This window comes from Vipera berus, assembly GCF_964194415.1.
Source record: "Vipera berus genome assembly, chromosome: 5".
Lineage (NCBI taxonomy): Eukaryota > Metazoa > Chordata > Lepidosauria > Squamata > Viperidae > Vipera > Vipera berus.
Genome location: NC_138207.1, coordinates 41385543 through 41673900, shown reverse-complemented (window position 1 = coordinate 41673900; position 288358 = coordinate 41385543). Strand labels below are relative to the sequence as shown.

The 288358-nt window shown below is 38.8% G+C and overlaps 10 protein-coding genes across 11 annotated transcripts in view; 6 read left to right on the top strand and 4 right to left on the bottom strand.

The window, feature by feature from the left end:
* UBE2G2 (ubiquitin conjugating enzyme E2 G2) overlaps positions 1–12846 on the top strand; it is a 12903-nt gene extending 57 nt beyond the window's left edge. The window contains exons 1-6 of the mRNA XM_081329094.1: positions 1–116; positions 2655–2690; positions 2767–2812; positions 9691–9809; positions 10898–11038; positions 11734–12846. The exon at positions 1–116 is cut by the window's left edge and continues 57 nt beyond it. Of these exons, the coding sequence (XP_081185220.1) occupies positions 74–116; positions 2655–2690; positions 2767–2812; positions 9691–9809; positions 10898–11038; positions 11734–11846 (498 nt within the window). The 5' untranslated portion in view covers positions 1–73 and the 3' untranslated portion in view covers positions 11847–12846. The remainder of the gene's footprint in view (positions 117–2654; positions 2691–2766; positions 2813–9690; positions 9810–10897; positions 11039–11733) is intronic.
* Positions 12847–42807: 29961 nt separating this feature from the next.
* Positions 42808–79169, top strand: TSPEAR (thrombospondin type laminin G domain and EAR repeats). Its single transcript, XM_081328754.1, has 12 exons — positions 42808–43007; positions 54233–54453; positions 57742–57980; positions 58924–59014; positions 63739–63895; positions 66826–66957; positions 68863–69095; positions 70914–71100; positions 72852–73081; positions 75360–75547; positions 75867–75968; positions 77776–79169. Exons 1-12 carry the CDS (start codon positions 42914–42916, stop codon positions 77927–77929), a joined length of 2028 nt encoding a protein of 675 aa, XP_081184880.1. The 5' UTR covers positions 42808–42913; the 3' UTR covers positions 77930–79169.
* A 5361-nt stretch (positions 79170–84530) lies between these two features.
* Positions 84531–85316, bottom strand: LRRC3 (leucine rich repeat containing 3; the record flags this gene model as incomplete). The annotated part of the gene is made up of 1 exon (XM_081330014.1): positions 84531–85316. The coding sequence occupies one exon, from the start codon at positions 85314–85316 to the stop codon at positions 84531–84533; it is 786 nt and encodes a 261-aa protein (XP_081186140.1).
* A 5971-nt stretch (positions 85317–91287) lies between these two features.
* Positions 91288–126073, bottom strand: TRPM2 (transient receptor potential cation channel subfamily M member 2). The gene is made up of 29 exons (XM_081329091.1): positions 126001–126073; positions 125415–125664; positions 124469–124649; positions 123251–123312; positions 120878–121078; positions 119983–120085; positions 116731–116852; positions 115614–115958; positions 114299–114436; positions 113798–113927; positions 111726–111871; positions 110100–110212; positions 108704–108917; positions 107273–107391; positions 106518–106650; positions 106210–106381; positions 105291–105474; positions 104129–104310; positions 102010–102142; positions 101582–101669; positions 101002–101089; positions 98562–98713; positions 96856–96932; positions 96556–96657; positions 95530–95616; positions 94795–94900; positions 93097–93198; positions 92093–92209; positions 91288–91583 (listed from the first exon to the last, which is right to left on the bottom strand). Exons 2-29 carry the CDS (start codon positions 125445–125447, stop codon positions 91458–91460), a joined length of 3756 nt encoding a protein of 1251 aa, XP_081185217.1. The 5' UTR covers positions 125448–125664; positions 126001–126073; the 3' UTR covers positions 91288–91457.
* Positions 126074–130637: 4564 nt separating this feature from the next.
* Positions 130638–212343, bottom strand: PFKL (phosphofructokinase, liver type). Of its 2 annotated transcripts, none has more exons than XM_081329093.1 (22): positions 212151–212343; positions 202969–203042; positions 201953–202030; positions 198093–198282; positions 196354–196519; positions 196085–196129; positions 195769–195877; positions 194379–194474; positions 193983–194075; positions 191265–191390; positions 189822–189886; positions 187436–187499; positions 185976–186122; positions 185290–185360; positions 184772–184859; positions 183736–183888; positions 181872–182036; positions 175563–175624; positions 174042–174153; positions 172229–172328; positions 171231–171336; positions 130638–130839 (listed from the first exon to the last, which is right to left on the bottom strand). In XM_081329093.1, exons 1-22 carry the CDS (start codon positions 212254–212256, stop codon positions 130806–130808), a joined length of 2250 nt encoding a protein of 749 aa, XP_081185219.1. In that variant the 5' UTR covers positions 212257–212343; the 3' UTR covers positions 130638–130805. The 2 variants fall into 2 exon arrangements, with proteins under 2 accessions (XP_081185219.1, XP_081185218.1); XM_081329092.1 differs by lacking the exon at positions 130638–130839 and adding an exon at positions 169811–170816.
* Positions 157199–165845, top strand: CFAP410 (cilia and flagella associated protein 410). Its single transcript, XM_081330013.1, has 7 exons — positions 157199–157328; positions 159044–159062; positions 159964–160010; positions 161285–161514; positions 162592–162760; positions 163035–163119; positions 164601–165845. The coding sequence occupies exons 1-7, from the start codon at positions 157252–157254 to the stop codon at positions 164727–164729; spliced, it is 756 nt and encodes a 251-aa protein (XP_081186139.1). The 5' UTR covers positions 157199–157251; the 3' UTR covers positions 164730–165845.
* A 10465-nt stretch (positions 212344–222808) lies between the features above and the next one.
* Positions 222809–228985, top strand: LOC308669215 (endothelial protein C receptor-like). The gene is made up of 4 exons (XM_081329808.1): positions 222809–223036; positions 224898–225149; positions 227286–227555; positions 228382–228985. The coding sequence occupies exons 1-4, from the start codon at positions 222976–222978 to the stop codon at positions 228492–228494; spliced, it is 696 nt and encodes a 231-aa protein (XP_081185934.1). The 5' UTR covers positions 222809–222975; the 3' UTR covers positions 228495–228985.
* A 1528-nt stretch (positions 228986–230513) lies between these two features.
* Positions 230514–249022, bottom strand: DNAJB11 (DnaJ heat shock protein family (Hsp40) member B11). The gene is made up of 10 exons (XM_081329807.1): positions 248851–249022; positions 246010–246166; positions 244525–244622; positions 239044–239176; positions 236970–237112; positions 234996–235078; positions 234142–234199; positions 233319–233430; positions 232989–233148; positions 230514–231434 (listed from the first exon to the last, which is right to left on the bottom strand). The coding sequence occupies exons 1-10, from the start codon at positions 248916–248918 to the stop codon at positions 231370–231372; spliced, it is 1077 nt and encodes a 358-aa protein (XP_081185933.1). The 5' UTR covers positions 248919–249022; the 3' UTR covers positions 230514–231369.
* A 1786-nt stretch (positions 249023–250808) lies between these two features.
* Positions 250809–268029, top strand: TBCCD1 (TBCC domain containing 1). The gene is made up of 9 exons (XM_081328739.1): positions 250809–250948; positions 254740–254904; positions 260316–260675; positions 260943–261092; positions 262465–262843; positions 263530–263716; positions 263828–264325; positions 266087–266245; positions 267616–268029. Exons 3-8 carry the CDS (start codon positions 260340–260342, stop codon positions 266214–266216), a joined length of 1680 nt encoding a protein of 559 aa, XP_081184865.1. The 5' UTR covers positions 250809–250948; positions 254740–254904; positions 260316–260339; the 3' UTR covers positions 266217–266245; positions 267616–268029.
* A 6156-nt stretch (positions 268030–274185) lies between these two features.
* CRYGS (crystallin gamma S) lies at positions 274186–277281 on the top strand. Its single transcript, XM_081328245.1, has 2 exons — positions 274186–274588; positions 276840–277281. The coding sequence occupies exons 1-2, from the start codon at positions 274337–274339 to the stop codon at positions 277110–277112; spliced, it is 525 nt and encodes a 174-aa protein (XP_081184371.1). The 5' UTR covers positions 274186–274336; the 3' UTR covers positions 277113–277281.
* The last annotated feature ends 11077 nt before the right edge of the window (positions 277282–288358 follow it).

Below are 288358 nucleotides of genomic sequence, written 5' to 3'. Positions count from 1 at the left end.
GACAAGCTACGGAGCAAACAACCAAAAGGCCAAGTTAAAAGGGCGACTGGGCTTTCTCGAGGCTACTTGAGCCATGGCGGGCACGGCGCTCAAGCGCTTAATGGCGGAGTACAAGCGTGAGTAATTAGGTTTTGTGTTGCCTGTGTGCGAAAACAGAGATCGGGATGGATCGACTGCCTCTCGGGTGGCGTCGGCTGTTTTTCTAGCCCGGTCATGCGTTGATTGCTTCTGGGCCTGTGATAATGTCCTTACGACAGTTTTGCCTGGCACGGCGGAGAAGGAGGTCGAGGGTTGCGTGTCTTACTATCGACAAGGAGGCTGCTGTGGGAGAGGAGAAGGCGGGCTTGACTGGCTTGGGCTATCGCTCCTCTTTCAGATATCCCACCCCCCGCCCCCTTGTTTTAAATTGCCAAGTCAAATTTTAAACTACAGCAGTGTTTTTCAAACTTTACAATTTTAAGATGTGTAGACTTCAGCTCTCACGATTCCCCAGCCCGCCTGTTGCCAAGTAGAAAAAATATTGAACTGGAAACAAAATAGAAGGCAGATGGAGAATTAAGCCGGAAAAAAGCCTGTGAGTCTGGTTCTCAGCCCAGAAATTCTGTTTCATGATCTCATTTCTGGGGCGATTTAACACCAAAGGACAATATCCTTCTACCTCTCGTCTGAATGATGGAATAAATGTCATTAGGTCAGAGTCACTTGATGCTTTTAGATATCAGGAATGCCTACATGAGGAAAAGTAGCATGACAGGAGTTCAGTATGTGTTACCTTCTTTAAAGGTAATTCTGCATACAAACTTACTTGAAAAGTAGACAACCTATGATTTATTAGATCATCTGGAAATTTCAGCTTCATGGCAGTAATGGATCTTAGATTTTTTAATGCATTCTTGGGTAAGTTAGTGGATTTGAGGTACCTTGATTAAAAAAATTATTATGACATAATGCACGGGAGCAGGAGCTACTTCCAACTACCTTTTAACATTCCCTGTGACTCTGCTTGTGGGAAGCTGGCAGGGAGTGTTGGAAATTGTAAGCATGTGAATGCAGATCATGCAGTGATGCAGCAGGGGCCAATACAAACTATCAGAAAATCTTTAAAATATCAGTTCCGTGGGAATCATAGGTCCCTGATTTTGGATGCATTCCATAAGTTTACCCATTTGAGGTACATTGAATCAAAAAATTTTGTCCTATGACATACTGTTTCATAGTATGTCATCTAGTCACGAACGTTACAAACAGAAGTACAAGAGAGTTTCAGCAGTATATAGATGGCTGTTTTCTTTTTCATAAGGAAACAAATATGGAATAGTCTGGATTAATACAGTTCTTGAACCACTTTGCAATGGTTTCTTATTGAGAGTGTAAACTGGTTATTAAACTGCCTCTGCGTAGGACAGCTTGAAATAGTAAACCAGAAAATGTAAAAGAGAAAGTAGTATTTCATATAACTCAACAGAGAGAGTATTCCCATATTAACTAATCCTCAGAGTTCAAGTATGGTGATTGAACCAGCAATGTTACCTGATTCTGGATTGAAGCACAGTGGTGAAGCTTTTGTTTTGATTACAGAACAGATTGGCCTAAAGTCAGTCATTTCTATGTTTTCACTAGTCTGACTCTGGAGAATTTGTGTCATTCACCATGTGTTCTAACTGCATGACATATACACAAACTCTGTACTAAAGCAATAACTAACAGGAAACATTGTTTTATTGTTTCAATCTCTTCTTAAATAAACTGGAGCTAGGTAAACAAACTAGAGATAACTTCCAGATGTTTAACTAACTTATGGCAGCATAAACACTTGTGAAGTATAATGGGAAGTTTAGTTCAAAAATAATATCTGGAGAACTCTATAGTAGCTATCTCTGAGGTAAATGGTAGAATGAAAATGATGAATACAATGAACTCTGTATATTGTAACCTAGTTCAATCTTGCCTTAAAATGTGATTAACTATATATATAAGGATTTCATGAATGACAGTCATGTATTCTATCAGTTAACTATTAGTCCATATATACAGAGGGCCATGATTACTCAGTATAAAAAAATCATATGGTCTTTTGATGTTGCATCTTTTCCACTAGAGAGAGCAGTAGCTCCTCTTTTCACTATGGTTGGTGTCTCTCATTCTCCTTTTCACCTACCTTTCTACTTTATTTTTTTTCCTAAAAATTATTGAGGATCTAAACTTTTGGATGAAGATGAAACATTTGCTGTTAAAGATTTCACAGGAAATAGCAAATCTAATAATTCTCAACAATATGTATGATAGAACAAAATTAATAGAAAGGTGCTGTATACTTTTAAAAAGTTGTTTTTTAACATAGATAATTTCAAAGAGAAGCAAGAAGCTTTTCCAGAATTTTCCAAACTACACTGCCACTGTAACTGCAATCACGTGCATAATGGAGGTAGATTTAGTTTGTGCTCCTTGCAGCCTCTCTTGCAAATGTATGTGGGAATATCCTCTTAAAATGTAGCCATTTTTATTGTTCATTTTATTGTAAACTGTATTGATTTTCCTTTGCTTATTTAACCATTATTACTAGACAAAAATTATCAAGGTAATGTACATACATCTCTTGTTCTGAAAAGTAAGAAGTATAAATAAATACTTAAAATGTTTATTCTTAATTATAGAGTTGACTTTGAATCCTCCTGAAGGCATTGTAGCAGGTATGACATTCTATTTAAAATATATCTGAATCTTGAAATTAGAAATCCTATATTAACATAATATTTTTTTAAATAGGGCCCATGAATGAAGAAAATTTCTTTGAGTGGGAAGCTTTGATAATGTAAGTTATTTGAATATTGTACATTTAAATTATGGATGGATTTCCACTGCTGAACATCTTAAATAAAAAAAGACTGTGAATGCTCTAATAATCAGAATGTCAAATTTTAGAATTTTTTTGAAACAGTTCAAACTTTGTTTATCTGTCCACATAAGTTACTATTATGCTTGCAAGTTTATAGAATTCTATAATGCACTATTTTTTTTTGTCTATAATTTGCTGATCAAGTAGGTTTCATTTTATTTGCTCATAAATGTTTGTATTGGTCTTTTCTGCAACGTCTGAAAGAACCTTCAATGTTTATAGTACTATCATAGTATTATAGTATTTTATAAGATGTATTGTAGATATGAAGATGCCAGTTTATCTTCCTGAACAAATTTATAATGTGGAACAAGAATTTTATTGAAGTCTTCTGTTTTACCTAATACAATCATTGCAAAATGCAATTTGAATACAAAAAGATAAATTTACTTACCAAATTTCTAATGCAGTGGTTTTTAGTTTCTTATATTTTGTATCCCACCAGTTAGTTTATTGTTAGTAAAATAATAATGCCATGAATGAGTTCTGGTGTTCCTTGCTGCAACTGCCATCAGGAATGAGCTGAGAGGCAGAGAGCACTCTTTGAATATGGATCTACTCTTTCAGGGACATGGTATAGTCCCATCCAAAACAGACTCTGCCCATTTTCCTTTTGATCAACAGTATTGATATTTTGTCTGGATTTAATTTAAGGTCTTTATTTTGTATCTATGCTATTATTGAACTTGGACAACTGCTGTCTTAGAACTGGTTGGTGGGGAGCAGCAAAGTGGGCATCATTAGCAAAGTGATGAAACAGTACTTCAAAGCTCCAGATAATCTTTTCCTGTTGATTAATTGTAGATGTTGATGAGCAGAACAGATAACATTGAATCTTTGACCACAGAGTAGGTCAGTGCTGTTTTACTGACTCAGACTTGCCAGATCCACTGCAAATAACGTAACTAAAACCTAACCCTGCTAAATTTCAGAAAAAATATAATAAATTATAGATTTCACCTAGGAGGAATAAGACATCTATATTTCACACACAGACCCTGTTTGACTTTTGACTAGGACATTTACCTAGTTGAAAACAGTTTCAGTGCCATGCCAACATCATCATGACTGGATGAGGAAGAGAGAATTCTATGCAGTAGGATGGTTCATTAGTATTCCTACCTTCTCTTGGCCATCCAAATGCATCCAAATAGACTGATGGATGGAGTACATGGTCAATAAGAATTGTTCATATGAAGTAAGGTTTTTGGAAGCATTTAGAAGATATTGCTATGGAGATTCTCAGTCATCCTGGTCTTTTTCAGAACTGAAGAATCTCCTTGGATGAGAAATAAAATGTCTTCAAGGAAAAATTTAAAAAGTCCAATTGCCTCTTGAAAAAGCACTTTTGGGATTTAGAAGAGATGTTTTGGAAAGAATGGGTGTGAATAAAATAGGTTTCTTTGAAGCACTAAAGCCATGTTTTTTTTGCAAGACACACATGGATGCTTCAGAAGATCATCCTGGCTTTCTCATCCTGGCTAGGAATACAGAGTTACAGGTTTATTTATTTATTTATTTATTTGTTTGTTTTTATAAACCGCCCTTCTCCCGAGGGACTCGGGGCGGTGTACAGAGTAAGGTAGGCAAACATAATGAAACAGTACTGAAAAACAATAAACAAAACAAACTGGGACCCCAATTAGAGCTATCAGGCCAGGCCGGACTGCTGGAATAGGTAAGTCTTCAAGTCGCGCCGGAAGGTGCGGAGGTCGGGGGCCATCCGGATTTCAGTTGGTAAGCAGTTCCAGAGGGCTGGCGCACCCACTGAGAATGCCCTCCCCCTGGGGGCCACCAGCCGACATTCCTTGAGCGGTGGCACCCTGAGGAGGCAGGGTGGGAGCGCACAGGGCGGTGGGGTGTTGACATTGGCAGAAGGTGTTCCCGTAGGTAGTCCGGACCCATGCCATGTAGGGCTTTGTATGTCATTGTTAGCACCTTGAACTTCTTGCATTCTGTGAAGAAGCAGTTCTGTCTGGGATACTGTCTTGAGAGGTTTGATCTGCAGGCAGGGAAACGTGATGGTGCAGTACACTGTTTTTCTCTCACAGTCTACCTGGGAAAAGTGAATATCTTACCATCTGCAACTTTCTGAAAGAGGTGGTAGAGAGGAAAGAGATCTCCTGGACATTTCCTCTTCAGTAATAACATTGTCAAACAAATTGTAAGCATCAGGAAGATTTGCAGTCACAGGTTTTCTCTTTGGAAATGTATTTTTCCCTTGGCATTTGACTGTTTTCTTGACCTTTTATGTTTGTGAGGCTTTAAAATTACACAAATGCAATATATTATAGAAATACTAAAATAAATTAAAGATCATCATTAAGTAACTGACCTGCACGTTCAAATCAAAGCAAATCTCTTAATATGATCAAAGGCCAACATAAAGAGAATGGGGTACAGTGAATTTAGGCAGTGTTTTTCAGCCTTGGCAACTTTAAGTTTGGTAGATTTCTATTGTCAGAATTCCCAAAATGACAGTTAGCAACCTTAGCAATTTTAAGATGGGCGGACTTCAACTGACAGAATTCTCTAGGCAGTATGGGGGTTAGCAACTACAGCAATTTTAAGATGGGTGGACTTCAATTCTGGCTGAAGAATTCTGGGAATTGAAGTCCACTCATCATAAAATTGCCAAGTTGAATAGTACTGGCATATACAATACATCAGACTCTGAAAATATTCATAATTATAAAGCTAATAATATACAACAGAAAATATAAATTAAAAGTTCTTCACACAGTTCATGTTTTATTATAATTTTATGTTTACAGCACTAAATAGAAATATAACTATATAACTGTTGCATAAAAACTGTAGTTTTAAAAAACCAAAACTATTGTACAAGTAGTCCTTGAATTATGACTACAACTGGGCCCAAAATTTCCATTGCTATACAAGGCAGTTGTTAAATGAGTTACACTCCATTTTATGACTTTTTTCGCCACAGTTGTTAAGTGAATCACTGCAGTTGTAAAGCAAATCATACGGTCATTAAGCAAATATGGCTTTCCCCTTTGAATTTGCTTGTTGGAAGCTGGCTAGGAAGATTACTAATAGTAATTGCATAACCCTGGACAGTGCAACTGTCATAAATAGATGTCAGTTGCCAAGTGCCTGATTTTTGATCTTGTGACCATGTGCCATTATAACTTCAAATGGTCACTAAACGAATATTTGCAAGTTGAAGACTATCTGTAATAACTTTCTTGAAATGATTTCCAAAATATGAGTGATTTTTTTCTTGCAGAGTTGCTGTTGATCATTTGCTTAATAGTTCTTCCATAGCTAATAAACTATGCTTGTTTAAAGCATTTAGAATCTTCCGCAAGTGTCTAAAGCATGCAAATATTCATCTTTCTTCCAACAAATGAATTAATTTGACTACTAAATTAGATTATGATTGTGAATACTGTTGTATGCAAATAAATGCACTGAATTATATGCAGGCTAATATGCTTCTATTTCTTATCAAAATATCTTAGATTTGGAATTGATAATTTGTAAAATGTTAGTGTTCATTATTATAATAATGTAGGCACTGGTCATTGTTGGAACTTGGTTTAGCCTACAGCTAATTTTTAAAATAATAAGTACAACTTTAATCCAATATCTCCAAAGGTTATCTAGATATGTAATTATATGTTTTAGTTTATATGATATGTGAGTTTGTTTCAACTTGGAATTCCCCTTTGTGCATTAGGAAGTGGAAGGGAGTGGGATAAAATGAAAACAGAAGAAACAAGCTTCCTATGAACATAAAACACTGATTATCTCATTAACTGACTTCATGTTTGCCTATTTAAGCATATCATTGCACGAACATTCTCCGCCTTTTTATTTTCTTTAGCAATATTTTAACTTTGTACAATGCAAGTTGTAGTTGAATGTTTTGTGTACATTACAGGATACAGGTATATCTGATGACTGTATAAAACTAATATTCTGAGGTCTTCCATTTTATCTCTTCTTATTTAAGATGAAATCATTGACTTATAGTGAAAATTCTTGCAATTCATTTTTTTACATTAAAAATAATTTCTTGTTAAACTACAGTTATTGACTTCCAGGATATGAGGAACACCCCTCCTAAAGATATGGAAACAAACTGCAGACAATTGGTCCAAAAACAACCTCAAAATTTAATAAGCATTTACAATATACATGTTAAATATAAAAATAACAAGATAATAGTTATTGAAATTATCAATAAAACTATTCAGTTTTAAGCAAGATCTTTTACTTGAATGAATGCTGTAATAAGATTGTATCAAATGGTAGTTTCATTTTCAAGTGATGAAATCTCAGTGTATGAAATAATTGCAAACTACAGCTTCAATTGAGGACAGGTTTTTTTTCCTTTCTACTTTGCTTTTGTGTGGTGGGCCAACTAGAATACAATAACACTGGAAAGTAGAAAATCACAAATTGCTTAGTGTGCAAAAGCCTGTATTCCACGCCTGGGTGCAATGTAATACCCTTTGTAAGTGAGTACACCCAAATGAGTATAGTGGGGCTTTGTTTTGAACAAATATATATTCTTTGATATCTTTGCAAGGCCTAGTACTTGATATAGCTGAGAAGATACAGTAGAAGCTGGAGTTCTTGTTGGACTGGGATACACTGGGAGAGAATTGAAATTAGAATTAGAAATTAGAAAATTAGAATTAGAGAATTGAAATTAGAATTAGAAATTAGAAAATTAGAATTAAGATTCAAAGTTGTTTATGTAAATAACATTCAAGTTGTATGCTGTACATTAATATACAGTATATTTGTACAATGTCTTAAGAAATATGTAGATGTATTAGTGGGAAATATGATTTAAACTGGCCTTTTTCCTGCTAATTTAAATAATATAAAGTATTGGGGCAGATTAATCATATCTGGATATGCTGTTGGAAACATACACAGGAAAAAATATGGTGAGAGTGAAAGATTTAGGGTAGGAAAATGGAATAGTATTGTACCACTAGGTTGTATCACTAGTTCTCAAAGAAAAATTTGAACTTGAGAATAGGCTTACTAATTATGTAGGATGAACATACTATATTGGACACAGGGTAGCAATGAATGTAAAGCCAAGTGAAATAAATGAAGCTTTGTTGAAATAAACCTTAAAAGAAGAACATGACAGATCTGTAAGTGAAATTAGAGAAATGCAAAAAGAACAGGAAAAAATGAAGTATAACATAAGAGCTATAGTGATATTTTTCACATAGTAATCTAGTTCTCTACAGATAAAATGGTTAAAGAAACCTGTGTGGATGCTGTACATGTTCAGAAGTTTTCCCATTAAGTTGCTACAATAAACTTATATGTTTCTAGTGTGTATAAATAACTGTAAACACAGTTATTTAAAAGCTAGGCATGCATTTTGGATGCATTCCTTAAGCCAGGACAGCCTGCATTTCCTAATTATGAATATTGAAGTTGCTTTTATTATTTGACTTGATGGGTTAAATTTTATTACATGCATCTTTTTATAAGGCCATTACTAAAGTTATCTTATAAGCCTTGGCTATTTAAATTTTTTTAAATTGCAGCTTTTGACACCTTTGTCCATGATGAATAAACAGTGTGTTCAAAGCAGCACTTTCAGTACTTGCTAGTAATATTTCTTGACGTGCAGGTACTAAAATCTGGAACATGCCTTAGAGATAGATTGAATATAATTAAACACACCCTAGCAATTATGTAGTGTTGTGACCTTCCTTATAACTTAAATGTACAAACTTTGATTTCTCAGCCCTTCAGCTTTTTTTGTTTTAGGGTAGGAGTAATGGATATGAGAAAGTTTAGCCTAAACTCCTTTAGGCTTCTTTCCTAAAATAAAATAGTCTGATGAAATTGGTATAGATTTACTATAGGGACTGTTCAGTGCAGAACTGTTGTGCTGTGACTATCAACTGATAATGAAATGCAGAATGATCAGTAGAGAGCAGAGACTTGCTATCATTTTTGATAATTTCTGTTATATGTATTGTATTTAAACGTGTGCTTCAGATTTGGCAAATGCTAAACCAAAAGAGACAGAATTCAGCAAAAGTTCAAATTTAAGACTTCCAAAGTTGTCTTAATGTTTCAGAATTTCATTAGAACATTATGAAATCTTTACTAAAATAATTAACAATATAGAGGTGGTTCCAGCTAAGAAACCTATGAAGTTTTATACCATTAGCCCTAGCCATATTTGAATAAGAGAAGTCTTATACGTTAGAGAAGCTGCCTTGATTTATTCTCTTTGGATAACTGACACTGTCACTAGTTAAGAAAAACACTTTTGTAATTATTAGATAGCCAGTTTTATTTTTTTAAGAAATAAAAGGAAAAAATTATGGTAGTTATACAACCATATGCAAGTTAGGGGACTTTTCTCATTTGCATCTAACTGTAACACAAATATGTGTTAAATATTTAGGATCTAATGTTCTTATCCCCAAGCACTGTTTCACAGTCAGAATGATTCCTTTCAAGGATAAAATACTGGTAAATTGGAAGAGCATTATACTTCTTCTAAAGTTTGAATGAGATCTTTTACAGCTAGAATATTTTGATATTGAAACAATTTGTATGCCTCTAGTACATATATTCTTTCTCATTTAGTGAAGCAGTACAGTAGGTATTCCTTAATGGTTTTCCTTATTTCAAGTTGGAAATGAATTTCTCTTATTACAGTTACATAAAAACAAATGTTAAATGTAATACATAATAAACAAAGCTTTGAAATGCTACAGATTGTACATAATTCGTTTATGTGTGGCTAATTTAATGTTGTTTTTTTGTGCTGCTAGGGGTCCAGAAGACACGTGCTTCGAATATGGAGTTTTTCCTGCTATTCTGAGTTTTCCTCTTGATTATCCTTTAAGTCCTCCAAAGATGAGATTCACATGTGAAATGTTTCATCCCAACAGTACGTTTTTGACACACACAAACACTGGAAAAATTCCCTTCTCACCACCTATAGGTGGTATGTGCCAGAGTCACTAGTACCGTAGTTGAACTTGACTGAAGCAGCTTTATTGTTAATATTCAAAATATAAATAAGAAAGATCTAATACTTTCAACTGGAGTTTCCATTGAGATTTAGTTTTACAATATGAACTCTTAATTCTTAAGTTTAGCTAACAATGTATTTCAAAATATATTTTGAATTAGGGGATACTATTTTGTGAATGTTACTAAAAACAAAGAAAATAAAGAATATGCACATTAGAAGAATATTAAATGTTAAGAATTGTTCTATCCCATTTATAAATTCCCAGATGTAATTTATTTTAACTAAAATCATTTGCAGAATGAACTCGGCTTCTAATGATTTTAGTCAGTTTTCTTGGGAGCAGTATAGAAGTATCATCACCTTCTTCCAGCATGTTTTTAACACTTCATTCTAGCCTGCAGCCATGATATTCCTTGGTATTTTCTGATTCAGATACCGTATGCACCAGGCCTGACCCTGTTTAATTTTCAAGCCCAGACTAGATCAGCAAATTGCTATTTACTGAAGCTAACTTATTTTAAATACAACCATAATTTTGCAAAGCCAATTCTACACTTATTAACTCATAAAGACAGAGCTTCCCTCTTTTTTGTTGATATCTTGCTATTTTATGATGAAACTGGTATTTGCCCCAGTACATATTCCCTGTCTTGCATTCTTCTTTACTTCTTTTATCTGTCAACTTTATTAATCCTATAAATAGCTGCTTAGCTATAAATTACTATAATGCCATTCTCTGACAAAAATGAAAATATATAGGAAAGCTATAGTGATGTTTAAGTTTCAGCATTAACTCCAGCCTATAGAAAACTAGATTAGAATTGAAAGAGTATATAATTGCTGTCAGACATCTCAACAAATGATGCGTTATGAGATAGTTTCCATCCTTTATACTAACTCTTTTTTTGTTAATATATTCTCAATTCTGTTAACAATTTTTCTTCAATCATTATTGCACTAATTTTAAAAATTCTTCCCATTTTATTGTCTGATCTTCTCAGTTTATCCAGATGGGAGAGTTTGCATTTCCATTCTTCATGCTCCTGGAGATGATCCAATGGGCTATGAGAGCAGTGCAGAACGATGGAGTCCTGTGCAAAGTGTGGAGAAGATCCTCTTGTCAGTGGTTAGCATGCTAGCAGGTATGAGAAAGGGTAGCATTCATAGAGACAACAGGGAAGATAATTTGAAAAACACAAGTCACTAGACTTTTCTAGAACATTTTATGTCCCAAGTTGTTTAATCTAGATTAATGGTTATACAGTTGGTCTCAGTAGTGACCCATGTAATGCTAGGAACTATGAAGAATTAATTTGAAGTCTTTTTGCTAAGCTGCTAGAAGGCCAAGTTTAAAGGGCCATTCTTGAAAGTTAAAGAAATAATTAAGACATTTTTTTTATTTTAGATTTTGGTTCTAGCTTATATTGCAAAGTGACACAAAATTAATAGAAACATTTTAGTTTATTATTTTTATAATGCTTTTCATTAAAAATATAAATATAGATTTAAATATTAAAAATACAATTAAGTAATTAAAATAAATAATGGAGACAGTTTCTAAAATCAAAGAAATATCTAGGTGAATAGGTATATGTTCAATTTTTTATGTAGTTATTAAGAAAGAAGATCCTGATAGCTTGTATTTGTTGTAAGTGATTGGAGTTATTGTACTCCATTCTTTTGGAACAATGCATGAAATGAAATAAAATTTTGGAATTCTGAACTTATATATGTTTTACTTATAGTGTGTGTGGTTCTTTTAATGAAAAACACTGTAAATAAGCTGATGTTATTACTGTTTTTTTCCCTATTGATCAGCCTTTTTTCCCCACTTTAGAACCAAATGATGAAAGTGGAGCCAATGTGGATGCTTCTAAAATGTGGCGAGAAGACAGAGAACAGTTCAACAAAATAGCCAAACAAATTGTCCAGAAATCACTTGGTCTTTAAAAAAAATACCAAACAAAACAAAACATCTGAAATTCTTGACAATCTTACTGTTGAACATTTTATGGAGAGAAGGTGATAGTAGAACTCTGAGCTGGTACCAAAAGACAAATCTTGCAAAACTGTCCATTAAATTTTGCTCCTCCCTGTATATAAGCATGCACCAACCTTTTTACACTTTGGAAGAAAAATCTTTCTCAATTTAAAACATACCAATAGATGGGATGCAAGTACTGTAGAGCTGTAATCAGTTTCTATTAGTAAAAACTTCTTAAAACTTAAAACTTCTCTGCAGTTATACCTATAATAATGATCATATTATCTTTCATTACAGTACCATTCACCTGTGTAAGTAGTAGGATTCAGATGATCTATGAATATCTTACTGCTTAGAAAAGTAGTGAAATATTGTTAGTGGAAATTATTTATTGCCAATGAGAATTATCCTTTTAAGGATTTTTATTTACATAACCTCATTTAATAAAAAAAGAATGTTGACCATCAAAATGTTATACAATAAAGTGAACTATCTTTGTCCTGGGGGGAAAGTGGTCAGTGTAATTTTACTTCCTGTTATAGCATTCTGTTTGCCTAATTTAATAACATTTTTTTGTGATTGGGCTTGAAGATATTCAAAAGGAATATATGACATAGTATTTGGGTCAATCACCAGGACCAGAGGTTTACTCTTTCGAACTTTTGGATTCATGCTCGACCTCATCTTTAGGGAATTTCTCTACTGGAATATATGCTTTGATCTGTTCTTGTGACTCATGTTTATATTGGCTGATCAGTGTGTTGATGGCTGGCAATTGGCTGTTTCCTTGGGCTCCCAAGCCCTCGGCTCCTAAGTATTTGATAGGCTGATGGTAATTCAGCATTCCTGTTAATTGACAAGGCTTCAATCATTTCTCTGGCTATCTTTGTACCTGCATGTCCAATGATCTTAGTTGCTACGAAATTAAATGTATGTCCTTGCTCACTGCAGTGAGGCTACCAATGAGTTCAGATCTCCTGGTCTGACCACTTGTTTGTTTTCTTGCAATCTGGGTGATTAGCTTCCTCCCTGTTTGCCCTACATAGTCACAGGGGCAATCTATTCAAGAGATCTGGTAGATTACATTGGAAGTATCTCCCCACCTCCAAGCAATCTTTACAGTGCATAATTTGTCCTTGTATGATAGCCTCTGGGCAGTGTGTGATGCAGATTTCGGCAGCTGCATTCTTACTGCTTCTGAAATATTTTTGATGTATGGCAGATTATGCCATATAGTTGGTCTTTTATCTTCTTTCTTTTCTCTGCTTTTTATGCAGGCATTTTGTAATAAATGCTTGTGCGTACATGTAGACATGAACAATTCAAGCATAATGGGTACCCACAAGCACTTATTGCAAGATGCCTGTGCAAAAAGCTGCAGTAGAACGCAGCTGCTGAGATCTGCAAGTGGGCATCGCACACGGCCCAGACGCTACCATACGAAGACAAATTAAGAACTGTAAAGATCACTTAACAACTGTGTTGAGAAAGGTTGTAAAATGGAGCAAAATTCAGTTCACAACTGTCTCACTTAGCAACAGAAGTTTTGAGTTCATTTGTCACAAGTTGATGACTACCTGTATTTATATACAAATATAAAGTGAAAATTTTTTTTTCTTAAAATACATTAATTATATTAATACTTTGGAAAATACTGTACTTCATCATGGAACAAATGTGGAAGAGGGTGTATTTTGCTGAAGTTAAACTCCATCTTGGTAAAATGCAGATCATTGCTGAGATCAAAAATATTTGAACCAATTTGGAATGGAATATTGTAGAGATAATGTCAGTAACACTTCTAATTCAATTGGCATTTGATGGGAGATTATTTAAATTTGAAGAGATTTTTACATTGCCTATTAGGACCGGAAAGCATTCAGAAGATGTGCTTTGCAAATTGTGTTAGCACAAATGAGTAATTTGAAGTATTAAAGCAGAGACATGATAACATTGTTCCAATATTTGAGGGGCTGCCACAGAGAAGAGGGGATCAACCTATTTTTCAAAGTACCCGAAGGCAAGACAAGAAGCAAGGACTGGAAACTAACCAAGGAGAGAAGCAACCTAGAATTAAGAAATTTCCTGACAGAACAATAAACCAGTGGAACGGCTTGCCTTCAGAAGTTGTTGGTTTTCCATCACTTTTAAGAAGAGATTGGACAGCCATTTGTCCAGAATGGGATAATGAGCAGGGGGTTAGACTGGAAGACCTCCAAGGTCCCTTCCAACTGTTGAGCCCCGCGGGCCCGACATTCAGCAGGGGGGTTGTGGCCGGCTGGAACGCCCCACCCACGGGTCCTCTCCGCCCACCCTGCGGCAGGGGGGTTGCAGCCAGCAAGCACGGACCTTACCGTTCCTGCCGTGGACACGCCGCCCGTCAAGCCCGGGCTGCCTGCACATTCCCGGCCGGCTGCGCCTACGTTGGACCACCCCGTGGATTCCTGGCTGGCTGAGAAGGGTGTGCCTGCGCAGAACTCTCGAGCAGGCCCTCGCCCGACGCTGGACTACCCCGTGGATTCCTGGCTGGCTGAGGAGGGCGCGCCTGCTCAGAACTCTCGAGCAGGCCCTCGCCTGACGCTGGAGGCCGCGCCAACACGACCGGCACTGGGTCCTGCACCGGCACGGGAGTGCCTTGCCGGCAGGAATGCCAAGGACTAGCTGCTGGCCCTGGTCCCCCATATTGCGTGGCTGGAGCCCGGACTCACAGAACGGGCCTGCTTGACCAGGGCTACGGCGGTGCCGGGGACCGTGGGGAGTGGTGAGGTGTCGGGCCCAGCGCCATGAAGGGAACGTCCTTGGGTGGGAGGTGGTTGCTGCGAGCGGTGATGGTGGGGTGCGGGGCTGCGGTGTTAGGGTTTGGTGGGCACATACCTGGCAGGAGGAGCACGCCGAGCTCCAGGGAAAGGCGGGAGCCAAAGGGAGCAGGTGGGGAGGGGTGGAGTGTAAATAGGGAGAGAGGCGGATGTTTGTTTGGGCGGGGTGTGGGTGTGTGCTCCAGGCGGCTATTTAGCAGCGTTGGATGCGGGTAGCAGCCAACGCTGACTTTGCTCTTTCTTTGTTTTGCCGTTTACTCGCAATAAACGCAATCCCTTGAGAATCGTCACCCGTTCTGGCTGTGCGTTTTTCCTGCTTTCGTGGACGGGGGTGACACCAACTCTGTTATTTGAAAGCTGTAACTTTCTTAGGTTTATCTAGCTGGTTCAAAAGCAGTATTTAATTGATTGTGCAGCTGCATGTACATACTCCACTTATGGGCCAGGCTATGATTACACATGCATTATGGGCCAGGCTATGATTACACATGCATGTAGAATTAGGGAAGAACATTGCAAAAAATGGAATTGCTTTAACACATAATAGGAAAAGATGAATAATGATACAAGTTTCCGGTGTATCTACTTCGGCTGTACTATGAAGCTGTGTCATCTTGAAATGAGGACACTTTAATAATTGCTTTCATAATGAAGGCAAACAAACTAATACATTCACTTTAAATTGTACTTTGTTAAATGTGTTTTTGATGATGCAATATGCCTACTATTGGAAATGCATGATCCAGTTGATTATTTGAAAGGAAGAAAACCCATTATCTGGCATAATTTCCCTGTACTAAATTTAGTAATTACCTAACCAATTTTGAAATAAATTTAGGAAATGACATCATGATGTATCTTGCTGTTCTTTTCTGCCAACTTAAGCCTTTGGTCAAGAATGTATGATGGTACCTTCTGCATTGCAAAAACAACAACAACAACAACCAACCCACTATGCTTTTTAAAGAGATCATTAAACTTGGTTCTAAGGTAAAGGTAAAGGTTCCCCCGCACATACGTGCTAGTCGTTTCCGACTCTAGGGGCCGGTGCTCATCTCCGTTTTGAAAGCCGAAGAGCCAGCCCTTGTCCGAGGACTTCTCTGTGGTCATGTGGCCAGCATGACTAGACGCCAAAGGCGCACGGAACGCTGTTACCTTCCCACTGTAGTGGTCCCTATTTTTCTACTTGCATTTTTACGTGCTTTTCAATTGCTAGGTTGGCAGAAGCTAGGACGAGTAACAGGCGCTCACTCTGTTACGCGGCACTCGGGATTCGACCTGCCAAACTGCCAACTTTCTGATCGACAAGCTCAGCGTCCTAACCCACTGAGCCCCATAAACTTGGTTCTAGAGAAAGAAAAATGTTAATGTAATGGACACATGAGTAATTCTTTAATCTATATTTTCCACCCCTCTGTTCAGAATATTTGCCTATGGTTTTATTGTTTTAATGGTTGAAAAGGATATAAAAAATTCTTCTGCCTGGCAATGAGACAGTGTTAGGACACAACAACAGGTAAAATACTTAGACCTAAGTTCCTCATATTGGTTTCCCCCCTCTTCCTCTTTGAAATGAATAACTGCTGTATTAAAGGTGTTGGAACTACATAAAACAGTTGAGCTTCAGGGCAGGGCTACTCCCTGGATTCAGGCTGCCTTGTTATATTTGGCCTGGCTCTCACCAAGTCACAATTATCAGCGTGATGAGAAATATGTGTGTTCTGCAATCCTCCTGGTATGTTAGCTTTGAAGTTCCTACATGCACTGGAATTGACACCTGTCTGTAAATATTTTATTTCTCCTTTTGTTTGCATATTTCGTCCACATATATAGGAGTAGGAAAATATAAACTCAAGAGTTATTGGTTTCATAGAAGTAATGGATTATGCTGTTAATACACTGAACTGAAAAAAGCTAGTGGTGGCTAATAGGTTTATCTACTGGCCTTAATTATAGTTTTTGTGGGTTTTTTTTACTGGATGAAAACATTCCAACTCATGCCAACGCCTGAAGAACGGCAACTACAAGTAAACTTCAATGACCTGGGGCAAATGTATTGCAGAGTATGGGTTATACGGAGGCTTGTTTATTAAATAAATAGCCTGGCAAAATGTCTCACAGAATTCCATACTGGTATCAGAAAAAAAATCTGCTTGTTTTAAATTGCAACATAAACTTGTTCTGTAATTTAATAAAAGGGTTTTCAAAAGAACAGGCTTTTTAAAATGATCCCTATCACAGAAGGACAAGCTTTACTGGTTAACAGAATTAAAAACCCACAGAATAATCAAAGCACATATAATGGACTCTTGCACAAATTCTCCTGAACAAAGAACATGTTTTAAAATGATTTTTCCCTAATTACTACTTAACATTCCTAGTTTAATGAGTGAGAGTGAATCTGACTTAAAGCTTCAAGGAAATCTCCTGCATCTTACCTTTTCCTGCTGTTGGATTCCAGGGCATTGTGCTAATGTAAGCTTTTCTCAATGTTTACTTGGTTAGCCCTGAAGAATAGTGCTAGGTATTAAAAACGATACTAAAAGAGATTTGTACAAGGAGATTCTGTAGATCTCATTTAAAATAGCCAGTCCTTGTACTAGCTGACTTTTCTTTTTCAGGTCTCTAAATCTATGTGTAGATATCTCAGAAACAGCCTCATAAGAAATATGGCAATTTTCTGGGTAGGAAAATTGTTTAGTTGTTCATAGAAGTATATAAACATTAAGGCAGAGGTCCCCAACCTATGGGCCATGGCCCACTACCGGGCCATGAGTGGCTGGCCAGTGCGCATGCGCATGTGTGTCTGCTCACCCCCACTTGTGGCGGCACTAGCCTTCCCGTAACCCTCGCACCCGTGCTGGCAGCCCCATTTGCAGAGTGTGCATGCTCACGGCCCCATTCACATGCACGCACGTACAGCCACATTTGCATGGGTGCACATGCGTGCATAATGGTGGCTGCCCCTCCCTTTCTCACCGGGCCACCAACCCAGAAAGGTTAGGGGCTCCCGCATTAAGGCATTATAGCAGGAAACCCAGCCTGGTATCATGCACATTCCCCAGTCATCCTGACTAGTAGAAGATGTCAGAAAAGAATGAGATTTACATTTTGGTAAGCCGTGATTTGTTTAACCATTAACCAATATATCAAAAATTTTCATATAGAATATATGAAAGCGCACTATTTAATAATACATCAATATCTTCTGCCTAGTGAGAAAAAAATAGCAATATCAAATAGCCTGCACATTTAGAGAGTGATGTTCGCTGATATCATATGCTGCATAAGGAAAGGAATGTGTGTACTTAGTCTCTAAGAGAAATTTCACAAACTGATGTTTTAGCTACTTCAGACACATGGTGGTGCTTACAGCTTGAATAAATGAAACATTGTTCCTTAAAGGGGGGGGGGGAAGAACCAGCTGCTATAAGAACTGAGCTAGGCCCAGTTCTTTTAGGATTTATTTATTTTTATTTATTTTTTGCTCCTGGCTGACCTTGATTCTTCATTACCCAAAACCATTTACCAAATGTGCAACTGCATGAAATGAAGTGACTAATGAATTGGAACTCTTCACAGGTAAATCAATTTGTCTGAAAAATCTATGGAGCTGCATTTCTACAATATCTTTGTAGCAGAGGCAGCACCGAAAAAGGGGTTAGAATGCTCATAACTGTCCCTACCACTCTGTTATGGACTCCAAATTAGATCTGAAACTTCTTCAAAGGTCTTGGAAATGATTTGTCTGGTCCTGTATATTTAAATTTGTTAATGGTAGCCAGGTGCTGCCTAATAATCTCTTTTCTTGTCTTGAATTGCCATTCTCTGTTTTTGTCAAATGATTTGGTTAAGTCTAACTGAATTCTTTTTTGGGGGGAATGCAAATCCTACCATCATCTTCTAATATTTCCCCACAGGTGCCGAGTTTGCTTTTTAAAACATAAACAGCATTTCACTGATTCAAATACAGCAACTACATCCAATTGGATGATCTTCATGTCTGTATCAATTGTGTCCTATTGCCTTTGCTTTAAGGGGTTGTGATGGGCCAGCTGTTAAAAACACTGAGCTTATCAGCTGGAAAGGTAACAGCCCATGTTCGAGACCCAAGCATCGCATGACGGGTGAGCTCCCATTACTTGCCCCAGCTCCTGCCCATCTAGCTGTTTGAAAGTGTGCAAATGCAAGTAAATAAATAGGTATCACTTTGCAAGTAAGCATTCCGTGTGCTTTGACATATAGTCAAGCTGGCCACATGACCACTGAAATGTCTTTGGACAACACTGGCTTCCTCAGCTAAGAAATGGAGATGAGCACCGCCCCCTAGAGTCAGATACAACTGGATAGGGGAAACCTTTACCTTAATCTTTACCTTTTCTTTGGTCTTCTGAACTTGCCATCAGTGTTAGGTAGCACAGGTGAGGGAGTAGGGTGCTCCTTGTAGAAATGGCCATACGGCCATTAATAAGTGGTATTTATTAAACTCATCTATAAGGTCACCCATTTCACACAAAGTGACTCTGTATGGCTTATTCGATTAACATTTCACAATATACCCACCAACCCTCCTCAACCCATCCCCATGGTGGCAGCAAGCACAATCACACCAGCCACTTGACTGGCTCCCATGTCAATCCTGGGTCTTCAAGATCTTCCATAAAAATATCAAGATGGGAGCCAATTGTATCTCTGGCGGTATTCCAGAGTAAGAGAGCTACCACAGAGAAGGCTCTTCTTCTGGGTCCCACTATATGTACTTCCCTGATAGATGGGACCTGTAACATACCTTGCATCCTGCATTTTGTCTGTTATTAATGCAACAGCCATCTACTACTCGACTATATCATTGCTGAGGTGGTTGATAAGGGAGATGCCTAGTTATCAACCGAGCATAGGCATCTCCACAGCATGCAAAGAGCATTCAGCACTTTTGATCATTAGCCATTTTCTTTCATTCACTCTTGACATAATCAAAAAAGTCCTTTTGCTGTTTTTGGTTTCCCTTGCAAACCTAATTTTCTTTTAAAGATGTATGATTATGTTCCAATTTCTCTTTCTGTAGTATCTTGAAGCCCAAAATAGCGTGCTTACTCAATTCCTTTAACCAGGTATTTCCTTTAACCTCAATTTACTCAATCTCTTTAACCAGCTCTTCACTATTAGTTCTATTATTTAGGAATTAGTTATGAAATTTAGAACACTTATTTATTCAACTTTTAGAGAAGTATATAGTTGTTACAGACATCCATTAAAAATGTAATAACATTGATACAGTGAATTAGTTTCTACAGCAAAGATAAGTAGTAGCAGAAACACCAAAGTTGGGTTTTGTTTACATATTCTTTATTCTTTTCTATACCTGGAAGTAGTTACTTGTCAGTGCTTGCTTCAAACTGATTATGTGTGCTGTGTAACATGTAAATGCTGATTAAATGGATAGGTTCTAAATAATAGTAAAGCTAATTCCATAAATCCAAGGGAGCTTTGGGATTGTGGTTGCCTCTACCACCACACATCATCAGCTCATTAAGTGAGCTAAACCATATATTTTACAAAAGTAATATAATGAGGCTCTTTCGGTTAGGCAAAACAGCTTTTTGAGCATGAAAAGGAGGACGGAAATTTGCAACAAAGAAATAAGGGAAAGGATTTTTTTTCACTTCCTCAAATAAAGATTTTGGAATAGTTGTAAGAAAAAAATTGTGACTTCTTGGTAAACAATTTTGCCAGGGTTTCTTCCTCTCTCAATATACCTTGCCCAAAAAAGGGTCCATGAGTGTTATTCCTGAAAGTTTTGGGATTTGTAGTGCCCTAATATTTGGGAGAGACCAGGTTGGGAAAAATTGCTATATGCTGAATTCACAGATTGCCCTGAGACCATTTTTAACCATGACTTGTAGAAGAGGCCCCGGTGATTAAATTGTGTGTTAAAAGCCATTAGGTTCAGACTTCTTGCTAAGCCAAACTCAAACAACTTCACTGTAGCTTTATTGTACTGTGAATCAGGCCCTAAAAATTATTGTGCCATAGAACAGGAGTCCCCAACCCCCAGGTCGTGACCACTACTGGGCCGTGGCCTATTTACAACTGGGCCATGTGAACAGTGGGACAGCATGCATGCACACACATAGCTGGACTCGTGCGAGTGATGGGCTGGCATGAATGCCTGCGCTCACAGCTCACACACTGCACCTTCCACAGCTGGGGGGGAGGGGAACCAGGCTGTGCAAGTGGTGGGCTGGTATGTGTGCAGCTCAACTAGTCGAGCTGTGTGTGCATGCATGTGGACACTGGCCTGCTGCTCTCATGAATTGTGCTGCTCGTGTGCAAGGGCCCACTGAGGCCTGGTTCCCCTTTCCCTGCCAGCTGGGCCGTCAAGCCTCAAAGGTTGGGGATCACTGCCATAGAAAATGAAATCTGTACCATTAGCCAAATTCAGTCTGTTGCAGTAAAAAAGTCAAATAATTTTACAGCCTTTTGTTGCAGACCAATATTTGTAAGAGGCCAATAAGTAAAATAGTTTTCATTACCAGAGCTGATTAGGGCTTGACATACTATTAGGAAGTTTGTCTCCATCATGATCTCTTCTAACCGGTTCCTTCAGGTTTTTTATACTACACTTATCATTGTTGTAACTGAGTACGTCCATCTTGCAGCTGATTGTCCTCATCCTCTTTTTCCTTCTTCCTTTCCCAGCCTTGTGGACTTCTCAAGGGATCTGCGTCTTCACATTAGGTATCCAAAAAAAGATATTTGAAATTTGGTTATTTGTACCTTGAGAGAAACTTCAGATTCAGTTGAACTATGATCCATTTGTTTATTTGGTAAGCAATCCATAATATACTTGAGAATCTACTTCCAAACCAATGTTCAAATGCATAAATACTAATCCGTCCTCCTTCTCCATAATCCAGCTTTTAATTCTGCATAGTGTCACAGATAAAATCATTGACTCTGTAGGTACAGATGCATCTGAATATATTTTCCAAGCCCTTCATTGCTACTCTACCAAGTGCTGGTCTGTGGAATATTTGACTACCGGTTCCTTTACTAGCATGATTTCTTCTGTTTCTTAGTGATTGGCAGTTGCTTTTTATGTTCATCCTTAACAACATTTTTAATTTTATTCCATAGTTCCTCTGGTATCCTATCAATAAAGGTACAAGATTTCAAAGCAATTTGTGATGTTCTTCTTGAAAATGGTGGATATCAAGACCATAATTAGGAAACTGGTTGGGGTTTTTTTTTCTTCCACTTTAGTTTGGCTAGGAATTTTCACATGACAAGTTTCTGATCTATTCCGGGGGCAGTCCCTAGCCACATCTTTGCTGTTCTAGCTGAGCTTTTCCACCTCTTTCTACCAATAATATAGTCAAATTGATTTCTGTTTGCTTCGTTTGGTGAAGTCTCTGTATATTAGTGTACCTTTGGTTGTTTGAAAAAAGTGAAGAAATAAGGTTTTCTATATTATTCTTATGCTCCATGTTCCCGCTGTAATATTTTTGCAGTTTTGGATTTTCCTTCAATATCAGCAACAAGACATTTGGAAAGCTTTAATGTAGCTGGATCATAAACATTAGTATATAAAAATATCTTCCTCAGTAGCATGTTGAATGCCATCTGGCTTGAGGTTCTTTCATATTATACTATTCATGTGGTTTTCTTGAGAAAATGCAATCATTCACCTGCTGCCTAACACAGTCCCTACTTGTTTAGTGGGACAACTGGGCTGTCTTGCACACTGGGGAAAATTCTTGAGTGTCAAACACTCCTGTGTTCTTTGGCTCATCACCTAGAACACTCTTTGTCCCCTGCCATGCTGAATCAGCATACCAGGCCTTGTGATGGATGTGGAGTTTTCAACCAATATATGTCATGGTTTGTAAGACGTATTGCTTGGCTTCATACAACCTACATAAACATAACCAAATAAACTGTGACTCATAGATTGTAAGAATCCAATCACTAAGTGTATAAGGAAGATTCCAAACCAAATGGGCAAGGCAAATTATCACATCATTAAATAAAGGGCACTAGCTTTTAGTAAATAAACTCCTCCCAAACAAGTCATATATGTTGATTAGGTCATGGAGGAAAGCTTTGGCATTAATATTTACAACAGAAGATACTTTTTGTTAAAAATATATGAGCCTTTCAACCCTGGGACAAATAGCCTACCCTGCACCTGTACTCTATGGCTAACTGATTTTAACTTTTTATATTAACCTGTTATTAGAATTGTTGGCTTTCCTGTGAGTGTGGTACCTCAAACACCACATCGTTAAATTGCAGGATTCTTTCTGAAAAGTTGCAGTGATAGCTGCCAATCTGGATAACTTGCAAAGACCAATGGACACATTACCTTTTCAAGATTACAAGTCATTGTAACTCATTTGTTCTGGAGAAGCAGTAAAATCAAGATCTTGCATTCATATTTTGCTTTCAGTTATGATAATGAAAAAGAATTAATTCCTCTAATAGCGAACTTCTGTGATTGAGTGCTGACTGATTGGGAGACAAGTTGGTCCCCTTAAGGAACAAGAAATTTTGGCATGCTTACAACAATTTTTTTCTAAGGCCCAATATAATATTCATGATATAGTTGTGGATTATCTACCGTCAAATCCAATAATAGGCTTCACATTCAGGAAGGTTCTCTCAGTCTTTGATTTGTTAAACAGTTTTAAAGAAATTTAATAAATGTGATGGTCATCATCATAATCTAGTCTGGGAGATGTAGCTTTTTAAAATTGTTTTTGAGAGCTATAAGGGATGTGGCTAGGACAGATATGTAATTGAAATGAGAAGAACTAAAATAAATTTTTGTTTCTTTTCACTCTAAAGGGTCATAAAGAATAAAATGGGTACTCACTTTTTCCTTTTGTCCTACATGTCAAAATCTACTACTGAAGTAGGCCATGGAAAAATACAAAGAATACATATGAACGTTGCATGTCATAACTGTGAGGTCGGACATAGAAGCGAGAATACCCGTGTATTAGGTAGAAGAACAACAAGGAAATGGAAAATGTCAAGCCACAAGGTAACCCGGGGTCACACTCAGTCAGGCAGCATAAACTTTTGTTAACCACATATGTTTCGCTTGTAGCTTACCACAAGCATAGCACAGGAAACATAGATGCTCGCAAGACACCTGCAGCCTTCCTGGAAACAAGGATGCACGATATTTTAGCTAAAAGGGCATAAAGCAAAGGGGGGCTTAAAGTTCATGTAACCAATCAGAGTTTATAAACGCATCTACGTGTTTGGCTGTTTGTGAAGACCATATATGTGTATGCTTTTCCTTGAAACAGGGTTCAGATTGTTCAGTACGAACTGGGTCTGAACCTGCACAATAAATCTTTTCTACTTGTCCTGGAATGCTGACTCAGTCTGCCTTATTTCCTACTACACTACAATTTGTAAAGATTTCTAAATATTTTGAAAATGTGTTTTAATGTGGCTTAAGGCATGTTACCTCTTAGAAGACACTCAAGACCCACCAAACTGAGGCCCAGCCACTCAGGATGTACTATGGGAGAAGCAAGATAGGTTTTGCAGCCCCTGGATTGCTGACTGTGTTTTAGGTTAATACATTTTCTGAGGTAATTTTGAGGTCTTAGTTGCTTATGTCAGGCCCAAAGTAACTTTCTTTCTATTTTGTGTGCCAGCCAACTCTGTGAAACTAAAAATGTTTTACTCACAAGGCAGGTTTTTATTTTCCTTGTAAAAATGATGTGCTTCCCTTTAGGCTTTGGGGGGGGGGGGTCTTCAGATAAATTCTCCTGCAAACCACTCTCAGGATTGCTTTCTTGTTAGCAACCATAAAAAAAATTAAAGCACATTCCCCTTTAGTCTATTGAAAGAAAATGATTTGGGAGGCCTAGTCAAATCTGCATATTACATAAAATTTGTGGGTCTAGCTCTTTCAAGAGCCATTAAGATTATGGGCTTGGTGATATGTAATTAGTGCTAATTATATGTTTTGCTATGTTATTATACTGTATATTCTTCCGTTGGCATCACATGTCTCAATTGCTTCTGAAGCCCTGTGAGTGACTGCCTTGGCAGACATCAAGGACTAAACACTCATTGGCAGCAGGGAACTGATTTCATATAAGCGTTATGAAATAGTAAGGTAGAAGTTTAACTTATGCATTTTGATTTTTCTGTTCTCAGGATATAAGAAAGTGAATTATGTGACTGCATTTGCTTTCTGGAACTGTCCATATTATCAGAAGTGTTAGAGTAATGTAATAAAGGATCAGAGAATGCAAAGTAGCTAATACACAAGTGCTTTAGAGCATCCAAAGACATGAGTAGCATCCCAAATCTCACATCTCACCAAAAAAAATGATCTTGTGAATTGAAGTCCAAGATTTAATGAACAAGTTATCCTTCCTCAACATATTTACTAATAACCTGTTTCAGGTTGCTACATCTTACAAGTTAGTCACTACTGCTAAATGAACTTATAGTATTGTCAGGCATTTCATGCCATAGAAATCTCTAGTAATAGTGTACTGTCAGCATTATAATTTGTGAATCTCATACTTAAGCGCAGAGCAAATTGCAGCCATCCATATGCTGAACTATAGCTTTTATAATCCCTATTAGGCAGGGCTAATGGGAATGCCCACCCATGGTTTAGCATAAGGTAAACAACCTCAAAGATGTCAGAACCATTCACTAATATCAGCTTGGTATCAAGAATAAACTTCTGTTTGTATTATTTCAATCCATACTAATCTTTGGTTCAACTTTTACAATATTTCACATTAATTTGTTCAAAAGCATACTGACTGCTCTCAGAAAACTGTATGGAATATATTTTTGTATAGTATAAAATACAAGCTTTAAACTTGCACCATCTCCTGGAACCAACTGTTCAGTTTAGGGTGGACTCATTGTAACATGCTTAAAAGCATTTTCTACGCCTGATTTGGAGCTGGGTTACCCAATGCAAAAAATGCATTCGAAGGTGACCATTTTTAAAACTTTTTCTTAGGGCCACTAAACCTCATAATAATTCCCATAATTGCATGTGTCCATTTTTGTCTAACCCAGGCAAGGGAATGTTTCCCAAAATGACAGATTACTGCAAATCAAAGGCAAGCTATGATGATCCAAATTAATCAAAGTTATGGCTACTACATGTCAATGCTGTGTTGGAAGAAAAGTCTTCATCATGGTTCCATCCAAGCTGGGAATAAATATGGCAGCTGCTTTGGGGAAAAGGTTACAGTTTATTGCAGAAGAAAGCCAGACAGAAAGATGGTTCCAGCAGAAAAGAAGGGCTGACCACATGTAGGGAATAGGTTTTTATACCCTCTGGATCCTTTTGTTTGGACTTGCTTCCTGTTCCTGTTTAAGGCTATTTCCTGTGTCATAAACTTTGGACCTGAGTCTGAGTGTGCTCTTCTGGCATTCTGATGGTGATGGGTTAATCCTATTGTGTCCAAAGGTCATGTCCTGCTTCCCTGGGGCTGGGGTATGTAGATTTTAGGTGTCTTTGTCTTCTTAATGTTCTAGCCCCAACCTTCCTGATGGCTTACATTTGCATGTCTATAGAACTGGTTTTCTGCTTGGGGGGAGGAAACCTGAGACTATTAAGAAAACTGGGCATGCTTTCCTGGTTCTTCAATATCTTTTTAGGAAATATATTTTTCTGCCCTTTTAATATTTCCTTCTCTGGGGAACTGACTTCCCACAGCTGCTAACATTGGATGTTCTTGCTTTGACAACAGATGAAAATGCAGCCATTTTCTCTATGCTTTTAGAATTAGTTGATGCTGGGAGGGGGGATAGGGATGAGCGTCCAGCTAGCCATAAAAATAATAACTCGACCATGGGAACCCAAGGACATTGGGCCCAGAGCTGACAGTGTTTTGGCAGGCTGGAGAGCTGGAGAGGAAGTCAGTGCTTCAAGCTAATTGGGGATTTATGACTGTTTATTGGAGGTGGAAATTGTACTTTGTTACATTATATCCAGGGGAGGGGAATTTAGTTTTGGGGTTCAACTATGTAGTGCCAATACTTTGTTTCCCAAATACAAGATTCTTTAAGGTAAACAATGCCTCAAAGTTCTTTTGAAGGGTTTCATCTGTCGGAACCATGACACCACAACTATTAGTAACCAGTATTAGTGGGTAGAATCCAAGAGCACTCAGAAGTTCAAACATCCATACATTTCATCATACAATCAAAAGGAGTGCCTGTATCTTTGAAAAAAAGTATTCATGTTTCCAATAAACAAAAATCAATAGGTTTAACTGAATGCCCAATTAGTGAAGAAAAGACACTATTCTTAATTTACTAAGATTCCTTAAATAGGAAATAAAATATTCTTTGTACATGCATAAAAAGGTAAAGGTAAAGGTTCCCCCGCACATGCGTGCTAGTCGTTTCCGACTCTAGGGGCCGGTGCTCATCTCCGTTTCAAAGCCGAAGAGCCAGCGCTTGTCCGAGGACGTCTTCGTGGTCATGTGGCCGGCATGACTAGACGCCAAAGATGCATGGAACGCTGTTACCTTCCCACCGTAGTGGTCCCTATTTTTCTACTTGCATTTTTACGTGCTCTCGAACTGCTAGGTTGGCAGAAGCTGGGACAAGTAACAGGCACTCAGTCTGTTACGTGGCACTCGGGATTCGACCCGCCAAACTGCCGACCATCTGGTTGACAAGCTCAGTGTCCTAACACACTGAGCCACTGCGTACATGCATACCTGACTTAATTTTTAAGTTCTCAAAATGCCAAAATTGTCATATGGCAATTCCCATATGACAAAATAAGAGAAATGTAAGAAGAGTCTGTTGAATAGTGACATTTTCTAGTCACCGAAAAGAAGTGAATGGAAAACAAATACACAAGCTTCATTTCAGAAGAGTTAGAGTTAAATGGGGTAGGGGAACTTTCATGAGAATATATTGGCAGTCCCCTTCCCCACCCTGGAGGCGTGTTAGTATGCAGAGGAAACAGACCAAACTAGAATCAGTATGGAGTGATGCCAAAAATGAATTTGCCCCTTAAACTGACTGCATGCTATTTCCCCTGCCTTTGTTAAGCTAGCAATTAATACTTGGGAACACCCTGTAAGAATCCTATATATGGAAGAAATATGGCAGTAATCTCTGTATTATTATTTTTTAAAAAACCCACAGTAGAACGCTAGAAGGTAAATGCTCTAATTGTTCTGCTGATGGATATGACATTGTAACAATCTGGAAGTGGAGAGGCCTGATGTTTAGACACGCATAATATAAAGTATCAACAAAGTTTTTACAGGCTATTTACCCGTCAAAGCAGAGTTTATTGCAAGTGACAGATGATTTTTCAAATTGCCTTATGGAAAGAGTGACAGAGCCCAGCTGGTATCTGTCTAGAAGGGGTTGAAGCCCAGCGCTCTACCCTGAGATGTGCATTATGGCTAAACAGCCGGATGAAAACCCTTTGACAGAGCCAGCTGGAGAAGGGAGAGAAAAAAAATCATGGATACGAGACACTGCCAGATCATTTTTCATTTTTGTTATATCTTATCCAACCTGCTAGTGTTGACTTGACAAAATGTCAGAGCTCCTTGTAATTTAGAAAAGCAACTGTTTCATTACTCAGATGAGTTTTCATTAGTCTGTTATGATACTCAGAAAACACTGAATGTGCCTGGGCAAATTCATGGTTACAGCCAGATGAACCAAACATCAAGAACGGACTCAATCAAATTAAAGAGACCATTAAAAAAAAACACAAAGGGAGAAAATTAGATTGTAAAAGGTGAGCATACATTATTCTTAGATTACAGGATTTTTTTTAAAAAAAATCACATGTAAAAATAAATCAGTAATTATTTCCATAATAATAGTTTTTGGTTCCTTTGAAAACATTTATTTATTTATTTATTTTTATTGAAAAGTTTTGCAATACATTTTAAGCATAAACTCCTTCCCTCCCCCTCCCCCCCAGCTTCCCCTCCCTCCCCCTCCCCCCCCCTGACTTCCCAGAGCTGAATACAGGGTATTGCCTCTAACAAGCTTGAGCTAAAATATGCTAACCATCTATAATTACACTTTAAATCCTATCATACTTTAACTCCACTTAAACATAACTAAATAATAATACATCTTATAATTCTAATACTCATTCATATGCTAAATGAAATTTTTAGTCCCATATTTATTCTGAATATAATCGATCCATCTCCTCCATTCCAAAATATCTCTCTGTTGCGATTGTTCTTTCAAATATGCTGAATTTTTTTGCCAATTCTGCCAAGTTTGAAACTTTTAAAGTCCACTCTTCTATAGTAGGCAGTTCCTCCTTCTTCCAGTATTGCGAAACCAAAAGTCTTGCTGCCGTTATTAAATTCAACATCAATTTAGTTTCTATAACGGTACAATCTGTAATAATACCCAACAAAAATAACTGTGGAGAAAACCTTATCTTTTTCTTAAATATCTTCTGCATATTCCACCAAATTTTAATCCAAAAAGCTTTTTTACAAGTCCACCATATATGGTAATACGTTGCATCCTCACAACCACACCTCCAACATTTAGGCTGATAATTTGGATACATACATGCTAATTTTTTAGGTTCTAAATGCCATCTATAAAACATTTTATAAAGATTCTCTCTTAAATTTTGTGCCTGAGTAAATTTTACATTCCTGACCCAATTCTTTTCCCAGGTATCCATCGTTATTGGCTCCTGAATATTCTGGGCCCATTTTATCATACAATCTTTAACAAGTTCCGTTTCTGAGTCTATTTCTATCAATGCATTATATATCCTTCTTATATGTGCTTGACCTTGATCTCTAATTTGTTTTACCAAATTTTCATCTGTTGTCGAAATACCAATTTTCTGATCTTCTTTCCATCTGGCTTGTATCTGGCCATACTGAAACCAAGTTTGTACTATTTTCCCTTCTTTTAAAATATTAAATGGCTTTAATTGCCATACATTCCTTTCCAATCTAAGAATATCTTTATATGTAGTCACATCATGTTTAAATCCCAAACTTATATTTTCTATCGCATGTTTAGGTATTGCCCAAAGTGGTATTTTATAATTTAACTTATATCGATATTTTTTCCAAACTCACAACAGGGAGTACCTTAATATATGTGTCTTAAAAACATTGTCCACCTTTTTATCATACAATAAATATGCATGCCAGCCATATAATAAGTCACATCCCTCAATATTCAATAATCTTCCTTCTGTTAAATTAAACCAATTGCTAATTGACGATAAAGCCGCAGCCTCATAATATAATTTAAAATTGGGCATTTTAAGACCACCTCTTTCACGTATATCTTGCATCATCTTAAGTTTTACTCTCGGTCTTTTCCCTGCCCAAATAAATTTATTGATACCTTTCTGCCATTCCTCCAAATTTGAATCTTTTTTAAGTATAGGTATCATTTGAAACAAAAATAAAAATTTTGGTAAAACATTCATTTTCACTGCTGCAATTCTTCCCAATAAAGACAATTGTAATTTTCTCCACTTTGAAAACATTTATAGGTTTGATGATATTGAGCAGGGCTGTAATGTGACTGGTGTATTTATTACGTAGGCTATCTATATTTCTATGATTCCACAATTTTCTACTCATTAACTCCTTTGATAATAAGGAAATGAAATGAAACAGGAAAAGCAATCAAGTGCCTAGAGAAGCCCCATTTCCCTGGGGTCCTCTAAGGCAGGGGTCCTCAACCTTGGCAACTTTAAGGCTTGTGGACTTCAACTCCCAGAATTCCTCAGCCAGCTTTGAACCCTGGCTCTAAGTCTAAGGTCTGTTCCAACCAGCAGATGGCAGGGTTAATCATCTGCCAATCTGCTCAGTGCTACACAGATGGCATGTGACTAAGGGTGATCCTGCGTATCTACACTATATCCTTAAGCTGCTTCTGTTCTGTGTTGATTTCTGGCTGGTTTAAAAAAATCTGTGCAGATGGGGCATTTTGCCAGCAACTTGCCAGGTATTCAGTCCAGACTGCCAACTCCTGAACCACCCATTGAACAACTCCACTCTTCCAGGAAAACTCTTTTCTTTCTTGCATCTCCATGTTTGGCTCTATATGAAATGCTGTGGTTCCTTCTATATCAACTGCTTAGTAATATAGTGGTTATAACACTTATCTGATATGCAGAAAGTCAAGGGTTCAAAACTCTGTTTTAATGACTATTTTTCCCCCCTAACATATCTACTTTATTTTTATGAGTTCATTAGAATCAGCTGGGAAAGCGGGGAAAGACACTTATTAAAATCTTCAAAAGCATTGATATCAGTGTTCAAGACAATCCATAGCCAGCTCAGAAGAAAGTGGTTTCCTTTGCCTTTTGATAACTTCTTCAAGCCTCAGCAACAAACACATGATGACTTAGTACTGAATCTAGAATAGGATCCTTATGTTCTCTTTCTTTTCAAACAGAAGACTGCAGGAAACAGACAAAGTAGCTTTCCTCTGAGGCATGGACTTTTAAAACTAAGATATAGAAACTCCAGAATGCCTAACCCTGGCTGAGCACAACTTGTTGATCCCAGACACTGATTCAGGAACGCAAAAATAAAACATCATAGCACTTTCCTACTTGTTCCAAATATTGCAACTTGGGAGCAGCTCTACTGCACAGGTGACCTGAAAGCCAATCTGCAGCTGGAAGAGTGAGATTCAGACTAGCATGAAATAAATCAACCTGATAGAAATATTCATTTGTTAGGATTGTTGCAATGGGAAATACTTTTCAATAGTCCCACATCACAAAGCGGTTATATGAACTGGTCTCATATAACATTTCTTCCTTAAGAAATGCCAAATGCAAACATATAAAAAGATAATTAAAACATAACCAATCTCAAAGCATGTGGCAAAAATTAATGCTAATTTATGGTTTTATTGGATTGAGCAATCCTAGCAGTATGTGCATAAGGCCTCCATTTCCCTCAAATCATGTATTTTTCAGGGTAAGTTATTCCATCTTTCCCCCCCATCCCTTTTTCATTAAATCGGAGTCCTGGTAAATGTCAAAGGCTCCTACACTGAGGGCTTTCATCAGAACAGCGACCAGAATGGCATTTTATGCTTGTTGCCAAGCTTCTACTCCTGTTTTCAATACATTTGCCATGACATCTTTTTAATTTCAGTTTTAAAAATGTATTAAACATATGAATATGTGTCATAAATTCTGGGCATATTTAAAGAAGGGAGAAAGAGGGAATGTGATCACCGCAAGATAAAATGTGTAGCTATCCTTGCAAAGGCTGCAGGAAAGCATAGCTTTGGATCCCACTTCTGGAAAAGTTTGAATAAGCATAAAAGTGGCTGGAGATTATGGCAATTCTTTTGCTGTGGCTGTTACTCTATTGCATTATTTGTATTTTTTATAAGCATAGATGCGATCATTTTAAGATAGCTTGCTCCCATCGGCTGTACTTTAGTAACATTCACAACATACACTTGCCTTATGACCCTTGTGCTGTAGTTATTTTTTCATAAGCATGCATCCATTTTATACCACAATTGTCTGGACATTTATTGGGAAGGAAGTTAACAATTATTTCAATTGTGCTTACTGCTGAGTAGAAACAATGGGATGGGACAGATATTTTTATATAATTCTCATAGCATTATTTTCATTTTGGCTGTATTAATAAATAAGTAGAATTCTAGTTTTGTTTGGAATCATACACTACTAAAAAAGATTAAGTCACTTAAATCTCTCTCTCTCTCTTTCTGTCTTAGACACACCTACCCAGAGAGTATCACTTTTCACCCAACTCAAAGCATTGATCTAATCAGGAAGTTTTGTCAAAACTCATCCTTAATTCCTTACTATACATTTGAATTGTTCTTACTTTCCTTGCAAATTTCACTGATTTGTTTTAAAATAGGATTGGGCAACTTTCCACTCTTTGATAACTACAAATAGCAACAACAACAATTTCTGCTTCTAGACACCCAGATGACCATAACTATATAACTATATTAGGATATATCCGCTTCTTTTGCTGAGATGAGCTCAATTCATACATTAAATTTATCAGATGTTTAATGTTGTGATTTAAACTTAATTGTTTTAAAACTAAAACAATGAAGCTGAAAAATGTTATTTTGATGCCATTTTTTGCTGATACTATCCACGGGAGTACAAATAGGGCTGGTTATATCCACTAAAACACTATCTCATATACAAACTATCTTCTTTGTATTGTTTTAATGTTCACACTTTGTTATTTTCTGTCTTTCTGAGTTTTTGACATGTAAATCCAAAGCATCTATCTTATTTATTCTTTCTAAGTCACTTTAATGATGCTCAGCTTAGAGAACTCTGTTTATAATTAATCTCTGGAAGTTGGTGGCTGTAGCTGGATATATGTTGCCAAAAAGGCATAGTTGTTTAGTGGTTTGATGGGATAAATCACAGTTTGGCTAACAAGCATTGTGGAAGAAGGCAATGACAAATTGCTTTTGAGTAGTTTCAGAAAAGCTGACAGACAAACATTCAGGTAGCTATCAGTATCAAGATGAATTCAAGAGAATGGTCACAGCAGTTGGCAATACCTAGCTTACCTTGACCAAACCCTAAGTTCAGTCTGAGTTCTAATCTTCTCCTTTATACAGAAGCCAGAACAGTGATTTTGGGGTCTCTCCCTCTCTCTCTCTCTGCCTCCCTCCCTCCCTCCCTCCCAGGGTTGTTTTTATGGGAAAACTAGGAGAAAGGAGTATTAGGTATGTTGCCTTGACATTAAAAAAAATAAAAGGTGGGATATTAATCTAATAAGTATGTAAAACTAGTACATCTGATTAGTACTTGGCTGGTGGATGATAAGAAATCACGTTACTTTGCTGGGGGGGGTTGGCATTCATATAATAATCAAGAAACTGACTTGAAACATTTACCTTTATAAAGCAATTTACTGATATTCTAATTCTTTTAAAATATATTTTGAAAAGGAGAGGTATTTCCTTGTATAGAAATTTATTCTCCATTTTGGGGTTTTTACAGTCACTTTGGTGAGATTAGTTGGCATACAGTAGTCTTTGACTTATGTTTCTAATGGAGCTTCCCCATTACTGTTATAAGTCATGATGGTCATACAGCAGGTCACCCATATGATTGATCCTACTTTACAACCAGTTTGAAGCAGTAATTAAACAAACATGATGTGATTAAGCAAATGCCATGGTCATTAAGCAAATCCATTGCCCAATATTGGGCATTTTTGTTGAATTTCTGGTTTTTGGCAAAAATGTTGTAAATCACAGTCACATGAACAGGGGTGTGTGTGTGTGTGTGTGGATCTCCAAATGGCTATAAATGCAGGTTGTTTGCCAAGTGCCCAAAATGCATTCATGTGACCATGGAGGGGTGTGACCATCAGAACTTTGGAACCAGCTTGTAAGTAACTTTTAGGGGGTCTGCTGTAAATTCAAATGTTCACTAAGCAATCAGGCATTAGTTAAGGAATACCTGTAGAAGTATTCCTTGACTTACAGCCATTTGTTTAGTGACTGTTTGAAGTTACAATGGCACTGAAAAAAGTGATTTATGACTGGTTTTCATGCTTATGATCATTGTAGCATCCCCACAATCACATGACCAAATCTGGGTGCTTGGCAACTGGCATATATTTTTGACAGTTGCACTGTCCTGGGCTCATGTTGTCACCATTTATAACCTTCCCAGCTGGCTTCTGACAAGCAAAACCAACAGGGGAAGCCAGATTCACTTAATAACTGCAATAATTCACTTAACAATCGCAGTGATTCACTTAATAACAATGGCAAAAAACGTAATAAAATGGAGCAAAAGTCATTTAACATCTGTTTTGCTTAGCAATGAAAATTTTGGGTTCAATTGTGGTCATAAATCTTGGACTACCTGTGTAAATTATCTAAATAAATAGATATTGTACATTTCCAACTAATTTGCAGCAGAAGTGCAATGACAAGAGTAATTACAGGGGTTGCCCATTTGCAAGCACTGCTAGTACTGAAATTACTACTAGTATGCATCTTAAAACAGTGCCCAGTAATTGTATCCAAACAGAACAACAAGTCCTAGCAATGAAGAGGTGATGGGGAAAGACTAATTGTAACTTGGGGCAGGAATCCTGGATGAAGTCCCTTTTTCCCTTTCTGCCAAGCACATTACAATTAAGAGGAAAGAAAAAAAGAGTCTGAGTATCCTCTGCATAATTGTTGAAAGAGCATACTTCAAAGGCTTAAAAAGTGGGGGGAAGCTGAGGTTGTATACTCACTGACAAAGGGATATAATTACAGTGAAAAAAGAAGGGGGGAAAAAGAAAGAAAAACCTGCCAGAGCTCAGAGCACGATCAAGGGCTTGCTCCTCTTCATCATCTCACACACAGCCTCCCCGGCCTATTTATCTTCTGCTTTTTTGTAAGCAGAGGCCTCTGTTTACTGACGCACAGCCCCATTAGGAACAAAGGTGCATTCTGTTTGATGTGAACCAAATGTAGTCTCTAAAAGAGAAGCCTGTGCCAGGTTCTTCTCTGATAACAATTCTGATTTCTTAACCCTTTGATACTTTGGCTGTGTTTAACTTTCTCCTTCCCCACCCCACTCCAAAATAACACTGGAGAATGGTTTTTCTAACTCTTCTGCCTCCTTCACATACAAAAAAACTCATCCTGGCACTCCCTGGATGAACAATTAAATATAGTTCTTCTGCGGTTTGTGCCATACATGACGAGGATTAACTTTAGGAGCGTGATCAAGAATAGAGTCAAACCAAAATATAAATTTAGGGAATGATTCTGCTCTTCATGGGTGGTGTAATCCCTGGTGAAGATATTCAACATAATGTAGGAACTATTCTTTTGTGAGTATTAGGAATAGCTAAGAATTTCAGTCCATCTGAATGTCTATCCTATGAATCACAAGCATATCTTCCAAATATACAGGAGAACCAGAGCAAATTTCTAGATTAAAATCCAATTTTCTGGAATTTTCGATTTAGTATACAACTAAAAAAGTGTATTTACTAGACAACAGTTTGGACAAATTTACAGATGTTTCAGGAAAACAGAAGATATGTTATATCCAGGAGAAAGGTTTGGAAAAATAATATTTTTAAAAAATATAAGGAAAGTGAATATATACAGGTTTTGGGCAGAAACTGAGAAACTAAATAAAACTATAGTTGCCAAATGTTCCTATCCATTGATTCTTAACCTTCTAGCCCAATAATCCTGACATATTCAGATACCTCTCCTCTCTTTCTGTATTCTCCCAAATCACTTGTGTTTGCATTATGAGGAAAATCAGAAAGAAGTGTGGATTCTCGTTTTAATATTATCTCTATTTTATACCAAGATTGTATTTATGCCAGAGGTGGGGAGAAAGGACAGTCAACAATGGAGCATTTTTCTACGATTGAAGAATTATATGTTTGCACTTTAGAGTTTTAAAATATTTTTCCCCATAATCCTTTGTCCATATGTCAAATAATTCATTTTCCATCATCTTCAAAAGAAAAGAAACATGCCTGTTTTAATCTTATCCATTTCTGATTAATATTGACATTTCCATCCATAAGACTAACCAGAACTTTCTTATGTTCATACAAAAATTACTCTTTAGTGTTATTTGTAGCACAGGTAGTCCTTGACTTACAATAATTAATTTAGTGACAGTTCAAAGTTACTTATGACCATTTTTCACACTTACGACTGTTGCAGCATCCCCATGGTCATGTGATAAAAATTCAGATGCTTGGCAGTGTCCAGCGTTATCTGATCACCTTTTGTAACCTTCTGTTTGGAACGTGGCTCAATATCCCAAAACAAACAAACTCACTTGGAATTCCAGTAACAAAGTTTTTATTTGAAAGAAGTGTTTGCAAAGGCTTGGTGAGCTGAAAGATAACACAGGAGTTCAGTCACACCTTAAACAACTGTTTGACACATTTTTATATCCTGCTCCTGACGCAGATTCCCCCCTCCTTTATCGCACTCAATACCCCTTCCCCAATCATCCAAAAACTACTCTGGACCACCTGAAACCACTGCCCCCTCCCCTCCCCATATTCCAAGAAGCCCAACTTATCTATCATCATCTAATTTTCTGTTAACAAAGCTTGACTCCTATAGTTATTTCTGTATTTCCTCTACTTGCGGTTTGGGTTAGCTAGCAACTACTTGTCAGAGTTTATGACTTTCAGGTGGCTTCTTCTATCGATATTTAGACTCATTAGAAATTTCTGAATAATAATCTATTCCTATCACTTCTGACAAGCAAAGTCAATGGGGAAGCCAGATTCACTTAACAATCATGTTACTAACTTAGCAACTGCATTGATTCACTTAACAATTTTAGCAAGAAAGGTCGTAAAATAGGGAAAAACTCACTTAACAAATGTCTCACTTAGCAACAAAAATTTTGGGTTCAGTTATGGTCATATATCGAGGACTACCTGTATTTTCCATTCTTTCAGCATAGATTACATTATATTTTAAAGAAACTGTCTCCTTGTCTTGCAATGGTATATTATCATGAAGTCATCTGTAGGGAAAGGGCTAAGAGACAAACTATGTAGTTGTAGTTCCTTTATGCAAACAACAGAAAGACAAGAACACAATCTCTTTTCCTGTATTTGGCCTCAGGAATTCTATATGTTTGTTCTGTAAAATAGATTCTAAGAAAGGTCAAAGGCAAATTGCTTTCAGGATTTGCCAAGATGATAGAAGAAGTTAAAATTTGACAGAAAAGAAGAGCAGGTACTATGCTGGGCAAATAATACTGAAATCTGACGAAGTAGAATAGCTTGGGAAAAGAACAATAGAACCAGTGTTACAGTCTATAGTTCCCCAATATTCATTTCACTTCAATGTGAATAGATATTAGTTATGGGCCTTCTGCCTTCTTTCCACTATATGTGAAAATTGCCTCCAAATGTTGATTTTTTCCCAGTGCCATTTGCATAGATACAAGCTTGTAGCTTGCATTCATCTTTGATTTCTCCTGTAGTTATTAATTGATAGGATGCAGACTTCTTTCTACTTCCCTGACCACAAATAGCAGATTGGACCCTTTCTACCCTAATTCTACACTAATGGTTTATGGAGAATTTGGAATAAAAAGAAGTTGCTAATATTTCAGCATCCCAACTGCATTTTAAGAGGGATATCTTTCAATGCAGGTTTTTTTCAAACTTGACCACTTTAATCTGTGTGGGCTTCAACTTTCAATATGTTATATACCGGTAAGTCTGTGGTGTTTTTTTATGTTTTTGTTCTGATTTGAAATGTGGTGTGGATTTTACATAATTCTGAGGCTGTGCTACAGAATATACAAACGTTTTCCATTATGATCTATTAATGAATCCTTTTGCCTCTTTTCACTGATTTATTTTAGAAGCATTAGGTGTCAAATTTCTTCTGATCCTCATTTTATATTACATCAGCATCATTTTTAAAAAGTTAAAGATCATAATATTTAAGTTAAAATTAAATAGCATACATATGTACAGCTTTAGGTATGCATAGACATATAAAAATGTGATTATTTTTGCCAATGGCACAAAATTAAAACATGCACATTAAAACGCATTACTATTCTTACTCTTTTATCCCTTTTTTGTTCTTTTTCCTTCCCTGTTTATATAATTCTCTAAAATGTCCAATAAAAATATATAAAAACCCACATTGCTAAAATCAGTAACAGTAAGGCAATTAAATATGTTGGTAACATCAATCAGAGCATCAGACAAAAGAAATTGCCACATTGCCCAGAGATGACAAAAGGTACAATGTGCTACAGACAGAAACATAGATTAAAGTTTCTTCAAGAAAAAAAACGGATCTCAAGATATAATGCTATCCAAAACAGGTTAAACATTACTCAACTTTACTAGTAAACCAGATCTATCTTTCCAGGTTGAGCTTTAATTTATTCATCCTCTTTCAATCCATTCCAAGCTCCAATATACCTACAATTTCAGGTACCTACAGCTTCAGTTATCTGGACTGATTAAAAAAAAAGACAGAGTTACTTGAAACAGAATACTTATGACATTATATTATGCATATAACTTTTACCAATAGTCTGATGTAGATGTTGAAACCTTGTGAAAAGCCATGTCATAACTGCCATTGTGCTGATCAGAGTTCCCAGTGTCATCTTCTGGAAGAAACATGCTTTCTAGGAGCATTAAAAGCAACTAAGAATACTAAGTATCCCCATCCTAGATCATAAAAAGACTGTGGCAGTTGATAAAAAAGGAAAAAATAGGAGATTTCTGAATGATCAGGCCTGTCAACCTGATCCAAAATTCCATGCTTTGAGAAAAAAAGACAAAACCTTGCCAAGAAACTGGAGGTCCTAGAGGCCCTTAATACTGACTGAAGCATTGAAACTTTGTTGAAAATGAAGCATTCAAGTGATGATCTATGGAGGCTGGGATAGAAATCAGCAAGCTAGGTAATGGTTAGAAGTGGCAGCTGAAACTACTGACTTCATGTTGAAAGAAATATTATTTTGAATTTATTTAGTTTAAACTTATACAGGTTATATGAATAAAAAAGAGCAGTTGTATGTGATGTGAAACCTCTTAAAGTGCTTGGTTCTCTATCTATCTTATATTTTTCATTATTCCTTTATGGATTTTGATGGTTGTCTGAAAAAAATTAGGGAAACTGGGAAATATATTATGTAATCTGCATGTCCAGAAATTCCTAGATAGTCTAGTTTTGTTTATATGTCCCAGAAACTGTTGTATATTTTATTTACTAAATGCAATGATGTCCTTCTACCCTCACATTTGTATTACTTACCAAGCTTAATGGGATCAGGTAGTATGATGTCATTAAACATAAAGGGTAAAAGCATCCATGATTTCTTGGACTCTCTCATGGTCTCAAGTAGTTGTCACAAGTAGAATGCGGTGCAGTAATTCAACTGAGATATGGCTAAGGTATGAGAGACTGTGAGCAAGGCCTGTGGCCCAGGAAAGAGCACAATTGGTACATAACACTCCCCTTACCTTGGCTGCCACCTACTCTTTGAGCAGGAGCCAAAACTCCAGGAGAACTCAAAATTGCACACAACTCTATCTGGGGGAATGTTACCTTATAAAGGGTTAAAGAGGACAACTTTGTGGGGAGCAAAAATCCAAAGCTACTCTGTTTCTTCAAGGTTGAGTCATCATAGCTAGTACTGCACCATCCAGACTCTCACAGCATCCAAGCACTAGGTAAACACTGGAATGACATCACTTGTCTGGGTTGGAGATGTGAATAGCTAATCTAGAACAAAAGTCTCTCTTTTGTACTGGGAAAATCAGAGAAGCATTGGCAGCCATAGCATATAGTACCTGAACCTGATTGGAATTTGCATTTCTGTTAATGTCCAGAAGATATATGTTGTTTAATCTGGAGAATCTGGCTTGATTCCAGATAATACTTTGGAGCTTTCATCCACCTCTCATGATTTTTTATTGCCACAATGAGATTTATATTACCAATATTACTCTGGGGACTATGGAATTACAGTACTACATCCTTGTTGCTCTTATAGGTTTATTCTGCTCTATTCAACAATGTATTCTTACATAAATTAAAGGAAAATCCTTGATCCTTGGAAACAAGCATGGGATAGCAATCAATGAAAGAAATGATTTAGTTTCTCATATTTCTGTTGCCTCAGATTTTCTTTCCAGTTGCAAGTTTCAAAGCACAGCGAAATTGTCCCTTGAACTGATTAATACATTGCCTTTCCCAAGGCGAATGATCATAATATCTCATATACTGTAAAATCCAAATCGTACTTGAACATTTTGCAGCCTATTGCAGGAATTACAACTAAAGAGAATTAGTTCTAGCTCACTTTGAATGTCCATAGAGTTAGTAATTTGCATTTTTGTTATTAACCTTTTGCTGATAGTTGTTTGCAGATTTCCCTGTGGCTCCTACTACATTTCATAGCAAGTTCAGAGGTGTATAAAGATGTTAATTTTGACATACTGTACATCTTGTTGATTTCACCAAATGGGAATAATAAGCGCAGAGAGAAAGTTTTATTTCACTTTTTTGGTCTCTAGCATGTTCTGATGAATGAAATATGACCAACCGTCCCTTCCCCACCACCTCATTCCTGGAATCCTGTTGCACAACATTTAGAGATTTAATAGTTACAATCTTTTCAGACTTGGACTTACAGTGCTGCATTGGAGGGATAAAGGCCAGATTCAAAAATATGCAGAACACTTGTTCAGTCCTTGAGTTATGGCCAAATACCAAATGATAGTCTCTATATTTTTTACATATAAATGTATGGTATATAGACAATCATACTTGTAGTTTTGCATCTATAGTTTGATTTCAAAGAAAGCCTCCAACACTCATATTGAAGTGTCTCTCCTTAAAACATTCTCAAGCTCATTTTGTGCTGGCCACAATAACTACTGTATACCACTGTATATGACAGTGTGTTAATGAGCTCATATTAGTTTCTCTAATTTTTTTAACTGCTCATTGAGGTAAGCTCAAGCCAGGAACTCCTTATTGAAGTTCCAACAGTTTTTAAAAAAACTGATTGGAAAAAAGAAAGAAACACCTTAACAACAATCCGGGAGCGAGGCTTAAATTCCAATACATAATATAAATAGATAAAAATTAACCTCATATACTTTCTTTACTATATAGAGGAATCAGATGATCTTTGGGCTATGCAGGAAATCTGAAAATGAGAGCAGACAACTGCTTTGTACAGCAGGATGCTCAATAGATTACAACCTCATGAATTTCCACCTAACTTTGCTAGAGATGACTTTGGAAGAAGATGTTGATCTTACAAGAATTTATCAGGGGCATAACCCAAAATCCATCTAGAGATAAACTAAATAATGCTCCATTAAAAAGAGTCCTCTCTTCCAAATAAGGTTTCCAGATAAACCTATCTACCTGAGTGTCCATTTTTCATTTTGGACTACATTCAGAGGCAATAGGTATCTGTTAACTCCACTGTCAAAAGAAATGTATTCATACATTTCTAGTGGCAGTAATCTGCACATTTCTGGGGCTGACTCCATATAATATAAGAATATTATTCATGTGATATATTACTATAGGACAATGTAGGAATATTATGACTATGTAATATTCATTTATTATATTATATGTTATTATAATTTGTAATATTATATGGTTCTGTTTTTCAAGCCTGATGTTTTCTAAAATGGCTGCTTTTCCATGAAGCTCTCATTGCTGGCAACCTAGTGGGACTTTCAGCACATGCAAGAACCTCCTTATTGAATGGATGTTCGCAGATTGACTGACCTCAGGTTAAATGACTCTTTTTCTGCTGAAACCTTTTCTCTTTGTTTTCTGGTCACAGATACCAGATTAAAATTTGTTAGGATTTAGAAAGGTATTACTAAATTCCTGTAATTGCAACAATATTGCTGCTATGAAGTCCAGTTGTTTCTATTTTTCCTATTTTTTTTATTTTGTAAAAGAAGACTGTGTTTTAGGGGAGAGATACTTATAAGCCATGGAAAACAAACCATGTGTGCACAAACCTTCGCCCCCTCCCCCCGAACTCACACACACTGTCTCAATCTGGGCTCACAGCATTACAGCAGATGATGAATTCAGGTGTACAGAGAGCTAAACACCTCTTTTATTTTGCCTGCCTTCCCTCAGCAGTGGCTCTCCTGGTGAGGGAAATTCCTCTGCTTCAGCATTAAAAGCCAGCCTTAAGAGGGCTGGGCAAAGATGAAAAGTTCCCCAAGGCAGTAAACTCCACCTCCTCCTCTTTTTCAGACTTGTTTTTTTTTTTACATTTAAATGTCTGCAACTGCAGCCTTCTGCTGTTGCCGACTTTGTGGTCGGTGGGAGGTCTCTGTTCTTTCAGGATGGGGCATTTCAGCAGTTAGACATCAGCCAGCTGAGGATCCCTCACATCTTAGGCTTTCTCCCTTTATCATGGAGGTCTTAATATCTTTAACCTAGTAGCAGAGACCAGCTTGGCCAAAATTTATTGGTCTGAGTTAGACTGGTGGGGGGAATATTTCAGGTGGGGTGGCAAAGAGAGTAACCCCTCCTGTGGAGTCTTAGCTCTCAGGCCATGTGGCATTCTCTAGTTGTGCTTGCAAAATTTCCAGACCAGAGAGAGGTTTAGGATGAGGAGGCTAAATGATGACCAGAAAGGTACCTCTGCATGGGCCTGCTGACAAAATTCCCTAATGTCTGCTTTGCTGCTAGTTTGGACTGTGCTGCTGCACCTCTGGATTGAGCCATCCCTAGCCAGAGGAGGAAAGTCATGGGAGCATTGCACAGGTAAGTGCTGGAACATCAACATTAACATTGTGCTCCTTTGCAAAACAAGTGGAAGGAATGGCCACAGTCCATTATTCTCTAAAAAAATAGTTGCTTTCTAAAGCTAAATACAAGGTCAGGCTGTAAAGCTCACTGCATACAAATGTAGCAATATGTCTAATCTATAAGCTTTGATCTCTTTATCTAGGAAAACAGGATGATATAGACACTATAGGTATGTCTCCTGGTTTGGTGACTGGTTGATTAAAGGGCAGATATAAGTGAGGAAATTTGCCTTGATGAGTTGAGTTTAGTTGGAACAGGAGTGAAATCACATGCACAATTCATGCATAATTCATAAATCATTGCAATACAGAAGTCTTCAAGGTCAGATTTTATTTGAGCTGAACAAGATAAAGAGATTCTTACTGAGTAGGGGGAAATGCTACTCCTGGATTGGCTGAGTCGGATGTTAGTTGATCTTTACATTTAGTGGTGTTATCTAACTATTGAGCATTCTTTTGATGAATTTTCTGAGATTTCATTGTCCCTACAGCTATTCATCTTAATGAGCAATTTCAGTTCAAGAAAAGTGTAGTGCAGTCCAATGCCCAGTGTTGAATATTGACTTAGAAATAAACCTTGCTGTATTCAGTAAGACTTTATCCTTGTATTGTGCTTAGGTCTAAATTAATAAACATACAGAAATGCCGTAGTATTTTCAAAGGAAAAAAAATTGCTCTCCTTTTCATTTTCTGCTCAAGCAGCTTTGCTTTCAAATTTACGTTACTGGAAGTAGAAAAGCTTTGAGTCTATTCATATATGTGGCTATTGAAGTTTATCCTGTTTTTACCCATATTCATAACAGTGATACTGAACTGGCTTTTACTTGAAAGCTTTCCTTTCCTTTCAGAATCTCATCCTGTAGAACCATGTATTATATCAATTAATATATGATTAATTACATATGCAAAGAAGACCCCCATAGTTTTCACCTCTAATGGAAATGTTTGTTAAAACATGTTAGGCAATTTTACTGCATTAATAATTAGCATTTGTTTGAGGTTCTCCTCCTGCTGGTGTTTTAATCTTTCCTCCTTCTCCTCCCTTTTAAATAATTTCTTCTGAGATTTTGCTTGCAAAATCTGTTAGTTCACATGTTACAAAATTCCTGCACAGAAGGTAATTCATATTAGGTTCTAATGCACAGCACATAACTACGTTACTATAAATAAGGAATATGAACATTTTACTTTCTGCATAGATGGGGAAGGACAGCTCTACAATTTTTAAGCACACAGCTAAAAACCTAAAGAGATTTTTAAAATATTATTACACATTAATATCTGCAGGAGAAACTTACATTAATTTCTAAAATATAAAACATCTGGAGAAAAGAATATTGCATAGAAAGTAATCTTAATTTAGAAGCTCAGGGTTTTTTTGTTTCTGCTGTTTTGGATTATTAATCCAAGTTAAAAACACCATTATAATTGTTTTTGCAGATGTGAACAACAATGTAGAGTTCATAGTCTAGGATTAGAATTCAGCCCTAATTACATAAATATGATACACTGAAAACTTTAATACTTACTCCTTTTCAGGCTTCTGGTGGCACTTTTTCCAACTGACAGATTTTATTAAAAGGCATAACCTTTGGTGAAGTATAGCTCAGAAATCTATGTCTTTTAATAAAAAAAATTGTTAGTTGGAAAAGGTGCTATAAGGCTCTTGATTTTTTTTTTTTGCTAACCGAAACCTCCACTACTCTCTTATGTAAATTCACTTCTAAAGCCCGTCCTGCATTTCTCTTGAATTTTACCCAAGTTCTCACACTGGTCTGTAAACAATTTTGAACAATTGCTTTTGATGTCTTCACAATAAAAATCGAACCTCCTCAGAATCAGTTTGGACAATCAGTAACAGTTATCTAAATTCATATCACAGAAATAAGTATAGATTCAGTTGCTCTTGAAAGTCAGTTGCAAAGCATTTTACTTCTCTTTGAAACTAAAAATAGGTTTTATGCAACAAAATTCCAGTGATGAATAACAACTGATTTATTTATTTTTTTGCTCTGCCTATGATTTTGGACAAATGTCATTCAGTCACCTTATAGCTGACCCAAGATAAAAGCAAAACAGTGTAAAAAGCCAAATTACATTATTCAGTAAACTTTACATTATTCCTATAATAAAGCCTTTAATAAGCAAGAATCCTCCATACCTGAAACTCTTACTCTAAGATATATAGACAAGTAGTGTATTGTATTTCATTGTTACAGCAAAACATGATTTGTACTTTATATTGTAATGTTGGAGCAATCTTTAGAGATACGCAGCCTCAACTTGATTTCACCCTTTTGCTAGATCTTCTCCTAAATGTTTCAAATAATTGTCTGCTTATCACTCCTGGATATTTATTTCTTGAAGTCATAGTCACTATTAACTATGTCATGATCACAGTTGAAATCTCTAGCTATTTAAAATGCATCCAGGGGAAAGGTGAGAGAAAGAATCTCCTTATCATAAAGATGATCTTTTAAGCCAGAAATCTTTTCTCTAATGCAAACATAAATATTAGAGTGCAACACTAATGTACAATAATACACCAGTATGCTAATTTCATATTTTACCCCTTCCTTTGAGTGGATTTTGTGTGGTGGTAATTTCAGACTTCTTTAGCGTTCTAATTTAGACTTGAACGTAACCTGAATGATCATCAGTATTTTCTCTCTTACCAATCAGTCTGATGCTATAATATAACTGGAAGCTTATGAAATAACCGTGAAACACTTTATCATTTGTGCTATCCCCATTTTTAAGATGGAGAATAAATTACCAGCTTTTTAAAGATCTGAATCCCTCTGTGTGAATGTATTAAATCAAAAGTGAATTATTAAACATGCAGGACGTGGCAAGTAAAAAAAACACCCATAAGTGTAATAGAAATACAGATGAGGGCTAAACTTTATTTATTTACTTTATATTTAGAGTATATCCACTTAATTCAATGTGATATCAATTTACCTTGACTAACTGATGAAGCTAAATCTGCCACCAGGCTTATTATAATAAACAATATTGAACTGATGTTGTCATCTCATATATAATTCTTATTAGAACTTCTCAGTTCCTTCTTTTACAGATCAATTAGCCACAATTTATGTCAGAAAAATGTCAGTTTAGTAGCTTTTAAAATTTATTCTTATTTCTGTTCTTGATTTTCTTGACTTTCTAAAGAAGAAGAAATTAATGCAGGACATAAATAGGCAAACATCAATGTGTTGTGTTTCTGGTCTGTTTTGATGTCATTAATACTTAGCGAGAACTTTTGACGTACAGCCAACTATAGTCTGCATAATATGGAGGAAATATATAAAAGATCTGTGGGCAAAAATCAATGCTTTTAATTATTCATAAAATAAATTCAATATTTTACAACAAAATAGTTCCTTTGAGAATATATAACTGAATCCCCTCCAGTACTGAAATTGTTGCAGTGAGTAACAATATTATCAATCATGGTTATATAGAAAGTCTGCATAGTCAAGTAATGCTTTGAATAACATTTTTGAAGTCATGGTCTGCTTAGTATTCCAAAGTTCTTCTCAACACAGCTTCCTCTGGTTTGTTAATATGTGCAGAAGCTTAATTTTAAAGAATTAAACATACTCAGCAGGAGAAATGAACCAGTTTGTCTACATCTGGGAGCAGCACTGAATCCTTATTAAAAGAATAATGTTTCTGCAGTATTGCCTCTGTCTTGTAAGACCGTATCAGTTACCCAGGGACTTAGTAGCTGGCATGTTGGTATATTGTGTTATTAACAATATGAAATGCTAATTCTCCCTAATATACTGCAGAATTCCTTTAGCACACCAACTGAGTGCCTCAATCACTATCTTTTTACAGATTCCTTTGCAATGATTAGTTGTGTATCAGCATACCAGTGAGATTAAAATGAAACAGCTTAGATTAGCACATCCTCTCTTTTGCTCATGTGCTTTTTGTAAACATTTTTATACACTTCATATGGGAACCCAGATATTTTAGAATCCCAGTTTGAGATTAATTTGGATGTTAATGAATTTGTGATTTGCTAAAAAGGTGGATTAGCATAATCTGAAATATGCTAATAGATAAGGGATTAGGTAAAAATATCTTAATATGAATAAAGAATCTTACAATAATGAATGGAACTATGTGCTACTTCACAACTTGTCCAGAAAAAATCAGCAACAGGTGACTGTTGAATCAAAACAAAGCAAATTAGGTGTTTGAACTGAAGTGGTTAATTCAAAAATGAAAAGTTGGAAAGTAAGTAGTATAAATTTGTTTTGCTTGCTCAAACACAGAGAAAGAACAAAGAACAGAAGTAAACAACAGTTATGAACAGAGTGACATAACAAGAGAGAGATAGCATGATTGGAATTTCCTATTTTAACCTTTCCCAAATAGGTGTCCTCCTGACATATATTTTGACTTCAGCAGTTCACAGGAATATCATGATATTGATTAGCAATCTGGTTATGAATGTGGTAGTAGATCCTTTTTGTTGTGGTGGTTAATTATCAGGCTACAAACTGGGACATTGTGAGTTCCAGGCAATCCTTAGGTACTATGTGACATACTGATTAGGTGAATTTAAAAATAGCTTGAAAATGGTACTCAAACGATATTCACTTGTACAATAGTTTCTCTTTAAATTAGGTATCAAATGAGGTTGTATGTGTTCTTGGCCTGACACCCTTCAACATTTTCATCAGTGACGTGGCTGGATGTAGCAGTAATGCTTGTAATAGTCACAGACTATTACAAAATTGTAAGAATTAGCTAAAACTAGAGAAGCGGATTGAAAGTTCTTAGGAAAAATAAATTAATTCATAAAGCTAAATGAGAGCTCTCAGGCTTGGTGAGAGTCCAGATGAAAAGGATTTTGGAAATGTAGTCGATCACTGACTGAATATGAATCAACTAAATGACAAATGAATTTTAAATTCATTGAGAGAAATATTGCTTGCAAATCAAGGAAATAATCATTCCACATTATTCTGCTCTAGTCAGACCACCTCAAATAATGGACCAGTTTTGGCACCACCATTTAAGAAAGATACTGAGAAACAGGAACAAATACAGAGAAGTACAACAATGAGATCAGATCTGGAAACTATGTGTTATGTAGAGAGACCAAGGGAACTGGACAGCCTTGGAAAAAATACATCTTAGAAGAGATATGACAGCTCTTTGCAAGCACTTAGAGGGCATTGCTAAGAAGAAAGTTAAGACCTACTTACTATTGTTCCAAAGTGCTATATATCCACCCACCAACTAACATTATTAAGGAAAACAGCTTTTGGGCAAACATCAGCAAGTGCTTTCTATGAGAAGAAGTATTTTGACAGTAGAACCAATTAGCAAAGGGAAATGCGGAGCATCTCTTTAGAAGATATTTTTATGTGTAGGCTCATAACAACCTGATGGGAATGGTTTAATCTGAGCAGAGGATTGGACTTGATGACCTTTCCAGTTTTGTGATTCTATGATTTTATATGCTGGGTTATGACTTCCTTCCCCAGTTATGATGGAACTGGCTGAGGGTAATGCAAATTGTGGTTTGACATATATCAAGGTATCCATTTTGGGGAAGGCTGCACTAGTTGGATACCATACCATATGATTTCTAATGATCCTCATTACTGTTCCCTTGCTTTAGCATAAGGTGTGGGTATGGGGTATGCCCCCAAACCTTCATGTCCAGCAGCGTTTCTCAACCTCAATAATTTAAAGATGTATAGTTTTTAATTTACAGAATTCCTCAGCCAGCCCTGCCTGGGGGATTCTGGGAATTAAAATCCATATAGTTGCTGGGGTTGAAAAACATTGATGTATAGCAATACAATGTTTTCGGAGTCCTGTTTAAACAGGAGTTGAGATAGATGAGGAAGATTATATAAGCTTTTACACATGAAACATGATATGTCCACTGGCTTTTAAAAGTAAGCTGGAAGGCAATTTTACCTCCTCACTTTATCATATTTAATATTCAGGAAAGCCATTTTTGGAGACACAATCTCATTTGCTTTGCAAAAAGATTTTTTGAATCTTCTGTAAGTTGAGAACTTTTGAAAAAGCTGCCCCAAGCATTCCCTTGATCTGTATGAAGTGAGCATCCTCTGTTAAAAGGGAAAGAGGGTCCTAGCCAGATTTTTCACAACATAAGTGCCAAACTTTCTCTCAGATATCTCAGCTGTTCTTCTGTAATTGTTCATGAAATTCTGCATAATCCTTGGTTGGCTTCAATTATTAAGGAAATCTCTGTAATGTGGGAGGTGCACTGAAAAAGATTGCTTTGCCTTTTATTTTACATTAGTATGACAAAGAGCTGCTCCTCCATTGCCGAGGAATCAGTCTTAAAGCCACAAACAACAGTGGTGGGCAAAGTCTTTGAGATAACCTACCACAGTCATTGTTTTTATGTTGAACTGAATGCTTTGGTTGGTTAGGAAGGAACTTAATGCCCAGGACCAAGAACAATGAAACCAATTTTCCAGCACAAAATGATTTTATTTAGCTAATTTAAATGTTTATGTTTTCCCCTTCAGAAATTTTTGGTTTAGACCATAATTCTCTCAATACACTCAACACAAATTACCTTGGTTTTCAAAGAACATGGCTAGGAAAGTCGTGAAATGGGGAGGGCACAGGTTCTTTCCCTTTTCTAGTGGAATGAACACTATAATCTTGAGGATATAGTTATTATATTTGTATTAAAACAGTGCTTCTTACATTGTGTTAGTGAGAAAAACACCACTCTGGATAAGTTAAAACTGCTGTGTTCCTTGGAATGTTTATATGATTGTTTCACAGGAAACTTCACATGTGTGTGTGCATGCACAGGTATTTTTTTTTATTTTAGGTAACACTTGTGTGGGAATTATGCATGCACCCAGACACATAGCTTACAGTTCCAAAGGACATGACTGCTTTAACACTTGAAATATTCTATTTTAATTGTTAAAGCAGTCATGTCCTTTGGAACTGTAGCCTATGTGACTGGGTGCATGCATAATTAATGCATAACTCTATTGAGTAATATATAATATTAATGCTAACATGCTTTTGAATGCTTTGCACAGACCTATTTTAAATGATTTATTTCAACCTTTTCCAATCTCTTGTCTTACATAGATTTGGGGTCAGAGTTCCCATAACTTTCTAGTTAGAGTGATTAAGAGAAATTACCATTCACAGAAATCAAAACTGTAAAGTATTTATAAAAACATGAAAAGTTCTTTTACATGTAGAAAGTGTCCTCCATTCATATAAGGCTGTTCTACATGATGTGCTTGAACAATCCATGAGATAAATGAAATCAAAATCAAAGACATTAATTTCCTTTACAAGAATGAGAACTGGTACTAAATCTGCACTATATGAAAATTTGTGTAAGAACCACAAGGAGGTTCTTGTTCTTGAGATACAGAACAAGTGTCCAAGTGAATCAGTTTGACTGCAAAACAAAATGGATAGTGGCACTTTTCAGGTCAGGCCTTCCAGATCATAAGAACCATGGTAATGTGAGGCTTAGTTGTTCACTTAGCATAACTGCATATAGCCTTTCATAGCTGTTCATAGCATAACACATAAAGAATTCAACTGAACCCCTCTCTGTACAACTGATTTCCTTCAAGCTGTTCTAGAAGGAATGGCAGGAAATGAATACATAACATATTTCAACATGGCCCTGACCTCTGCCCAACCTGTCCCAATCTATCCCATTTATTCTAACTATCAAATATGACATGCAATTTTCAAAATGTAAAAGAGCAAAGAGTAGTCCCAATTTGCTCCAGACAGGTCTTCTTTCCATTTGTTATAGAAAGCAAAACTGCAAATCTGAAAGTAATAAATAAATGTAGAAAATAGAAGGATAAATTTTTACCGTGGTATTGTGTATATATCACTGGTTTCCAACTTTTTCCTTCATTACCCCAAACTGCTGATGAGAAAGTCCTTATTTAAATGCCCCTGTTGTGGTTAGTTTGTGTGTGTCGTTACCCAAAGAAAAAAAATTACCCAATTTTTGGTTATCTACCCATGTTTGAAAAATTCTAGTGCTGTACATATGAACTTGTGGGATGAGATCACTTGCATCCAGCTTTGGTATTTCAATTAAAAGTTCTCATACTTTTATGGTTGCAGGCTTCTCTCTACGTAGTGGGAAGAAACAGTGATTGAGCACCTCTCCTCAAAATATTCAAAGCAGACTCAAAGCACTGAGGATCAAAAGCCACTTCAGAAGGGTGCCAAGTTAAGCAAGACTGCTCTAAAGAAGATAGTTGCCAAACAAGGATAACAAGGAGATGAGAAATTCACAATTTTGCTTCATCTCTTCCATACTTATATACAGTGCTTTTTCTGTAAAAAAAAAAAAAAAGGTGCCAGAACTCACAAACGTCATACAACCCGCCTTGCCTACCCTACAAGGTTCCATCCAAAAAAGGTGCCAGAACTCCATTCTGGGTGTTCTATGACAAAAAAAGCCCAGCTTATATACAACAAACCACTTTTATTCCATAATACATATTTTTGTTCAAAGCTTAGCATTTCCAGTTCTTACTGGGTTAATGCAAACTGACATTAATTTCATTATAAGGATTAAATAATTAAGCTTTATTGGGGATGTTGCTACTACAATGGTTTAGGATTATGCTTTCCTTTTTGGTTGTATAGGCAAAGCATAGTAATTAATTGAAACTGAGGCTTTAAAAGAAGTGATAATTATACAGCATGAAAGTCATACATAGTGTTATGGCCCAACAAGACTACACTTACATATCACACCAAATCCTGATATGATTTAAATTTCAATCAATTAGAATAGAGCTTGGTGGTCTTCTAGTTCAATCCCCTGTTCAAGCAGGAGACCCTATACCCTTTCAGATAGGTGGCTATCCAGTCTCTTCTTAAAAACTTCCTGTGATGAAGCACCTACAACTTCTGAAGGCAAGTTGTTCCACTGGTCAATTATCTCATGGTTAAGAAGTTTTTTGTTAATTTCAGATTGCTTCTCTCCTTCATTACTTTCCATCCATTGTTTCTTGTCTTACCTTATGGTGCATTGGAAAATACGTTGACTCCCTCTTCTTTGTGGCAGCCCCTCAAATACTGGAATACTGCTATCATGTCATCTCTAGTCCTTCTTTTCTCTAAATTGGACATGCCCAACTCTTGCAACCATTCTTCATATGTTTTTATCTCCAGGCCCTTAATCAGCTTAATTGCTCTTCTTTGCACTTTTTCCAAAGTCTCAACATCTTTTTTGTAATGTGGTGACCAAAACTGGATGCAGTATTCCAGGTGTAGTCAGTAACAAATAAGGGAAGAAATCTAAAGGTAGGTACTCTCCTGATTACTAAATAAGCCCAAATCTTATGATAAATCTTCCATATCTGTAGCCAATTTAAAATGTACCTGAAATTTATTTGAGCTGCATTGAGTATTTGCAAATCCATTCCAGATTCTAGGACATTGTGAATGTGCACATTTATATGATGGTGCGTATACCAAATTGCCAAAACCTATCCAGCAATCATTTGCCTTTTTAGACAACAGCTTCAAACCAAAAACTCTCAGCCAACTAGTGTTTGCTAGCCTATCAATATCTGAATGTTTTACAATATTCTGGCTTCTCTTCAGATCATATACAAATTTCAGCCTTACAACCACTGAGGCTGATGTCTAAACACTCACCACTTTCCTCTCTTCACGAAAATAATGGATAAATGTTAATGTTTCCCCATATTTTAGGATGAGCACTTCTGTTGGCTTCAGAACTCCTAATGCTAGTAATGTTGCCACTTCTCCATTTGTGGTCCTTTACCTAATTATGTCCACAGACTGCTCTGATGGACTCTCCAAAGACAAATCAAAAACCTCCTCTAGTGAGAGTACAGGCTGTTCCTTCAAATAATTTTTGAGGTGGCATTTGCTGCCTTGAACTAGCATTTTCCTGCCCCCCGGATACAACAATGCTGGCAAAAAAAGATACCAAAACATCAACACCATTCCCGGGTTGTGTAATCATGTGATCAACTTGTATGTGTACCAGGACTGTTCCTTTCTCTGAAAGACCTCCTAGTATGTTTTTGTGCAGGATTTGTTGGAAACACCGCAGATGAACTTCACATGTTGTCTTCACTCTGCAGATGTTTTTTGTCAATGTGACTTTAATGTAACTGTAAGCCTATTTAGCTTCCTCTCTCCTCCTCCCCATATGATTCTTCATGACATTCTATGCATAAAGTTTGGGAATTATTTAGTATAACATTTGGAAATATTTGCATGTATTGGCCAAAATCTATATAGCCATAGCAGAAACAGCTAGGCTGTTGGGGGAGTTAAAACCCATCTTTTAAAGAAAGCTCTGTAAAGGGATGCAATATAACCCCAGTGTGAGTTGTGTTTGAATGTTTTTATTTTCAGTGACCGTAGTTTCTTTCTTAGCAACATTTGTTGTTGTTATTTCTCACTCTAGTTAATTAATTTATTAGCCTTTTAGTTCTTTTACCGCAAGAAAGAATTATAAGAATCCTGCTAGACTGGAGTGGTACATAAGAGCTGAAAAACAAATAAATACACAAACAAATAATTCTATTATATAATAAGGAGAGAACCAGTGCTTTTATTTCAGAGCTTATTTTGGGCAATCTATTAAATTAATGTATTCAACAGGAAGTATTAAATTGTATGGATCTACTGAAATATAATAATAATGCTTTGGGATATTCAGAAATTAGAAAGTATTTTGATATATCACATCTCAGGTGTAATGTTTTGTTCCAGGATGAGGCTAAAGTTGCCAAATAAAAAAAATCTAAATTAAGGGATGCCTTAAAGTTGTGGTGTATGCTCAAATTAGAAAATATCCCTATTTGTTCAGTATAGCATGTCTGTACTCACATCAGTATCCCTCCCTTCCATCCATCAGATTGTCCGTCTGTCTGGCATAAGCAAGGGAAAAAAGTAAGATTTGTTGGTCCACTTACAGCCTTATACTACTTCTAATTATATTTCACTTATCTTTGCTAAGAAAACTCTGACATTTTTGTCTCCTCCTTGCTGATAGCTGATCAGTCCTTCTCACCATTTGGCTCATCTAGAAGATGTTTTGTTGCTTTTTTAAAATAACCTATTGTCTTCTCATAATTTCAATTATTTAACTTGGTGCTTTCTTTGGCATAGACTTGCATCCTTTGGATCTTCTCTCTGAAGTGGTTCCCCTGAATTGGGTGAAAAGTGGAATACGAATGATCCAAATCCAAGGAGCACGTGGCTTCCAGCTTTCTGCAACAAACCCTCGCTTCCTCAGTTTTCCAGCATCACAGATTTTCATTTACTGTGACTTATTCCCAGAGGAATTCTCCATTGTGTTTACTATAAAAACTTCCCATGTGCAATTCAAGGTAAGATTTTATCCAAGAGCACAATTTTTATTTATTTAAAGTTAAGATTGCTGTAGTATTGGTATATTTGATTTATAATTCTGGATGTTATAACCTTATTACTTTAGCAAGCTTCACAAAATATCTCAGGTAATTAAGTATGTCATAATAACAGTGACAAGAACACCTTTAAGCATGTTTGCTTGGATGAAAGTAGACTCAAATGCTTGATAGTACCTGTGTATTATTAACTCAAAATTATGCCGCAGCCTATAAAATTTAATTTTCAGGGCTTTAGGCAGAGATACTTATTAGTCATAGATGACAAGATATATGTGTTCATTGATTGAACTTAATTTTTAAAAATTGCATCCCTTTGAGAACACAGAACTTGGAAAAACATCCTGAGGTTTGAAAGTGACTTTTCTTTTATGGGCTGTGAAACTATAAGAAGCAAAATTAATTAAGGATTGATCCCAAATTAATTTTTATTTATACATGAACCCCAACTGAGTCAATGAGCCTTATTTCTAAGTAAATGCTCAGATTTATTTAGGAATATCAGGAGCCACAAAAGAAGGGAAAGTGGAATACAGTAGATTGTTATTCTAGTTCAGTGTTTCTCAACTGTAGCAATTTTAAGACCCATGGACTTGAACTCCCAGAATATCCCAGGTTGAAGTTGGTTCACACATCTTAAAGTTGCTAAGGTTAAGAATACTGTTTAGTATAATGTAGGTAAACTGAGAGACTTGGATCCACATCTGCTCTTGGTTTCGAGTTTGCAAAGTGATGTTGGATAGTGTTTTTCTTTTTCAGTCCAGCTTGGGATGAAAATGAAAATGTGAAGGGAGACCCATATGATCTATGTTGAGGGGGTTACAAAAGAGGAGAGATATAAATGTATTCATAAATTCCGTTTGGAATCTTATTGGCTTCCAAGTTGGCATACCAAAGTAGATTAAGTAAGCAATCATATTTTGTATTATTATTGCAAGACAATTACAAAAAAAGAGATAGGCTCACCACTGGCTGAATGACCTCATTCACCCAGTGCTCATTAAAGACTCCCCTTCACCTTGGGAGAAAGAATGGAGTGGAAGGCTACAGGGCTTTGTCCTGATCACTGTGATGTTCAACATTTTAACAATGACTTGGATTATTATCAAATGTGTGGATGGTACAAAGCTGGCAGAGTGGAGCTAATCCTTTGGAGGAGACAGAGAAGATTCAAAAAGCTCTACACCAGCAAAAGCAATGGATTGAAATAAATAGGATTATATTTAACAGGGAGAAATGTACTATTCTACATCTTAGTAGGAAAACTGAAAGACACAAATATTGCATGGAGGAGAATCTGGCTTTGCAGTAGGCACCCATGAAAAGTATCTGGGTGTCCTATTTGACTGCAAGTTAAGCATGAGTCAACAGTATTAAAAGGCTTTTTTTTCATCAAGTACATTAACAGGAGCATCAAATCTACCTCATGGAAAGTAATAATTCTATTCTGCTCTGTCCTTATCAGACCCACTTGAAATACTGTTAGTTCTGGCTATTACAGTTCAAAAGGAATAGTGACAAACTGGAGGCAGGTTAAAAGGGTCTGGAAGCCGAGCCCAATAAGAAATTATTAACAGATCTGAATATATTTAGCCTAGCAAAGAGACAAAAAAAATCTTCATATATCTTAGAGTTTGTTATTGTCCTGATCCTTCTTTCCTCTCTCTCTCTCTCTCTCTCTCTCTCTCTCTCTCTCTCTCTCTCTCTCTCTCTCTCTCTCTCTCTCTCTCTCTCTCTCTCTCTCTCTCTGTGTGTGTGTGTGTGTGTGTGTGTGTGTGTGTGAGAGAGAGAGAGAGAGAAAGAGAGAGAGAGAGAGAGAGAGAGAGATCACAGGTGGTTAAAGTTCTTATTTGAAGCTTACCAAGCCCCAAAAAATCTTCCCCAGAAATCCCCACCCCGACAGCCATGCAACCCCCAAGGAGTTCACAGTTCAGTCCAGGAACAAATTCAACATGAGTTCATAGGACAAGAGAAGTTCACAAGGCAGAGGAAAGGCTAAGGCAAGTCCACGAGGTAAAAACAAGTCTGTGAAGCAAAGGCAAAATCCATGAAACGAGTTTAGAGATCAAGGCACAAGCCATAGTCCAAGGTACACAGTCCAAATCAGTAAAGAAGCTTCAAGGAAGAGGCACAGAGGTTGATGAATGCAAGGCAAGGAAATGGGTGTATTGTTCCCAGCATTTTTTAACTCAATTCACTGAGCTAAATAGGTGCTTCCCAATGCAGCCCATCAAGAGGGGTGAGGCTGCTGCCTCACAAGTAGCCTGGCTTTCATTGTTCCTGCCTCCTCTCAGTCCTGTGAGCTCTTGGATTGGGATGAGGAGGCAGTTCTTCCTCCTCTCCACTGACCAGCTGCAGCTGCACCCTCTCCACCTGAAGCCTCTGGGCTTCCTAGCTGCAGCTCTGCCTCTCCTGTCCCTAGCTCAGCCAGCTACTTGTCCAGTCACTCTTACTGTGATTGCTCCACGTGCTCAGCCTCACTAATCCTGACTTGGAGTCTCTGGCAACTTCTGCACATTCCTCCATGTCCCCCTTCAATGTGCCTGGAACTGGCTCTTCCTCATCTGAACTGGCATCTGGGGAGGTGCCTGGGGAAGCATCCGGGGAAGCCATCACAGGCATGTAGAAGGAAGTGCAGATTTATTTCTCTGGCCCTTAATGGAGAAAACAGTTAGATTAAACAGTGAAAGAATCTTGTGAGTTTGTTTCTGGTGCTGATCAGATCCTCAGCCTTGATCCTACATGTTTCTTAATCATTAGGGTGTATACCCACATTACTGTTTTGTATTATGCCAGAAAGTCTGCAGGGAGAGGATATTAAGTGAGGCTTCATGATGAAATGTGTATAAATCTTTGATCATCATGGTTAGTAGTAGTAGTAGTAGTAGTAGTAGTAGTACATAGGGACACCTATGTAGAGAACTCCCCAATTCCCTTTAGGTCGACTCACTAGAAAAGTCAACTCAGGCCCCAATATTCTCCATCCAAATTATGATTTATTAGGAAGATTTATGTGAATAAAAAGGAGTAAAAATGGCTATGAGTGTATTGTGCATATGTACAACTGGAATTCCAGTAAATTACATCAGGGCCTTTCATATGTACACACAGTATTTAACAAATGTCACAATAATTGTTATTTTTTTAATCCTCTGAGTCCAGAGTCAATGCAGCTTTACCGTATTCTAACTATGCCAAAGCTATTATAATGCCTTTCAGGCTAACTGGTTTCATTAACTATTTTTTCAGAGAAATGAATACATCTTCGCAGTTTTGGATGAAAACAGTGACACACTGAAACTTGGACTCCGATATTCACAGAGTAAACTGCACTTTCTCTTCTGGAGCAGAGACCTTTTGAATGGTTGGCAGACACAAATTACTTTTCGGGATGTCTTTTTGGCGGACAACCAGTGGCATACGCTTGTATTGGCAGTTTCTCAAGGCTCCTTCTCTCTCACTGTGGACTGCAGCATCCCCATAGATGTGTACGTGAAGCACGTACAATTCAGGGGTAATTTAACCATAGCCACCACCCCTGAGTGAGGGCTGCAAGGGATTGGCACACCCCAGCTGGGTGTTCCAATTGGTTCATGTTGATTTCTCCAGGAGACCTATCTTTTCACCTAAGTAGCATAGGTTCTTCCCCACAGATCCCCATATATCCCAAAGAAGTGTCCCAATGCTTTATAATCTAGAAAATGCAGTTGCAAATACTGTATGGTAGGTAACCATAATGTGAGATATAGGTGTCATAATTCTGTTAGAGTAATCAAGGAGCACTGATAACACATATCAATTTCATTCATAGCACAGGAACATTTTTTAAGCAAGGCAAAATCCATATGAATATGTGAGTACTACCCAAATAATCTTAATCCTTAATACCCTGAATTACAAGCATCATGTTATGCAAAGTACATTGAGTATAATTGTTGTCTAGTCAGCTCAGGATTTTCAACGGATGCAAACAAAAAATGTAGGGACATTAAAAACATAATATGCCATTGAATAGACACGGACACTTTTGTAGAATAGTCCCACACAATTGGAAGCCCTCTAGAAAGAGAAAATTAGTTTGATTGGCAATTAAATGCAAATTGCCTGACAGTTCCCACGCATAAATATGAATTACTGTGCTAGCTATTATCACAGGTTTCTCAATTTTGTGAGTTCAGTGCATGCAACAATAACAATGATCACAAAATGCATTCTTGTATGAAATTATATATATTTGAACAAGCAAATATAAAAATGAATACATTATGAAATGCACATTTCATATGAGCTTTGAAACAATTGTAGAGAGAATCAGAAAAAGAGAAGACTAAATTTAATGCTACAAAACTGAGCCAAAAATGAGCTTTAAATCAGAATGCTCTCATCCTGTATTTGATTTCATAGTTAGCTTCTCTTTTTCACTTATTTTAGGATTGCAGATACTGCTTTTCCAACATTCTTGACTATGAGAGGAACTCGATTTTATATAGGAAACAGAAGGAGAAGAAAAGGTTTTTTTACTGTGAGTATAACTTCTAATGTTCATTATTCTGAATAGGCTATTCTAATTACTTAAGTTACCTCTGCTTATTATATTTGGGTTGCACTTCCCCCATTTATTTTAATTTCATATGATTTTCTGCCAAAGCTTCTCCACAGAGAATCTGGACAGTTGCTGTCCAATGAGAATCCATGGAATTGTTAGGTGTTCACATGCCTCTATTAAAATATAGTTCCCAGGATAAGTTTGGAAATAAAAATTAGAATGAAATACAGTGTACAAATCAGAGCAGTTCCCATTTAGTGTTCCAACTAGCTATAATTATCACATAAAGCTTTTTAAGTCTACCTCACTGCCCATTTTTGCCTGTTTTTTCTTTTCCAACTGTTATGTAAAATTCTTGAACTCACTTCAGCATGCTCACTTGTGTTTTTTTTGTGAGCTGTAGGTTAGAGAGGAGCTTCCTTCAAGGTTTCCAGTAGTTCCATTTTGTTTATAGCACCTATTACTGGAATTTGATTTTGAAAGGCCAGTGGGTGAAGCTGCTCCATGGTGTCTTCTCTTGGGATTTAATGAAGGTTGGCTATAATTCACAAAAGAGAGGATTCTACAGAATGAGAAATTACACTCATTCACACACATATAGACAATAATTTAGTAACTAAATCAGTGTGACATCATCACATTCTATCCATGGTAATCAACCCAAAATTATTTTCTTCATAGAAAAACAAGTTGTCTTTTATCTGTGTGAACACTGGTAAGAAAAAAAATGTTGGAGAATTTCCACTAGTTTTGTATGTAGCATATTAATTTATTTAAAACATTTGCATGGCCACCGTGGTAAAACAACTCTGGGAATGCATTGCTCCAAGGAATAAATGTTTTCTGACTTTGCTACAGGTTCAAATAAGCTGATCTCTTCTTCTTTCTCCTCCCACATTATATATAGGCATTTACATTTCTGCAATAGCCAACATAGTGTTCAGACACCATCAAACATTTTGTAGGCAAAATTCTGCACAAGATCAAATGAAAAGCTCTGTTCTTCCCAAAACCCAAACCATGATCCTATAGGAACACTATGACTTTCCTCTGTATTTCCAAATAAATTGCAGTTACTTCAGACAGAATGGCTTCTCTTCTATTATGGATTGGTGGTGATTTCTTTTTTGCCTTTTTTCAGATGAGTCAGCAACAAACATTTTGAACAGATGTTGCAACAAATAATATAGCATCTTCTCTGATTAGCAATGGGAGGCATGACTGAGTGAAAGATAAACTTATTTCTTCTTCTAAACTTATTTGGTCCAAGATAGGTTTACATTTAGGGAGGATGGTGTAAAAGTGGTCAAAGGGAATACAAGATGGGATTTGATGATAAGCATAAAAAAGCAATGGGGAGTCACCCAAATACTCAAACATCATTGCAAATATTGCCTAAAGACATCTCAAATTCAAAGCAATGCATCTGAGATTAGAGGGAAACACAGATATAAAACATGGTGATTTCAGTTCTCCTTAGATACTTCATTATTCCATTATTCCTTTAAAACCTAATAAAGCTTAATAAAATTCCCAGGGTGGCTCATAAAGTCATGAAATCCAGCTGGATGACCTTGGGCCAGTCACTCTCTCTCAGCCCAACTCGCCTCAGAGGATTGTTGTGGGGAAAATAGGAGGAGGAAAGCGTACTGGATGTGTTCACTGCCTTGAGTTATTTGAAAAAATAATAAAAGTGGATTTAAAATAAATAAATAAATATAAAAGTCATTGGTATAGTAGCAAATTTGAGCAGATTAAAAGATGTTTACCTGGTAATGGAAGGATAATAAGTACCATAAGAACTCTGAAGAGGGCCTATTCAAAGACGTGTGATGTAATGATAGTTACTTGCATTCCACTAAAGTAAGTGAGAGATTAATTGGGCCCTTTTTTATAAGAAAGATAGGACATACTGTAATGTGGGAGGACATGGAGGGAAGTGGAAGAGGAGAGGAAAAGAGACATCAGTATCTAGAAAAGAAAAGTTACAAATAAAGCTGTCAAGGCAAAATGGTAGCATTGTCCTTACAGATTACCTAAATTAACAGGGTTTAACAATAAATGTAACAAACTGGTGTATAATGTTCTAAACTGTACTCATATACAAAACAGCCTTGGGATTTGGGTTATGTAGTCTTAGCTTAAATTACTTTTTACTAAAACTCTGAGAAGAAAGCCAGCTTGGTATAGTGGTTTAAAGCCAGGGAGTTGTTAAGTTTTCCTCCTGCCTTAGAAACAAGCCTTGAGCCAGTCACCCTCTCTCAGTCCTAGGAAATAGGCAAGGGCTAGCCACTTCTGAAATGTTGCCAAGGAAATTGCAGGGACTGCTTCAGTTAGTTGCTAGAAGTCAACACTAATTCAAAGACATGCACACACATGGACACACACACACACACACACACACACAAACAAACCCCTTGAGACTAAATAGACTGAAACAAAAAATAAGTAGCTGGGTGGATGAAAAATAAGCATTAAGGAACACAGTGCCTCTAAGTATATTCACAGTTGGGGGAGGAGATACCCTTCTGTTTTCACTCCATTTTTTTTTATATTTCAGCAGTCAATTTATTTTTAAAGATGCAAATGACCCAGTAGTGTAGTTGAGTTCTCTTATTATGGGAGTCTAGGTTGGATACTGTAGTAGTTTCTACATTAAATTCTATAGCAGATAAAAACATCTTTGTAAGCAATCAAATTCTTGTGCATTTAGAAAAACATAATTTTTTAAAAATGATTCCTTGTAGGAAAATTCTCCTCCTAATAGTTTGCAGCATTCCTTTTTTAAACAATGTTAATCAAAATGTTGTCTATAGTTATCAGACAGAACTTCTTCTGTAAAAATGGGTAGAATAAACAGGAGGTGAAAAAATAAAGTGATTTATACTGATTTTATCTTGCCCTTTTAAGTGATAAGTTTAATTCAGGCTGTGATTTCAAAAAGCCAGAAACACATCTCAAGCTTGAATAGACTGAGAATGCAAATAGATTCACCATGTCTGCTGGGTTGTGCTCACTAGAAGTGATTGGAAGAAGAATATTACAGCAAGGCTAGAATTTGTTAGTCCATCAAAGAGGACTTAAGTCTAATTCCAAATTAGACATAAGAGACTGAAATTCTGAAATTTTGACAGAATTGCATTGAGAGAACAATATTAAAAAGGTTTGGGTTATGCATTAGTAAGTTATTTGATAATTTTCCAGATGAACAAAAATCTTAAAGCAATGACAACAGCACTTAGACTTACACACCACTTCACAATGCTTTACAGCCCTCTCTGAGCTGTTTACAGAGTCAGCCTATTGCCCCCAACAATCTGGGTCCTCCTTTTACCAACCTCGGAAGGAAGCTGAGTCAACCTTGAGCCCGTGAAAATCGAACTGCCGGCAATCAGTATAATTAGCCTGCAATATTGAATTCTAACCACTGTGCTACAATGGCTCTTAACTATCATTCCTGACTAGGGGTGTATAATTGGTGGGGGACAGCCAGGGTCATATTTAACCTGTTGTTAGGGTTTTCTGGATTATACTTGAAAAGGTAGGGACCCTGAAACTAAACCTTTTTGTTAATTTAATTTACACTAGATTATTTAATTGGAAGAGACCAAAACATCTGCCCTCAGCTGATGCAGGAAATCAATTAGCAGTTCAAGCAATTCTATATCATAATAAATGTGCAACCCTGAAGCTGCTCTCTTGCTAATACAATGTTAGTCCAGGATTTCAGTGATTTCTGAGTTAAGCCTCAAAGGATAATAATTGTCTCTCTTCTATTACATTGGTTTACCTATTACCCATAAATCAGAAAAGTCTGTAGCAGCTTTTGAGACTAACAAATGTAAAATATAAGCTTTTGTGAGCTTCAGCTCATTCATCAGATGCATGGATTGGCTTAATGATTGATATAAAATATATTGAGGCCAGTGAGGGAAATTAGAGGGAGAAAGGATGGTTATGCAGATGAGAGACAGATTACAATTGCCTTATCAATTAACTATGGTAATATGTTAAAGCCACTGTGTTTGTTCAGACATTGTTAGATAACCTAAAACCTATTTACATATTTAAACTTAGTTGTCACATGCTCAGTTATGCTGCAGTGGTTTATTTATATCCAGATGGCTATTCTGAGATCTGCAAAAGACTGTTTGGAGGTTATGGAAGTTACATCTTCCTTAATTTGTTTTGTTCTGTTATTTCTTTGTTCTTATTTTGAATGTTGAATGTTTTCTTTCCATTAATTCTTTTGTTCAAAGTCTGGTTTGTTTGTCCTATGTAGTATCCAGAGGAGCATTGCTGGTAGGTGACCCATTTACTCATAATGACAAGAAGCAAGTCCTTTGATCAAAGCCCAAACAAAGGCCAATGTAAACATAAGATGTGATTTTTATAAAAGGTTTAGCAATGCAGCTTGTTAACCCAGCCTTGAATTTTGTTTTGAGAGGCTGGTCTCTGTTTTTAAGCCTAGGAAGCAATAGAAAGATAGTGCCTCTTAATGCATCAAAAATATTTTTCTCTCATGGTCTCACACATGTGGAAACAGGGATTGGATTTTAAAGTCAGAGGTGTAGCTCCTAGGCCTAGGGCTAGGCTGACACAAACGCTATACTCCTCCTCCTCTGTGGAAAATCACCAACTATTGTCCCCAGAAGAGCTTTTGATATTTGATTCCCTAGTTTTTTTTCCTCTCTTTTCAGGGCTTGATAAGGCAGCTAGTCCTGTTGCCAGGATCTGATGCCACTTCAAGGATGTGCACTGGCATGAATTTTAATCTAGCAGTGCTGTCCATTCCCCAAATTCTGCAGGATCTGCCTGTGAAGCCTGTGGGCAATGAGCTGCTGAAATACCCTTACGGTTAGTAAAATAAAACATAGTTTTTCAGGTGGTTTGTTCACCAGCTTGTAATCAAAATTACAGACAAGAACAAAATAATTATACCAAGTTGTCTGGAAAGAGTAAAGGTCTTTGTTACTGATAGATGCTGGTTAATATCGAGAGTAAAGCCCCACTGAAATCACTGTTGCATTCTGGATCAGCTGACAAGCTGCATCAGCCTTAAATAAAATTCAGCACAGATATTAATAGCAGGTATTCAAGAGACTATACAACTCTGACCGATCTTTAAAAACTTAAAAAGAGTCAGACCATGCAGGCTAATACTTGCATGGGCCCCCACTAGGAAAATCCCCTGGTTGTAAGCAAGACTGAGGAGTGAAAAAAGGAAAAAGCAATGGTAAACTACTTTTGAAATTTTTTTTGCCAGGGAAACTACATGACATTAACAGTCAGGAGTTCAGTTTGGCTTGAGCGCAGCTTTACTTTTATCACAGTGCCTAAATCTCTTTTCCCCAGAACTGTGAGAAAAACTTTGGGTGGTAAAAAAAATACTTAATAGCTCATAGCTATTACAGGTGAAGGTGGGGGATCCAGAGTATTTCCAGGTGGAGGCTTAAGTTATTTACTGTGCTAAGACATGGATTGTTTAACCACAGTAAATCATAACTGACTGAGTTCAAATATCTTGTTAAGCCAAAGCCTATATGAAATGAAAACCAGCAAACCACAACAATGTTTGTTTTATGATTATAGCCTGTGTATTTCCTGCAATGTGGTATGACAGCCTAAAACAGAGGTCCTGGTCCTACTCAATATGGCTGATATAAATTCAGAAATATTCCCCATCCCTGATCTATCCGATGTCTTCCTTTCATTCCCCCCACATTCCCATCTGCAGTGCCATGCAGCCTGAACTGAGCTTCAGAAAATTGACTGCATTGCAGGATTTGAGGAAGGACCATTATTCACTTAAGACCAGAGTTCCTATCCTCAGATCACCTTCCCTTTCAATTTCATGTAGCAGATAAGTACTTTGAGAAGCAAAAAAGTACCTATGGGACTCCTTAGGATAATATCCAAGGTGTTGAACTGCACTCCCCAAACATAACTGTCCAGGAAGACTAGCTGCCATCGCTAATAAAACATTAACATTAAAGCACATCGGATAATGAGATTAGGATTCTCTCTGTGTGTGCATAAAGGTATATAGCTGCAAGGAAACGAGTACTTGTTGAAAGCCAGAAACAAGAAAGGAAACAAAAGAATTATACGCCTATCATAATTGCTAAGAACATCAGCTATTGTTTTTCTTGGCATCTCTTAGAACTTAAATCAATTTCTCTTAGTTTTATGTTCAGTCTTGCTTTCATGAGGACTGGCAAACACAACCAATGCTAGAAAACTGAAAACTAACATTCTATGCCTATTTTGCACATGTTATTTTTTCATCATGGAGATAATATCCATGTAAGGGAAGATCAATACATCATTATGTGTGAAATGGATGTATTTATTTTGCTTCAAAAACCTGGGTTTGGAAGCCAGTGCTGCTTCCCCAAAGTTGTAATTGCAGCAAAACAAACAGGTCAATTGCACATGATAGTGTGCAATTTTTTTTCTAGATGGAACTATTCCCACGTAGGAACTAGTTCACAAAATTTTTATCTATAGAGTCAGAATGAGTGGAGTTTTGTTAGAAGATAAGTGTTCTGATGCCTGTTGAATTATGGCTATGCAGAATGATTTTAATAACACTGGATAGAGGGAAGAAGAGGATCAGTGAACTAAAACCTAGATTCATATTGGTTGTATTCATATGATATAATTTACATGGTTTGCTGTAGTTTCTTTTCTGGCTTGTAGAATACAGTTTGAGTTTAAACAGAATTTTAGACTAGCTCATGCTTGATTTATTAGCAGTTCTATATGTCGAGGGAACGTGACTTTAAATACTATACTTAGTCCAACCTTTATTGAAGTCATTAGTTCAAAGGGAAATGCAGAATTATGAATGATAGGCCATCCAAATATTCTCAAAATCAGTTATTTTGACATGTATACATCAGAAAGAATTACACTAGTATTTGCTCAGGAGAATTTGAAACCTCCATCCTGTGGTGGGGAAATCTATTTGATGAGGGTGAAGGTTGGTTCTCCGAGCTTGAGGGTTGGTTTCCAAATGTTTTGTTACCAGGCTAGGTAATCTCTGAACCGCTGAAGATGTTACCTCGCCTGGTAACAAAACATTTAGAAACCAACCCTCAAGCTTGGAGAACCAACCTTCACCCTCATCCTACACCCGAGCTACAGATATTCGCCACTATTGCAAATCTATTTGAGCGCTCTTTCTCTCTCTCTCTCTCTCCCTCTCTCTCTCTCTCTTTTTTTAAAAAAAATATACAGTTGAATGTTAAACTAATTCTTGCTTACTAAAGTTTAGAAGACAAAAAGATATATGTTATTGAAGCAGTTATTACAGCAGCTATACTAGTTAAGGTAACTAGTTAAATCAGTTTATTACAATATTACAATTGCCAGCAGCAAACAAAGCAGCAGAAAAATAACATTATCTTAAATCTGTATAGATTCTTAATAATGCTTAGTAGAAAAACTTTTGTGTTACCTATACCAGTAAATATTCTAAAATCAATAGGTCTAAACTTTGCTAAGTCTAGCCCAATATGCAGATGATACATAAGAAGAGAATAAAACTAATTTTTATTTTTTAAAAAATATATCTCCAGAGCACTCAGTTATTTCATTTATTTGTAGACATACCACAAAAGTGTTCTCTGAAATATATATTTATTTTTAAATGTGAATAATATTGTAAAGAGATATATTCTGGTTTTGTGATATGCAATAGGTAGACCCACACCATGATAACATTTCTTACAAAGTCAGAGCAAATCTTGATCTGATCACATTTGATTTTTGTTGATGTTCAGAAGCAGACATGAAGCTGACTTTGGGTTCCCGCCCTCCTTGCACCAAGACTGAAAGTGGCCAATTCTGGTTAAACATCGTTCAGAAAGGACTACATATATGTACTGGGAATGAATGGATTTCCATGCTAGAAGGTGAATGCTTACTGGATATTGTTGATCTATGGATGCTTCAAACTTTTATTAATACCGGTTTATGGAATGTAAATATTTTCCTTGAAATCCCAAAACCTAATTCCCTTGTTTGTTATATTATATAAATTAACATTATCAATTCCAGCAAAAAGCAACATGGAGAAAATTCAAATGAAATTATCCTTCACCCTGAGTATAACAGAAAAATAGAAGGGTTTTTTTGCAGTGGAAATAAACTGCTTAGAAATTGCATTAATAAGACAATAAGAAACTCTGCTGAAATAGTTATAACCAGCAGCCAGCACAGGTTTGTTAAAAACAGATCATGCCAAACCAATCTTATTTCATTCTTTGATAAAGTGACCAAATTAGTAGACCAGCGAAACTCTGTGGACATAGTATGCTTAGATTTCAGTAAGGAATTTGATAAAGTAGACCACAACCTGCTGCTTAGTAAGCTAGAAAAAGGTGGGATAGACAACATCACCACCAGATAGATCTGTAGCTGACCGACAAACTGTATTCAGCGAGTAGTCCTCAATGGCACTACATCAACATGAAGAGAAGTAAGCAATGGGGTACCATAAGGCTCCGTCTTAGGCCCAGTACTCTTTAATATCTTCATAAATGACTTAGATGAGGGAATTGAAGGGGAACTCATCAAATTTGCAGATGACACTAAACTGGCAGGAATAGCCAACACCCCAGAAGACAAGCTCAGGATCTAAAAAGATCTTGACAAACTTGAACAATGGGCCCTATCCAACAAAATGAATTTTAATGTGAAGAAAAGCAAAGTTTTGCATTTAGGCAGGAAAAATCAAAGGTATAAGTACAGATTAGGTGAGACCTGGCACACAAACAGTAACTGTGAGAGCGACCTTGGAGTCCTAGTGGACGATCACTTGACTATGAGCCAGCAGTGTGTAGCAGCAGCCAAAAAAGCTAATACAATCCTGGGTTGTGTAAACAGAGGCATAGAATCAAGATCATATGAAGTATTAGTACCGCTTTATAAAACTATAGTAAGACCACACCTGGAATACTGCAATTTTGGCCACCATACTACAAAAAAAAATGTTGAGATTTTGGAAAAAGTTCAGAGAAGAGCAACTAAAATGCTCAAAGGCCTGGAGACTAAAACAGTCTAAAAAAGAAGAAATAGGGGTGACATGATAGCAGTATTCCAGTATTTGAGAGGCTGCCACAAAGAAGAGGGTGTCAAACTATTCTCCAAAGCACCAGAGGGCAGAATAAGAAACAACGGTTGGAAACTGATCAAAGAGAGAAGCAACCTGGAATTAAGGAGAAACTTCCTGACAGTGAGGATAATTAACCAGTGGAACAGCTTGCCTTCAGAAATTGTGGGCACTCCATCACTGGAGGTTTTTAAAAAGAGACTAGACAGTCACTTGTCTGAAATGGTATAGGTTCTCCTGCTTGAGCAGGGGGCTGGACTAGAAGACCTCCAATGTCACTTCCAGCTCCTATTCTATTCTATTCTATTCTATTCTATTCTATTCTATTCTATTCTATTCTATTCTATTCTATTCTATTCTATTCTATTCTATTCTATTCTATTCTATTCTATTCTATTCTATTCTATTCTATTCTATTCTATTCTATTCTATTCTATTCTTTTTGCCATAACTAGTTTCAACAAAGTTTATATGATGTGGTATGATCCTATGAGTAGAGTGGATAAATATTTATTTGTATTGATTAATTTTGAATAAGATCAGACAGGATGAGTGAACACGTTTGAAAGAGAATTTAAGGCCAAGATACATGCACAGTGAAAAAAGAATAGTAGATGACCAGGAATAATTATTCTGCTGGATCATCATGTCTGCAGCATTCCCTTGATAGTGACAATTGGTTTCCTTGTCTCTTGTCATTTTCTAGTTGAAGAAAGATTGGACTATTTGGAAGAATACCAGAGATTAGCTACAAATTCCGAAACTTTGGGCATTGAGATATTTGTCATCCCTAAGGTGGGTCTTTTTGTAGCTACTGCTAATCGCTTCACTCCTCCTGGATCAGCCATTTACAAATGGATTGATGAAAAATTTGTGCCTTACCAAAATCTCCCCACCTACCAAGCTCAGTCCTGGGAATTCTTCACTGTAGGAAAAAAGGTACAGTGTAAATTATGTATTCTTTTATTTTAAATTGAGTATTCTCTTATTTGAGTTAATCAAATCTGTTGTTAAATAATTTATCCAAAGCTAGACAGCATAGGACTTGCATTTTCTGTGATGGAAGACAATTGCAACAAGTTAAGAGTCGTAATTTTTATGACAAACTTATTGAAGATGTCCAGGATCATTATTCAAAAGGGTGTAGTATCAAACTGATGCCGTAGAACAGTTGAAGTCGAAGTTGAGTTGAAGTCCACGAGTCATAAAAGAGCCAAGGTTGCCTACCCCTGCCGTAGAAAGAACTAAAAAAATAAGCACTGCTAAAGATTGGTTAGTAGAAACAAATCTATGGCCTATTCAGAAAACTCCTATTTTTAAAAACAACCACCATGAGAATAAAATGAAGAGACTCTAAGCTCTTGGCTAGAAATGAACATTAAAATATAAAAAAATGCAGGTGATCCTCAACTTACTACCACAATTAAGACCAGGATTTCTGTTGCTAAGCAAGGTAGTTGTTAAATGAGTCTTGTCTGATTTTATGACCTTTTTGCCAGGGTTATTAAGTGAACCGCTGCAATCATTAAGTGAATCATGTGGTTATTAAGTGAATTCAGCTTACCTCATTGACTTTGCTTGTCGCTAAATGAATGGTTGGAAGTTGAGGACTGCCAATACGAATAAACAAGGTTTTTCTTCTAAAAAAATGTGTGTTTGAGCATCCACCTTCTCCAATGTTTGCCAGATGTGTTGGATACACACTCCATCGTTTCCGTCTTTTAGCCGCCCTGAGTCTTTGGAGAAGGGCGGGATATAAATGGAATTAAAATAAATAAATAAATAAACAAGGTGAACTGGTCTGCAGCCTCAGTTGGGTGGACAAGTTGTAAGATTATTCTAAAACTGTCTCTGCTTGATTACCTCATTACCTACGTACTTTGGTTTGCCTTACTGCCATCTGTGTTTCTTATTGCATTGTGAGAGAGTCTGAGAATATTACCTGAAGGGTAGCCTGCTACTATTAAAATAAGAAGTGAAGCAATAGATGCTGGAAAACCCTGTTCTGCTTAATTTTCAAACTATTATTTTGTTGAGTGTAGAGCTTTCATAAAAAGGAATCGGGGGGAAAAAATCAAATGTTGGTGCACCCATTCTGATTTCAGCCAATATCAAGAACAGGGAGGAACAATCTTTTGGTGGCCAGGAGTAAGACATGACATATGGGGAGGGGTGGGGCCTGGTCTAAATGGGTGGAGCTGGGCTATGCATATGGCTGAGCCATATTTCCTGGGTATTGGAAAAAAGCCTATTAGAGTTTTTTTCTGTTTTATTAAATTGTGTATCTTAGAGTGTATAAAATAGTTTATGTATTCACGTGTTCCTCCACTCAAAATATATTTGGTTCAGAAACTGTTTCATTTAAATTGTAACTATAAAGTTTACATGCTTATTTCATAACTGTGTAATTATGATGTAAGGGAAACTTAAGATGAAGTTTTTTGCAGATAGAGCTGGTCTGTCTCCCTGTTTTTCCAAATATTGTATCTATGATGCCAGCAAAGCATTGGAGAATTCATATTCAGATCTGGCCTACTTTGGAGAATCCTTGATTTGATGCAAATATCTAGTGAATCTTATAATGAAACAATGACTCAACCCAATTCAGATAAAAATGATATGTAGCCTTAAATGCATCTCTTGCTATGTTGTTGCAAGGCAAATTCATATTATGTTAAGAATTAAGTCTACAATTGTTGTGCTTGTGATTGTTCTGTGCAAAATGAATGCCTAAATTGTTGCTTCTTTGCTTTTCAGCTTTTCCTTGTAGTGGCTAATCTTGATCAGAATCCAAGGGGTCATGAGTTTTCTGTAATTTATAAATGGAACTATAGAAAAGAGAAATTTACTGTGTTCCAGAGGATTGTCACTCACAGTGCTAGGGATTGGGAGGCATTTGTCATTGATGGAGAGACCTTTCTTGCAGTGGCTAATCATAGAAAAGGTATCTGAATACTAATGTTTAATCTGCATATGCAATTTTTCTTTCCTTTTTCATTGACACCTCTTATGATTGGAATTTTGCCATTTTTATTGGCATAAGATTTGAGCCTTTAAAGTTTATAACTACTTGGGGAGGCAATGATAGGATACCAGACTGAATGGCTTGTAAAAAATAAAGCCATCTAATAATCTGTACTGGGATGGTGTGGTAAATTATAGTCTATACTCTTCAGTAAAAAAGGCCTACATCATGCAGTGGGTTGATTCATATTGATAATACTATTATCATTCAAATGATGAAAACGGATGCAAATAAGATAACCTTGATTTTTTTTAGCAAACATTGAGATTTAAATAAATAGATAAATAGTACATTGAGTTAGGATTTTACTATATTTATGTCTTTCTGTCTTAACTTGAGAGCTAGCTTAGCACAGTAGTTAAGATTCAGACTACAAACTGGAGACTGTGAGTTCTAGTTCTGCTTTGGTCATGAAGCCAGCTGGGTGATCTTGGGCCAGTCACTTTCTCTCAGCCTAGGAAGGAGGCAATGGCAAATCACTTCTGAAGAGCCTTGCCAAGAAAACCGTAGGGACTTGTCCTGGCAGTTTCTGATACAACTGAACAGAAGAAAAGAAAATCCTACTTTATAAGGCAGCATTCATAAACTTAGTATCTGATTCTGGAGGTAACATATAATAGTCATGATTTATAGTCACTGGCAGCTTGATTATCCATCAGTTTGTCTAATTTGTTTGGAATAAATTTGTTTGGAATACAAGTAGAATCAATTTGAAACTAAAGAAAGATTTTGTTTGTGGAACTATCTGATCTCTGAAATAAGAATGTACCGCCATCAAGTGGTCTGCTGAGATAATATTGTCATATAGAAGGAATTCTAAATAGATTTATGTGCTTATTATAGATATATAGATATATACGAAGTAAGCAAGGATGATGTGAAAATAAAATGTAAACATATCAGTCAGGTACTAACTGTTATCCCCATCATTTTTACAGAAATAAATAAATTAGGGGAAATGATTAATTTTTTTTGCTTTCCTGATTAAAAAGTTTTAACTCTAATCCTTGCATGCCAGTTTTTTCCCCTCTCCCCTGTCACTCATGTTCTTTTTTCCTTGCAAACCACTGTATGTTTGGGAGACCGAAATAACATCTCCACTTTCAAATTAGTACTTAGTTTACAAAGTTACTAGAACAGTTGTCCACAAAGAATGGTATTTCACTTGGAAACACATTGTTCTATATAGCCTGAATTAACATTATATTCCCATAACTCAGACTTGTCTGGTTCTTCTTTCCTTCTTCCTTCTTCTCTTTGGCCAATGGGTCTGGAGACAAGATCTAATTGTTCACTTACACATTTAAATTTATGGTTTGTTACTAAGTCACAACTTAGGTATCTTTGGCTAATTTAAACCTGTGAGCAAATGGAACAGAAGCTGAAACTATGGTTTTAAAAGTAATCAAGATTCATTCTGGCTTTTCATTTAAGAGTATGGCATTGTCTTTATTACATGTATCATTCTTCTTTTTTTTCTTTTTTTCATTTCCAAGTTCTGGCTTGGCTTTCCTCATCAAATTAATTTAAAAACTCAAATTAAATGAAGTTAGTAATAAACATCTCTAATATCAGTGTAGTTTTATGTTTGTGCATCTATCATCTCCTTCTGTCTTACCATGTTTCTACACCACATCCATTCACATTATCCTTTCCTTTATCTTCTCTAGGAGATAACCACAATATCAATAGTGTCATATATAGGTGGAACTCTAGAAAAGGGCTTTTTGAAGCCAATCAGACTATTCCTACCTCAGGAGCCTATGACTGGGAATTTTTCACTATTGGCCCTTATTCCTTCCTGGTAGTAGCCAATACATTCAATGGAACATCAACCAAGATCTACTCTAACATCTACATTTGGCTCAATGGAGGTTTCCAGCTTTTCCAGTCAATCTCGGTAAGATATAACAATGGGAAAACCAATTTCTTTAAATGCTTAGGCAAAGTCCTGATCAAACAATTAAATTTTTATCCATTGTACGTAAATATGCATACTGGGGAATGTGATTGTAGATTTAGAACAAGAGCTCTGTCAATGTCACCTCCATAAGAAAGTCAGATTTCCCCCCCACCACCACCAACACCTTTGTTTAGCTTTAGATAGGCAATTATTATTTTTTTTGTTTTTTAACTTTTTTATATTCCATTTTTAAAGATTGTTTGTTTACCTACCTATCTTAAAGTTAGGTAAATGTTCTGTTTTCAAATGATTTGTTTCATATGGCAATGTTTTTAAAAATACTGGCTATCAGGGGAGCCTTTTATTTATGAAACACAATTTGTAACTAATTTAATAAATTAAATGAATATATCTGTAAAAGATAAGTTGGAATTGAATACTGTTGCATACAGAAAACCATGCGATTATAGTTCTATGTACACATAGAATAAGCTACATTTATGTGGATGAAAAAGTAAGTTAAAGTAGCAAGCGTGGTTTAATTGCTTGAAAAATTACCCTACCGCTTTGTCCTCTTCCACTACACTGATCTTCTTAGGTTGATGGCTAGGCTGGTGTTTGTGTGGAAGTCTTTTCCTAGTGTCTGGAGGCTGTTGGATGAACAGAATATGCTGAAGATGAATCAAAACAAGATGGAGTTAGTGTTAGTCCACCGTGATTCTCAGTCAGCTCCAAAGGTGTTCCTAAGGGAGGCAGTGCTACTCTTGCGGTAATAGGTCTTCAACTTTGGTGTCCTCCTGAATTCACATTTACTTCTGGGTACCAGATGGAAACTTGAGGCCAGGATGGTCTTTTGTTTGCTGTGATTGGTGTGCTAGTTGTAGTTTGTTCTGGAGTGTGAGAAATTTGTCATTATAACTCGTGTATTTAGATTAATGTAATGCACTCTGTATGGGAGTGACTTTGAAAGCATTGTGAAACAGAATGGTATAAAATGCAATGATTAGCTTACTGGCAGGTCCTGGCCACTAGAAATATATAATATGTGGATACTGCACTTCTTATCAATACATTTCTAGTACAATTCAAAGTGCTGTTTTGGACCTATTTATATTTCATATTTGCAAGTGGTCTGTTCTGGCCTGCAATGATCCAACCTATCTCCTAGGAGAGGCTATTGGATGCTTACCATTTCCATGATGTGAGGAGGCCTTAGGCCACTGTTTCTAGTTATGGTCCCAATACCATGAAAAAGCTTCCACTCTTCTAGAGAATCTGTTGTGCTTAACACTTTTTGCCATCATTATTATTTGGGATGTGTGTATTGGCTTGGTTAATAAAGTTCTATCCAATTATTATAACTGCAGTTAGATTCAATTATTGTAACTACGTCTTGTGTTTTAACTGTATTTAATTATAAATTGTTGTAAATCTTTGATAGAATTAAATGGGAAATTTCAGCCCTAAACAAAATAAATTATCCAGATGTGATTTAGAAGTGAAGGAGAAATGCTGGCAAACCACATTTATAATGTATTTTAAGAAAAATATATTAATATGTTTTATCACATATGATGAATTCATCATGAATCAAGTTGAATTTAAGTGAATATTCTTAAAAAGTGACACCCCCACATCTGAAAAAAGTTAAATAGAATCAGCCCTGGTTGGATGTGAGGTTAGGAAATCACAATGCTCTGCACTAGACTGATAAATCTTTTAAAAATGTCAAAAGTAAACCAGTGGCAGATTATTGTTGAGAAAGCCACAGGCCAAGAAAGACATGTTTTATCCAGAAGCTGAGTTCAGGTAGAAAGATTTTTCAACTTTTTTACAAATAACATTTTCCTGTTGGTTACTCCTTATCATGAAATATAAGTTTGTGGGTCAGTTACAACAGATGTTCAATAATAGACAAACAGCCTGAAGGGAAAACATCTGTTCCCTTTAGAGTCAAATAATCTGGGGATTACCATTAAAAAATGTAACATTTGTACAAGCTGTTAATTGAAGCTTATAGTTAGTTAGCCTAGTATGCCAAATTGATTTTTGGAGAGAAAGGCAAATCCTCTAGACCAGGGGCAGGCAACCTTGGCTCTTTTATGACTCATGGACTTCAACTCCCAGAATTCCTGAGTCAGCATAGCTGACTCAAAGAGCTGAGGTTGCCTACCCCTGCTCTAGACATTTCCTCCTCACACTGGGTCAGATTATAAAATATATCCAGATATGACTCACTGAAAGTCTTCTCTTTTTTCCTCCTCCCTTTTTCTAGACTTTTGGTGCTGCTGACTGGGAGGTTTTTTACATCGGAAGCAGAGTCTTTCTTGCTGTGGCAAACAGCCATAGTTACGACAGTAGCACTGTACCACCGATCAACACATTTGCCATTAATTCTACCATCTATGAGCTTAACATCACAGCACAGCTGTTTGTCAAGTTTCAGGACATCCCTACATACAGGTGCTTTTTCTGAGTATTGCTCAAAACATCAGCACGGGGTTCTTCTAGTTAAAAAAAAATATTTTCAGGAATGTTTGAGTTTGTTTTCATATTCTAAAAATACATCTAGAATATTGTCTTAAATTGGTCTTGCCAATAGAAATAAATAATAGAAGCATTAACATTTTCATTTTCAGAAATTATACTGATCTCAGAAAATTATGGCGTATGCTGCCTTTCCCCCACACACCCCATACTAATATAAAAGGAAACAGGGTGTGTTCATCACTGGTTCTCTGACTTTTGCAATATTTTCCTATTTGGTTTGTTCGTGTCACAGTGCTTTAGACTGGGAATTCTTTTCAGTGGGAGAAGACAGCTTTCTGGTTGTTGCAAATTCCTATGACGGTGTGACCTTCTCTGTAAACAGTATCATTTACAGGTAAGTAATAAGAGAAAATGCCTCAGTTTTGTCATTTGCATATATTAGGACATATAAAAGGACGAAAATAAAATAAAAAAGATGGAATCCCTATTATTATGTTAATCTTTAGACGAAGAAGGGATATACTGAAGAGTACTGTTCTGTCACCCTCTATTCTTGAGGCTAAATAGCAAACATCCAGATTAAAACAACTAGGTCATTGGAACAGATCTGGTGTTTAGCTGTTCCTGAAATTTCCCTTATAAATTACTTCTTCTTGTTGTACCTACATGAAAAGCTTTTGAAAATTACTTTTGAAAACTCATTTTTTCAGAACAGAAACTAAACCCTGGCTCATGCACCCAAGCTCTTTATCTAGTAAGCAAAAGGTTAAGTTTTTCCTTTTTCACTTTTTTTAAATAAAAGTGTTACATTTGATGTTCTCCACTCTGTCTCTGTGTACACACACGCACATTATGTTGGCTTCTGCAAACAGATTTTAGGTGGGAAGATGGGTGCTGTAACTGATGGGTGTTGCACATGTAGTTCAGTGCAGGTCTGTCCTCCAGATTGTCAGTGTGCAGTAGACTCCATATCAGAAACACTTACATTGGTGAACTAACTATTCAAGGGAAGGAGAGAAGGGAAAAAAATCCCCACACATTGGGCTGACCCACACTTTCTACTTGTCCCTTCAAATCTTCTCCTGGGAATTGAACCCCATAGAATAACAGCTGGTTTGAACCTCACAGAATAACAGTTGGTTACCTAAATCTGATGAGAAAACTGTCTTGTAGTATCTGCCTTCCAGTGGTCAGTGAAACTGAAAATCCCATCCAGGATATACAGTACACTGGGTAAAAAATCCAAAAACCCACCTCTCCAAAAAGAGGGGTAGAAGTCACTCAATACATGCAAACATGACATAATGTGGCATTCATATTCCTTTGCTCTGAGAGATTTGAGGTAATGGGCTGTGTATGCATTTTGATAGATTACACCTGTTCTGTAGCTTTATTAGCATAAATCTCTTTCCCTATGTCCCTGTAGAGCAGACATGTCATACTCGCGATGTCACGTGACATCGTGCAATGTATCAGGACGGTTTTGCCATTGCTGGCAATGGGGTGGGTGCGGCTTCCGCATGATGCATCCGGCCTGTGTGCCAGCAGTTTGACACCCCTGCTGGAGAGATTGGAAAGTCCTGAACTAAAAAAAAAAAAGTTCAGTAGTTATTCAGTAAGAAATTGATACAGATGATAGGAGTTGCTGGAGGCTAGCGAACACCTGGGAGCCCAGCCTGAGGAAATTTGGTTTAAGTAATTCTATGTTTGAATTATCTGTATGATAATAAAACCTATCTCGAATGAATAATACACTGCTAGTAGATATGCTAAATACCTACTGTATATCAAGAATAGTCATTATGATGTCTTCTAGACATTTTGGACAGCTCCAGTCAGTACAGCCCAAACCCAAAGCATTGTAAATGTTGTAGTCATAATAATATGGAAAATGCCAAATTGCCTATTTGTGTTCTATTACATATTAGAAGTCAGACTTTTCCAATATATTGCTTGGACTCCTAAGTTCCCAGCCACCTGCCTATTGGGCCATTTTGTTTCAGAATTTGGGAACTGAGTATTTCTCAGTACATCTGGGGAATATCAGGTTGAGGAAACTCTCTTGTAGATTCTCTGAGTTTACATAAAAGGAATGTTTCTCCACTTCATTTCCACAGTAAGAAAACAACTGTAAGTACTGGAAGAATAGATTTTATGAACTGAAAATTACAAACTTAATAACTATTTTGTCTTCACTGCAGATGGCAAGGATATGAAGGTTTCGTAGCAGTTCACCATCTTCCAACATTTGGCTGTAGGGATTGGGAAGCTTTCAACACTACAGCTGGTTCTTACCTCATGTATTCAAGTGCGAAAGAACCACTCTCCAAGGTGCTGAAGCTGAAAGTTTTTTGACCTGAATGGAGATTCTTGAGTTTCCTGCCATAAGCAGAGAGCATGGACTTGGGAGGAATTGTTTTAGTTATTCAAAGCTATAATAAAATTTGTTATACTTTGATTAATACAGCCAATATAAGAAAGAGAGATTATTCTGGAGCTATTCAGCTAGTTGAGTAGGAGGCTGTTGGAAAATAGATTTTAACAGATCCTTTCTGCTATTAAGCTAAATTGCATGACTGTTCATTTGAGCTGGCCAAAGATATTTGTGAATTCAGAAACTTTGGTTCACTTATTCTACCCTGTCCCAAGTATATTTATGAACATCATCCCTATCCTAAAAAGCTGCCAATATAATTCATGCCATTAGGCATATCTCAGCATGCATTGCTTCTGAAATAGGACAGTAGAACAGAAAAGGCATCTATTTGTCATTTATCTCCTACTGAAAATGTTTGGGTATATGAATTTTTGCTGACCTCTTCCAAGTCTGAATATCAACTACTGTGACATTATGGGAAGAGCATAGGAATGGAATGTATTTATATATGTCAGTCTATTCCAGCAACACATTCATTGTCATGAGAAGAGTTCTGATGTAGATCCTAGGAAAAATTGCTAGAGGTTTCTTAAAATATGAAAATCTGTAGTATATCAGATTCATGGGATCACAAAGGCCCAATTGCTTTTTGGGGTTTTTTTGGAGCAATTTCCAGTTTTGAATCTCAGGGTTTCAAAGGAAAAATAATTCTGAGCCTTACTGAGAAAATTCAAAATTCAGTTACTCCTTTACTGTATTACTGGCTGTCCTAGATTGCATGACATATATTCCTTATTGTAGAAGGGCTGTGTCTTTACAAAAAGTCTTGGATTTATTATGAGTCTTCCAGGTTTGTATTCTCCAGTTTTGCAGCATAGTTTCAAGGAAATAAAAGCCAATATTGTTTAAAAGTTTCTATTTTAGGAAATAATGCTTCTGAAATTTTTCAGTTGGGGACATCAGGAAAGCCCAGTACTTTTATATGGATTGATGATATCACTGCAATAAACTCCATTCCTAGCTGATTTATGTTTTCTTAGTTTATTTTCCCATGTTAGTTTGTGAATAGTAAAGCTTCTGTTTGCTGCTAAAAATGTATTCATTCACAAAATATTATATGTAAATTGATGACAGTCACATTTGTTCTATGGAGGTGGAATTATTTATTACTGGGATAATATTTACAGTATTGAAAGCAGTTCCTAATAAAATAGAGTGATTTACACCATCTCAGAGGTGCTGTGTCCGTGCTTATTTGCATTCAAACTTCATCTCATATGAAATCTAACTACAGCTACAATGTCTGAGCTCCTATAATTTGAGAATTGAAGTTATCCAGCCTGGCTTCAACTAGACATTTATAAAAAGTAAAGCAAAGTGAGAAAAGAATTCATTGCAATACTTGTATTTACTTCAGAAAATAAATGGTGAAATTAAGGAATTTCATATATGTGGTGTGGGGTATGTATTAAACCAAAAACACCAGATAGAACAGGAAATAAATGCACTAAGAGAAGCTCTTTATTTGCCTTGGAGTTCGCTTTGCCTATGCATCCAGGTTAGACTGTCTGCCTTCATGTGCAATGAGGAATGCTGTTATATTTTGTTCTATTTCTGGAAAGAAGTATACTGAAATTAGAAAAGGAATACAGGAGCTTAGGTCCTCAATCCAGTATACAGTTTCGTAGGTTACTCTGGGCCAGTCACTCTCTGTCAGCCCAAACTACCAGATGAAGACATGGTGGCAGGGATTAAAATGCATGGAAACACTCCTCTCCCCCATTCCATTTGCCATTCAGTTTAACATGCCTTGGTATCAATAACCTTTTGAAGTGCTGGGCACCATTGCTTGATCTCACTGGCTCACCAAATATCATAAAGGTCTGGAATGTTTAGCTTTGAAAACTCATGAAGCTTAGACGTACATCCTGAGGGATCTGGTGCAGAATACCAACATCTCATGAGATTTGGTGATCTTACCAATGTGAAATCTTTTTTGTCCTTTTTGAAGAGATTACATAAATCATGTTTTTGACTCCTCAGATACCACCTAAGGCTATTGTGAATGCTCTGCCTTCTGCAGGTCCTGTGATGTCAACCTTTGTAGTAGACCAATACAATTCTTTAATCAGTAATGATTCCTTGCTTTAAAATAATTGATCATTCCTTGACAATATAAATGAACAGAATAGAATAAACGAATCTAGTACTTTCTGAATCTGTTAAAATGGAATACTCAGATAGTTTTTCAAGTCTATTGGCCATAGTGGGAATTCTGGGAATGCTGGTCACTGTCCATTTAGAAGGTACCAGGTTGAAAAAGGTTAGATTACTCACTCTGCCATCCTGCTTTGATCTGAAAGCTGACAAAACTACCTTAGTCTGTCATCTGCTTCTATACCTCTCCCATGTCCCTTTTGGCATTCCAGTTGGTATTGAACCAATGCAGGATAGGAGGCCATTGCACAGAAGCTCAGCTGCTCATTTAATCTCAGACCTGGGGAGTTCTTGGCATAATATAAGCAAGCCAAACAACAGTGAGAAGCCAAGAAGATATAAAAGGAGGGATGTAAAAGAAGGAATAAATGAAGGATTCTGAAATAATTGTGGGTATGATAGAGAGAACAAAACAACCCAATGAAAATGGGGAACCTTAATCGCTAAAGGTTTTTCCCATGCCAGCATAACATTTTCTGTCCCTATTGCCAATCCCATTCTATCTCTATAGTCTCTTTTCTGCTGGAGGTACTGTTGTAGCTGTGATTGTGCTGGTTATACTAGGCAAGGTAATGAGTTTTCTCCTCTATCACTGTCCCTTCATGTCACCAGACAAAGGGGAAAAATTCATTTATCAAAGCACTGCAAAGATAGCAGATGGTTCTGACATAAGGACTGTGCCTGAGCTGTTCTAAACTACTTTGCCTGCTTTTGCTCCTATAAAATATCACTTTGAGTGGGGATTTATTACTTTTAAAAAAACTGATACACTTAAGAATGACTTAAGTCTGTTTTACTCATGGGTTGTGGAAGAGAGGAGACCAATGTTGTGGAGCTAAGGGGGAAAAATGTTGTTAGAGCAGGTAATTCTCATGTTAAGACAGCAATTGGGACTGGAATTTCTGTCACTAAATGATGGTTGATGTCAGGTGACTGCATCACTTAGTGACCTCAATCTTGGGAATCCTAGTTGCCATTGTAACCCCAGGACCATGTGGTCATTAAGGAGGAAGAAGTAGGAGTCCCAGGCAAGCAGATGCTGTGGAGTACAGGCAGATGTGGGGGTGCCACAGGTGGCTAGAAGAGTGCGGTGAGCAAATGCTGCAAAGCCTGGGTGGGTGAAAAAATGGCAGGAAAGGGAGCAACTTGAGACCACCTAATGGCTTCCCCACTGAATTTGTGTACGGTAAGCTGGCGGAGAATGTGGGAAATCATGATCAAATAACTTTGGCTTACTTTGATATCATAATTACGAGCTGGGCACCAAGTGCCCAGATCTTGATCACATGAGTGCAAGGAGTCTGAAAAGGTCAGTACTCAGTCATAAATCCACCTAGTATTGTGCCATTATAAATTTGAACAGACACTGAATGAGTAGTTGTAACCCAAGAGATACTTGTAGGGACACAGTCCAAAGCAACTTTTCCTACTTATTCCAAATATTTTCAACAGCCAGGGCTTTTTTTCTCATTGAATGCTCAGAACAGAGTTCTGGCACCTTTTTTCGGATGGAACCTTGTAGGGTAGGCAAGGCGGGTTGTGGAACATGTGTGAGTTCCGGCACCTTTTTCTTTTACAAAAAAAGCACTGTCAACAGCCAATGTGACTAGAGACAATGAAGCTGCAATCCAGGTATAATCCTGGAAAATCTGCACTATGGAGCAGAAAAGGAAAAGGCAAGCAAAAGCAAGTGAAGGAAATGGGCACTTGCCCTTCTACACAAGGTCTCTCTTCATGGTATTATTTCCATATAAAGTCACGCAAATGTTGCAGTCTTTGATTTTGTTTCTGGCTACTTGATAATATATTAACTGATATGAATACAAGGCAAAAGAATGAGTTTTTTCTTTAAGAAAAACAGAGCAAATGATAGTTACAACTCCTCTGTCTCATAGACTGATATACCATTATATTCTTCCTTATTTTCCATTGCAAATGTTGAATTCTTCTCTCTCATCCAATCTCTTCATGTTATAGCACTAAACTTTAGTTTATGCCAAACAAGCAAAATATTGCTGATAATTAATCTAGGGCTATGTTATCTGGGCTTAAAAATCCAGAACATCACTAAATTGCAGCAAAGAGTATCTTTTTGCTATCATATAGTGGTTTTACAGATTTTTACGGGCCAGCTATAAAAGCCCCATTAAATAAAATTGGGTGTAGTATGTACTGCCATGTTTCTTAGTCCAAAGTAAAAAGATCTATTCCTTTTAAAGACCAGCTGGTGGCAAGGCAGGCAAATGTTATATTGGGGGGAAAATTGGCCTCCTGCAGTTAACAATTATAATTACAATAATTATTTTCAAACCCACAAGAAAATTCTTGGTAATAAGATCTACAGGTAGGAATTATGAGTCCTATGTGAAGAATTAGTATCCCCGCTCCTTCCATCTTTTTCCTTATGGGCTATATTTATTAAATTGTCAGTTTGACTGTCAGATATTGATTTTTAATGTTTGTATAGCACCTTTTTAATAAAGGAAGAGCAAGAGGATAACCTTTTGATTTTTAAAAACAGTTTAAAAGAAGAAAAGTGACAGTGAATGACTTCTTTAGGATTAAAGTATATAGTAGATGGATGCACAACCACCAGTATTTTTTAAGTTACAAAATGGTGCAGGAATTTGTGATGCTCATTATGAGAGATGTCATAACCACACTCTACACTGAGAATTAGGAAGAAGATAGAAGAGTTTCAACATCAGACTGAATTATATGCCCATAACTCAAATATTATCAGAAAACATTTGCATCCTGCACAAAAATGGCACATAAGCAGTAGTATAAATCTAGTAATAAAAAAGGCCCCAACTCTCCTGAAATATGTCAAAGTCTTGATTAACCAGCTATTGCATGATGGGCCTTCAGATATGATCACCACAAAGTGTTAAGAATGCACAGACCTACAAATGTGGTCCCTTTCAACATCTTACAGCAATTTCATATTTCCCAAGATCACACACTATCTAAGAAAAAGGTCTCGATGATGCCACATTTGTAGATTCTCTTCAGCATTGACCTTGCTTTACTGAAGTCTGCCAAATTCTGAATAGGTTGGATTCAACCTGTTTTTCAAACAAAATCTGCTAAATTTACAGGGAATCTCTTTTAATAGAGATTTTGAAACTTAAAATCATGTAAAAAAGCATTTCCAATTTAATATTTTATTGATGTATTATTTATATTTCATGTTTCTAGATCATTCATCTCTCTCAAGGAGGGGCTCTTTATAGCCTTCTTATTTACTTTTTCTATTAGCTTATTCAGGGCTTTTTTTCTCATAGAACGCTTAGAACGGAGTTCCGGCACCTTTTTTGAATGGAACCTTGTAGTGTAGGCAAGGCAAGGTATGACATGTGTGAGTTCCGGCACCTTTTTCTTTTACAAAAAAAGCACTGAGCTTATTCTTATATTATCTTTTCTTAGCCTGAAGATTTCGGTTCTCAGAATCTGTTATCAGATGCCAGGACTAGGTTTTTCTCAAGTTAAAATTATTATTCATTTTTTTCCTTTTCAAATTTATTAATCTCCAGACCAGCTGCGCTTTTGAACCACCATTTGCAATACAAAGTAAGCAAATGTAGAAATAGACAATTTCATCATTGTGTATCTGCCCCATCTTCCTAAAGGGAATCTATTCGGCATTATTTCTTTTATAACATATACTCTTTTTTTCTCCTTTACTTTACTTGCATTTTACTTGCACCATACGTGCAGTATAATGGTTCTGGGATTAAAAACACATTATTACTCTGTTGAAGAATGAAGAAGTATGGGTCCAGATGCAGTATAAAGTGTATCCTTTTTTAGATTTGCATCACACACACAAACATATATATTACATATTAAATTACATCAAACTGTATGGGTCCTTGTTTGCAAAATCTATGAATTTAGCAATAGAACTTTCTGTAAGCTTTGGAGAAAGTGTTTTGTCTTTTCATTCAGAGTATCAAGCAAAAGTCAACCATGTACACATTCTGTTGGCACCCATGAGCACATTTGTCAGGATCATATTGCTCCATTTGAGGGTTTCTAGATTTCTCTCTTGGAATAAGATCTTGATTGTGAATTTTAGGGAGCCAAAATAAAGCATGTGCCATTCAAATTCCTTGCCAACAAGACCTTATGTTTTCTCTGTTGGGCCCACTATCGGTAACAATAGCACAGAGCATAGGGAAACATGGTTTAGACATTTTTACTACATTTATAATGGCAACACATTTTTTTTACCTTTTATGAAACATTTTGTTCTTTTTAAAAAAATAGAAAAGTCCTGGCGGAACTAGCAGGAAATAAACTTTGTATATTTCATCCAACATTTTCTTCTTTAGAAAACAGGCTGTGTGGCACTCCAGGCTACAGGATTGTGCTGATAGTCTCTTTAGGAACTCTTGTGCTAGGTAGTGACTTCAAGTATTCCAGATGCTTCTTTGTATCCTCCTGATTATGCCGGACATAGTATACCACATAGCTAATGACCAAGGTAAACCAGCTGAACATGGTAACAAACATGGCAACATCAGTGGTTTTCTGGTGCATGTTGCAAAAGTTGATGCCTGAATCTAGGATGTGGAGCAGAGGTTTTCCAGCATATTCCTCTTGCACAGATGTTTGGCAGGTGATCTCATTGACTGAATCAGGGTCCAGTTTCACTTCCCACAAGACTTCCTGCAAAGTACATTCACAATGCCAAGGGTTGTTGGATAAGCGAATCATGGCATTCAAGTTGACCAGGGCTTCCTTTGGGATTCTCTGTATGTGATTGCCAGAGAGATCCAGCAATCTCAGGCCATCAGCAACACCCTTAAACGCTGCTGAATCAATCTTCTCAATGGCATTCTTGGAGAGATCTATTTCTTGTAAGTGGGCAAGGTGCCTGAAAGTGCTGTTGGGAACTGCAGTAATCTTATTTGCATCCAGTTTCAAAAACATGGTATCTTTGGGAATATCTGTTGGAATCTCCTCCAGGTTGCTAGCACTGCAGAGAACAGCAGTTGCTCCTGAATAATTGGTGCATTGACACTGTTCAGGGCAGGATGTACAACAACAGGAAGGGGTGCAAAAGAAGAGGCAGAAAAGGGCTTGGGAGCAAAGGAACAGCACAGGCCAAGATGTCTCCGTTGCCAGAAGCATTCTGGTCATCCAATCAGTAATAGGGAGTCCTGCATGGCTGCTAAAGCAAAGAAAAGTAGTCTTTTTTTTCCCTTCACACCCCTTTGAACTAAGAGGGCCCACAAGAGTTTCTTCAGACTCTCTGTGGGTTGATTTGCACTGAGGTCAGGTGGGTCACAGCCATCAATTCACTCTTCTTATTTTCCAGAGCACAGAAATATGGGGAAGTAATCTCTACAGGGGCAGAAATATGAATACATTTTTATCTAATTCCGAAACAAAAATTAAAAATACCATCTATGATCAAACAAATGTAGACCCAAATATCTGCGACTACAGATTTCAGTTACAAAACCCTGATAGGTAACAAATTGGCCTTTCCTTTCCTTTTCCTTTCTTTCTTTCTCTCTTTCTCTCTCTCTTTCTCTCGACTGAAGACAAAATCCTGGGGGACATTTCTCCCTCCCCTTTTCAATCATTTCCTTGTTGAAGGTGATGGACTATATTAGTGCTGATGTTATTGCATTTTGCTTTTATCACTGTGAAGTAGCCCAGTTTGCCCTATCCCCTTCTAAAAAATAAAATAAAAATCCAAGTGGAAATAGTTCTCTCTTGGGATTTAAAAGAAACACCGGAAACCAGGGAAATTGCAGATCAGTGGTAAAAATAAAGTGAAGCTAGGAGTGGCAGCTACTCACAACGAACTGCATGGCTATTCCCAATGGGTTCTCACCATTTGCTGCTGGCTGCTTTTTTAAAATCTCCTCATTCTCCTTTTCCTTTTTGCTTTAAAGGAATGAGAGAGACGGAATAAGCATAGAGCTCCTTATCTGGGCTGCTGCAATAACTATGGTACAAGTTACAAACAACTTCATTTGTCTGCCATCTGGTGGTCATCCAGAACTTTACAGCTTACGTATGGCATTGGAAATGAGAGGAGATTCACCCTAAGTCTAATGATTAAGGAGGGAGGGGAGGAGGAATACCTTGGATGACTAAGGAGGTGAGGAACCTTGCATACTTAAGAGAAGCAGCCACAGGGCCCTGTTCATTTCATCTACCCCCAGCTGCATCAGCCTAGGGTAGGGGTAGGCAACCTTGGCTCTTTTATGTCTCGTGGACTTCAACTCCCAGAATTCCTGAGCCACCTGGCTCAGGAATTCTGGGAGTTGAAGTCCACGAGTCATAAAAGAGCCAAGGTTGCCTACCCCTGACCTAGGGGGAAGCTTAGCTCCTCAAACCTTTCAGCAGTGAAGTGCCCATCTGAGGAGTTAGTTTGGGGTTCCATTATATTCTAAAGTTGCATGACTAACTTTTAACTAAATAACTGCAAGAGCATCATACTCCACCCATGAATTTGCACCAAAATCTCTTCTTTGCAAAAAAAAAATTCATCAAGAGAAGTTTTCTGTATAGTACAACATACTCCTTTTATTTAAACCATATTCTGCAATCTATGTCAGCTGAGCCAATAGTGCAATTGTCACAATTGCTGGGGAGAAAAAAAAAGCCTGTTCAGTTTGGATTCACTGTACTGGGAAAAAAGTTTGTAGTTGCAAAAAAAAAAAGCATTGAGTGGGGAGCTCTTAACATGATAAAGAAACAGGGAGTTGGGGAATCCCGTTTTCATTTGTTTCTCTGACACCTTAAGATGGAGACATTTTGGAAAGGAATTCTGCTTGTCTGTACCCTGTTTAATATTCTACCCCAGAAGTGAATCTGCTTGCTGAGGGTGGAGACATTCAGAGCATGGTAGAGTAGTTTTAGCAAGAAAAAGAGATGAGTAAAAGAAGGTAAGAATCTATTCTCTTTGTCACTTTTCTGCTATAAACAAACTCATCAGAAACCCTTATTTGCTTTCTTTCACTCTTAGTACTGGGATTGTTTTGCTGTTATGTTTTTTGAAGTTCTCAGATCCTAGGCGGGGAATCTATAATTTGAATCCTTTTCTGTTGATGGCATAATTTTTACAGTTGAGAATATTGGCAAAATAAATAGTGCACATGACTGAAAGTAATTATAAAAAAACTGACTGACATTATATGTCAAAGATGGCAAGAGTAATTAACCTCATCACCAAGCTGCCTAAAAAAAAAACATAAAAAGGACCACAGAATTTATGTGTTCCATGCAATTTTAACTGTAATGGCTTCTTCTGGAATAGATGCAGAGAATTTTGTAAAAGATCTTTAGTAAGATCTGCAATCCCCAGAGTTCCCTAAGGAATTTGCTGATTGAAAAATCATTTGAATTCTGTGATATAAATAGACCATTTTGGAGATCAGCTACAGCCACCAATTTGAGATGAGAAAATATGGATTTATGGTTACTGCCTATATGTAATCAGCTGTGGCTGATAGGATCCTGCTGGTGGTAGTGATAGAAGAAATTTCTCGGCTAGCAGGGAATCCTCTCTCTCTTTCTCTCTCTCTCTCTCTCAGAATGCTTCTTTCTCCTTTTCAACCTTGCCGTAACCTATTGCCTAAGATAAAGCTTTCAGCCCTCAGGCTAGCTAGGGAAGACAATGTAGGCAAGTAGATTTTCACACCCTTGAAGTACTGTGACATGACAAGCAGCACATCTGCTGTCTTTCCCCAAACTATTAAAGGTACATGAGTCATAATGTTAAACATTGGCAACCCCTGCTCTAAGCATAACAGGGAAAGCTGCTAATCCTAATATGCTTCAGGATGTAAATATGACACTAAATCTAGCTGCAGTCTCCACCTACATCTTCCTCCCAGAGTTTCAACCATGATGTCAAAAACAAGATCAGCACAGATGGTGGACACTTACCTAGTCACAGAGCAAAACTGCCCCCCCCCCAGTTTGGCTTCTTGGATTGAGCCTATTGAAAAGTATTCATATAGTCACCTTTAACCACTCCATCATGGAAATATACAATGGCTGATTTGCCCTATTATCACTGCCTTCTCTTCTCCCTTTTGGCCATGATACATGAACTGAGGTCAGCTGAGTCTCCTTTACCTGAGGATCCCAAGTTTCTTCCTCATCCAAAGCTCAGGAGCTCTTGCTCTGCCTTCTCTTGCCACACCCTTGCCTGGATGTGGGTGCAGTTCAGACTAGCAGCAGCAGCAGCAGAGACTTGCAGCCTGCACACAGCACTTGTTGCTGCCGTCCTCTTCCCATCAGTCGCACACAAAGCCATTCATAGCAAATGCTGGCTGTAATTGGATCACATCTGCTTGTCACTGCCACCCTAGCTGAGCATCCTAGAATTTTTAAAGGGGCCGTTCAGTAATAAAGGACCTATTAGAACACAGAGGAAGCAACATAGTGGTCTATTGCTTGCTTGGGAGTTACAGTTTACACAGTATTGTATATTTGGAACACAACAGCTGATATTCACCAGACCAGAAAATTGGCATTCAGTTTTGCTTTCCATTATAGCACAGATGCCAAAATGTATTTATTATTAGAGGTGCTCTGTGTTATGCCAGCCTGACATTTCTCCTGCATTAACTCCAGGTCATAATTTCTCCTTGTACTCTTTCTTTTTTATCTTAAAGAGCAAGACTTCAGTATGTTCTTAAACTATTATGAGCATCTTTAATGCTGAAAAGAACATTCATATTTGCACACTGAAATATGTATGTGTTAGTTATTTGCTGTAGTTCAGTATCAGGAGGTTCCTTATAAAATCATAGACTTAAAAGGGCCTGTTGAGTTCAGCCTGCTTGGTGCAGGAGTTCAAAGCCCTAGCAGCCAAACAACTATTTAGCCTCTGCTTAACACAGCTGTTCCCAGGTAACATATTCAGCTGTCAAATTGCTCTGTCTGCAAGAAAGTTTTTCCTTACATTCAGACAGATTGTACCTTCTTGTAACATAAATCCATTCTTCCAAGACTCACATTCTGAAATTTTATTTTTATTTTTTATTTTAATCCCATTTATATCCCACCCTTCTCCGAAGACTCAGGGTGGCTTACAATTTAAAGCACAAATCAATGTGCTTAGCAATAGACACATGTCTTGGCCATCTTATGTTTGATATCCTTTAATATATTTGAAGAGGGCTAGCCAATCCTCTTTAGTTATCTTTTCTCTTTTATCCCAGTTGCCCTTCTCTGCTGCTTCAATTTCTATGGATCTTTAGTGCAATGGGTAGAATTGAACTCAGTACTTGATACTGGGTATCCCAAAGTAAAATAAAGTGAACTGTTCAGTTCAGTTTTTAAAAACGTTTAAAAGAATTTCTGTTGATGCAATCTGAAATTTGCATTTGGCCTTTTTAATAATTACATAGAAAAATTGTTTCGTATTCAGTGTGTAGTCAACTTTATATGATTACTTTGTTGTTGGACTTCGATTATATTAACGGACCTCACAAACTCCCAGTCATCTATATTGTCAAATGGTTCTATAGTGAACTGGAGCATTGTCTCTGCCTAGGCCAGGGGTAGGCAACCTCGGCTCTTTTATGACTCATGGACTTCAACTCCCAGAATTCCTGAATTCTTTATTATTATTATCAAATCAGATATGCCCTCTCCTATACTTCTGTACCAATTTCCATTTCCTAGGTGAAGTTTAATTTAGTTATTGTAAACCTATCACCAATCAAGCATTGCTTTATGTCAGTGGGATAGAAATGTTTCAAATAAATAGAAAAAATATTTTAGCTTATTTCTCTAATACAGCAATATCATCTCTTTTTTGCCTTGTAGGGCATCAGTTATCCTACCCAATTCTGGATCATTTGCAAGCATCCTTTCCACCTTACACCCAAATCTAAAATATTAAAAAAGGAGGGGTCCAGGGGTGAATCTCAAATAATACCTCACTCTTGTTTGATGAGAAATTATTTATGGTACAATTTTCAACCCTATGTATCAATTTAGGTGTCACATCAGCCTTCCCAGACTCAACTATCTTTTTAATCACATAAGTTCTCAGTGGCTATTAACAAAAGCTCTTATATTTAGAAATTTTGGGATTTAGGTATGATAGTAACCGATAATATAGTATTTCATAACCACTCTCACTTCCTCTATTTCTCATTCAGTGTCATTTTTGGGACAGATACGGGAGATTCCTCATAGTTTCACTTGTTAACTAAATATCCAGAGAATCTGATTTAATTTTACCAGGCTAGACACAATGTAACACATGTGAAGTGTAGCTTATAATGCTATTTCAACCAACAGTAATTAAGGTTTAAATTAAGTGCTGAAGTGTGGTTAATCTAAAATTGAATCAAAAGCTTCCAACCTTCATAGGCCGTACTAGAGGGACACATAAGCCATACTGAAATTTATTCTTGTCATGTTGAAGGCATTCCAAAATGTGGTTATGGACAATTTGGGAAGGGAGTTTCAGGGGTGAAATAGATTCCCTACATATTTGCCAGTCTTAAGACATCTGTACTCCCATTAAATCTCTCTGCACGCTCATCCAAATGCCAAAAAAAAGTCAAAATTTTGATTTCTGGTTGCTGTAAAAGCAATAATGGTAGGTTGCATTGCTTTCTGCATTCCTGTCATAATGCTAAATTAGAGGTTAGTGTGATGTTTATCCACAGCCAGTAAATTTGGGTTAATGTCAAACTGGAAAAGGTTGCACTGGAAGAACTTCAGAAATTTGTCTTGCATGTCAGTAATGCCAGCTGATATTCTCCAGCTCAGCATGGCAATGACTATGATATGAAAAGCGATGGCTTTCTGACTGAATGAACCAGGAATCTTGGACCAGGAATCTTTGGGAACTGGATATGTACTGATTTTTCAAAGGCAGCACTAGTGATGTTGTGTGTAATTTGAACACAGAGATTGTTTATTCCCCTGCTATTAGTGTTAAATAGTACTCCAAGATGAATTACAATTCACTTTATTGTATACTTTACAAATGTATGAGGCCATCCAGAACCCTGATGTCCATTATCTCTACATGATCGACAGGAATATGTATGGCATTTCTGGAAAGGAACTCAGGGCTTCAGTATAATGAAAGTAAGCTCTGACCCTTCTTTTTTGCAGTTCAAATAAGCATACATTTTGGCCAAATCAGGAAGAATTTCATTTCTAAGTTCAGCTGGAATGGGAAAATGTCCTAAAGAGATCCACTGGAAAGCAGAATACAGTTTGATTTACTGTGGTTAAGAAGAGCTGAGGAAGAAATGTAAATGCAAAATTTAACATTGCTCTTGGCCATTAGAAATATGCTCCGAAAAGGACAGTTGCTTTCCTCAGAAGTTCTTTGTGATTGACATAAAGGGGGATCTTCTTGTCCAGCACCTGCCAGCGCACCATCACTTCAAAGTCACAACCCTGGAGAAACTGGAGAAAGAAATGCCAGACAGGAAAAGAAATTTGGTCATAATTAGTTTCCCTACAGTTTTATAAAAGCCAGAAGGAAACTGGAACATGTGATATGAGTAGATTACCTCAAAAACCTCAGTGAGTCTATTAATCAGAGATTGTTGATCATTTTAAAAAAAATCACTGTTATTCACTTTTTCTCTTTGCTTAATGCCATGTATATGACTATATCTGCAGTAGACCCGCTGAATGTTCCTCTTATTACATTGTCAGGAACTGTGACCCACTCTCTGTCTATTTCACATGCATGCACGTGTGTCCACACACACAAATACACAATCTCTCATCTCTGTGTCCATTTCTTTCTTTACTATGATTTTGTCTTTCACCTTTCAAAGTGCTTTCCTAAATTTCTCTGGACCCTTCATCTTCCTCCCTGGGCACCCACCCTGGGGTTTGTTCACAGAATCTTAGAATTTGCATCTTGAGGATAGCATTATGATAAGTAGTGACCTGGTGACACATACCGAATTCAGACGCTTCATTTCAACATCATTCTGATCTTCAAAATGTACACTGATGGCCACTGTCTCTATCCAAGCATTGTCTGTGTTCCTTGGCTCATCCACATACCCTTTGTATATCTGGAAGAAGATAGGATCCAAGGAGATATAGACACACACACACACACACACACACACACGTATCAACAGAAAGGCTAGTATCATTCAGAGGATTGGGCAGTTTCTTATTACTCTAAAGCAGACATGTCAAACACAAGGCCCGGGGGCCGGATCCGGCCCGTGAAGTGGTTTCATGTGGCCCGCGAAGCCACCCTGGAAACAGTGAGGGAATGGCCCCCACTGCCTTGGCCCTGGCCCAGAGACCCTCCTTCTGCCAGAGACCCTCAGGTCTGTCCCACTCCTGCCCAGGCCCCCATAGGCACCCTTGATGCCAATGATGTAGAGCTGGCCATGCCCACCCAGTAGGCCATACGCACTCTAGCCACGCCCACCCAGTAGGCCACGCCCACCCTGACCACACCCACCTGGCCCCCTGAGGGCAACCGCAATGCTGATGCGGCCCTCAATGAAATTGAGTTTGACACCCCTGCTCTAAAAAATAACTCATAAATTTGAGTTGTAGTAAATATTTTAAAAGTACTATTCCTTCTGGAAAAGTTGCTGGTGATATTATTATTTTACTATAGAAAATACCTTTAGCTCAGATGCCGAGAATACACGGTATTTTTCTGTTTCTGGTATGTGTTGTGAGATTGAGGAGTTTTTTATAGTGCCTTACCACACACGAACAGCCCAATTTTAACTGGGAAACTGTTAACATTTTATATAAAGCCAAATCCAAAAGTGCTTATATACCACTTAAGAGACAATCATGCACTATATAACCCCAGCACCACAAGTGCAATTCTCTACTACTGTGATGCCTTTATGAAAATAGTGGGCAAAGTGGTTAATGTTCACCAACAGTTCTATGTGATTTATCAAGCCCCAGTTGCATGGCCAAATACCTCTGTTCCTTGATTCAGCAATTTCTGAAATTGTGGCCAGAACTCTCGTCTCAGGATCTGTTTTATTTTTTGTGGCAATGCGTCCCCAGGCTCAAGAGATCCCTGGAAAGAATCAAAGCATTATTTGGTGTAAGAGGTAGCTATCACTTTACACATTCTACTAACTATAATGCTACAGAAAACAGAAACTTCTATTCAGTATGCAGCTGGCATTTAGGAATGGGTGCCCCTAATAAACTTAATAAAATGATAAATCTCTGAGGTGCAGGTAAGTAGGAGTTGGTGTCTTGGTTACCATCTTGGTGAACAATAAAATCCAGTATTGGAAACTCAGATAAGAATTCTGCAATCCTTAGCTGAGTTATTAAAATCAAGGATTTTGACAGGGCATATCAGGATACTATTGAGGTTCTAGTGCTGGAAGTGTGGAAGTCTGAGCAGGGAAGAACCAGCTTCAACTTGACCCAAGCAAACTGGACTGATTTTGGTTATAAAGGCTCCCTGGATGCAGAGATTTATCTGCCTCAGGCAGAACTGGTACACAATATGGGGATCTTCCAGGAAATGTGGCTGCTATTTGAGGAATGTGTAGCAGCCATGACTAGAAGGGCTTTGTGTATAAATTTGTCTTCTATACCAATTATGTCCTTCCTGGATTGAAAAACATTACTAAGGATCATTCATGCCCTGATTGCTTGCTGCATGAATTACTGCAGTGGAACTCTACATAGAAAATCAGCTGCAGCATGCAGCAGCATGGGCAGTTATGGGTGAACCTCTTTAGGCCCGTATTGCATTCTGTGAGCTGCATCTCAAGAGGTTGTTGCCTCCTATAAAGCTCTTTATACCTTTCTCCAGTTGTTTACACCCAAGCCACTCGTTCTGGCTGGGTAGACATGCTCTGAGTATGACTCCTTTGATATTTCATAATCTTTAAATATTAGGATGTTTCCTCAGGCATGGGACTTGTAGATTGGATGAACCTGTCATTGTGGTTTTCTTTGGCATGATTGCGGTTATTTGGTCAAATTGAAGGAGGTAAATAAGATTTTTAGACACATGCCACTTCATTGGAATAAGCTCAGTCTACAACACAGAACACTCCCTTATTCACTTAATGAAAAATACACCCAACTCATATGTTTTCATCATGGAAAACGTCAGAAGGCAATCATACTTTTATTTTTTCATACATGTGGTCCTTGACTTATGATTGGTCACTCAGCGACCATTCAGTTACAATAGATCTCTTTGGGGCTACTTATAACCTGGATTCAAAATTCTGATGGCCACCCCCCCCCTCCCCTCCATGGTCACATTTTGCATTTTGGGTGCCTAGCAACTGGTTCACACTTATGTACCATCATGTGGTCACATGACCATGTTTTTCAACATTTTTTTGCAGGAAAATACATTTACTTGTGCTTTCAGATAAAAATGCCCATTGCAGACAATGGATTTGCTTAATGCCCACAGTATTTGTTTTAGAACTACCGTGTTTGCTTAATGACCACTGCAGAGAAAGTAAAATTGGATGATCTGCTTAACTCCTGGCATGACATGACCATACTTTAGGGCCCAATTACAGCTTTAAGTCAAGGACTACCAGTAGACATAATCTATTGTTTTAACAGTATATATTATTAATTGGCATGATTTTATTAAATTACCAAGATAGACTTCCCCATATATGCTTACCCCAAGCAAAGCCCAATTATCCAAGAAAGGGAATTTGACTACTAGAACTTCCAGCATTTTCTTCAAGTTTTTTCTATAAATGGATCCATCAATATTCCTCCGCCAACTATAAAAAAAGAAATTATAGCTTGCTGTTGTATGTTCTAAAAGGAACATGAAGAAATCTACTGTATAATACTAAAACAGAATGAGCTCTGATTGTTATCTGGATGAGAAGTAGGATACAAATGTATTTACATAAATATATTACATATAAATGTATATGTAATCAAACTCTATTACACCAGTGTCAGATATTCATTATGCACCCCCCAAAAGAAGATAAAGGCCTCTGCATAGTAGTTAAAAATCAGTGTGATGAACTTTCCAAATATCTCTATCCTATTCAGCCTCAAATATTTATTCAATAAGTTATAAACTAGAAACTTAAGATGAATGAGATTCTCACTTTTGATAGTGAGAAAAATTCTTTTGAAACTACATGCAGCTTCTTATGACCTACATCAGATCATGAGCATCCAAGTTTTTTTTCTCTCCTGTTGCCATGGATACCACACTTAAGCTGCAAAGGTGCTGCTGTCAACACCTAAGGCTCAGAAGTGTGATAAAAAGAGGAATGTAGTTCACAATACTGGTCTACGAAAACAAGGTGTCTGCTTCTAATCTCTAGATGACTGTAAAACAGGAATTAAAATAAAAACAAATTACAGAGGAAGCAACATCAAATTTCCTCACCGTGTCACAACTGGATGCAGGGCATGATTGGGTCCAAAGAACCTAAGGATTCCTTTGCCCCTCAAGCCTGTCCTGCCCATGGGATTTCTGAAAGAGAAACAATAGTTCTGCCATGGGCTAGGGCCATTGGGATGCTGCCCTTCCCCTGGGAACTCCCATCTGGAAACAAACACTTGAGGAGAGATCAGAGAATGAGAAGCTAAGCAGTTGTTATCAGGGATTTAGTTTGAACCAAGGCTCATTTAGTACTTACACACTCAGTGGTGGGATTCAAATATGTGAACAACTGGTTCTCTGCCACTTCTGGAAGTCCATTCTGGGCCTGGCCAACAAAAAATTAGCTACCGGCTCTGCCAAACTGGTGCGAACTGGCTGAATCCCACCACTGCTTATGCTTTAAGAAAAACCAAATTACTAAAACCGTATTATTTGACTGGCTTTCCCTATGGAGTAATCCATCTCTAGATAATCTTCTGAAAAGGAAAGACTGCCTTCCAATGAACTATCACAGTAATTGATTATGTCTCTTAGGAACCCTTTAAGGAACCAGAGGTGTTTCACCATGCTATGATTTCAGCTCTTTGAACTTGGAAGGTGAAGTTCAGCAACTGGTTTGGTTTGAGACCATTGAATATTTTCACTAGCCTTATTGTTATGATCTCCTATCAAGCTGAAGGAAGAGAATGTCTGGGTGCAAGTAACCTGACTTTCTTTTAAATGCTGAACAAAATATATCACACCTATAATTTGACTCTGGTTTTGTTCTGGAATGTGCACTCCCAACATATCTTGATCTAACTACTGTGAAGCTGAAAAGTAGAGCAATTTCCTGAATAAGATACTTCCAAAGGGCTTATTCTGTTATCTGCTATAACAACTGCACTTGAAATGGGATATTTGAGTTCAAGCATAAACATTCAGCACATCCATGATGGGACTCTATTTGACTTCTAAATTATTATGTTAACTATTTTCAACACAAAGTGTACACAGTAACCAAGATTCCCTCTGTGTTATCAGACTTACAGTGGCAGGCCATCCTCAACAGTATAAGTGCCATGGAAACTCTGCCTGTTGATTTCTCCATCCAGGCTGTTGAAGTTTATTCTTGAAAGGTTCTCCAAATTGCTAGAAAACAAGAGAAAACTTTTATCTTTTAGCATCTTTGGCCAGTGAAAATGCAACTTTTAAACCAAAGGACCTCAGTGTAACAAAAAATAATCAGAATATTTGTGATAGAAGCAAACAGAAGAAGCAGCAGCTCCATAAGTGACCAGGTATAGTGAGAGGAAGCTAGTGGTAGGAAGTAACCATAACAGCACTTACTCTCTCAGGAACTTTGGTGTAATATCCTCTTGTGTTTCAGAACTATAGAAGGGCGGATTATAGATATCAAACTCTGTCTGTCAGAGGAAAAAGAAGCTATGTTAGATTTCACAGATTTGCATAGCAACAAATACTCTCATTTCAATTACAAGGTATTTTGGAGAATTCCAAAGTGAAAAATGAAATTCTTTCCGAATTTCCTTAGGCCTAGCGATCAGGACTCTTTTTTCAAAAATACGATACCATTTCCCCCCCCCCCTATTGTTATAGTGTTCTGCTTTGTTGTTCTTGTGTTCTTTTAAGATGAAAATATACATATCATACAATAAACAAACACGGTTGCCCATGCATGAGCAATAGTCACATGCATATGCATGAGGCAAGGAAACAAAAGAAAAGGAAGCAAAATCTACTTAAGGCAACACCATTTGCTATATATTTCACTATCTTTTTTCACCCTTGCTTCCACCATTTCCATACAGTATTGCTTTGTTCTTTAAGCTTCTCAGATCTTTCCCTTTTAAAGGATCTCATTAAACTCCTGCTGGACTTCCCATTTTTCACAATGCAGTCTGTTGCAATTCGGTCCTTATTCATTTTTTGCTATACAATCAAATCACCTCTACATACTTTTTTCCACTTGTCCTTCACTTTTTTTATTCAAGCAATATTCATGACCTATTAATTCTTGACCCAATCTCTTTTTTAACATATCCACTTCTAAAGCATTCCATTCCTACTGCATTCAATTAATTTTATATTTTTCCTAACATATTCAACTTTCACTTCCATATAACAAAGTGGGGAGAGGCACACTCTTTACACAGACATTTTTACTTCTTTCAGTAGGCATTCTTTCCTCGCTGTAAACAGATACCATCCATTATTATTTTTTAATCTGCATTTTCATTGCTTACAATTTCTCCATCTACAAACTGAGTTCAGGGCCAAAGCCTCTAAAATAGGGTGATCAGATCCAACCAAATATATTCATTTCATTGTATATGTATTTAGTTTACAGTTTTCCAGAATTCTCAGAATTGCAGACTGGTGAATTTATGTAGAATTCATGTTATAGGAGATCAGATTTTATCAGAATTCAGGTTTGTTTGGTAAGAGGATAATTTAAATAAACACTACTAATATGCTTGATTCATTTGGCATTAATCAGAATAACAGAACCAACTCTCTAGAGTCAAGGTGCTGGTGATGACCTATAAAGCCCTAAATGGCGAGGGTCCGGGATATCTGAGGGAACACCTGCTGCCAGCATCAAGCTCCCTTCGTCCAGTGCGCTCCCACAGGGAGGGTCTTCTCAGGGTGCCGCTGGTAAAAGATTGCCGGCGGATAACACCCAGGGGTAGGGCCTTCTCAGTGGGTGCGCCTGCCCTCAGGAACCAGCTGCCCATGGAGCTTAGGACTGCCCCCGACCTCCGTTCATTCCGCCGGGACCTGAAGACCTGGCTCTTCGAGCTCTCTGGCCCAGGCTGAGAATTTTAATTTTAACTGGGGTTTTTTATTTTTCTCTCAGGGACTGATTTAATCTTTTTTAATTGTTTTTAACTTTTGTATATTTTTCTTTTAAATACCCTGAAAGGGAAAGGGCAGTATATAAATCCAAATTAAATAAATAAATAAATAAATAAATAAATAAATAAATAAATAAATAAATAAATAAATAAATAAATAAATTCTAAGATTCCTACCTCCCATGGCACCTTCTCATCTGGCACAGGAAAACGAATGACAGGAGACTTGGGGTACAAGAGGTTCCTAGAACTCACATGGGACAGGGTGAATAAAGATTCTGAGACTTCCTCTGCTTGCTGCTCCTTTGTTTCAGCAGCCCTGCTAGGGACTAAACCCCCCCCCCACAGTACTCCATTATCATATGCATCATCAATCAATCCAACACTTTTCTGCAATCCAACATTTTCCATAATTTTGGGATAGATTCTATTTGCATTTGAGAAGCATTAATGATTTACACCAGGCACCAGCACCAACCCTCGTCTGTGCTCTGGTGCCGGGCCACAGCCCATTTGGAACCGGGCCACATACGTGGTGGGCAAGCAGGCACGTGTGCGGGCATGTGAAGCTGCCTTTGTGTAAGTGACCCGCAGGCATGAAACCATCCCCTCACCCCACCACCTTTGCCTCCACTAGTCCGCCGAGCCAGAAAGGCTGGGGAACACTGACTTACAGTATTCTAAGATAGAATAATATTTGTCATTGCACTAGTCTATTTAATCTTGGATAAGAAACACATATTATAAAGGCAAGCAAAGTACTTCAGTTTTCCCCATTTCCTCTAATAATATTAAATGTTTAACTCCCGTGATCCCCAATCAACATGGGTCCTCAAACAGATTATAGGATTATGTAATATACTGTTTATTTTATTCTCTCTAATTCTTGAAGGGGCAATGCTTCCCTTGAAACAACAGATCCATGACCAGAGAGTCCTCCTCAATTCATAGCTACCACTTGACAGGCAAGTAGAGACCATAGACAGAGGAGATATTTTTATTAATTTATACACAACACACACACACACACACTGTTTATAAGTAACTCAAGGTGGTGAACATACCTAATACTCTTTTCTCATCATATTATCTTCATAACAACAATACTGTGAGGTGGGTTGGGCTGACAAAAAATGATTGGCCCAAAATCACCCAGCCAGTTTTTCATGCCTAAAGCAGCACTAGAACTCACAGTCTCCTTGTTTCTAGTCTGATGCTTTAAAGGACTTGCCATAGTAATTCATATTATTATCACCACCAGTTTAGTTTACTGGAATGCTCTCCATTTGGGGCTGCCTCTGAAGATCACTCAGAAATGCAATTGGTGTGAAGCATAGAGGTGGCCCACCCAACTTATCCACTATGGATTTTCTGCTGATATATTTTAATGATTCCCATAAGTGGAAATGAAAGAGATGGGGTTATGAGCAATGTTATTCTTTTGCAGCTCCCATGTTGTGGAACACCTCCCTTTTGAGATTACATTGTTATTTTCACTGTTGGGCTCAGAAATAAAAATGTACCAGAAGACCTTTGAGGATTCATTTACTGTTTTTATTGTTGTATTTTTATTGATAATTATGTTTTTATTCTGTTTTTATATTTCTGTATTATAAACCACCAGGACACCCTTACGAATCTAGAGGTAAACCTAATAAGCAATTAAATATAATACAGTCAGAGACAAAACAGAAGAATTTTCAGTATGAAGAACCTTTTTGGCTAAAGAAATATAACACTATTTTTCCTTCTTCAGCATACTTGTCATACTATTGAAAATTATTTGGGATAAAAAGCAGTTTTCCCACGTTTCTACTCAATTCATTTTATATCAGGTTTTTAGACCCAGCAATAGTAAAAACATTTCTATGCAGGCAATTAATACAAATTCTAACATTCTCATGTTATGAATGTCTTCCCTTAAGCAGTCTTCCCTTCTGAAAAAAGCTCGTTGCGCAAGACAAATGTTGTTTTTCCTCTTTCAAATTTAAAGAACTTAATGTGGTGCATGTAGAGATCTCTTCTCATTTTTTCTAGAGTCAGAGGGAGAGCAAGTGACCTGAAGTCACCTAATGAGCTTCACAGTTGAGTGAAGTCTTGAACCTGAAATTTCCCTCATTGCAGTCCAGTACTTTAATTATATCAGACAGCTTCTCAGGCAAAGGTGACTCAGCAGTGCAGTAAAGATCAAGATGGCATAGTGAATATTTATTGCAGAAAGCAATAGAGCAAATTAGGGATCTGCAAAATTCTGCCCATGATGCCACTATAGCTGAGGTATATGGCCATTACTACATAATGTGAATCAGTGCTAAGAAAATCTACATTCATCTTCAAATGAGATGAATGAGCAGAACAAAATATAACTTGGAATAGTGAGAATTCTTTACTTCTTGTGATACATTTTATATTCAAGTTCTGGCAAATAAAGAAATTATACATCACAGTTTCACTATGTGTGTGCGTTATTGGTGTTTCCCCCCCAAAAAAAAATATAAAGTGGAAAAGAAACATTAAGGTCCCATTTATGAAATGAAAAATGATACATACCTGTATACCAAAATACAAATATAATGCAAAATGGTTCTCAGAAGTATGTGCTTGCAGTGAGACATACCTAAAACAGGAATATCTTCCTCTGTACCAAACCCACTGTTAGACAATGATTGAACAATCCATTTTAATGCCTTTGCAAAGTGGAATGCCTACAAAAGAAGCAATTCATTACACATGTTAATTACTACATTCATTAAAAAGTGACTTTCGAGAAAGAAGGTTAAAAAATATAGTTGTTTAGTGTATCTAGTCCTCAAGAAAGAACTCTAAAGTGTTTATAGTGTTGGTTCACGTGGTAATCTTTTTACAAGAGACCATTAAAAATTGGTTATCCCTTTGAGACATGTGCCTGCTTGTATAATGTAGCTTATTATATAGCTTAATCCACAATTTACCTTATTTTCTGACACTGGGAATTTAATGACTAAAAGAAGCTTCAGTGGAATATGGGTATCTGCAGAGATGCCTTTACTTCACACAGTTCTCTTTTAAATGCTATAGTATGACTGACATGATACATGATATGCTCTCCAGTTCTCTGAGAGAGCTGCCTGATATCCAGATGGGCCCATGCTTTGCATAAGTTTTCAATATTCTCCAGCTAGGATAAGCTGAGAGGAAGCTTTGGAAGTTAGTATTACCTGTTCTTCCAAGTGCAACAACCTTTGTTCCAATAGCCTCATCATTTTCCCCTGATCAGGGTCCAGCATTTCTGTTAGTTTATCCACTCTGTGGAAAAAAAAGATTAGAATTTCAAGCAAGATCAAAGGGAGAGCGATTACACCCTCTAAACATGATGTTTTGTGACATTATCAATTGCCTCAATTCAAACAATTAGGATGCTCTTCCACTAGTGAACACATGTAGATCTCTTCCTACCAATTTGTATTCTGAATCCTAATAGGAATACTAGGGACAAGTGCGGCTTGGAGTAGTCAGAAGGCCTTAAATGAGGTATGCATTAGCAGGGTTATTCAAACCTTTCACATTCTCGTGAATTATATTTCACAATCTTGATCGTGAACTGGCCTGCTATTGTTACTATATAAATTGAAAAGATAGTCTTCACCTATCTGTGATGTGCTGGATTTTCTGCTCAGGAATCATTTCTTGTTGACACTGTTGGAGTTGCAAATAATTTTCCTTTAAGTACATCTCCCAGGACAATAAAGCTGCCTCTTCGTTCTTCTCAAATTTCTTTTCTGCAGGCCAAATGAAATATAATACATAGAGCTCTCATCTCAGAATATTGACAGTTACAATAGAGATGGACAATCATGTCCATTTGTCACTCCAGCATATATGCCTTTTTATATTCTTCCCAATTAAGTATTTAAAAAAGGTAAAGGTTCCCCCGCACATGCGTGCTAGTCGTTTCCGACTCTAGGGGCCGGTGCTCATCTCCGTTTCAAAGCTGAAGAGCCAGCACTTGTCCGAGGACGTCTCCGTGGTCATGTGGCCGGCATGACTACACGCCAAAGGCGCACGGAACGCTGTTACCTTCCCACCGGAGTGGTCCCTATTTTTCTACTTGCATTTTTACGTGCTTTCGAACTGCTAGGTTGGCAGAAGCTGGGACGAGTAACAGGCGCTCACTCTGTTACGCGGCACTCGGGATTTGACCCGCCAAACTGCCGACCTTCTGATCGACAAGCTCAGCGTCCTAACCCACTGAGCCACCGCGTCCCTGTGGAATTAAGTATTTACTTGTAACTTAATATCTGATAGTTATTCATGAGCATATAACTTCAGACATCAGCCCAAAATCTTTCCCAAATTGAAGAATGTTCTTGAATCAAACATCTTAATGAATACATATTCTCCTAATATAGAACACAGTTAAAATAATACTTTGAATGTTGAATCTCCTTTTAGCAAAATTTCTGCCATTTTCAAAGAAGGAATGGATAATTCTAACATATTTCATGTTATGAGCATTCTGGGTTTCCTCTTCCATTGACATATTACAGGAAGCCAAAATCAGAGTTTAGGAAAAGAAATATAGGATGCTTTCTATAAATTAGCTATCAGCTTCTTCTGTTCATAATCCGTTTCATTTGATAGGTTTCTGGCCAAATGATTTCTCTTAGAAAGTTTCTATATTTGATACACTGATATTCTTACCCAAATTAGTCTGCTCCCTTTGTCACATAAAAAGACTAATTCCTTGTTCTGTCCATAGTATTATTTGTAAGTTTCACTAAAGATGTCATCCTTCCTTTCCTCCCTCCCTCCCTCCCTTTGAAGAGTACTGCTTTAATTATTTTTACCGTAACTGAAATGTCCTTATCCATCATGACACCTAAGTTTGTCATTGCCTTTCAAGAATTAGCTCCTCCTTAATTTTTACACATGCTGTTCCTTTATATCAATTTTTTGATCCTTGGAAAACAAAACTCTATACCTGCTTTGTTCACTGCTTTATAATCAACTGACAGTTCACTACATGTGCAAGTGGGCATTACCATTGTGTACTTTCTTAACATTTCACATTAATCCAAGGTTTTTGTTGTTCCTTATTTGTTTGTTTATTTAAGTCTTCATCTTTGCAATGAATAAGAAACTGTCATAAGAATTGAATTTGGAAAGAAGAGAACAGAACAAGATAGGGAGTAAGATGAAAGTTCATTTTGTCTCCATGTCTGCTTAACTTTTACCAAACAAATTTATAAGTGGCAGGATTTGGAGAAATGGCAGCTGAAACCAAAATCTAATGTCTTTAACTAAGCAATAACAAATTAAAATATAAAAAATTCCTTTTAACCAAAAGTTATTAAAAAAACCCTATCAGTTCTTTATGAAAATAAAAAGTGAACAATTGCTTGAATATTAAATATTAATGTTCATGTTCATGTTTAGTAAATCTGGAGAACTTTGATTCTGTTCTGATAACCTCCATTTGTGTGAAAACAACTACAACAACAAAGAAAAGTACAAGGACAAAAAAAGCCCATAAAATTTTATAAAGAGATACCAATTAGTTAAGTCATAGCGCTGGTGTGCTTTGAAACCTCTAATTGATCCAAAAGCTCTGATGGATTTTTTTTATGCTCCATATTCTAAATATCACCTCTTTCCATTCTCCTTTTTCCTTTGTTTCTACTGTTAATGAATTACAAGTTGTCATAAAGTGTTGACAGCCAGAGACTGAACAATGTTAAGCCTGGCTCAAAATATCAGGGCCTTACTGAGCTGCTTGTGCCGTGTGGTTGGTTTTTGAAGAAACACACATTTGACAAATATCTGCAAGTGGTTTAGGAGGATAAAAGGTGGTGGAGCTGGTGGCCTGCCATTATACTCTTCAATCAGGTCATGACGCTGAAATTTCCAGATCTGGTCAGTGTGCTCCTGCACTTGCTGGAATGTGTAACTGGGGAGAAGAAAAACACATCCATTACTGAATTTAATCTTCTAAATAACTCATGCAAACACAGAGCATAATGGGTACTCTCCATGTATCTCACTAACTAAGGGTCAATACAGTAACAACATATCTATTTATGGTCCTGGAAGAATGGATATTATAAAACTGTTTATTACTACCTATTAAAGCTGCCTCTCTTTACCAGTGTTGTGAGTCCTCGCCTGCCAGCAGATCCAGCAGCCAAGTGAGATGAATCAGATGAGGGGGAAGGGTTGCTTGGGGTCACATCAGAGTCTGTGGAAGGCTCTGAGGAGCATGAAGACTCAGAGCTAGATGTGCCACTGGGCCCATCTACTCACGCTCAGGCAGAGAGACAGCTGGGTTGGGAGCCTGATGCATGGATGTGCAGGGAGGAAAGGCATGCAGGATAGCGGAGGGCAGTGAGGCGACTCTCCAGGAAAAGTAAAAGACTCTAAGAAGCCACACCATGGCTGGACTATAAAGAGGAGAGGTGTGGGAGGGGCTGGTTGCCGAAGGCAAACGTTTATGCTATGGTTTTGTGCTTCTGTCGTTGGATATCTTGCCTCAGGATTCTTGGATGTTTATGCAGGTTTGTCAGATTTCTGTGTGTTTGAGTGATTTAAACCTTGAGCATTCTAGCTGAGAACTCAGAAACTGATCTTGTTCTTTTCAACAGCTAAAGGACTGGTTGGAGTTTTGTTCCATAAAAGCTGTGTCAAAATAAAAGGGGTTTATCTTATCAAGTCCTGCCTTGTTCCATGCAAAGGGGTTTTTCCTCGCAAGTAAGCGGTTGAACAGTATTCACAGAGGCTAGGACAGAACTACCTGCCTCTGAGCCAAGTATTTTTGGTTCACTTTCCGTTCTATGCTGTTATAACCAATGTGAGGGGCAGACATTTTCATTTTCATTTCTTGTGAGCCTCAGTGCTCTTTAGGCAATACAGAATCCAGAGTGTGAAACTTACTTGAACATAGCAATGAGGAGGTTGAGAAGGAGAATGTTGGTGAAGAGTAGGTAGAGGCAAAGCAAAATTACTGTCAGCCACTCTGGGAAAATGGGCTTCTTGTTGGCTTCACTGCTCTCAGGACATTTGGGCTTATATGGATCAGTCCCATTTGGGCTGCACTGATCAAAGTTGAAATTCACTCCTGTTAGAAAACACAGTAAACCCAACAAGTGCTGGGTGTTACAGCAATAAGAGGAAGGTCATCTAATTCCCTGATGCACGATAAGTAACATACTGCATTGCCATATAAACAACAGATATCTATCATTATAAAGGCTTTAAAAATCTTTTTTGGGAAAGGCCTGGGATGAATGACTCAACCCTCTACGATTTGATTTTTAAAAGGTAGTGCTAAATAGGACAGATGATTCAGATGTGCACACACTATGAACAGCTATTAAGATGTGCTGCCATTGAAATGCTGCCAGGGACAGGTCACAACTTCTCTGAGGACCTTGTGGTTATTTGGCTTCCTATTTATAGCCCGAGTCTAAAATATGACCCCAGGAACACAGCAATGTAATTGTTTTGGAATTAAGAATAGTATCATGAAGCACGTACTTCATATGTTATTTAAGCAGACCAGAAGTAGATTAAAAGAGAGGGTTTCATTTGGTTAAACTTCTCTCATATAAAGACAAGCTAAATGGCATTGTTGCTATTTATGATGTAGCTTTATCTGATATGGCATCATCTTTCACAATTATCTATCCTGTTAGCCATTTATTCATAGTTTTATTGATTTGTGTACACTATGAAATTTGTACAAACACTTCTCAGAGAAGGTTATAAGATGTTTAGTGATGAATGTCATTAACACAGTTGAACAAACTGACCCTTGCTAGTCCAGAGTATAAAATAATTCTGTACTACATACCATCAACATAGGAGGGGATCTGTCCAAATAATGTCAAGTACGAATGGTAAAAAACACCTCGGAAGATCCAGTCTACCCGTTTCTCGTTGTGGATTAGGATAGCTTGTTTGGCTACTCCAAAGGATACGATCCAAACAGCCAAGAGGAAGAGGAAAAAAAAGATATCCTTCATCTGTAAATCCACCAAACAAAGCAGAAAGAACAATCACTTAAAATTTCTTTGGTTCAGGCATCCTCATCATAAAAGTGAATTTTGAAAAATTACTATTAACATTCCATGGTGTTTATCGATAGAAACTACAACTTACCATTCTCTTCACTATAATAATCTTGGGACCAAGAGTTTTACTGATTGTGAATATATGCAATAGACGCAGGCAGAAAATAATGAAAGCTAAGGATAGTACAATTCTTCCAGGGTACAAAGTTGCTGGGAACCATCTTAGCACAAAGGATAGAAACAAAAATACATATTAATTGTATTACCAATATAACAATGGGCCACTATTCCCAAAGATTGCTGGCCTTAATTATAAGGAAGCATTTGTTGCCAAAAGATTGAGAAATCTGAACTAATATTTTCCTAAAGGCAAACAATCATTCACACAAGAGGATTATGCATACATTCCCTCCACAGCAATATTTCATGGCATGCTTAGCATATTAACCAAAATACAAAAAAGACTCAGAGAAATTGTGGATTAACAGGATAGTAATCTCTGTATAGGAAAAGACTAGCCAGAAAGGCTATATATTCAGGACAATTCTCTGTCCAACTGATCAAAGAGCTAACAAAGGGGAATTGCATATCAATGAAGCTTCCTCATATGTAGAGTTAAAAGGAAAGGATTTGAATTCTAAGGCATATGTTGAGAGAATGTGATATGAACCTAAGTCTGATCTTAGGGCATTTGGAAGCAAAAGCATCTGGCTGAAAATTATTTGCATTTTTATTACTTTTTCTTTTATACGTGATATCAAGTAGATTTTTTTGTGATTAGTGATTAGCATAACAAAACAATCCTCCCACCCTCCACCAGGATAACCATACACAGTGACTTACCTACAGACCAACCCAACTATAAAGATCAGAATGGCACAGGCATCCAGTTTATTCCAGAAATCACTGAAATATAAAGAAGCCATTTTGATCAAGCCAAACCCATCAGGATCACAAAAAAGCTGAAAAAGAAAGAAAGGAAAAAAGAAAGAGAAGGAAAGAAAGAAAGAAAGAAAGAAAGAAAGAAAGAAAGAAAGAAAGAAAGAAAGAAAGAAAGAAAGAAAGAAAGAAAGAAAGAAAGAAAGAAAGAGATTTACCATGGATTAGTCAGACATTGTGATCCTTCTAATAATCTATAGTATATTGAAAAGAAAATAAGCTGGAGCGCTCCCTCTTCTCCCATCTCATGCACTCTTCTAAAAAAGATTTCTGAAGTTGTTAAATCAGTTTATATTACACTGAAACTAGCCAAGGATTAATTTGATTTTGAATTAGGATATTGAATGCAATGTCCTTAAATTTTACCTAGATTTGTTCAATTTACTGAGAAAACTTTCCTACCATATAGAACAGACATGTCAAACACAAGGCCCGGGGGCTGGATCTGGCCTGCGAAGTGGTTTTATGCGGCCTGCGAAGCCATCCTGGAAACAGTGAGGGAACGGCCCCCACTGCCTTGGCCCTGGCCCAGTGACCCTCCTTCTGCCAGAGACCCTCAGATCTTTCCCACTCCTGCCCAGGCCCCCATAGGCACCCTTGAAGCCAACGATGTAGAGCTGGCCACGCCCACCCAGTAGGCCATATGCACTCTAGCCACGCCCATCCAGTAGGCCACGCCCACCCTGGCCATACCCACCTGGCCCCCTGAGGGCAACCGCAATGCTGTTGCAGCCCTCAATGAAATTGAGTTTGATACCCCTGATATAGAACAATCAATAACCTCTTAAAATGATATATACATGCTACCTTTCCTTAAGATCTCAGAGATGAGTGATACAAATCCTATATTATGTCATGTTCCCATGCATGGACATTTTACACGAGTTCTCTATTTTTACACGGTGCATGTCCTCTGATGTATTTTCAATTATATTGACCACCAAGAAGCATTACATTACTGGTTTCAACCTCACTGGGAATTGTCAGACATGGTTAGCCATATATTGTTCTATGGAGTTCATAGTCTCCACTGGGAACCCCAGTGGTGGGATTCAGCTGGTTTGCACCTCTTCAGCAGAACTGGTAGCTAATTTTTTGTTGCCCAGGCCTAGAATGGACTTCTGGAAGTGGCATCCACACAGAGAACTGGTTGTTCACATATTTGAATCCCACCACTTTGGAACCCCATTGTGTAACATCTGACTACCTACATCTGACAATTCCCAATAAGAATGAAAATGGTAATGCAATGTCTCCTAGTGGTCACTGACCCTGAACAATCAAGTAACAGTCTGAAGCTGAAGAGCAATGTTGCCTTGATTTGTTCAACAATACCTGTCGGGCCTCTTCACACACCAAGGAGAAAAGCCAGAAATAGATGACATATTCTGGCCAGGATGGAGTTGACTGGAAATCTGTCATCAACACAAAAGCAAATAGGCAGAGAAAACTGAAGTAGGAAAGGATGTTGAGGTGGAAGATGACCACAGGAGCAGTGAAGAAAGCTTGGAAGCGGTTCAAACCAGGAGTTGGCTGGTTCCTTTTTTTTCTGTGAAAGGAAAGAATAGTAGATTGGCCTGGATGTACTTATAACAAGAAGTCATACCTCTTCCACATATCACCATGTCTACTCTATGATTATGACTGAAATACCACATGGATAGTCTTACTCTTTGTCAATGATCTTATTTTTCTCTTCATCAAACAAAGCCCCTTCCTGCCAAGATTCACCTTGGATAATTGCTGAGAACGCTTATATCCAGCTTTAAAAATTGTGCCAAATTTATAATAGCAAAAATACCCCATATCCTATGCATATTTAAAAGGCATTTCTTAACATGGCTGCTACATTTCGACGTAGCAAAAATACATGCTTTTATTGGCTATTGAATTGAATTTGATTCTGTGTTTTATTGGTTTCAAGTTGGACATAAATCTGTATACTGCTCGATCATTTTACTAGAAAATAGGAAATACTAGTTTACATGTTCTACATATTATATAGATTTCAATAATTTAGAAAATGAAGAAGCTGACTCTCTTATGAAAGACATGCACTGTGGAAAAACATAACTGAAACTGATAATAATATGGCTAATCTAATAGTTAAGATGTGTTTTACTTGCATCTAGTACAGCTCTGGGCATTTTACAGCCCCCAGGCTACATCTGGCCCACTGGCTATCCCTGCCGGTGGAAATGTAAATGAGTGGGTGGGAGAAGAAGCCAAGTCAGGTCCAGCTCTGTGCAGTCACTATGTGGTCCTTCAATCAGCTGGTGGCAGTGGGAAGGCAAGGAGAGAAAGTGCTTTTCTGCATCCACGCAGTACTCACCTCTTGCCTGGAGCAGCCAGAGGAGGCAGTGGAGGTAGTCATTGCATGAGGGGACTTGGGCTCAGCCACCCACTGCTGCCTCAGACAAAGTTTGACATTACGGATGAGTGGGCAAAGCACAGCCAGAAGCTAGTGGTTAGCCCTCTACAACAAACCCAATTCCTTATTATGGCCCTTGAGAAAATTACCCATCAAGTATAAATGTGATAAATAAATAGTAGATAGCACATAAGTGAATCAGCTTTTTAGAGAAGAGTAGGGTAATTAGTGGATTGGTGACATCTGAAATTTGCCCTAGTGGCATTTTATCTTGCACAATAGGGAGGTGAGATGAAGTTACAAAGTCCTATAAATCTCCCTGTACCGCCATAAAACAGTACAGTCAAGTTCTGCAAGTACCTGAAAGTTACGATGCCTGTATAGAGAAGAGGGAAGAACAGCATGCACAGGATGACCTGACATATCCCATTATCGACACTCAGCTTTCCCCACCAAACTCTGGTTAGGAAGGCCTGAAAAGAGAAGTGACATTTTGAGAGTTAGATATCCTGGGTAAGGGAATCAGTTTGCAGAGAAGAATGAGATTGAACTCACCAAGGGTCTTAGGCCAAAAAAAATGAGAATAAGTAATGGATAAATAATTATGCAATACACTTGGCCATGTCCTGACCTAGTAGGACAGAAGAGGTCACCATATGTGTATCCCAGCAAGATACAAATTGCTGACCTGAGTAAGGGATCTCACCAAACTGCAACAGAACTAGGAAAATATAATCCAGGCATGATGGGTTACTATGTGACAGCTTGACTCCATGTTTCTGACTAGAAACATATGCTTCCAAAATAGCATTGTTCTCTCTTGTAACAGTTGCATTTCAGTTTTTTCTAAAATTTAAAAACAAATCAGATTTTTTTCCTGGATGTCTTTTTAAAGGGCTACTTCTTAGAAATGTGGTTGATTGGGTCAAAAATGTAATCTAGGTCTGTTTAGTGTGAAATTAGTCATGCTGTCATCTGCTTAGAAATTACTGCTTATGATACCGTGATGCCGTTATATAACATTCCCCTATCCCCACTTCAACTTCAATTGCCTGCTCAACAATTCTGTATCATTATTTGTTCTCAAATGCCATTTCACTGGAACAGAGTTTATGTACTGTAGTGCAAAGCACAGAACATTTGTGTCATGAAGCTACAGAAGCAAATATCATAAGCACTTACGTAGTTGTGGAAAGAAAGCATCTTTGGGTGAGAATTCTATTTAAGATACTCATTTTTCTGTATCCTTGGGGGTTTAGCCACAATATGTTGTGTGTGTGTGAGTGTGTCTGTATAGACACTGCTGTCTGGATAGGTGGTTCTTCCAGCACAGTGTTTCTCAACTTGGAAGATAGGTGGACTTCAGTTTCCAGAATTCCCCAGCCAGCTGTCTGTGAATTTTGGAAGTTAAAGTTCACTTCCACTGTCCAGGTTTAGAAACACTACAGTAGTCAATTGAAAAGGAAATAGTGGGTGATGTTTGTTCAGCAATGCAACCATTTCTTAGTAAAAGTTATACATGCAGAGGCTACATAGTGTGCAACTGGCAGTAAATGGCTGGCAAGGGTTATTTAGGTCTGCCTTTTAACAAATCTGACTTTTTATTCATTTTATCCTTTTATCTTTTTAAAATCCATTATTCTGCATTCTGGAGTAATAGAGAAAAAGTTTTGACCTTCTGGGTAACCTATTTTCAAAAGAGCACAATCATATCCTCCCACAGTCTTCTTAAGCATAAGTATTCCCACTTTTCCCATCTTTTTTCATATTATATAGCTTGTAGTCATCTGATTATCCTTTTTTTTAAAAAAGCTACTTCTGTTCATCTGAATTCTTCTCAATGTGTGGTACCCAGTATTTAATACAACAGTTGAGGTAGGGCCTGATCCACATTATATATAATGGTTTGCTTCCCTTTCTATAGAATCAAGACAAGAGTATTGTATTCTTTGTTTCCTGAAGAGATCACAAGAAAGTAAGTCACACCTGAACACCCCCATGAGAAACAAACTTCATATTTTTGCCTTCCAGAGCTAACTGAAGGCATGTGGTTTTTCCCCAGGCATCAGAGACCCGGATCAGGAGATTCTGGGCTCTTTCTTCATCCTTCCGATAACATTCTGTGAAGACACCTAAGAAAACAAGCAAGATGAGAAAGAGTTACAACTCCTATCATATTCCTGCCTCATTTTTTTCTTTGGAATCCAGAGGCATTTTAGCTTCAAAAGCTTGTGAGGTAGCTTATATTGAAAGATATCAAACTTCCCTGGGCCCACATAACTGATTTTTATTGATAAGGCTTAGAGAAGTAGAAAGGTATCAGTTATACTCTGATGGCAATCTCATCATGAAAGATAACTTCATGATCTTTGTTCTATTAATTAAAGAACAACTGTAATTCATATGTCAGTAACATTAATTTTCCTTCAGCAGAAGCATCATTATTAAAACAAATGCTATATTTAAAAAGAATAACTTCAAGACAGGCCTTATTAGCCTGTCTGATAACCCAAACAATATTACTGTAGTCCTTGATGCTCTCTGAGCTTGGCTGCTTTTTTGCAGACCTTTCGTTGCCCAACTAGGTAACATCATCAGTAAGAAGTAAGGAGTTTGCTCTCAGTTTATATTCTGGATGCTTGCCCTGTCAGTGTTGGGACTGGTCTTGGTGGCTTCATCCTTAATTAGCTGTTATTTACTGTTTGATTGTTTGTCTTAATTGATAGTTCCCTGATTGGGTTTCAGCAAACAAAATAGGGAAATGCTATGATGTTAGTTCAGTACTGAAATACTCTTGGGCAGGGGTCAGCAACCTGAAACAGTGAAAGAGCCACTCGGAACTGGTTCCCTCACAAAAGGAAAAACTGGGAGCTGCAAAAAATGTGCGCGCATGCGCGTACATGCCTGCATGTGCAGAACAGGGTTTGACTGAAGAGTGGAGCCAAGGCAAGATATCTACCCTGCCCGCTCCGCTCTCATTCACTCACCTTTTGTTTGGAAAAGCTTCTCTCTCGCTCTCATTCACTCGAAAGGCCAGCCGCGGCCCCTCCATTGACTTCTATGGGGATGCTTGGCAATGAGGGGTTGATTGAAACCGCTCCTGGTAGTGCTGCTACTGCTAAATTTTCCACTTGCTGCTTGGTTCTGATGAAACCGGAAAACCTCCGGATGCCACTGTTGGGGGTGGAGGAGGCTGCCTGGGTTCAGCCGTAGCGGAAGCTGACAGTAGCGGTGGAGGTGGCGGCAAGAGAGACGCTGGAGGTCTGCTGCATCTCCGTCAGCCTCCGCCTCCCCCACAGAAACAATTTCCTGGGCCAGCCCCCATGGGAGCAGTGGGCCCCAAGGGCTAAGCAATCATTCCGGCGATGGCTGCTGCTGTTGGGGCGGCCTAGTGCACTCGCTGAGAGATGCTGGAGGTGCGCCAGGCCGGCGTGGTAGCCGCTGTGCTCTCCGTCTTTGGCCCAAAGGAAGAGGACACACACAAACACACACACACACACACACACACACACAGAACTCCCTCTCCCTGGCACGCCCCATCTGACCGACCCACTCACCTTTCCAGCAGTCCTCCTGTCTCTTCCTCTGCTGCCACCATGTGCAGTCCGAGGAAGAAAAGAGGTTTGTGGGCAGTCCCACAAACAGCTTGTGGGACGTCCCACAAACCAAAGAACTTCAACCAATCAATTCAAGCTTCGCAAGGTGTTTTTTTTTCCATGAGAAGTTTGAATTGATTGGTTGAACTTTTTTAGTCCCACTTTTTTTGGGGGGATTGCACATGGCAGAGGACTGGGAGCCGCAGGAGATGGCTGAAAGAGCCTCATGAGGCTCCAGAGCCGCGGGTTGCAGACCTGTGCTCTAGGGCAATGGTTCTATCTGGGACCAAAGCAGCTGCTGTTCACATGAATGGAGCTAAAGTAGCACTTATTACAGTTTTTTTGCTTGAGGCTGAAAGAGTTGTGTACAAATAGCTGCCCCAAGTAAAACTGTAAGGAATTGAATAAAGCATGGTTGAATGTTGTAATAACAATACCTCTACAAAACCAACCTAGACTCACCTATAGCTCGGTGCTCATAGTTCTCTGCCAGGGTTAGCATTTCCTCACTACTGTCAGTGTCGTTTTCCTCCTTAGATAATTCCTTCAGCATATTGCTGCAGGCCAACGCTGCTGCAATGCAATCTCGATTCTGAAGCAATAGGACAAGTCAGCAGGAAAACAATATTTCTGGCTCCAAGTAGACTGTGTTAATTTTGAGAGTCTGTTTGGGAAGGGAGAATGCACATTCCCAGATTGCAGGGATGCTTGCTATTCTCCTTGTCAACTGTTGGCTATGGCCCATTCCCCCTAAAATGGTAAATCCATGTCTAAACTGTATCTCTTCTAATTGCAAGTTACATTATGTAACAGATATATCACAGATGTTGAAAAAGAACTTTCAATGGAAACATTTAAAAAGCTACATTTACCAGACCTAATCTGCATTTTCAATATTATTACAAAAACAAATGAGTTGGATTCGGCCCTGTGTTGAGATGGTTTGAAAGTAGAAAAATTTACCTGAGCCCAAATTATATCAGCCAACTCCTTGCGATTTTGAACAATTGCCCATATAAGTAAATCCCTCACAGGATCCATGCTGAATGGTGCCTGGGCAGCAGAACGCTTATAGAATGCTTGAAGATGTACTCCTTGCACCTATGGGAAATGAAATACCATCTTTAAGGAAATAACATCTCCTTGCACCTCCAGGAAAAAAATAGCCCCATCAGAAAGACAATCAATGTCAGGCAACAGAGCAAAAGACTTACATAAAAATAAGCACCCGTAATAATAAAAGGGCAGGACTGAGGCAGCAGTTTGGGATTATTTTGGGAAAAAAAGAAATGAGTGCCAAAACAGCATGACTGAGTTAGCACAATAGGAATGTCCTCATCTCAAAAGCTTTTTGCTCTGCCCCCTCTTGAAAAAAAAAGTTAACTACACTCTAATATTCTCTAATCACACTATTTAAAGACATTATTTCCTATGAAATTCCGCCGCCCTTTCTGTTATCTTCAAAATGTGTTGGATTTCAATTTCCGTAGCTCCCAAACAGAATAACCATGATATCTCAAACACCCTATTGGGGAAAGGTTAGTATTCATAATTGTATCCATCAGATATTCATCATATTCATCAGATATTTTATCCATCAGATATTCATCAGCAGATAGAGAAATAAATGTTTTGTTTCCAAGAATAGACTTCAAGCTGATCTCTCATTTTTTAAAAAATCATTATTTGCCTTGTGCTACAAAACACGGGGAAAAATGTGAATCTATCCCTCACCATACCTAAGTCTTCCAAAGATATTTCACAATGATCAGAAAGTTGTAATAAAGGGTTTTTAGCATAATACCTTTTATGCTTTCAGTCTTGGAATAAATCAGGGGGTAGATGGGGTACAGGGAATGGAAATAAATATAGCAAATGAAACCTGAATATGCCAAGTGAGTATAGCAAGTGCTGCAGAATGCTCCAGCAGTTAGACTACTCAATTCCATTCCCCTCTCCTTCACTTTTTCATCCTGTGGTAATTTAATAGAAATACAGACACTCCTCGCTTTTGGTTAAGGATTTCCATTATTTTACAACTTTTTTTCTACTTCTTTTCGCTCCCTATTTCTTCACTTTTTAAAATCCTGTCTTTCTTTTCTTTGCTTCTTTCACTCTTTATTGGTTTGTGTTAGTTTTTATGTTCTTTATAAAACTTCTAATAAAAATATTAAGAAAATGGAAGCAGAGTGATAGAAGAATGAACTCTACAGTTCTACATTGAAACGTAAGAGTCATGGAAGGCTTAAGGGGTTGTTAGCGTAAAAATGCACGATACCTTGTTCTGGGGCAATACAATAGGGAGATGGTGTTTCTCACTGTTCTTCAGCTTTGGGTACAACTGTTGTGTGAAATCTCCCAGCAGTTCCCTTAGCACCTGGGATACATGATGCAGCTGGATCCTTGGCATTTTGGAGATGGCGGCATGTTCCTTCTCTTCTAGCAGCACCTTCTGCAGCTTCAAGTGGAAGACACTGGAGGTTGCCATGTTTTCATAGAGGTAGATTAAAGTATCCCAAGTAACAAATTCCTTCAACTGTACACCTTGCTCCAAAAACAGCTTCACAAACTCTGGCTTGTTTGCTATGAGGGCAGCTGCCATCATTGGATGTAGATCAAAAGGCTGTTAAGCCAGGAGAACAACCAGAATGAGACAGTATCGACACAAATGAAATTGTCCTCCCCATGATAGGGAGCATCTTTGATGTACAAACATAAAGGACAAGACAACAATTAAGGACAATGTCTACTCTATAGCATCGGCAACTATGTCCTAATCCAAGAAATAACTAATTATAGACAATTACACAGTGTATATTACATAAGTACTGAGTGTGCCTTACATTAGTACTAAAATTGGAAAATAAATGTTCAGTAAATAAAGGAATTGTATTTCTATATGACGCTAAACTAGGAGTGATTCCTGTGGCTTGTTTAAAAAAATTATAATCAGTTTTGCCAAAGAGCAAAACTGATTCTAAGTTGCTGCATCAATTTCTGGTTTGTTTCCACCTGAAAGTATCTAGAAGAGATGGGGAAAACAAGATTAAACCAGAACTGTGGGTTCAGATAGAACAAACCATGATATTATAAATCAGAATTCATTGACCAGAAGCAAGCCAAAATTTGAAATTAGGGTTATTTCCTGTGATGGATTCTTCTATCCCCAACAAATTATATTATAGCTTACTATTATACCTTTGGCCATCAGGATGATATAACACAGATCATGTTCTGAGAGATAAAGATACATAGAGTGATTGCAGCACAAGCTCTTGTCTTCCCAAAAGACAAGCTTGCTGTCAAACCAAGCTTGGTACTCTAATCTCATCTTGTAATTACACAGGTAGCAGAGGACATGCTCACTGTTAGCATGTGACCTGAAGTCTACCTACCTTCCATTCATGATCTTCGGTGAAAATCTGACTCCTGGCAATATCCACTCTGTTCCATGCCACTGCAAGCTTCAGCTGGTAGTCCCAGTTTTCATGGCCAAAGTGATCATGGCACCGGGAAGCTACAGATGAAGATAACAAAAAGGTTTGAAACTGGGCTGTTACACAGTGTTGTTTACTGGATTATTGCCAGACTCCAAAAAACAAGGCATGTTTTCCTTCTTCCAAGGAGATTTCTTTATTGTTCCACTCCTACAGCCATATACTTGCTGAACTAAACTACCAACCATGTAACGCATATATTCTGAGAACTATTAAGGAGGACCTATCTTCACCTTGTTTGTCTTATACAAACTATCCAAACTGAATTGTCTCTTGCTCCTCTGGAATGCACTCCCTCTCTCCTGGGAATGCAGACCACATTCCATCACTTCTATTTATATAATTCCAGCAGCAAGAAACTTTAGGAAAATAGAAATATTTGTCTTGTGATGTAGATAATAATAATAATAATAATAATAATAATAATAATAATAATAATAATAATAATAATAATAATAATAATAATAATAATAATAATAATAATAAGTTGGAAGGGACCTTGGAGGTTATCTAGTCCAACCCCCTGCTAAGGCAGGAAACCCTATACCATTTCAGACAAATGGCTGTCCAGTCTCTTCTTAAAAACTTCGAGTGTTGGAGCATTCACCACTTCTGGAGGCAGGTTGTTCCACTGGTTAGTTGTTCTAACTGTCAGGAAGTTTCTCCTTAGTTCTAGGTAGCTTCTCTCCTTGACTAGTTTCCATCCATTGCTTCTTGTCCTGCTTTCAGGTGCTTTGGAGAATAGCTTGGCTCCCTCTTCTTTGTGGCAGCCCCTGAGATATTGGAACACTGCTATCATGTCACCCCTCACCCTTCTCTTCATTAACTACACATACCCAATTCCAGCAACCGTTCCCTATGTGTTTTAGCCTCCACTCCCCCAATCATCTTTGTTGCTCTTCTCTGTACTCTTTCTAGAGTCTCGACATCTTTTTTACATTGTGGTGACCAAAACTGGATGCAGTATTCCAGGTGTGGCCTTACCAAGGCATTGTAAAGTGGTATTAGTACTTCACGTGATCTTGATTCTATCCCTCTGTTAATGCAGCCTAGCACTGTGTTGGCTTTTTTGGCAGCTGCAGCACACTGCTGGCTCATATTTAAGTAATTGTCCACTAGGACTCCAAGATCTCTCTCACAGTTACTACTATCGAGCAAGGTACCACCTATACTATACCTGTGCATTTGATTTTTCCTGCCTAAATATAGAACCTTACTTTTTTCACAATTGAATTTCATTTTGTTAGATAGTGCCCAGTGTTCGAGTCTGTCCAGATCCTCCTGTATCTTAAGCCTATCTTCTGGAGTATTTGGCTATTCCTGCCAGCTTGGTGTCATCTGCAAATTTGATGAGTTCCCCATCTATCCCCTCATCCAAATCATTGATGGAGATGTTGAAGAGCACTGGGCCCAGAACAGAGCCCTGGGGCACCCCACTACACACTTCCTTCCATGTAGATGCAGTTCCATTGAGGACCACACGCTGAGTACGGCTACAAATCCATCTGGTGGTGATGCTATCTAACCCACATTTTTCTATCTTATCAAGTAGTAGGTTGTGATCTACTTTATCAAATGCCTTACTGAAGTCCAAGTAAATTATATCTACAGCATTCTTCTGGTCCACTAGTTTTGTCACTTGGTCAAAGAATGCAATAAGGTTTGTCTGGCATGATCTGTTTTTGACAAACCCATGTTGGCTTTTAGTGATAACTTTGTTCGCATCAAGGTGTTCGCTGATTTGTTGTTTGATTATCTTTTCCAGAATCTTCCCAGGTATTGAGGTCAGGCTGATAGGTCTGTAGTTTCCTGGATCTATTTTTTCCCTTTTTTGAATATGGGAATTACATCAGCTCTCTTCCAGTCCTCTGGTAGTTCCCCAGTGCTCCAGGATCTTTGAAAAATATAGTTCAGTGGTTCTGAGATCACGTCTGCCAGTTCCTTGAGAACCTTGGGGTGTAATCCATCTGGTCCTGGTGATTTGAACTCATCTAGGCTGGACAGGTGCTCACTTACCATTTTCTTGCCTATCTTAACTTGCGTTTCTATTCTGTTTTTTATGGCACTGGTTTTGGTAGGTTGGACTGTTTTTTCCCTTTGTGTAAAGACAGATGCAAAAAACGAGTTAAATAGTTCTGCTTTCTCCCTGTTGCTTGTCACCTTCTTGCCACTTTCCCCCACTAATGGACCAATCATTTCCTTAACTTTTTTCTTGTTTCTTATATGTTGAAAGAAGCTTTTTTTGTTATTTTTGACTTTGGTCGCAAGATATACTCCAGGATCAGGATTCTGCTCCCAGGCAATGGTTCTGCGAATTCATCCCATGTGTACAATATCCAATATTGCTATTCAGAGGTTTGTTGTAGAGTAAGACATTCTACCTTAAGTGTACATATAATGGCTGTGGTGATCTATACAATCAAATAAACGAGCATTTCATATTTTGTTCTGAAAAAATTGCTAATCAAATCTCTATCAGGAGCCCTGGTGGCATAGTGTTTAGTATTGCAGGCTCACTGCCCACTGCCAGGAGTTCGATCCTGACCAGCTCAAGGTTGACTCAGCCTTCCATCCTTCCGAGGTTGGTAAAATGAGGACCCAGATTGTTGGGGGCAATATGCTGACTCTGTAAACCACTTAGGACTGTAAAGCACTATGAAGTGGTATGTAAGTCTAAGTGCTATTGCTATTGTTATTGCTATTAGTCCTGAGAATAATGAGTAGGTTAGGCAACCTGGCATATTCTAGAAACTAAGTTCCCAGACAACTCAGTCAATAGTCAGAATTTATTACATTATCAAACATTGAATTTGGAGAACCCCAGACTGCCCATTACAGTTAATAATCTACCTAACAAATCAAATAAAGCATTTAGGCATTTCTGTTAAATCACCTTTTAATTTTCTAGGTTTTATTCAACCTCTGTTTGCAACATTGACACTTCAGGATGTGATATTGGGCAACAGTTTTACCACTGCTTATGGTAATGGGCAGAATTTTGGGCTACTCACACAAAAATAAATAAATAGCTATAAAGTTATGTTTTGTCATTCCATAGAATTGAAAAAGAGCATTTAAACTATTAAGTCCAACTCTCTGTTCAAGATGATCACAAGCTATGTATCTTAATTTAGTGGTTGATCTTCTCACCTTTGAGCATTGCTTGCAAAATGGCCACATCTATATCTTGCTGTCCATCCTTGCCTTCCCTGAAGACAGTCAGGAGCTGCTTGTTTCGCACAATATCCTGGATCTAAAAAGAAAAAAAACCATAATGTATAATTCTAATCAAGCGTTCTGTCACAATGTTATTGATGTAAGAATTAATTTTCAACTTTTTCAACTTTGCATCCTCAAGTCAGAATAATCACCACTTGTTTTTCTTTTTTTAAAAACTGAAGCTGATTCTATTTTGTCTAAGACATAATGAAAAATACAGCCCCTTCAGACTGAGGAAATATTTATTTTTCATACACTGTTATTTCAAGTATTTAAACACTTCACATACTTAAAAGGTGACCAAGGTCACAATTGCTCTTAATAGGAGGCCAGTGTATCCTGAGCGCACAAGGCTGGCAGAAGAGCAGTTACCTAAGGCTACCAATAAGTGTGTAGCTAAGGTAAGAGCCCCACAAAGGACTTCTAATTCAGTTTATGGTCGATATGCCACGCTGGTTACATTTATCTATTTGCTGCAACTCAAGACATTTGCTGCAAACTTGAGCTCTGCCAACTCAAGACATTTGAATCAGACCACAGACCTGGCTTCTGCCTCCATGAAGGGAAGCCCATATCCCTACAGGAGTAATCTCCTGGAGTCTGCTCTGCCAGGAAAGAATGAATGGGGTTGAAGAAAGGCAGAGCCTGACTCAGAAGGGGAAAAAGCTTTCCATTTTCTCTCTTTTTTCCGTGAAAGGGTCCATAAAAGGGGGTGTGAGATATGTATTCCCAATTTATATACTGTATATCATGCAAATATCAGTAAGCAGTTGATATGATACAATTTCAACAAAACTTGAATCATAATTGGGATGATAAAACCCACCTTTTTGGTCCATTCCACAATCTTGTTCTCTGTGAATAATTCATAGCTGTCCTTGAAAAATATACTCAGTTTTTTCTGAATTAGGCAAATGCTTATTTTGTGGCTGGGGAGATTAGACACCTGAGCAATGACATCAGCTACTCGACCAGAGCCCTCCACAATCACACATGGTGTGCCATTGTTGATTGCATTATAGATTGTCTAGAGAAAACAAATAGTTGGAATAGGTCAGCCTTTGAGGTCATATAATTTCATATTGCCAATAAATTAAGTGACAGTACGAATGTCAATATCCTTCTGGATGGCCTACAGTCTGCTTTTTTCATTATCTGCAGCACATTTGAACTGGTGGGGGGAAAAAAACTCTCCCAGACTGAATCCCGACCCATTTGGATTTCAGTGGCAATAGCTTTATAAAGCTGCAGCCACTAGCAAGCCTGTACACTATGGATTTATCAGGAATAAATTTTCAAGGTTAAATTTATTAAATGTTTTGTTTGAGTAACATTTTAACTGTGGTTAAGCATCAATAGTGGAATGCTTCATAATATTTATTAACTTTAGCAACATATTGGTTATTATTAATAGCCAAGTAACTAGAAGGCATTACAGTTAATCCTTGACTTATGACCACAATTGAGCCCAAAATTTATGTTGCTAAGTGAGAAATTTGTTAAGTAAATTTTGCCCCATTTTATGACTTTTCTTGCCACAGTTGTTAACTGAATCACTGTAGTTGTTAAATTAATAACACAATTATGAAGTGAATCTAGTTTCCTCATTGACTTTGCTTGTCAGATCACAAAAGGAGAACACATGACCCCACGACAATGCAACTGTCATAAATGTGAATCAGTTGTCAAGCATCCAAATATAAATCATGTGACCATGGGGATGGTCAATGGTCATAAGTGTGAAAAATGGTCATGTCCCTTTTTCAGTGCCATTGTAACTTTGAATGGTCACTAAATGAACTGTTGTAAGTCGAGGCCTACCTATATAATTATGCAGATACATAACTGGATCAAGAAACTTATTCCAAGAGTTATAATTAATTAGTTAATGGTTTCTCATCTAACTGGAAGGTGATGAGTGCAGGGTTATAATCTATTTTTGAACATTTTTAAATTACTTGGATAAAGATCTGCAGATGAGTTCAAATGGATAGAGTAGCTAGAAAACTAGTAATGTTCAAAATGATTGTGTTGACTGTGATTCAGAAATGGGCTGAAAATAGTAGGATGAAATTTGACAAATATATACAATATATATATATATATATATATATATATATATATATATATATATATATATATATATAATATATGGATCTTTGGTTATTCGGGTTTTTCCCCGCGTAGAACTAAAGGTGTAGGAGCAACGTTTCGACGGAATCCCATCCGTCATCATCAGGCTTGTGGCTTCAGCTTCCTTCTTCTGGGAGAAGCATGTGGTAGTGGCTGTTTGTTCCTCTTTTTTAAACTGCCAGAGGGGGTGTGTTCTGTGGGTGGAGGTGTGCTCTGATTGGGTGGGGGATTAAGTGTGTTCTGATTGGGTGGGAGTGTGTCGTTTTATATATATATATATATATATATATATATATATATATATAGATAGATAGATAGATAGATAGATAGATAGATAGATAGATAGATAGATAGAGAGAGAGAGAGAGAGAGAGAGAGAGAGAGAGAGAGAGAGAGAGAGAGAATAATACTTGTGAAAGAGATCTGGCAATAGCAGTGTGGCTGAAAAAAGGGTAAATTCAAGTTTAAATTACTTCAGCCCACATACAGTTTTCAAATTACAGGAAATAATAGTTCTACTTTATTCCTTAGTTGGTCAGATCCCATCTCTAGTTCTGTATCCACCTAGGCACCAACTGTAAGGCACAGCCTAGGAAATGGAATAAGGAAGGGCAATACTTTTTTCTCTAACAAAGCCGTTTGATAGCGGAAGTAATATTAAAAAGAGAAGGTGGGCACCCTTTATTGGATATGTTCATATGGAGGCAAGGCAAAGACAACTGCCTGGAATATTTTAATTTGGATTTATATTCAGTTCAGAGTCATGGAATTGAGTGTCTAAATGCCCCTTGCCCGCTCCTGTTCTATGATTCTGTAATCACCAATATTAGCATGACTGGCTTGTTATTGTCCCTTGTCTACAATGATTCCTCTTGTCCTTTTAGCTCACTGAGAACTCAACAGAATCTTAACTTGCTTTCATTTCTCTTGAGCAACTACCACCATCCAAACCCTTGTACTACAACAAATTCCTAACTCTCCTTCTTTTAGAATCTTCTTGGGAATTAACAAGAACTCTATTGCCTTCATAATCACCCAGTTACCCTGACAGCTGCAGAGTACTTACATCAAGAGTCCCAGGGCCACCCTCCAGAACTACACAAACAATAGGTATTTTAATGGCAACTCCTGTGGAAAAAGAAAATAAAAGGCTCAGTCAATTGTCCATGTATTTAGGTGTCCTTCTTTCTTGGCATTTTTTTCAATTGGGTATTGTGATGCACACAGATACTGATCCAGACTGGCAGTTATGAAACTAATTAATGTCAAGAGTCTAAAAAAATTGATTAAAAACCAATACCATACTAACATAAAAATAAACCCAGTCTCAGATTACTGAGAGTTGTAGGTTTTTAGTCTGTTTCTAGTAGTCAGTCCCTTTATTTTTTAGGAAAAAAATAGCATAACTATTAAGTTGATGAACAATAAAAACAGAAACACAACTTATTTTATAAAATTGACAAATTATCTATTATTGATCCTTATCAGCATTTGTTTTAATAACTACAACCTTCCCAATAATTTGGAATCAGAATTAGTGAGTCTTCTCCAGATTGTGGAACTGAATGGAAGAAATCACATTGTACAAGAGACATAGTATGAAGATACCATAATCTACATCTCCAATAGCAGTACAGGAAGTTCTTGACTTACATTCATTCAATTAATGACCAAGCAAAGTTACAACAGAATTGAAAAATGTGACTTACAACCAGTCTTTGCACTTACAATTGTCACAGCATCCTCACACTCACATAATCAAAAATTTGGGTGCTTGGCAACCAGCATGTATTTACAATGGTTTCAGCATCCTGGGGTCATGTGATAGCCATCTACAACCATCCGAACTAGATTTCAACAAGCAAAGTCAATGGGGGAAACCAGATTTACTTAATGACCATGTTAATCACTTATCATGATTCTCTTAACAACCATGTCAAAAGAAGTTCTAACAACCACCTTGCTTAGCAATAGAAATTCTGGTCTCAATTTTGGTCGTAAGTCAAGGACTGTCTGTACTGTCCTAGTTCTACTCTCTTACTACATTTCCAACTTGATATCCTCCAGATGTGTTAAATTTTATTTGATAAAGTAATTGCTTATTAATCCTAGGATTCCAGATTATTTTGGTACGTAATTTCCTCATTTGAAATCAGCAAGATTTAAGTGAAGAATTCGTGAAGATGAGTTGATCCAGATGCCATAATCAGCATTGCAGTCTATGCAAACAATATTTTAGTGTTCTTGGTATATGACGTTTTTACCAGCAATAGGCTGTCATTACCTTCTTTCACCTTGGTTTGCTCTGAAATGTATTTCTCAAGTTTGGTCCTCAAAGGGATCTCCACCCCATATTTCCCATGTGTTCCATCATCCACCAGAATGAAGTGTGAATGGTTGCTATCCAGGCAAGAAAGGCTTCCTTGAGCTTCCTCATCCAAAATGTATTCTGCAGGGAAGCTGCCCTAAAAATAACCAGGTTGGGGGGGAAAACCACACAAATTTATGTATTATCAAATTTATGTCCCATCTTTCAGCAGTAAAAAGTGATGTATATACCATTCCCACCTCCTACTTTCCCCCACAACTGCTGTTCTTCTTTACTGAGAATGAGTGATGAAATGACAATGAAACAATGGATGGAAACTAATCAAGGAGAGAAGCAACCTGGAATTAAGGAGACACTTCCTAACAGTGAGAACAATTAACCAGTGGAACAGGTTGCCTTCAGAAATTGTGGGTGCTTCATCACTTGAGGTTTTTAAGAAAAGAATGGATGGCACTTATCTGAAATGGTATATGGTCTCCTGCTTGAGCAGGAGGCTAGACTAGAAGATCTCCAAGGTCCCTTCCAGCTTCTATTCTATTCTATTCTATTCTATTCTATTCTATTCTATTCTATTCTATTCTATTCTATTCTATTCTATTCTATTCTATTCTATTCTATTACAGTTTACGTTTTGAAATGGGATGCATTTTTCATCCAACTCTATTATGGTTTTGTTCCTATATGTGATAGGACAGTGAGTAGACTATTACTGTGATAACTGAGCTACATCCAAATAGATAATTTTATTCATAGGTACAAGAGATTAGAAACCCAAAATCTAGCAATGTTTACATCCCACAATTGTCCTTCTTCACATCCTTAATATATAAAGAAGTACAAAATTGTACAAGACATGCTGATTTTTGCTATATTGTATTTATTCTCTCTCATCTCAATCTACCTGCAAACCTCCTTTTCTCCAAGACAAATCCATATGGAGTTGTACTATGAGTCATTTCTTCTAATAGCATGGTCCTTTTGGCTCACCGTCTGGCAGATGAGGCTATTACGGTTGTGTATTGTCCCCCAAGCTGCAATGCCAATAGCGACAATCTCGCCTTTATAGGTGCTGCTCAGAATAAAATTCTGTAGTGCTTCTCCTACTTGCTTCATCACACCAGTGTGAGAACCACCTGTGATAATCCAGGCACCTTTAGAACAAAGATCACAAGTGTATAAAATAGATAAGACATTTTATTTCTTTATTTTTTTCCTCTAGGAGATGAGGAAATATTTTATTTAGTTTTTAAGCAGAATATGTTTTAAGTTAGGTTGGCAATTTTTGACCCTCTGCTGTGTATTTTTTTAAAAAACAAATAATTCTAAACTTAGCTCCCCGTTTCCACTTTAATTAATGATTGTGTTTTGTGTGCTTTTAATTATGGTAGACTGTTTTGGGAGCCCATCTGGGCTGAAAGCTAAAATAGTTTAGATAAAGAAATAAAACCTCAACATACCCTGTTAGTTTTGGCCAGTCATTGCTTTACCTGTTGTTTGTACCACTTTGGCAAGCCCCTGATGAAACATATTCTTCAGTCTCATCTTCATGCTGAAATTTTTAGCTCCTCCTGTCACTGATATTAAGAGGTTGGGTATATCAAGCCCCCAGTACTGTGTAATCAACTGGTAAAGTGTTTTTGGAGAAGTGCTGGAAGAGACTCGCACATACTACAAAAAGAAAAGAAAACATAGCAGGAATATATGATCACTATGCAATCATGCCCAGAATCATCTAAGACTCAAGCTGAGCTATGTGGGATTTCTTATTCAAAATTACTTGAGTCTTATGAATCAATGAAATATTGCAAATATATACTGTATAAGGAATATTGATGCAATAGGAGGGGAATCTTCTAAAAAAGTCTTAGAGAAAACCATTTTATGTTTGCCTGGTCTCCTCATCAGAGGCAACTCTTTACTTTCCACTTTCCCATTTCTGTGAACAAGTCTAAAGGAGGATAAGATATTTCATTCTAATGGGGTTACAAGGAGTTTATAGAACATGCTATTTAAAGATACAGTCAAGGAGATTCTAGTTGGGATATGCAGTGCTTTACCACAGATTTAAAAGAAAAGAGTGAATTGGAACAAGCACTGCTGTGGACATAATAGCTTTTAGTAACTCTTTAAAACAGGGTGTCCAGCCTTGGCAACTATTTATGACCTGTGGACTACAGCTTCCAGAATTCCCTAGCCATCATAAAAATGGCTGGCTAGGGAATTCTGGGAGTTGATGTCTATTGCTCTTAAAGTTATCAAGGTTGGACACCCTTGCTTTAAAACAAGTGTTCTTTCGTAGGATTGCACAGCAACTGCATGAGTCTGGAACACAATGTATATGCTTTAAGGCATTGCCAATAGGTGCTATGTGAGTGCTGTGAATCTGAAGCACTACATAGGTAAAGGTAAAGGTTCCCCCGCACATGCGTGCTAGTCATTTCTGACTCTAGGGGCCGGTGCTCATCTCCGTTTCAAAGCCGAAGAGCCAGCGCTTGTCCGAGGACGTCTCCGTGGTCATGTGGCCGGCATGACTAGACGCTAAAGGCGCACGGAACGCTGTTACCTTCCCACCGGAGTGCTCCCTATTTTTCTACTTGCATTTTTACGTGCTTTCGAACTGCTAGGTTGGCAGAAGCTGGGACGAGTAACAGGCGCTCACTCTGTTACGCGGCACTCGGGATTCGACCCGCCAAACTGCCGACCTTCCGATCGACAAGCTCAGCATCCTAACCCACTGAGCCACCGCGTCCCTCAGGAAGCACTACATACCATAGACCTAAATTCTAGGTGATAAATCCAGAAATGGTACAATATATCTGTTGTTGGGTCTTATAACTTCAGAAAAGTTCAGAAGTACATAAAGTATCTTCCAGCACTTCTCCAAAAACACTTTATCAGTAGTACATAAAATTTCAGAAAACCAACTACAGGTTGGTTACAACAGCTCAATTACAACAGCTCAATTACAACAGCTCAATTAGTGACCATTCAAAGTTACAACAGCACTGAAAAAAGTGACATGACCATTTCTTTACACTTACAACCATTTGCAGCATCCCCATGGTCACGTGATCAAAATTCAGACGCTTGGCAACTGAGTCACATTTATGACGGTTGCAGTGTCCCAGGTCATGTGATCACCGTTTGCAACCTTTTGACAAGCAAAGTCAATGGGGAAGCCAGAGTCACTTAAAAACCCTGTTATTAATTTAATAATTGCAGTGAGTCACTTAGCAACTGTGGCAACAAAGGTCATAAAACGGGGCAAAACTCACTTAACAAATGTCTCACTTAGCAACAGAAATGTTGGCCTCAATTGTGATCATAGGCCTAGGACTACCTGCACATCTTCCTCAAGGGTACACTTTCAATCACATGTTAACTCACCTTCCCAACCTTTTGTCCCAATCCTGTAAAAATAATGTCCCCAAAAGCATCTGTTGGCATTTCCTGGACATGTCTTCTGGGGTCCCATTCCTTCCCTTGGAACATGACAGGTTTTATGGCTTCCTCTAAGTGTTCATCCCTGAGATAGCCACATTCACATGCCACTTTCCTGTAGAAAAGCATAAGTAACAAAAAATACATATTGAAATTGCTATAATGACATAAATCATATAAAAGAGACATGGAGGTTAGAATAAAGGAGACTCCAAACACTAAAATAAACATAAGCTGAATTCATTGCTGTATATAATACTGCGCTTATGTTGAATACAGTTATACAAGTACTCCATGCCTACATGACAAATATAGAGGTTGAGAAATACAAGGACATATTTTCACATGTGCGAATAGTTGACATATCCAATGTACTTATAACAATTTTAATTAGAAAGCAAGAATAAAGATAGCAAGTGGCAAGCTGGCTGAGAATTCTGCAAGAGGGAATTCAGAACATCTAGAGGAATCAGATTATGCAAGATTAACTATTAGAGATCTCTAAATTCCCAATCATTACAAAAATAAACATCAACACTACTCAATATGCCTATACTTGGTTTATTTACTTGCATTTCAAATGTTATTTGAGTATTTTATGCATATCAATTTTAATTATTTATACATGTTAGAGCCTCTTTTCTCTTTTAAAAATAATACCAGATGATTTTTCTAAAACATTCCTTAGCTTTTTAATCATTTCCATTTGACTGAAAATAGTTCAGCATAATCCTTCATCATGTTTTCTCTGAAATTAAATTCATTATCATTCCTTTGTAAAAAGAAGCAATAAGCGTTGCTGTCAACACCAAAAATATCAAAAGCTGCCTCCAATTACATGTTTTGTGGTAATTTTCCACTTGCTGAAATATTGTTGGGATTATGTACAGTATCACAGCATTCAAAATCTTCTCAGTAATGAATCATATCTTTGTCCCAAAATGGCAGTGCTTAACCATCTACATCAGGGGCGTCAAACTCACAACGTCCCATGACGTATTGCGACGTATCATGACTTTTTCTCCATTGGTGGCAATGGGGTGGGCGCGGTTTCAGCATGATGCATCCGGCCCAAGGGCCGGCAGTTTAACACCCCTGATCTACATAATACTTTGCTTCTGTCAATGCAGCCTTTCCCACAAGCATAAGAATGGTTTTGATAACACTGCTTAGGAGAGATATGAGATGCTTTCAAATTCAACCCAACAGGTCAAATATAGCTTACTGTGTGTAAGCTATTGTTATGTTTGTGTAATTCCAAGTTGCACTTGTTTTTAACCACTGAGTCGTGTCTGACTCTCAGTGACTTTATAGGCAAGTGCTCTCCATGTTACCTTGTCAAGCACAGCTTCTTTCAATTGTTGTATGTTCAACTTGGCATCAGATTTGATGTTATCAATCCAGCATGTTCTTTGCTTGCCTCCTCTTCTTATTGCTTTCTCCAATGAATTCATATGCATAACATGGTCAAAGTAAATCAGATGTAGTCTTATGATTTTAGCTTCCAGTCTGGTTTAACTTAAACTATTATTATTTATTTAATAATTAATTCCACAGGTTAAATATACATGGAGCTTTTCAAATGTCCTCACAGTCAACACCATTGGATAGCCCTAATCCTTGTGTTATAAAACAGGATCCCTGCTCACTTTCTCTATCCAGGCGTGATTTTATATACAGTACAATACCTCAGCTATGTTTCCCCTTAGCCACCATTTTTCTAAGCTAAAAAGTCCCAATACTCCAGACTTCACTTAGTCTAAACCTCCCTGATAATTTTGGTTGTCCTCTTTTGATGATCTTTTAGGGATAAAGTTAATCAGAGTAGTTTTCTTACCCAGAATCTGACAACTGTGAACTTTCAATAAAATAAACACATTCTTTTTTCTGAATGTTTTCAGGGATCCATAAGCGGAGATTTTCCTGTAGAGTGAACAGGGAGCAAAAGATCAGTTCTTACTTAGAAAGCATAAAATCATCTACTTCCCAGAGCAAATTTATTTCTTTACATAAAACACCAGGTATTTTGTGCTGCTTTTTGAGGAAAAATAATTCTAATATTTCTTGCGGTCAATTATTCTTTAAAACAGAGGTCTTCAATCTTGGCCTTTTTATGACTTGTGGACTTCAACTCCCAGAATTCCTGAGCCAGTGTGCCTGGCTGAGGAATTCTGGGAGTTGAAGTCCACAAGTCATAAAAGGACCAGGTTTGAAGACCCCTGCTTTAAAAGATGAATGTTTATCACATCTAAGGAGAGCAAAAAGCATGCAAAGTATAAACTTTATATGGCTAACTACAATATCATTTTATACTCTAGTGCAGACATGTCAAACTCGTGATGTCACATGATGTCGTGCAACGTATCGGAGCTTTTTCACCATTGCCAGCAATGGGGTGGGCGTGGTTTCCCAATGATGTGTCCAGCCTGTGGGCCGGCAGTTTGACACCCCTGCTCTAGTGGCAACAATGTATTTGAATATCTTCCATATTCTCTTTCTCTCCCCCAGCCTTTTCTGGCCTAAGCTTGTAATTTCCATCCCGTAGTAGGTCAGTCCTCAAACAAACCACCATCTAGCTCTTACTTTTTTTTGAACTTGCCTTTTCATTTATGCTAGGAGAGTAGTGAGCCCTGCGCTTGCTCCTACTGGAAGGACTGTTGCTTCTTCTGAAGTTGGAAATCATGGTGATATCATAGTAGCTCTCAAGATCAAGAGGATAGCCTTCATCGTAGTGGATTTTATTCTGCTCCATTGGTATTCGCAGACCAGGCCCAGCCATGGCTACATTAGTTAGATCAATCACCAAAGATGTTCAAGTACATTTGGAAGACAAATTCTTGAAAGCACCATTTCAGACTTCATGGACTGCAAATGCTGTATTCTGCCTAGATGTCATAAAACACCAAAAAGACATGTGTTTCTTTTCTTTTTTTAAAAGTCCCCTGGTTGAAGCCTCTCACAAATACCTCATCTTTTAACTTGAGAATTTGGGATATATTTGCCATATTTTTGTGTGTTCAAAGACTTCTGGTTTGGCGTTGGACAAAACGGGTTTAAGAAGCCGGGGCTCTGGCTTCTTAGCCCAATTTCGTTCAGCCCGGTGACCCCAAGGGGTTGGAAAGTTGCCCTGGAGGGGCAACAAAGAAGGAGGGATGCTTCGGGAATCTGGACCAGATGGTGGTCTGTCCGGATAGACTGAAGAAACCCTCCAAAAGGACGGAAGCCCAGCCAGCCCAAATCATCACCAGCCGGAAGAAAAGCGAGCCGCAGTGCTCCACTAAACAGCTGATTGTCAACAGCGTGCTGAAACTGGCTGAGCCTGTTCTTTCACTCCTTTTCCTTTTAGACTTAGAAATGTTGATCCCCGATACAAGAAAATGAAAAATTAGAACAAGCAAATCAAAATCTAGAAGGAGTGGTGGCGATCTTAGAAATGGAGAAAGCAGAACACTATTTAAAATTTCAAAACATTCCTGAAGACAGAGAAGAAAATATAGCAGTTGTGATTATTGATCTCCTGGCAGAGGCTTTGAAAGCAGACCTAGCAGAGATGCAAATGGAGATAGATGAATTCAAGCTATGCAAGGAAATATAAACTACCCAGAGAAGTTCATGTAAGATTTATAAAGACAACAACAAAAGATGAAATACTGAGAAAAGTTAGAGATGAGCCATTACAATACAAGAATAAAGAAATTGTGGTGTTAAAGCAGATCCCCAAGAGAGTAAGAAATACCCAAAGACAATATCACTTCTTAACTACAAAGCTAATTGCAAAGGGCATAAATTTCAGATGGTTAATGCCAGAAGGGATCTTAATCAACTGGAATAATACAAAATACCGATTGGACTCAGTTTGGGAAGCAGAAGACTTTGATGAAAGAAATTAAGCATTCTTAGATGGAGGAGTACAGTAGCGACAAGAGGAGAGAAAAGATCAGAAGCAAACAGAAGAAGCAACTGAAGAAACAACTATACAAACAGTTAAACAGAAAGAGAAACTTGACCAAGAGAGTGAAGTAACTGCCAGAGAACAGAGGACCACGAGATCAGCAAGACCCAAATTTAAATAGTCGAAATAGAGAAAGAAAATGGGATTTTTTCAGTGAATATAAATGAACTAAACTCTCTATGAAAAAGAAACAATTTTTAGAAAGCTACAGAAATTAAATATAGATATAATTTGTTTGCAAGAGACACATATAAAAAGACAATATTATAAGCTGTTGGAATATCCAAAAATTGGGAAACTTTACCATGCATCAGCACAACAGAAAAAAGAGGTGTAGCTGTATATATTAAAGAGAAATAGACTCTAAAATGATTTATTCAGATGAAGAAGGAAGAATTGTGATGGTAGAAATGTATCTACATAAAAAATAAACATTGTTGATAGTTATCTACGCACCAAATAATAAACAGGAAGAATTTTATCAAAATCTCCATAGAAAAATAACAGAAATGGAGTATCAAAATGTTTGTTTAGTAGGAGACTTCAATGCAATAGTGGATGGGACACTAGACCAGGGGTCGGCAACCTCGGCTCTTTTATGACTCGTGGACTTCAACTCCCAGAATTCCTGAGCCAGCATAGCTGGCTCAGGAATTCTGGGAGTTGAAGTCCACGAGTCATAAAAGAGCCGAGGTTGCCGACCCCTGCACTAGATTATAAAAGTAGCAAAACAGCAAAAAGTGGAAGAAAAAGATCACAATACACATTTTATTCAAACAGTCATAAATCCTGGTCCAGAATTGACATGATTTGGCTGACATCTGAACTAAGGACAAGTATGCAGGAAATTGAGATTAAAACCAGGTACATGGGCGGATCACAACCCCTTAAAAGTGACCTGGAGAGGAATACTAAAAAAATCAAGATGGACTTTGAACCAATCTATATTAAAAGAAAGAATTTATAGAACTAGTAAAAAAGGAAATGGAGTTTTTCTTCAAAGACAAAAAAAAAAGAAGATGCAACATTACAAAACATATGGGATACAGCCAAAGCATACTTTAGAAGTATAGCTATAACATACATGGCAAAAAACAAACAAACAGAAAAGACAGCAATATATACTATTAAGAGAAAATTTTGAAAAATTAGAATCAGAACTGCAAGGAAATCCGCAAAAGAAGATTCTGAAAAGAGAAATAGAAACAATAAAACACAAATTAAATTTGTTGGATTCAGAAAAAATAGCACAGCAAATAAAAAGAACAAAACAAAACTTTTTTGAAAATGCAAACAAAGCAGGAAGATGGTTAGCTTATAAACTTAAAAAACAGGAGAAGAAACTGATAAATAATTTAGTAGATGAAAAAGGTTGCCTACAATTTAAAAAGGAAGAAATAAAAAAGATATTAAAGAATATTATAAGAAACTATAAATTCCAAGAGAGAGAATGATTCAATATCTGGAAGAAAATAATCTTCCAAAAATTTCAGAAACCTGTAAGACTATGTTAGAGGAAAAAATAACAATGATGGAAATAACAGAGGCCATAAGAAGACAAAAAAACGAGAAAACACCGGGGCCAGATGGACTACCAGCAGAATTATATAAAGCTTTACAAGATATATTAAGTGAACCATTGAAAGACATTTGCAATGAACTTTTGTTGGAGGCTAAATACATGGATAGAAGCAAATATTACCTTAATACCAAAAGAAGATCCAGATTCGACACAGATAAAAAATTATAGACCTATATCGTTACTAAATGTGGATTATAAAATTTTTACTTCAGTAATGGCAGAGAGACTGAAAAGATTCTTAACTGAATTTATACATTCAGACCAAGATGGGTTTTTTTTACCAAAAAGACAAATTAAAAATAATTTAAGAGTGATAATGGATATATTGGAGTATTATGAATTACATGCAGGGAAACAACTGGCACTAATATTTCTAGATGCCTAAAAGGCGTTTGATAATGTTTCCTGGCAATTTATGATTCAGCAATTAAAAATAATGGACTTTGGACAGAACTTTATAATTATGATTAAAACAATATACAATAAACAAACAGCGATTGTGAATGGAGATTATACTGAGAATTTTGAGATAAGAAAAGGTATAAGGCAAGGATGTCCATTACCTCCATTATTATTTATTTTGACCTTGGAAGTTCTAAATAGAAATATTAGACAAGATACAGAAATTAAAGGACTAGAAATAAAAGGTGAAACATATAAATTACAAGCATTTGCTGATGATTTGATATTTATTTTAGAAAAAACTTTGGAGATGATTCCTAAACTACTGGGAAAGAAAGAATAATATGGAAAAATGGCAGGACTGAAAATAAACAGAGAAAAAAACCAAAGTAATAGTTAAAAAATCTTACAGATAAACAGAATTCTATTTTTTAATGTTGCATCAGGTCAACCTTGACCCCTGGTGATTTTATGGATAAATCTCTGCTGTTTTCTTCGCAATATTTGCAGGAATAGTTTGCCAGCACCTTCTGGACACTGGACTGGTACTGGACACATGCATGGCTTCTTTGCCCAAGGGTGAACTAGAATTATAGTCTCCTGTTTTCTAATTCTTAACCATTAGACCAAACTGACTCTGCTATATAATGCTACAATAATTACTGACTTCAAAGTCAGAGTGTTCTAGCAATAGAACATTAATAGATCATTAATTTGTGGAAGAAGAAGGAAAAACAAGTTCAAACTGAAGCTATTTATTCATTAGCACATTAATGAACGACCCAACGGTGGTACTAAAGCAACCATTTGTGTATGACCTCATTCTAATCTACAGTATATTTTTAGCTAGCTGACCCATATCTGTGAATAAACTGCCAAATTACACCAAAAGGTTTGCCATAGGATATCAGGAAATGTATGAATGATTGTTATGTTTTGATTAGGAAAGCCTGTCAGTTTTGAAAAGTTACTTCAAATATTCAGGGTACATAAATACTGTATGTTTTGAAACCACTTTGAGCTACAGGAATAAACATCTTCTGCTTAAGCCAATAGGAGAAAAGTGTTTATCGAACACATTATGTTTCACAAGAACCTTTTAGACAGAGTGTATTTGGCACCCTCATTTATCAAAAAAGTAAAGATCAAATCAAATCTTTATTATACTCATAGTCTAGCATAAACTAAGCATAATTTTAGGGTTGACATCAAGTTTCATTAAACATGTTATATTTTTTGTTTCATTATGTTCCCCCACTACTGAAATTCATTCAATACAATCAGGAAATTTGACATTTGGATATTTAAATGATTGACATGTGCAATATGCCAACTGTGCCTAGCTTCTTTCTGAAAGCTTCTTTTTAAAGGCATATCTCCTTATATTATATAGGGCTGTCATTAGTTCCTTCATACGGAAAAAATCAGGTAGATATCCGAAGCTAGTTGCATAATGGCAATTGACTTAGAAAAGTAACTTATACACTGTGATCCATGAAGAAAATAGAAACACAAGTTTATTTCCAATGACATCTGCAGTCACAATGATTCCAAAATGATGCAGGTGCTTGTAACAGCACACACAGGTGATGTCGATATATAAAACTATTATATATTTCCACCCTAAAATCTTGTGGAAGTACTGATGTCATGGTATTTGTGTGATGGCATCATTCCTATTTGCAGATGTCCATGTTTGTTTCAAATAGTTCATACATAACTTCAGTAAAATACCTCTTTCTTCAGCATTTATCAACTAAACCCCTTTTAGTTAAGACTTCTTACAGCTTGGATTCAACAGACATGGATTTCACAGAAGACAAAAGCATTTTCAGTGCAATTTTCAAAAAACTTAACAGTTTTTAAGTAGTTACTAAACGTAATATTACACTTAAAAATATATCCCATTGAAAAATACATTCTCTCCTGCAGGGAATGATTATTAGGCGGGTGTCAAAGAAACAGCATTTAAGAGTAAGCATAGCAACATGTCAAACACCAATCAAAATAATATGCAACTTTGAAATATTACTCCAAAGTAACTAAGCCATTCAGTCCAATATTACTTGTTCTCAATGGCAGATATCTACAATAGCAGGGCAAAACCTTCTCAGACAAAACATCCTTGGTTTTTGAGTTGGTTAATATTCAGTAAATGGTACAAACATACCAAAAGCTAAATTTGATTAAATTAAATAAAATCTATGCTTGATTGCATAGTCAGCCATTGTTTAGACTGGATTTGGCATTTTTTTATCTACCTGTCCCAAAGATTTGGGAAAGCCAGAAATTGTTTGATGGTGTTAAAGGAATTGTCAGAGGATGTATGTTGTTTCAAGTAAATCAGCCATTTGCAATTAATTTGATGGTGATTTTGTCAATGCCATTGGTGTTCAAGTGGTGCTCTAGTTGTTATGGGATGTTAGCAAAAGGGTCTGTTTCTATTTATACCACTTTTGCTTTCTTTTGCCACAGCCATTCTGTCTGTTTGCAGGTCTTTGCATTTTCTGATTTTCTCCAGTTCTTTCTCTTCTATTCGGCTATCTCCAGACACTGCAACGCTCACTATCCAGACTTTTTTCGTTCAATTGTTAAGTCTGAGGTGTTATGTGGCAAGTTTTTGCCTGTCTGAATTCTAAAGTCCCAGAGCACTCTAACTTTATTTTCTATTATTTTGTCTATTTTGTGGTCCTAAAAATTCTTGCTTGTTGGGCAAATGGTATTTCTTATCATATTTCACCATTGTTGCTACATTATCATGCCACTGTTTACAGTCAACCTGTGTGGTCGTCTTGCAACAGCTAACTAGGTGGTCCACTATTTTTTCAGGTTCTTGGCAGAGCCAGCATTTGTGGTCTATTGGTGTCTTCTCAATTCTGGGTTTGTTTTCAAGGTCTTGTGAAGCCAGAATTAGCCCTCTGGTCTCTTTTTTCTGCTTATAGCCATTTCTGGGTCTTGTTAAGTACTTTGCTTGGTATTTTTTAATGTACTAGCCATGTATCTGTGTTTCCCCGAAAATAAGACCGGGTCTTATATTAATTTTTGCTCCAAAAGACGCATTAGGGCTTATTTTCGGGTTAGATCTTATTTTAGGGGAAATATGGTACTAAACGCCTCCATCTGGCTGATGATCTTAACTGGGGCTTATTTTGGGGGAAAGGCTTATATTACAAACATCCTGAAAAATCATGCTAGGGCTTATTTTCTGGTTAGCTCTTATTTTGGGGAAAACAGAGGTATCTCCTTAGTTCTTTGGCCCTGATAATCAGGTGTTGCCGCCTGCTCTTCAGCTAATGACAATTTTTTTAATGTATAATATTTTCAATATCCAGCAAAAGCCAACTACTTGCTATCCACTAGTTTATTTTCATTTGCATGGTTCTCAGTATTTATACTAATTTATAACCATACATTCCAAGTAGTCAAGAATTTTGTAAAGTATTTCTGCAGTCATGGCTGAGACACCGCAGTTTTCCCAGTACTATCTAGTTAAATTAATAGCTTAAAACAATTGTTATAACAATGTTAACAATAGTTATGAAAGTGGAATTGTTTATGTTGCATCTTTTAAGATGCCATAACATGGGACAATGTTATCAAGAGAAGCCAAATGGTAGAAGATAATATATTTAACTATTTGTGCATTGCTGTGGTTTGAACATGGATTATGTTGTACTGCAATACAGAAAAAGTTATGTGTGCCATTTTCAACTGAAAACAATGAAGCTAAAAGCAGACACTGTATGTCTGTCTATTCCATGTTTCACTAGCTTCAGAGAAATATTAGTATGCTTTGTTTTCTTTGAAAAATATTTCAATAATTAATTTAAGCATAACTGTTGTTATTCAGTTTGGTGATTCTTTTCTATATCTTTAAATCATTAGCTTCAACAAAACCTTCCCTCAAGCATTAAGTTTCATTCAGGCTATAATTTAAAATATTCAAATGATAACACAAAAAAGAAAATATAGCATTAAGTAATGACCAGGAACTAATCTGTACCCTTCAAATCAACAAAAATTTTGTATACTCAAGTAGTATACTATAAGTTAAAATGACATAAAATGAAGTTACCTAAACAGTTACCTGGATGCCTGAAATTTTTTTTTTTTTTTTTTCCTGCCCAAGATGGCGACGGCCGCAACTTAGGCTTCGGGCGCTCTTTGAGGGCTTCAAAGGATTTAGCTCGGGGAAGCCCACGGTATGTCGAGGCGATTCTGGGGGTGGGGGGTCTAAAAACAGCTGCTGGGCGCTGTTTTTCTGTGGCGCTGATCCCCCCCCCTTCGAGCTAGCGGCTTTTGATATCTGCCGCCTGTCAACCTGCCGGCCCATGATGGCGCCGAACGCTGCTACGCTGTGAAACCCGAGATGTCAGCCCTGCTTTTTCATCTGCTGCTGGCCGAGGCGACTTCGTGCTGCTGTTGGTTGTGGCTACTCCGGGACTCGGGGGTTTTTAAAACAGCTGCTAAGCGCTGCTCTCTGTGGCGCTGAGCCCCCCCCCTCCGAAACAGCGGCTTGTGGATTCTAGCGAGCGGTGCCGAGAACTGTCTGTCGACTTGCTGAGCCTCATCATGGCGCTGAGCGCTGCCACGTCGTGAAGCTCGGGACGTCTGCTTTGTTTCCATCTGCTCGCGGGCTGAGGCAGCTTTGGGGATTGGGGATTGTTGGAACAGCTGCTGGGCGCTGCTTTTCGTGACGCCGAGCCCCCCCCCAACCAGCGGCCTGCTGATTTGAACGAGCAGCGCTGAGAATTTCCTGCCGACCTGCTGAGCTCCGTTATGGCGCCGAGCACTATTACAGCGCCGGGAAGCCCGGGACGCCTTGCCTGTCTTCCTTCCTCTGCTTGCTCGCCGTGGATACCCTCTGTTGTTGGAGGGGCAGCGGCGATGATCCCACCGGACGGAGATTCTTCTACTACCATTGGCTGGCTGGCACCGTTTTCTGCGGTGCGGAGCCTCCTTCTCCTCCCGGATGGTGGTTGCAGACTGTGGGCCTGGTCATCGCCCTCGGTGGACATGCTAGCGAACTTTTTGATTCAATATAGCTGCTGGGACTACCTCTTTCCTCCGTTGGAGATGGTTTGGACTGGCGGACGGGCATTGACTGACGGCGCTGATTGGCGGTGTGAGGATCAACAGAGGCCTGGCCTCCCTGTCCTTTACTTTTTTGCTGCCAGGCAGGCGTTATGACTGGCTCCGTACCTGATGGGAATTAAGATCTCCCTATTGATAGTCCAATGTGGACGGGACCGAACCGTGGTGGGAGGACGGTTTTGGACTGGTCAGCGTCCACCTCACTGGTGTGAGAGACCAGTTGGGGTGGGCCTGGCTCAGGATCCCCTTTTTCTCTCTCTGCTCCAGTTAGATGCCTCAGCCGGAGTGAGAGGACGGCTGAGGTTGTCTTTTGGATTTCCATCTCAGGTGAGAGCTGAGATGGCTTTGCAGATTGAGAGATACGCCCACTGGACTTTTTCTTTCTCCATCTATGTACCATCAACGAGCGATCCTCTGGATATATTTGTAACATCGGCCCTGAGAGACTATTCGAGCGCAATATGATCTATTGTTATTCCGAAGCGGACTTGTATGCCCTTAGGGTGGTTCCTGCCTCATGGGCGCGACCTGTCGCCTGTTTCCATACTCCCCTTAATGACGGGTCCAAGCTTTGGGACTCCGAGAGGTGGTTGGGCTTGGACAGGGGCCTCGAGTTAAGACGCGCTAAGAGGCCCCTGATAAGATTCTTAGCCGGTTATTTTAAGAGGTTAGGGAGGGGGAGGAAGGGGAGGGTGGGGAAGGAATCTGTAACCGGCACTCAGTCTGGACCTGTTAGAGGTCCCGACGGGACGGGGTCGGGGGAGGTGGCTGCTGGCGCTGGGAATGTGGGGGTGGGGCATCGAATCCCCACGGCGATAGGGTATGGCAGCAGGTGTTTGCGCGGAGGGCCATATCAACATCTGGGATCGCGCCCCCGCTATCTCCGAGCGGTGGCGCGCTCTGACCCTCCGGTTAGCACCCTCCTACCCGGGGATGAGGGTGATCAGGCCCCTGAGCTCAGGTTGGTCTATTTTAACGCTAGATCCGTAGTTAACAAAGCTCCCCTCATCCGTGATCTGATCGAGGAGGAATGTGCGGATCTAGCGTGCATCACGGAAACTTGGTTGGGTTCGGAGGGAGGGGTGCCTCTCACCGAGTTATGCCCGCCAGGTTTCCGGGTGCTGCACCAGCCACGGGCTCAGGGCAGGGGTGGTGGGGTGGCAGTGGTTATTCGGGAGACTTTGTGTCCCCGGGAGGCCACCATTGTCCAGATGGCCGGGAGTGAATCCCTCCTCTTGAGATGTGGTCCTCGGGTTCAGTTGGGCTTGTTGCTCACATACCTGGCGCCCAGCTGTGTGGCAACAGCCCTGCCTGAGCTGCTCGACACCCTCTCAGGGTTGGCGGTGGAGTTCCCCAGGCTTATAGTCCTGGGTGACTTCAACCTGCCATCACTGGGAGGGTCGTCGGAGTTAGCTCGGGAGTTCATGGCTTCCATGACAGCCATGGGCCTGACCCAGGTTATTGAGGGCCCTACTCACGAGGGGGATCATACTCTCGACCTGGTGTTCCTGTCTGGACAGTGGTTGGATGATCTGGGAGGGGGTTCTCCATCCATCACCCCTCTGTCATGGTCAGATCATTACCTCCTGAGGCTGGTTTTCCGTCATGCCATCCCCCGCCGCTGGGTGGCGGAACCGACTAGGTGGTTCCGCCCCAGGCGCCTAATGGACCCGGATCGGTTCCAGAGGGCGCTTGGGCCGATACCTATCACCCTTACCCACAGCCCAGTCGATGCTCTGGTGGAGGCCTGGGAAACGGCTGCCACCAGGGCACTCGACTGTGTTGTACCCATGCGACCTCTGACTCGGCGCAGATCCCGTTGGGCTCCATGGTTCTCTGTGGAGCTCCGGGAGATGAAGCGTCGGAGACGAGGTCTAGAGAGCGGTTGGAGATCCAGCCGATCCGAATCCGACCGATTGCAGTTAAGAACCTTCATAAGGTCTTATCTTGCGGCGATAAGGACGGCGAAGTCTAACTACTTTGCCGCCCTTATCGCGTCCGCAGATAATCGCCCGGCCGCCCTGTTTAGGGTGACTCGCTCCCTCCTTAACCAGGAGGTGAGGGAGGATCCCTTGCAGGGACGAGCCGAGGAGTTTAGTCATCATCTGACGGACAAAATCGCTCGGATCCGGACCGGCTTGGACTCTGACTGGGCAGAGTCTGATGTGGAGGAATCAGGCGGTCTTGAGCACGTTATCTGGACTGAGTTCAACCCTGTTTCCCCTGATGATGTGGACAGGATCATGGGGAGACTGAGCTCCACCACCTGTTTGTTGGATCCGTGCCCCTCCTGGCTAGCTTATGCGGCTCGGGAGGGAACACGAGGCTGGTTCCATGCAGTAATAACTGCTTCTTTGAAGGAGGGTGTCTTCCCTGCCGCCTTGAAGGAGGCGGTGGTGAGACCCCTCCTCAAGAAGCCTGCTTTGGACCCGGCTGTTTTAAACAACTATCGTCCAGTCTCCAACCTTCGCTTCCTGGCGAAGGTTGTTGAGAGTGTGGTGGCGCATCAGCTCCCTCTGTTCCTGGAGGAAACTGATTATCTGGACCCGTACCAATCGGGCTTCAGGCCCGGACACAGCACGGAGACGGCATTGGTCGCGCTGGTGAATGATCTCTGGAGGGCTAGGGACAGGGGTTGCTCCTCTGTCCTGGTCCTATTAGATCTCTCAGCGGCTTTCGATACCATCGACCATGGTATCCTGCTGCGGCGTCTCAGGGGGTTGGGAGTGGGAGGCACCGTCCTACGGTGGTTCTCCTCCTACCTCCAGGGCCGCTCGCAGTCGGTGTTGACAGGAGGGCAGAGATCCGCCCCGAGGTCTCTCATTTGTGGAGTCCCTCAGGGGTCGGTTCTCTCGCCCCTCCTGTTCAACATCTACATGAAGCCGCTGGGCGAGATCATTCGTGGTTTTGGGGTGGGGTATCACCAGTACGCTGATGATACCCAACTTTTTCTTTCCACCCCGAACCAACCCAGTGATGCCCTCTCCGTGATGTCCCGGTGCCTGGAGGCGGTTCAGGTCTGGATGGGGAGAAACAGGCTTCGTCTCAATCCCGCCAAGACTGAGTGGCTGTGCATATCGGCGTCTCGGGTTAACCAAGTTATTCCACCTCTAATGATGGGGGGTGAGGTGTTACCCCCCGTTGATAGGGCTCGCAACTTGGGCGTCCTCCTGGATTCACGGCTCAATTTTGAAGATCACATAGGAGCCGTGACCAGGGGGGCTTTTGCACAGGTTCGCCTGGTGCGCCAGTTGCGTCCCTATCTGGACTGAGACGCCCTACGCACAGTCACTCATGCGCTTGTGACCTCCCGTTTGGACTACTGTAACGCTCTCTACATGGGGCTGCCCTTGAAGACCACTCGGAGGCTTCAACTGGTGCAGAATGCGGCCGCGCGAGTTGTAATGGGGGTTTCCCGATACTCCCATGTAACACCTCTACTCCGCGAGCTGCATTGGCTTCCGGTTGCCCTCCGGGTGAAATTCAAGGTGCTGGTTATCACCTATAAAGCCCTACATGGCCTGGGTCCGGGTTATTTGAGGGAACACCTGCTGCCGGCATCAAACGCCCTTCGCCCAGTGCGCTCTCACAGGGAGGGTCTGCTCAGGGTTCCGCCGGTGAGAGATTGCCGGCGGGTGACACCCAGGGATAGGGCCTTCTCAGTGGGAGCGCCTGCCCTCTGGAACCAGCTGCCGGTAGAGCTGAGGACTGCTCCCGACCTCCGATCATTCCGCCGGGGCCTGAAGACCTGGCTCTTTGAGCTCTCGGGCCCAGGCTGAGGAGAAAATTTTAACTGGGGTTTTAATATACAGGGTGAATTTAATGCTTTTTAAATTGGTTTTAACTTTTGTTTGTTTTGATTTTTAATTCCCTGTAAACCGCCCTGAGTCCTCAGGGAAAGGGCGGTATACAAATGCAAATATTAAATTAAATTAAATTAAATATAATGTTAATACAAAAAGGAAAGTACCCCAGACCAAGTAAGCTAACTGATCTATCAAGCCCATAAATACCAGTGGTTCCCCAGGGTTTCAGACAGAATTATTTCCTTAATTTATTTAGATGCTAGGAATAAGGCCTTCTGCACACACACACACACACACACACACACACACACACACACACACACATATTCTGGTACCAAGCTGCAGACCTATTATAAGATCCTGTAATTATTCCAGAGTGGCTTCTTAAAAAACTTAGTTCAACATCGCAGAAGCCAATCTGAATTTTCTTTGTCTTAGATATATCAGGAACAAGCTCCTTGTGATCATAATGCTAATTTTCTTTAAACACAAGCTGCAAAACCATGCACTTTATGAATGTTATATTAAACACATGCACAAATTTATGCACAACTTAACAGGAGAAAATAAAGAGCACTATTGATTCCACTCAAATTTATGGCCAATAACTCAATGCATGTGCATATAGGTCCACTTGCATATGCAACACACACAGCAAGCTTTGCTTAAAATGTGATAAGGATTTCTTTTGACCTTGCAATGCAGAATATCTCAGCACAGAAAGAACACTTACTAAGCAATTTTGCACTGTCAGATCAGCCTGGGTCTGACTTATACTAGAATGGCTGAAACCAGTGCTTTTTTTGTAAAAGAAAAAGGTGCCGGAACTCACACGTCATACATCCCGCCTTGCCTACCCTACAAGGTTCCATCCAAAAAAGGTGCCGGAACTCCGTTCTGAGTGTTCTATGAGAAAAAAAGCCCTGGCTGAAACATACATTCCCAGCTTTTGATGCTTCAGGCCACTATCTTAAAATATGCAACAGAAAACAACCCAGATGGCTGTATATATTTTTTCAACAGCATCCATCCAATCCCAATTTTACTCACATATTCCTTGCCAATTAGTTGTGAAGGACACACTTTTGCTTCATGCTGTAAACTCATCACCTTATTGCTGAATAATGCCAAGAGTCCACAGGAGCTTTTCTGAAGTAACTGCAGTTAAAAGGAGGAGGAGGAGGCAGCAATCCAGGGGGCTGCACTTTGCCAGCAAATCACACTGCAGAAGCTTTCCTAGTCATTCACAGAAGCCTGATGGACAGGTCAAGTGAATTGAGTTTCCCAGGCTGAATTGCAAATGACTCGTTTGCTTTGCTTTATAGAGAAAGCAAACTATCTTTGATTCTTTGATTGAACGTTACAAAAAGGTGGCTAAATTCAAATTGTTCTAAGTTGTTCAAATGTAGCTTCTCTCAGAATGATTATAATAAAATTAAATTATGTCCTAAATATGTAAGAAGATGCTCAGGAACAGATTAGCATATAATATGTTCTGGGATAACATTTTTATTCCTTCTTTAGGATGCATTCTCAAAGCTTTCTCCTTTTTCATCTAGTAAACTGATATTTAATAAATTGCATTCCTCCAAAAATACAATTATTTTTGGTATTTAGTAAATTAAAAGGTAAAGTAAAGGTTCCCCCACACATGCGTGCTAGTCGTTTCCAACTCTAGGGGCCGGTGCTCATCTCCATTTCAAAGCCGAAGAGCCAGGGCTTGTCCGAGGACGTCTCTGTGGTCATGTGGCCGGCATGACTAGACGCCAAAGGTGCACAGAGCACTGTTACCTTCCCACCGCAATAGTCCCTATTTTATTACTTGCATTTTTATGTGCTTTCGAACTGCTAGGTTGGCAGAATCTGGGACGAGTAACAGGCACTCACTCTGTTACGTGGCACTCGGGATTCGACCCGCCAAACTGCCGACCTTCTGATCGACAAGCTCAGCGTCCTAACCCACTGAGCCACCGCATCCCTTTTAGTAAATTTTAGTAAATTACTTTCCTCCAAAAATACAATAATAATCTCCACAGGATGAATAACTGTGTTTAGCTTCTTCTGTATAAAAAGAGCAAATCAGCTCGGAAAATAGGACGGGAATGATTCAGGATAGAAAGCAGAAAGACAGACTACTCCTTTAAGACTAACCTCTTAGCATTCTCACCAGAGATTATTACCCCCACTAGAGTTGACATAAATTGTAATATTTGTTAGGTTGTTTGATTTTGTGATCTTAATATTTGTTTGCTTCTTTATACATAACTCTGCCATAAAAATGTGTGTGTGTGTGTGTACACACACACACACACACACATATATATATACATATACGTATACATATACACATATATATATCTGCACGTTAGGCAGTTGTTTTAACCTCTAGGCCACAGGCTGATGGGGGCTGATACAGGCAAAAGAAGACAAAAGACCTATATTTGGGTCAACACAGGGTGTTCAAAAAAAACCAAACACTTAAGACATATCTCTTCCCCTAGTCTCGGCAGGCAAAGTGAGAAAGAGCCTGTGGCCTAGAAGTTAAAACAACTGCCTAACACGAAGACACCCAGGTTTGAATCTCAGAAGGGTGTGGCTGACTGATGAGAGCAAAAAAAGCTTGAAATAGCTTGAAATAGCTATATCAGTCTCCCTTTAATTTTTCGTAGGCAAAATCCAAATTTGGTACAAAAAGATTTGGCTCTAGTTTGGGGGCTGATACAGGAAAAAGAAAAAAGACCCATATTTGGCTCAACACAGGGTGTTCAAAAAAACCCTATATATCTGAGGTTTTCGCGGGTGCTTGTATGTAGATCTTTGGTCATTCGGGTTTTTCCCACGTAGAATTGGAGGTATCAGGGCAATGTTTCGACGAAATCTCATCCGTCATCCTCAGGCTGGTGGCTTCAGCTTCGTTCTTCTGGGAGAAGTGTGTGGTAGTGGCTGTTTTTTCTTCTTTTTTAAACTGCCAGAGGGGTGTGGTCTGTGGGTGGAGGTGTGCTCTGATTGGGTGGGGGGTTAGCTGTGTTCTGATTGGGTGGGAGTGTGTTTTGAATGGGGGCTGTGTTCTGATTGGGTGGGGATGTGTTTTGAGTGGATGGGCTGGTCTCAGCTGCCAGCCTTAGACAAAAGCAGCACAACTCACCAGTTCAGGTCTAAGGCTGGCAGCTGAGACCAGCCCATCCACTCAAAACAAATCCCCACCCAATCAGAACACAGCCCCCATTCAAAACACACTCCCACCCAATCAGAACACAGCTAACCCCCCACCCAATCAGAGCACACCTCCACCCACAGACCACACCCCTACACACACACACACACACATATATATGAGTGTATGTGTACACACACACACTACAGTATTTACAGAATTTAATTAAAATAATTACACATCACGTTTTCATTTTTTAAAATATCATTTATTATTTATTAATATTTTTAAAAGAGAGAGATAAGAGTAAGCAAGTTCTTTTAAAAGCCAGAAGCTAACATTACAACATTATGCCAAGAAACATCTATTTGAATAACTAGAATAGCATATACATTTTAATAATGTAATCTTTAAACAAATCAGTGATAAATCAGTGGCAAAATTAAATAAGAAATATTATTGCATTATTATCTTCTTTTCTTTCACGTTACAGTATTAATTTGCAATCTGCATCTTGGAAGATGTAATTTCATAAACATTCTTGTTTTGGTGAAAAAAAAGGAAATATAGAATATATCATGTGAATATATCTAAACATTCAGAGGAACCACAGCTGTGTATAGTAAAAGATGGTCAGTATTACCCATAAATGCTAAATATATTTAAGAGAGGCAAATATTCATCCATCATATACATACATACTATACGTACCACAGTTCTTACTTCTCCACTTAGTACAGTTTATAATTTCTCTGATAACTGAATGTTCTGAATTTCCAGACTTTCAGGAAATTTGCTGAAAACTTCCCTTTATGAGTTTGTTTTGCTATATTACATAGCATTAGTTCTAGATTCTGAGTATGGTTTGCTGATCAAAATATGGATTAATTCCTTCACCTCCTAACCTCACAGATACACAAGCATTTTGAATCTAGCACTCCCCTATATTTCCTATCCACGCTCTATCTGAGTTCTATAAAACCTTGCCACAAAGGTTAGCATATTAAGGACAGGAAGTAACTGGACATTCTACTTAATCAGCGGAAACTGTTTGGAAGACTTTAGGCTAAAAACTGCACACCTACGCTGAATATTATCCACCAGTAAAAACCAATCATTAATTTATTCTTAAGACTTAGAATGTGCACATAAGCCATAGAATGAAGTATGAACTAAACATTGCAAACAGGATTGAGTGCAACCTATCATGTTCCGTTATTCCCACCAGCACTTTTGGGCCAAAAAAGAATTTGGCATGTTGACTATCCTTTTAAAAAATAGAAAAAGAGCTTTTCATCCTCCGACATAGATTTCCTGTGTATGTGGCATTAATAAGTAGCAATAACAATTTGAACTTTTAATGCTGCAATTGGTTTAATGCCACAATTGTCTTATTTTTGTTTTATAAATTTAAAAAAATTGTGTAATTCTCCTTGAAGCTTAATTAGCATCGGTATAGTCATTTGCAAAGATAATGAATAAACCGTCTCAATCTCTGAATCTTTAGAGGTATATATGTTTTTACTTGTAGAGTCACACCAGTATCTCTGCTCATTCTACATTAAGGTTTCAATTATGCTGATAAAAAAGAGAAATCCCTATGTATGTTGCTTAGACTAGTGGAGAAAAAGTGGAATATATTGTACACTAGAGACATATTATTAGATGTTCCCCCTAGCCCCCACATCCTCATTGTGATGGGGAGGAGGTATCCCTGGGAGGGATGAGCAATGAGCATGGGAGTGTATGCCAACCATATATATTCCCAAGTGGGTTCCCCAAGGCATGAAGGTCATCCTAACTTTCCAGCTAAAACAAGAAAGCACCTACCATATTGGGTCATAGTGATATAGGAAGATGCTGGAGGCAGATGATTACTTTACAGTGGTAAAGGCATCCAATCATACTGTGTGGAGAAGGCAATGGTAAACTACTGTATTTTTACCAAGAAAATCACATAGATAGAAAATATAGAACAATTGACAATATTATGCTGGTTGATGGCCTCCTCAGTTTGGATGAAGAGCTGAGGATTTTTCAGAATATTAATGGTATTTATTATGGCTAGATTAAAGCTTTTGGAATGTCTAGTTACGGTATTGATGTTGCCATACAGAAAAAGAAAATCCAAAGTTGCAAAGATAGGGTTACATGGATTGTAGGTACATGGAACATAAGAAGCGTAAGAAAAGAACACAGTAAAAGATGAAATGAAATGACTACAAATTGTCATCTTAGGCATCAGCAAATTTAGATGGACTAGGATTGGACACTTTCAGTCAAATCAAATTTTAAGTACTTGCGACATGCAACAATGAATAAATGGTGTTGTATTTGTGGTTAGACACTGTACTGCAAGAACAGTACTTGGCTGCAATGCAATCAATTGATTAAACTTTGTGGACAACCTTTAATATGATGATGATTCAAGTTAATACTCCAACCACCAATGCAGAAGAAGAGAAGGATGATGACTTCTATAATCAAATTCAATTTAAAATTGACAGAACATACAAGCAAGATGAGCTTCTTGTGACTGGTGACTGGAATGTCAAAATTAGAAGAAAGAGGAAAGAGGTTGGATTGTATCCCTTAGGAAAGCAAAAGGGAGCAGGAGAGCAATTTATCAATTTCTGTCACTCCAATGATATTACTAGATGGAGCATATGTAAATCAAACTGACTACATTATTGATAAAAGGATGTGGAGCTCAATTATAGCATCAAAGACAAGGCCAGGTGCTGATTGTGGTACAGATCTGCTGATGTTCAAGCTCCAAGTTAAGCTAAAAAGAATGAGAAAGCCAGTAAGTTTTCACAATATGATTCTGAACACGCTCAAGGAGAATATCAAGACTCGCTCTGAAGTTCTGAACCTCATTGATAGAGAACCAAAGGAATAATGGAAAAAACTTAAAGAATGAGTTGAGGATGAACATAAAAAGACCACCTAAAATGAAAAAAGAGAAGAAAGCAAACTGGATGTCAGAACAAACCATGGCCAAAGCCAAGAAGGACAAAAATCTTAGAGAGGAACTTAACAAAGAGTTTCAGAGAACTATCAAGAGACAAGAACCAGTATTACAACATCTGTAAAGGCATTAAAAATAGAAGCAAGCGAACAAGTTAAGTCTTTTCAAAAGATCTTTGAACTCAGGAGATTGCAACCTCAAATTTGCTAAAAGACATCAGTTGACAAACAGTAACTGCTTTAACCCCTTCATGGATTACTGCCTTGTCGTGGCGAAGGGGCTTGTGTAATTCAATGAAGCTATGAGCTATGCCGTGCAGGGCCACCCAAGACGGACAGGTCATAGCAGAGAGTTCTGACAAAACGTGATCCACTGGAGAAGGAAATGGCAACCCACTCCAGTATCTTTGCCATGAAAACCCTATGGACAGTACCAAAAGGCAAAATGATATGACGCTGGAAGATGAGCCCCTCAGGTCGGAAGGCGTCCAATATGCTACTGGGGAAGAGCAGAGGGCTAGTACTAGTAGCGCCAGAAAAGAATGAAGCGACTGGGCCAAAGCCGAAAGGACGCTCAGCTGTGGATGTGTCTGGTGGTGAAAGGAAAGTCCCATGCTATAAAGATTTTTTCTCCATAGGAACCTGGAATGTAAGATCCATGAATCAAGGCACGCTGGACGTGGTCAAACAAGAGATGACAAGACTGAACATTGATATCTTAGGAATCAGCGAACTAAAATGGACAGGAATGGGTGAATTTAATTCAGATGACCATCAGGTATACTACTGCGGGCAAGAATCCCTCAGAAGAAATGGAGTAGCCTTCATAGTCAATAAAAGAGTAGGAAAAGCAATACTGGGATACAATCCTCAAAATGACAGAATGATCTCAGTTCGAATCCAAGGCAAACCATTCAATATCACAGTAGTCCAAGTCTATGCCCCAACCACCAGTGCTGAAGAGGATGAAATTGACCAGTTCTATGAAGCCCTACAGCACCTTATAGAACTAACACCAAAAAATGATGTCCTTATCATCATGGGGGACTGGAATGCTAAAGTAGGAAGCCAAAAGATGAGCGGAATAACAGGCAAGTTTGGCCTTGGAGTACAAAATGAAGCAGGGCACAGGCTGATAGAATTTTGTCAAGAGAATACGATGGTCATAGCAAACACTCTTTTCCAACAACCCAAGATACGGCTCTACACATGGACATCACCAGACGGTCAGCACAGAAATCAGATTGACTATGTGCTCTGCAGCCAAAGATGGAGAAGCTCTATACAGTCAGTAAAACAAGACCAGGAGCTGACTGTGGCCCAGACTAAGAGCTTCTCGTTGCAAAGTTTAGGCTTAAGCTGAAGAAAGTAGGAAAAAGCAATAGGCCACTCAGGTATGAATTAAATCATATCCCTGTTGAATATACAGTAGAGGTGACAATAGAACTATGGACAGAGGTTCGCAACATTGTACAAGAGGTAGCAAATAAAACCATCCCAAAGAAAAAGAAATGCAAGAAAGCAAAATGGCTGTCTGAGGAAGCTTTGCAAATAGCTGAGAAAAGGAGGGAAGCGAAAGGCAAGGGAGAAAAAGAAAGATACGCCCAATTGAATGCAGAATTCCAGAGAATAGCTAGAAGAGATAAGAATGCCTTCTTAAATGAACAGTGCAAAGAAATAGAAGAAAACAATAGAATAGGGAGGACCAGAGATCTCTTCAAGAACATTGGAGAGATGAAGGGAACTTTTCATGCAAAAATGGGCATGATAAAGGACCAAAATGGCAGGGACCTAACAGAGGCAGAAGAGATTAAGAAGAGGTGGCAAAATTACACAGAAGAACTATACAAGAACGAGCTTAACGTCCCAGATAACCACGATGAGGTGGTCACTGACCTTGAGCCAGACATCCTAGAATGTGAAGTGAAACGGGCCTTAGGAAAGCTGAGCAACAACAAAGCTAGTAGAGGTGACAGTATTCCAGCTGAGCTATTCAAAATCTTAAAAAGACGATGCAGTAAAAGTGATACACTCAATTTGCCAGCAAATTTGGAAAACTCAACAGTGGACACAGGATTGGAAAAGATCAGTTTACATTCCAATTCCAAAGAAAGGTAGTGCCAAAGAATGTTCAAACTACTGCACCATTGCACTCATTTCTCATGCTAGTAAAGTTATGCTTAAATCCTACAAGCTAGACTCCAGCAGTATGTGGATCGAGAACTACCAGAAGTACAGGGAGGATTTCAAAGAGGCAGAGGAACTAGAGATCAAATTGCCAACATACGCTGGATCATGGAGAAAGCTAGGGAGTTCCAGAAAAACATCTACTTCTGCTTCATTGACTATGCTAAAGCCTTTGATTGTGTGGATCACAACAAACTGTGGCAAGTTCTTAAAGAGATGGCATACCAGACCATCTTATTTGTCTCTTGAGAAACCTATATGTGGGCCAAGAAGCAACAGTGAGAACTGCAGACGGAACCACTGAATGGTTCAAAATTGGGAAAGGAGTCCGGCAAGGCTGTATACTGTCACCCTGCCAATTTAACTTATATGCAGAGCACATCATGAGAAAGGCAGGGCTAGATGAATCAAAAGTTGGAATTAAGATTGCCGGGAGAAATATCAACAACCTAAGATATGCAGATGATACCACTCTAATGGCAGAAAGTGAAGAAGAACTAAAGAGCCTCTTGTTGTTGAAACTTAACATTAAGAAAACCAAGATCATGGCATCCAGCCCTCTCAATTCCTGGCAAATAGATGGGGAAGAAATGGAGGTAGTGACAGATTTTATTTTCCTGGGCTCCAAGATCACTGCAGATGGGGACTGCAGCCAAGAAATTAAAAGACGCTTGCTCCTGGGGAGGAAAGCCATGGCAAATCTAGACAGCACACTAAAAAGCAGAGACATCACCCTGTCAACAAAAGTGTGTATAGTCAAGGCTATGGTCTTCCCAGTTGCAATGTATGGCTGTGAAAGTTGGACCATAAGAAAGGCTGAGCGCCAAAGAATTGAGGCCTTTGAACTATGGTGCTGGAGAAGACTCCTGCGAGTCCCTTGGACTGCAAGGCGATCAAACCGGTCAGTCCTAGAGGAGATCAACCCTGACTGCTCTTTAGAAGGCCAGATCCTGAAGTTGAAACTTAAATACTTTTGGCCACCTAATGAGAAGGAAGGACTCACTGGAGAAGAGCCTAATGCTGGGAAAGGTTGAGGGCAAGAGAAGAAGGGGATGACAGAGAATGAGGTGGCTGGATAGAGTCACTGAAGCAATAGGCGTGAGCTTAAATGGACTCCAGAAGATGGTAGACGACAGGAAGGCCTGGAGGAACGTTGTCCATGGGGTCGCGATGGGTTGGACACAACTTCGCAGCTAACAACAACAACTGCTTTAAAGAAGATCAAAGGAAGATTGAACTAGTATGTTGAAACACTATATAGTAAATATATCAACATCTAAGATACCTTACAAGATATTGTTTACTTACAAGAATCTAATACTAGAAGGTAACATTTGATCAGCACTCCAGTTATTACTAAGTCAGAAAGCAACAAGAATTGATGGAATATCCACTGAAATATTGCAAGTAACAGAAGAAAAATCAGCCATGGTTCTAACCAAGAAAATCTGGAGAATAATACAGCGGCCAATCAATTGGAAGAGTTCAATATATATTCCAATACAAAAAAGGAGTCTCAATAGAGTGTGCAAACTATCATGCAATATCCTTAATTTTACATGGAAGCAAAATAATGCTTAGGATCATCCAACTCAGATTAGATTCCTAAATGGAAAAAGAGATGATAGATGCTCAAGCTAGCTTTAAAAAAGCCTGAAGAATAATAGATGTTATTGCTGATGCACACTGGTTAATTGAAAAAGCCAAAGAATATCCAAAAAAGTCGGTATGTACTTCATGGATTATAGAAAAGCCTTTGGTTGTGGAATATGCTCAGAAAACTAGGTGTTCTGTTCCCCCCTCCCGGAGCACAGACAGACAAGCAGGCACGACTCGCAAGAGTTAATGCTACAGGCTTTAATTAATTGCCTACTGATAAGGTCTTAGCAGCAACATAAGTTCGTTACCTCAAACTGCAGCTGAAATGAGATAACGTCCAAGCAAAGAGTCCATTAGCAGATATACAGAAGCATTGCCAAGAATTCAGACCAAGGTTTCAAACAAGAACCAGAGTTCCAAAGATGTCACCCGAAGTTGTTTAAACTATTGTTCGTCACAAAGTTCTGAGCAGCCACACCCCCTTTATACCTTATGGGGTGTGGCTCAATGACTCAGCTACTCCCTGACCCTCCTACCCAACATACGTTGCTGCAGACGCTTGGCCCTGCGTCTTTCTCGAGGGTCTAGCCATGACTCATCTTCGCTAGACTGCTGCAGCTGTTCGAGCACCGGCTGCTCCTCTCGGCCTCCCGATGGAGACCGAGGCCTTGCCAGAGGAGGGCCCCAGAGAGGGAGACCTTGCCAGTTCCTCCCCATCATCCTCAAAGTCCTCGTCCTCGGTTAGGACAGGCGCGGGGGTCGGGGCCACAACACTAGGAATCCCAGAACACCTCATTATCCTCATGAAAAACTTATATACATGATAGGAAGCCACAATCCAGAACATGGTGAAACAGATTGGCTCCAGGTTGGCAAAGGAGTGTAAAAAGGCTACATTTTCTCCCTTATTTATTCACCCTATTTATGGAATATATAGTAAGGGAAGCTGGATTGAAAAGGTGAGGTGATTTTAAAATTAAAGGAAGAACTATCAATAATTTGACACTACCCTGGTAACTGAAAATGCAAAGGATCTGCAAGCCCTTGTACTAAAAGTCCAAGAACATGGTGGGGAAAAAATATATGGTACTTCTGTCTTTAACAATCATTAACAGCAATGGAACAAATAGTCAAGATACATGTTGCAGACTAGCATTCAGTAGACCAGCCATGAAGACTTTGGAAAAGATATTCAAATGCTGTGATGTGTCTAACATACAAAGATCAGAAATATGCACGCCATGGTATTCCCTGTAATACTCTGTAGAAATGAAAGTTGGAATTTAAAGGATAGAAAGAGAATTGATGCTTTTGAATCATAGTGTTGGAGTAAACTTTTAAGTATATCATGAACAGCCAAAAAAGCAAACTCACTGATCATTGAACAAATCAATCTAGAGTTCTCACTCAAGGCACAAATGACCAGACTCAAATTATCCTACTTTGGACTCAGCTCATTGGAAAAAAGCTCCAATGCTGGGAAAAGCAGAAGGAAAAGGAAGAAGAAAATAGCCAGCAACAAGGTGGATGGGCTGTTACACGCACTCAGTGCACTATTGGGAGACATGAAAGAACAGATTAAGCATTAAGGGGTACTATGAGGAGTCTTGAAGAAAATCTATGACAGACATATCAAACACAAGGCCCGGGGGCCGGATCCGGCCCATGAAGTGGTTTCATGTGGCCCACGAAGCCATCCTGGAAACAGTGAGGGAACGGCCCCCACTGCCTTGGCCCCAGCCGGTTGGGAGCCAATGTACAATTTCATGGTGGCCATCTATGCTGAAACGCATTCAGTCTTAGCTCCACAAGGGCATCTGGAAACAGCGAGTGACCAGCCCCTGCCGCATCGGCCCCACCCCCTGGGTGCGCGCTGGGGAAGTATCACCCTTTGTGAGGAATGAAGAGATGCACCATCGCCTGGAAGTGGCCAGCACATGGCCCTGCCTACTTCGGGAAGTCTAGGGGCTGGGCAGCGTTGCGCTTCTCTTCAGATTCATGCCACCTGGCTCAGCCTCTCGGCACTGTGAGGAGAGTGCCCCACTGCCTGCCAAAACTGGGCAGGCTGGGGGCTGGGCAGCACTGCGTAGGTAACATTTTTATTTATTTTTTTATTTTTTAATTAAATTTTTATACCGCCCTTCTCCCGAAGGACTCAGGGCGGTGAACAGGGCATATCTTAAAACTACAAAAGTACAAAAGTTAAAAAAGAATTAAATTATTGCCCACAATAAAAACAATAATATATATATATAAATATTAAAACCCTAAGTGATTCCCCATCAGGCCAGGCCAGCTTGTTCAAATAAATGGGTCTTTAACCCGCGCCGGAAGGAGCGGAGATCCGGTGCCATCCGGAGCTCAACCGGCAGCTGGTTCCACAAAGCCGGAGCGCCCACAGAGAAGGCCCTCCCCCTGGGGGCCACCAGCCGACATTCTCTGACTGGAGGCACCCTGAGGAGGCCCTCTCTGTGGGAACGCACGGGGCGGAGGGGAGTTGACGCCGGCAGCAGGTGGTCCCCGAGGTATTCCGGACCCATGCCATGTAAGGACTTAAACACCATCACTAAGACCTTGAACCTCACCCGGAAGACAACTGGTAACCAATGCAGCTCGCGGAGCAAAGGTGTAACATGGGAGTACCGGGAAACTCCCAAGACAACTCTCGCGGCCGCATTCTGTACCAGTTGGAGCCTCCGAGTGGTCTTCAAGGGAAGCCCCATGTAGAGAGCATTGCAATAGTCAAGACGAGAGGTCACGAGCGCATGAGTGACCGTACACAGGGCATCCCGGTCTAGGTAGGGCTGCAACTGCCGCACCAGGCGAACCTGTGCAAAAGCCCCCCTGGTCACGGCTACTACATGATCTTCTAAGGTAAGCCGTGCATCAACTCATGCTGCTCATGGCATCCCCTCCGCCAGAGCCCACCAAGCCGGATATGTGAAGTAGGCGAGGGCCATGTGCTGGCCATTTCCAGGTGATGGTGTATTTCTTCATTCCTCACAAAGGATGACACTTCCCCAGCTGCATTTCTTGCCTGTTTTTCTCCCTCCCTCATCTCAAATATTTTCCCACCACTCTCAAGGAAGAAAGGAAGGAGAGGGAAGGTCTGAAGGAAGTCCTGCCTTAGTCCTACCCTGTTGCCCTTTCATCATCCCCTTGCCCCCTCCTCCTGGCCTATCCTGGGGGGTTTCCCATGCTATTGCTAAGGAAGCTTTGGATACAAAGCCAGGTCTCCTAACATGGAGAGGGAGTGGGTCTTCCTCTTGACTTTGCCCTTGTACCCATCAAGAGCAACCTAGCTAAGGAGAGCAAGCACAGCAGCAGCAGCCTTGATGAGGAGGTAAGTACACTTCCCTTGGAGAAGTGGGGCTGGCTTGGTGCTGCAGGTGCTTGAGGGCTAGGCTGGGCATTTGACCTCCGCGCCACCATCCAACACCCCCCCCCTCCACATGGCCTGAGAGGAATAGTGAGGCTCCTCCAGCGGACCATACTTTGGCACTTTCCCCATCCCTTCTCCTTCTGCCAGAGACCCTCAGATCTGTCCCACTCCTGCCCAGGCCCCCATAGAACTGACCATGCCCACCCAGTAGGTCAAATACCTCCCCCCCCCCCCGGGGTAACCACAATGCTGATGCAGCCCACAGTGAAATTGAGTTTGACACCCCTGATCTACCAGGTCAAAAACAACTTGATTATGCATAATTAGATGTTGGGCAGTTCATCCGGTCATTCCTTAAGGAAAACTACTTAATCTTATTTACGCATGAGGCTTAACAATTTTTGCTAATTATGCTTCTACCAATCCATACCAACTGCTGCATGCAGTCTGCCTCTTATTTGTGACCCAGACTACGACGTAAGTGTTAAGAAAATGAAGCACAAATGGGTGAAACCAGATGTGCTAGTTTTTATTTTAGAGACAATAGGTTGAATAAAAGTAGGGGGGGGAAGCAAATATTCAAGTAATGAAAAATACGAGGTCCATCCCCGAACGTCGATCAGCCCCACTCCGAAGGACAGTAGACAAATGCGGGTGCAATTATTGTGAAGCTCAAGCAATCTAATGCAGCGTTTTCCAACCTTAGGAACTTGAAGATGCGTGGACTTCAACTCCCAGAATTCCCCAGCCAGCTATGCTGGCTGGGGAATTCTGGGAGTTGAAGTCCACGCATCTTCAAGTTCCTAAGGTTGGAAAACGCTGGTCTAATGCCCAAGTAAGGTGGGAAGCTATCACGGGCAACAGTTCGGTGGATAAGCCCGCCGTGAAGCGCCACGACTTCCCGCCTGCCCGGTTCAATTCCGAGGATCGCCGCAACCGACCTCGCCCCTGCGGTGGTTGCTCAGGCTTGTGCGCCGTCGTTAAAGGGCGTGGCGACGACGAGGGGGCGGGAATAGGTAGTTAAGTTCCGCCTCGGGTTGTCACTCTCCGCTGGGAGTGGGATGGAGATGATGGCGCCTGCGCCTGGAGTCGTCGTGGGAAACGCGTCGGAAATTTCCAAGCCAACCTTAGCTAAGAGGCGCGAGAAGTCCGATGGTTGTGCGGGGACCATGAAATTGACTCGTAAAACAGTTCTGTCTCGAGCGAAAGCTACGAGCCTTGCAGGGGTCCGCAAGCTGAATTGCTGGTGAGGAGGAGGGAGATGGTGGCCTTTCATATTAACTGCAGTTCCCGGCGTTCCTCGCCACTGGCCGTGGCGGCTGGGATGCTGGTCGCTGTAGTTCGGACAAGGATTGGAGAGCTTCTGCTCTTCGCTTTTAATTTGCTCCGTTGTCTTCTTCACGGGCACCAAGAGGTCTAGTGTCGAGAGGTCTAGTGGTGAGAACAGTGTGCCTTGCAGAATTATTATAAAGGCTTTGCCCAGCAAAAAGTGAATCCCTGAAATTCAATCGTCTCTGATTCCTAAATCCAGAGACGTTGAAAAGCGAAAGCATTCCATCCCAGTAACGATTAAAGCCACTATGTAAATACTGATTACTAGTAATTGAGATGGGTACTATTTGCCAGTTCGGAGTATTTTGTGTTTTGCACTATTAAAAATCACATTTCATTATCAGGTCATTTTTTATTCTCTTTTCTATCTTTCGGTTTTCCTTCACCACTTCTCTTTCCCTTGCATTCATAGATTAAGTGTGTGGCATAAAAAAAGGTAGTAAAACTTGACTTTGATCCATCCAGAGGGGAGCTATGGCCAAAAAAAATTACCTTGGGTTCACTTATCTCTTCAAAAGGGTAAAGTTACATTATTCTGATTTCATCTGGACCTGTCTAGCACTGTATATGGAGCGATTCTAAATCTATTCAGAATTTAGTCAAACACAGCCTGATTAATATAAACTATTGTGTACATAGACCATCACTCAGCTGTTCCTTTTTTTGAGTTCCATGGTTGCATTTTTGAGATGGAAACAAAATTTTTACTGTTGTGGAAAAGATTACTTGATGCCATACTTTCTTCCTAATTATCTTCCTGACAGCTGGAGACTGTTTATAAGAATTTTTTAGCTCGTTTTAAAAATATTTTTCCATACTTTTCTTTTTGGTATTAGATAGCATATATGCCATTACTATATCTATTTTCCTTTTTCTCAACAGTTGCGGTGCTTCCATTTCCTTCCAAAAATATTCTGAAGTTATCATCCAGAAATATCCTACACTTATCCCACCTGTCGTTTTCTCTGTCTGAAATGTCTTACTTTCGAAATTGTTACATAATATGTTGTAAAATCAGTCAGAATAGAGAATTTTGTTTTCATTCATTCCAAATTATAGGTTCCCTGGGGATAAGGACTAGAGTGGCTGCTCTACTGTGATTACAGCTCTGTTGTCTGTAGACCCTGTTTCTGTTTAACGTCTTTCCAGAAATGTGGGGTTCCCCTGGAAATATTGGGAAAATAGCTCTTCCCCCATTATCATGCACGCACTTGTTGGCCTAGCTAAATGGAATGGTATCTGTGCACATAGGAGCATAGGCAGAGAAGTCAAGAAAATTTATATAGCAGGTCATACGTAGACCATGCTGCCTTTTTACAGGCTCACTAAAAGGACAAAGGGCATTTTTGATATGATACCTGATAGCTCTAATTGGGGTCCCAGTTTGTTTTGTTTATTGTTTTTTCAGTACTGTTTCATTATGTTTGCCTACCTTACTCTGTACACCGCCCCGAGTCCCTCGGGAGAAGGGCGGTTTATAAAAACAAATAAATAAATAAATAAATAAAATAAAATAAATTTGTGGAGGGCTCCAATTATTCTGCCATATATGGCCTTCCTCAGTGTGAATATTGCTTTAGTTAATGTACTATTTTATATATGCCTTTTAAATGTGTTCTTCTTTTTTAGGGGAAGCCGTATCTCAGATGTAAGTACCATTTCTAAGTTTTTAATATGTAAGAAATGGAAATAATTGTTGGTGTATTGGTTCTCTCTCATAATCTGTTCCCAGTAGAGGATTGTGAATTTCTGACTTGAATAAAATCAAGATACTAAAGCCAGGGAAGAAGCAAAGACTCATCAGTGGGTACTTTGCTTCTTTCTCATTGGAAAAATATAGTTATTAGAGGGCTGAGGAGCTGGCAGTGGTGTAATTTTGAGCCACCTTTAGTTACAAGTACCTCATGCTGAAACGGCCAGGGAGAAGAGGTAGAGGATTGTTACATCATTTTGAAGTGTTATATCACTGTGATTTACCTTGCTTGATTGACAGAGAGTTTAAGTGGACTCTCAGTTGCACTGTATATCTGAACAGTCATTCAGGAACGCATATAATGTATATTTGTTTGGAAAAGGTTCAATCCCCCTCATATCAAGGTAAAAAAAAACCACCTGCTTTTATATTCCAGAGCAGTTTCTTAACCATAGCAGCTTTAAGATGCATAGACTTCCATTTCCAGAAGGTCTCAGCCTTCCCCAGCTGATTGGGAAATTCTAGGAGTCCACTCATCTTAAAGTTACCAACGTTGACAAACACTAAACAATACTGTTCTTGAAATTCTGAAAAATAGCACCCAGTAATAATGTAATTACTTTGAAATCGAAAAACTGTTAATTCAACTGATCTCTGTAGTTCAATCAATCCATCAAATATTTGGGTTCAGTGCATTTTGCCCTCAATTGACATAAGAATCTGTTGTACTATGGTGCTTCTGTTACAGATGCTTAAATACGATATTTCTAATCAATCAGTTAATTACATATATTTGTTCCTTCTCTTTGCAAGACTGGTTTTGCTAATATTTTTTTTTTCCTTTTTAATCATATAGATATCAATCTGCCATGAGCTTCCTAATGTTGAGGTGGTCACATTCAGGTGTGTATTAGAATGGTGGCTGCCTAAAGAAAAGCCAAGGGAAATCAGTGGTCCTTCTTTCAGCATGGAACCTGAAAGGAAATCCTTATTATCTCTTAAGCATTCAGGCATTGTACTTCTTCAATCATTGTGTCTTCATGTATCATTTTTAAGTTCTAATTTAGCTGTATCTATAGATAATTGTAATGGGACGTGGTGGCTCAGTGGGTTAGGACGCTAAGCTTGTCGATCAGAAGGTTGGCAGTTTGGCGGGTCGAATCCCGAGTGCCGCGTAGCAGTGAGCGCCTGTTACTCGTCCCAGCTTCTGCCAACCTAGCAGTTTGAAAGCACGTAAAAAATGCAAGTAGAAAAATAGGGACCACTACGGTGGGAAGGTAACAGCGTTCCATGCACCTTTGGCGTCTAGTCATGCCGGCCACATGATTACAGAGACGTCCTCGGACAAGCGCTGGCTCTTCGGCTTTGAAACGGAGATGAGCACCGGCCCCTAGAGTCGCAAACGACTAGCACGCATGTGCGGGGGAACCTTTACCTTTATAGATTATTGTTTCTTTAGCTGTATCTATAGATAATTGTTCAGTGGAAATTCGTATAGTGGTTTATTTCAATTTTGGATCATGCATGTGTAGTCTCATGTTTCTACATTATGTGCCTAACCTACCCCTCCAGCCATACTGTACCCTCTTTTCTATGCTTTAAATTATTTTTTTAATAACACCAGATCACAAGGAATTACAGATCTTCATTTTTCATTTCAACAACTGTACAAATTAGCAATCCATCATTCAAATCATTTTGAACACTCTCATTTATCTCTTTATATATTTGCTGTCTCTAGGTGTATGTACATATCATTTCAGGAATTTATTTTTGATCCCTGATCTCTCTCTACTTCATAGGTGCACATTATCATAGCTCTGTACTCTGGATCCCAGACTTACCGTCTTTTACTTTCTTTTTATTCAACGCATTTTTAGTTACTTACCCAATCTCTACTCCTAGGTTCAGTAATAATAGCAATCAAGACTTGTACTGTATTAGGAAATGAGTAATTTTGAATATCCGTGTGTGCAGTCCAATGCTATAGTTCTGGTTTCAAAATGTTGAAAATGCAATGGACAATATAAATGTAATGGTCTAGTTATTTTTATTTCTCCTCTTATTGTTCATGGTTTCAGGTGTTCTATAGAACCATAAGAAAGGGCATAAACATGTTTATTCAGCTGACCTAGAAGAATTGTAGTTGTTAATGCTGCCCTTGTTTTCTTCTCTAGTGCAAATAACATCTCCAGTCTGGAACCCTTTAACCATTGCGAGAAGCTAACTGAGCTTTACCTCAGGAAAAACTGTATTTCAAGCCTCCATGAACTGTTCCATTTGAAAAAACTGCCCCGCCTGAGAATCCTCTGGATGTCTGAGAATCCCTGCTGTGGCTCTGACCACCATCGCTACAGAATGACAGTTCTGCGTAATCTTCCCAATCTCCACAAGCTTGACAATAAAAGTGTGTATAGCAGCACATTTCTTGGCAGGGTGTGTGAGAAGCTTAAGAAGAATTGTGTAGCAAAATGAGATTTAACTTTGAATTAATATTTCTTTGAACTAATGATGGGAGGGTATTAATTGTTTCATTGAAAACAACTCGTCAGGAAAAAGTGCACAGAAGCTCAGCATTGTTGGATTTATATAGCTCTTTAGTATGTTGGTGGGCAACCTTTGAACCGTTTGCGGACCACCCCAGTATATCATCTCTAGTCCTCAGAGAAAATGAGGCTGATTTCCCCCCCCCCCCCAGTCTTTCTGGAGCTCAAAAGAGTAGCAATGTTCTGTCAGTTAGTTTACAATTAAGCCTATACTATTCTTGCCTTGTGTAAAGAATTATCTGCTGTTGAAATGCATATTTAAACTTCAGAAGATTAAAAAAAAAGTGGCAACAAATTTTGGCTCCTCATACTTTATTCCTTCTCTAATATTTTATAAAATTCAGTACCTGTTTATCAATGGAACAGTATTTTTTGATAAATACATTCTTTAATATATTCCTAGTTTCAAATGTGAAAGAAGAATTTTTTCTACACTTATCAATTCATAAAATTAACTATGTTGGAAGAGTGGTATATAGCCAAACGTTTTATAATCAAAGGAACCTTGTATGAATAAATACATCAAATATAATATATAGGACTATATCAAACATTCTATAGGCTTCAATTTAATATGAAGAGCCCTGATGATGCAGTGGTTAAAGTGCAGTAATGCAGTCTAACTCTGCCTACAGCCTGGAGTTCGAGCCTGACGGGGCTCAAGGTTCACTAAGCATTTCATCCTTCCGAGATCAATAAAAGGAGGATCCAGATTGTTGGGGGAAATATGCTTACGTTATAAACTGCCCAGAGTGCTGTAAAGCACTATGTGGTGCTTTATAAGTGCAAATGCTATAACGAATCTGCTTGAAATATTTTTTTAAAAAAATGTTATTGCTATAAATTGCTGAGAGTCCTCTGGGATAGGATGGATTATAAACAGTGTAAGAATAAATAAGTAATATTCCCCCCTGTTGGTTTTTGTTTGATTTCTGTAGTGGTGACAGAGGAAGAACTGTCACATGCATTAGTGGAAGGAGAAGAGATAACAACATCCCCAGTTAAAACAGATGGAGACAGCTGCTGCCAATACTCTAACACTGAGTCCAGCACGACAGAATGTACAACAGAAAATGAACTCATGAACTTCAGCCTTGAAGAGACAAAGTGAGCCGAGCTCTATTGTTTGTTAGCATTTATTTTCTGGACTTAATTTATGTAGAATGCTTTGTCCAACATATGGTTCAATCTGGAGAAAAAAAATATTTCTCTCGTGTAAACAACTCGTAATATGAGTAGTGATGCTATGATTTTTAAGTATGCAGAAATTTTTAATTTTGTGTGCAACTATGTGCCCCTCTTTAAATATAGTACCTTGCCGGTTACATGTTAATAGAACCTTGAATTAGGTCATTCTTTTACTTATGTTCCTCTTGTACAGTAAAATCCGTGAGCAGCTTGGTATGAAGCCTGTTGTTCCAAAAGATACATTTTTACCCAAAGAAGGTGGTAACCGGACGAAATGGGTGAGTATAAGAGTCTTCACCACCCCAAAAATCCATATTTTGGATCATATGATGTATTGTCTTGGACTAAACAATTGTATAAAACTCAGGTAATAATCAGTCTTGCTCAGCTGCATTGTTAGTGAAAGAATTGAGAAGACAGCAACAGAAACAAATGCTGTCTTTACAAAGAGGCTACTTACAGGTAATTCAAGCTAGTTAAAGAAAAGTGACCAACAACTCATTACAAACAATGGCATAACAAAGTAGCAACAATAGAGCATTGGAATATCTGCAGGAAATGCCACTTACCTACCAGCAAGAACTGGTGGGAACTTAAAGAAGTAATAGAAAATGAAGAAACTAAAGTGCTCTGGGATAGACAAGCACCTGCCACATAACACCCCAGACTTAAGTTGTCAATAGGAAAGACAAAAAAGTCTGGACAGTGGATGTGGCAGTACCTGGAGACAGCCAAATAGAAAAGAAAGAACTGGAGAAAATAACAACATGCAAGGACCTGCAAATACAGGTAGAATGATTGTGACAAAAGAAAGCAAAGATAGCACCTGTTGTAATAGAGCACCTTGGGTACAATCCCAAAACATCTAGAGCACATGAATATCATTGACACTGACAAAATCATCACCTTCATATACATCAAGTTGATTGCACAGTCACAGATGTTTAGACTGGTTTTGGCATTTTTATCTATCGTCCTTCCCAAAGACATGGGATAGGGATGATGTTGTTTGATGGTGGTAAAAGTTATCGCAGGATGTAAGCTGTTCCAAGTACATCTCCTGTTTGCAATTGACTGATGGTGATGATGTCAATAATGGCGTTCAAGTTGGTAGCCAAGATTTTTTGGGAATTGGTGCCCTATTACTCTCAATACCTTGTTTGCTTTCTTTTGCCATAGTTGTTCCAATTGTGTTGTGCCATTGATAAATATATCTTCTGTGAAATTCAGTTTATTCATAATTTGCTTAAATATGTGAGAACAGATTGGAGGAGAAGTGAGGTATAGGTAGTCCTCAACTTATGACCATTCATTTAGGGACCAATGTTACAACAGTACTGGAAAAAAAATGATTTATGAACCGTTTTTCACACAACTGTTCCAGCATCCCCCAGTCATGTCATCAACATTCAGATGTTTCTGGCTCTTATTTATATTTATGATGGTTGCAATGTCCCAGAGTCATGCAATCACCATTTGTGACTTTCTGGCAAGCAGTCTATTGGGAAGCCATGTTCATTTAGCAACCATGTTACTAATGTAAAAATTGAAGTGATTCACTTAACAACTATGGCAAGAAAAGTCATAAAATGGTGCAAAACTCACTTAACTGTCTCATTTAGAAACAAAAATTTTTTACTCAATTGTGGTCATAAGTTGAGGATTACCTATAGTAATAATAAGAGGACTAGACTGCTTCTGCACAGTAATTAATTATATGATCTGCTCTGATTTTGTTTTTTGTCTCCTTGATTAACAGAATAATATCCTCAGTGCCATCATGTTACTTCTAGAAGAGCTGGATTCAGAGGGTTTAGAAGTCGTCCATCAAACAATTGGAAACAAACTCCAAGCTTTGCAGAAAAAGGAACTCCATGAGGACCGATAGCACATCCAAGGAACTGTTTCCGGATCAGCAAAATTTATTTCACTAGTCCCACTACTTTGTGTGTTGTTGGACTTCCCGAGAATGGATGGTTTTGTACAGAAAAAAAAACAAGCACATCTTGTGTTTCATGTGCTTAGAACTATGTTCTATAATAATTTTTCATCAACAACGTACATGCCTGCATTTTACAACTCTTATTCCACCTTCCAAAATGGCTGGCAGCAGAGATAGCAAGTAAGCACATATAGATTATGTCTATTTGTAGACAAATACTTACCATTTGGAAGAGGATGTACTTCATCTCCTGCTAGTGCCTTCCTGGTGGAAGAATCATGCCTAGACTTGTTTACTCATACCTTTGTCAGACCAAATCTGTGATGCATCTGACTTGGTTAGCATCGTGGCCTTCCCTAATATTCCAATATTGGAGCAAGTCTAAGCTTCGTATCTTCATGTCTCTTCCTTTTCCTTCTCCATTAAATAGTGTTTGACAATCCTGGCCTCAAACCCAGAATTTCATAAAAAGTTAAAATTCATAAAAAGAAAATCATTGAATGTTTAAATTAAAAGCTTGAAGCCAAGTGTTTGCTGTCATCATTCTTCCTCTGCTAAATTACTTGAAATTAATGGGGGGGGGGGGAATTATCACTTGCAATACAGTTCCACTTACGTCTTACAAAACTTAAGATTTCCTTCAGTCTATGAATTCTTCCAAAGCCTTCTAAAAAATAAAAGCTTCATGGAAGGGAGGGTACAACATCAATGTAATTATATAAGGAAGCAGCAAAATCCAGTACAGTATTATTTGAGATAGTGGGTGCTCTAGCCTCTCTATCATGCTACATCTAGTGCAGGAGCACCACTATGCCATGAAATAGGTAAAATTTTCCTTCCATAATGTGAACATTGTTTGATTAATGACTGTGGTTAAAAATTATGTACTTTTTTGCTGATTATTTATAGAACTCTGATCCAGATCAGTGTTTATCTCAGGATGGATGGGAATATCTGGCCCTTACTAATTTGGTTTGCAGCAAGTTCCATTTGTAACTTGGGATTTCCTGCTTCTGTTAAAATTACCACACGCATGAAAATAAATTTTACTTTACAGTCTAAAAATATTTATTTCTATGATCTAGTTTGGTGGGAAAATGTGTTTTTGTCCAGCTTCACCTATTTGATTAAAAATGCTGACAAAATTATGTGTAAGCTAAGTGATTCAGTGATGTATAGGAAATACAATGTTGTAGAACACTTAAAAAGTTCAGTTTTTCCGATTCTGATGTTAAGTCCTTGATACTTAATTGGGCATCCAGTATTTTAAGTATGCAAAAAAATGGCTAAATCCTTTGGTTTTGCCATGACTCTAAATGTTGTGTGTCCTTTCTAGCAGATGCTTTAAAGCCAGTGCTTCTTTCCTGTGATCAGGACTTCAGGATAAACACTTGCACGATGTAAATGCTTATCTCTGACCATTACAGCTATGCATCACTTTGTTCTGGAAGCATTATCTTTATTCAAACTTACATAGGAATCAAGAGTTTTGCTCAAACTGTGGTAAATATGGCTTATCAAAATAATAATAGTAATTCAGAGGATGTGGAGAGGATAGCATTCGTAAAACTTTTAAATAAAAAGTCATCTGTTATATTTGAATATTCTTTTTCAGATAGCAAGGAATTTTTTAGTGGAAAGAAACTGGGCAGATACCAACCAACTACATGTTTTTCAGAAAAGTTGAATTGCTTTGAGAACTGGACTATAAGACAAATCCAGCATATAATCTTGTAAAAATTGATTACATTACATTATCTGCTATAGAATATGCTACTGTCAAGGAAGTGTGAACACCAAAGATGTCATCTGACTATATTTAGTGAAACGTCAATATATTCACAAAGGTATTATATTCCAGTGAAAAAAGCTTAATGAAGTCAAACACAAAAAGACTGAAAAAAGGAAAAAAAATGAAATATGCCATATATCAATAAAGAATATACTTTGTAATAATGCCGCTTGGGCCCCCCCGAAAGCCCTAATAAGCAGGCATATACCGTATATACTTGAGTATAAGCCGACTCGAGTATAAGCCGAGACCCCTAATTTTACCCCCAAAAACTGGGAAAAGTTCTTGACTCAAGTATAAGCCGAGGCTGGGATCCGCCGTTCTGCAAGCCTCCGCCGCCAGCGGAGGCTGGATCCGCGCTCTGCAAGCCTCTGCCGCCAGCAGAGGCTCGATCCGCCATTTTGCAAGCCTGAATACACAGGAATACCCTGTGTGGCCGCGGCTCTCGGGGAAGCCCTGGCTGTCCGCTTCCTCGCTCCACGCTGCTATTCGGGGCCCGCGCGTTCCCCGGGCAAATCGCGGCGCCCAGCAGGCGAGGAAACACGCCCGCTCCAGTCGCCCCCCCTTCCCTCAGGAGACGCGAAGCAAGTGACCGCCCGGAGCTTACCGAGGACTTGCGCGCGGCCGAGGCTTCGGTGCTTCCAGGATTGCGCGCACCTCTCCCAAGCCACCGCCGTCCGGAGACCTGCCGAAGTTTGGGGAGGTTTGGGGAGGTGCGCGCGCACCTCCCCAAACCTCCCCAAACGTCGGCAGGTCTCCGGACCTCCGTGCCCTGCCTGCCTGCTTCTTTCCGCTGCCTGGCTGCCCTACGATGTAACCCGCTTCATGATCGAGTGCGACGCCTGCAAGGACTGGTTTCACAGCAGGAAGGGGATCTCTGCCCTAGAGCGGGAGGGGGGAGGGAAAGGGGGGGGGAGGAAAGGCCCGATCGCTTTGTGTTACCTGCCGTGAAACCAGTCCTTGCAGGCGTCGCACTCGATCATGAAGCGGGTTACATCGTAGGGCAGCCAGGCAGCGGAAAGAAGCAGGCAGGCAGGGCGCGGAGGTCCGGAGACCTGCCGACGTTTGGGGAGGTTTGGGGAGGTGCGCGCGCGCCTCCCCAAACTTCGGCAGGTCTCCGGACGGCGGTGGCTTGGGAGAGGTGCGCGCGATCCCGGAAGCACCAAAGCCTCGGCCGCGCACAAGTCCTCGGTAAGTTTTTTTGTTCACTGGAGTATAAGCCGAAGTGGAATTTTTCAGCCCAAAAAGTGGGCTGAAAAATTCGGCTTATACTCAAGTATATACGGTACATAGAATGAAGGCTATTGCTAAGCACATTGATTTGTGCTTTAGATTGTAAACCGCCCTGAGTCTTTGGAGAACAGCGGGATATAAATGGGATTAATTTTTTTTTAAAAAAAACATTTTTTTAATCTTCACAAATATTTCTCAAATCACAAAATATATACTTTTCCCTTTTTTCAGTCTTTTGTGTTTAACTTCATTAGGTCAAAATTACCCTCAAGGCCTTAGTTTGTGCACCTGCAGCTTTTCTTTTAGAATAGCTGTTGGAACATGGAAACCAGCAATAAAAGCAGTTTTAAAGTACAGAATGATTCCTGTCTAAAAAGACATGTCATTTCAAAAAAGATATTGTCCTGTTACACAGACACTTAAGAGAATAACTACAGGCATCAGTGTGACATATTTAGATTGAAATACCCAATGGGGGAAAAGATTAGGCTCTATGGTAGTTAGTACTCAGTAGGTGGGTGATCATAGTCCAGTTACCACCTTTTACGCTAAACTGTAGCTTGACATACTTTATCGAAATGATGTGAAGATAACTATGATAAAAGGCAATATTGGGAAAATAGCATAATAAAATGTAATAGCAATAGGATGTATGACAGAAATAGGGTAGTTTTAGATAACTAGATAGATATATGACAGCAGGAACTTAGGTTGTTTCAGAACGTGAGAGGTTTGTATTCCAGACATTGTGTCCTAAAGCTGCTAAGGCCGTTTCTGCCAATGTGTTTAATCTAGTAAGAATTTTAGTAAATTTATGAGATGTTTTGCTGTTTATCACAGCATTCTTTCTCTGCCTTCATGTACTTACTTTCACACAAGCCCAGCAAAGAAATCTATCTGAAATCATCTGGCTAGTTGCCAAGCACAGAAGTCTGTTGAACTGGACAATGACTTTTTTTCTTATTGAAAAGAAATTATGGTATTCAAGTTACTAGACTATCTTCATGAACACAACCCTGAATGAACAATGATATTTTTTTTCCCAACGAAACGGCATTTGTGTAGACAAGCAATGAAAACCTTGAAAGCCACTGGGTTGAACTTTCCACTGATTGGAACTGCCTCAGTGCAAGGAAGGTCTCTTCCCTAACAGGAATGCTTTTCAGGATAACTTATTATCCTGAGAAATTGTGCAGTTTTATGACTTTTGACACGAACTCAGTTGTTTAGTGGAGTTTAATCTTCATTTGTTACAGCATGAGCAACTGAACCAGCTAGCACTTTTTTTTCCAACATGGTAAGAAAACTGCTTCAACACTAGCTTGACCAATAACATCGCTAAAATGTTCATAGAACTTTTCATTCTGCTCTATTCTGCATATCCAGGTCCTGAGAGGTGCACTATACTGTACTCTCAAATATATCCTCTCTCTTTTTCCCCCTCGCCCCCTTCCCCGGATCTATCCCTGTTTAACTCAAATTCTCATAATTTCTTAATTCTCCATGAAACAAATTTTTCCAATTAACAATTAGGTATATCATGAGAATTGGCACCTATCTTATTGGATTAAAGATGATTTGAGATGCAAGAGATTATGTGTTAGATGCCTTGCATGCCAGTGTCGTATTAACATAAGTCAGAGCATGTGCAGACCTTCCATTTTCAGCTTGAAGGATCAGATTGCAGTAATGAAAAACACCAATTTTTAAGATAGCAGAGAACTCCAATTTCCAATTACGAAATCAAATAATTGAATTTTTGAACAAATGCAGCATCTTAAATTCCAACGTCTCTTCTTAATATGAATATTTATATAGTTATAAACTAACTTCTTATAGTTATAAGTTACTCTGCCTTCTGTCTTTTATTCCACCCTACTTAGCAAGGATATTCACAGTGAAGAATCAGGTATCAATAAGTCTGGAATTTAAACACTCGTTAACTTATCTTGCAGATCTGAGGCCAATCTCTACCAAAAACACAATTTGACCATACACAGAATTGATTCAGTGCATGTTTTAATATCACTGCAGGACAGAAAGCAATGCCACGGACAAACAGGCAATATAGGGCACTGAATTCACAGAAATGCACCAGAAAGGTACAGACACAACAGTCAAGAGCTGTGCCATCATCACAGACCAGCCAGGGATAGTGAATTAAACACATGAGCCAGACAGAATGAAGAAGGGGATTCTAAGGAAAGTGATGGCATACCAGCAACTCCCGCTGAGTACTCAGAAATACTACCCTGGTCGGCATGAACTACCTCAAGTGAGGGAGGGATGGGAAGAAAGAAGAACTGTTTGTTATTATATTGCAAGCACATTCCTTCTGCCAAGAAGGATCTTTGCTGTGTGTCGATCATGAGGCAATAGGAATCCTTGGTTATTTTAGAACATTTTCCCAAGGAGACTTTTTGGGAAACTCTTTTCTCTAAATTACAGGAAATCACTTTCTGAAACGTGCATTCTTCATGGCACCAGGCCAATAAGAATCTAAAGTAGCATACTGTCCATTGGCAATCAGTACATAATTCTTCTAAGTAGTGTAAGAATATTTCAAAAAACCCTGTGAAATAGGAACAAATTCTGAACAGCATTATACACCCTCTACTTCGTGGGGCAACAAAGAGGCTTGAGGAAGGATAAGTGAACCCATCCATGCTCCTCAGTGGGCAAGAAAGAATGTAAGAATCTGTGTGGACATGGAGTAATTCTGCAACAAAAGCAGGCTGTCTTCTGGCCACACACTTGTAGGGTCACAGTGGCATCAGCTTTGCACTCGAAAGGCATGAGAAGGCCAGAAAGGGAGAGAACTACATAGAATTGATCAGATACATGGCTAAGGGAAGACTAGCTAGAATCCCTTCTCAATGCTGAGTGTACGCCGAGTGACATGCTCCATCTTTCCAGATACATATTCAGTTAGACTGATCTGGTAGTGGGCCAGCATCTTCAGCATAAGGCGCAAATTTAGCCACCACTGCTCGTTAGGAAGCCTGTGTCTGCAGAAAAACAAACAAACTTTGAATGAATACCAGTCTGGCATAGGTGATGCAACCACAAAGCAGCTCTGAATATATGCATACCATGTCTCTCTAACAAACAATCTCAGAATATCTAAGTCATGGGGCAGAGCTACCAGTTAGACCTCTACATTCCCTAAGGCTGAAGAGAAAAGTAGATATATAATATTCAAGAAGTACCACAGCTTAGATTAGATTAATATATGTAGCACGGTTGTGAGAAGATCTTCTCAGGATAATTATGTATCATATCTACATCAGCAGACAGAAAGGAAATTCAACTAATTGATCAATGCATGAACAAAGTATCTGACATCATTCTATATGTCACAATTTCCATCATATCAGCGTTTCTTCCTTAGAACTTTGGTGATACTCCACCAATACACTTACTCAAAATCGGTGACCTTTTTAAGCTCTGTCACAGGACTAAAGGACACAGTCTTCCTACGCAGGCCAATGACACAAGCAGATTCTGCAGAATTGGCAAATACTCGGCCTAGAGAAACAGAGAATCTTTACTTGTAATGCAAGAAAACCATCTCATCACATAAATGCCTTGATTTTACATCAGGTATCTGGATATGTAATTTTGAATATTGCAACAATTACCAAAGGACTGAAAGCTTTCTAAATTTCTATAAATAATTATATAATTTACCCACGGAAAACTAGCTTCATGATAAGTCATTCTGATAAGAATGATTAATCAATAGCTTTGTTAGAAAGCAAGTCTTTCCACAAAATAATTTTCATGTTTAGCATTATACAAAATAGAAGCGATGGGTAGAGACTGGCAGCATGGACAAAGCAAGGAACTGTAAATGCTGAAATACACCCAACCTATATGCCATAAATTTGGATGTATTTCAAGTCCACTTCATCAAAGAATATTGTAAATGATAGAGATCAAGATTTGATTAAGTTCCTCATTCCCTTAATTGGAAGAAAGTGGGCAGGCTGTTGCTGGAAATGTCTCTTAGCAAGTAAATGGCCAAGAATCAGAGCAACCACAGATAAGTTGCCTCATAATATAACAGCACACATCCCCTAGAGCAGGGGTAGGCAACCTCGGCTCTTTTATGACTCATGGACTTCAACTCCCAGAATTCCTGAGCCAGCCAAGCTGACTCAGGAATTCTGGGAGTTGAAGTCCATGGGTCATAAAAGAGCCGAGGTTGCCTACCCCTGCCCTAGAGTAACCATTTGATCATTCTCCTTCAGGGCCCTGCTTCTAATTAGAAACAAAAACTAAGAAGGCCATTGGGAGCATGCAATTTGTTGTGCATTGTTTCATCTCCCTTTTGCCAGTAGGCTCTGAGCATCTTCTCTTGTTACAGCATGCAGTGGCATCAACATCTTCTATCATTGAGATGATAATTATGACCTACCTTTGCGGTACACTTCTTTCAACTTTTCTGACATCCATAAAACAGCTTTCACACCCAGCTTGGTACCATAGTTACGGTCAAAGGGGGTTGGAGCACCTCCCTAGAGACAGGAAAGTAAAAGTAGAGCCAAAAGAACAGCCATGCCAATCCTGTTGTAGGAGATGCTGAGGTGCTGTATAGTTGGCTGGAACCATTTAACTCAAAAGCCATTTTGCAAATATGTTCTGCAAAAGTGGCAAATAGCTAAAAGCAACAAGGTCTAGGCAGATGCAAGATGGAAAATAACTATTAATTATATAGCCCTGAACTGAGAAAGCTCTTACTAAATATGTATTTTCCTGATGACACCAATTGTTGATAAATTGTGGTGGGCCTGGGATGAGGAGAGTATGGCTTTCCTGATCCTGCTTGATCTACAGCAGCCTTCAGTGCCATGAATCATGGTATCCTTCTGGATTGCCCATGAAAGCCTAGGATGGGGTTACTGTTTTTCTTCTTGAGTAGATTTGATAATGGCATATATATAATAAGAGATGTGTAATAATTATGGCTTATATTGAATTTTAAACTTCACCATATAAATAGCAATATAATCCTCTCAGATTCATTTTTTTACTAGAATGGCAAGTAAGCTTTAGTAAATAGATAAGAATTTTTTAAATTATTTATTTATTTATTTTTATTTTATTGGATTTATATACCGCCCTTTCCCGAAGGACTCAGGGCGGTTTACAGGGTATTTAAAACAACCAGTACAAAAGTTAAAAACAAATTTAAAAAGATTAAATTATCCCTAAAATTAAAAAAAACCCAGTTAAAAATTCTCAGCCTGGGCCGGAGAGCTCAAAGAGCCAGGTCTTCAGGTCCCGGCGAAATGTGCGAAGGTCGGGGGCAGTCCTGAGCTCCACGGGCAGCTGGTTCCAGAGGGCAGGCGCACCCACAGAGAAGGCCCTTCCCCTGGGTGTTATCCGCCGACAGTCTTTTATCAGCGGCACCCTGAGGAGACCCTCCCTGTGGGAGCGCACTGGACGAAGGGAGCTTGATGCTGGCAGCAGGTGTTCCCTCAGATATCCCGGACCCAAGCCATTCAGGGCTTTATAAGTCATCACCAGCACCTTGAATCTCACCCGGAGGGCAACCGGAAGCCAATGCAGCTCGCGGAGTAGAGGTGTTACATGGGAGTATCGGGAAACCCCCATCACAACTTGCGCGGCCGCATTCTGCACCAGCTGAAGCCTCCGAGTGGTCCTCAAGGGCAGCCCCATTTAGAGAACGTTGCAGTAGTCTACAGTAGACGGGAGGTCACGAGCGCATGAGTGACTGTGTGTAGGGCATCTCGGTCCAGATAGGGTCGCAACTGGCGCACCAGGCAAACCTGGGCAAAAGCCCCCCTGGTCACGGCTCCTATATGATCTTCAAAATTGAGCCGTGAATCCAGGAGGACGCCCAAGTTGCGAGCCCTATCAACAGGGGGTAACACCTCACCCCCCATCGTTAAAGGTGGAATAGTCTGGTTAACCCAAGATGCCGATATGCACAGCCACTCAGTCTTGGCAGGATTGAGACAAAGCCTGTTTCTCCCCATCCAGACCTGGACCGCCTCCAGGCAATGGGACATCACGGCGAGGGCATCGCTGGGTTGGTTCGGGGTTGAGAAAAACAGTTGGGTATCATCAGTGTACTGATGATACCCCACCCTGAAACCACTTATCATGTAATGTCTGCAGTGATTCCCTTCACTACAAATTTTAATCAGCTAGCTTATGCCTCCTTAAAATGCTAATGCAATCTCATGACCTTTAGCTCTACATACCTGTTGGAGATGGCCTAAAACATTAATTCTGCAATCAAATATTCCTTTCCCCTCTGAGGAGTATAGGTTGTACAGGAACTCAGTGGTGTAATATTCATGGCATTTCTCATTGCTGATAAAAGAAAGAATAAAATATTGTATAATGTAAGCAAGTACTATTACATCTTTTGTAGAAAAGGTGGTATAGAAAAATTTTTCCGGAAAACAATTAAAGATGTTAACTTCTGAATAATAAATCTGTCTGTAGTTTAGTCTATTTTGGCTCTTTCTTTTAGTTTATTCATGAATCTTTCTGCCCTTTTAATTCATAAGCTCTCTAGTGCAGGTTTCCCCCCTTCCCAAGCAACAAAATGCAAAATTCTTTTTTGAAACTAGTATTAAACACATGGAGCATCGACAGAATTATTAATTCCTAACTTTCTGAAGACAAGTAGGTTTTCATTTTATTGCTTGTTTTGTATTTTTTATTACCGGTAATTGCTTTATGCTGCACTTTTTCTTTTTCTTTTGGGACATATACATAATATATAATATGTTACAATGTTTTAAATGTTGACATCTGTGTGAATATGAAGGAAGGCAAAGGCTTTGGAAAGAACCATTTACAACCACAAAATTTTTACCCCATTAACAATATACAAGGAACTGAGGAGGAATTGGCCAATGGCATCCTCCAATTTGATGTTTTTTAGCTGTACTGACCCTTCAAACAGCATCATCTCTACCAGATATATGATGGGAATTTTAATCCAGCACATTTTCAGGATATCAGAAAGGGAGAGATAACATGGAGCCCTTATTTAACAAGCCCAATTTGGATTAGCAGCTCTATTATTAAGTGAAATGTTTGCTAGTGGAAAATCATCTGACTGCCACTGTGCTTATGATTTTACTTCAGTTTTCCTTTTTCTCCACACCTCCACCTTTTGGAATGCTCATGCCAGCACTGGGATAATTAGCAAGAAGAGAATGAGGAATGCACATCAAAAGGAATATGGTGGTGCGGAGCTGCAAGTACACAGGGCAAACAACTAGTTTACGCCCCATTGCGTGTAGGCATTAGTTGCAGTTATTTTTTTCAGCACCTGTTGTAATTTCAAACAGTTGCTGAATGAGGCAGTTGGTCCACTTGTAATGTATATTATTAATAAACCAAACCATTCAATATCAATAATGCAAACTATTTTAGTTTTTGCACTTGAAGAATTCTTTTTTCTTTGCAGCCCACTAGATACCCACAGATCAAAGCCAATTTCTCAGGTATGGAAATTATTAATTTCTCTACATTTCAGAGACTACAATGACTTCTGTTCTATTGAACCATTGCTCAGTTATAATGATTCAACAGAAAGGAAGTCATTCTACATAGCACTCACTTCCTTCAAAGAGCTCTTGACTTACAAAACATTAAAAAAGGTACAAAGTTCACACTCTTTCAGTGTCATGTTGCAATAGGAATGTGCATCTTCTTTGACAATTCAAAGGACAACATGTCCTTGTTAAAATATTTCTATGACTTACCGGAGTACCAGACCTCTCTGAATGTCTGTTTTCATTTTGTCAGTCAAATGTTCAACATTCGCCTGGCAAGATAAAAATTATAATAGTTTTTATTGGAACATTTTTTTGCTTATCAGAGTAAAAGAAGTTATTTAGACAAAAGGAGGAGGAAATGACATTTCTGAGCTACATAGAACAAGATTAGATAAAAAATAAATGCTTTGTTCATGTTGGACAGAATGACTAGTTATCAGTGCAACAACTATCTGACAAGTCCAGATCAGTCAAAAATGTTAAAGAGATAAATTTAAGAAACCCAGATCCTGTCGGTATCTTTGTTCTGAGAATCCAGGGCTTCACCTCTCATATATCATTAAGAACATAAGCTACAATGACAACTACGGAATTCTTAACTAAATAAATCTAGATCCGATGTTTTCAGGCTTACGTGGCTCTAGTTCAGAACAAATAATGAAATAATCAAAATGACAGAAGCACTGGCCACTGGATCATATGTTGTTTTTCTATCTATACAATTACTATCTCTAATCAAATATTTATCACAAAAACAATATGGTTTCACCCATATATAACTGTGATCTGGGATACAAAATGTCTCATAGGCATAAATAATATAAATTCCATTGTTTTTAATCACAGATTTTAATGGGAATGAATACAAGCTTTTTCATTTGCTATGGAACGTTGATGCTAGATTAATATGTTCATATATGTGTCAACTAGGGGTAGACACAACCATTTAGCAGTCAGTTTAGGTAGGAGTGTTGAAGAACCAGAGACGGAATTTAAGAAATTTGTTTCTTCTCATAGAATGCAATCAACACTGTATAGTTGGCAGCCATTTCATGATAAGGGCCTGGTGCTATGATCTGGAGTCACTATGTATATCTCAATCCATACAATTCATACAGTACAGTTGGTAATCTTTTTCAGTTGGGGCTGCATTGTGGAATTATTTTGTCCCCCAACTTTTCAATTTCGAAGATTCACAGAGATATTACCAGACTGGGGAGAGATTTTTTTAAAATCCCATTTTACCTTTTTTTACCTTTTCTTTTAAGCTGTGAGATTGGTTGAAATAAGTGTAAAACAAGAACATTAAGTTTTGTACAGGTTTAATCTGCCTGTATTCCCAGTTTTCTTTCATTGGGAAAATACACATTATACTGCCAAACATGCATAGCTGAACTTCAGGAACTGCATAGTGGGACTCACAAAAAGAGCATATATAGTTCGTAATCCCTTCATGGATTACTGCCTTGTCATGGCGAAGGAGCTTGCGTAATTCAATGAAGCTATGAGCTATGCCATGCAGGGCCACCCAAGACGGACAGGTCATAGCAGAGACTTCTGACAAAACGTGATCCACTGGAGAAGGAAATGGCAACCCACTCCAGTATCTTTGCCATGAAAACCCCATGGACAGTACCAAAAGGAAAAAAGATATGATGCTGGAAGATGAGCCCCTGAGGTCAGAAGGCGTCCAACATGCTACTGGGGAAGAGCAGAGGGCTAGTACTAGTAGCGCCAGAAAGAATGAAGCGACTGGGCCAAAGCCGAAAGGACGCTCAGCTGTGGATGTGTCTGGTGGTGAAAGGAAAGTCCAATGCTGTAAAGATTTTTTTCTCCATAGGAACCTAGAAGGTAAGATCCATGAATCAAGGCAAGCTGGATGTGGTCAAACAAGAGATGACAAGATTGAACATCGACATCTTAGGAATCAGCGAACTAAAATAGACAGGAATGGGTGAATTTAATTCAGATGACCATCAGGTATACTACTGCGGGCAAGAATCCCTCAGAAAAAATGGAGTAGCCTTCATAGTCAATAAAAGAGTAGGAAAAGCAATACTGGGATACAATCCTCAAAATGACAGAATGATCTCAGTTCGAATCCAAGGCAAACCATTCAATATCACAGTAGTCCAAGTCTATGCCCCAACCACCAGTGATGAAGAGGATGAAATTGACCGGTTCTGTGAAGCCCTACAGCACCTTATAGAACTAACACCAAAAAATGATGTCCTTATCATCATGGGGGATTGGAATGCTAAAGTAGGAAGCCAAAAGTTAACCGGAATAACAGGCAGGTTTGGCCTTGGAGTACAAAATGAAGCAGGGCACAGGCTGACAGAATTTTGTCAAGAGAATAGAATGGTCATAGCAAACACTCTTTTCCAACAACCCAAGAGACGGCTCTACACATGGACATTACCAGACGGTCAACACAGAAATCAGTTTGACTATGTGCTCTGCAGCCAAAGATGGAGAAGCTCTATACAGTCAGTAAAAACAAGACCAGGAGCTAACTGTGGCTCAGACCATGAGCTTCTCATTGCAAAATTTAGGCTTAAACTGAAGAAAGTAGGGAAAAACACTAGGCCACTCAGGTATGAACTAAATCAGGGGTCGGCAGCCCGAAAAAGGAAAAGAGCCACTGGGAACCGGTTCCATCACACATAAAAAAAGTGGGAGCCGCGTGCGTACGCGCGCGTTTGCCTTTTTTTAATGTGTGATGGAACCGGTTCCCGGTTGCGCGACAGCCCGTCTGCAAAGCTGCCGAAAGCGGCACCTTTGCAAACGGGCCGCGGCAGCTTTCGCAACAAGCGGGGCCGCTACCCATTCCGAGAGGTGCGCACACACCTCCCTAAACCTCGGCAGGTCTCCGTACCTCGTGAACGGGCAGCGGCCCCGCTTGTTGCGAAAGCTGCCGCGGCTCGTCTGCAAAGCTGCCGCCGTCCCGTCCGGAGACCTGCCGCGTTCACGGCAGCTGTGCAAACGGGATGGCGGCGGTTTGGAGAGTGCGCATGCACCTCTCCCAAGCCGCCGCCATCCGGAGACCTGCCAAAGTTTGGGGAGGTTTGGGGAGGTGCGCGCGCACCTCCCCAAACGTCGGCAGGTCTCCGTACCTCCACGCGAACGGGCAGCGGCCCCGCTTGTTGCGAAAGCTGCCGCGGCCCGTCTACAAAGCTGCCGAAAGGCCACGGCAGCTTTCGCAACAAGCGGGGCCGCTGCCCGTTCGCGCGGAGGTACGGAGACCTCCCCAAACATCGGCAGGTCTCCGGACGGGACAGCGGCAGCTTTTTTTAAAATTTTATTTTAAATGAGCAACGCGTCTGCCTTCCGCATGCAACACAACCCCGCCACCGCGAGGCACAAAGATCAGGTTGATATTCAGATGGTATCCAGAGAGTCCCTGCAAACAAGGCAGACGCGGGCAAGGTGAAGTGATAATTAAAGCGCCAAGAAAGCCTGACAAAGGCGGCGGGGTGGGGAGCCCTCCTGCACAAATCAAATACTAATCAAAAGCCAAGGAGACGAGCGGGTGGCCGAGGGAGTTTCCAGCCCCTGCGCCTACATTGTCTCAGATTCCACTGCTGATGGTGGTGGACAAGGCGAATTAAAAGCAGCCTGCCGCACAGGAGACGGCAGCCAAAGCTTTGACCGGGGAGCGTCGGGGAATTAACCTCCCCAGCTGTCTCCCGGACTGGGTCCAAGAAGCCACACCACCCCCCTTGTATCTCATTTGGTGAAAAGAAACAAACAAACAAAAAAGGGGGGTGGGGTACCATGAAAGTGTCAAGAGGCGGACGTGGCAACCGGGGGTGGGGTGGGGGGGCTGTCTTCCACAAGACAGCGCTACCTCAGGAAGACCAGAAAGGGGTCTCGCCTATTCTTCTGTGCTCTCCTCCGCCCACCTTTCGGGCTGAGTCTGGCGGCCGGGAACTCTGCTTCCCCTGTTTGGCAGAGCGGACTTGCTCGCTCGCTCTGAGGCAAAGTGGCGTCAGAGCCAGGCTTCAGCAGCCTGCGCGGCAAGGAATACCCTGTGTGGCCGCGGCTCTCGGGGAAGCCCTGGCTGTCCGCTTCCTCGCTCCACGCTGCCATTCGGGGCCCGCACGTTCCCCGGGCAAATCGCGGCGCCCAGCAGGCGAGGAAACACGCCCGCTCCAGTCACCCCCCCTTCCCTCAGGAGACGCGAAGCAAGTGACCGCCCGGAGCGTGGGCGAGTCAGTCAGCCAGTCCTCCCGCCGTCCCTCCCCGAGTGAAGGACAATAGCTCTCTCCTTCAACACCACTACCCGCAGCCCCTTGACACCAGAGCCCCGGGAAGGAGGGGGGGAGTCCATTGTGTATGCCTGGGCTCGACAATTTACGAAACAAAAACAAAACCACACACGCACACACACAAAAAAAATACAAGAGAGGGAAACGAGAGTGGCTCCTCCTCCTCCTCCTCTTCTCCAAAAAGGCCTGTTGGAAAACTGCACAGAGCAGAAGCGGCAGCCAGGAGCCCACCATCTCTCCTTTCCCGCTCGTTCTCGCCGCTCCAGCCCTGGCGAGCCAAAGAGACGAAAGGCCCCGAGCGATAGGAAGGGGATCTCTGCCCTAGAGCGGGGGAGGAGGGAAAGGGGGGGAGGAAAGGCCCAATCGCTTTGTGTTACCTGCCGTGAAACCAGTCCTTGCAGGCGTCACACTCGATCATGAAGTGGGTTACGTCGTAGGGCAGCCAGGCAGCGGAAAGAAGCAGGCAGGCAGGGCGCGGAGGTACGGAGACCTGCCGACGTTTGGGGAGGTGCGCGCGCACCTCCCCAAACTTCGGCAGGTCTCCGGACGGCGGCGGCTTGGGAGAGGTGCGCGCGCACCACTGCCCGTTCAAAGAGGTGCGCGCGCACCGGGCGGCTGGGAGCCGCAGGAGACGGCTCAAAGAGCCGCATGCGGCTCCGGAGCCGCGGGTTGCCGACCCGTGAACTAAATCATATCCCTGACGAATATACAATAGAGGTGACAAATAGATTTAAAGAATTAGATCTGATACACAGAGTGCCTGAAGAACTATGGGCGGAGGTTCGCAACATTGTACAAGAAGTAGCAACTAAAATCATCCCAAAGAAAAAGAAATGCAAGAAAGCAAAACGGCTGTCTGAGGAAGCTTTGCAAATAGCTGAGGACAGGAGGGAAGCGTAAGGCAATGGAGAAAAAGAAATGAAGGGATTTTATTATGCTTAAGGTTGATGCTAGTAATCATCTTTGTTTATGTGGAAGCAGTTTTGTAGGTGCTTTATATTGGGAAATTAGTTATTTAAAAGCAAATGTTTCATGCTTTAGGTAGAGGTGATTGCTTACATGAAAAGAGCATGGTAAGGGGAGGGGGAAAAGGAGCTGTGGTGGAGCCTGGGTTGTTGTGTATGAGTCATCATGTAGGAATTATTTTTCTGTACCTTTTGGTTCCTAGTACCAAGACCAGATCTCTTTGTTCTGAAGGGGTATAAAAGGTGGAAGACATCTTTCCTGGTTGTTGCCTTCATCTCTCTACCAGCCACGAAGAGAGATGTGGCCACCCAATTCTATTTTGATCAAAATAAAAGTTGTTTGTTTGCTGAAACCTCGGCTCAGGAGTTTCTTTTGGCTCTCTTAAATTCCTGAGTAATGCTGGGGCAATGGTGAGGCTAAGTGTAAAACCTTACGGAAAGATACACCCAATTGAATGCAGAATTCCAGAGAATAGCTAGAAGAGATAAAAATGCCTTCTTAAATGAACAGTGCAAAGAAATAGAAGAAAACAACAGAATAGGGAGGACCAGAGATCTTTTCAAGAAAATTGGAGAGATGAAGGGAACGTTTCATGCAAAAATGGGCATGATAAAGGACCAAAATGGCAGGGACCTAACAGAGGCAGAAGAGATTAGAAGAAGTGACAAAATTACACAGAAGAACTATATAAGAACGAGCTTAACGTTACCGGATAACCACGATGAGGTGGTCACTGATCTTGAGCCAGACATCCTAGAATGTGAAGTGAAACGGGCCTTAGGAAAGCTGAGCAACAACAAAGCTAGTGGAGGTGACAGTATTCCAGCTGAGCTATTCAAAATCTTAAAAGACCAGTCAGTCCTAGAGGAGATCAACCCTGACTGCTCTTTAGAAGGCCAGATCCTGAAGTTGAAACTCAAATACTATGGCCACCTAATGAGAAGGAAGGACTCACTGGAGAAGAGCCTAATGCTGGGAAAGGTTGAGGGCAAGAGAAGAATGGGATGACAGAGAATGAGGTGGCTGGATGGAGTCACTGAAGCAGTAGGCGTGAGCCTAAATGGACTCCAGAAGATGGTAGAGGACAGGAAGGCCTGGAGGAACGTTGTCCATGGGGTCGCGATGGGTCAGACACGACTTCGCAACTAACAACAACAGTTCATAAGCAACCCAATCTGACATACGATATTCTACATTTGCACATAATGTTATCTATAATAAACAGAAAAAAAACATTTTCATGCATTTTCATCACTTTTCATTTTCTTTACCAACACACCTTTAAGTCATGAATGGTGAAAGGGTCTTCATAGATGTAAGCAGCATCCGCTCCCACTGCAATTCCGGTCACTGTCGACAAGTAGCCACAATAACCCCCCATAGTCTCCACAATGAAGACACGCCTTTTGGTACCTGAAGCAGACTGTTTGATGCGGTCACAGCTCTAAATGGCAATAAATGAAGGGGCAAAAAATTACGTGTTCAGATATTGGAAGGCATTAAACAGTGACTGTGATTATAGGCTGCCAAGTCATGCAATTACACTGGTATGCAATTGCTTAGCAAGAACAAACCTGGCTTAGATCACAGCACAGCATTCCCAAACTCAACAGAAGAAACTGAGATAGATGATCTCAGTTATCATCACTACCTCCAGCAAATGTGCGGGACAAAAAACATTTTGACCTGACCAGTTATACTTCAGAATCTCAAGAATCATCACATCTAATGTAAAGACTTGTAAAATTGGGTCCAACTTGACTTTTGACTACAATAACTTATGGCAGAAATTCTGGTCCCAATTATGGCTGTAAGTCGAGTGCGACTTGTATGCAGAATTTTGAACAACAAAGCCTGCCAACTCAGTATCCTACAAAGAGTTTGAGAAGAGAAAAAGATACAGAGAATCACAGCAGATATAATATTATAAAAACTGAGTGAACATCGCCAAAGAATCCACTGTGTAAATAAAGAAATGTTTCTTGCCAGCTTATCTTACTAGTGTCAGTTCTCCCGTGCCTTTTGGATACGGAGTCTGAATTCTTTGGCCCAATGCCTGAAAACTGTTTTCTTAAGGTACCTGATTCTCTTACAGTTAACCAGCCAATACTAAGAACAAGGAAACAATTAACTTCCTTTCCTCTTTAACCCACTGCTTCTCCCCTTATTGGATATTGAAACAGTGTATAAAGACAGTGGCTGTGATTTGAGAATACTTAAAGGTCTCTCAGATGGCCATCAGACCACTTGTAGTTAAGAGTGTAATTAAAATTACAACAGCACTAAAAAAAAGTGACTTATGACCATTTTTCACAGCTGTAGTATCCCCATGGTCACATGATCAAAATTCAGATGCTCAGCAACTGACTCATATTTATGACAGTTGCAATGTCCCAGGATCACATGATCACCTTTTGTGACCTTCTGACAAGCAAAGTCAATGGGGAAGCCAGATTCACTAAACTGTGTTACTAACTTAACAACTTCAATGATTCGCTTAACAATTGTGGCAAAAAAGGCATAAAATGGGGCAAAACCCACTTAACAACCTTCTTGCTAAGCAATAGAAATTTTGGGCTCAATTGTGGTCATAAAGTGATGATTATCTGTAGATTAATCTTTTCCTTTTTTCATAATACAGAATTCATGATTGAAAGTAATTACATACAATATAAGTACTTTCTCACAAAAAATAATAAATATATCATAAAACAGGACAATAGTTCTTAACTTAGTTGGCTTTAAATAAGTATTATAGAAACATGCCATTCAAGCAATTTATAACATTTTTACTACTTAAACAATTAGTAAATAGTTGATTTACTGGAAATGAAACATCTGTGAGAGGGAATACTCCAAATAATTGTATCTTGAATTGTGCAGACAGGGAGAGAATTGGGCTTCCTGAGATTAGCTATAATTAGCTTATACATTTTTAGAAAAATACCTGAAAATATGCAGTATCTGTTGAAAGCTCATAATCAAATGAATGTCTACAAATCAGATTTATGAGTCTCAGTATTACTCCATGTTCCTCATTTTTTTGGCCATTTACAGAGAAGAAATGCATTGTTATAAGGATGTTTAAACAACTTATCTGCCCAAATTCCCTGGAATGTACAGTTGCAATAACCGCAGCTCACCTCCATGGCAGCATTGACAGCTGTATCAGATCCCAGGCTGAAATCAGTGCCAGGAACATTATTGCTGATGGTAGCTGGTATCACACACATGATGATACAAAGCTCATCATACTGCCCACGAGCCTCCACCAACTGTAACACTCCTTCATATGCCTGCAAAAGGGAGAACAAATGTAAGTCTAAGCCACAGCAGGGAGTCTAAGAACTGGAGGGCAAAATGTGTAGGAGAAAGACAACTCTTGACTTTGAAAGAACTTGTTTTGAATTCTGAGCTTTTATTAAGCAGAGGGTAAATTTGCGAGAATTACAATCATTGATAAAAATGTATGATTAAAAAAAAATGTAGACTAATATGAAGACTGTATAAAACTTACGAAGTTGCTTTATATCATCAAGACCAGAGAATTATTTATCTCAATGTACTTAGTGTACATTGTATTGTGTGCTCAGTGCCTAGTTTTCCACCCTCATCATCTACTTATCAGGAAATCAACTGCCTGTTTTTTGTTGCCATTAATCAACTGTTGATGGCTATCAGGGGGTAGCATCCCATTGCCATTCACCATCTGAAGCAGGTTATGGGAAAGGCCCTTTCCTTATCCTTTCTTCTAAGTAACCTTGCCCAGTATCTGCTTTAAGAAAAAGGGAGGAAACAGTATGACTGATATGTATGTGTACAAATGTGTATGAGAAATAGTGTGTGTGAATGGGTATACTGGCAGCTGATTCAGCAGTCTGTACTGACTGGCAGACTTCCAGCCTTACCTGAAAACTAATGAGTGTAGCTGGGGTGCTTTGCATGAAAAAGTACCAATTCCACCATAGAGCTATAGTCAGAGAGTGACTGTGTAGAATAATGATTTAATCAATGTTCATTTAATTCTAGGCTTACATTCTATCCACGTACAATACTAACACTACAAATATGTCTGTTTAGAAAAGCCTTTTATAAAAAGGGTTGTGGGGGGAGTGAGGTGAAGTAAGGTGAAAAGAGATAGTAATTAATATTGAAATGACACAACCAGTTTCTCAGTACCTCAAAACCTCCAATGACTAGCAGGGCCTGGATGTTCAATTTCCTAACATTTTCAGCAATCTTTTCCATACATGTCTTTGGAAGTGTTCTGGCAAAACAATAATAAAGCAAGTTTTAAATGAAGTTTTTTTCCAGTTAGAATATGCATATTGAAAAGCTATGTTCTGAGATTCTTCACAGTTATTAAACACAGATTTATGGAAGTAATTGATATATTGGCATTTTTCTCCACAAGAGAAAGTATGAAAAACAAAATACTGAAATAATTCAATTCCACATTAGAAAGGCAGATGCAAGATAAGATAAAGTTCTTAATTACAAGAACAGTTCAAAAATAAATAGTGATTATTCATGTCTTTCATGGAGGTAGGAAAAGGTTGTAGAATTTATTTGAGATCAAGGGCTATGTCATTCGCATATTTTCTAACTCTATGGAGAGTTTCAACTTGACCTCCTGTTCTTTTTTATGCTCAATGTATACTTTCTTGTAAGTTTTTATTGGCTTTGATAGCACTAACCGTTTGGTGCCCAACATGGATCCTCCACGGCCCAACCAGCCTGCAACATCATGCCAGCACAGCTCTCTGACCTGTAAGAGCAAATAATTAAGCCTGTTGTGATTTGCTCTATTAACCTCAAATTAACCAGCCAATGCCAGTTTTCTGCCTTACAAACCAGTGGCAGATTAATATTTTATTGCATGAGAATTATTAATAATAATTCTTTAATCTGAAATTTTAAAACTCTAAGTGATGCATTCAAAATTCATAAAGTTCCAAAGGAATAGGTAAAGGTAAAGGTTCCCCCGCACATGCGTGCTAGTCATTTCCGACTCTAGGGGCCGGTGCTCATCTCCGTTTCAAAGCCGAAGAGCCAGCGCTTGTCGCTTGTCCGAGGACGTCTCCGTGGTCATGTGGCCGGCATGACTAGACGCCAAAGGCGCACGGAACGCTGTTACCTTCCCACCATAGTGGTCCCTATTTTTCTACTTGCATTTTTACGTGCTTTCGAATTGCTAGGTTGGCAGAAGCTGGGACGAGTAACAGGCGCTCACTCTGTTACGCGGCACTCGGGATTCGACCCACCAAACTGCCGACCTTCTGATCGACAAGCTCAGCGTCCTAACCCACTGATGTTCTCATATCAGAGAAAGAAGACATCCAGGAGAAGGAGTAGTCTTTCATCTGATTGGAACAAGACTTACCTGCCCTTTGCTTAAGCCTTCAAAGCCATCATTCACCACATACATTGTGTGACCCTGGCAAATCCCAACACGAACAGCCGATCGGACTGCTGCATTCATGCCGGCTGCTGGCGCGCCTACATTCAGAATGGCAATGCTGAAATTGCTCTGGTGGAATGAAAGACAATTAGCAAGTTACGCAGAACTTGAAGACTCTAAAACTATGGATAAACAATAAAAGTGGGTGTGTTTTAAAATAAAAACTATTTTTCTCAACACTCCTCCAAGTGTTTTAAGGATTGAAGCAGGATTCAGAAGATGCAAGGCTGTCTCAGATATATCTTCTTCCCCCTTTCCCCACAAAGACCTTTTAAAAATGATAAAGGGGAGGCCATCATACATCATACAGGTCCTTGACTTACAATCACAGTTGGGACGGGAATTTCAGACATTGAATGGATTATTAAGCTAGAGGCCATGTGATTGCTTTGCTCAATGACCACAATCTGAGGACTCTTGGTTGCGGATATTAAACCATCTCTCAGGTCATTAAGCAGACAGATTGAAAGAGCTGCTTGCTGAAAGATTTTAGTTCCATGTAGAGATGAAATCCTCCTGGCAGGCAGCCCCTTTCGTTCTCAAATGTTCCTGCAGCCCACTGAAGGATTTCAGCTCCCCTCTGTGCATGAATGGAAACTCCTTCATGGGGCTGCAGGAATGAAGTTGAACTCTTAGGATTTCAGCATTGTTCTGCAACCCACTAAAAGGTTTTCTCCTCTCCCTCCTTCTCCTTCACTTGCAACCTTCCCTGCTAGTTTCCCAATTGACTTTCTGGGCAAGCAGGCAAGAAAGGTTGCAAATGGTAATCACATTATTGTGGATGCTTGGCAACTGGTTGTAAATGTGGACTGCTTGCCAAGCACCCAAAATGTGACCATGTGTACACAGGGTGAGCTGTACAACTTTACAATGGTGGAAGCTATAAAGCAGGGGTCCTCAACCTTGGCAACTTTAAGACTTGTGGACGTCAACTCCCAGAATTCCTCAGCCAGCAAAGATTGAAGTCCACAAGTCTTAAAGTTGCCAAGGTTGAGGACCCCTGCTATAAAGTACCTTTTCCGAGACCATCAAAACTTGGAAAAATTGTAAGCTGATGACTATCTATAGTAACAATTGTCAGTTCTCTGCCTGTATATTGAGCACTATCAGTGCCTTTAATTCAAAAAGCAATTATTTTAACCTTTCTTCCACATTTGAATTAAACATTTTCTGAAATAAACAAGAATAATGCAAGTCTTGAGTCACTGTCATTGGGGAGAGGGTAATTTAAATCTATACACAGAACATAAATATTGCATTTCTATTTACATTTAGGCATGGCTAAGTGCCAGTCACATATACATGACTGTGGAACATCCCCATCAGTCTTCCTATCTCCAAACACAAGCACTCAGACAACTCATGTTCTTTTCTTTTCTCACCTTTGTCTGAGCTGGCTTCTGGTGTGCAAGCAGCTTATACATGTTCCAATTGTTTTCAAAGCTTCTGTAAAATAATTTTACAATCATACTGGTTACCATTTGATTGTTGTATTTTCTTTTTAAATTAGCAATTTATTTGTTAAAACACTTAAGGAACAAACTAAATAGCTACATAAAAGAAGATAGTGGATCAAGAATAAAATATCGATGAATAAACGAACAGGGTTTATAATTATACAATTTAAAATTCATTATTTCATTCATGCATTAATTAATTTTATAGAATTGGTTCACTGTATCATCTTAAGAAATAGCCAGTGGTGGGATTCAAATATGTGAACAACCAGTTCTCTGTGTGGATGCCGCTTCTGGAAGTCCAGTCTGGGCCTGGGAAACAAAAAATTAGCTACTGGTTCTGCTGAAGTGGTGCAAACTGGTGAATCCCACCAAATAACTAAACATTTCTATAAGTGTCTAAACGTAATATTAATATTGATATCCCCACTATTTGTCAATGTGCCAAAAATAGTTGCACAATCATGTAAAGGAAAAAGGAAAAAATTAGAAAAAATAAAAATACATTTTAAAAAGAGAAAAATCAGTGAAAACATTAAGAAACTACATAATTCTACACTGCCTCCTAATGTACCAGATTATTGCATCAAAATATTTATAAATATGGAAATTGTTCTGATTCCTCTCTTTAAATCCATTCTTTTCCCCTTAAAACCTGAATTCAATAGTATCTGAGTTTGCTTTGTTATGTGATACATGATAAAAAGGAGACCATTCTTTAAATTTAATCAAAGGTCTGTTCTGATAGATACTGTTAACTTTGCTATTGTGGTATATTCTCCAAAGTTTGGTTTCCAGGCTGAAACTGTAAGCAAAATACCTCTTTTAGCTGCTATATTTCATAGGCTGCCCCTCCTCAACCCATAACTATTTGGTCATGTTATCGGGAATTCTGAAATATACGATTCCAAGACATCTAAAAGATAACAGGTTTCAGAAGACTAGCTAGCAACTGTCCAAATCCAAAGGGTGATAAAGTATTTCTTTTTATCTCCTAATAATATTCAAGCTCAGGAATTCTTTTAAACTGTGACAAGGGATAACATAACTGATGAACAGAAGCAGTATCTGTGTGAGGTGCAAAATCATAACATTTATCACGATATCATGATGCAACCTCTGTTCTGTCTAAACTGTGGCTAAACACTTGTTGACAAGAAGTAGAATTTGTGTTACAATGTTTGTTTCATTAACAACCCCCCTTGCTTCCCCACCAATATGTACATATTTGAGTCTGTAGATGTAATTTCTATGCATTACAGCTTTTCCTTGAAAATCACTTTCACATCTTTAGTGATCTCTCTACCACGTTGCTGAAATAAGTCTTTAGTCTTTTAAGACTATACTTACATAAGCAATACCCAAATACATTACTTATATTCTCAAAAAAGAGGCTCAAATTATTTCATCTCAGACTTCCTGGCCATCACAACCATTTTAAAAGTATGGAAACAATTACTACCTGATTTTACTCAGTTTGCAATGTGTCATTTCCTTAATAAACTATGTCACTTTGTTTAAATAGTCCGGCTGATAATCATCTCAATTTTCAGTCTGATTTAATGGCTTTAAAGATTTCTTAGTGGAAACAGGAAATAGCACCAGCTTGAAATTCTTTTCTTAGATGTCAAAGAGTGACAACAGTATAAGTCAAATCATTCAGTTTCTAATGTTTAGTCTCCAACTTGCCTTAAATAACTAAAATAATTCCAAACTCATACCAAGAAATATTGTCATTAAACTCTGGAAATGACCACTATTTTCAGAAACATACAAACTATTTAGGGAAAAATTACTAGAAATGAAAGGTTCAACCAAATAATCAGTTAGAACTGAGCATGTTGAAGGCTATGAAGCTGGCTATGCCTTTCCAGAAAGAGAAAGGTAAGAATGACCACAGCATGGTAAAACAGGATTTTATATTGCAAGTAACTTCTTTCCAAGTGGCATTCATGATGCCAACACAACACTTCTTAGCATCTTTGACTCTAGATGATTGCATGGACTTGTTTTCTTGTTAACAGTTATTTAGTTATTTGCTATTACACCTTCTTCCTGGTCTTGAGATAAAATTACTAGTCGGAAGCCACTTAGCTGGCTACTGTGCCTAACACAAAGTTTGGATTTCTCTACCCCTTGTTCAGCACTTAGCCATTAGGTTAGAGTGCTTTAATGAACAGAGAAGACCAGGTTATTTCTACAGCATTACAATCTGCAGTATACTGAAGTTGTTTTGCCTTGTCTTTTCTCACACTTCTACAAGCAGATAAAAGAAATGCATTCTCTTCTCAGATTGAGAGATAGCTCTCACCTGCCTCTAAGCTGAATAGCTTCATCAAACCTTTTCTCATCCATAGCTTTCTGGACATCTTTGGTCTGTAAGGACAAAGAATCACAAGGACGTTCTTGTGAGGAGTCACACAAAAAAATCAGGTAATACCATGTATGCAATGAGAATGATTATCTGTTTGTTCCAATTAAAGAACCAGCAAGTTAAGCCCTCTCAAGAATATATTATTATTTCAGAAAAACATGCAAGAAAGAAAAGAAAGAAAAGAACAAGAAAAATAATTTCTGCATTGGCAGGAATACAGGGCAAAATGATTTTCTTTTAAATGAGGAATGGGGAAACTTTAACACCAGTTTATCCTTGGCAATTTTAAGAACTGCGGACTTCAATTTCCAAAATTCCTCTCTGGGGAATTCTGGGAACTGAAGTCCACAAATCTTAAAGTTGCCAAGGTTGAAAAACACTGCTTTTAGGCCCTCCAGATTTTGCTGAATAACAACTCTCAAATTCTTCCCCAGTGGACATCTTGGGAGAAGCTGCTGGGAATTCAGGGTCACAAATTAATTACCCCTACTTTAAAGAAAGCCTGAACAAGGCCAAAAAGAGAAGTAGCCTCCTTCCTGGAACAAAATCAAGAATGACTCATAAGATATGAGTCTGTACTCAAGACTCTAAAACACTACACCCAAATACCACAGTTTAAATGACTGTGACAAGTTATGCAAATGATAGGCCTGCAAGATATTTTCACTCTTTAAGAAGCATTGTTTTCTCAATTCTTTAAACTAATTTGATTTTGCAGAAACAAAAAAAAATACTGGAGTTCACAAAAATGTTGTTTGTTCTTATAAAGAAATGAAGATAAGAAAAGAATCAGCAACCTTATCCTAGCCTTCACTGCTATTGTCCAATCATAGTTCAAGGCTTGTCTTTCCCTGTTCACCCCTGCCTTATGGATGCTGTATTACTGATTCACAGCCTAGGACTTGGGAGAAATAGTTTAGTTATTGATATCAATTCTTTATCTCCTAGTCCCTATTTGCTATGTTTCCTGTAAAAGCAATCACATTGTTTTCCATTTTTTTGGTAACTTTTCTCAAGTGAAAGAAAAACTGAGCTTTTAGGTATTGTATCTCAGATGCATATTCCAATTACATCAACAGAATTGCCACATATTATATCTATCCTGAGTAGCTAAGACGACCTTTGTCCAATCTGGAAACTTTTAAATATAGAGAAACCTGATTTCCCAGAATTCTAATCAGAGCTGCTAGGAACTTTTCGAGTTCTGAATATATTTGGGGAGCATCAGGATGTGAGCACCAGCAACATGAATTTTCAGCCTCCTTATCTCCTCCATTTATTTCTCTCCCCCCCTCCCTTCTCCCAGCTCCAGCTAAAAGCAAAGCCAACAGCATCCTATCCTGAACATATTTGGCTTCTGTGTTTCTGTGAAATACTCACCACTTGCACACATTCCATTAGAGGTAGGCGCACTGATTGGTTCCCGGACAGACTCACCACACAGGCTGGAGTATCTGGTGTTGCTTCCAGTAATGCCATCACTGCTTCCATGCCCATTTTGCTGCTCTAGGAGTACACAAGTACATTTGTTGTAAGCAGGTTGGCTCACTGTTGGTGTGGGATGTTAAACAGTGAACCAGAGTTTCTTAGTGCAGCAATGCTGTAGTGAACAATCAATAACTACTCAGCTTCAAGGCTGAGAAGTACAGAGGAAAAAGAACATATTAAAATAAGGGCATGAGGGCAGGAGAAATAAATGCTGCAATTAAATTACAATGGGCACTGCTATCTTGACAGAGAGCAATCAACTGTTTTATGACTGCTTCCTAATATGTAGTAAAGGTTCTTCTCTAACCATGCCATGCTATGTGTCTCTCTCCCAAAGCACCTTTGGGAGAGCTCAAGGCTAGATTCCTCCTCAGTGATCTGTGATGATTTCTAGCTTTTTAGGTAAAGAGCGTAACCACCAGAAAAATCAGCTTAGCACAGAAAATCTTCATTTCATGTGACGAAACATATGGAAAAGCAACAGAGGAAGCTTCAGAGACATAGCTGTCGCTCCCCGATACATCCAATCCAGAATAACATAAAGTGGGTAAGAGCCCCAAGATCAAGGGCAGCTGCTAGATTGTGGAATTGCAAAGCATGCAAGGACATAAACCCCATTTCTAATGTAGGAGAAGGTGGCAGTCTTTGAGTGGAAGGCCATGAAGAATTGGTGTTTGGGTATGAAAGCTGCAGAAGGGCATGCTGAGATTGTGATGGGGATGCAAGTGATACCTTAAGAACTTGTTTGCTACAGATTTGCTTAATTAAATAATCAAGGTACTTGGCCAAGAAGTAAATGAGCCTCAGGCATGGAACATATTGTTTTTGGCACTGCAATATTGGAGGCTGCTCTGGACAATAGGTGGGTAGTCAAGTGGGACTCCAGAAAGCTTGCGGACTTGCCGTGCCATGCCCAAGAGCAATAGCTAATGAATGGACCAAGAAGATGGGGAAACTGAGAGGAGAAAAATAGTCATATCAGACTGGAGAAGAGAGCTATAGATAACATATATAAATTTCTCCTTCTGAAATCAGTAAGATTCAAGGAAGACTAGAGAAACTGTTGAATCTAGCAATGGTGATGCTGCTAAAATGGAAAATGAAGGGAACTGGTGGAATTAAATACCCACAATATACAGAGGCTTGAGCGGGAGTGCAGGACAGTGTCCTGAGAGGCCCTTTATCTCTTTTTTTTCATGGTTTTTCCTAATGCCAGTGTTAAAATTACAAAGTCTAAAGGGTTCTCAGCAAGAAAAAATGATCTTAAATGCCTTCAAGACTAGGTGTGGTAGAGACCAGAAACTAGCGATATGGTACAAACTCTGCATTAAGACAGATTATGATAGCTTCAGAATGTGATGTCCTAACAATTTCCCCCCCAAAATGGCTTAGTGCCAAGAAGAGCAATTACACTTGAGTATTCTGAAAATACCCAGCTGCGCTTAGAAATGGGTGGGTCTACTGCATAGCATTAACCAAGTCCCAAAGGGCAAAGATTGTGTCCATCCAAGGGAGAAACTTTGCTATCACAATGCTGGCACTGGTAGAATGGAGACATCAACAGCCTTGTGTCCAAGGCCAGAAAGTATATGAATGGTGTTGATATATATCCTATATAGTCAAATGAACAAAAGGTAAATTAAAATTAAATTCAAGAGAAAAGGGTGACAAAGTAGTACAAATACTCGAAGTAACAAGAAGTCTAAGCATACACCTACTATTTCTGTGATGGTAGAAAGCAAGCTAGAATTTGAGCAGCAGCTGCATACAGCTGCTGCTATGCACAGGGTAGGATTCCTGCTAATAAATTTGGTTAATTGTAAAACATTATGAAGCATTCTGGGCAAGCATTTAGTTCATGAATCACCAAGGTCATCATTAAAAAAGGCTTATAATAGGGTTGATGGGAAAAAAATAACTTTCAAAGTTTCATCTTCAATCAAATACAATTTTTTCTTGAACATAACATATTATGAGGCAAGTAATGTCTATCGCACACAGTAGTTCTCTCCTGCTTGAGTTCTGCAGTAAGCCTGGCATCATGACAATTGTCCTCTAAACTATTTTCACCCTTATTGATCACAGCCATAGAACAACTCCTTTCCAGAGAGAAGAAAGATGAGATTGTTAGACAGCTATCCTACAATGTGACATCTAAGTGAAGAAGAGAAATTAGCTTTCCTTGAATATCTGACCTTGGTAGTGTCCGGATATAGCTGTCTTTACTTCAGGTTAATGCTTCTTCTTGGAATAAAATCAGTAGGCAAGGTTACCCGAGGGAACTGCCAAATTATGTCAGAAACTGGGTAAGTTCCTCCCATCCAGTAGCACCAAATAAACCCACAGGTTGAGAAATAAGATCTGGAAACATCAAACTATTTAACTGTTCTTTTTAAATATATTATTCCAAAAGGAGGAAACCATGGAGCAGAACACAAAAAGTTAACCTCAGAATTCAGACTTCCTGGTTTAAATGTTTTTAAGCTGTCATATGTGACTCCTTGGGAGGTTGTACATAGATATGAGGAAGATTTCCAATTTGGGGGAACTTAAATAAGCAACCCATTATGGGGTCATTATTTAGTCATTCTGTGAAAATATCACACTTACCAAGACACGATCAAATGCAGATGGGGTCCCACCACGCTGCACATGACCAAGCACAGTTACACGAGTGTCAAAGCCGAGGCGTTTGACAACCAGCTGATTAAAAAGAGGGGAGGAAAAGATGATGCATTTTACATTCTTGCATTCCCTACCAACACAATGCCCTCCCCCTAAACAAAATCAGAGACTGCTATAGATCAAAAGCCTCTACAAGAGAATCTATATTAAAGCTGCCCAAGTTGGGTTTCTCAACTTTGTATAGATTGAAGGGCTGAAAAAAAAATCAAAGAAACGTAATCTATGCAACTATTTCCAGAATTTAGAAGAACCTAAAACAATATTTTTCTCCCTAAGTTTTGTTTTCAATGTCTGGTTCTAACCTATTAATTTGTCTCTTACCTCCTTCACATAGTTAGAGGTGATAGGTTTCCCATTCCTGTCTATGGCACCTTCAGCAATTATGATTATATTTAGTCGGGATCCTCTGCTTCGGGCCTGTCCAGATAAAAATATAAGAAACCAAACAACTGATGGACTCCAGGACAAGAGACTTTCACAATCCTAATATTAGCACCCTGAGTTTTTAATCACATAGGAACATAGTCCCTACATGTAGAAAAAATGGAGACAAAGCTGACCACACTTAAGCGGTCCTGAATTTCCTACACCATAAACCTCAAATCTGGAAGATTTCATCTCTCATCCTTCTTTCAACAATTTTGTTCACGTTGAGCAACTTGTAGTAACTGTGCATAGTATTCAAAACCAAGCTAGTAAGCATGTCTCAGAATCTATTCAGGCAAATTATTTATCTGTCAGCTGTTTCTTTAAAAAGTTAGATTTTTCTAGGGTGCATTGTAAGCCATATTAGCTCAGGGAATACATATTTGAATTAAAATAGTATTAAAAATGCCTAACATTCTGGAGAAATCTGGAATTCTGGAGAACACTGGAAGGTTTCTCCTTGAGGTCATGCCATACCTTTTCTGGACCATGCCATTCCAGGGACAGGTTTGGCAATTTCCAGAAATACTCCTTCACATGTTCAAGGTGTTCTGGCTCCAAAACAGGCTTGTTACTTCTGGAAAATATTGGATCAGCCCTGGAATGGCAAGATATCAAAAAGGGAATAGTGTTCCAGAATACTTCAGAACATTATATTCTCAAATCTATGAGTTTTGCACAGCACTATAAATATCAAATGTTTTTTTAAGTAAACTCGGGCAGATCTTTCCTATTGTTTATCAGCATATTCTGTCTTTTTTTTTTTGAAAATATGCCCAAATCTTTACAATCATATCTTATTTTTATAGGAGTTGTAGTAGCGCAGTGGTTAGAATGCAATATTGTAGGCTAATTCTGCCCACAGCTAGGAGTTCAATCCTGACTGACACATGGTTTACTCAGCCTTCCATCCTTCTGAGGATGGTAAGGCTGAGGATGAGGATGAGATTGTTAGGGGCAATATACTAACACTTGTAAACTGTTCAGAGAATGCTGTAAGCACTATGGAAAGGTATATAAATCTAAGTCCTATTGCTATTATTTCTTAAAGAATCTCTCTAGGTCTCATGGGGAGGGGACTCCACAGGCACTTTTGGAAATAATGCTAGCCACTGATACTTTGCAATAAGACAGCAGCCAGTTTTTATATAAAAATAATCTTTTTTTAAGCCAGGTTGCACAATGATACTTATAAAGGTATTTGTAGGAAAAGTGAATTCCATAAGCACTGTCTAGCATGATCTAGGTTTATTTAGTTGAATTATCAGACGTTACTAATTCTTACCTCACCAAGCCGTTCACACATAAAATCCTCCCAGCCATCCTCAGGGGGTGATTCGGGAATGAAAAGCCAGTCAGCTCCAGAAGCCAGTGCTGAAACTAATGCTAGGTATCTAGAAAAGGAGAATAGTATCATCTTGTGAATGGCAACTTTGATGTTTATTAAAATGGAAGAAATGGTCCTGAAGACTGAATGGAGGGAGCTGGGGGGAGGGAGGATTTCATAATGCATAAAGGGGGGGGGGTGTTTTTTAGATTAGTCCTCCCCAACTAGGAAATTGTTAATTCTTTTCTCAGTTCAACAAGTAAACAACTCTTACCCACAGTGCCTGCCCATCACTTCCAGCACAAATGTTCTCTGGTGACTGTAAAACAAAATTAGAAAGTAAGAGCTTATCACTCAATACTATCTTAGGTGAAGATACAAGTGCCTTACAATAATAAGTTGCTTTTATAATATGGGGGGGGGAACAGAGGAAATTAAGCAAAATAAAGCGCTCAATTTACAGAGAATAAGGAAGCAGCTTCATTAAAACTAGCCACACCTTATGTGCTTGTGACAATGACAGTGAAAAAAAGATGTGTTCACCTCTGGGCTGTTGTAGTGATGGCATCAATCACCTCCATGATGCGGTGCAAAGCAGAGTCAGTACCAATGGTCATGTCAGTGCCACAAAAGTCATTGTCAATGGAGCCCACAAGGCCCACAATATTTAAGTGACGGTATGCCTGAGATATTTCCTCAGTGATTTCTCCTATATGGAAAGTGAACAAAGGATTGTGAGTCTTAAGAATATCTCAAATGAATTGTTTCCAAACACAATTAAACAAAAATTATCCTACATCAAAGTAAATGGAGGTTATTTCAATTAAAATCAGGTTTTTCTTTTATTCCATTTAAACAGTATTCTGATAAATTATGTTCTTTGTCCCGATTAACAGTTTGCCTGCAAAAACAGGACAGATATGGTATATCTATATAAAAGCACTGATTTCACTAAGTTTGTGTTTCATTGGAACTGAAGGCTGATTTTATTTCTTTTATTTTTATTTCCATTATATATTTTATGTTACAAAAATGCATAAAGAGGTGCAACTGACTATTTAAAAGATTCAGCGTAAGATTCAATGGTGTTAAAAGTGAGGATTTTTTTTAAAAACAATCATAAAATCATAGGGTCTGGAAGGGATTCTGGAATTCACTTGGCCCGTGGTTAAATCCAGAATTAAAGTATTCTAGACAGTTTGTAAATTTGGGAAAAGGTGAAAGAATTGCTCAGGAGGAAAGGGGGAACAAACCACTAGGGAAGGACTTGAAGAAGTTACTGCACTGTTTAGACACTGAAGCAAGCAATGGAAAGAAACTCAAAATAATCCTGTTTTGATGCTGTTTGGCATAAAAGGGTTTTCTAACCAGTTTTTGACAGTCTGTTATTTGACTCTACAACGGTAAATTCACAGAATGTTTTTTGATGATTCTAGCTGCTGAAACATCCCAGTGAAGAAGAATCTGCTACTTCCTGACACAATCTGTTCTATTGTTGAACAGCTACTATCTTAGAAATGTTTTCCATATGTCCAATTGAAATCTTACTTCTTATAATTCAAACCAGTGTGTTTTCCTGTTACAGAATTACTCTGAAAAATTTGGCCATTCTCCTTTATGATAGCCCTCCAGATAATACAATATCTCCTCACAAAATTTTTCCAGCTTAAACATAGTTAAAATGTCCCACCATTCATAATTTCTTTTTTCCTCTAGGCCCCTTGTCATCTTGGTTGTTCATTTCCGGGAGGCTCCAGTTGGTCATCATTTAAAATAATATGCCCAAAATTGGAAGTACCAAAGCAGAATAGAGAAGAACAATGATTCTTTTTGATCTTGACTCCAGAGATCTGTTGATATGGCTTAGGATTGCACATGTATCATTTCTGTATCACACAGTTGGCTCTCATTCAGCTTATGATCTAAGGCATCCAGATCTCTCTTTTTTGCATGTGCTGCAACCCAGTATGATCTTCCCCAACCCTGCAATTCTAAATTATCTCTCTAATTTTTCCTACTGAAATTGATAATTTTTCATTGTCCTGTTGAAAGTGAACTAAGTAACTAAGTACGGTCCATGGGGTCACAAAGAGTCGGACACAACTTAGTGACCGGACAACAAAATAAATACATGTGTTGATACTATCTTCCATCCTTAGAAGCATTGTTTGGTTACAGTCTTTTGGCTCTCAACATCAAAGTTGATTTTCAGAGTGAATAACATGAAATGCAGGCAGCAGCCTGGCACCAATAGTACGATGTTAGAGGAGGTTTATACCTACCTTTTTCAACCAATTCTTCCAAAAGACCACCCCACTCTGAGCGGAAGATATTTGCACCAGTCAGGCTGCCATCCCCTCCAATGACGCACAAATTAGTGATGCCATGCTGTACCAAGTTGTAGGCAGCCCGAAGGCGACCCTCCCGTGTGGTGAAAGCTTTGCAGCGGGCACTGCCAATGATAGTGCCTCCCTTTAAACAGAAAAGAAACCCTAATTATGAATTTAAAATTAGATGACTGAAGAAATTAATAGGAAAAAATGGTATTGAAAATGTATGAGTTCCAATGGTAGTGGCTCTAGATTTAAACAAGTTTAAGTTGGTATATGTTTTTGTTTTGAAAGCACCACCCCCTGAAGTTACAAAAAGAATACATACAATTTTTTTCATTTTTATATTTTCTAACATTGTGAAGCATCAATTGCCAGGATTGGTGACACTGAGCAATCACTCACAAGATACCATTTTTAACATACCAATACATTGCAGAACTGACTGGAAAATATGCTAAATTCTGGAGGAAATTATTTGTTTCTCTATTATATCCCAAGCAGATGGCTTTCAGAATGATAACAGGAAGTTACTACAATGATATGTGACACTGAGCAATACCAGCTCTGGACGTTTTGAATAACGAAACTAGAAATCAAGCATTAAATTAGCATTTGACCTTTTCTGTTTAGCCCATCACAGACACCTCTTAATTAACCCAATTTTCTGTCGCTATGCCTGAAGAACTTAGCGGATTCTGCTGCTGCTGCCTGGTATTAGGAACACAACTATAATTGAACAATCATCTTCTGAACATCTGCCCCCTCAGCTCAGGAAAAGGATAACTCCTTTGAAGGTTAACATAATAAATTTACATCCACTGATTTGAAGCTTTCGACTATTACTTGTAGCACAAATAAGGGCTAAACCCACAAAAAATATGGATTTAATTAGTTACAATGCTAATAAACTGAAGAGAAATATGGTGAGGTCAGGAGTGGAAGAGCATGTTGCTAGAAAGGTTATTTTTTTTAAATTGGACTGCTATCAAAACCAGTTAAAGCGTGCAAATCAAACTTGCTTAACTGCTAAATGTCTTCATTTGGAGAAGATTTGGGGATAATTTATATGGCACATGAAAGAAAACATGGCACAGACATGGCAGCCTTGCTCAAGCCTGTATTTATTAGTAGCAGAAGCTACATCAGCAGTAAAGGGAGACAAAGAGAGACCCATCCTATAGAAACATGCAACACCAGAATGTTACCTGACAGAAAGGAAACACACCAGTCAAACTGGGAAAGGTTCTAAGAAGAAGGAAAAATACAATACTTTTGTGAGGTGGATGGGTCTACTTCAAAGACATTCTGACAATCAGGTCCATCTAAGAAGCAATTCTAATACAATCTAATCCTTAACTCCTACAGATGTAGTTAATTTTTTTAAATAAAAAGTGTCATCTCACAATGTTAACCAAAAACAAACCTTTCCATTTTTCAGTGACAAACATAAATTTAGCTAATGTCACCAGGACAGCAATTTCTAAGTTGACCTTGTTTAGAAGTATTGAGGCTGCAATTCCAAGAATTCCCAATGATCCACAAGTCTCACTAGAAGCTGCTCTGGAAGGTGCTAGATGGTTACCAAGGTGAGAATGGGGACATGGGTTATTAACCTGCACTGTTTAAATACCTATGTTAAGTGTATGGCTGCAGGGGGCAGGGATCTAATTAAAAAAAACCTGTAAGACCTATTATATAACTTCCTTGGTTTAATCTGAAAAAAGTGAAAATGTAGCAGCAGTTCATAAAATTGAAGAACTGTATCATACAGCAATGTACAGTACACAAAAAATCATTTATCATTTAGGGTTGTTTGAAGGGATAGATCAAAAATAATATTATCCCTTTATCTTATTATCTCAAAATTGCTCTTGCTATGCAACAAGCTCAATCTTTCCCAAAAGTGGGACAAAGGGAAAATCATAATGAACAAAATAAACAAATAAACATGCAAGAGAATCAGAACAATCATATAGGTTGCTCTGAGAGTTGGATGAGGAGAAGCTATGTATCACATGTACTCAGGAGATCCAGATTGGTGGGATATATCAGACAGGAAAGACATGAAACAACCAAATAGAAAATTTATCTGACTGGATTCCTTCCTCATATCTCAGTGGAAGACTTCCCTAGATTTTCCTAGGAAAATATTCTTTCCTACTTAAATTGCAGTAAAGTTTACATGAATAATTTCAATGAGAGAGAAGCCCTGCAAGACTCAATTCATTACCAAGATCTTTCCATATAGCAAAATTGGACAAGCTTTCTACCTGGGTTTTTGAAGAGCTATTAGCTTGGGCCAACATTACTAGTCTAGAATGATTTTACAGCCATGGTCATGTATAGAAGTAAATTTAAGGTTCCTAATTTAATAAGGTATAATATCAGTGGTGGGATTCTGCTGGTTCGCACCACTTTGGCAGAACTGGTAGCTATTTTTTTGTTGCCCAGACCCAGAATGGACTTCAGGAAGCGGTATCCACACAGAGAACCGGTTGTTTACATATTTGAATCCCAACACTGTATAATGTGAACATATGGCATATCAGTGCCTGCAGTTCTTTTGCTCATCAGTTTTATAAATATGAAAAATGAGATAGTTTTCCATTAAATGTGAATCATGGGTCTTGGAGAGGGATGTTGTCTAACAAATCAGGATTGTAAACCAGCTTTAAGCTGCTTTTTGGCTTAGAATTTCTGTCTTTTGCTGTTAACTAATTCATTAACTCCCTATTTCAACATAAAGTTGAACTCTTTTTTGTTTCCCAGATGTAATTGTATGAATAAAAGGAATGTGAATACTAGTATCCTAGTCATGCCTTAATAATCAAGCCATGATTCCTGGTTCACAATTATGGGCATTGCTAGCTAATATAAGGTAAGTTGTTCATCTCTTGCCACCCAAAAGCAAAGAGTGACAATAGAGCAGGGAGGCAAGGAATGTTGCGGGTCCCGTCCCCTAAGGAGATACATCTGGTGGGATCCAGAAAAAGGGCCTTCTCCATGGTGGTTCCCCCTCTCTGGAACATTATCCCTCCAGAAATTAGACTGGCCCCCATTCTAACACTCTTTCCGAAAGTGCTGAAAATGTGGTTCTGCCAGCAGGCCTGGGAAACCCAGAGCGGGATGGAGTCCATTAAATGGCTAGTATGAATGTGTGTTGTCGCCGGTGTGTGTTATTTTATTATTTTTCTTATTATTATTTTTACTTCTTTCATGTGGTATTTTTATATCTGTGTAAGCTGCCCTGAATCGCCATATGCGAGTAGGCGACAATATAAATTTTCTAAATAAATAAAATATTCCAATGCTTAGCAGCATACAAGGTTTAGTACTCCACGATTTAATAGCCTGAGCCATAACTGTTTCTCCTGTACTGAATTCATATAAAGTATTATAGATTCTACCTTGAATAGGTTCCTATTTCTTCCTAATAGCAGGGACGCTTTGAAAATAAAACTGACTCATGTCTTATTCAGTAAAATTTGAAGAAGCACTGCTATTAAGGCAAAGGAAGGCATGGGAGAGTCGAGGCAGCTCATAGTCATCTGACTGATAAGCACTGAGTACTGGCACAACAGATAGGAAGATTGAGTCCACTGATTACGGTATGTTTTAGTACAGTTCTATTTTCAGTTCTTCCTGAAAATGGAAATCAATTATTATCTCAAACTCAGAAATTTACACTTAATTCAAATTACTCAGAGAGTTAAGACAAAGCTGTGTACCATGAAAGGCTTATGTAGCCAGAACAGATATGACTATAAGACCATCTAATACAGAGTAAGGTCAGGAAAGATTAGCCTTACCAACTGAATAATATTGGACACACTGAGCCAATCTGCTTGCTTAATATTGTCTCCTCCTTCCACTAATCCCTCGTAACCCTAAGAAGAAAAAAGAATGTTTTGTAAAATACCATAATTGTACTACTAAGAAAACTTTATTAAAGTTAATTTGCAACACAGGGAATTATCTACATATTCCAATATCCTTGGTCTTACTCTTGTTCAAATTTAGGTTGCTACAGGAAGCAAAATTTAAAGCAGGACATATCACCAATTTGCTCCACCATGAATTCCATTTAACTGTTTTTCATAAAATTGTAACCATGCAAAAGACTGACACATGGGGGAAAGATCTTGAACTAAAACATTATAAAAATATAATAAATACATATTATTAAGAAAATATCCAATACAATATAGCAAAGTTGGCCCAATGTAGTAATGTAGCATCTTCACTGCTGGAAGCTAATGTTTTTATAGTACCACAACAGAATTGGGAGGCTAGCTGAACTGTGAAAAAAATCATGGAAAAATTGTCTGGAAATAAAAGCAGCTAAGCAAACAGGTAGACTGTTATCATAAATAAGGAATGTGTGGCCTAGTTAATATGTTATTTGACCCTGACTTGGTCAGCATTTTTGAGGGCCATATGTTCTTTACCAGTTTACTGTAGTTATACAGTATTTAGTTTGAATCTTGCCTCTGCCAAAACTTCCTGAACAATTTACACTAAATACAGAATTTATTCTGCATTTGCATTTATCAGTTATCAAAAGGGTGAACGCATTTAACTTGTCAATGATGTTCCTCAACCATTTCTTAACTCTTAGATTTTCCTAAACTTCCTAAGATTATATTGATAGGTCTGTTAGAATTAATCAATTTCTGCACCGCTGTAAAAATATTTTTACCAGCACTTCCGTTTTAAAATCCTTTGATCCTTTCACTTTCCCAGAAGCAATTTAAGAAAACTATTTCTATAAACACATACACAACACAGGGGAAAAATATTTTGATAATAAATAAAAAATGTGAACCTCATATATCAGGAACACTTTAGCTCCAACATATATTCCCATGCGTGTTACAGCTCGAACAGCAGCATTCATACCTGGAAAAATGGAATACAAGTTAAATTATGACCCAGGTCTCAGACAAATTGATGCAGTATTCTGCACCATAGCTAGTTTGTAAAATACTACCATTCCCAAAACTAGCATTCTCCAAATGTTGCTGTTAGAATTCTCGGAAATAAGCTCAAGCCCCAGAAGACAAAAAGCATTATAAAAACATTCCTACTTTTTTTTTGGCTAGATGCTATACAGGGAATTTGCACTTCACTGAAACTGGACAGAGGCAGAGTACAAACTTCAACATACAAGGAATATATCTCACTGAATACCCTTGCCCTTCTGATTAAGCAGTGAAAGAATTGCCTTCTTGTGCATGTACAGGGTAGTAGCACTTGTATGGTCTTGTGTTAGTAATGGGTTAAAATTCTTTGGGAAGAAAACTTTATGCACAAAAAATAAAGTTTTAAAAGTAGCTGGTAAAGGAATAAAACAGTACACATGAAATCCCACAGAAATTGCACAGCATGTGTCCCCTATGAGTAAAATATTTATTTTTTGTTCATCAGTTTTATTTATGCTTAGCTGCTAAACAAAAATGCCAAAAATGCTTACTTCTTCCATTTGGGAGAATATGAAGGAAAACAGAAAAGAAACACAAGAAATAAAGTAAAGAGAAACAGATCCTACTTTTTTTAAAAAAACAACAAAAAACAAATCTGTCATTACTAACAGAGAACGTTTTTCCATCCATTCCATCTGCAGTTATTAACTAGAACAAAAGCAACAATATTTAGGGTAGATGGAAGAAATACAATGATGAAAAAGTTACAATTTGCAACTCAGATACCATTAATATTGGATCTAACCATTACTTAAGTGAAATTGAGATGCATAACATATCAAAGAACATCACATGCTATTTCTTAAATCATCAGCATAACAATGAAACTTGCTGTGCCCAAACTGAGCACCAGATTATTTTAATTTTATGGTAAGTTGTATTGATTTTTAAAAACTTCTCTAGTCTCTTGTTTATGAAGTTTCTGCTTGAGAGAACAAGCAAAATCCTATAGTCTAGGACTCTAGGTTAAAGCATAACATTTATTTTTACTGAGTTACAAGCTGTATCATTGTGCTCTGAATAGATCTGCTATTTAGCTCTTTACTACTGAATGTTTGCCTAAAAGATTTTAAAGAAAAAATATTTTATATTTTTCTTTTTCTTTAATAAAATTTAATTTTGTTTTTTAAAAAATGAAACATGCTGTCTTTTCATTAGGACTATCAGATTTGGGCTGTAAAAATCAGGACAACCATTAATGGCAGCAAAGCCTTCAAGTTTTTTTTTTATCGCTTGTTGCCATCTCAAGGTCATCTGGATATTTTTAATCCAGACCTGGCAGTCTTACTTTTATGAGAGCTCCAAATGCATCAAATGTATTACTAGAAAAAGTTTGGTTATTCAGGGAAGGTTCTTACTGCTTTTATGATGCAAATTAGAAATGTTGGGTAGGGTCAATGTATGATGAAATGGCTCAAAGTTATCTGATGAATAAATGACTGTTATTACAAAAATTTATTACGGTACATTATGCAATTATAAAAAAGTTTGATATTGTTTCAATTTCTGACACTGATATCACATAACTCAGTTGTGCTGATTATGTTTTACCTTGGGCAGAGAAATGAAACTCTTGCATTTCCCCCTCTGTACTGGGCTAAGGCACACACACACACACACACACACACACACACACACACGGGTTGTGCTGACTTGAACTCTTGCAGGTCCCCAGGAGGAGACTCCATCCCTATTCTCCTCCCTGGAATTCCTTCAGGGTGGAACTTTCCAAAATGGAATATCCTCATATTCACTACTCTAATTTATCTGAAAGGAAAGGCTTATGAAAGCAGGAAACTGAAACGGACAAGTCCTCTAAAAGGATTGTTTTCCTTAATAACTACTGCAGGATGTAGATTGTTCCTTTTATTTACATTTCAATACTGATCCTTACTTGACCTTGACTTAAAAATATTTTCCTTGTATACATATTTTGATACTGGTATGGTTTGTTTTTATTTATTTAAAAATTTATGTAGCCACTCAACTTGTAACAAACTCCAGTTGGCTCCCAATCAAAAATTAAAACATAAAATACTGTTATGACTAATAAAGGAGAATATTTATAGTTCAGGGTTGCAATGAGGGATCCTTGGTGCTCTCTAAGCTTGTTTTCTTGCAAATGTTTCATTACTCAAACTAGGTAACATCATCATTGCTAGGAAGAAAACAACCAAGCTCAGAGCGCGCCAAAGACCCCTCACTTTTGTTAATGACTTTCAAGCAAATGTTGGCTCCTGGCAATTACATAGCTAGGGCCACACAGGGGTTTGGGGGGCAATATTTTTGGAAATGGTTTGTCACTATCTTCTTCTAAGATAATTTTCAGTTTCTCAGTCTAGAATGAAGAAAGTATGACTGGCCCAAAGTCACCCTATAGGCCAGTGATGGCGAACTTTAGAGATCGAGTGCCCAAACTGCAACCCAAAACCCACTTATGTATTGTCGGGTGCCAGGTGGGTGTGGCCCATTGGGTGGGCATGGCTGTGGTGGTAAGGGCAGACTGGGTGGGACTAAAAAGTTCAATCAATCAATTCCAACTTTGCAAAATCTTTTTTTTCCCTGCGAGAAGTTGAAATTGATTGATTGAACCTTTTTTTTTTTGTGCATGGCAGCAGAGGCCTAAAGCTAAAAAGGTTTTATAAAACCCAGCTGAAGGCCTAGGAGTGGGGCAACGGCACATGTGCCCACAGAGAGGGCTCTGCGTGCCACCTGTGGCACGCGTGCCATAAGTTCGCCACCATGGCTATAGACTTTCATGTTGATGTGAGAACTACAATTCAGATCTCCTAATGGTAATCCAGCGCTGTTAACTACATAGGATTTTTATTACAAAGAATTTTTCTACATGCAAAAAAACAAAAAAATACACCCACCCATTTTATGTTTTCCATTAAAACAAACCCATCAGATTCTAACTGTTTGTGGAAAACCATCTAATTATTCTATATAGGTGGGTAATAAGTCCACTGCTTTATAATCCAACCAAATAGTAATTTTAGCAGAGATTCATCCAACAGCAATGATAGGAAACACCATTTGTAATGCAGGTACAAATTGGTTTGTCTTTGATCCCTGTGCCAGTGCCCTTAGGTTAACATTCTTATGTTCTCCATATATAGCATGTAATCAAGCATCCCTTGGCTGGTGAATTATGTTAATACTGAGGTTTATGAATGGATCAAATCCTAGATACCTAACCAACTTGTCACACTGGCTAGATCTTGTTACACTGTTATGATGTCAAAATAGTAAGCAAACATAAAGCAGGATTATTAAAAAGCATTCTACTTATGCAGTTGTCATAAGGACTGCCCTAGATCCTCTAAAGTATATTAAAATGTATAGATTACTGTATGCCACTGAATTTTTTTTCTAGTTTTTCTTCTACAGTGAGAATTTAACTACTTAGAAGATCTTACACAAAACTATAATCAATGGTTGAGTACCAGTATTATGTAGGCTAAGTTTTGCTTAACAGTGGTATGTGGAAAAACAACATTTTTGTTTCAATAGTTTTAATTACTACTGGAACTATTTTTTTAAAAAAATAGAGTAAGCCACTTTAAAATCTTTAATGAAATGCAGAAAGAAAGGAAAATACAGACATTTATTCACTGATATCTATAAACATTTGATTCATCACATCTAAGACCACAGGAGTAGGCTGCTCTAAAAGATTCACCAAAGTTTTGAATGTGAATCAACATATTTTTTGTTTCTTTTGGCCAAACCATATTTTCTTATCCTCTGCATGAAACTCAGAAGCCAACTGAATCCAAAAGAAAAAAAACGTATTGGCAAGTAGATCACATACTAGCCACTCTAATCAACTATAGTAGATTAGGCTTAATTTGCAGCATTATTCATAGAGCCAAAGTAACAATTAATGTAAAGCTAATTTATAGAATTCCCTAAACTCCAATTATAAAATAAATGAATCCAATGTAGCTTTAATTTTATATAGGAATTAGTTTAATAATTTACTTTATCTCATTCAACACTCTTTCAAAGAATCGTGTGATCAGACATTTAGAGGAGCTAAGACTGCCAAAGACATGCTCAGCTGTTTTTCAGAGATACTGAAAATTAACTCTGAACTCTGCTCTGCCATTTCTTCTGCCTGGAATGGCCACTCACAGCTGCCTACTGGTGCTTCTGTATTTTACTGTTACAATGAAGATCAAGCTCACGTGGATAGATTGTGAGTTTCACGTTCTGTTCTCTTTGCATTTTTGCATTGCTTCTGAAATTATTTGGCTATATGGCATGATATAGTGGAGCTGGTGACTATTAGGTCATCATGTTGTCCTCTATTGGATCATAACGGAATTAAATCAAGTTTCACAACTTTCCTGATTATACCCAGCTCTTTTTCTTTTCTACTGCCAAAAATAGAACAGAAAATTTCAACATTTAGGACACAGTGAAGGCTTAGTTGTGAATGTATAATTTGTAACTCAATTCAGACAAGACTGAGGAAATAGCTTGTTCTAGAAAGTGTGAAATACTTGGATCTAGAATTGAAATCTAATAACTTTCTGAAACCAGCAATGTTCCGGTCAAATTTGGTGACTAGGAGTATATGTAAGTAATTCTGATGGTGTATCGCTTGCATTTATTTCTAAAGTAGGTAGCTATTACTTCAATCCCTTTCTAGATAGAACACTGCATACCGATGGAATTTTATTTCAACATTTGAAGGGCTGAAATATTGTTGGCCAGCCAAAGATGGTCTGTTTTTCACAAGATCATATTTGATCTTTGACTCCTGTGTCAGGAAAAGGAGCAGAACCAAGGGAAAGAAGTGGAAGTGACTGAGATGAAAAGATTAAATTAAAAATTTATTTAAATCACAGTTAAAAATTACTCCCAAGACTTAATACTTTCCCTTGTTGTTACATTGCAAATTATAAACCAACAGCAATCTCTTAAGTGACATTCTAGTTTTGAGGAACTGCACATTGCCTTAGTACGTTAATTTGTGCATATCTGGTTCAAAAAACCCACATGTATCTCCCACAATGAAAATCAGGTATGTTGGTGGTAAACAGAACTAAAGTGGTGAACCAATTGTGGAGCTCCCCCTAAGACAGTTAGACAAGACAATTATTTGCCCATTTAAAGTAAGCAGTTTTATTCTATGTAACATTGTGTTTGATTTAAAATGTTGTCACATTCACTGCTTAATCTTGCTATTTTTAAAAGTCTACTTCTGTACAAACTATTTTATATAAAATGAATATATAAAATAATCAAACAATAAAAGTATAGAATGGGAGTGGAAGATGATTTGGAAAAATACTTGCTACTTTATCTTCTCAAGAATCTGCTACAAACCCCACTAGAATAGACAGAATTGCAGATATAATTCATAGTTAAAACACCTGTTGTTTGAAAGGCAACATATATTTTATACCATATACCGGTAAATAAAAGATAGTGCAACCTATGGTTAGAATTCTGTCCTTAACTGGTTAATATTAGGAAACTTCCTCTGAAGTAGGTTGCTGTTTCTAGCTCCATAGCTGGTTGCCTTTAACACTAGAACATTTTCATGTGATATGGAAAAAAATGTCAACAACAGAGATTAGGAATCATGTCATACAAAGGGAAAAGAGATTTCATCCAGCAATAATTCTGGGGTTGTAGAAAGGTGCCTTAAGGAGAGAGGAACCAAGGGAGGCAACAATTACTTTAAAAAGGCAGCTCAGCTGGATTCTTTTCCATCCATTTCTACTCCTCACTATGATTGACCTATGGCATGGGTGTCAAACTCGCCACGTCATGTGACATGTCACAACTTTTTTTGCATTGCTGGAGCTCGGGTGGCCGCAGCAATCATATGATGCAACCGGCCAGCAGTTTGACACCCAACGTATGGGAAGAATCTTAGAAGTTTGTTCACCGATTTTAAAATAATTAATGTGTTTTATTTACAATTTTGGTAAAACTTTGATTTTACTCATTTTAGTGATCTTTGGATGGAATGGACAAAATTGTAGTTTGGATTTCATCCCACATATTTGGACCAGATATTGCTTCTAAAGCAGCCCAGCTAATTGATATGAATTATATCAGTAGCATAATTAAAGGTAAAGGTTCCCCCACACATGCATGCTAGTCGTTTCCGACTCTAGGGGCCGGTGCTCATCTCCGTTTCAAAGCTGAAGAGCCAGCGCTTGTCTGAGGATGTCTCCGTGGTCATGTGGCCGGCATGACTAGATGCCAAAGGCGCACGGAACGCTGTTACCTACTTGCATTTTTATGTGCTTTCGAACTGCTAGGTTGGCAGAAGCTGGGACGAGTAACAGGCACTCACTCTGTTACGCGGCACTCAGGATTCGACCCGCCAAACTGCCGACCTTCTGATCGACAAGCTCAGCGTCCTAACCCACTGAGCCACCGGGTCCCTTGAGTAGCATAATTACATATATATTAAAAATTTAGACATACTTTATCAATCTCTCTCTCTCCCTGAAATTAATATGAATCACAGACATTTAGCTTCAAAAGACACCTCTTACCCAGTTAGTTAATAAAAATGAGATTTTACATTGTTTAAAAAGCCTGTGCTACATACAAGTTTGGCTTGTTACCCTGAAAGAATAAATAAAAAGATTAAGCTGCTATAATTCATAGAAGTACCTTGTAGACAAAATCTATTGTAACTTTTCATTCTAAATTTGTCAGATTGTTTCATTATTACATTGTAGAAAACAAGGGCAAAGTAAAGGTTATATAAGGGTGACAGCTGTTATGGAATAAAACACACATTATGAACAACCATCAAATTCCATTTTTCTAAGACTCACTTGAGAAAGAGAAAAGATCCAGGAATTACAGTTCGTTACAACTAAATTGATTCTGCCATTACTGTAGATTTATATCAATTTTCTATAATACACTGTTGATTTATAGTAGCACTGATATGATTGAAAATACAATATATAGTTGGAAATTTGAAGGGGGTTTGGTTATTTTTAACACACACTAAAGCTTTGAATTAAAATTTTATAAAAATTTTTTTATAATAAATCATTAAGCATCATTGATTAATCCAACTAATAGCCAGCATTCCAACTGAGTATGCAATCTTATTTTCAATTTTTCTTGACCTGTGTGTTTTTAGTCATAGCAAGTATAGTATTTTAATGATTGGAAGCAAAAGATCAATAATACTTTCTGAATTTCCCTTTTTGCTAAAGACACTAAAACATACGTCACAGATTCTTCACTAGAATCAAAGGCATTCTGTCCCTTGAAGGACTACGGATATTGATCTAGAAATAACAGCTACTTGTCTAACATAACAGTCAAGGCAGGACTACAATATATATCAGACAAGACCCTGATATACAGTATTTATGAGGAAAAAAATCCTTAGTCAAAATACTGAACACAAATGCAGCTTTAGTTTTCAAGTAATCAGCTTTAATTATTAACCATTACCCTAACTTTTAAAAATATTCAGGCAGATCTAATCCAAGCCCCCTAAATCCTGTGATAGATCAAATGCAGTCAATGGCAAATGAAAGCACCTGCATTGACATATCCCAGTTGTCTAATGAGGTGACCTGCTTCAAGAAAAACTCCTTGTATCAAGAATTTGATGTTAACTAGTTTGATAACTAGTTTGATAATGAAATGGTTGCAAAAAAACAACCAAGCTCGGGGAGCACCAAGGACCCACAGTTTACAATATTTATATTTCAGAAATCAGCATGCAAAACACATACATCTCTCTACAGTAAGCCTTTTTCCAATTCTGAATCCCCAAAAAGATGGCTTTGCTGGTTATCCTCTCAAATCCTATGCCTAGTATAGAAGCAAAGGATGCAATTTTGTCTTTTCACGTTCAAAATACTCTTTATGAACATTTTTTGCAACCTATGTTAGGACTGCATTAAGCAGACATTGGGGAAATGAAGAATGACAAAAATTTAACGGACCGATGCTCTGATTAAAATGCAATGCAGTGATAGGTAAAGGTAAAGGTAAAGGTTCCCCCGCACATGCGTGCTAGTCGTTTCCGACTCTAGGGGCCGGTGCTCATCTCCGTTTCAAAGCCGAAGAGCCAGCGCTTGTCCGAGGACATCTCCGTGGTCATGTGGCTGGCATGACTAGACGCCAAAGGCGCACAGAACGCTGTTACCTTCCCACCGGAGTGGTCCCTATTTTTCTACTTGCATTTTTACGTGCTTTCGAACTGCTAGGTTGGCAGAAGCTGGGACGAGTAACAGGCGCTCACTCTGTTACGCGGCACTCGGGATTCGACCCGCCAAACTGCCGACCTTCCGATCGACAAGCTCAGCGTCCTAACCCACTGAGCCACCGCGTCCTAATGCAGTGATATGTGATTGCAAAACTCCGGATGAAGACTAATGACAAAAAAGGAGTCACCCACATCTTTTTGCTATCACCTAGTCCTCGTCTAGATTTTTGCAGCTCAGTTCCGAAAGCCCTAAAAATGTGAATAGAGGGACAGGGAAATTTCCTTGGCTCATCATGGAGGAAATGCCCTTCTGCGAATGTGCAGAGTTGCCTGCCATGTGCCAAGGCTGCATGCGTCAAACAAGCAGAGTCGTCACAGCTCTTGCCACGGAGCCTGTTCCAAAGGGGAATCTCTTAGCCCGTCAGGTCTGAACATTGCACCGCTAACCTCCGCCTCACCCACGATGAGGGCAGATGCGGCAGAGAGCAGCGCCCTCCGCCAACCTCCGGGGCGCCCTTCTGCGAGCACCTAGTAAAATCAGGCTTTGCAATGGAGGCGGAGCAGAAACACCCTGGCGAAGGAGATTTCTGCAACAGGCCCTCAAGGGCGGACTTGCTTTAGGGTTTTCGACTCTTGTCCTCCATAAGGCACAGGCTCTACTGCTCAAGCCTAGTTAGCAGGCTCGCTTGTGCTCAGCTCTAAACGTGCTCATTTGCACGTTGCATCTGGCAGCACGCGACTCGCACACCCCCAGTTGGCGTTTTTTGAGCCGGCTCGACTGAAGGAAAGCCGGGGGTCGGTGCGACTGACCTTGTGCGTCGCCGCCGCTGGTGAGCACAGCCAACGCTAGACCGGCGCCCGCCATGCGTAGCTTCTCTAGGTCCAGCCCCGTTGAGCTTAGATCGGTTCCCGCCATTTTCCCAGCTTTATCCGGGGTGCAAAAATCTAAAGATAATCACGAGCAACAGCAGCACTCCAGGAATCGCGGCTTCTAGAAGCTCCGCCTCTCGACTGGTCTTCGTCCTGGGGGAGGGGCTACCTGGCCAGCGCAGGCGCTGTGGTGGAAATGTAATCACTGTCAATTTGTCTGCATCAGGTATCGTTTAGTCCTGAGCTGCAGCTGGTGAAATGGGTTGATAGTAGTGATCAACAGGCTCCTACTGGGATTTGCTCCCTAAATGACTTAATTCAGGTGCGATGGAGAAGACACGGAATCTCAAGTTTTTCCAAGAATGGCCCTGAAATGCTTGCTATTGTACACCCATCTAAGTTGCTTATCACTTCTCTCCTTAACATTGCCCATTACATTTCTTTCCCTAGTCCAGGGGTGTCAAACTCAATTTCATTGAGGGCCGCATCAGCATTGCGGTCGCCCTCAGGGGGCCGGGTGGGTATGGCCGGGGTGGGCGTGACCTACTGGGTGGGCGTGGCTAGAGTGCATATGGCCTACTGGGTGGGCGTGGCCAGCTCTACATCGGTCGCATCAAGGGTGCCTATGGGGGCCTGGGCAGGAGTGGGACAGATCTGAGGGTCTCTGGCAGGAGGAGGGTCTCTGGGCCAGGGCCATGGCAGTGGGGGCCGTTCCCTCACTGTTTCCAGGATGGCTTTCCGGGCCACATGAAACCCCTTCGCGGGCCGGATCCGGCCCCCGGGCCTTGTGTTTGACATGTCTGCCCTAGTCCTATCCACTGACATCATACACTCAAGTTTGTGAGTATGCTGTTTATTGCACCGGGTTGTTTATTGTGGTGTTTATAATGTTCAAGGTTGATTGGTTCTTTAATACGAGACCTCCTCTTGACTAGTACCCAGAATTTAACGAGAAATATGTAGTCAAACTGATTAGGAAGACTGACCAAACAGCACAAGTTCAGTTGGAGCAACACAAAAATCAGCCGTGCTACCACCCACTATGCTCACGAGTTCATTGCATTCTGGCACACCACAAGCAATTCCATCGACAAATTGGTCTACAACCAGCCTATAAACCCCTCAGAATCCAAATCAACCGCACATCCAGCCAGAGACAGCACAGACCTTCAACCAACCCACACAAACCCCAACCAGTACCACATCTCACAATGACCCTCACCTGATATAACCTACTCATCACAACACTCACTGATGACTCACACCTGATCTATCACAAGATAGTTACAAGACCCTCACTTGACACAGTCACACCTGACCCATCACAAGACCTACTGACCTACTGACAACATAAAGCCCTTATAAACAGAAGAACACAGACACCCCTTAAACTCTGTGAAGATGTTACCTAGCCTGTTTGGAAACTACAAGCTTGGAGAATGAATCTTCACTCATCCTATACCGGAGCTACAGATATTTACCATTATTGCAAAATTCAATATTCAAGGAAGCGATAACCCACATACCAAATCCCTCACAGTTATATTTGACTTCAAGAAAGAAAACTTCTCAAAATTGAAAAAGATCAGTGAAAAAGAAAATTAAAAGGGCAAACTCATTCCAGGAAGATTTGGCAGTTTTACAACCAATACAGAGGTCTGTATAATCATTGCAAACTTCTCAGTAAGCTTAAAAGTCATGGAATAAAAGAGCAGGTCCTTTATGGATGAACAACTGGCTAAAGAATAGAAAACAAATAGAAATTAAATTGACATTTCTCATAATACAGGAATGCAACTAGGCGGTCCCCTGGGGTTCTGTCCTGGTGCTGTAGTGGTGTTATGTTGCCATATTTATAAGGGGTCAGGCATGACTAGTTGAATAGTCAAATTTGCTAGATTTTGACTTGTTCAGAGTAGTAAAGTGGAAAGAGCCTCAAAGAGATATTTGCACATTAGAAAATAGGCATCAAAATGACAGATATCATTCATTGTGAACAAGTGAAGCGTGATGGGCATTGGTGTCAAATATCCTAACTGATTACACAAACCACTGGACTCAGATCTAGCAGTAAGTGATGAGGAAATACACTGGAATAAAGATAAATAATTCATCAATGAAGATGTTGCCCCGGTGAAACTTTTGGAAATTGCCTGTTAACCATTTAAAGCTATTGGGAGACCTTCAGAATGATGAGTCTGAAAAATATTCATTAACCTTATCTACAAAAAAAAACAAAAACAAAAAACAACCCAATGAAAATTGCTTATGGTGAATCTCTTCTGACTGTTATGGCTCTTTTCCATTATCTTGAAAGACTTACAATAAGGAAAAACATGTGGGCCTGTTTTGTTCAGACACAATTACAGAATTAGAATCTAATTTACTTTGGGGGAAGCTATGCAGTCCTTGTACCAGGGGTTTATGCTGTGTTCACAATATCTACTGCTACTTTTTCCACTTCTGAGCATTTTCCACTTCTGCTAAAGCTCTCCAGCAGTCCATTTCATCAGTCTCAATTCCTTGGTAAACCAAAGTGTTGCTTGAAATCCACTGCAGGGAAGAGTGTATTTAAAAGTGATATTAAATGTTAGACTATTTCTGTATACTACAAAACAGCTTCAACAGCACTCTTGACTTTTGATTGGTGTTTAGCCTACTCACCTAGTTTTAAAGATAGGAGCCCAGTTAGTCCCTGCTCACCTTGCTTCTCAGGATGTTAGCCACAGTTGCTAGCAAAACATCAAGAAATACATTGCCTAGACCAGGGTCATTAAACTCTGAAGCTCAGCACTGCCCAAAAAGTTTATTTTAGCACAAAGAAAATGCTGTTCCCAAAGGAAGGACAGTAAAGAAGTAAAATAAAACATACATTGCATATATGTAGTACACAACAAAGTCAGAAGTTAGCACATTCCTTATGCTGATAACAGACTTCTAACAAGCCCTGACAACATTCCTCAAGCTCCCTTTGATAGTCTCTTGGTTTATTTAATCATCTTCCCTAAATTATGGCCGCCTTGGCTAAGCAGTCTTTCACATCCTTCCTCATAACTACATCCTTGACTTTACCAACTTACTTTTATCATAACAACTCATATCTCTAACTACCCAGATCAAGCATAACATATCATGGCTGCCTTCTTACTCCTTTATTCCTTATGTCCTTTACACTATACCACATACCTCACTACCCTCCAAGCTGGCCTGCTGCTTTATACAGTAATTCACCCACAAAACTGGAAGAAATTAATTCCCCTCTACTCTTATCCAGATATCTATGATAAATGCCAAATCAGTGTTTTGTCCAGGATTAAATCCTGGATAGATAGTTTGTGAGAAACTGACTTAGCATTAAAAAAGTTGGATCTTTAGATTAAAGTTTCTTCCATCACTGTCACTGTCACGCCATTAATAAGATTGCAGATTGAAAGGAAGGAAGATCAGCCACTGATCTTCCCTCCACTCTTTATAATAGCTAGATTTCAGTTGCTCATCATATATCTTTCTGCAAATAATTTCCCCAAAACCCCTGACCTGTTTTCTCTCTCTACCTGATCGTTTTGTAACAGCACACCATAATTAAATAAGATCCCTCCTACCTCTTCCCAAATATTTGCACATGAAGTGAACCTGGTAGCAAAAGCAGCCTAAGACAATAAAAATAGGTAAGTTATTGACTGCAACAGGATTGTTTAGTCTCCTTCTCTTTGTACATGCCAATACCACTGCATGTACAAATGATACCATCCCAGGGATGGGATTTTCATCCACTATCTTGCCTATTTTGACAATTCCCCTCTCCAGATGTTGCTGCTGCTACTGAATGAGCAACCTCAAAGACAGATGATCCTTTTATAAACAGGAAGCAGATGATTCAGACTTTATACCAAATGCTTCATCTCAAAAAAGAAGCTGGTAGGGCAGTTGGTATCTTTCTGGCTCTTTTTCTAAAGGTTGCTAGTAAAAGTATTTTTCATATGTAATAATTGTATAAAAGAGCATAGGGAAGGAATTGAGGAAGGTGATGCTGTTGTAAACAGGACTGGAAAAATATTTATATGGATAGATCAGAAGAAGCTAACATCAATGGAAAATGGCTGTACTCATGTGATGTATAAACCATGCCCATCTATGAATGGAGTGTCAAGATTGCTGTTTGTGTTACTACCATTCACATTTGATTCTGCTGCCTTTTGTTTTTTCAGTTGTTGCCATTTACATGGACCTTGACTCATATTTACTTGGCTGGCCCCAGTTTTTCTGCTTTCTTCATTCACCCATATTCAAAGTAGCACCCAGAAACTTCATTAAGAATAAAAAAAACTGGATTAGAGTACAGGAGAGGATTTTTTTGTTTTTTGTTTTTTTTTACAAAAAGAGGGTAAAACCTTGTTATGCTCAGCTAATTCTTTAATCTTTCTTTGAAATCTTGACTAAACAGAGAATAGATATCATGATGACTGTTGTCAGTATTTTTGTCATTTCATTGTTCTCTGGGGCTTTTCTATCTGACCTATATTTATTCAATAATCTCAGTTACCAAAAACATAATGGCCTTGTGAGTGGTCAAGGTGATTCCATTAAATCCAATCCAAATCTGTAAATTTCACTCTTGAATTATCAGCATGGATGTTTTAAGTTAATGGAATTTTCAGGCTATGCTCAGAGAATAAACTCTTGGTTAACTTAACTATTAATAATGTAAGTAAGATTTGCGACTGGCTTCACAGTTGGTTTATACACAATGTTAGGCTAAAATAATGTGAATGCAAGCACTGAGAAAAGACAGTTGACAGTTAAAGTTCTGGAGATGTGCATTTCATATGTGCACAGCAATTATGCTGGTAGGTGGGATAACCCATTTTTTAGCTCATGAAAAGTCAAGGGAAGGTTGTGTGAGAAGTACATATGTATACAAATAAGTTGATCAAAAACTTTTCAGGTATAGGGGGAGGTTTTCCATCAGTGTGTGCCTACCTGCTCTAACATATGCCAGTGAAACATGGACACTAACCTCACAATTGATACAAAAGCTATGAGTGGTGCAAAGAGCCACGGAAAGATACATACTTGGCATTACAAGACAAGATAGAAATATCTGCCCATGGATTAGAGAACAAACGGAAGTATATGATATCATCAAGAAGGTAAAAGAATTGAAATGGAAATTGGCTGGTCACATAGCAAGAAGAACTGATGGCAGGTGGACCAAAAGTGTCATAGAATGGAGCCCACTGGATAAAAAGGGTCCACAAAAGAGACCTAAAACAAGATGGATTGATGACATCAGCAAGTATTGGCCCAATTGGCAAAAGAAAGCTCAGGACTGTATTGGTTGGAAACATGAAGAAGAGGCCTTCATCCTGCAGTGGATAGACAATAGGTAGAATGGTGATACAAATAAGTGAAAAAATCAGTCTGGAATAGAGTTATATAAAACAGTTTGTACTTTGAACAACAAGTTTTCAATTGGGATGTTGGCAACAGCCTGACTGAGGTTTGCAGAGGAGAAAAAGAGGACTAGTGCTAAGAAGGTCAGCAGGAAGGGAGGGCTGGTGGAAGGACTTCATTGGAAGCTGCAAAGAAAAAGGGGAGAAATTCAGAGGCATGGACCATCCTTGTCTTTCTTCCACGTAAAATTATCTCTGAGGCTTTTGTTTTTGGTTGAAATCATATACAGTACAACAAAAACTCCCATGTTACACCTCTGCTCCGCGAGCTGCATTGGCTCCCAGTTGTCTTTCGAGTGAGATTCAAGGTTTTGGTAATGGTTTTTAAGGCCCCACATGGCATGGGTCCGGAGTACCTTGGGGATCACCTGCTGCCGGCGTCAACTTCCCTCCGCCCTGTGCGTTCCCACAGAGAGGGCCTCCTCAGGGTGCCACCGGTCAGAGAATGTCGTCTGGTGGCCCCCAGGGGGAGGGCCTTCTCTGTGGGCGCCCCGGACTTATGGAATCGGTTGCCGGTTGAGCTCCGGACGGCGCCCGACCTTCGCTCCTTCCGACGCGATCTGAAGACCTATTTATTCGAACAAGCCGGCCTGGCCTGATGGGGGATGGGTTGGGATTTTATTGTGGTTCTTATATTATTATTTATTGTTTTAGCTTGGGCCTTGTGTTTAATTCTTTTTTAACTTTTGTATCCTGTATTTTATATGTGCCCTGTTCACCGCCCTGAGTCCTTCGGGAGAAGGGCGGTATACAAATAAAATTAACATTAACATTAACAATTAACATTCCCGATTTTATTTCTGGCAAACTGTGACCCATTCAGAATAGTTCAGTAGAACTTCTGGAATACAATGTTTTTGTTTCATGTATGAAGCATTTTTTTTTAGTTAGTTTTATACACTCTCCGTCTCTGGACTAATTTGGACTTGAAGAGGAGGCTGAGGGTTGATACTGCTCTTTGTAGGAATTCTGTGGCACCATGCATTCTCCTAGGAATTTGGGTGGGAGCAGGATTATGTTCTGAGTTCTCAGTTTCTTTCTCTCTCTCAGAAATATGCTGTAGAAGGAACCTTTTACCACATGTGGTGGACTTGCCCCATAGTAAAAGACTTCTGGGAAAAGATTTATAATGAATTAAAGAAAGTTTTGAAAAATACATTTATTAAGAAACCAGAAGCCTTCTTATTGGGTATAGTCGGAAAAGAAATTCCCAAAAAAGATGTTACTTTCTTTCTGTATGCCACAACAGCGGCGAGAATTTTGATAGCCAAGAATTGGAAGACACAAGAAATACCAACGGTGGTAGACTGGCAGATGAAAATGATGGACTATATGGAACTCACTGAACTGACAGGGAGAATCCGTGACCAAGGAGAAGAGTTGGTGGAAGAAGACTGGAAGAAATTCAAGGACTATTTGAAGAAATATCGTTATATCAACTAGTTTGAAATGGACTTGGAAGTGTTTATAAGTTGTAGTTTTAGAGTTTAATGTTTAATATTAAGGACAATATGAAATTATGATTGTTGAATGATAAGAAATTAAATATAGATATTAAATACGATTTAAAATTATGAAATAGAAATTGCTAATGATGATTAATGAAGAAACGCAGATAGGGGGGACTCGAGGAAGTCACCCCAAAATGATTAGAAAGATTAGGAATAACGGAAGCTAAGTATTTTTGTTGCATTTTTGTTGATTGTATTGTTTATGTTATGTCTTGTTGTGTTTTTTATATGTATATATTTTTTGTTTAAATATATGTTTATATAAAAGCAATAAAAATTTATATAAAAAAACAGAAATATGCTAATTCTTTCTTTTTTCTGTTGAAACTGAACACTGAATAAATGCTGCAAAGAATTGCTGAAACCTCTTGCCACTCATATAGGCTGCATATGCATGTTATAAATATGGGATTGTTTGTAGTTTTGTCCATAGACAGAAGCAACTTAAAATTCAAAGCATGTCTAACTTTTGTGAAATGTAACATGATCTGTATTTCTTCTGCCCTTAATTACAATGTTATGCTTTTGGGGTTTGATGCAATGTTTCATTCCAATTTCCCACAGTGTGTTTCTGCCAGCGGGACTTTTAAGGCCACAGTTCAGTTTTCTGCAAAGAAGTGTGAGAAAGGGCAGGATGAAGCACCTCTGCTGCTTGCAAATAGTTCCATGTGCAACAGCTATCGCATTCGAATGCATTTAGTAATTCTTGGTGTTGTAATATTTCTGTTCTGCATATATATATTGCCAGTAGCAACTTTATATTGCCTAAGTCTGCTATTCTATTAATATTATATATACCAGGTAGGCAATTTTGGACCAGTCACTTTGTCTCAGCCCAACTGACTTCACAGAGTTGTTGTTGTGAGGATAATAGAAAGAAGGAATATTAGATATGTTTGCCTTGATTTATTTTAAAAAATAATAAAGGGGATTAAAAACAAGCAAAAATCATATAAAGAGAACCAGAATAAGATAATGTTTAGGAGATATTAGATTAGAACTGGGGGCTCCCATATTTTAGACCACAGTTAGCCATGAAAGCTTATAGGGTGACTTTGGGACAGTCATGATTTTAACCAAACCCACTTACAAAACCAGGTCATAGTGTCATTTTGGCGGAGTTCCCATTTCATGATAATCCTTACTGTGGTTTGTTGTCATGTAGTTTATGGCTTAATGGTTCTTAAACATGGTCTCCTTCACTCTGATCCAGTACCCTAAGCACTACAGGTCGTGCACATGCCCCATATACATCCCTGTCGTAGTAGCCATTCAAAGTCACAAAGGCAGTGAAAAAAGTGACCAATTACCATTTTTCACGCTTATGACCATTGCAGCATCCCCATGGTCACATGATAGTGAATGAACCTTTATTGTCAAAGTACAACCATGTATACATTGAGATTGGCTGAGCCTCCCTTCGTGCCCCCAACCCCCAGCTTACAGTGACACAAACCCTCCATCTTATTACACCATGTGAACTAATTGCACAACACACTGGCTTCGCAAGTCAATTATGCATAAAGTTTATAAAAATTATATCCCATTCAAAAGCCTAACAGCCCATGGATAAAAGCTGTTCTTCAGCCTGTTGGTACGGCTGGCTATACTCCTATATCTCCTACCCGATGGTAGGAGAGTAAAGAGATACCGTCCAGGGTGTGAGTCATCCCTGAGAATTTTCCTCACTCTTCCAAGGCAGCGAGCCCTGGCGATGTCATCCAGTGGTGTCAGGGGACAGTCCACAATGTCTTGTGCTGTGCTCACCACCTTCTGCAATGCCTTCCTATCCACGGCTGTCAGACCAGCATGCCAAACCACAATACCATATGAGAGGACGCTCTCTATAGTAGACCGGTAAAAGAGGGTCATAAGCCATTGTTCTACCCTGTTCTTCCGCAAGACCCTGAGAAAATGAAGCCTCTGTTGGGCCTTTCTGGTCACCTGGGTTGTATTAACTTTCCAGGTCAGATCTTCGCAGAGGTAGACTCCCAGAAATTTAAAGAAGGAAACTCTCTCCACACAGTCCTCCCCGATGTAAAGTGGGGCAGGTTCCTCCTTTTTCCTCCGGAAGTCTAGCACCATCAAAGTTAAGATGCTTTGTCAGGATAATGATTTAAAGCAGGGGTCCCCAACCTCTGGTCCATGGACCAGTACCGGGCTGCGGCATGCCAGCAACCAATATGCATAAACAAGCAAAGCCCCATCCATGAGATGCAGGCAGCACACAAAACCATGCACCCTCCGGTCTGTGGAAAAAACCTCTCTGGTGCCCTAAAGGTTGGAAAGCTCTGATTTAAAGGCTAAACAGCTTAGATAATGATGTAATCAGGGCTTTTTTTCTCATAGAACGCTCAGAATGGAGTTCCGGCACCTTTTTTGGATGGAACCTTGTAGGGTAGGCAAGGCGGGTTGTATGACATATGTGAGTTCCGGCACCTTTTTCTTTTACAAAAAAGGCACTGGATGTAATGTAATGTAAGGTGGATGATGCAATGACAGGAATGACTCAGCAGGTGTGTGTATCCCTTTAAGAGTCTGAGTATAAAAGGGAAAGATTTGCTGGAGTCTCTCATCCTTTTCCTGCTGTAATTGCTGTGTGTTGGAGTTTGCTGAATCACCATGTGTATGTATTTTGTTCCTAGTGTATATTGTAGATAGTGTATGATAAACCATCATTTAATACAAACCACTGTTTACTGTGTTTACTCCTGGGTTACCTCACTGCAATAAGACTGTGCATGTTCTGACATGCTTGGCAACTGATTCATATTTATGACGGTTGCAGTGTCCCAAGGTCATATGATCACCTTTTGGGATCTTCTGACAGGCAAAGTCAATGAAAAAGCCAGATTCACTTAATAACCATGTTACTAACTTAACAATTATTCACTTAAGAACTGTGGCAGGAAAGGTCATAAAATGGGGCAAAATTCACTTAACAACTGACTCTCTTAGTAACAATTGTGGTCATAAGTCAAGGACTACCTGTGTTTCATACTGGCTGTCTTTGTAGAATAGGCATACAATAGCAGTGTCAGCCCATGTGGCTAGGCAAACTATTGACACGCTATGTATATACAGTATATAAGGGCCGAAACAAATGGATTAAGAATGTAGGAATTGTCTCTATTACAGTATTGGATTTGTTGCCTGGGTTGTATTTTGTCTCAGTTAGATATTGGACCCAAGACATTCTACAGTATATCTCTCTCCAATGCTGCAGTCTTGGAATATCTCTTTTTGGGTAGTATGCAATAAAATATCTTTATATATCTAGTCTCAAAACTTGAAATTTCAAATGGCACTATGATCCAGGTTATACTGTCTGCAGACGGACTCTTTCTGTCCTTTGTGAATATTATTTTTGCTGATGTTTTGACTGGATCTTTTTCTCATGTTTTGTTTGCCTTGTCTTTCAGTCCCAAATACTATACTTGGCAAAAACAGAATCATGCTTGGCATTTTAAAGCCATTTTCCAGCTACAGCCTGCACAGCTGTGGGAGAAGCAGGAGGAGGCAGATCTGGCAAGGAAAAAAGTTCCTTTGCTGAACATGAGGAAATAGGAAGATGAAAACATGCTCCACCCGCCTCTTCCCAGCCAGCCGTACCCTCTCTCTTCCAGCCCAGTCCTGGCAAAGGAAACTCCCTGATTTCTGGTGGTGCTTGTAGTTCCCAGAGATACTAACACATATTGGCTTGACATATAAAAGACTTCAAGGTTTCCTTTCCAGACACCTTACTTCACTAACAACACTGAAGTGTTCCTGGTTTTGCAAATAAGTGACTCCTGATTGGGAATGTTGCTCCTGCAAATTCTTCTCCAGTCTTGGACTCTCTATCACTGGGCATACGGTGAAGGTAAGTTTGGAAAGTCATGTTGTCTTGATTGAAAACTGGAAGTAGTGAGTATTCTGTAATTTGATTAGGTTTCTGAGTAAGGAACAGGAAGGGTGAATATAAAGCTAGCTAAGCACTCTATAAATGTGAGCTGTGAAAAGTAGCAGAATATGTTAGTCTTTACCACTGTGATATTGGCTGTGAAAGATTAATATGTGTATCCATGGATCTTTCTCTTTCTTATTCATAACCACTTATTTTCACAGATCTAATTCATACACCTGATGGTGGATTATCTATAGTACCAATTTATAGAATAGCCTCTTTAAAATTATTTGCCTGGGGCTAATCCTACTATCGTTTAGGTAGAAAATAAATATATTTTATTTATGTTGGGTTTTAAAAATATTTTACTAGTTCAGTAATCCTAAATATCATTTGCTGGGGACTGTATTCTACTGAAAACTGTGGAAGTAATTTGTACACTTCTAAGTACATTTGTGCAGAAATAGAGTGAATGGATCAAAACTTTTATCTGTGCATTTGTTTCATGTTACATCCAAATCAGTAAAAAATATTTTAATGATTTTGAAATTTACAAAGAATCTGTTCTGAAGTCATGATTTGGAAATTAGTGCTAGACCGAAAGAACCATATTGCAATCATGTAAATGTCTATTTAGAGATAAAATTCTATTATCTTCCAAGATTGACAGTATTAGATGCAGAACTCTAAATTGGAACAGATTAGTAATAATTTTCATCCTCATGCATAGAGTGAATTTAGGACTATTCCTTTTGGAGTAGTCAGGACAAATTTGTGCAAATGATTAACTAAAAAGATTCTTCAGGACTGGGATATTGTGCAATAGTTACCATGTTCTAAAGAGTAATGATGTTTTAAAGTAAGAAAAAATTCCACGAGATAAGGCTGGTATCCAGTTTTAATGGAGCCTGAAGAACTTCTGGGAGCTTCTCTTATTTAAGCTTTAAGTTTCTTTTCATATACAGGCACGTGCCCTATATACATCCATGCCTTCCAAATGCACCCATATCCCACAGTTTTTTAGGAGTTAGTGACTCAATGTTGAATCTATTTCCTGTTTTATTATTGGCTACGCGCCTTGCAAAAACAGTTTCTCTTCTCCTAGATGTATGGTGAGCCAATTGCTTCTCTTTTTCCTATCTTCACTCTCAATCTTGCATATTTTAAGGCACAGAATAAATAAAAAACATAGTGTAAATCAGCTTCACATTGTTTTTTAAATGAAAAAAATAACAGTCCCAAAATCAAGGAGAAAAGCCATCTTCATACAATTGCATCATTATATTGCTTATCATGGAACTTTGGTTTCCCCAGAATATTAGGCATAGCTCTGGTTATCCAAAAGAATCCCCTCATACACACATTGGTCAAGTAAAAATAAGGTGAACCAGAGAACTTGTCAGGAAAACAGGTCTCTTAGCCACATTTCTTGCACCAGAGGAAGAATGTTGAGGCTAAACAATGGTGCCTGGCAGTCTGGGTCATATAATGCCTTGGCAATCATCCAATCAGTGCCACAGTCAATGCTATGGGAAATATCTTCTCAAAGGGGAAATTAGGCAGGCAACCCCTCCTTCCTGAATGTGCAATACTTCCTGTACAAATCCCTCTGCTTTTTTCAGTTAAGACTACAGGATGCCTTTGAACAAAGGGAGAGAAAAAGAGAGAGATAAAAAGAGCAGCCAGGCTGATTTCCTTTCATTTTCTAAGGGGAAGGAAGGTGAGGATTGATCCATCCTCTTGCCATCCCTCACCTGTTTAGCCAGAAGCAGTAGACTGGGCAGAATGAACTTAAACTATTGCTTCCATCGGCTTATCTCATTTTTTTTCTCCTCAGAAACTCATACTTTCATCATGACATTGACTGCCAACTTTTCAAAAGAGAACTCTGCGGAATTTATGGGCAATGCCGTCCTAGATGGGATACTGAGCCATAGCTTGGAGGGTGATATTGAACAACTGAATGTGAGCCAGTTGTTATCATTAGAGGCACCAAACCTCTGGGAACAGACGGAAAGCAAACTGCACGAATACCTGCAGAGCTTCCAGGGAATGGTTATGATACTCTCTAAGGAAAAGATCATATCCTGTGAGTAATGAAGGAGTTTTTAAGGTGGCAATAGTTGGAGTATATATTAAGGCAACAGACTTTTTTCTAAATAAGATGATATTGCTGAGCACCAACATTTATGACTGATGAAAATATCATTTTCACTATTTTGAGCTGGGAAATGTATGCAATATACTTTCTAAAAGCAATTTCAAAAACAAAGCCTTACTTCCCAGTGAAAATAAATGGAATTATTTCATCGGAGATATGGAACTGATTAACAACATGCTTGTGATCATTAGCTAACCATGCTATGTCTAACAGGAGCTAATATGGGTTTGTTGCAAACAAAATATGACAGGTTAATGTTGTTTCTTTTGTTAGTTACTATGTTAGATGAGGAGGATGTTGCAGCAATGCTGCATTTGGAACTCATCAGACTTTGAGAGTTTCTCAAGGTATTCTCTATAAATGGTAAAATACTCATACTATAGTTCGGTGAACTTTGGAGGGTACTAGTTATGGCTACATGTCAGCTTGGCAAATCTAGACAGCACACTAAAAAGCAGAGACATCACCCTGTCAACAAAAGTGCGTATAGTCAAGGCTATGGTCTTCCCAGTTGCAATGTATGGCAGTGAAAGCTGGACCATAACAAAGGCTGTGCGCCAAAGAATTGAGGCCTTTGAACTATGGTGCTGGAGAAAACTCCTGCAAGTCCCTTGGACTGCAAGGCGATCAAACTGGTCAGTCCTAGAGGAGATCAACCCTGACTGCTCTTTAGAAGGCCAGATCCTGAAGCTAAAACTCAAATACTTTGGCCACCTAATGAGAAGGAAGGACTCACTGGAGAAGAGCCTAATGCTGGGAAAGATTGAGGGCAATAGAAGAAGGGGACGACAGAGAATGAGGTGGCTAGATGGAGTCACTGAAGCAGTAGGCGTGAGCTTAAATGGACTCCAGAAGATGGTAGAGGACAGGAAGGCCTGGAGGAACGTTGTCCATAGGGTCACAATGAGTCGGACACGACTTCGCAGCTAACAACAACAAGTTATGGTTGCATGTCAGCTTGAGGGAAGTCAGCAGTGTAAAGTCTGTCCATGTCCCTATACTGTTCAACTTTTTGTTATTGACTTGGGAGTTGAGAGGATACTTACAAAATTTGCAGTACTAAAGGAAGGAGGGATGGCCAATACTTTATGGGGGATGGAAGATTCAGGCTTGAATAGTACACTGAAATAAACAGAATGGAATTTAATAGAATGTAATGTTCCGCATCTGGGTAGGAAAAAGAAAAGGCTCAAGTATAATGTGGGGGATATTGTTTGGCAGCAGTTCCTGTAAAATAGATCCATGCTATGGTCAAGATGTTATACTTTTGGGCCCTAAAGGTCAAAAGGGACAATAACAAATTGGAGCAGGTTCAGGGGATGATTTCTAAGATGGTAGTCTAGAAGAAGCTTTATAAAGAATGTTTAAAGGATTCAAGTATGTTTGACCTACAGAACCCAAGAAAGATCCGGTAGTCTTTAAAAAAAATGAAGGATTATCAGATACAAGTGGATGTATTCTCTAATGTTCTAGAGGGCAGGATCAGACCCAGTGAGTTAAAACTACATACAAGGAAGAGGCTGCTAGAAATCCTGATTTTCTGAACTGTCAGTCAGAGGAACAAGTTGCCACAATTCTCCTTTGCTGAAGGCCAAATAGAAGTTGGCCTGTCAGAGTCAGTCTAATAGATGCCACAATGAGGAAAGTATTGGACTAAATAATTTGTAAAGTTACTTCCAACTCCATGATTCATAGCACTGGCAGCAAAAATAAGGAGTTATACTGTCTAATAGGTGTCCACAAAGTCTGTTTAAAAGTCCTTTAAAAGGGAAGTAAAATAGAAGATTGGAAGCCACTTTTGTAACTTTTCCCCCTTTTTTATATTTCTTTGCACTTTTTTCACTTTTAGTTTTTTGGAAATTGGTAATTTTCACTTAAAAAAATTGAAAATATATTGATTCTATTGAAGTTATGATAAAACAATTGGAAACATGCATATTGTATAAGAATGTTTGCAAGCCTGTTTGAGTGCTTCATTTGTTCTATATTATGCTGCATTACTTTGTGTATGATGTTCAAATAAATATTTAGTATATATTTTTCTAATGAATATTTTGATTGCAGATCCCATATTCATATATTGCACAAAGGGGTGTGAAGTGTCTGAAAATGGCACCAGAAGCTTCTACAAGATTTTGCTGAATGGGAGCGATTTCCTGAAATTTCACACAAATAGTAATAATTGGGAAGGTTTGTCTAACACTTTTGTGGCCAATTATACCAGTAAGAAGCTGAATCAATTCCCGGAGACAACTACCAATCTACAGTTCTTCCTACAAGAAACATGTGTCAACTTTGTAAGGCTGCATACTAACAACAAAAAAGCTATTACTGGTATGTGAAATAATTGATAGTTGCAGAGAAGCACTTGGCTAGACAGATAGCCTGAGAAATTATCCTGGCTCAGTCAATTCTTCTTACTCACTAATTCTAAGAGGAAAGGATATGCAATAAAAGTGACGCTGCTATCTCAATAACACTGAAGAGCAAAATTCTGCAGTATTTTGCTTTTTCTTAATAGAAAGTAATAACCTTGGAAATGAATAATGAAACAGGAAAATAAAATACCTGATGCTTAGGAAGGGCATCCAGTCAGTAAATGCTCAGTTCCATCTAGCTGCGCTGACTCTACCCCAAATAGGGGCTATAGGGGGTTTAAAAAGGAAGTGTTTCATAAGGTGATGTGAGGACAGGCAGAACAGGGTCTGTGATCTCATCACCTAGGTCAGGGGTAGGCAACCTTGGCTCTTTTATGACTCGTGGACTTCAACTCCCAGAATTCTTCAGCCAGCATGGCTGGCTCAGGAATTCTGGGAGTTGAAGTCCACGAGTCATAAAAGAGCCAAGGTTGCCTACCCCTGACCTAGGGCAAACTATTGTACAAAATAAATATTGCATTTGTGGTTGCTTGCTTGCCTTCCAGGGTACAGTTCTAGCTTGGGAAAGAAAATCTATCTGTACGGTAAATCATCACTAGACACTTCCTTTTAGGATTTTATTCCTGCAAGACTTCCATTTAGATAGCATTTGAAATGACAGTTGTGTCAGAAGTCATTTTAATATGTTGTTTTCCCTCTCCCCAGCTCCATCATCATCCACCAAAAAAACAAACCCCTCCCTGCCTAAAAGCAGGCCTAAATCTTCCTTTTTCCTTTTGCAGGGCAACATGAAGGACCTTCACACACTCCACTAGTGATAGGCATCAGCATCGGTGCTCTTGCTTTAATGGGATTAGCTGTTTGCCTGTTCTTGTGCACAGGTGGGAAGAGATAGCAGAAGCACTGACAAACAAATGGACCATCAGCTTTCTTGGTTTCTCAATGGAGCCAACTGGAAGAGAAGCATGCAGGACTCGTAATGTGTGGGGAAACAGACCATCACTATGAGAAATATAGGAATCTTATATCTATCTGAAAAAAATGGTTGTCTTTTCTCCTTTAAAGAAGCTTCAGCTGGTGTAGGTGGTTTTGGACTAGGAGGTCCAGGCTCAAGTTCCCACCTGACCAGAGTTCGTTCATCACTCTGAGTCAGTCACGTTCAATCCAACTCAACCCAATAAGCCAGTTTTCATATGGCATTACACTTTATCATGCTGAGAGCCAGTTTTGTCTAATAATTAAGGCACCAAGTTAGAAACCAGGAAACTTGAGTTCTAGTTCTACCATAGACATGAAAGCCCGCTGGGTGACTCTGAGCAGTCACTCTTTCTTAGCCACAATGTTGGCCTCAGGCGACAAGCCTGTCATAATCAATGCATCAACGCTTGGTTGATCTGGGGGAAAAAAGGAACTCTGCATTTGTAGGGGGGAAAATGGTGTAGGAAAACACTAGAAATATTTTTTTATCGTGCTGTGTCAGTATATACCTGTTTATTTACATACTGTGCTAGTTTTTTATTGTGACCATGTTGCATTTTATTATGTTCTGTTGGCAATGTTTTAATTTGCACTGTATTATACCCATTTTTTGGAGGTATTTAACAATCAGAGTTGCATGCTCTTTTATTTCTTTATCCACCAGGCAAATACAATGTAAAAATTTAGAATGCCTAAATTTCTTTTTGTTTTTTTCTACGTTCATCTTTGAAGGATCCTGATACAATTAAAATTGTATGAAAAATTTTAGGCATTCCTGATCAGATCACATTACAGAGCTTTATCAAAGGAAATATATTGATGGCAGTGTGATACCCTTCAGTTGATTTTGGACGGCTCTTTCTATACTTCTGTAGTTCCAAAGACAATTTATGATGACAAATCCTGTGGACCTTTATAAGCCTGTGGACCTTTAAAAGCATTCAGAATTAGCAACTGTATGTTTTAAATTAAATTGGGTCAAGCTAGAAATAATGCTTCTCGCAAGAGGCTTTTACAGATTTTCTTCAGAAGTTTACTAAAAATTAGGATTCCACTATTTTTTCTGGATGCTTAGGATTACAGTGCTTATCAAGAAAACATGAGATAATAACTCCATGCATTTTATCCTTATAACACTGAGCAGACGGCCAACAATTGTGAAATTGCTGCCTGTTTATCACTTCTAAGTGCTCTAAAGATCCTCCAAAAATCCTCATTTAATTAAGGATCTTATTAGCTGTTCACCAGAATTTAGACCTGGGGTTTTCAGTTATGAGCTGGCATAATCATATATTTAAATAGTCATGTACTTTTTTTAAAAAAAGCATTTTACCTGTCAAGTTTCCTTTCATTTGTAGAACTTAGAATATAGTTCTTAAAACAGAAAAAAGAATGGCATAATTGGCTGGATATTTTTTATAAAGTTACTCCAATCTATGCATAGTTTGTGGCTATTTATTTCATTGCTCGCCTTTTCTACTTCCCTATTCATATAGTGGCTTCATCAGTTTCATCCATTATAATACAGTGCTGCTGGTAAATATCAGTCGGCTGGTTTTCCAGATTAAATAAAGGAATTTCATTTTCAGTCAAGGAAATAAACGTTATTTACTGCTAGGTCATTCTTGAGAATAAGAGGCTGATCCAGGGTCAGAAACTGCAGCCATCTTTTCAGTAAAGATATATAAATATGATACTGCAAAATACACAAAAGTCTGTATGAGACAGTTATGGGTGTGCCTATTAGCCAAGAGACTGGGAAAAATAGAAACTATGTGCCTTTCAAACCATATCTTTTCCAATGCTCCCATAGTCATGTTGAGCAGTTACAGTGTATTTGTTGTATGTACTGAAAATATGTCAATATTTACAGGCTTAAGTACCATACACTGTGCAAATATGGGTAATTTGAAAATATCTGGGAAACTCCAAATACTCAGATTCCATACTTTGTACTTCTGCAAACATATGTGTTACTTAAAATATGAATTGGCCCAAGGTTCCCACAAATTTATAATCCAGTATTCTTACTTATTTAGCTAAAATGTTGTAACCATAAATTAGAGAAAATATGTATATAGAGCTCTGTTAAAAAAAACCAGCAGCTCATATCTAAGTGAACAAAAGCAACATAGCACATTTTCTTCTAAGTGCAATGACAGGCAATTAACAAAAAGGGTCTCAGTTCATTTAAACCAGTTTCCTTCCATTCAACATTTCTAAGTGTTAACTAGCAAAGACCCCCTCTGGGTGGTGGCAAAACTTAACACACTTCTACAACTGTAAATAACAGGAAGCACCTAGCGGTTTAATCAGAAGAGAGGCCAGCAATTTGCAGAGGTAGCTATTATCTACTCATGCCTCAAATCTGTCTAAGAAACATAGGGATAGTTGTAACTCCAAGATGAGCCAAAGAACATCTCAAAACCAAGATGATACAAGATAAAGGAACCATGAAAAAAATATGAAAACTCATTAAGAGTGGCAAGGAAAGTAACATCAAAATATATTTGAAAACGGAACTTCAGTGTGCTAATTCTGTTAAAAACACCATCTCTCTCTCTCTCTCAACGGCTGGAGCCTAATTGCTCCAAATAGAGCACCAGTTGTATCCAGAATAAAGAAATTTTGTTTGTTGTCTTCTGATCCATCCCAAAATTATCCTTACTATTGTAAAAAAGGTTTCAGAGGTTACTCCACCCTCTGCATTTGTTCTACAATGATCAGCAGAAAAGACTGCAGTTTACAGTACTTATTTCATTTATCCACAAGAAAGTCCATTTGTCTCAGTTTCAATAGCCCTGCAGTCCATTATACACCTTCTGAACAGATGCTTGTTTCAGCAATTGTTTGAGACCTGCAAAATAATAAAATCACTATCACAATATGACAATACACTTGGGACTGCTACTATATTAAGAGGGGAAAAAGTTATTATTCTCAATTCTCAACCTATTACTCAAAACAGTTCAGAGAGGAAACCTTCAATAACACTATAGGTAATCCTCAACATATCACATATGAGCCCAAAATTTATGTTGTTAAATGAGACATTTGTTAAGTGAATTTTTGCCCTTTCTTGATGTCCAGTATTTCTATTTGACATTTAACCTTTAAATGTTGTTTTATGCTAAGAATGACTAAGACAGCCATGTTCACTTCCCTACAATGTTCCTTCTGCTTCTACTTCATCAACTCCATCTTCTCAATTGGTTAGCATCAAAAACACAGTAAGACGGTTACCCTAATTTTAGTGCTTTTTTCCATTCCTTAAATTAGAAAATTGTCAGTTAAGAGATGTCAGAAATTTCCCCCCAGGTTTCTTTACCAAAAGATGTAAGGGTAATTAAAGACCCCATTGCTGCTAGCTATTGAATTTAAAGATAAAGGTATGTTCAGTTAGGGACGTAGTGGCTCAGTGGGTTAGGACGCTGAACTTGTCGATCGGAAGGTCGGCAGTTTGGCGGGTCGAATCCCGAGTGCCGCGTAGCAGAGTGAGCGCCTGTTACTCGTCCCAGCTTCTGCCCACCTAGCAGTTCGAAAGCACGTAAAAATGCAAGTAGACAAATAGGGACCACTACGGTGGGAAGGTAACAGCGTTCCGTGCGCCTTTGGCGTCTAGTCATGCCAGCCACATGACCACAGAGACGTCCTCGGACAAGCGCTGGCTCTTCGGCTATGAAACGGAGATGAGCACCGGCCCCTAGAGTCGGAAACGACTAGCACGCATGTGCGGGGGAACCTTTACCTTTACCTTTATGTTCAGTTATGTCCATAGCAGGTGGTGCTCATCTCCATTTCTTAGCCAAGAGAGCCAGCATTGTCTGAAGACTTTTCTGTGATCATGTGGCCAGAGTGACTATATGCTGAGGCGCACGGAATGCTGTTACCTTCCTACTGAAGTGGTACCCAGTCATCTACTTGCATTTACATGTTTTCAGACTGCTAGGTTGGCAGGAGCTTGGGCAAGTAACAGGAGCTCATCCCGTTGTGCGTGCTCAAGTCTTGAAATGGCTGTCAGCTTCCCAGCTGACATGCTCACTCAGCATCTTAACTGCTGAGCCATTACAGCCTATTTAATGACATTTAGAGGGCAGCTTATATTTCATGCCTCCTTAAAAAATTGCAGTTTGCTTTAGGAAAGCATTATTCCCATCTTCTCTTTGTTTAGCAGGTGACAATTAACACCAACAAAAGTACTGTTTTTTGGTTTCTTGACTTATTTTTTTGATGAGCAGGCACGGATGCAACTCCTTCTGGCACTTTCTTGTTATTTCTGCCTTTTTTGTACAGGTTGTACCCTGATTCCTACATTCCTATATTCTGAGCATTAATATGTTGACAACCAAGGTAATGAATTTAATAAGTCAATGTTCTTTCTGAGTTATCATTACGGTACTACTATACATACTTTCTCGCTGTTCCCCAGTCAGTTGTTCTTTTGGAAATTCAACATCAAATGTAATGATGAGAGAGCCTTTGATGTTATTGTTATCAAAGTTTGGAAGACCTTCTCCCTTCTTCCACAGCTTGGCTCCAGGTTTTGTGATTTTATCCCGGGCAATATGGACCTAACAAAAAAAAAACATATTGACAATTTTCAGTAGGATTAACATTTTTACATGAGAAGTATTTTACCAAAAAGAATCATAATGTCAATATTATCTCTTAGTGCCAACATGTGTATTATGGATACAAAGGGATTCTTTGAAAATGTTTTCAAAGGAATCTTCTACCTTACCTTATGTCCATCTAAATGAGCAATATCCATTTCAAATCCAACAAGAGCTTCCACAAGTGAGATAGTCACATTTGTATATAAATCATCTCCTCTTCTTTCAAAAAGTGGATGCCTGTAGTCAATGTATTAGAATATTAATATTTTTATTTCTTAATTCATCTGTCATGGCAAAGTCATTCATTTTAAAACATGTTAAATTAAAAATATTATAATTTAAAAAGACTGACAAATTGGAAATTATGTATTAATTTTCTGAAGAAATCCATTTAAATCATTTTGAAATTTGAGTGAGTACAGTCATGGATAGTATTTTTGCATCATGATTAGAAGTAAATTAGCCTTTGTCCTAATACCACAGGGATATTAATTCTAATTTTACATACTAGCATTTAGATATGTATAAAATTTCTCTGTCATAATATGGCAGAGAAAAAACTTTTCGATCTTTAGATCTTCACAGCAACTCTTTGTGCATTTCCTCTGAAATCATCTTTAGATATTCAGTGCAGATATTTTTTCCAGAAACAACTTGACTCACCTGGTCTTTGGTAATAGTTGAGAAAGGTTTAGTCTGCTTCAGACCCCTACTGTTTCCTAGAAGCAAATACTTTTAATCCTCTATGCACTTCTTGTCTGAAAGGATAATCTTACAGTTGGAGCATCACTGGTTTAATGGAATAATCTGCCCACCAAAGCCTTTGAGTGCATAGCATTTTTTCATGCAAAAATATGTAATTGCTAGTACCACTAAAGCAAGTGTGTTCATTAATAGCTAATGCAGAAAAAACATTGGTACATTATTTCATAAAGCAGAGAAACTTACTTAAGAACTTTTATTCGGAAGCGCAAGTCACCTGGCTCTCCATCAACATGAGGTTCTCCTGATGAAGTTTGAACAAGTGTTAGGTATGCTTAAATGTCTCAAAACTAAACCATCTCTTTATAGTGATACCTTAGGTCACTGTTTCTTTAAGATTTCTATAATGACCTGATCTACCAGGATGGGGACCTTTTCCTCAAACTCTGTCCTTATGAGTTAATGAAATTCAATACATATAGTTAACTCAAAAAACATTGGTACACATTATTAAGGCAAAAGTCTAAAAATACAAGCTTACAACCGGTTAGACCGAATTTGAAATCTTAGTAAACTACCTAGTTTAGTCTGCATAGAAATCTATGGTTAGCACATAGTTCTGTTATAACCATTATTCAATTTATGAAGATTATGAAATATCTGGGAACAAGATATAGGTTGTATTGCAGCAGGATAAAAAATTAAAGGATGACAATACTGACACACAGATTTCTATTTCTAGTGTCATAGCAACTCACAGCTAAGTTCCCCTGAAAATGATTATGTAGACATTGGCAAAAAGCTTATAAAATAAAAAAGAGAAAGAAAAAATGTCATGACGTACAGAAGATACATAATCTTCTGCATAGGATTATGTATCTTCTGTATGTATTTAAGTTTTAGTAGTGTTATAGGAAATATTTTTTCAAAGGCACAAAATGTTTCAAGTATATTTAAAAAAGCAGAGTCCAAATTAGGCTCCAAATTTCCAGCCCCAATTTATTTTCATCAATTTGAAACAAACAGAACATTCACAGTTTTTCACACATTCTATAAATTACAACCTCCAATTAGATAAGAATAAAAATTAAAAGATGTACCTTCCCCTATAAAGGGGTATTCCATCCCATCCCTAACACCAGGTTCTATCTCCACCTCTAATGTTCGTTCTTCATTTACAAGTCTGAGAAACAGGAAAATATCAGTTAAACAATAAATATATGAAAGAGGATATTTCATTTTAACACTGTATTATCTTAAGTGTCTTCAATCAGGCCATATTGTGTTTATTTATTTTACAATAAATGGAATTAAAATAAAAAAAAATAAAAAAAAATTGTGGTACTAGGTTTACATGCCCTTCCAATATGCAAAACCCTCATAGGTTTACATACCTCTTGCAGAATTTTTAAGATGTGGACTATTTTACAAGCAAACATGACTTTACTTACACATTTTTGTCATGTGATTCAAATTAAACAATTAGGCATCTAAGAACATCACAATCATAAAACAAACCATAGCAATAAAGGAAATAATAAAATGGTTCTGCTCAAAAATTCCCATACCCTTGAATATTTGGGCAGCCTGAAAGATGTGAATGGGGACACACTTGGACTTTCCAACATGACAGTGATCTGCTTCCTAAAGCTATGTCGACTCGTTAGTGGAGGTTCTGGAGTGGCAATCACAATCTCCTGACTGCAACATCATTGAGCCTGTCTGAGATCTCAAACATACAGTTCATTCTAGACAACCAAAGAATGTACAGGACCTGCAGACTTTTTGCCAAAAGGGTATTTACTACATGAGAAAATAAAGGGCCTCGTTCATAACTATTTATTTTTATTTTATTTATTTTATTTTAATCCCATTTATATCCCGCCCTTCTCCGAAGACTCAGGGCGGCTTACAATCTAAGCACAAATCAAATGTGCTTAGCAATAACTATCCTAAAAGACTGTTTAGGATGTTGATGCTAAAGGGAGCAATTAGGACTATTAGGATCACTGATGTTAAAGGGAGCAATATACACTATTAAGAACTAAGAGTATGCAAACCACCATTTTTTATTGCTATGGTTTAATGATTGTGTTATTTTGGGATGCCTAATAGTTTAATCTGAATCAAAAAACTGTTTGATTACTTTTGTTTATTTACAAAATAGTCCATAATTTACAAATTCTGCAAGGATTATGTAAATTTATGAACACAACTATATTTACATAGCTACAGAAACACTTCAAGCCCTAGCTAAATATGTATCAACATATCAACATAAAAATTACCAGTGTTTCTTAACTGGTAATTTTAAGACATGTGGACCAAGTACCATGATGACTGGGGAATTCTGGGAATTGAAGTGCAAGCATCTTAAAGTTGCGAAGATTGAGAAAGACTGTTATACGAGGGATGGCTGTACACAGGTAAGAATTTGAAGGCCAAATGTATAGACATTCACAAAGCGCCTGTTGGAAACCCCTTAAAACAATGAAGCCTTCCTGGAATGGCATAGTGTCTACAGTGTGGTGTCGTCCTTGGTAAAAGATACATTTGATTTAAAGAATTGTCAGCAGGCACTACCATGTATCCTCTAAAGCAGATCCCCAACCTTTTGGTCACCAGGGATGAGGTTCCATGGAGAGAGGTTTTTCTGTGGACTGGAGGGTGCATGGTTTTGTGTGCTGCCTGCATCCTGCGAATGGGGATTTGCTTGTTTGTGTGGACCAGTTGCTGGCATGCCGCAGCCTGGTACTGGTCCATGTTCCAGGGGTTGAGGACATCTGCTCCAAAGCCCCTTTTTTCTTGTTTGAATTTGAAGCACTACATTGCAACTTTTATTTGGCAGAACAAATCTGCCGGGGATGTCATAATGACAGAACAATTGTATAGGCTCCTTTCAGTCACCCTGAAGATTTTCAGGCATAGAAGTTTCATTCTCTTTTCAATCCATAAAAAAACCCAACAACACTCATACTGGTAATATAATCATCCTCCCTCTCTGCTATTTTTTAGCAATTATGTATGATTGTCAATTACTCAAGCACCAAATGGCCATAGGACCTCAAACTCACTTGACATTGGGACACTCATCACAGACAACTTCTTGTGTCATCTGGAAACGTCCTGGGCCTAACTGGGTTGTCCTCATCTCTTGCCGGCAATTGCATTTCCGTTTTCCTGGTGCCTGTCTTGCAACTGGCTTGTTTCTAATAACCTGCAAACAGGTAAAGAATAATGTTGCTGGATGCAAACTTTACAATATACAACCCATTAGCCTTTTCAAATGAATAAAGAAGACAAACATCTCATTTATAATACACCTGCTATTTAGACTTTGTAACATAAATAATCTTAATATAAATAATCACAAATTATATCCTGGCTTTTCAGTTAGCATTTAGTTGTGATTATTATTACTGATCTTTCCCTGATTTAACATTATTAATAACTAATTAACAAATAATTTATTAAATAAATGATTATTTAATAAATACCAATATAGAGGTTTATAATTTAGCACACAATAAATTAAGAATCCTCTGACCACATTGGAAGACTCACCCAGTTTCCTTTTCAAAAGTATTTCAATGGAGCTAGTGATACCCCCCCCCCAGACGCCTCAAAAAGGAAAAATGTGGAAGTAAAAGCTATAGGGGACCCTTCAAATCCTAGCTAAATTTCTACACTCCCAGTCGATAATCATAATAATTATACTTAATTTTAAATAAAATTAATTTTTATTTATTTTTACGGTTCCACTCATTACTGTATTTTCCGGCGTATAAGACGACCCCCTACATTTCCTGTTAAATTATAGGGTTTGGGCTATACTCGCCGTATAAGACGAGTATACATAAAACAGTGCAAGTGGATTAAACTTAATAATAACAATAAGAATAAGAATAAGAAAAATAAGAATAAGTAGTAGTAGTAGTAGTAGTAGTTGGAAGGGACCTTGGAGGTCATCTAGTCCAACCCCCTGCTAAGGCAGGAAACCCTATACCATTTCAGACAAATGGCTGTCCAGTCTCTTCTTAAAAACTTCCAGTGTTGGAGCATTCACCACTTCTGGAGGCAGGTTGTTCCACTGGTTAATTGTTCTAACTGTCAGGAAGTTTCTCCTTAGTTCTAGGTTGCTTCTCTCCTTGACTAGTTTCCATCCATTGCTTCTTGTCCTGCTTTCAGGTGCTTTGGAGAATAGCTTGGCTCCCTCTTCTTTGTGGCAGCCCCTGAGATATTGGATCACTGCTATCATGTCACCCCTCACCCTTCTCTTCGTTAAACTACACATACCCAATTCCAGCAACCGTTCCCTATTTCCCTAATTCACTTTTTCACTTTTCCTAATTCACTCTAAAGCTTTCCCTGCACAGAGCTTTAAGTAACACCAGCTGCCTGCAATTAGTGCAGGTTCGCATCCCACCAGGCTCAAGGTTGACTTAGCCTTCCATCCTTCTAAGGTAGGTAAAATGAGGACCCAGATTGTTGGGAGCAATAAGCTGACTTTGTAATAATGCTGCTTGTGGTGGGGGGAAAGCCCTAATAAGCAGGCATATACATAGAATGAAGGCTATTGCTAAGCACATTGATTTGTGCTTTAAATTGTAAGCCGCCCTGAGTCTTCGGAGAAGGGCGGGATATAAATGGGATTAAAAAAAAAAAGACCAAATGGGAGATTCGCTCCAGGTTTTCCAGCCAGCCCTGTCCCTAAAGTTTCAGCACCCGGGGTATAAGACGACCCCTGACTTTTGAGAAGATTTTCATGGGTTAAAAAGTCGTCTTATACGCCAGAAAATATGGTAGTTTTTGGAGGATGTCTATCACCAAAGGCAAAGTATGGCTCCTGGTCTGGGAAAAAAGTTACATGTTCCTGTTGCATATAAATAGGGCCATTGATTAATTTGAGTTGCTCTTCTACTCTTCTCTTTCACAAGCATTTAGTTCTGACACAAACTGAAAGCAGTTACCTAACATTCACCGTGCACTGAAATTCCATAAGAAATACATTCTGTAGGTGGTTCCAAGGATACTTTTGGTGTTCCTTCATATTCATTCACTGAGAGAGAACTAGTTCTAATAATGAAGCCTGAAAAACAGATTTTTATATAAGCAAAGGAGACCTATTAAGCAAATTGCCTAACTTACTTCCACAAAATTTCCTGAATACACTTCTTCCAATGTAACTTCTAAGTCCACAATAATGTCGCTTCCTCTTGGAATGTTCCTGTCTTGCTGACGAGGACTGCCTCCAAACATGAAACCAAAATCTCCAAAGAAACTGAAAAGACATGAATATTGATTCATTTAGCTTCCTTTTTATTTAACTTATAGGACAGCAGGTAAGAAATTACTAACTGAGGCAATTATAGGGAGTAAGGAAGTTGATGGAGATTTACTGAATTATAAGGAGGAGGAGGAGGTACAACAGAATCAGACTTGCAAGAGTCTGTTATTATAGTCAGTCTCAACAAAAGTAGTTTTAGACTTCCTGTGGAATTGAACTTTTGGTCTGATCTAACTAGTGGGGCTGACATCAATTTTGCAAGTCTCCTATGCTCTTTTATTAAGGGCAAAGATTTCACCTTTGTTATGGAAATTGGCTACAATTCAGTTCAGTGAATTAGGGAGATGTCTGTCTCAGCCACTTTCAAACCTTATCTGATTTTAATTCTGGATTTAAAATATGTTTTATTTCTAGTCTTGGCAACAAAGCTTGCATATCTCCATCAAGATCATCTTCCTTAGACTCTACAGCAACTCAGGCAATTTTTAGATGCAATTCTATTTTGACAGCCCTCTTACTTGATATTGCTGCTTAGAGCTCTAGAGAAACTTCCATGGAATTACTACCTAGCCATGGAGAAGTAAGCAGTACCAGAATACATTTATTCTTAATTGCAAAAAATGGAACTGACTTGATATATTGGCCAAAACAGTCATCAGTTTCCTATAAAAACTGATATTTTCCTTTTAGAGGAAAAAGTATAGGTAATCCTTGACTTATGATCATAATGGAGCCTGCCCATCATGGTTGTAAGTCATGATAGTCATATAACTTGTGGGTTGTGTCACTGATTCAATATTATGATCTTTTTTGTGGTGATGGTTAAGCAAACACCATGGTCATTAAGCAAACCAATGTTCAACGGTTTTGTCAAAAGCCAGAAGTGCTGGTTTTCAGCAAAACTGTCATAAAATGTGGTCATATGATCATGGAATGCTGCAAATGCCACAAATGTGGCCATGTTGCTAAGGACAATCATGTGACTGGAGAAGGCCATGACTGTCAAAACTTTAAATCCAGGTTGTAAGTAGCCCCATGGTAGGTCTCTTATAGCTTCATTACTTGCAGAAAGAACATGGTAGATAAAAGTGCCATACACTTCCTAATCAATACACTGTCAACTTTAATATTCTACATTGTCAGGCCTGTAATTTGTATGAAATAAACTGATCACTATGCCTTCACATAAATCCGCTGACTATGCAATTCAAGTATGTGCCCTTAGTGATGAAGGTTTTCCAAATGTGAAACCGTAATTGAGCATTCACATTCAGATTTAAGGCAGAGTTAATTCAACTAAAAAAATAACATGGGATGTGATTATGTTATTCTCTCTGTTGCAAGATAACAATTGCTGGTGAGGGTTCATCCATGGCTTAGTGTTAACTGAAAAGGCAGACCTGGCATGTATTAATGAAACCTGATGTGTTCTCAGAAATCTGGGTTTTAAACAACATGCAGGACAGCAATGAGTGCTGCAGGTCAGAGCTATAACCAGCAGCTGTGTTTTCTGTCTTGCGAAGTGTGAATGCCTGTATGTTAGGCTGCAGTTCCTGCTCATGACATAGCTTCTAAATCCATGGGGTAATCAGTGTTGGGAATGAATATATATCTATATCTATATCTATATATCTATATATCTATATATCTATATCTATATCCTATCTATCTATCTATCTATCTATCTATCTATCTATCTATCTATCTATCTATCTATCTATCTATCTATCTATCTATATCTATATCTATATCTACCGTATATACTTGAGTATAAGCCGACTCGAGTATAAGCCGAGACCCCCAATTTCACCCCCAAAAACTGGAAAAAGTTGTTGACTCGAGTATAAGCCGATCCGCCGTTCTGCAAGCCTCTGCCGCCAGCAGAGGCTCGATCCGCCATTTTGCAAGCCTGAATACACAGGAATACCCTGTGTGGCCGCGGCTCTCGGGGAAGCCCTGGCTGTCAGCTTCCTCGCTCCATGCTGCCATTCGGGGCCCGCGCGTTCCCCGGGCAAATCGCGGCGCCCAGCAGGCGAGGAAACACGCCCGCTCCAGTCGCCCCCCCTTCCCTCAGGAGACGCGAAGCAAGTGACCGCCCGGAGCTTACCGAGGACTTGCTTCGGTGCTTCCAGGATCGCGCGCACCTCTCCCAAGCCGCCGCCGTCCGGAGACCTGCCAAAGTTTGGGGAGGTTTGGGGAGGTGCACGCGCACCTCCCCAAACCTCCCCAAACGTCGGCAGGTCTCCGGACCTCTGCGCCCTGCCTGCCTGCTTCTTTCCGCAGCGGAAAGAAGCAGGCAGGCAGGGCGCGGAGGAACGGAGACCCGGCGACGTTTGGGGAGGTTTGGGCGCCTCCCCAAACCTCCCCAAACGTCGCCGGGTCTCCGTTCCTCCGCGCCCTGCCTGCCTGCTTCTTTCCACAGCGGAAAGAAGCAGGCAGGCAGGGCGCGGAGGAACGGACACCTGCCGACGTTTGGGGAGGTTTGGGCGCCTCCCCAAACCTCCCCAAACGTCGCCGGGTCTCCGTTCCTCCGCGCCCTGCCTGCCTGCTTCTTTCCACAGCGGAAAGAAGCAGGCAGGCAGGGCGCGGAGGAACGGACACCTGCCAACGTTTGGGGAGGTTTGGGCGCCTCCCCAAACCTCCCCAAACGTCGCCGGGTCTCCGTTCCTCCGCGCCCTGCCTGCCTGCTTCTTTCCGCTGTGGAAAGAAGCAGGCAGGCAGGGCGCAGAGGAACGGAGACCCGGCGACGTTTGGGGAGGTTTGGGGAGGCGCCCAAACCTCCCCAAACGTCGGCAGGTCTGCGCGGAGGAATGGAGACCTGGGGAGGTTTGGGGAGGTGCCCAAACCTCCCCAAATGTCGGCAGGAGGAACGGAGACCTGCCGACGTTTGGGGAGGTTTGGGGAGGTGCCCAAACCTCCCCAAACGTCGGCAGGTCTGTGCGGAGGAACGGAGACCTGGGGAGGTTTGGGGAGGCGCCCAAACCTCCCCAAACGTCGGCAGGAGGAACGGAGACCTGCCGACGTTTGGGGAGGTTTGGGGAGGCGCCCAAACCTCCCCAAACGTCGGCAGGTCTGCGCGGAGGAATGGAGACCTGGGGAGGTTTGGGGAGGTGCCCAAACCTCCCCAAATGTCGGCAGGAGGAACGGAGACCTGCCGACGTTTGGGGAGGTTTGGGGAGGTGCCCAAACCTCCCCAAACGTCGGCAGGTCTGTGCGGAGGAACGGAGACCTGGGGAGGTTTGGGGAGGCGCCCAAACCTCCCCAAACGTCGGCAGGAGGAACGGAGACCTGCCGACGTTTGGGGAGGTTTGGGGAGGCGCCCAAACCTCCCCAAACGTCGGCAGGTCTGCGCGGAGGAACGGAGACCTGGGGAGGTTTGGGGAGGCGCCCAAACCTCCCCAAACGTCGGCAGGAGGAACGGAGACCTGGGGAGGTTTGGGGAGGTGCCCAAACCTCCCCAAACGTCGGCAGGTCTGCGCGGAGGAACGGAGACCTGGGGAGGTTTGGGGAGGCGCCCAAACCTCCCCAAACGTCGGCAGGAGGAACGGAGACCTGCCGACGTTTGGGGAGGTTTGGGGAGGCGCCCAAACCTCCCCAAACGTCGGCAGGTCTGCGCGGAGGAACGGAGACCTGGGGAGGTTTGGGGAGGCGCCCAAACCTCCCCAAACGTCGGCAGGAGGAACGGAGACCTGGCGACGTTTGGGGAGGTTTGGGGAGGCGCCCAAACCTCCCCAAACGTCGGCAGGTCTGCGTGGAGGAACGGAGACCTGGGGAGGTTTGGGGAGGCGCCCAAACCTCCCCAAACGTCGGCAGGAGGAACGGAGACCTGCCGACGTTTGGGGAGGTTTGGGGAGGCGCCCAAACCTCCCCAAACGTCGGCAGGTCTGCGCGGAGGAACGGAGACCTGGGGAGGTTTGGGGAGGCGCCCAAACCTCCCCAAACGTCGGCAGGAGGAACGGAGACCTGCCGACGTTTGGGGAGGTTTGGGGAGGCGCCCAAACCTCCCCAAACGTCGGCAGGTCTGCGCGGAGGAACGGAGACCTGGGGAGGTTTGGGGAGGCGCCCAAACCTCCCCAAACGTCGGCAGGAGGAACGGAGACCTGCCGACGTTTGGGGAGGTTTGGGGAGGCGCCCAAACCTCCCCAAACGTCGGCAGGTCTGCGCGGAGGAACGGAGACCTGGGGAGGTTTGGGGAGGCGCGCAAACCTCCCCAAACGTCGGCAGGAGGAACGGAGACCTGCTGACGTTTGGGGAGGTTTGGGGAGGCGCCCAAACCTCCCCAAACGTCGGCAGGTCTGCGCGGAGAAACGGAGACCTGGGGAGGTTTGGGGAGGTGCCCAAACCTCCCCAAACATCGGCAGGAGGAACGGAGACCTGCCAACGTTTGGGGAGGTTTGGGGAGGCGCCCAAACCTCCCCAAACGTCGGCAGGTCTGCGCGGAGGAACGGAGACCTGGGGAGGTTTGGGGAGGCGCCCAAACCTCCCCAAACGTCGGCAGGAGGAACGGAGACCTGGCGACGTTTGGGGAGGTTTGGGGAGGCGCCCAAACCTCCCCAAACGTCGGCAGGTCTGCGCAGAGGAACGGAGACCTGGGGAGGTTTGGGGAGGCGCCCAAACCTCCCCAAACGTCGGCAGGTCTCCGTTCCTCCGCGCTCTGCCTGCCTGCTTCTTTCCGCTGCGGAAAGAAGCAGGCAGGCAGGGCGCGGAGGAACGGAGACCTGGGGAGGTTTGGGGAGGTGCGCGCGCACCTCCCCAAACCTCCCCAAACTTCGGCAGGTCTCGGACGGCGGTGGCTTGGGAGAGGTGCGCGCGATCCCGGAAGCACCAAAGCCTCGGCCGCGCACAAGTCCTCGGTAAGTTTTTTTGTTGACTGGAGTATAAGCCGAAGTGGAATTTTTCAGCCCAAAAAGTGGGCTGAAAAATTCGGCTTATACTCAAGTATATACGGTATATCTATATATATCTTATCAGATAGTCTTGATCTTTGGAGAATCCTGGAAAAACTTGAAATGATATAATTTCCACTCCAAATACATGTAGAACCTCCAGAAGTTTCCATAGGGTCACCATTATAGATTCACAACTTAATTGTTACAAACAACTTTTTAACTCATTAATTGATATGGATGTTATTGTTCAGCTGGCATTTACTAATAGCAATTCTCATTGCTGTCCTTCATGTTGTTTAAAACTAGTTTTAGATGCTTCATTGCAATTTTGCTCTTGCTGAACAAAACATAATAGTAAAATGGCTGAAATTAATTAATAAAGATGCCATTGTACTATACTGTAAGATAACACTTTATCTTGCAAAAAAGTGTGAAGGAGCAAAGCAAACTTACTGTGAAAAAATATCTCCATGAGAACTTTGATGTCCCTCTTTCAACCCTTCTTCTCCATAGGCATCATACTGCTTTCGTTTTTCCTCATCTGACAATACCTGCAGGAGACATAAATTTTATGCATATATTAACATAGGTTTAAAGTACTTCTAAACAGGACAATGGACAAAACTATATTTTGCCTTCATACTATACAGATCTGATCAATTTTGTATTGGTCTGATATTTTCCAGAAATATTTTAAACTGAAAGCAGTTTGTGTCCATCCCTCACCTATGTATCACATCCAGAATTCTCCAAATGGCTTTTGGTTCAGAAAAAATATCTCCTGGAAAATGTCAGAACACACCTAAATGGCCAAATCATCATGTGACTCATAGGCCTTTTTTTAAAAATAACACTTACAATCCAATGTCACCAAATACTGCTGCCACCAGAACAATATGTTGCCTTGATTTTCACAGCCACTTCTCCTGCAAAAGGCACACTGTTAAGTGCCTCCAAGCCTCAGGGACATTGCCAACTCCATCTGCCGTTATGTTGCTAGCCACTGAACAACTGATCAGTTTTCTAGTTATTCCTTTGTGTAAATTCTTTCTTACCAAATTATAGCATGTAATTGCTTACGCTATGCTGCAGCTTGTTCAGATTTGTTAATCCCTTTTGTTGTAAGACATATTACAGGACTGACTATATAAGATCAACTAACAACTACTTAACTATCAAAATAGTTTGATTCTATTTCTCAAGGAAAAAGATTAAGGAACTGACAGAAATGAGGAAGAAGAATGAAGGACAATAGCTTCATCTGTTTATTTTCTTTTCTGTTAAATGTTAGCTATTCACTTTTCCATCCTGATGTGTGTATAAGGAAACTACATACAGGCAGAGCAAATCTTATTATTAAAGCATATGCTCATGCATAAGTTTGGAACAGCATTTCCAAATACAATGCAAGAATCTGTCACATCCTTTAATCTAAAGGAAAAAAGAGAGCTCCATGACCTTCCAAATTTGACAAATTAAGAAGAAACCTCTGCTTGTTCCCCACAATACGTAGCCATTTACATATATAAGATCTTTAGCTTGCCATTAATCAAGTTCATGAAAATATTCTTTAGCACCTGCATATTAAAAGCCAATGCAACATTTTAGCATAGTTTTATACTTTTAAACATCACTTAATAAAGCAGCATGGACATCCATGTGTTATTTGATCTGCTACAATTGAAAGCTGAATAGAAATAAAAATCCCCTATTGCTTATTCACAAAAAAATAATACTTTCCATAAATCATTTTCAAGTACTCAATTAAATCAGCCTAGAGAAAATGAAGGTAAGTTTTCAAGAACAAGTCTCATTAATGTCACAAACACATTGCTATTTTCCAATCAGTATCCATCCTATTACAATTTCATTGAAGAGAACAATCCAGGAAGCACAGGATGCATATGTTTCCCATAGACTTTTTCTAAATACAGTTACCTCATAGGCAGCCCCAAGATCCTGAAATTTTTCCTGTGCGCGGGGATCATCAGGGTTTCTGTCTGGATGAAGCTGAAGAGCTAGTTTTCGGTAGGCCTTTTTAATATCCTTAACAGATGCACTGCGAGGAACCCCCAAAATCTTATAGAAATCTCTCCTGAAAAACAACGAAGATTATTGCCTCTTATGATCCTCAAAATAAAAGATAGGGGGAGAAAAACAATTTATGTTCTTCTTTGCCATAAGCTGATAATAATAAGAATAGCAATACACAGAGAATGTTCTACAAGCTTTGCATTCTAAGGATCGCAGCTTATGCTTTCTTGCAAAACACCAGAACTGCCAAAGTGGGATGTCTTTGGAAGCATCACTTGGGAGCACCACTTTAGTGATCCTGTGATATTTAAGATTCTTAAATATATTTACTAGTCAGTTATCATGGTTAGGATTACATAGCAAATACAGGTAGCTCTCAGGTGATCATTCCTGGATCTAAAGACAGACAATCACTTATGCCCTAGTCCAGGGGTCAGCAACCTGAAACAGTGAAAGAGCCACTTGGAACCAGTTCCCTCACAAAAGGAAAACCTGGGAGCCGCAAAAAAATGTGTGCGCATGCGCGTACATGCGCGCATGCGCAGAACAGGGTTTGACTGAAGAGTGGAGCCAAGGTGAGATATGCACCTACCCTGCATATTTGAATTGATTGGTTGAACTTTTTTAGTCCCACTTTTTTTTTTTGGACTACACATAGCAGAGGACTGGGAGCCGCAGGAGACGGCTGAAAGAGCCGCATGCGGCTCCGGAGCCGCGGGTTGCAGACCTGTGCCCTAGTCATTGGATTACTGCAATGAACTCTACCTAGGGCTTCCTTTGAAAAGCATTTAAAACTACAGCTATTCCAGAACATGCAGCATTCAATATCCTTTGGTATGTCTATGACATCTGTGACTTACATTGGTTGCTGGCAAACTTTTGGTTATCACTTATGAAGCCCTTCATGGTATAAGACCAGATTATTTGAGAACCACCTATTTCCAATGATTTCTGCCTGTTGGCTAAAATTAGTCAGTTAATGTGCTCCTGGTCCCTTCAACCAAATAATGCCATCTATCAGAATTCAGAAAGTCTGTTTCTCTGTGCTGCAGTGTCTGTTGTCTGGAATGATAGATCCCAAGGATCTGTGTCTCCCATAGTAATAATGTTTTAGAAGTATTTAAAAACCATGACTGTACTCTGATCACTTGGGATAGGGTTTTCGTGAATCCTGTTGGTGGAGATTTTTTTGGGAAGGGGTGGGTATATGAGATATGGTGGTCCAGACATTTCAGATTTTTTCTCTATTGTTAATCTGTTTTTAAACTGTAAGCACCCAAAGCTGTTTTGGAATTGGATTGTCTCCAAATCTAACAGACAAAGAAAAAAAACTATAATCCTAACACAAGTAGAAATCTCTAGGCTGGGGAAGCCTGGCATAAGATTAAAAATGTCAGAGAAAATTCCACCCTTTATTTGTTCATTTAAGCTGCATATGCCCTTGAATTCATTGGCAGAAACAGGAATAAAACTCTGAGTACATAAAATTGCACTCTATGTGCTGAGTGGAAGCAATATTTTACCTTTCAATAAAAGAAGCTTACAATTTTTTTTAATGAGAGGCTTATATTTTAAAAAATGCAAAAATTAAAATTAAAAAGAGTATTAACATTTAAAAAACAAATATAATTGAAGTTATTTAATGACTTAAATTATATGCCTGTTGCTATAAAATTATATCAAAAGTAGGTGACAGCCAAGCTTTCCTTAAGAAACATTCCATAATTGGAACACTACTGAGAAAGTCAATAAACAAGAAGAGTAGCAGATTCAACCAACTGATTTCGGTACAGTACAGGTAGTCCTCAACGTATGACCACAATTGAGCCCAGAATTTATGTTGCTAAGTGAGAAATTTGTTAAGTGAGTTTTGTCCCATTTTACGACTTTTCTTACATCATTTGTTAAGTGAATCACTGCAGTTGTTAAATTAACAACATAGTTAGTAAGTGAATCTGGTTTTCCCATTGACTGTGCTTGTCAGAATGTTACAAAAGATGGTCATATGATCCTGGGGCACTGCCACTGGCATAAATATGAACCAGCTGTCAAGCATCCAAATGTAAATCACATGACCATGCAGATGCTGCAATGGTCATAAGTGTGAAAAACGGTCATAAGTTACTTTTTTCAGTGCTGCTGTAAGTTTGTATGGTCACTAAACAAACTGTTGTAAACTGAGGACTACCTGTATACAGACAGGTAAAAGTGGCAACATGGATATAGATTCCAGCCACTGAAAAGAAGTAACAGGTCAAAAAGAGGGTTTCGTGGCTAAGGCGGGGATTTGAACCCGAGTGGCTAACACGATCCTAACACATCATGTTCACTACGACTCATCTCTCTTCCCTTCCCCCGCGCTTTAAACCACAGGATACCCACTTCATCTGCCGACGAGGGCACTGGAAATCGAACCGTTTCCTGGCTACCCGCGAAGGGAGATGGAAGAAGGAAATGGCAGTAGCCACCTACAACTCTCGATAGGAAGAAATGGCCAGGAAGCAACGGAACAGGGAGCAGTCCGCACACCGGGGAAGAGGAAGACGAGGCGCTCCCCTCGTGCGGAGACTGGCGAGAGCGAGCGGGGAGGGGAGGCGCAGAGCCGCAGCAGATTCAGCGGACCTTTCAGAACACCGAAAGGGGAAGAGAGGCAATGGGGGCTCCACCCTCTGCCGCGGGGCCACCTGCAAATCTTAGCATCGAAACGGGCTTTCCTTCCGGCCGCCTTTTCCTCCCTGCACTCACCCGGCGATGGCGTCCCCAAGCAGGCACAGCAGTAGTAGAAGGAGGCCACCGAGGGAGCGGGGGGACATGGCGGGGGTCTAGTCGAAGAAGCTCCCAGCCCCAACCTGCCTCACGCACCGGTAACCATAGGCATGAAAGAGAACCCCCGGTACAGAGAAGCGGCCAATCGGAGCTCAGCATAGCAGGCACGCATTATTCGCCGCTGGCCAATCACAATTGCACACTTCACCCGCGACCCGGTTAGATTTGGCCAATTAAACTTTGTAACGTCAACAAATTAGGACGCAGAAAAGAGCGCAATGTTCTCCGTCGTGGCGAGGAGCATTGTGATGATGTCACGCATAGATACGTTTCGAAGTGGACTTTGTCCATCCTTTTAGTTCCATACATTTTTAAAGCAATTTAAGTCCGGGCTTCCTTTTTGGTGTCTCATGCTGAGCTGGTAGCAAACAGATTTTTTCCCCTTCTATCGTTTTCAAGGGACGAGGTGGCTCAGTTGGTTAGGACGCTGAGCTTGTCGATCAGAAGGTCGGCAGTTTGGCAGGTCGAATCCCGAGTGCCGCGTAACAGAGTGAGCGCCTGTTACTCGTCCCAGCTTCTGCCAACCTAGCAGTTCGAAAGCATGTAAAAATGCAAGTAGAAAAATAGGGACCACTACGGTGGGAAGGTAACAGCATTCCATGTGCCTTTGGTGTCTAGTCATGCCAGCCACATGACCACGGAGACGTCCTCGGACAAGCGCTGGCTCTTCGGCTTTGAAACGGAGATGAGCGCCGGCCCCTAGAGTCGGAAACGACTAGCATGCATGTGCGGGGGAACCTTTACCTTTACCTATCGTTTTCAAAATCAATGAACTCGCATTTTTTTAAAAGAAATAACGCAGTTACATGAACGGCAATTCTGATAATACATAAAATCTACTTTCTAAATACTTAACTATATTATGCTTTCCCCCATCCCTTTTTTTTCATTGTTTCTCTGAAGATCAGAATTGTTTAAATGGTAATGCGTTTTGCTGGGACCAGCGAATATACTTTAGGAAAAGCAAAATGCGGTTCTCTGCAAATATATTAATTTAATTTAATTTAATTTGTATACCGCCCTTTTCCCGAAGGACTCAGGGCGGTGAACAGGGCCATAAATACCAAAATAACCAAAATACAAAATTAAAAATAAATTAAACCCTAGTGCCCAAATGTAAAAATAAATTACATTAAAACCCAAACCCATCAGACCAGGCCGGCTTGTTCAAACAAATAGGTTTTTAGATCACGTCGGAAGGAGCGAAGGTCAGGAGCCATCCGGAGCTCAACCGGTAAACGATTCCAAAGGTCAGGCGCACCCACAGAGAATATTTATATCAGAATAATATTTGCCTTACCAGGAGGCAGCACCTTTCTGATTTTTTTGGAACTGGAAACTAACCCGGTTGATCTGATTAATATGGGAGGAATATCTTATCAGTTTATCTTTCTCAGAATGTCTACAGACTTGGGACTGTCTGCTTCAGCTGCAAATTTCTGGATGGCAGCTAAAATAGGTTTTTGGCTGAGATTTAATGGACACCTGTCTAGAATGGGAAGTCAAAAGCTTCCCGGAAGATGACACTGACAAATCACTTGAGGATCTATTAGGACAGATTTTTAATGAAATGTATACATTGAAAGAATAAAAAGTGAAGTCAAACTATTATGAAATACTTAAACATGATAGGTAATTAAATGTAAAACTATAAAATAGGGTGGCTGTTCACGAGAGCATATAACGCATATAACTAATGATACAGCGCCATAGGTTAATTAGGAGAAGCAAATGGAGGCAAGTTTTCTAATCCTCCCGGTCTACAGATGTCGCTATTGCGAATTCTTAGTTTTTCAACTGTCATTCCTATTCTTGCCAATGCAGTAGAGTTACGGGGATAGCGATTGGTGGCTAGCCCAGCGATTCTACAATACAATGTCTTTTGAAGCCTTCCCCAGGGAGTGTTTTTATTGGTGACTGACTCAGACGTTGTGCGCAGGCACGGAAAGAGTTGACCGTGAGCGTGTGAAAGCGACTTCGCTGCTGGCATCCGAGAAGCGCCTGCGAGGAGAGGCGGGTGAGTTTTTTCTCCGCCTGGAGGGTGGTGTCGATCTCCTTTTTCATCACCGCCATCTCTCCTGCTTCCTAGCGAATGCTGTTATCGCTTGTTTAATAATGTATCAGAAGTGCAGCTTCAGTCTCTTTTTCTTGCAAAAAGCCGGCCAACGCTGCCTAACGAGAAGGTTTGCATCTTTCATGGTATCTTAACACTTCCTAGGGCTTCTAATCAGATGCGGAAATAAATGTGCTGTTCTATATCGCCTGCTCTATTGTCCTTTGTTGCATATAGGATTAGTTTTTATTCATATTCTAAACAGGAATGGGAGAATAAATACGTTACAGACATGTCTCCTATACAAGGGAACCCACAAGAGGCCAAACATAGTTCTCAAAGAGTTTCAGATTAGTTTACATTCCATCCTCCATGATTCCCATTTTAAGGACTCTGTATCCCCTGTGCACATCTGAATCTCCTGAACCAAGAAACAAAAAATGCATCAGTTCTGCCTCAGTGTACTTAATTTTAACTGAAGTTAGCTTACTGGTTATATGAATTTATAAATATATGTGAATTATGTACAGATAATACAGATGTAATAAAAATTTACCAGACATAAATTTTAGTACAGTAAACAGTACAGGAGTTTAAAGATTCAGCACAGAAATGAAATAGAAGGAATAAATTTCCATTTGCCCATAAAATAGAGCAACAATAATGTAAGGCAAATTTGAAGAAAGTTTAGAAGGAAGCATACCTTCAATCACACCTGCCTTTATAGGAGGTATTTAATTGGAGAGAGAGACAATTCACAATGCTATAGAAAGTGCAGACAGAACAAACTTTTAGCAGAAGGCAACTAGCAGCAAGCAACAGAATCAGAATGGAGGGACTAGGCTTTTGAAATAACAAAACAGTGGAGTAAAAAACCTCAATAAATAACTGCATCGATAGCTGATAGACGCAATTGAGAATGCCTTTATTAGACAGTAGATTAAAGTTCAATAAAAGATCTTTTAATTTTCTTATTATTAGTTTATAAGACAAACTTGAACAAAAAACTTAAAATTAAAAAGAAAAACATTCCCAAAGAATATATATGAGAAAAAACATATACATACACACAAATACAACTTGAGGAAAAACCCCAAACATTTCAAATACCTGCATTTGATTTTTCTTTCAAAAATCACGTGTATATAGAAAACATGTATTATTGCTTATAAGACTAATAAATGTTGACTGGATTAAACTGAATTTATTATTTATTGTAGAGTTCTTAGAGCTGTTGAGCTGTTAGGGTTTTTAAAAGATAGTTTCCCATACTTTTAAATTCTACTGATGTAGTTTACTTTGCAAGTTTTCACAGTCATAAAAAATAGCATTTAACAATTAAATCAAAATTAATTTGTTAAGTTAGACTAATTTATATGCATTAGGAAAATATGTGTAGTCAGTAAATTAATACAGGATTCATTACAAAATATTACTGGGTAATTTTCCCAATTTCTTTAAAAATTTATGACCTGACTACCTGGACTTTGATTATTTGGCATTGACAGCAAAGATGGTATCCATTTATTTATGTCCTACGTCACCATTGCAGAATAGTTGCAGTGTCTATAGGATTACTCTGGCAGGATATGATACATAGATTTTTTAATATTTATTTTGGGCTCAGTTATGGTTGTAAGTCAAGGACTACCTATATAACATTGACGAAATTCCCTTATTAGAGGTAATCCTTGGCTTCTAACCACAGTTGAACCCAAAATTTCCATTGTTAACTAAGACTGTTAAGTGAGCTGTGTCCCATTTTATGACCTGTTTTTGTCACAGTTAAGTGAATCACTGCAGTTGTTAGATGAATCATGCAGTTGTAAATCTGGCTTCCCCCATTGACTTTGCTTGCTGGAAGCTGGCTGGGAGGGTTGCAAATGGTGATCACATGAGCCCTGGACAGTGCAACTGTCATAATCCATGCCAGTTGCCAAGCGTCTGAATTAGATTTCATGACCCTAGGGATGCTGCAATAGTCGTAAATGTGAGAGTGGTAATAAGTCACTTTTTTCAGTGGTGTTGAAACTTTGAATGGTCACTAAATGAAGGGCTGTATGTTGAGGACTACCTGTAATATATGAAATATAAATACATTCTTCCATTGTTCTTGATACAATTTATTGTTTATAAATAAATTATTAAACTTGATTGATCTGACATCAAGTTGGTACTTGTGTCCATTGCTTTTGTAAGATAAATTCAGAAACCACAGGATTACAGTCTATCATTAAATCTCTAGTTATTTTAGTTCATGCTTAACTTGTGAAAGGGACGCGGTGGCTCAGTGGGTTAGGACGCTGAACTTGTCGATCGGAAGGTCGGCAGTTTGGCGGGTCGAATCCCGAGTGCCGCGTAGCAGAGTGAGCGCCTGTTACTCGTCCCAGCTTCTGCCCACCTAGCAGTTCGAAAGCACGTAAAAATGCAAGTAGAAAAATAGGGACCACTATGGTGGGAAGGTAACAGTGTTCCGTGCTAGTCATGCCGGCCACATGACCACGGAGACGTCCTCGGACAAGCGCTGGCTCTTCGGCTATGAAACGGAGATGAGCACCGGCCCCTAGAGTTGGAAACGACTAGCACGCATGTGCGGGGGAACCTTTACCTTTACCTTAACTTGTGAATGATCAAGAATAGGAGAGACTGATTTGGCAGCAGACATAATTTATATGCTTTTCAGATTTTTTATGATTTTTACATCTGAATTAGAAATAGCTATTTCTTACTTTCAAGAGAAAATAATATTATGCTTACTCAGTTTATATCCAACGAGCATTCTGTGACTTTACAGGAAAGTTACATTTGTTATGCATAGGCACCTGTCATTCTTCTTTGTATACTCTATAGTACAGAAACTGTAGAACATTGTTTTTTTTAAGGCTAAGCTTTTTGGAATAATGTGTAAATAAAATTCCTTTATTTGAAATCATAACTAGGCAGTTGAATTAATAAGCACATTGAAGTAAAAACAGGTTGTTTCATAATAAGTAGTTTTAAACGTTTTCAGGAGCTTCTGTAAGAAACATAATAATTCCAAAATGATAAGATATGGAAGATTTCATCACATAGTTTCCTCATTTCTTCCCTTTGCATCCCCCCAACCCCAAGATGCTCACGATTGCTACTGTCTTCTTAAACTATGATAATGAAAATAATGCCAAATCTTACACTTTGTTTAAATTTTGTGCGTAAGATTTTTTTTAAAAATTGATGGTATCCTATGTAATAATGACTGTGTTAATATGAGCCCACTAACTTTCTGTTGACACTGATTGAAATGTATTTAAGTTTAAGTTTATTGAATGTATATACCGCCCTTTTCCCGTAGGACTCAGGGCGGTTTACAAGGTAATTTAAAACGTCAATACAATACAAAAGTTAAAAAAAATTAGAAATAATTAAATTTGATCCCTGAAAAATGTAAAACCCCCAATTAAAAACTCTCAACCTGGGCTGGAAAGCTCAAAGAGCCAGGTCTTCGGGTCCCGGCGGAATGAACGAAGGTCGGGGCAGTCCTAAGCTCCACGGGCAGCTGGTTCCAAAGGGCAGGCGCACCCACTGAGAAGGGCCTCCCCCTGGGTGTTATCCGCCGGCAGTCTTTTACCGGCAGCACCCTGAGAAGGCCCTCCCTGTGGGAGCGCACAGGAGGAAGGGAACTCAAAACTCAAACTGAAACTGCAGTTGAGATATGTCTACTGAAAAGCTTCAGAAACAAACATTTTAATTATTTTATTTTCTATTTTTACATTAAGATTTTGTATCTTCCTGCTTTTGTTATTCTTGGTTTGTCCTTCAAAAATGAGACCAAGCAAAGTGGAAGAAAAAGTACAAGGCTAAAGCAGCAGTGATGTTCCTTTGAAGCTCTTACAAGAAATGAAGCAATCCACAAATGTTTTCTTTGTAAGAGCAGACTAGAAGTGAGTATATTGCTTTATCTAGTGGCAGTTTACAAGAGGTGCAACATATTCACACCAATAATCAGGGTGTTTTTTATTTTATTTTATTTTTTATAAATATTTATAAAAATACTTAATAGACAACATGTTGTCTGGGTCCATTAGTAATTCAGTGGTATATATTCTTCAATCTAGATCCAATATTACACATCAAATGTTTCCTCTCTTCTTCTGGTAGTACCTGTTTTCCCACACTAGGCAAATACAATTCTTATTGTTATTAATAAATATACAATTGAATATCAAGATCTTTGTTATATTTTTCCCCTAATTTCAGAAATCAGGATAAGGCCATATTGATTAGACTAATAGTTTGTTTTACTATTGAATTAACTTGAAATGTGCTTTGGTTTTATTTTTTATATGGAGATATTTATGAGAATACAAACTTGGATGACTGATGGATTGATTCAGATTGGTCTCCCAAAAGTTCTCTTCTATATAGTCCCAGATTCAGACCACTTACTATGACTTTCTGCAAATAACTCTAGTTCAAGGTCATTGCTGGAGAAATTACTAGGATGAATATGATTATAGCAAGGAAAGTAATGAGATTACCGTACTTAATGAATAATTATAAATGGAAACTTTAAGAGTGTTTTCTTCATTTTCTCCTTCCTTTGAATGAACTGCTGAGGTGAATAAGTAAAAAAGGACTGTTCAAAATCTTTTATTGTATGAGAGAGAAAGGATTAATAAGCCAAAGCTGCTCTCAAGGTTCTAAGCTCTGGCTCCGTTAAAAATATAAAAATTACTTATGAATAAGCGCCATGCAGGATTCACTATCTGGCAACTATATTAAACAAATACTGAAGTTAAACGTCCCATTACTCATTTTCTTTCTATGCAGAATAGGACTGAATAATTTGCAATCCATGGTTACTCATTGCCCTTATGCTCCCAGAATTTCTCATGGTTGTGCTGCTGAAATTTGGCAAAAGCTTTCCATGGTGATATGAAGTAAAAGAAGCATCACCTCCAGTACAGTACATTTATCCATTTAATGCTTCTTCCAGTGGGCACAAAAGGGGAAATTGGGCTGAATATTCAGGTGTTTTCCATCATCCAATGAATATTCATGTTAGCACCATGCCTAATGCACATTTTTTTTTAAAATGCAGTCTTGGATTGCAAGTTTTTTTAAATAAAATTTTATTAGTTTTCTAATTTTACATTTAAATATTTGAAAAGCAACATGGCGACTGAGTTGGTCAATAATTCAGTAACATACAAATATCTGTAGTACAGATCTCAAACTATTAAATGTTTTCTCTCTTTTTCCCTTTGTATTTACTGCCTCATATTTAAATTAGTACAGTTCTTATTATATCAATTAAATAAAAAATAACTTCCTTACATTTATCAATAATTTTTAGTTTATACACATCCTAGTTGTTTTAACATTCAATCTTTTTAGACAATCAATATCCTGGTTAATTTTTCCCAAGTTTTAATTTCCCATTAGTACTTATATTTAATGTTTAATATTTATAATTTCCAAGTTTTAAATAACCCCAATTCTCTTTATCACAATTCATCACAAGATCTAATGTTCAGGATACACATCTTATCTATTTGAATTCTCACCATCTTACATCAACTAATTAATAATACAATATAGTATCCTTATTTTCTAGTAATTTCCAGATATCTTAAATTTAGTAACCAAGATTGCTCCTATTTTAACATTTAATGCTTCTTGTCTTTTTCTCTTAATATCTATTATCTCATATTTAAGCTAGTAAGTTTTATTATTACCGCTAAATAAAAATATATTTGTTACATTCGTTGATGGATGTTTAGCTTATATATATCTTAATTACCTTTACATTTAACCTTTATAAGCAACTCAATATTCAAATTTAACTATTTATATACTTCTAAGTTTTGAATAACCAAAGTCGTCTTTATCTCAACTCATAACAATATCTAGCATTCAAAGTACACATCTTATCTATTTGAATATATTCTATTTTAATTCTCACGAGTAAGTCAAAACCCCAATTTTCTTCAGCCTTATTCTGACTTTCTTTCTTTGCCAAGTCATCTTCCACGTCCGTGCTTTTGAGTCATCAAACAGATCTCCCTGTGTTGTTATGTAGATTGTTTGACATAGAAAAAACCATCAGGTCGCCATTTTTTTGAGAGGACTAACAAATCGTCTCTCTATTTTTCCTTCTCAACGTAGTCCTGAACTGTTAGTCTTTTTTTCAATCTGTTCTTCTTGATCCTCAGGTTCTTTGTGATTTATGTAGAAAGTCTTTTCCTTTTTCCATATTGTCAGTCCCTTTTCTGGGTTTTCTATTGACTGTATTTGTTCATCAGTTAAATCTTCTGTCATAATCTTTAATTGTTCCACATTTTCTGTTATATTCTGTGTAGTTGATTTTTTAGTTGTAATGAAAATTTGAGTTCATATATCTGGGCTGGCATCTTGTTCTTTTCTGTAAACTCTTATTTCATCAGTGGCTGTAAGAATAGTTTGATGAATTGCTTTCAGCATAGAAAGAATCTGTTCCTGATCTTCATCCATATACTCTTAGTGGTGTATTAGATTAAAAGCTTTACAATCAGAGAATGCAAAAAAATAAAGATTTTGTCACTGAATATGGAACACAGCTGGGCTTCTCACAGCTGGTGTCTCAAGGTTACATAAATCTTATCTATTGTCTGGGCTGCTGGCCAAATCTCTTTAGGCAATAAATTGTAATATCAGGTTTAGCCACAAGATGTCACCCCTACCATTTGAAATTTTCTTTTTAAATACAAAGTTTATTATAATTTTTTCAGTTTTGCTTCTTTTTTATAAGTAAAACCCCTGATCTTCAGTAAAAATAAAAATATTTTAGTCCACAAACTTTAAAAAATAAAATTCCAATTAGGATCAAATTATTCTTTCATTTACTGATTTTTTTTGAAAAATAGCCTCCACTAAGGACTATTTATAAATACTACAAAATGGAGAAGGATCAACTACAAACCTTGCTTGACTATAACCTTATACTTGAAACGATCTATAGAGTCACTGAGATGTCTGTCTCCAGATTTAATAATTTACATGCCAACCTTAAGGCACAAATTGAAACCCAGACTGCAACTAAAGAACACTTCAGAATGTAATAAAATTGGAAGATACTACTATTGAGACAGAGGAATATAAGCAACAACAACAAAGTACTGAAAAAAACTAATATCCAAAACCTGACTTTACTCAAAGAACCTACAGTTTTTAAAGTATAAGGAACTACTACTATGACAGACAATCTTAACAACAAACAACAACAAACTAGGGAAAAATTTAATACTCAACTTCTGATCCTCTCTAAGGAGCCTACAATTTCAGAAGTACACTACATGCAAGATAGTGATGCCAACATAGAAGACGCTGAAGACCAACAAAGACAACCTATGGAAAGCTTGGACAGTCAGTTACTAACTATAAAACTGGATAAGATTTTCTACTCAAAACAGATCAACCCAGATGGAAGAAGAATCCAGGTTGAACTGCAGACAGAGATGTCAGAGCAAATAAAGAGAGTGGAATTAACATGGCAACAATATAATGACTATAAATGGTTCAACCTTTGTATATTGCTGATGGTTGGATGGCCTCCTCTGGTGCAAATAATATGCATGCGAGTAAATGAAGACCTACTTGGCAATTTAAAGCCCTGGGTCTGGAAACCCGACTGGCAAAAAAAGAAACCTAGAGTTAGATTCAAAATATGAATTCCTAGAGAATTATCGTAGGTCATTTTGTTAGTAATTAGTGACTTATTAAGACCTGAAATAGAAAATATTCGTGAGATAGAATTAAAATGTGTTATTAAGCTCATTCCAAATACTATACATTTATATATTGATATAATGGAAATCTGGCTTATGGATCCTACGTTTGATGTAAAAATTTTGGTTATGTATAAGTAGAAGTAGATTGATAAATATAGACTCTCCAATTGGTAAATTGTGATGTATTAGGATATGAAATAAACAATGTTTATTAGGTAGAAGTTAGCTATTTAACTATTGGTGTATGTTAGATGATACAATCTTTGGTGTATTAAGATAAGGGAACTTTGGGTTGTGAATATTACTTGGGATGTTAAAGGTTAAACTTGGATACTATAATTAACATCAAAATTAGATAAAATTTAACAACGGTATATATATACCCTATCAAAATTGGATTGACACAATCTCTAATTGACCATGTTATTCCTAGAAATTTATTAGTTTAAATACGTTGTATTGAATGTTGAGGGAAATAGAGAAGGATGTTATGATAAGGTAACCTGAATTATGTATTGAAAACTCTGTTACTCAGTTGATGACTACCCAGGTATCATGATGCTTTCTAAATATATAGGTTATAAATTGAAAAACTAATAAAACTTGTTTAAAAAATATTCTTTCAATGTTTTAAACTCCCCTGGATAGTCAGTCGCCTCTGTTTCTAGAGGGAAGGATAAAATCTCCCTTCTCTCTCCACAGGCGGGGGTGGGGGAAGTACTTTAAACAGCTTATGCAGGTAAAAAAGTAGTTAGGATTTAAGAGGAGTAGATCTCACCCAGTCTCTTCCGCGCTGCTTTAAAATTGCCTGGTGGTAAGTGTGACTGGCTGTCTGCAGCCTAGTGATAAGCCATATTGCTATGGCTTTCGTCTGCCGGTTTGGAGGGTTGCTCTTTACATGCCAACCTTAAGGCACAAATTGAAACCCAGACTGCAACTAAAGAACACTTCAGAATGTAATAAAATTGGAAGATACTACTATTGAGACAGAGGAATATAAGCAACAACAACAAAGTACTGAATGTTGAGTAGAGGAGTAGATCTCACCCAGTCTCTTCCGCGCTGCTTTAAAATTGCCTGGTGGTAAGTGTGACTGGCTGTCTGCAGCCTAGTGATAAGCCATATTGCTATGGCTTTCGTCTGCCGGTTTGGAGGGTTGCTCTGGATCGAGCGGAAGGGCGACCACCCTCCCACGATCCAGCGGGGGTCCCCTCCTTGCTGGCCGCCCCTACAGGGCGACTTTTGACCCTTTCCAGGGTCCCCCAGTGAAATGAAACTGGACGCGGAAGATGGAGCTCGCCCTCCAGACGTCCATGGTGGCTGCATCGGCAAACCGGAAGTCAGATTGCAAAAGTTTTGCTTGACCTGATATAGGTGAAATTTAATGCGCATATTTTGGTAATAAATATTTAAATAGGATAAACCAGGATAATTTTTAGATTTGATGCACAAGACATTAAAATTTAAACATGGGGTAATCAGGAAAAATTAATATGGCAAAATTCATTCATTTTCATGTATAATTGAATTGGAGACAGGTCTGGAAATAGCATTTTGTGGTATTTCTGCTTTTTCAAATTCAGATAAATAAACTGCACCTTTTCAAAATGGAGCAACCTTCAGTCAATTTGTGGGTGAAGATGGAGCCTTTCATAGTGGGAGCATTGCAAAGCCCTCCTCCTTCCAAGTTTAGCATGCATTACCTTCGGAAAATGTCAACCTATGTCAGAATGCGCTCGGGTAAAGGCTATTATCCATACCTTACCTGGTCTATGTGGCGACACATTGCTTGTGGAAAACTACAGTTAGAGAAAGACCTGGCATGGCTTTACTTTGAGTTGTTTCACAGTCTTGTTGAGCAGACATCGGAGGAGCGACTGGAATGGGCAGAAGTGATATCTAGCTGCACAAGTGAGGAAGAGACAGAGAAGCAAAGGAATCGGGTATGAACTAATCATATTTTTAATATATATTTTAAGGAATTTGAATTGTTACTCTTCGTAATTTTTTGTCATTGCCCCCAAATGGTTTATTTCTTTCTGGTATACATTGCAGCATAGAGCACTAATGTAGGTGGACCAAACATTGTTTAGTTTTTAGAATACTTTCAGGTATTTGAAATTTAAGCAATAGTCTATCTATTCCAGCTAAGTACATTTTTTTGAATGAAAATCAAATAATATGAGTTTAAATTTTGGATCTTTCCTTAGTTATCTGTGGATACTCTTCAGTTCCTGCTGTTCCTTTATATTCAGCAATTAAACAAGGTTTCTTTGAGGACATCCCTTCTTGGAGAGGAGTGGCCAAACCCTAAGTCTAAGTCTCACAGTGGGCTAAAAGAATCTGCCAGTCAGATTAAGGTATTGTTTGAACTACTTTCCTCCAAAAATTTCTCTCTGTAGAAGGACACTTGTTGCTTTGATTTGAAGATAATGCAAGAATAACTGGTAAAGTTATAATGTACTTCCAGTTGGTTTTCATACATTTACATTGCATGCTGAAATAATTAAAATAAGTGTTTTTATAAAAAGGTGGCATTATAGATAATATGAACAGCTATAAAATAATAATTGAATATCCATGTATAAATTCAAAGCAAACATTAAGTAAACAATGATCCAATTACATTGATTTAATATGTGCTACTTAGTAATGTCAAGATCAGTCTTCTACATAATACCCTCAGTATGTGTTGAATTTTTAACTCCCATTATCCCCAGTTACTATGGGCCATGATGTAATAATCAGTGCTAAATCTGTAGATCTTTCCTCTTTTTCAGTGATGAATAGAGTTGAATTGATGGACTTTTATTAAAGTACCTTATCACACCTCTTAATACCGCTTTATATATTTTCCTTTGTATTTTTTACAATTGCCTTCTACTACAATTTGACCCCCCCAAATTTCTGTTGAGACAGTTGTTAATTGAGTTTTGCCCCATTTTCCAACTTTTACTACTGCAGTTGTTATGTGAATCACTGCATTTATTAAATTAGCATCATAGTTGTTATGTGAATCTGGCTTCTCCATTGATTTTGCTTGTCAGAAGGTCACAAAAGGTAATCACATGACCCTGGAACACTGCAACTGTCATAAATACAAGTCATTTGCCAAACATTTGAATTCTGAACATCTGACCATGGGGATGCTGCAGTGGTTGTGTGTGAAAAATGGTTATAAATTTTCCAGTGCCGTTGTAACTTCAAATGGTCACTAAGCATAAGTCGAGGACTATCTGTATACAAAGATGTATGGATCCTCAGAACTGTTAGCTTCTAGTCTTCTTTTTAAAATAACAGTAAGAGGAAGTCTGCACTATTCTGACACTGATCATAAGAACATAAAGAAATTGAAGACCACTCTCGAATGCTGCTTTTTATATTAAATGCCTATTGCAGTTTCTGTCAAATAAACAAGAAAAACTTTGAAAAGGAATCTACACATTAACGACTTCTACTTATATCTTACTTTATATTTATTTGTTTTTTACGTTTATATCTGGAGTTTCTTAAAACTTAAAATAGCATACATAGAGCTCCATCTTTCTATTTTATTCCACAACAACAACCCTGTGATGTAGGATAATGTGAGAGAGAATGATTGGCTCAGGATTACCTAGTGAGCTTCCGTGGCCTTGATATCAGTCCAACATAGGAATCGCTTAAACCAAGAGGATAGTATATAAATGTGATTTTGTGGATTGATTCTTGTTTCTAATATTTGTTCTTAAGCTTGGTTTGAAGAATTGGAATGACAACTACCACCATGACTTTATTGAAAACCATCTCCAGGATCTTCTGGAATTGTTACTGGACCCAGATCAGCTCAGTGCCTCCTCTCATTCTATGCACAGTAGCCTGTTATCACTCAAAGCTGTTCAAGCTCTTAGTTTCCTTATTGAAGGAAGTGTGGATCAAAATAGGACTGTTCACCCTCTTCATGAACTTGCAGTTTGGCGGCCATTGCATGCCAATAGTGGCTTCTCAAAACTTTCTAAAGCCTTCTCCTGTGCCAAATTCGAATCATGGATGAGGGCTTGTCTGACTGGGAACCCATTTGGGGCAATAGCCTGCCTCACATCTGGAAGAAAGCTTGCATGGGCACAACAAGGTACAATTTTGAAATGTTCTTGCTGGACACTGTCTTAATTCAGATTCATAACAGTCATTTTAACAGCATTCTGACAATATAAATGGGAAATATTGTTAGATTTACAAAGTTAAGCAGGGTCTGGAATAGTGAATAGCTTCTAATGCATATTTGCCCCAGTTGACAATAAATATTTATATAAAATCCTAAAGTCATGTAACATGTATTTTGACTACTGCTCTGTATTTCCATAATATCATTAAGAGGGAAAATATAGTTTAATGATGCATGGAAGATGTGCACATATAGACATCATAAGGACATTTTAGGGCCTTTGATTTGGTAATAAATTGTTGAGTTTTATGGCTTAATTTCATAATAAAAATCCTTACTGCTAGGGCTGTGTAACATACCAGGAAGAAAGTTTTTGTTTGTTTTTTGTTTAAATATTTAGAAAGCCATGCCTTTGTTATAAAGATGATTTCAGAGCACTGCACATAAATATCAAACATACAACATAACATCTTAATAATTTGTACAAGGAAATTAAGTGCTGTTTGAATTATTCCGACCAAATTGACTAGAATATATTAGTGAATATTGACGGGTTTTCTTTCTTTGGGAAATACAGTAAGATTCAGCTAAATGAGAGATTTTGGCTTCAGTAGAACTATTTTTTAAAAATAATATTTTCATAATTCTTCCAGTTGAAGGAACAAGTAAACGAGCTAAAATAGCCTGTAATGCTCACATAGTCCCTTCAGTTCGTCGTTTGATTATGATGAGCCAGGTTTACAAACAAACATTAGCAAAGAGCTCTGTTACCCTAGAAGATACTCATGTGAAGATTCATCGGTGCTGTGAATCTTTTATCTATTTATTATCTCCACTGAGGTAAGTTATTTTTCAGTTGTCATTATTTGCCACCTAATAGAAAAGGTACATGCATGATTGCATTTTGTTGTTTTCCGTCTCCTATTATTGGCTGTTTTTCCTCTCTTTCAGGTCTGTAACCATAGAAAAATGCAGGAATAGCACCTTTGTCCTAGGTCCAGTGCAAACTGTAGTACATCTCCATAGTTGTGACAATGTCAAACTTGTTGCTGTTTGCCATCACCTATCTCTGTCATCTACGACTGGTTGCACCTTGCATGTTCTCACTCCAACTAGACCTCTTATATTATTGGGTAACCAAGCAATAACTTTTGCTCCTTTCCATACCCATTATCCAATGCTTGAGGATCACATGGGCAGAACTGGCCTAGCTACTGTACCTAACAACTGGGATAATCCAAAGATAGTATGTAAAGAAAACTGTGATAAAGAGCTATTCAGACTTCTCCCACCCTCAGAATTTTACCCCTTTGTTGTTCCATTTGAAATGGAGGGAGACACAACAGAAATACCTGGTGGTCTGCCACCTGCATATCAGAAAGCACTGAGCCAACGAGAACAGAGGATACGAATCTGGCAGAAAACAGTGAAGGAAGCAGGGCTGACCAAGTAAGTAACAGTTAATTTTCCAGGACAGAAGAATCAGGTGTTGTAATGGCTTTAGAATTAAATGCATCAATATTAATGCAAATTAATGATTAAAATTTGTTGTGTGAATATTGTTTTCTTTTTTCTTAACTTGTAGTCTCAAGGACAACTATGATCCTTTTATTAATCTGTTTTTTCAAGTTTTACACCTATCAAGTAAATCTTTCTAGGCTGTAAATTAAAATTTAGAAAATTAATGAGCAAAATATCTAACACATCATAAATATGGACGAACAATTCTTTTGCAAACAAGCCACTCTACTGTTTAGATTTTTTTACAAAAAATATTTTGAATACTTCAGGGTGCAGGCAGTCGTGATATTTTCTGAATGGAAGGGAGCTACTAGGTATCAGACACAACTGCATTTTTGGGGTGCATTTTTTGTCCTTACTATTCCTATTTTAATGATAAATATTTTGCTTTTTTAGTTGATTGGAGTAGCTCAGTAGAATAAAATAAATAATTTCTAAAAATAATAAACAGAACTTATATTTCCCATACTTTTAAGAAAGCTGTTTTATTATGCACACATATATACAAAATGAATTGAATTTAAGTACTAAATTAGAGATGTAAACCCTAGAAAAAGATGGAAAAAATAAAAAAATTCAAGGCTTCTGCTTGTCACCCACATATGTGGAAAAATTATAAGAATGAATTATTTTATTTTTAATATTAACTATTTGACTGCTTGTTGTTCCTAAGGAGGCAAATGTCATGAAATGTTACATTTCAGAATACTAAGTAAATGTGCTAAGTTATATGAATAAATAAATTATACTCTTCAAGTTTATACACTTGACATAGTTTTAAGAACAAACTTATACCTTATACATATTATTTTACAATTTTTTGAGACAAATATATTCATAGAAAGAAATATAAAAATATAAATATAATGTAATAATATAAAAACAAAATAATTTAATTTTGTTGCAATAGATATTTTAAAATGCAATCAAGGAAAAATGAAAAAGGAACAAAAAGAAATTGAAGAGGTTTACAAGTTGAATAAGAATTAGTAACATTAGATTAGTGTCACATATAAAGGTGGACTTATATCAAGGATATTATATTTAACCCTTTAAAACCACTGTTAAAAATCAGATAATTATTAGCAAAGGCAATAAATGCAAGAAGCATCAATCAAACTAAACAATATGGACTTCTATTTAATTTGGAAAAGCCTGTCTTTATTATTAGATCAAGCAGTATTCTAAAGTCTTAGGCAAAGAGAAATCTAAATTTCAGCTGTCATAATGGACAGACCCAGCTGTGTGTATTTTGTAGGAATATAATGGTTAGTAATGCTTAATAAAAAACTTGATTTTAAAATTTTGTTTCATTCTGCGGTGATTCATTTCCTAGAGTTTTGAATTTTATGACATTGCCACTAGGTATGAAAAATTAAGGCAACACTGTTTACTGATTTGTTAGACTTATATTCCATGGACTAGAACTTGACTCTCCTGATTCGTAGTCCAGTACTATTAACTGTTACAGCACAGTAACTTGCAGAAGCATTTTTGAAACATTTTTATATAGATTTAAATGATTCTGTTTTATTTTAATATTATAAGAATCTCAACCACAGCACACTAAATTAAACTCCTTAATGATAAAAGCATTTGGGCAGTGTGTATGTTGACTGAAAAGACCTAGCGATAGGAACATTTACACAAATGTATACAGTACAGAGCTAATCCTGTTTCTGCTTTCAGGAATCAGAAGAAGACATTCCAGATGTTAGTGGAGAACAAATTCTATGAATGGCTAGTCCACACAGGCAGCCGTCAACAGCTTGATAGTTTGGTACTTCCTGCTACAGGATCTAAACAGGCAGCAGGATAGGAGAACTCTTGAAGCAAACAAATCATCAGGTGAGTTCAAAGGTCACATTTATATTGCACACATACAAACGTTTTATTGTATTTTAATATAATATAAACAGTGCTCGGTAAGTTAGGTTAAAAGTTGGTGATATAGGTGGTGATATAAGTGAGGAATGTGCTTATAGAAAGTATAGCTTATATTTGGCATTGTAAGACTTTATAATCTAATCTCTAATTGTAGATTTTAAAAAATTCTACCAATTAAAGATTACATTGATTACAAATATCTTATTACCACTTAGGATTTTTTTAAATGCTGACTTCTTTTTACTTGTACTGAATAAAATGTGTGATGTTATTATCATCACATTAAATATAATCTTTTTCTATTTTCTGTTAAATATGGACATTTCAGAATTAAAATAAATTATGGTCTATCTTTTTTCTGTCAAACTATATCACTAAGCGAAGTCTTACTTAAGCAATTTCTGCATCTCATTTGTTATACTCTCTGTTTCTGGCTTATAGACTGTCCTTTTATCGTTGTGTTCAGCCTGTTGCAATCTTGATGACTAAGGGTTTCTCTCTTTCCAGTGTTAACATTCGGTTATTGTTTAATTTATATATAAAACTACTATTATGAAGATCTCACATCTCCTCTCCTCTGTGACGAAGCCAGGTCTTGAGTGATTTCTGGAACCTTAGCATCCTTCTCAAAGGGGAGAATGTTCCATAAGACAGGTGCCATAGCAGAAAAGACTTGCCGCCAAGTATTGTTGCAACATGTCTTCTCTGCCAAGTCTGATGGGATGGGTAGATGTAGTTGGGGAGAGATGGATTTTCAGATAAACTGCCCCATGTCAAAACTCTGAACCAATACAGCCCATGGAGCAGAGGTGTAACATGCTTTTCTAGAGGCACATATAGCTGCCTGTGTCGCTGCATTCTGCACTAGCTGAAGCTTTCAAATATTCTTCAAGGGCAGTCCCATCTAGAATTCATTACGGTAGCCCATTGGAAGGTGACTAGGGCATGAGTAACTATGAACAGAGTGATCCTGTCCAGGAATGGATACAACTGGTCCACAACGTGTAGCTGTGCAAAGAGCCTCTAGCATGACTGCCACAAGTCCAGGAGGATTCCCAGATTGTGCACCTATCAGTTTGGGACAATGCAACTTATTCAGCACCAAAGATGGCATAGTATTACAACTAGCAGGCCCCAAAACCTAGAACCACTCAGTCTTGCCAGGGATCTGAAATGGCATCCTATTGTTGTTTTTTATTATTGTCATTGTTGTTATTAGTGTTATGTGTTATGTATTTGTGATTGAAACTATAAAATAAACTGCTATTACTGTGTGATTGGAATGTGATGAGATTGCTGATTTAACAATTTAACTGTTTCTTTTGTTATAGTTCTGGAGACGCACTGTGCCAAGTGAAAAGTATTTCCCTCAAAATAGACTGGGGCCAACTTGAAGTTTAGAAACATAAATTTACTTAATGGCATCAAGAAGGAAATGGACTTTACTGCATATTTCAAGCTATATGATATCAGTTGCTCTGGATCTTTATAGGAGGATCTTGCTATTAACACTTCAATGTATACTTGAGAATAAAATGTAAGTTCCTAGCATACTTAAATGTGCAGGAAAAGGTGTTACTTTCATGATGTAAAGATAGTGGTAGTGGTCTGACTGCTGGGAGAATGATTTTTCTGTTATTAATTAAATATTGCTTATATTAAATATTGCTTATATTAATATTTCTAGACAGAGTTTGTATCAGTTGTTTAGCACTTATAGTATGAAATTTAATTAAATTGACACAATGATATTTTGTGCCTTGGTTTCTTTTTTCAGATTTAATGATGTAATAATACCTATTAACATCCATATATTTTGGGGAAAGGGTCTTGGATACTATGGATTGAATTCAGGCTTAAAGTAGGCCCATTGAACTGTACAGATTTAAGTTAGTCATAACTAACCAGTCAAAACTAATCTGATTTCAGTGGTCAACTCTTAATATTACTAAGTTGCTGTTTATTCCTTTTTGAAAGTATTTTTCCAATTTTTGAAACACTAAAATTTCAGGTCAGCTATTGAAGCTAGCATATAGGAGTTTCAAGGTAGAAAAGAACTATTTCTGTGAGGGGCGGAGGGCTGGTTTTTTTGAAATGCTCTTCAGCAGGGGTGTCAAACTCAATTTCATTGAGGGCCACATCAGCATTGCGGTTGCCCTCGGGGGGCCGGGTGGGTTTGGCCAGGGTGGGCGTGGCCTACTGGGTGGGCGTGGCTAGAGTGCGTATGGCCTATTGGGTGGGCGTGGCCAGCTCTACAATGTTTGCATCAAGGTTGCCTATGGGGGCCTGGGCAGGAGTGGGAGAGATCTGAGGGTCTGTGGCAGAAGGAGGGTCTCTGGGCCAGGGCCAAGGCAGTGGGGGCCGTTCCCTCCCTGTTTCCAGGATGGCTTCGCAGGCCACATGAAACTACTTCGCGGGCCGGATCCGGCCCCCGGGCCTTGTGTTTGATATATCTGCTCTTCAGTCTTCACAAGCAGACAAAGGAAAGATACTCCCACTGATGTTCACCTGAAACTCCCCCTTGAAAAGGTATGAACTCAACCCACAAGTAATACTGATTCTTCAAGACTTATATGCTGATAGAGTTGTGCTCAACGCATTTTTCTAATCTCTCTTTAAAGCCATTGGAGTTAACCATCCTGCTTTTTTGTCTATGTGTAACTTATGTGACTTATTCCACAAGTTAATCATGCATCACATAGGAAGTGTTTTCTTTTTGTTCTAAATCTCCTTCCAAACACCTGCATTAGATGGCTTGTAGTCCTTGTGTATTAGAATGGGAAGAACCTGCTTTTGCTACCTGCTAAGCGTGATTTCATATTTCTATGATTTTATATATATTGTCCCTCAGTTGTCTTCTTGTAGGAGCATGTGGCTCGCATGGTTAGGACACTGGTTCGGAGGTGAGCAAGCCCGTGTTTGAAAACTTGAGTGCTGCCAAGGGGCGGAATGAGCTCCTGTGCTTCACTCCAGCTCCTGCCAGGAACATGAAAGAAGCCCCCAGCTGAGCATTCCCTGGGCAACTGGCTAATCCTTTCAACGTGACAAGAGTGTGAGTTGTCTTCTTTCCAAGCTAATGAGTGCTAAACATTTCTTGCAAGAAAATAAGTAAGGTTGATTTTTTTTTGCACTTTTCCACTTTTGCTACATTCTTTTTCAAATGCAGTACAAAAATAGTTCTGCAGAAGTGAATAGCTATAAAGGGATTTTTATTTTCTGTCCGTTTTATAATGATCTTAGCATGGGATTTTCTTTTTTACATTGCATATGTTGGCAGTACACAGTTTACATCTCTGAGGTGATGGAATGTAGGCAACAGTATGTTGATTTACAAGTTAACTTAATTTCGTTGTGAGTTACACAATGACAATAAAGATATTCTATTCTAATCTCTAGGTTAGATATCCTAGTTTGCATAGAATGGTGTGAGCCTGATCAGGTAAAACTTGGGTTTTGTTATTTTAAGGCTTACTCCTACCTTTTCCTAGTGAGTTGAGGGAAAGAAAGATGAACCTTGTCCACTGTCTACATGCCTTCTTGGACTATCCTGGATTCTGCTGAACATTTCTAGAATAATGTCCACCTATTGTCCTTGGTCAGATCCTATGAAGCAGTATCCTAAGACACTCATAATGAAATCTTATAGAATTTTAGATTAAACAACGACAAGTTTGAAAATATTCTGTGAAGAATACCCAAAACTATATGATACCAGATTATATATATATATATATATATATATATATATATATATATATATATATATATATATATATATATACACACACACACAAGTAGTTCTTATTTAAGAACTGCCTTGTTTAGTGACTGTTTCCAGTTATGACAGTGATACAAAAATATGACTACTCGTCATATTTATGACCTTTGCAGTTTTGTAGAACAAAAACAAAAACAAAAAACAAACCTGCGGTTTCAGTTAGCAATGATTTCATTTAGTGGCTGAATTTCTGGCCTTAATTTTGGTCACTAAATGAGAACTACCTGTATTTTCTCAAAATGGAATGTATAAATCAAGTCTATATAGAAACTACTAGCTATAAGCAGTATTTTTATGCGTTATTCAAGAAATATTTTAGTTAGCTAAGCCTACAAAAAAGATCAAAGCCATTTGCAGCCTTTTCCTTGGAAGTCTGCAAATAAATACATTAAAATGCAAAAGCTAGGGAGACACATTACTTTACTCAGTGGTAAGTGTATTATTTCAGTTAAAACTATTGATCCATAGAATAATAGCTCACCAGGCTACATTCCTCATCCATGCATGGTTCCCATATTTTCAGGCATTATGCTCCACTGAAGCTTCCTTTAATCGAATCCATCATTATATGTAATCAAAACGGGAACTGTTGCCATCACTCAATAGGAGCTGCAAGCACTTTTTATTTTGAGTATTTTTGACAGGAGTTTGGTGTTCTGACTCAGCAATGCATTCACAAGCCTAATGCATTAGAATGAGGAAAAATAAAGGGAGAAATGAAGCAGCGAGGCTTGCTTTTATTTTATAATCCTCTTTGTTTTTCTAGAACTTCTGAATAGCCCCAGAATCACTGAGTCAAGTTTGGAATCCCATTTTCATGACAAAGCAAACATTTATCCTAAAAAATGAGCCCATTATAAAATGAGGCTTCCTGGTTTGAGCTCTTGCAGTTACTTCTAGTCTCTCTTCTTTAGGAATATTGCACCCAACATTGATCATGTTTAAAACTGGAAGCAGGGTAAGTTGTGGTTTCAGTTGAAGGATATCTTTCTTTGTCCTTTTGTTTGTAAAAAGATGGCATCTCAAGATACAATCTGCTGGTGAGCTTGGCAGAACTGAGATAAAAAGCAGAGTAGAAGAGGACGATTTCCCATCTTTGGTTAGAAAGCAAATTGTTAGGAAATAAATGAATGCCTGAAACTCTTAGTGGATTTTTCTAGCTTTCATCGAAACAGCAACTATTCTGTCAAATTAAGGTCTGTCCGTATTTGAAGGTGGCATCATTGAGAGTATTAGATAACACCTTACTTTTTTTTAATGTGTGTTTGCTTCATTCTGTGGATGATAAGAAAAATATAGAAATTTTGATACTTAACTGGGGTGATCTTGAAATGAAGATTTTTAGTCTTGCATTAGTACCAGAGAAGATGTGCCTCATCTTGATAAAGCATGTTCCAAGCAGAGAACAAGTTTTCCAGCTGTTCCATTCAAATATTTGTATCAGTTACAGAGGTAAATCTAGCCAATCACTTTAATCTGCAGTCCCACCCAGGAACAGATATCATTTCCTTCATGTTAGTCAATGAACAAAAAAAGGAAGATTTCCTTGGTGTTTTGGATTTGGGGGATGATTTACAAAAACTACTCCATAACAGTTCCTTGAGAATGGCTTACTTAAACTTATAAAAAGAATATACTCTGAGCAATTAACTGTAGGTGTTTGTTTGAAATTGCACCACTCAGTTTGGAACAGAGAAGTACCTAGTTCAGGGGTAGGCAACCTCGGCTCTTTTATGACTCATGGACTTCAACTCCCAGAATTCCTGAGTCAGCAGAGCTGACTCAGGAATTCTGGGAGTTGAAGTCCATGAGTCATAAAAGAGCCGAGGTTGCCTACCCCTGACCTAGTTGAATGCTTTCCTGTGTTTGCTTTAAATAAGGTGCCCCAAAGAGGTGGAAGTTTAACTATCATTCTGATACGTAAGTAGAAAGCTTTTCAAAATATGCACAGACAAACTGTCAATTTACAGGAAGGAGCTTTCAAACACAAAATCCCCAGATCTTCTAACAGATCTGTATCATGTGAGACATTCTAGTGCACAGGCAAAATTCAGGGGACTTTACATAAAGTTATTGTGTCTTCTATATCTGAACAGTTTCTCATTTTCTAAACTAGGCATTTACATTTGATGTGACAGTGCTGCAATAATATTTTTTTAATACCCATTTATGTGTGATCCCAATATCTTCCCTTGAGTTTGTATTCTGTGTCTTGTTCATGTAGTTCATTAGTTGTATTTTATCCCTGTGGAAATGCTAGTAGTTTCCCATATTCCATATTCACGACTATTGTATTTTCTACAATGCAACCTTTGAACCAATTAGTGCAAAACTTCACCGAGTACTATTCCTTTTCCCCTTGGATCATTTTTTTTAGTGAAAATTCCCACTCAGATGTATTTGCATCAAGAAATATTTTAGTCCAAGGGCAAATGGCAGCTTGGATTTTTGCACTTTTTATTGGAAAAACAGCTTTCTGTGTGTCTCTGCAAACTTCTGAAGGGCTAATCCCTCCTCTTCTCTCCCAAAATGGCTTATGTTTTCTTTTTTAAAATTTAAAAAGGACAAAACACAGTAACATTCTGAAAGGGCCAGTTTAGATGGAACGTTAATGAAAGTAAAGACTTCCATCATCTGAAATGTAAAGTAGTAATAAATTCTGGTTATTTGTAAACTTTTGATTTTAAATAAATAGTTCCGGGACAAAATCAGGAGATAAACTTTGGCAGGAGTATTGCTGAGAGAAACTATTCTTGTAACTGGTGTATGTTCTAGCTTTTATAGTGACAAATGAATATATGAGCAATTAGACCCCTTGCCCGTACCATTTTATGTGCAGCTTTTATTTGAGCTGTTTCTATGCTTTTTAAAACAGTGGTTCACTGCTTCAAAGGGGACACCTATTTGGGGACTTGAAGAGGTCTTCCTCATGTTTATACTATTTTATTTTAATATAAGTCTGGATGGAGCAGATGCTCTGGGTAACATGGAGTTCCCTATTTATACTCCAGATACTAAACAAATCATTTGAATCTACATATCTCTTGTGTACAGCTGGATGAAGAAAAGAACATGAATTGGATAAAAAGGATAAAATATATCTGTCCTCAGATTTTGAGATTCTTGGTGCTCCCAGAGAGCATCAAGGACCCACAGTTCAACCCTGAGCTACAAAAATTCTTTTCTGTCATGTCAGTTTGGTGCTAAAGGTATGAAAAAGAAGGTAATAGATGTGACAGATATTAATTTAGAGCTATAAAGTCTTGAAAGCTCCAGAAACTATTTCCCATTTATAATCTTCCTGTATAGTAAAAATAGTAACAATACCCACAATAGCAATAATATATCACATCTATGTCTTGCATTCCTCTGGAAGATTGAGTGTTGTACATGAATATTTTTTTCATTTTATCCCCTTAACAACAAACACCCAGTGAACTCATTGAAGCTTAAACTATGTCTCTAGTCCCAATCCTTAACCTGAATCATTATATTATGCTACTTTTTTTCTTACCCAAATCAAAGACAACCAATGGACAACTATTAAAAACATTACCCCGAACAAACTTGAATTTTACCCTCTGCTCCTATGATATTGGCCTTATTTTGTCTCCAAGTTGTAATTGTATTATTGCATATTACTGTTCTTCATACTGCAAAATGCCAGGCAGCTCCAAAACATGCAGAGTGGCAAAGTGTCAGAACAAGGCATTTTTATACTACCAAAGCTAAGATCTGTAAAACTGTATTCTGTAGAAAGACTCGAAGAGAAAGAGACAATCATGTCTTGTTTTGCTAGTGCTAATAGCCATTCATTCAGAAGTCCTGTCAAATCATTTCATCAAAATTGGATGTTGCTACAATGAGTTGATGCCATAATAAATCTTTTGATTATTGTATTTGGGGATAATCAGCATGTCCCATGCCAATTGTATCTTTTCATAAAAAGAAAAGATTCTGTTAGCTTGGGCATTTCCTTGGCATTTAAAAATCAGCGGTTTGGGATATTTTTCTATTTTAAACACCAAAATAAACTTAACACATCTTTCCTTATACTGTAGGTTTAATGCTTGGGATCAAAATATATAATTGGATATTATCAGCAACTTTGGCCTTTAGTTATCCAAAGCACTGACCAATAAAAGGGATGGTACAAGCTTGGGTGCAACTCCCACTAATATTTAGAGTCAAGAATTGCTCTGAGTAGTGCTAATCTGCTACAGAATTCAGACAAAGTCTAGTTTTGCAGAAACTTATTTTTCTCTCCATTGCTTATGTTTCAGATTACTTTCTATGAAGGCAAGAATTTCCAAGGATGCCGCTATGAGTCTGATAGGGATTGTTTGGATTTCCACACTGACTTGAGCCGTTGCAATTCCATCCGTGTAGAAAATGGTGCCTGGGTTGTTTATGAGCAGCCAAACTTTGCAGGAAACATGTATATTTTAACCCATGGAGAATATCCTGAATATCATTGCTGGATGGGCCTGAATGATAGAGTCAGCTCCTGCAAATCCATTCAGTTGGTCAGTAGAATAAGTTTTTTTTTCTCCTTCAGAGAAACACTTTCCTTTTTAAAAATATGTTTCTTTTTACTTAGTTCACTTCCCGGGGTGGGTGGGTGGGTTGGGGTGGCGGCAATGACCTTACATGTGAGGAGAAAAGATCACTGAATCTTGAGAAAGAGGAAAGCCTTAGAATAATCCAAGATAAAACAGGTGTGTCTATATAGCCACACCACCTATACCAGGGGTAGGCAACCTCGGCTCTTTTATGACTCATGGACTTCAACTCCCAGAATTCCTGAGTCAGCTGACTCAGGAATTCTGGGAGTTGAAGTCCATGAGTCATAAAAGAGCCGAGGTTGCCTACCCCTGACCTATATGCTTATGAGTATGTACACACACACACACACACACACACACACACACACACACACACACACACACACACATCCTTACACATGGATACATTTTGGCATAGAAAAGTTGCAATTATACACAATTTATAACGTATCATTAAAACACAGTAATTTATGTTTAGCACTAGCTGCTTTTATATTCAGAATTTCCTTCAATTGCCTGACAGGTCAATATTTCCAAGTGAAGGACATCCTTTAGAAGTTACACAAAACATCTTATTATCTTAAAGAAAGAACTTCTATTTATAATAATCTTGGCTCAGAGATTTTTAAAATTATTTATTTATTTATTTGTATCTCACCTTTATTATTTTTACAAATAACTCATGGCAGTAAACATACCTAATACTCCTTCCTCCTATTTTCCTCACAACAACCCTGTGAGGTAGGTTGGATTGAAAGAAAGTAACTGATGGCTAAGGCAGGACTTGAACTCACATTTTCCTGCTTTCTAGCCTGCTGCCACTAGACCAGTATGGCTTAAAATTGCATTTTAATACAGCTAATACAAAAGAAAGTTGTATTTGAGCATGAATGAAACAAAAAGAACAAACTTAAGAAAAAATTAAAATATTGAATGAGAAAATTAAAAATGGTAAGTGACTTTTAAAAAGTAAAAAAGTGAAGAAAATACTAAAAGAGAAACAAAATAACAAAATTTTACCAGATTTCCAAAACATACCTGAAAAGTATAGGAATTCTCCCCAAACCAAGGAGTTCCATCTCCCTCTTGATTTAGTAAACTAATAGCAAGAAAGGGATTTCCACTAAATCAATATTTGCCAAATGATTATTGGGATTTTTGAGGTCAAGAACACATACCTGTACTTTACATTATAAAACCTACTTTAATGATAGCCATCTGAAGAGGTTCTGGATTTTGGTTAGATGGGTAATTTGAAGAAAGTGTCCAATTTTAACTGAGTCTGGGAAACATGCTATTCCTGTATGCTTACTTCCCTAAAATTAAAAAAGGTATAGTTCACATTCGATGCATGTTTTTCTATAGTGTGGGAAATTTTCTTTAAAGGGAAATATGGGCAGATATGGACAAAGTCCACTATTACTTAAAAACTATATCCATTACATATGAAGTCTACTAAATTAAGGCTCCTAATACTGAGGATCTAATATGTGTTTGTGTTACTTCACTGTTCACTTATTATTTACTTCTTATAAGACAGTAGTAGATATATGTAGATGTAGATCTAGTTAGATCAATACATTTTTCTGAGGCCCTTGAATAAACAGTGTTGTCCTCTTACCAATTAAACAATAAGCAATCAAAACACATGATGATAGTTTGTATACAGTATACTGTCAGAGGACAAAAGTTCAGTGTATATTAATTCTACCACACCAAAAGTTTGTGTAAATTTTGAGTTCCGTCAAACTTTTCATCTGTCAGGATATTGCTGTATTTGAAATTCTGGTAAGTTAATAATACAGAGATGTTACAACATACCCCTGAGAATCAAATACATCTTAGAGTAGCTTTCCCCAATAGGATACACTCTAGTTTTGTTGTAGTGAAAATGATCCACTGTGACAGAAAAAATAGAGGCCACTTGCAGTTAATTACAATGTAGTTTTACAACACTTGCCATTGGTGATAAACTTTTCTTGATTATCACACACCACATTGTCATATATGGCAGAAATGTTCCTGAAATTATAATTTTTGTAAAATGTAATGAATAAATGTATTCATTCAGTGGTGTAATGCATATATGTCCAGCTACAAGGTATTATTTGTGATAATGTATATTCTCCATTTTATACCACATTTTAAGAGGACGCAGAAAAGTTTGTGTTCAACTCTTTAGTAATCTTTATGTTCTCTCTCTTCATTGCAGACTGGTGGAGACAAATATCAGATCCAGCTCTTTGAGAAGGGTGACTTTAGTGGTCAAATGCATGAATCTACAGAGGATTGCCCTTCTGTGATGGAGAAGTTTCACCTGCCAGAAATCCATTCTTGCAAAGTTCTGGATGGGGCGTGGGTTTTCTATGAACATCCCAACTTCCGTGGCAAGCAGTACTTCCTGGAGAGAGGGGAATACAGTAAACCCATGGAGTGGGGGGCTATAACCCCACTGGTCCAGTCCTTCCGCCATATTGGAGAATAATAAATTGCATGGAGTCTGAAGCTGATATGATAGAGACTTGATGCCATACTTATGGGCTTCATGCTGCCTGTCATTATTTGTGATATATGTGTCCCTTTGAGTGATCCTTTAAAGGAGATGACTAATCACTGCACCGCTATTTTGGAAAGATAATTAAATTTATTTAGCATCAAAATCAGAGTGAGCCTAATCCTTTAACTCTCTCATATCTCCTTAGTTATGGTTTAGAGCAGTGTTTCTCAACTTTGGCAACTTTAAGCTGTATGTACTACAACTCCCAGAATTCCCAGCTAGCAGAGCTGGCTGGGGAATTCTGGGAGTTGAAGTTCATGCAGCTTAAAGTTGTCAAAGTTGAGAAACACTGGTTTAGAGAAACATGGTTAAAATGAGATGTGTCTATGTGTGTATGTGTGTATTTGAAGATTTTGTTAAAGACTTCCTATCCTGAATAATTCAAACACCTAAAAATAATAGAATAAACAAAATCATTCTAAGGAAGCTTTCTCAGAGGTCCTTCCAATTTTCTGAGCACAAAAATCCACAAAGAGGTTGCTTTGCTTGGCTACTCGTTTCACACTGGCAGCTCCAATGCTCCCTTTCTCTTTACGCTTAATACTGTAGATCAGACATGTCAAACACAAGGCCCGGGGGCCGGATCTGGTCCGCAAAGTGGTTTCATGTGGCCCACGAAGCCATCCTGGAAACAGTGAGGGAACGGCCCCCACTGACTTGGCCCTGGCCCAGAGACCCTCCTTCTGCCAGAGACCCTCAGATCTCTCCCACTCCTGCCCAGGCCCCCATAGGCACCCTTGAAGTGAATGATGTAGAGCTGGCCATGCCCACCCAGTAGGCCATACGCACTCTAGCCACGCCCACCCAGTAGGCCACGCCCACCCTGGCCATACCCACCCGGCCCCCTGAGGGCAACTGCAATGCTGATGCGGCCCTCAATGAAATTGAGTTTGACACCCCTGCTGTAGATGGATATACAGACGTATATCACAGTCACAATCCCCCCTTTTCCTTCACACATTCTGCAAATACTAGGAAGGACAGAAGGAGCCATTTGGAAAAAACAACAACTTAGGACAACAACAACAACTCTGATGGTGTTCTGAAAATGTACCGTATTTTCTGGCGTATAAGACGACTTTTTAACCCATGAAAATCACCTCAAAAGTTGGGGGGTCGTCTTATACGCCGGGTCGTCTTATACGCCGGGAAAAAAAAAATCAGTCGAGCGTCCCCGTTCTTGCAAAGCCGGGCCGCCGCGCGCAACCGAGCTATCTCCGGCGCGGCTCCGGGACACGGCTGGGCGGGAGCGTCGGGCGGCTCTCCCCACGCGAAGGCGGCGCTGCCCATCGGCTCTTGTCCGTCGCAGAGGAGGCGAAGGCCCGACTGGCCCCGCCGGCCCTCCCGCTGCTCCCGCGCTTCTGCCGGCCCCCGAGGCGCAGCGTTTCCCGGGCGGCAGGCAGCGCCGGAGGGCAGCCGCCACCCCGCCATGGCCGGCGCCCCTCCTGCTTCCCCCCCAGGCCTTGAACTTCTCCCATTCAGCGCAGGGCGGGGCAGCTCCGCCCGCAGCCTCTTTTTCATGTGCCGCTTCCCTCTCACCGTCGGCCGAGGCGCGCTCGGCCCAGGCACCCGGTCCCTCTTCCCGGCCGGCTTCCCGCCCTGCCCCTCATGGAGCTGGACTGGGCGTGCAGCCTCTCGGTGTGGCTGCTTTTCCTGGGCAGCCTGGCGGTGCGGCTCCTGCGCTCGGAGCTGTTGCTGAGCCGGCGGCTGCTGCTGCGCGTGGGGCTGCTGGCCGTCCTGCAGGCGCTGGGCTTTCCTGCCGCTGCCCCTCAGCGCCGCGCTCACGGCGGCTGCCTGTTGGCTCGTCTCGGCCAGGACCGCCCAGCGGAAGCGCATTCCCCGCGGGGGGGAGAGCGGTGCTGGTGACAGGTGAGTCCGGTGGGCGCGAGGCCCTCCCCTCGGGCAGCGGCAGGATGGCCCAGCGCCTGCAGGACAGCCAGCAGCCCCACGCACAGCAGCAGCCGCAGCGAGAGCTGCAAACGCAGGAATAATGTGGAACATGTGGATGGTGCTCGCCGTCGCCTTATCGGCCTGCGTCTCGGGCGAGGCGGTAAGAGGTTGTTTTAATTTCATTTGGGGAGGGTGAAGCAGGGCAAGAAGCAGTTGCGAGGAGCGCTTGCGTGGATTTGGACGATTTCCATCCCCTTGGTCAGTGGTTGCCTCGCCTTTCCTGCTCTAACTCTTGGGGAACTCCCCTTTCTTGGTTCAGAAACTGGCTTCGGCCTCAAATTGGAGAAAGAGGGGCGGCGGGACGGGGATCAATCCGGAGCGGGAGGAAGGATGAGACGCCCCCGCTGTTCCCACATCTGCTGCGCAGAAGTTTTGCTCAGGTCATTTGCAAAGATCAAAACTTTTTAAACAGGAGGGGCACGGGGTTTTCGGCTCTGCTTAATGGTATGTGAAACGGGGGAAGGGAAGAGGAGAGAGCCATTATATTTTTATTTGACAGGTAGAAAATGTTTTTTTCCTCCTGGGATTTTTTTTTTGGTGGGGGGAGCAGACTTCTGAACTCGAGGGGCCTTAGTTTTTTGTAAAGACTATCGATAACTCTTGGGATATGTTTTTTATTTAAACAAAAAGCTGTCCGAAAATTGCAGATGGAAAGAGATGGGATAAGAACATCGAAAGACAGGACCATAAAAACAATCCTTTGAAAGGGGGGGGGGCGTGAGTGTTAGAGTGGTGATTTAACACTCCAGTTAAAACTGTCTAGCGTATTTTTCATTCAAACCTCTCCTTCATTACTTCAGTCTGTTGAATTCAATGGAGGACTCTAGGAGAACATGATACCATGGTGATTCTGAATGTGACAGTTTTGGATCTGTTTGCAAATCCAGTCTGGCATCACTGAGTTGTGTTTGATTGATCCAAACGGAATTTTGGATTATGACGGACAGGGAGGGCAGGGCATGTAAGTATTTTCCGGCGTATAAGACAAAAAACCTTGAAAAACTTCTTAAAAGTAGGGGGTCATCTTATACGCCGGGTCGTCTTATACGCCGGAAAATACGGTATTGAGAAATCTGAGGCTTGAAAGATCATCTAATATGGAAATTCCCAGAATTGTAGCTTTATGTACATTTAGTCAAATAGTAGCTTTATGTACATTAGTTAAATATGGAGAAAAACTTAATAAAAGATTAACAAAGGAAAATATTTGTGGCTCAGGGTTGAAATGTGGGGTCCTTGGTGCTCTCTGAGCTTGGTTGTTTTCTTGCAGATGTTTCATTACCCAAACTAGGTAACATCAGCATCAAAAAGATAAACTATTATCTCCAGGACATCTGTTTAATCTCTATTATTGGTATCCAATATCTAGGCAATAATTTGGGATACTATTAATAGAAAAACACATATTTCATTCTTATACTAGCTTTTTTGAAAAAAAGAAAAAGAAAACTTCAGTTTATTTTACCAACAAATGCTTCTTGTCCACATACTGGGGTGGGAGAGAAACTTGAGGTTTGTCTCCTTTATCCTATAACAGAATTTGGGAATTAAATTCATTTATTTATTTGGGAACATTATAAGCTTAATTCACCTAACCTGCAGTAAAATTATCTATGATTAACTAAGGAATGATAATATATTCACTGAAATCAATACAATTATAGCTGCTTTCTCCAATCAAGGCTGAACTTTTTTTTTATTCTTTCCCCACTTCCCCAGTCTATAGGTTCATTATTTTTCTATTTCATATAGTTGTGCTTCATTTCTTTGCCATGAGATGTCCTCCATTTCCTTCTTTCCGTAACTGGAACAATTTATGAAATGTTTGGATAAACTCATTCTGTTTTCTCCTCCCATATATATTATGCCTCAAGTCCTAGAAAATAACAAATGTTGATTTTGTTGATTCATTTTCTGTGCTGGGGACTCCAGGGAACCTGTGCATTTTTGCATATCAAGCAAGAGAAAGGGGACTTTTGATAATGATATTCAGCATATAAACTGTGCACTTTTATTACATGAGCCTCACAGACTCCTCTGGTTTGATGTATGAGGTTATTAGGAAACTATGAAGCTGGATATGTGATGCTTGTCAGGAGCTACAACAAAACACCTTTTGTGAAAACAAGTAGAGAACAATCCATGCAAAAGAGAGAGACCAGCAGGGGAAGAAAGATTGGAACTAAGCTTCAGTCCTGCTGAAAGATAGGAATCTGGGGAAACACTATTAGTGTGTTAATCTTTAAATTGCTACAGCTACAAGTCTCTCTAGGCTTTCTCTACTCATACTAACCATGACAGTTATATTCCAGAAACCTTTATTTCATCAGTGTCTCTGTGATGTGGCCTTCATTTTATCCCCAACGTATTTCTAGGATTAACAGGTTTTGTATTTAACCACCAGGGTAACTTTACCATAATCTGGCAATTTTGTTGAAGTTGTAGCCAGGTGATCCAATAATGTGAGATTAGCCTGACAATTATTGGCCACTCAGGCTAGGATGAACATGTCCCTTCTCTCCAGTCCAAGGATAGCAATTCTGCTCTGATCAGCGGGGGAGTCTAGACCTTTCAAATTGTTCTTCAGAGAAGCTGGAGTGAGGAATGTCATTGCATAATATTACCCATACCTGTCAGCTGTTTTCAGGTTGCTTTGAACAAGGGTTTTAATACTCTTATGGGAAGTGCAATAAGCCTGTTTTCAGTTCTTTATGGACAATAAATAAGGATAACACCATTTGAGAGTATTGTGCTTATTGAAGGATACAGATTGGCAACAGGGGCAACAAATGATCTGCCAGTTCAAGGACTAGTAATTGCACTTTTAATCTGCTGTGAAGAATACCCCTTTGTTTCTGCTGCAATAGACTAACAAGGGTGTCTAGCTTCTGGAGTTAAAATAACTCATTGGATTCTAGTCTCCTGTGACAAGGTGAAATGAGATAGGTCATGAGAAAAGGTTTGTTGGTATTTAAAGTGACCAAAATGGCTGATCAGTTGGCAGATAGCCAACTGATAAATAATCTGTGCCAGTTATGGAGCATCACATGAATTTCCCAAAGCTGTTCTGCAATGTGATACTAACTTTTAATTTGATACTAGTGGAGTAATTATGTTAACGGTATTAATTTAATGACCTATTTGACCCAGTCATCTCAGTTTTTAGCATAATCTCTGTTATGTCATTTAAATGGAATACTCTAATGGAAAAAGGTTGTCTACCACTGTTTTACACCATGACATTCCGTTGATCTGAAACTGCTCTAGCAACTCAAGATAGATCAAGTAAAATGTATAAAGTGTCTGGGCTGGGTTGGTATTATCAACTATATTCTCAGCCACAGATGAGTGATGAAAGTTTTCTGATTTTTTTTTATTTATCAGCAGTCAGCAAAAATGATAACACCATTTCCCCACATATATTTCATGTGAAAAGAGAAAACCTTGAACAGCAGCTTATTGGATCCTATTCTATGCCATGGATCTAATATGGGGACAATGATACTGGTTGCAACTGTCTCAAGAAGAAGAAGAACAAAAAAAAAAAGACTCAAAGTATTCAGTTTATATTTTAGAAAAGATTCCCCATTTCAAGAACAGGGTGAAAAAGTGGGAAATTGCATCATTTCTTTGCACCTATGAACTGTTTTGATCACTAGGGCAAATGATAAGAAATAAGGAGCAGGATCTTTAATAGTATTTCTGTATTTGTTTATCATCTGGCCTATTTTTAGTTAAATCTATCTCTTAAACACAGAGACAGAAGTGAATTTGTTATCTTTCTTTTATGCTTGTTTCACTTCAGGATACATTTTAAAAATCTTCATATGTTTCTTAATCTAATTTTTACTTCAGTTACCATGAATTCACTGACAGCTGGTTAAGTTCATATTCTTCATCAAATAAAAACATATGAGTACTTTTAATGGAATATTCTTCTGCTTAATTACCATTCTTTTAGTAATATGCTTATGTTCAGAAGCATATCCTTTAATAAGGCTCCTGCTGAATTCGACTCTCTAAAAAATGGAAAGTGCTGAAAATGCGACTTATATGACCTGCTTCATGCTGCTGAAGAATCAAGATGAGAAAATTTTGGTTTGTTAGATCTTCATGAGTAATTTGATTGTGTATGGCCTGAACGAGATAGTAACTAGATAATATAACATACCTCACTTTTTGTAGAAGAGAGGCAGAGCTGGGTGTGTGTGTGTGTGAAGTTAAGCATGTCACCTGCTTAGAATCATTATGTTGCCATAAATGGTCTAAATCCAACCTTTCTTCAATTCTGTCGACTCTTACCTGGCGCCAATTTAGTACTGAACTTTAGTTGACTAGATTCTTGTGTAGATTGAGCATTAAATCTTTGAACTGCAACTTAATGTATAGTCTTGATCCTTTGCTCCTGATACTTTGATGAAAATGACTATTCTATGGGAAGAATAATATTTACATAACAGAATATTATTTACATATCATATTTGATGTAAGTCAGCCAACCAGCTTGAACCTGGGAGATAAGTGAAAGTTGGTAACTAAACTAGAATTGAATTTGACAAGGTCCAATTCTATCATTTCCAATTAGAAACAGAGGAAACATTTCATTTATCAAATGATTGAATGACATGCTGTGAAAAGCTTTGTTGTCTGTCTTATATCTAGATTTACCTATCTTTTTTTGCTTTAAGAATCTCAAGAAGATTAGTTTTGTGACATCCTTTTCTTAAAACTTTAATAAAATTGCAATAGGAAACCAGAGGAAGTCCATTATTCAGTTTGCCAAATTTGAATCAACGCTAGTAATCAAAGTAAGATTTCAGCTATAAAAATGCTGTTTTCTATTTTCTAATTTACTGTCATGATTGCTGTTACTGTTCAATATTTTTCTAGAACAGGGGTGTCAAACTGCCAGCCCACAGGCTGGATGCATCATGCCAAAACCACGCCTACCCCATTGCCGGCAATGGGAAAAAAGTCACGATATGTCACAACACTTCACGTGATGTTGTGAGTTTGACACCCCTGTTCTAGAAGGTCAGGGTAGTACATAGATATTCTCCTTGCAATCTTTTATCTTTCCACCAATAACCATAAATATTAAGCTGACCTAATCTTAAAGTTAAGTGTGGATGGAAATTCAGGCTTCTGAGGCTTAGGCTGAATTCTCTAACTCCTTCAACCAATTCAAAACTAAAAATGAGATTGTTACGTCAAAGAGCTTTCTGTTTGGGCTTTTGGCCATTCTTGGCAATTTGTGTGGCATTTATTTTTTTTTTTGCAGATGTGAAACTGTTTTGTTCTAGGAAGCAGTTGGTTTTCAGGGAAGTAGCTCAGTGTCTCTTTCTTATCTACCTCCAAGAAAGGATCTTGAAACAAATGCCTTTTTTAATCCTCTCTGCTTGCATACCTGCTTTATCTTTAGTTATGACATCTTCAGCTAGCTTCACACTATGGCAACTACAGTCTCTGCTGACCAACCCAATGACTTAATGGCTCTTGTTCTAGCACTGCTATTAAAACAACAAGTTGCATGAGTTCCTGTGGACTATATCACACATATGTCTGCCCTGCTGGACAACTCATCCATGTAAATGGAAGGCAGACTAGGCTAAACTGTGGAAGCCATTTTGTTTGCCTGTTGTATTTGTCCTATATTTGCATTTCCTTTGAGTGCCCTTTTATTGGATTGCTTGATCTCTCTAGCACCAAAATGCAATTATCAGAGTTCCTTTCTCTCCTCTCCAAACAGCTTTTGCCCTCTGGTGAATATCACATTGTGCCCCAATGTTGGCAGGTAATACGAATAACAATAAAGTGTAGTCAGTATTTTAGCAGAGGGGGAAAATTTAGATTACTTTTTCCAGTGGGGGCTCTCTCATTGGAGCAGTGCAGGGTACATATGGATATGAGCCACAGACAGAGAGCAAGCAATAGGAATTGCTCAGCTGATACCTTGCCTTGACAGCTAATTTCCATTTTTCAGTATCAGGGGGTCTGTTCCAGTAATTGGCATGCAGATTGTGTCTGATGGGCCTGTTAGACAGAAGAAAAGAATCTGCTAGTTAGAATAAGCCAACCCCAGGCTGATGGATGGGGCATAAGGAGGTCATTCCAGAAGAGAATATATATCTAGGTATATGTACACACACTCTGCCGAGGAGGTGTATAAAAATTCACACTCTATGCTCTCTCCTTCGCCCTGTCTCCATTTATCCTGCAAAGTCTAATTTATCATGTTCCATTGAGACAAACATAGCTGCCTTCCTCTTTCCTTTTTTCTACCTTTAAGGGATATTTAATAGAAGCTACTCTTGGTTCCAATAACAAGACAGTGGGGCAAAAAAGAAATTAAAATGGTGCTATGGTGCATTACCAGCCCAAGATTTTCCAGAATTGATCCACTTGTTAATTACACGGGCAGAATTAATTCATTTTCTCCATCACTCGTAATGCACTGGGCAGGCAGGAAGCTCTAATAGAATCTTGGCATTTGTATTTATTTCCTTTGTCTAAATTATTGTTTAAAATGGTTTTTAAAACTTTGGATCTTCTCTAGTACTCGAAGTCACTGAGCTTGATAAAGTTAGACTGGAAGCTGACACAATTTTTGTTAATATTTGCAGGAAGTACTGTGGAATGGTTGTCACCAATATTATTTTTTCCCAGTCTATCAGTGCCTCTGGTCAAAATGGCCTACCAAGTTCCTGTAATACTGTGATCTATACACTGGAAATAAGCAGTGAGAAATATTGCACTTTATGGAATTTATGTCTCTTGGGAAAGTAGCATGTATTGCCTGCTTCAGGATAATCAACAACTTCAAAACAAGGATTGGTTCAGAGGTCTGATGGATATATGAAGACAGCACAGTCAGAAAGAGCTGGATTGTGCCATAGAATAGCCCTAGTATACAGTGCTTGGGCTCTAGAGGGGAGGAAGTAAACCAGCTTCAGTTTAATGAACAATTGGTGCTAGGCTGATCTCATTTCAGGGAAGCTGCCTATAATTCTTTATTGAACAGATGCAGGAATGTAGCGGGAGACTTTTTGATTAGCCCAACCCCAAGAATGCTGTTGCTGCCTACCCTTATAAAGGGCAGTTCAAGGCAGAGTCTCATGCTTTCTTGGTTCATTTATTGCCAAAATTAGAAAGAAAAAAAATAAAAATGGAAAGGGCTCAGGAAATGACAAAGGACAGCTAAGCTTTGCTTCCCTTTGTCTCTGGAATGCTGAGGATGTAAGTAAAACCTTGGGTTTTTTTCTTCCACTGTTTCTTTGAGGCACAATGTTAGATATCCTCACAATTCATCCTCTATATCTGTTAGTGTTACTGAATATGATTGCAGGACTCTTCTGACAAGTACTAAAACCTGTATGAAAGGTAGCGTGGTCAAGTTCTCAGGTATGGAAATGGGCTTGTCTGGAACAGGATCATTGTCAGGGATCTCTCTCACTTTCCTCTGTGTTCTTCCTTTATGTTTGCAACCTTTGAACGTGATTGTAATCTTCTGTCAAAAGGAGGCTAAACCTGTGATTAAAAAACCCTCTGATTTGTAGGTTACAGTCATGGAGTACCTCTGCATCAGTTATGCATCCTGATAGATGGGTAAATTGGGACTTCTAAGTACCTATCTACGCTCATCCTACCCCACATGATTCCATTTCATTGGATAGTGTTTGGTAGCTGTTCTTCTTGCCAAAAGACAATGCTTGGTACAGCAGTGTACTGTATCATCTGATTGTGTCCTAAGTACAATTGAAATAAATTCAAAAGAAATAAATAAATTCAAATTTCATGGCTGAAATAAAAATTGAACAAAGTAATTCCCACATACCATTATAACAGGTGAGGCAGAGCAGCCACGTCTTAAAACTTGCCATGGCTTGGCAGTAATTCCAAACATTTAACCTTTTATTCAGGAATAAACTTACTTGGCAGAAAACCCTCAGATTCTACTTGGCTGCATTGGATGCATCATTGCAAACTAGAATAAATTATCTGCTCTCTGCAGTAGAAATATGTTACAAACCTTTAACTTCAAGTTCTAGAGTTAAATTCTAGGCTTCCTCCTACCCAAAAGTTTGAGTTAATAGTTCCTTGGAGGTTTGCTTACAGACTTGCTTTTTATCAACAGAGTTTGTCATTAAGTATGATCTCAAATGACAAGGATGTGGCACTTTTTTCAAGGTTCCTTTCCCAATGACCTCCCAATTTATCCACTGTCTATTAATCAGTTGGCTTGTTCAGAAATAGCCTGGGCAACAGGTTACTGGTATGGTGGAAGTGTTGTGAGGAACATTTTTCAATGGCTTGTCACTTAGGCTAAAAGTGAAAGCAGAAAGAACTTAATTTTACCAAAATGCCTATATATCTCAAACTCATATGCATTTAAGGAATAACAGTGCTGACAATGAATGGCTATTATTTGAAGTACCCAAAAGAACTTCCCCCCACAATAACAGTGATAGAAGCAGCAGAAAGCCTATAATGAACTCCTTTGGTAGGAAGCCAGCAACACACATCTAACACAACTCAGCTCACTTTCCAGTTGAAACTGACCATGTCAGCATGCTAGAGCTATCCCCAATGAAATGGCATTTTTTTCTGCCCTCTTCAGCATAGAGGATTTCCCAAGCATTCTAAATCCATGTTCTACAAATAGGTCCAGTGCTCTTTCAGAATTACATTAATCCAGTACATATATAGGGAGTCTGTTTAAAGCCAGGGTGCTGCTTCTGTCATCATTATGTGATAGCATCTCTCCTGCAGTCTAACCCAATGGAATGGTCATGCAATCTTCACCATCTGGAAGGGAGGGAGGCATATCTGCAATAATCTCAGTGGCTGATAGCTGTTCGCTAGGTCCCAGATATTGACCAAATCAACCTTAACAAGTAGATCATTTGTATAGCAAGAATTGGGTCATTAAAAGAAAGAAAAATGCTTCCTTAAAACTGGGCGTGCTAACATGAATTCAGGCTGTCTCTGTGGTATGTTGGGAATGAGATGAAAGTAATGTCATGCAAATATGTCCTTTAATATCAGTTAGCAAAACATTTTTGTGCCATAGTGGATGTGAGGATGAACTCTTTCTCTATTCCCCTGCTCTTTTTAACAATAGATTTTTTTGAAAAAGCCTATCACCTTTCTCATTCTATAGCCATTTTTAATATGCATGGAGAAACTGCTATGGGAATGAAAGGAGAACGTGGGAAACTTTCTTA

What these genes read in the sequence shown, in the direction of transcription:
- TSPEAR (XM_081328754.1), top strand. Translation starts at nt 42,914, where the DNA reads ATGTCTGCTTTGCTGCTAGTTTGGACTGTGCTGCTGCACCTCTGGATT. An exon ending in CTTCCCATGTGCAATTCAAG is followed by an intron (nt 54,454 to 57,741) that starts GTAAGATTTTAT and finishes CTATTTTTTCAG; the next exon opens with AGAAATGAATACATCTTCGC. An exon ending in TGCAGCATCCCCATAGATGT is followed by an intron (nt 57,981 to 58,923) that starts GTACGTGAAGCA and finishes CACTTATTTTAG; the next exon opens with GATTGCAGATACTGCTTTTC.
- TRPM2 (XM_081329091.1), bottom strand. Translation starts at nt 125,447, where the DNA reads ATGGATTTGTCTTGGAGAAAAGGAGGTTTGCAG. An exon ending in TTTCTCATGGGGGTGTTCAG is followed by an intron (nt 110,213 to 111,725) that starts GTGTGACTTACT and finishes TTCTCTTTTCAG; the next exon opens with GCCTTCCTAACCAGAGTTTG. An exon ending in TTATTATAGTGAAGAGAATG is followed by an intron (nt 106,382 to 106,517) that starts GTAAGTTGTAGT and finishes GTGGATTTACAG; the next exon opens with ATGAAGGATATCTTTTTTTT.
- CFAP410 (XM_081330013.1), top strand. Translation starts at nt 157,252, where the DNA reads ATGAAATTGACTCGTAAAACAGTTCTGTCTCGAGCGAAAGCTACGAGC. An exon ending in GTTGAGGTGGTCACATTCAG is followed by an intron (nt 160,011 to 161,284) that starts GTGTGTATTAGA and finishes TTTCTTCTCTAG; the next exon opens with TGCAAATAACATCTCCAGTC. An exon ending in GTGGTAACCGGACGAAATGG is followed by an intron (nt 163,120 to 164,600) that starts GTGAGTATAAGA and finishes CTTGATTAACAG; the next exon opens with AATAATATCCTCAGTGCCAT.
- PFKL (XM_081329092.1), bottom strand. Translation starts at nt 212,256, where the DNA reads ATGGCGGGAACCGATCTAAGCTCAACGGGGCTGGACCTAGAGAAGCTA. An exon ending in AAGTGTTCCTGATATATGAG is followed by an intron (nt 202,031 to 202,968) that starts GTTCACATTTTT and finishes TTTTCTTCTTAG; the next exon opens with GGTTACGAGGGATTAGTGGA. An exon ending in AGAAGCCAGCTCAGACAAAG is followed by an intron (nt 186,123 to 187,435) that starts GTGAGAAAAGAA and finishes TCATTCCACCAG; the next exon opens with AGCAATTTCAGCATTGCCAT.
- LOC308669215 (XM_081329808.1), top strand. Translation starts at nt 222,976, where the DNA reads ATGTTGCTCCTGCAAATTCTTCTCCAGTCTTGGACTCTCTATCACTGG. An exon ending in TCACTGGGCATACGGTGAAG is followed by an intron (nt 223,037 to 224,897) that starts GTAAGTTTGGAA and finishes TTTTCTCCTCAG; the next exon opens with AAACTCATACTTTCATCATG. An exon ending in CAACAAAAAAGCTATTACTG is followed by an intron (nt 227,556 to 228,381) that starts GTATGTGAAATA and finishes TTCCTTTTGCAG; the next exon opens with GGCAACATGAAGGACCTTCA.
- DNAJB11 (XM_081329807.1), bottom strand. Translation starts at nt 248,918, where the DNA reads ATGTCCCCCCGCTCCCTCGGTGGCCTCCTTCTACTACTGCTGTGCCTG. An exon ending in CTTGGGGACGCCATCGCCGG is followed by an intron (nt 246,167 to 248,850) that starts GTGAGTGCAGGG and finishes GTTGTTTTTCAG; the next exon opens with GAGAGATTTCTATAAGATTT. An exon ending in GACTGGGGAACAGCGAGAAA is followed by an intron (nt 231,435 to 232,988) that starts GTATGTATAGTA and finishes ATTATTTTGCAG; the next exon opens with GTCTCAAACAATTGCTGAAA.
- TBCCD1 (XM_081328739.1), top strand. Translation starts at nt 260,340, where the DNA reads ATGGAGCAACCTTCAGTCAATTTGTGGGTGAAGATGGAGCCTTTCATA. An exon ending in TATTTATTATCTCCACTGAG is followed by an intron (nt 263,717 to 263,827) that starts GTAAGTTATTTT and finishes CCTCTCTTTCAG; the next exon opens with GTCTGTAACCATAGAAAAAT. An exon ending in AAGGAAGCAGGGCTGACCAA is followed by an intron (nt 264,326 to 266,086) that starts GTAAGTAACAGT and finishes TTCTGCTTTCAG; the next exon opens with GAATCAGAAGAAGACATTCC.
- CRYGS (XM_081328245.1), top strand. Translation starts at nt 274,337, where the DNA reads ATGTTTCAGATTACTTTCTATGAAGGCAAGAATTTCCAAGGATGCCGC. An exon ending in CCTGCAAATCCATTCAGTTG is followed by an intron (nt 274,589 to 276,839) that starts GTCAGTAGAATA and finishes TCTTCATTGCAG; the next exon opens with ACTGGTGGAGACAAATATCA.